The sequence below is a fragment of the Podarcis vaucheri genome, assembly GCF_965113315.1.
Source record: "Podarcis vaucheri genome assembly, chromosome: 10".
Lineage (NCBI taxonomy): Eukaryota > Metazoa > Chordata > Lepidosauria > Squamata > Lacertidae > Podarcis > Podarcis vaucheri.
Genome location: NC_138748.1, coordinates 30441257 through 30681419, shown reverse-complemented (window position 1 = coordinate 30681419; position 240163 = coordinate 30441257). Strand labels below are relative to the sequence as shown.

Sequence of the window (240163 nt, the reverse complement as noted above, 5' to 3'; positions counted from 1 at the left end):
GACCAGGCTGTCAGAAAGGTCCCAGCCTGCTGGGAGATTTCAATGCCATAGTTGAAGATGGTCATCATACATGGGACAACTGCATAGGCCACTTTGGTATTGGCAGCATGAATGAGAATGGACAAAGGTTGTTTGAACTGTGCTCGTATCACAGCTTCTGCATCACAAACGTTCTTCTCTACCAAGGCAAGTGTCCTGGAGACACCCAAGGTCAGGCCACTGTCACCAACTGGACTTGATTGCCACCAGGCACTCAGCACTGACCTGACTGACCTGTGTCTGTGTCACATGGAGTGACCACAGTGCTGTCTGTGACACAGATTACTCCCTGGTAGTGAGCAAGTTCTTTCTCTAGCCAAAGAGGACCCATAGCCCAAAGCAGAAAGTGCAGAATCAATAGCGCCAGAAGATCCATACCTGAACTTTGTGGATGCTTCTCTGTCTCCTTTGAACAAGCTTTGATCAACTTTCCCAGAGACAGTGTTGAAGCAAGGTGGAACCACACCAAGAGAAAACCCACAACGCAGCTATGTCCTCCTTTGGCAAAAGAGCACAGAAGATCCCTGACTCACTTGAACCCAGCATTAAGGACATGGAGCCTATTATCGCTGCAAAGTGTGAGGCATAAAGATGCTAGCTGCAGTGAGAAAGGCAAAGACGAGTGCAGAAAGAAGAAAAGTCATGGTACTCTTGCATCAGCACAACCAGACACCTTCATCTGCCCCAGCTGAAACAAAACATCTCTCTCCCCTACCAAGTCTCTACAGCCACAGCAGGCACTGTAACTCTTCCAATGTTTGGCTTCACCCCCGAAGGCTCACTCTTCTATTGTCTCCCAAGACAGACGGATGGCAACCAAATTATAGAGAGAAATAAAACTACTGCTAGCATAAAAGAAGCATTACTATATTGAATGTTTGAAGAACAAGCAGGTGCCTTCACTGTACTCTTTTTAAGATCATGCATGCATTCAGAAAAACACAACTCTACTATAACCTTTATCGAATATTAACAGTATTACTTATCTGTAGGCACCAGTTTACTATATCTTGATTACGGCAACTGCCTGTACAATAACCTTACATGTCACTTCTCTTTTCGACTCTTATACAACAGAGATCTAAAGACTCAGAGTGGCTGTGGCTGAGATCTGAAGGAGGATTCATATATAACATGCATTGGTCAGAACAAATGTACTTCTGAGCATCTAGAGCCCCCCCCTTTCTCCTGTTTTTCTGCCTTCCTCTCCCCCACCCCATCTGCAATAGAGCAAAATAGAATTATATAATGACCTCAAACCATAAAAAAGGTTTCTTCTGAACACTGACACTTGCTTGTGAATAAATGTGGTTGAGGAATCCCATTTTTTAAGTGCTGCTGATCTTTTCCTAGACTATGGTAAATAAATAAGAAACTGTAGCAAACATAGCCAGTAAAAACATAGTAAATTCTGTGGAAGCCTTTGAAGTTACTATAGAATTCAGAAGCTTTCACAGAATTTGCCATTACAGAACTAGAAGCCTGTACAAAAAGTAAGCCTTCTCTGATTAAGGAAAAAGTGAAAGCCAAGTTTCAGAATGAGATAATTGCGCTATCATGCGTTGTGTCATAATACCTAAGTGCTTAAAATGACTTCAGAACAGGAGAAGACAGAAACATCAAATTATTGATCAAGCTGTGCTTTCAAATATGAGACCACTTAATAATAATAACTATAATTATGTTATCAATATCTAGAAAGCATAATGTGTCAAGAGTAATTGTGCTAATGCACTCCACCAAATGGTAATTCCAGTTCATTGTCTCACCGCATGCTGACGTTTCACACACTGCCCTGTACGTTCTTGACTTAATAGCACCACTCTGTCCCGATCTAGAAAATAGCTCTCCAAATAACTACTTGGAGCTGTGGCACTCCTGCTAGCAAAGGATCAAAACCTTGCATCACCCAAATCATAGGTGTGTTAGAATAAGACTGAAATGCTAACTCAAAGCTGCTGCTCTTCTCAGCGAAACCTTCTTGCCATGGTCAAAACACTTACAGCATGTGGAGGTCATTTATTGCCTAGGTTTCTGGAGGATGTATGTCCCTTTATTCAAAGAGAGCAAAATGATTTAGACATTAGTGGAGCGGCTGTGTGAGTACTTGAATTTCCTGTGTGCGCACATGCAGTGCCAGTTACATCTCCAAAAGGGAACGCATGTTGCTGACATGCATAGGCTTTCCCTCTACATATGCATCATGTATCATTCCTGCCCATGCTCTGCACAAGTTGCTACTGATATATATTGGGGGAAAGCTGGAATCAGAATTGTTCCGAGCTGCTCTTTGTGAATTGGCACAAGCACAGAGAAAAAAGCAAGCCAGACTCACTATGCCAGTGCTTAAGGGAGGGTAGGAAATTAGCTTAGTTAAGTAACCACCATTAACATTTGCATAATTCAAAGTGCTTCTTATGCATTACCTAGATCAGGGATGGCCAGCATGGTGCCATCCAGGGTTGCTGGATTTCACACACGATGTTCGTTATTGATTACACAAATATCAACATGCATGGCTGGATGTTGGGATATTAACATTCCTACTACATCCACAACCACAAAACCACACGATGACCTGTCACTTTGAAACATTTATCACAGATCAAACACGATACAGACACTTTCATACCCTCTCAAAAGAAAATATTTTTCAGCAAAGGCAAATTGCTCATTCATCTGTGAGTCACACATGCATGCATGAGACGTTCTCAGTGTATTTCAACGAATAGCATTGGACTTGGACCTGAAAGACTTCACATATGCAATATTAAGAATATAAGAAGACTTCTGCTGAATCAGACTAGTTTCATTTCCAATGAACCCTTTCCTGGTCAGTCATCATCAAGCTTAGTGTACACATGAAGCTCCTTTGTGTGTTACTTCACACATAGGACTAGACATGGTGTCTGTTACTAGACATGGTGTCTGTTACATGGTGTTTGCCATACCTGAGTCTAAACAGTTGGTGCCATTGGGAGCTGTCCTCCCATTATGAACAGCAGGCATAGTGGGTATTCTGATCAGGACCACAATGGCGGCAAAAAGTTAAAGCCCCTTCTCACCACACAATGGTCCCAATCAGGGATGCTGGAGAAGTCCAATGAAAATTTCACCACAGTTGCCAGTAAGAGGAATTACATAACTTTTGGCAGAAGGTGAACTGCAATGGACTGGAAACGGGGCTGCATGTAATTAATTCAGGACAGAATGGGAAATGATCCCTTCTTAATTCCCTAGTCTTAATCTAGCCCCATTCCCATTCTAATTCTCCCTCTGTCTGCCACTAACTCACTCACTCTGGGGAAAATTAGGTTGATCCTTACACTGAACAGCATTTGCCATTTTATTGCCCATTTCCTCAGTTTGGAGCTCTTCACAATTTCTTTTTCTCTTTACCATGCTGTATAATTTGACGTCACCAGCAAACATGGCCACCTGGCATATTCTTGTTGCTGAGCAACAACATGCAGAGCTCAGAGGAGTGGGAGGCCACCCAGAAGAGTCTCTGAGGTGTACTTGCCTGGAGGCAGAGTTAGCATCCAAAGTCAGGTCCAGAATCCGATGATCCTAGGGTCAAGGGTCAAGACAAGCAGGACGCAGCAAGGTAGGGCCAGGAACTACAAGTGTTGTTATCAGCATCTGACTGCTGTTGGAAGCTCTGCTCAAGAAAGCTGAAGCCAGCTGGTTCTCATCAGCACCTTCTCCTCTGTGTCCTTGGAGGCTAATCAGCTGCAAGAGGAATCACTCCGCCTTCTCCCCCTTCAGGCTGCTGTTCAGCAGGCAAAGCTGACTGCTGGCCCACGACACCACCTCACTGCTCTCCCACATCGATGAAGAAGTTAAAAAAACTCCAGCTCCTGCTTCTTACATCCTTCCATTGTGAGAACCATCCATTTATTTCAGCTCTCTGCTTCCTTAACTTTTCCCCAAGTACTGATTACTAAAGAATCCATCCTGCCATTCAATGACTGCTAGGTTTACTCAGGAACCTTTGACGGGGGTCTTTTTTAAAAAAGTTTTTTTTTTTTTTAGTCCAAGTATACTGTGTCTACTGGATTACTCTCATCCACATGCTTTTGACACTTCAAAGAACTCTAAGAAGTTAGTGTGACAGGACTTACCTTTGTAGAAGCTATGATGATTATTCTTCAGCAAGACTGGTTTTTCTACATGCCTAATATTTTGATCTTTAATAATGCTTTCAACCAATTTATCCAGTTCAGATGTTCTAGGAAGCCTCCATTTGCCAATTGTAGAATGCAGATAAGAGTAAACAGTAAGAAGGTTGACAGTTTTGCTGAATGTATATGAATGAGACCGAGATTGTAAAGCACAATGACCATTAAAAAAATCCCAGTGATTCTTAGCAATATCCATTGATCCAACCAATTCCAATGCTTCAGTGGAAGAGAGAAATAATCAAAAAGAGGAGGGAAATGTGTCTGTGGACCCCTCCAAGACCACTATGAAAGAAGCAGCTATGGAAACAAGATTTACCAAGTTATTACTGTTTTTGATATTTCTTTAGCATTTTTCAGTGTGAAGAATTTCTCAAATCATTCTTAAAATAGTCTGTGTTAGACTGGGAGACTGTGGCTTACACAAAGCAACCCAATGAGTTTCAATGCTGAAAAGGGACAGTTGTGGCATCAGGAAAAATACTGTGGGAGGGGGCGTAAAGGAAGCAGAGTTCATTACTGAGGGAGGGTGCAGGTTTTGTCCCATATGCTAAAATTTGAAAACAAAAATAATGGCATGTTTCACAATCATTCTTCTATCCAAATTATATTTTTGATAAATTAGCTAGCTATTGATTTTGTTATATAAACTTTCAAGTAAGCAAGCACAGGATTGCAGTCTCCTTCCTGTTTCCCGTTTGCGATGGAGTTATAATTTGTGCATGAAAGATGTGCTTCTTTCAAAGTAACCACAGGGGTCCAACAACTGGGATGAGCTAATGATCTAATGTCCTCCCACCCATCTGGTGCCACCTTTGAAAGGGGATTTGATCTGGAACCAGTAGATAGTTGCCAATGGGAACATCCCTTGAGATGCAAATAGCAGCTTCAGGGAGGTCTCAAGGCTGCTGAGCCTTGTCCTCAGCTCCTATTTGGGTAATTAAAAACAAAACAAAACCCTGCACACATTCATTGCATTCACAATAATTGTTGCATCCAGTTTCACTGAGCCAAGCAAGCCTGGCATCAGTATGAGGTATCCCTGGGCAGCCTTAGCAGGGCCCATTGCTATGTTAACGCCTACCACGGGTTCCCCAAAGTGGGTGGCCATGTGCAAGCTGACATCTTCATTTCCCACAATGCCTCAGGTATAGCATTGCTCCAGGCATTGTGAGAAATTTAAACTGCAGCTCAGCCATAGTTGCCCAGCTCTGATCACTATGCTTGCTCCCCCCAACCAGGACCTAGTATCCTAACATACCCTCCAACATTTCTCTGATGAAAATAGGGATGTCCAGTGCTATTTTTCTAGAAAAAGAAGGGCCAGAACTCACCATAAACGTCTCTCTTGTTGTTTTATAATGGCAATGGTGCCCACCTGAAAGGTGCCAGAACTGAGCTCCGGCTGGGGGGAAACCACCCTGGGGATGTCCTATTCCATTTCTCCAATGAAAATAGGAGCATCTTAAGGAAAAGCAGTGGGACGTGGATGGCGCTGTGGGTTAAACCACAGAGCCTAGGACTTGCCGATCAGAAGGTTGGAGGTTCAAATCCCCGTGACGGGGTGAGCTCCCATTGCTTGGTCCCTGCTCCTGCCAACCTAGCATGTCAAAGTGCAAGTAGATAAAGAGGTACCGCTCCAGCAGGAAGGTAAACAGCGTTTCCATGTGCTTCTCTGGTTCGCCAGAAGCAGCTTAGTCCTGCTGGCCACATGACCCGGAAGCTGTACACCGTCTCCCTTGGCCAATAAAGCGAGATGAGCGCCGCAACCCCAGAGTCGGTCACGACTGGACCTAATGGTCAGGGGTCCCTTTACCTTTAAGGAAAAGCAGGACAATCCAGGATCAAATCTATAAATCTGGGGAAAAAAGATACTTGGAGGATACCAATTTGACACTTTGCCAAGGACGCACTCAAACCAACAGCTGGACTAATGTAATTACTAATGCAATTACTACTCAAAGTAGTGGTCTTATGCCACCACTACCTCTATCTTGCGCATTGACAGGGTTGTCTTGCTCTTGCATCACAAAAATACAAGCCACAGAAAAGGCATTTACTTCTTTGCCTTCCCCAGCTCCTAGAATATACAGAGCCCATTGAATGAAAAAGTTCAAGCACAGAGTGGCTAAAGCAAACTTATCAAAGCGAAGACGCAGAGGTTTCAATTAATGGCACTTGGCATCATATGAATTGCTCAATCTCACAAACACATATTAGAAATCGTCTTCAAAAGAACTACCCAAGATTTCATTTATATAGTTGTGTAATTATAGCCCTCAGACTTATCTCCCCAAGCCTTCTTTATTTTCCCCTTCACAAAAGAAGGTTATATAGCTTTTATTTTCCGCCGTGCGGCTGAGTTCATATCTACGAAGCTTATTTTGACATAATAAGAACCAGGGCGGGCTCAGTAAACAGTATAAAGAACATCGTTTTCCAGTTCGACTTTTTTCCTTTTCTTCATTTGGTCAGAGTGAAATTACAGGCTGATATGAATATATTGATTTAGAAGGCAGCAGATTATATAACTTCTATCTTTCTCACCAGACACAATAGCTTCCTGCTGTCCCCTGCAAATGTAAATCTTAAAACATCGCTTTTTATTAAAAGAAAATAATCTTGCTTTCAAAGCAAGCAGACCACAAGAGCCTAAATTAATCTGTGCAAAAAGAATATGCTCCAAGTGTTTAGTTATTTTCCCCCTATGATTGTGGACAATTTGCAGTATACATTAAAGCATGTATATATTTATTACAGTGTTATAATTGAAATTTCATGATGTGATATACCAGTATAAGACAACTGAAAGGTTTTTTGTTTTTTAAAAAAACATATGATATGTTCTGATGCGGAATATTACAGAAGGAACTGAACTGAGGTGTATAGATGCTTATGGGTCTCAGTTTCCATACACTACATAAAATTGCCAGAGTATATTTACAAGAGAGAATGAAAGTATGTCTCAAAGGGGTTTCTCACCCATATTTTCTCAACTAATGAACAATATTGCAGATTTGTTGTAGGCTGAGTCGTTCCATGTTTGATACATCTTGAAGAACCGTAAATACAAGCTACCCATTTTAAAAATGATAAATGTCCCCTTCCAAATTCCAATCATATCTGTTCTTAGTTACAGCAATTTCCACTTTAAAATAAAAAGAAGCAGTAGCGAGGTTTAGACACACATCATTTTTAAGACTCAGAAATAAAAGACTTGGAGAAAAGCCAGTCACTTGAATTGTGGAGTTACGCATTCCCAGAATATCTTTTACAGTTATCACCTTTCACTTGTCACCAAGATCTATTAGGTCTCTCTGATACTTTTACCATTGAAAAACAATTTTATTATCAGTATTTATCCAGCATTTTAATGCTTCTACCATCTTTTTCCAAGGTATTACTTAATGTGTTTTTTTGCATAAATCCAAATCATTACTAACACAGCATTGAACTATTTCTTCTAATATCTGTTTCTTCCACTGCTGCATTAAAGTTATGGAGGCACACAAAGTCTCCTTTTACTACAGCAAACTCTATTCACACACCACAGGCCCAGACTGAGGGAAACAAGAGATGGAAGGAACCCTGGGCAGCAAGGTAGAGGGCTGGCAAACTGTATCTGACTCTGACAACAATGGCTGCTTACCCAGTCCTGGGGTGTGTGGCACAGTATGTTAGGCCCCAATCCAGGGGAGCAATGGTAGGCAGAGGGGAGCAGCTGTTGAGGGATTCACCTGGCCAGCCGCTTTGGTTGGTGGGTTTTTGCCGCCGGCCAGATTTTGAATTTGGGCCAATCCCCTAGTAGGCATGACCATTACTATAGCTTGATTTTGGGCATGCAAACATAGAAGCACGTAACACGTCCGTTTCCAATGTGCATTTTGTAATGCATTACACATATGGTTTCTCGCTGAATAAATACATAGCTTAATAATGCAATAATGGTATGGCTACTATCAGAGCATGGTTGGGTCTATGAGGCCAGAGTGAAACACAGGAATAGAGCCAGCCCCTTTCCCACTTTACTCTTCTTAACTGGTAACATGCTGCACAGCTGCTCTGCAATCCAGCATCACACTGAATTCCTGAGAGATAAGGGCACACGGCAGCTGCAGTATCTACCTTTAGGGCATTTTGAGTAACCATGTTACTGTAGACAGCATTCTTCAAAATGTGAGGGCTCTCAACAGCCTTCTATCTCTAAGATCCCATTCACCTAAATTAAGAAACGTCAACTCCCAGGTGAGGGTGCTGTCGGTTCTCTTCTAGGTGAACAAGAAGTTTCTTAGGATGATTTCAACTGCTGTCACCTAGAGAGCTTTAAACAAATGCCTTTTCATTTTGGAAGAAGATTCTTTTTCCTTGACTGACCTCTCCAAGCCTCTTTTAGGGGCCAAGATCTGCCAGATTTTAAATGTCTGCTCCAAGAATTTCAAACTAAGTTCCCTCAAGCCAGAAGAAGTATCCACAATACAACTGAATATTATTTAGGAGGCTTTCAAAAGATAGGGAGATAGAATGTTTTTGAACCAACTCAAGTCACCTCAAAAGGTGAACAGAAAGTAAAAGTAAAAACAAATACAAAAACAACCCTCATGGAAACAGCAAGTTGGGTTCTGACAGCAATTTTTTTTTTAAGCTTTCTTCTTGTTCTTCCTTTCCGAAATCATTTCAGTGTATCTCATGAGAGTCACCATAAATCATTTTGACATACATTATATGCAATTCAGAGATCATCATCAGTTTTTTATGATTTAGAAAGCTGACACATGCAACATGAAGACCTGTGCACAATGTGATTATTTGTTCACCAGTATCGCAGGGGGAAAATGGATAAGAAAAGAAAAACTTTCAAAAATGATTCCAGAAGGATAAAACACAAAATGTGATAAAACTATGCACAGAGAAGTGGTTTGCCACTGGGTGTCATGAAGTGCCAAACGTGTCTCATAAGAGATTAGCTACAATCACAATTAATCATTTTCTCAGACGTAGGTTCTACGTCTGCGTTAGCTTGTGTCTCTGCATGTTGTGGGGAGATACTAACAATTAGCTTAGGAAAGCAGGCCACTCTACCTGCTATATTCTGTCTACACCTTCAATTTTCATCAAGTGCTGTCAATTGGTTCACAGAATGTAATTAAAGTATGAAAATAGAAGACCAAGATGCCTGGTTTATAAACTTCATTGGTTATGCCTACTGACTCCCTTTTGGTGCTGATTTAAATGTTCTGTTATTAAATTGATTAACTAATTAGATGTTGCTGAAGCCATGTCAGATGGCATTTCACATCAATTTTCTACCAGTGACTAGGAACTTTCCTTTACTCTCTTGTACTTTAATTCTTATGGCACATGTTTTCCATTCCAGTTAAGTGTGTGCAAACATTACCACAGGTTTTAAGAAATGCCACGACAATAGAAACATCAAAATGTAACAACTGGGCATATCTAATCAAGTCAAGATTGGCAGGACAGTCACAAGTCCTGTAATTCCCTTTATTCCAGGCACCAAAGTTCAAGGGTTTAATTTTTTTTAATTTTTTTTTTGTAAGTTGATCTACGCCATAACCCTCTGAAGTAGGCTAGGTTGAGAGCTGGCAGTTCAAACACCCAAAGTTAGGAAACCCCACAGACCGGTGTTTTCTTATCTATCCACTGTTTCCAATAACTCTTCTCGTTGTGAGACTTTTGTGGGTCAGCTGAAAATTTGTCTGAACCCTGCATGAGAACCTAGAGGCTGAGAGGGAGGGTGTGTCAGAAAGAAAACGAATTGAGATAAATGATAGATAGATAGATAGATAGATAGATAGATAGATAGATAGATGATAGATAGATGATAGATAGATAGAGATACATAGATAGATAGATGATAGATAGATAGATATAGATAGATAGATAGATAGATAGATAGATAGATAGATAGATAGATAGATAGATATAGATAGATAGATGATAGATGATAGATAGATATATTAGTAATTTTGTATTAATGTAACATTTTTATATGTAACTATATTTTTATATGTAACTCTTGAGAGTCCCATGGACTGCAAGAAGATCAAACCTATCCACTCTTAAAGAAATCAGCCCTGAGTGCTCACTGGAAGGACAGATCGTGAAGCTGAGGCTCCGATACTTTGGCCACCTCATGAGAAGAGAAGACTCCCCGGAAAAGACCCTGATGTTGGGAAAGATGGAGGGCACAAGGAGAAGGGGACGACAGAGGACGAGATGGTTGGACAGTGTTCTCGAAGCTACCAGCATGAGTTTGACCAAACTGTGGGAGGCAGTGGAAGACAGGAGTGCCTGGCGTGCTCTGGTCCATGGGGTCACGAAGAGTCGGGCATGACTAAACGACTAAACAACAACAACACATACTTTTGTAATATTTTGTTTGTCTGTTGTTTCAGGGGGGTTTAAATACTACTTATATTGTTAGTATATAAAGCAGTAGAGAAATTAAATAATCAATCAAAATAATTGATACATTTATGTCTTTCTTTTCCACCCTGGAAGCTCAAGATTGTGTATGTTTTCCTCTCCCGCTTTTCTATTTGCAACAGCCCAGTGAGGGAGGCTAAGCTGAGTTAATATATACATAAGCAGCAGTACTTGCCAACAGAGAGCTGCAGGTGGTGAGCTGGTGGGGCAGAGAGAGAGGTGTGGGGGCACCCATTATATACCGTGTACCAAGCCCAGGAAACCCTTTTGGCATCCCTTCTCTGGACTGTTTTTGAGTGAGACATGATTCAGAATGAAGAAATCTCAGCCTTTAAAAGATTTATTTATATTCCTTAAATAGTATTTTCAGTAATCTGATCAGTGGGTTACACAATGTTCTGCTTGCTGCAGTGCTAAGCATGCATTTCTTAGAGGATCAGACCTTAAGAATGCAGGAAATCCCAGGATCAGAGCAAAGCCATTTGACTCAAGTAGTAATTTTAGTCAAAGAATAAATTACGGTCATTTCCAAAAATAAAGAAAATGCACTGCATCTAGGAGAGCAAGTGATGCAAAGAATTGGGCTAAATCTAAGAATCTAAGATGCCAGCTGCTGCTAAATTCACATGGATTGCTGGAAGGCAGGAAACGAGAACATGTGACAGAGGCTCATATAGGAAAACAAAGGTGTATTGAGGTACATCCCTTCCAGAACAAGTTCCTATAGGCTCCCGGTTTGTGCTAGTTCATAAAGGAGAACTCTCAGTGACCCATCTCATATTCTATGTCATGAAGTCATTCTTAAAACTTTCCCTACTTCACTAACATGTTTCTACCACTGTTTGGAGAACTGACTCAAGCAACCTCCCTTAGTTCTTTTTGAAAACAGTTAGAATGTGCTTCAGCAGATCTTTTTGACCTTCCACACCGGTGTGGTGTAGTGGTTAGAGTGTCAGGCTAGGACCTGGGAGACCAGGGTTCAAATCCATACTCAGCCATGGAGCACACTGGGTGGCTGTTGGCCAATTATTGCCTCTCAGCCAAGCCCAGTTCACAGGGTTGTTGTGAGGATTAAATGAAGAGGGGGAGAATCATGTATGCCGCCTTGAGTGTTTTGACTAGTGTTAGGGGGTACAAGTGCCACTGGCTGAAAAATACTGCCTTAAACCTTTTAATGTTATGGTCCTGGTAAAGTAGTTACAGATGGTGGGAGACACAGGATCAGAGGAACTAGAAACGTTGTAACACTCCCCTCATATGCAGTGTTAGAAACTGGCATAGGAAAGCTAGGAGCCAAATGGCTCCTTGGTTGTGGGTGCCAAAATAGAATCTCTAGTTGCCATTTTCTGGGAGTTGGCAACACTATTTATTTATTTATTATTGAATTAATATGCAATTCACCTAAGAGACACATGGTTAATAACACATTTTTATCAGAAATTGTTAATACATGTTTAAATTGGTGTTTGCATCATACTTCAGTTTCCCAAACACTCTACTCTTTATTGTTAAACTCCTTAACACATTATCTGCCTTTAACATATACTTTGAGGCTTCAAAGCACATACATTTCAGTAATACCTGAGCGTCAGCCAGGTGCAAAAATGGCACCCAGACGTTTTGAGGTGCTCACAAATGGAGAATCTTGCAGCACAAAATGAGCCTGGTGCCCTGCTGATTTCGAACCCTGCTCATATGTTTCCAATGCACACTGGTCTCCTTGATTTGCATCAAGATCCTTGACTGTGGAGAAGGAAGGCAAAAATCAAAACCTGATTAAATATGAATTCCAGATATAATGGGAACTTCAGCTTCAACCTTAGAGATTGGAGTGATCACAATATGTGTCCTCACAGTTCATTCCAGACTTTCTTCCTTGTTTATTGAATATTGGAGGTTGCTGTTTTTTTAATAATTTTTATTAATTTTAACATATAAATTATAATACATACCACAAAACTTCACCACTTATACAATCTATTTTTGGACTTCCATCAGCACCTCTGATGATCCACCGTTTTAACCACTTCTTATGCATTTCTTAAATTCATATTGCCTTTAATTATCTTAACTAACCATCCTCCCCTTTATCCATTTTTGCAATAGTTCCAATAATTCACCTCACAAAACTTCTTGCAAACTTACAAACGTAATCTGATCATCACAAGAATGTTGGAGGGTTTTTTAGGGGGGGAGCTATTGTCGTTTTAACTTTCTCTTCTTTATATTTTCATTTCTGTGTTTCTCCAGAGAATTGGAGCTTTAGAATCTCTTCCCATTCATTTTAATGACACAAATCCTACTTCTGATCCACAACACTGTATGTATTTTCAAACATCAGGCCCGGGTGCTTGCTGCTGTCGTTGCTCTCTCCATCTTTTAAGCTTACTTCACGCTTCTTACATTCCATTAAACCTGGATGTATTTTCAGCTAAAAAAGATTCTGATTGAGTGAAAAACAGAAATTAATTGAATTCAAGGTGTTGCCGTCTCATGGCTCAGATGAGAGATGGGCATCCATAGCCCTGCCGATGTGAACTAATAGTGTAGCTGCTGCAAAGCAAAACAAAGCGGTGGAACACAGAAGAGCAGATGTCTGCAAGAGAAATTATTCCCTGGTTTGTCATTACTGAACTGTCCGGTCTCATGATGTCATTAGAGATCACAGAAGGATTGTAAAAAGGATAAGTTGCAGTCAGCACATCTGCTTTGGCAGCTTAATTTCACAGGGAGAGCAGGTGGAAAGTGCCATTGCCATTGTCTAAGACAGACAGATTCTTGAATAAGTGGCACTCCACATTTGATGGGAGAGCTTTTCGACAAAGCCTGCAGCACAGCTGGAGAGACACAGATTTCACTTGGTTTAAACCTGAGCTGGATCTATCCAGTGGCTTTCAACCAGCCAGGAGGGGTTTCCTGATAGCTCACACTCAACTTCTACTCCAAAGAAGCATGAAGTCCTTTCCTCAACAACGCAGAGTGGGCATGTCGGAAAGAAGTGTGTGGAAGTGTGTTCACTACTCCCCAGAACCTCCCCAGTGTGCACTGTACATTTCGTTCCTGAGTTCCTCATACCTTGCGCTCAAAAGCCACAAATTATGCTCTGAGAAGCATAAGATCATTTCCTCAAGGTTAGGCACATTGATGACATTTATGAAATATGTATCAATTCCATCTAAAATTGCCAAATGAGCACACTTCCTTCCAGCCTAGTAAACAGCCATTAGCCTTGTTGTCCGTGGTAGCTAAGCATGGCCTCTGGTGATTAGGCAGAGCCACTTTGTAAACTGAAAGCAAATGGCATCTTCCTTCCTTCCCAGGCTACCCATGTGCTGCACAGGCAGGTGGACTACCAAAGTGTTTGTGGGCTAGAAATGTTTCCAGGATTGTTTGCATTCCAGGGTCTTTCCTCCTGCACTGGAGGAAGCTGTACTAGATAGTGTTTGGGGTCCCTTCCAGTTCTACAATTCTATTATTCCATTTCGTGCTGAGCTACGTGTTTTTGAGCTTTAAAGGGCTCAGTCTGCTCTTAAGAGATTTGCGGGAGCAGGTAGCTCTCGCAGAGCTGTCCCTGGTCCTGCAACTTCTGCCTTCTCTTCTTCTCTGTGAGATCCAGCATTGGACCAGAACATGACACTCTTTGACTCCAATACCTCTCTACTAGCTTTCCACCTCCAAATCAGCAGAAGCACACACACACACAAGATGCTTTTAGCACCATGGGGCAAGGGCAACAGATACATGTATCTTTTCTACCATGAAGACAAAGGAGTTGCATTGGCAATGGAGAATCAGAGAGGAAAATTTTACCTCCCTCCTAATCTCCCGTTGTAGACTACAACCTGGCAGCACTCTGTGAAGTGTCTTTTATAATGGAGTATAACTTCTGTTTAACTCTTTTCCCTCATATAAAAGGAGCTGATTTTTATTTTTCATTAGTCTAACTATTCTACCTACTTTAAATTAAATTATTGAGAAGGAAAGTTGTTTCATCTATGCTACCTACAGAATATAGCTATAACTGAATCTTACAATGAGGCTATTTTTGTTTTTAATTATACAACTTGTCCTAGTTCATTAGCCATACACTACTGAGGTGCAACAAAAGTAAGTGATTCATTGCTGACACATGGCATTTCCTGAGCAGTCATTAATTAGCAAACTAACACTTGGACATAAATTAGTGGGGGACATCAGCAAATAGAACTTTAATCAGTTCTCTACCTCCCCCCCCCATTCATAGAAGCCTTCATAGCTTTCAACATCTGATCCCCCTTTCAGACTCAATCTTCATCTGAGTAATAAAAGACAAAAGAACCATACTTTCAGCTGTTGTATATTAGCATAGCTCTACTGATTTTTCTGAAATTAAGCTGATGCATATACTAAGAAAAGAACTAGCTCTATAGAAATAAAGAAAAGAGACAAGCTAGATAAGATTTGAAGTAAGGTCAATCGACATTTGACAATGAAAAAGGAAAGTCATCATGTCCATTATTTAGCATGGTCATCAGCATTTCTGAATTGGCCCAGAATGCATCTGGTTGGGCCTAAATTTATGCCCAGAATGCACACAATCTAATGACAATTACATTATTGGTAAATATTGACGCTTACTCCATATTTTTGTGACCCAAACATCACATTATGTGTTGAATGAGGTCACCCAACAGAAAGAAGCAAATATATTTCTGGACTTGTTCTCAGGGGTAGTTTGTTTTGCTTCAGAGATGTGCTGGTTACATAAAGTGTTACCTTCTTTTAGGTCTTGCATTGACTCTATGTGCTGGACAATGGGGAAACGATATCTTTTTTAAAAAATGTGTGAACCCAAATGGGGCTTCCTAGATGCTTCCCCTGGAGACTACACCATTCATGGTTCTCCCTGTGCAGTACAAGGGATGCCAATTGATAAAGCAGCACACAAATGCCCTGGGCGGGGGGAGCACAAACTCAGGTCAAACCTTACTTTTCAGAGAAACCAGATATTTGCACTGAGATTTTTGCAAAGTTGCAATGCAGCAATTTTAATGAGATCAGAGAAAAGAGAAATTTGCAAATAATCAAGGGACACAAATCCTAATCATATTTATCTTATTGAGTTCAACAGGAATTACTACCCAGAAATGTGCATTGCATCAAAGACTGTAAATATCCTCAGTCTGACTGGCAATCAATGATCAGCTAATTTGCATGCTTATGGATCAACCAGGCGGACAAGGGTATGAAGGCTAAACAGTCCAATCATTCTGTTGATAAGATGGTGTTTCTGCATGCTTCACTGGAATAAAAAGGACACTCTTGTGTCCTTTTTTCTTTTCTTGATTTAGAGAGGCATGGCATTACCAAATTGGAGAACCCCTGCCTTAGTTGCTTTTTTTTTTTAATATGGCCTTTTATTTCTAGGTAATTAGTTCAAATCTTGCCCAAGACATTATCATCACTGCATGAAGCTACCCAAAGTGATCATCTCCATTCAGCTTTTGTGCAGCCAGCTGTTTATCATTATCACAGTGGGCATCAATTGGCAGTTGGAACATAGAAAACAAAGATTAAATGGACATGATTGCACCAGTTCCTCAGGCAAAGAGATACATCTCAGAAACAGAAATGGAACTCATTGGTGGCATTTGCCCCATGGCATCTATTCAGCAGTGAACTTAAGCACATAGATCAGGCCCCTTGCTTTCATTGAAGTCAAAGGACAGATTTAAATGTGCATTGAATTAAAGGTTCACATGAGCAAGTCTGAATAGCAGCCATTCTAGATTTCTATGCTTCTATTCTAGCATCATTTAAAGAAGCAAAATGGGGAGTATATTTGAGCAGAAAACCAGTAGATTTATATTTTGAACAGCAATGTGGGTTGGTTTTTTTAATTCAAGAAACCCACATTGCTATTCAAAATATACATTTGTTTCTGTTTCTGTAGTACACAATGCTTTCACTTTATGCTTGCTTTTACAGCTTTAAATGTGTACCATGCAGTTGGCAAGGGTTTAATTCTTCAACACGAAGATCAATTTTGTGCAAAGCCATCATTTAATTTTCTGAATTAAATGAAACAAGTGTTTTCCCATCCGGCACAGTCCAGAAGGCATCGAAGGCATCGATAAGGAAAGAGATCATTAGTTATACTGCTAAAAAGCATAAGGACTATGATCGGTTCCCTAATTACTCACAAAGAAATAAACACCACTTGAGTTTGTTGACACCATAGCAACTCCATAATTAAAGCAGAATTGAGATGGCAGTAAAAGCCAGACCTAAACTCCTTCGGGTTGTAGAAAGAAATGTGGCATGTACTGGAATAGATAACAGTCTGTGTATCAAAAACTAAACCAAAGTCCTTCAGTTGGCTTCTACCTGGGTTTCTTACCATTTCACTAGGAATGGATGGACCAGTCTATTTCCAGGCCGTATCAGTTTTATACATGTGTGTTCCATGCCCTTTCTGCATTAATGCAAAATCTTTGCAGAAATCTGTATGTATATACATACTTTGTCATACATTTCTATGGTACATTTTTTGAGATAAGAACTGCATTGCACAATTCCTTGAATTAGAACACACACACCACCAAACTGTATCTGGTAGGGAAATACAAAGCAATCACAGCAGCAGTACGTATGCTTAGCATTCATATAGGTACTTAAAACATTTGAAATGCATTATGTCAGCTAGGCTGGCTGAGTGTGTGTAGCACAGATGGGCCACTCAGAGCAAGTGGGCCACATGTGGCCAGCTGTAGTTTTCCATGGTTGCCCCTGCAGCTGAATTCACCCCATACTGCAGTGGCAACTACATCCTGCTCAGCCTTCCAAAGGGCTGTGTGGCAGGATGTAGAGAGAGCAATTTACATGGGGAAGGAGGAGCGACTAGGCGGCTCTCATGTACCTTTCTCATCATCACTACTGCACTCCCCTCAGCTGTTTGACTGAATGGAGTGACTGCCAGTGCCAATAAGCTATGGACTGGGGGGAAGCACATGAGATTCCCAGCAGTTTGGTGCTAGAAAGAGCCAAATACCGCATTGATCAGGGCACTCCTCAGATTTTTGCAACAACGATCAGCCAGGGTGGGGGCAGGCACATGAAGATCTCATCACTAGCTCCCCACAGTCCAACTGTGTTGCATTCAGAAGAGCTGGGTTGTGCACCCACCACAGTTATTCCCAGCTGGACAGAGGGGAGAGGAGAGGCATGATGGAATCTCAATGTGCTGAGAGAGAGGGATAAACTTTCCTATCCTTGCATGCTGAGATGGAGTGAAAGTTCAGTGGGAGAGAACGATGCATGTGGCTGTGCAAAGATGAGGTGTCTTATTTCTCTCTGTGGCTAAAAGAGGGGAAGGTGCAATGGGAGCCCACCACCCACCATCTCAGACAGCTTTTGGGTCAAGAAGATTGCTCAACCCCGGTGCTGAGGTAAAAATGTAAGTCCCACTTTATTGAATCCAGTACTAAAGTCCCACACAGTGTTTCCTTACCTGTTGGGATGGGGGGCGGGCAGGAACGCTGAGCCTGTCAAGTATGTTGGAAAACACATAGAGAAATTAAACAGGTACCTTGAAATGTCATAGCTACATTTGCTTGGACCTATCAGTACTGAGGAGTCTGTGAATACCCCAAGGACAGAAAATTGGCTAAAACTTTTGGTGATTGTTTATGCTATTAAAGTATCCTGGGCAACTTTGGGAATTAGAAGGGGCAAACACTGAGCCCTTTCCGGGAGTTAATTTGGTCTATTCAGTTTCTCATTTTTATTTTTATTCTGAATTTGTTATGTTAGAATTCAAAATACACATGGAAGCTATACAGTATGTAGAACTTGGGGGAGCTGGAGGACAGGAAGCTGGCCTCTAAACAAATTGGCAATTTGCAGGCTCTCCTGTTTACAAAGGTTGGTATTTAGATGTTTTCGGAACTTTCCTCAAGTGGCATTTGCCTTGGATTATGCAGTATCCCCATGGATAGTTATATTCTTTTCTCCTCTTTTAAAAGCATGCGCACGCACAAACACAATATTTTGTTCTGTAAGAGAGCCTGCACCAAGAACAGATTTTCGATAAGCAGACTGCATATTTATTCACTGTGTCCCAAGAAACCTGTATCTGTTTTCCCCAGCTTCCGCTTAGTGGCTAGATCTTTTATTAGCAATCGTGCGATTGTACATGTACTGCAATATACAACTCTGTTTGGTCCTGTGTTCTTTGTCTTTCTAAATATTGCATTATTTTGTTTTACTCACGAGGAAAGAAACACAACTTCCCTTGCTAAATTGCCAACTTTCAGCCTGTGTTGTCAAGATAATGCTCTCTGGTAACACTAGAGGAGAAGAGAGCCCATTCTTCCTAGGCTTACGTAAAGCCTACTAACTGATGGTAAATGGTGCTTCCTTAATAGTCACTAATATAATAGCCCAATAAAGATCCCCACGCTTTTCAGTGTACATTTTCAAAAGGCATGCAAAGGATGTGAGGAAGGGCTTGTGTGACATGAATCATGCTATGAAGTCAAAGAAAATTGGGGTCAGCTTCATCTCAGGCAATAGAACTCTGAAAATGCTTGTAAACAGGATTATTAACTTGGATCTAAAAACTAATGGTGCATACAGAATGCCCTGCTGGAATGGGTGTGGTGTGGATGTTCACTGATCCTGCTCATTATAGAAGCAACTTTCTCTGTACCAGCACTTCCTTCCATAGGAACTGCTCCTTTTAGATTATCTCAACCTGAAAAAGGTTGGTTGCAGTTGGAGTATTCTTCCACTTGCTGGGAGATTGCTACAAGGTACTGCTTATCCCTCTGCTTCCTTCTCTACCTTCCTTCCAACCGGGACACCTCTGGTGTACCTCCACTTCCATTCTCTTATTCCATTCCTTGCTCCATCATTTTGTCTACTTCACAAGTGCTATTCCCAAGGTTCATTCTTGGTAAAAAAATTTTGCCAGAAATGCCCTTTCAGCAGAATAGGTGTTTCCTTTGATATTTAGATATGTGGCTTTGAATGCATTTTACGCAAGAAGTGTAACAAAAATGGATAGAAGTAAATAATAAATGGAAGAACGGTATAAAGAGGTGTGGGATATAGCTATTAATGATAAACAGGTGCCATTAAAGTAAGATGGGGAATATGCAGGAGAAATGATTTTGAGGAGAAAATAGAAAGAGGTCAAACCATCGCAAGAGGTGTTGAAATTTTAGGAGGTTGGATAGCTGAAATGGTCTCAGGGGTGGGGTGCACATTTTAATTTTGTGTGTGTGTGTGTGTGTGTGTGTGTGTGTGTGTTTAACTGCCTTAAAGGTTTTGTTCTGAGTAAAACAATTTTGAGTTCAGAACCCTCCCCTCAGAACCCAAAAAAAATAAAAATAAAAAAGAAGCAAATAATTTCTTTGGATTTCTTTGGGTCATATGACTGCTGTGGTTCATTTCAGTTGAGGGATAAGGAATGTGGTTCAATCAGAAAATGTAAAAAAATGTCTCCCCAATCCTACCGTATCCTATCTACAACTATGATCCAGTATATTTCCTTCCCCTTTTCTAATAAAAAACATATATAAAACAATCAAAACATTCCAAAGAAACATCGAGGGGGGAAAGGGAAACACCAAGGAGAAAAATCATAAGTAGAAAGTATATATACCCATCCACACCCACACTCCAAACATATAGGATTGATTACAACAGGAGACTTGTGAAGTTAACAACAGTATATTTTCTACTGTGAAATGTGTGTGTGTGTGTGTGTGTGTGTGTGTGTGTGTGTGTTAAAGCAAGGTGGGGATTAGATTAAGAGATGACATTTGTAAAGAGGGGGGAAACTGTGTGACTGTTCCTATCCAATTCGGGGTTATACACAGCTACTTTTAAGTCCAAATTAACTGCCTCTTCTGTTTTGGCCCTAGGTGTGTGACCAGTTCACTTCTCGCTTCCGCCACAAACTCTCTAAGTAAGACTTTATTCTCCCGATCCCATCTGTAAAATGGAGATGATAAATACTTGCCTGTTTTCAATTAATGTAGTAAGGAAAAGTGTGGCTATTCCTTTGATGCTCACCTCCACTGTCCAGCTGGGTTTGTTAGTTCTGGGCAGGGTGTGTGTGAATCGAAAGCAGAATGGAAGCTGGATACACAGATACATGTTTGCTCCGTGCTGGATCCAAAGCTGTGACTAATGGAGAAGCAAAATCTTTTCAGGTGTTAATGGAGCTCCTCCATCTTATGCTCAAGTTGTATATTTGTGTAAATAATATATATCCTAAAGACACCACAGTCTACACTGAGCTTCGTGATAAGGAAACTAAACCTGGTTAAGCATTTGGAACTCCTGGAGTTTTTCACCACTGGCAGATTGGGGTGGCATGTAACAGTATTATAATTTCTGGTATACCATAAAAGAGGACTGGGATGATAATGAGGCTGGGCTCTCCATGAATAGACCCTATGAGTTTAGAACTACTTTTTCCATTTTCAAAATGGGATCATGACTGTGAATGACTGACAGACACACACACAGCATTGCCTGCCTCTGCATGTATTTAAAACAAACTGAAGCCCTAATCCGGTTCTTAGCCATCGGGAACTATTTCCCCTAAAACCTACAGACCAAGACATCTCATCATTTGCAATTCCAAAACATATGCCACTGTTTTCACTAGAATCAGCAGCGCCAAGTCACTCTCTGCAGCCCGTGCAGGTGGGTGTTCAAGTGGAGGAAAAACTCGGTCCAATTATGCAATGTATCCCCACTGAGGAGAGAAAGGTAAAACACGTTGAAAATAGTTAGCAGGTGAAAAGAGGCAGAGGCAACAAAGAAGGAACCAGCTGTTTTCTGTCAACTGCTGCTTCATTTGGATCAGGAGCTGCTTCTCGCTGCCAAGTTTAAAGAGAACACCTAGCATGTGGGGGAGGGAGAATGGGAAGGGAGGAAGGAAGAGGAGGCATTGTATAGGAGATCCTTAGTCCTGGGTCTTGCAGGGCTGAAGAAAGACTTGTATCAAACGACTGCTTCCTGTAAGTGGAGGGCACTCACACACCACAAAGAAAGAGGGCAAAAGAGGACTTGGCTTTGCATAATATTTGCATAACTAATTTATATGTAAAGATGCACATTTAGAAATGATTACTGCAACTTGGAGTGGAATACCATGTGTCTCAGCATAGTGAGGAAGACTGGGACTTGTGCACATGCTATCCAGCTAGTAATTGTTGCAACATCAGGACCCTTCCTCTAGACTTGGACTGGACAGCCCTTCAAACAAAAGAATGCATGTCCTCTGTAAAGCAGGACATATGGCTATCCTAGGTTACTACCCAGACCAGTCATTAGGCAATAAATGCAAGTGAAGTTATGCTCCCCAGAGGGGAAGAGGTATGCTGGATTGGAATGCTTTTATGGCCTGCTTTGAGCTTTGCGTGGTTTCCTCTCTTCCATGAAGAGCAGTGTCTGGGTGGTTGAGTCTGCTGATTCCTGTTGAGTCACAATAGGTTTTAGGTTTGGTCCATGGGAAAGAGGAGGACATACAACAATCTGGGGGCATTTTTCTTAGTGCAGTAGAAGGTGAAACCATAGTTTGAAGGGTGGGCTCCATGGTTGGATGAGGGACAGTTTTGGCCCAATTGCCGGAAATGTTATATCACAGAGGTTTCCCCCAGTGTTCATAGCCCCCACCTAAACATCACACATGGCTTGCATATCTTTCCTACCGTTGTTGCAGTTGGCCCATCCGCTGCCCTCCATATGGGGCTTCTACTTCTAGTGGATTCCCCAGCCCCCCAAATAACAGCTTCAGAAGGATTTTTCAGCCAAGGAATGAAGAGCTAAATTCCTCTTTCAGTACCTGTTTCTGGGCCTATTACTTATCAATAAACACATCCAGCTAATGCCATTTGCATTTTTAAAAACCTGCATATTACATGCAATGACACATTGAATTTCATCCATATATTGTCTCTGGAAGTTGCTCAGATAACTCATGTGGTGCATATGGAGATAAAAATTATTTACATTTTGCTTAAAAAGAAAGAAAGACTGTAATACCAGTAGTAGCCTACAGACAACCCTGATGTTCAACTTCAGGCAGCATGGCCAACGTTCAGGGATGATGGGAACTGTAGTCCATCATCTGAAGGGCACAACATTGCCATCATTTACTCTAAAGTATTCCTGTTGAAATACTAAACTTGAGCTGACAGAGCAAGTGGTTTCAGCACAGAATATTCTATTTTACTGTAAACCACAATGAGTAACTCATGTGGCAAAAAATTCCATGTTAGTGGACAGGAATCCTATAGTTCTAGCATTTTGTAGAAATCTTGAGATAATGTATATATTTCACCACCATTAAACCACTATGGTATCATAACTATTTGTAATGTTATTACATGATATACAGTATAAATCTCCTGGGTTTTTCCTCCAGCAGAGAACCACAAAGAGCTCTGAGAAATCAACAGCTAAAATAAAGCAACATATCTTTAGAAGTGTTCCCATCTCCCTCCCGAGTGCCAGCCGCAGAATTAGTCTTTAAATAATCATTAAAATGTAATTAAGGAGGCAAAATTTTCCTTTGCACTCTACAAGATTGTCTGGGATTTTACCCTGAAGAACAGTCTAGCTTTATTCTCCATCAGAAGGACCATCTGCTTAAACATAGCAGGCAGGGCAGTGGGGAGCCACCACTTCCCTTAATGCTTTAAAACTGGATTTTGGCTTATCCTCATTGACATTAGCAGATCTTCTAAAATAAAAGGAAGCATCAGACTCCGCAAGGCGTCAATGACATCCAAAGATTATAGGAACAGAAAAGGCAACGATGTATGGCTGGATATTCTAAATTGTCGCATATTTAGACAATTCCTACACTGTGGCGATATGTATCTATATATCTACATATCTCTCTCTCATATATATATGTATTCCTTTTCAGAGCAGCAAGGAATCACTTAACTTCTACCAGTAGCAAATCAAAAATCACTTGCTTGTAGTTCTATCACCTGCCAGTGCTACATATCTGACAGGCAGCTGGGCAAGTAATTCTCTGTGTGTATCATTATTACAGCTCAGACCAGACTCTGCTCCCCAGGTGACAGCCCAGAAATTCTTGTAAGCTGCAGGCACACCTTTGCTGGTGTTTTACCTGTAACGTCCACAGAATCTGCATGGCTTAATGGAATTTGTTGACTACAATAGCCTGACAAAAAGTACGCAGGACATCAACGTAGACAGGATTTCAATAAGTCTGTTATTCTGGGTCTGGGCTTTGGTGCTGTTTGCAAAAACATCCAGGACTGTATGTAGACAGGCCATTAAAATACAGTCTGATATAGGGATATTCAAGCACGTCAGCCTACTGTTGAAGGGAAAAGACGAGTGTGCCTTGCCACTGTTTCATTTCTCCTCTATGAAAATACATAGAGATCTATGAAAAGATCTATGAAATACAGAGCGCATGATGGTTTAAGAAATATGTACAATACTCCAGGTTTGAAACAGTGCATTGCAGTACTGGGAGGCCACATAAGTAGCTAAAAAAAATTTAATGGTCACTGTAATGATTTATACCAAATTAAAAATAAAAAACCAATCAAAATCTTCATTCTGCATAAGGTCAGTTTTGTGCAAAACAGCAACAATTCTAAAAATGTACCGTAAATGTAACTTTGGGAGCAACCAGCGTCATTTCCTTTGCTTCCTGATGGAAACAAAATGACCAGGTTGCTCTCAGGCAAGAAGCAAATGGAACTGGGTGTGTGTGCTGTTAGACAGTACCTAGCAAAATGTCACCATGACCAAACAGGTAAGAAAGAAAAACCCCAGAAAACCACCCACACAATACACTTCACAGCTGGGTAACATACAATTTTATATTGGATTCCTGCCCTCCTTATTGGATTAGCCACAGATCAGGGAAATCCACATTGTTAAGGGGTGGCTGTCACTTGGCTGAGGATGACATCATGGGGGACAAAAATACCAGTACCTTGAAATGCAAGCCGCTTCAAAACCACATGAAACACATTAAGCATCACCAGTTTGTCTTCTGTGAAATGGGTTGTTGTTATTGTCGTGCCCATGACAATTCCTTAGATTTCCAAATGTGCTTTAGGAACTTGAGATGAAAACTGTTCTAATTTCCTGAGCCTTGAATTGGATACTTTTTTCATCAAAATACCTTTGAGTCGTCATAACTGCGCCCCCTTTCTCCTGCATACCTTTCCCCAGTCAGTCCATCTTATCCCTCTTTTGCTTATCTCTCCACCCCATCACCAAGTGTGATTCTCTTCCTTCTCTCCTCCTTTTCAAAAGAGGAGCTCTGTGTAGGCATCACATCCCCCCAAGCAAGCCACCTGAACTATTATTTGGCCGTTCTCACAGAGAATTTTGCAGTGACCGGTAATCATACCTTCCAACAAGAGTCGTTAAAATAATGACAGGCTTGCTTGGTGCATCCTGATGAACATGGCTCCACGTTTGCTGTGGAGTCTGCCAGAGACCCCTGCAGTCAGAAGAGCAAGCTCAGTTTCTCTTCTGCTAGACATGGAGTGCTTTTTGCAGCTATAATTAATAGTCCAGTGGGATGGTGGGTCATTTTCTCCTCCTTTCCTTGAAGGGATGTGCAACACATATATATTTAAAAACTTCACCACTAGAGTTAGTAAAATATAAAGTCTGGAAGGGCAAGTCTTTCAACCGCAAATTGCTAAATCCAGGGAAAGCAGAAACATCAATGCGTTGTTGTTTTTAACAGAGAACAGGGCATAGAAATGTCCTAGCATCATAAACTACTGTTGATCGCTTCTTTCATGAGCAAGCAATAACTAGACACAGGACAGAAGGAGCCAAGGAAAGCCACTTAGAGCTCTCTTGCCCTGAAATTGCAACTACGAACAGCTTCCCTTTTCAATATTTCCCTAATTCCTCACCACTCTTTAACAGCTGCTGTTTATTTGACCCAAATTATTTTCTGAGCCTTATTCTTTCCTTTGAATCTCTGCCACTTTCTCCTTGACTAGTTCATACAGCCACAAAAGAAACTCTTAAATGTGCTCTCTGGTTCGTACAAGAATTACAGACTCTTCAGCAAAGTCCTTCTGTTAATTGCTTCTTTCTATGCGATAGAGAGCATAAATTTAACTCACCCACAGGCCTTGAGTGGGGATGCATGTGAAAAATCTGCTGGCGTGAAAAAGCACCACTTGTTGTGCCAATTTCTCTACATGCAAAAAAAATCTAACACCCCTTCTGGGGCCAGGAAGGTAGCTGTTGCTTACTCTGTTCCTTGCTTCCTCCTTTGCTGAATAAGACAAGTGGAAAGCAAAGTTAATTAAGTCTTTCTCAGCACATTGTCTAGCCTCCATCTTCTGCAACTGCTCTCATGGACCTTTCTTCTTTCCTCATGAGAACTTTTGAATAATTGTTCAATGAACTTTCTACAGTGTGCCTACAGTAGAGAGTTGCCACCATTCCCCATCCTCTGTGTCCTTTTAACTGTCTCTAGCTGAAGGCAGTTTCACTGTTCTTCAGCTGAAGGGGATGCATATGATATAGAGGATCAGTGGGCAAATTTACAGGCCTTGGGTGTAGGAAGGGATTCCAGTGTGAAAGGGTGTCTGTCTTTGTGGGTCCATGCAGTTTTTGTATTTTGCCTCTGCAAGTTGTTTGGTTTTTTTAAAAAAAACTTTACAAAGTTGTTATTGTACTTCACCAGCTCTTAACCTATTACAGTATTTGTAAGAATGAATTCCAAATATCAATGAATTTGTCCATGGCAAGTCTGCCTTTATATGCAAGCTGTTCATAAGTTGAGAGTACGTATAAGTCTTCAATCCAGTCATAAAAGGGAGCCGCATATTTATTTTTCCCAATTCATCAGTATCAGTCTTTTTGCTGTGGTCAGGGCATGGAAAGTCCACTCATATTATCCTTTTGTAAGGTTCCATGTGCTGGATATATAATTCAAAAGCATATTTTGTTCTGTAAATGTAAGGTTGTTCCATACAGTTCTGTTGATAGTTTCAGTTACCTTCTGCCAAAAATCTTTCAATATAGGACAATGAAAAAACATGTTTTAGAGAAACATTATCCCTATTGCATCTTCAACAGTTAGATACCTTAGATAGCTCTTTTTTAAACAAACCTAATGGGGTCTGGTATATTCTAGATATTTTTTGTTGTATGACCCTCAATTTAAGGTCCAGAGAAACCCTTGTTATAGACACCCTTGTTTCCCACTGTGTGGTCTGCAAGTTGTTTGTGTGGCAAGAGTGGGAACGTTGTGGCCCTCCAAATGGTGTTGGACTACAACTCCCATCACCCCCATCCACAGGCTATGCTAGCTGGAGGTGATGTTACTTGGAGCCCTTTAAACATCTTAAAGGCCCATGCTCCCTATGTGGATACCAACAGAAAAGAATGGGTTGTTCTCCTAGAACACCTAGAAATATGGGTCAAAGATGTTCAGGTCCCTAGCTGGTAGTTTTGCATCATCCCCATATCCTTTTAGCCAGCCTTGCTTGTGATAATTTGCTTATAAAATATTTAGAGCCTAGATAAATCTTAAGCCTTCTCACAAAGTACAGAACAAACCCACAAATCACCAAGGGCTTTTTAAAAAAGCACGGCTTTATCTCATTTCCTTTTTCTTTGCACCACATGACTCTTATTTGCTTTTCGTTAACATCTTTATTTTGTTCAATTAAAAGCCCTTCAGAGTTCATTACAGCTATTCGGCTGCCTGACGCAGAGTTTAAAAGTACAAGGAGTTATTTTTAAGTGATTTTTTTTCCCTTTGCAAAGAAAATTAAAATGCTATTTCTGTAACTCGCAACAGAGGCTTTATCTCACTGGAATATCAAATGCATGGTGAAGGGTTATTGCCTTGATCTTGTAAGGATGAAACTGTGGGATGGTTTCAGCAGGGTAGTTTAGGATAGTGGGTCTTATGCCCTTCTTATTTTATTGTTCTTTAGAAGTTGCAGGCATATTCCTAGAGAAAGGGGAAATTAATCACAAAGATTTATGATGGCCTTTCACTTTTATTTCTTAGTCAGATATGCCCTCCGATACAGGGCCTGAAAAAAATGAGAAAAAATTTCTACCTAGTAAACAATATAAAATTGTAACAGAGGCCTAGTTCTCAATGAGGTGATATGCCGGTACCTGGGTTGTACAATTTCAGACTGCGCAAACAATTTTCCACACACAGAAAATACATATTTGGGGAAACTGTTGCAGCCAAGCCTTGCTCCTGGGTGGGGACATACCCTACAACATTTCTGTGATGAAAATAGGGACATCCTATTCAAATAAAATTATTAATTAATTGATGGTGATGATGTTCTGGCTGGGTTGTCCCACCCAATCTGGGTGGCTTCCGACATATATAAAAACACAATAAAATAGTAAACATTCCTTCCCTACACAAGGCTGTCTTCGGGGATCTTCTAAAGATGAATTATCTGCTTGGCTCGTGGGTCGCATAACTCCATGTGCTCCAACATGAAAATAGGGATCAAATCAGAAACCAGGGCGGCTTCTGTAAATTTGGGACAGACCCTGGAAAATAGGGGTACTTGGCGGGTCTGTGGGGAGAAAGATTGTACAGAAAAACATGGGAAGGCCCCATCTGAAGGGGCCTAGAATGAGACTGGAATACTATAAATACTTATCTGGGAGTAAGTAGTTACATGTTAATGGGACATGATTATGAGTTGTCTTGCGTGGGATGGGAATTCACCACCTTGGACAAAGATGGGGAACTTCTGACCCTTGGTCTCGCCTTCATGCCAGCTCTCTGACAATTCTAGAGACTCTTCATCACTGAGATGGCAGGTAAAGTGATGGTTCAGGGCCAAGACCAGCATCAAAGGGAAAGCTCCTCTTCAGAGGAAGTGAAATGTTACCTGGCTGAGGAAGGCAGCTCTGCGCCAGGCATGGCACACCAACAAGGACAGCAAAATGGGGAAAGGGTAGATGCAGAGGGGGACAAGGGTGTGAAACTGCAGGTCTTGTGGTGGTGAGAGAACAGGACCCAGTCTGCAAAACCAGCAAAGGTAGCTGCAGGTAGTGGCACAAGCTTCCCATTCCCTCCCACATGGTGCCACCAATGATGAATGCCACTGGCCTCAAGCACTGATGCTCCACCTCCTGTGATATCCAGGCTATGACAGCTTATTTGAGATTATGCGTAATGGCCAGAGAATGTACAAAATTCAGTCCATCTATGCACATAGCTCTGTGGGACCAGGAAGTGTGCAGAATTCCCTCTTCGTGGGATTATTATGTGCACGTTCCCCATGAGGATTGGTGAATATGCAGAATGGCTGGTTGTTATGCACGTTACCTACTGAACTCACATTCCTCTTAACATATATTTGCCTAAAACACCATAATCTTCAGTGAGCCTCATTTTAAGCAAACAGAATCTGAGGTCTGTGCTGGCACCCCTTAAGCCTCTCACTGCTTGGAAAGTGAGATGTGCATAATAATACAATAAATTAATTAATTGTGTGGCCCCTGAATGATTTTTCCCCCCTACTGGTCAATGGCCCTAGATGGAGAAAAGGTTCCCCACTCCTGAACTATTCCAAAGATACCAAAGGCTTACAACTATACCCATGAATTTATGTGTAAAGAAAGTCATGTATTTATGGACTATTTTACAATCTCTTCTGTACTAGACATGGAGTCGGGAATTATTGCTGTGTCTTTTAGAGCTTAAGAAATAATCCCTTTTTGAAGCATGAAAAAAACATTGTTTGCAAGATTCATTAATTAAGAAAAACCAAACTAATCTAGGATATGATTAAAAGCCAGAATTTCCCCAATAAGATCTAACTCTAGCAATTACTCAAAGGTAATTCTGTTTTACTTTAGTTTTATCCAGAGGCTGTGGGTACATCATTGTATATCACACATCTCCCATTGTCTGTCTAAACCAGTGTGCAGAGAAGGAGTGTGTATGTCTTCATATGGCTGATATTTTCAAATCTGGTTGAACTAGTTTGGGGAAAACACATCAAAATGCAGTTTTTCTCAAGAAACTGTGGGGCAAATGTGCATTGTGATTCATGTCCTGCGTACACAGCTTCACAAACAACCAGCAGGAATGCACTGGATGAAGTGTAAATGGGAGTATGTACAGATCCCAAGAGTCTTAGGGGACATGCCTTGTATTCATGGTGGAGAGCATCAAACATAACCACCACCCCCCATGCAGATTTTGGTGCATCATGTGTACATAAACCTCTCCCACTGTTTTCTTTGTTTTTCTCACAAATATGGATTATGTCAGTTAAGGAACTGTCTAGCAGAGGAATAACGTAATGAACTTATATGCATTACTAGAGCCTCTGAGAGATTGTTACATCAATCTGTGATATGAGGACCAGAAAACCAATAATTGATACAAGGAACGCATGCTGCTCTGGCACAACAGACAAATAGCACAAGGTATATAAATGGCCCCTCATGCTCAACAGCTTTGCCAGAATTGAGGATTATGCCAATTGGAGTTATTGTGTGGGAGGATGTTCCCCCCACCATCCCTAAGATTAAATAGTTTTCTTTGTCATCAACCATTGTCATACTTGAAGAATAGGAATCGGGATGGATGATGCTGAAATGCCATGGCTCACTTCATGCGTTGCCTGATTGACATGGTGTGTTGAAAGCCACCTGGCAAGGGGCACCCTTGGGGAGCAGGAGGGCCCATCTGGGTCTACGAGAAGCTCATCCTATTTGGGTGCCTATTGCACTATATTGGGTGAACTGAGAATTTCTTAATTGACTATTTTCTACCTTTTGGCCTATGTAACTGGTTGACCACCCCCCTCAAATAAAAGATTCATATGAAGCTGCCATTGGTCCACCTAGCCCAGAGCTGCTGTTTTCAAACACCCAGCCTTGCTATTTGAGATAGTTCTATCTGGAGAAGTTGCAAGGTCCCATAGTTATTATAACTAAGACATCAGAAATAGCACATGCTCTACCAGTGAGCTATATCCCCTTCTCAACTCTAAATCTATGTTTAAACTTGCCCTGCTGCCCATAGACTGAACAGTTGTTATTCCTCATTTCCTGGTATCCATCTAAATAGTTGAACATTTCAGAAGGAAGAGAAGGGTAGCTGATTCAGTCTAAATTGCCTGGCAGTGAGCAAATGCCCTTTTGAACACATGGAACGGAACGCGTTCTTTCTGTTGTTTTTTCCATATTAAGGGCCAGTGCGATAGAGCGGCTAGAGTGTTGAACTGGGAGACCCAGGTTCAAATCTCCACCCAGCCATGAAGCTGGGCGTCTTTGGGCTATTCAACCTAACACACATCACAGGGCTGCAGTGAGAATGAGATGGGAGGGAAGAGCAATGGACACTTCCTTGGGCCCCTTGGAGAAGGGTGGGTTATAAATATAGTAAATGAACTTTTCTCCATACATTTTTGTGCAACAACACAATATAGCACACCTTTTCGCAGAATAAGTTACCACTGCTGTTGCATCAGTCTATCCAGTTAAGCGGCCCAAATAGCTCTTGTTGGCTCACACAGGGTTGATAGCAAAGCTCCTGGTCACAATCATGTTTCTGTGCTACTACGCTGGTGTAGCTGTCATTGAATCATAGAATCATAGAATCATAGAGTTGGAAGAGACCACAAGGGCCATCGAGTCCAACCCCCTGCCAAGCAGGAAACACCATCAGAGCACTCCTGACATATGGTTGTCAAGCCTCTGCTTAAAGACCTCCAAAGTAGGAGACTCCACCACACTCCTTGGCAGCAAATTCCACTGTCGAACAGCTCTTACTGTCAGGAAGTTCTTCCAAATGTTTAGGTGGAATCTTCTTTCTTGTAGTTTGGATCCATTGCTCCGTGTCCGCTTCTCTGGAGCAGCAGAAAACAACCTTTCTCCCTCCTCTATATGACATCCTTTTATATATTTGAACATGGCTGTCATATCACCCCTTAACCTCCTCTTCTCCAGGCTAAACATGCCCAGCTCCCTTAGCCATTCCTCATAAGGCATCGTTTCCAGGCCTTTGACCATTTTGGTTGCCCTCCTCTGGACACGTTCCAGTTTGTCAGTGTCCTTCTTGAACTGTGGTGCCCAGAACTGGAAACAGTACTCCAGGTGAGGTCTGACCAGAGCAGAATACAGTGGCTCATTGGATTCTGTTCCTGATGCTGCCACAGAGACCCACTGGGTCGTGGACCTTGAATCCCCATAAAATGTAAGTGATCCATTTTTGTAGGCTTGAGAGCACTAACTGTAGAGCCCACGAATTAGGTGGTAGGGTGGGTGGAGGAAATTAGACGATGTAATGATTGCTATCACTACAGTACTATGAAACAAACAAACTGCTCATTCAGCAAGAATGTGAAAAGTTTGGCTGAGGTTAAAAAAAAACTATATTGTGCAGAGATCTAATAAGCATTTGTCTAAAGCTGTTAGCTCTTTCTAATTGGTTGCCGTCCTTCTGTTATATGATGAGCGAAATGATAGGATGTGTTGGATGTAAAGATGCCACAAAAAAACCCATTGTCCATCTGTCCCTATGAGTGTGGAGCAGGATGCCTTGATGTGCAGCAAGGACACAACACAACATATCGGAGGGAAAATGTCAAAAAGTGGTGAAACAGTTCCTGCTCATAGCTAGCTACCACAAGTCTGCTACACTTCTGGGCATATGGTAGTCAATACGGGTTAGTTAAATAATGTCAACTCTGCTTTCTGCTTGATAATCCCATGAGCAATTTTTACAGAACCTTGGGCTGCAATTACCGCAAGGAGATTTGAAAATCAAGCTAGCCTTGTTCAATTAAATATCTCTAAGTTAAATCTCAATAGCCTTGCCATATTTAAGAGCCCCAAGGTGAGTTTAATAACTAATGAAAGGCCTGCCACTATGACAGATAGGGAGTGGGCGAGGAGGCAAGGCCTGGGTGCTCTAGGGAGTCCTTAGCAGCAGTGATGGAAGCAGATGGCAAGGCTTGGCTTGGTTTTGCCCTGAACTCTGCCCTATTTACCTTCTTTCACAGAACTGAATGGGAGACTCTAATAATCTAGCATGCTGCAGCTTTGTGGGTTCTATTTCTTGGTCGTGTTAGACTGTGACAAACAGACAAAACACTGGCCTGTGGATATTTAGTATTTATACAGTGCTTCTTCTAAATGTCCAAAGCACTTCCCAAACATCTCAGTGGTTCTTATAATAACCCTATAAAGCAGGCCACCTTTTTAATCCCCATATTATATATGCACTTGGAATGAAGTCTGAGGGCCAAACAACCAAGCGCTAAATGTGTCAGTGTACTCCATTCATAGCTCCATTCATAGCAGTTCATAGCTCATACTCTGACCTAGTAGGCAAACTAGCTCATCAACATACATGTATTTATGTGCATCCCAATTTTCCTTCAAGATAATCAAGGTAACATTTTAGCAACACAGCACTCCATGAAGTATAATCAACCAAGGGTTTTGTGGCACCTTAAAGACTAACCAATTTTATTATGACAAAGTTTTGTGGAATAGAGTCCAACCCATCAGAAGCATCTGCCCTGTGGTAGGTTAGACTGAGACATACCAAGTGGTTCAGATACAGAATTCTAGCCGTGGCTTCACATTGGTACGTAATTAAGATAACTTACACCAAAGAAGGTTCTTGGTTCCAAATGTTTGATCATAATGTGACCAATGAGTCTAAGGACTTTATTTCCCAGCAGTCTTTGTCTCTTGACTGTGACTTGGGGGGGAGGGGAGAGTTGCCCTTCCCCAGGGCAAGGAAGGGAGAAAAGTGGCTGTGAAAAGCAGTGGCAGCAGCCCCTGTCCAGGCATTCTCTACTTATTGAGCTTCTGCTTGGAAAAGTGGGCTGTGGGACCACTTTGCTGGCTTGACACGATAACCTGCCTGATTCTGGCCCTGCTTCCTGGATATCTGATCACTGGCTATTAAGGAGACAAGGCCAATATCATGTAGAATGACCAGGGCGAGGTCAGCTTTGTGATACGACTCAACCTTTCTCTGGTCATGGGCTTGGTGCCTAGAGATCACCAGAACAGGGCTTTCGAGAAAAGACTGCAAGTGTTGGTGAAATGCTCCGAGAGATGGAGTTGATTATGTTTGCAGACTGAAACCAAAGATCGCTCTAGGGTCATTACATAAGCTGAATGTTCTGGGAAAGCCCTGAAACCAGTCATTCTCCCCTTAGTAGCTGCCAAAAATGTCCCCCTGTTGCCTCAACTGGGATTAAGAGAAGCCTTCCCTTGGCTACGGTAAAAGAGTCCTTTCGAGCCTGATTGCAGCAGGTGAGGTGTATTTTAGGGATGCCACAAATGGGGCAACCACCTAGATATACCAATTTGCATGGCTTGTATCTGGAGTGTATTCCTGCTTCAGCACATAATGCATAGGTCTGAAAACATTTACACATTGAAATCTGAAATGAGGATTAGCCTAAGTGGCTTCCAATTGTCAGGAAAGCTGGCAATACAGCGCAAGTCACAGGGGTGGCTTTCTAAGGCAGCCGCGCTGTATCAGTGCCCCTTGGGATCACCGTTCAGTTCCCCTAAAAGCTTTGCATTGTCAGTTCGCTTCTGTAATAGGGCCCCACGTACACCCCTGGCAGCTGGCCAAGTGACCTCAAACACAAAGCACTTTGTGATTCTCATTGACAAACTAGGCAGAGGAGGGAGGGAGGCATTTCAATGCTGAACAGAAATGGAAAAACAAGTCCCCATACATACCTACACTTCCCCTCTGGATTGATATTGCTGGGGGTCAAGGCAGGTCCTTTGCCTTTGTTGCTGCGCCAGTATTGCTGTTCTGACTTCAATATTATCTGATAAGGTTTTACGGTGGGCTGCCGCCTAAGTTATAATATATTGTAATTTTGAAAAATAAGTTTAAAGGTAAATTAAAGCTGTTCAAATTTCAGTTACAGAGGTGCTTAACAGGCGTGGATTCCCTTGTCTACACAAACATAATTTTGCCTCTAACAGCAAGGATTTATCTTTGTTTTTCTTATTCCGTGTCCAATCCATCCCTGTTTATAACACTCAACAGATAGGCAGGTAATTGTACTATTGCACTGTAAAACAAGGCACTGAATGTGAAACAGGGCACAGAAATTGAAACCTTGTCAGTTGGAGTGCTAGTGAATCATCATATGAAACAAATTGTTCACTTTTTCCCTTCTTCAGTCCATTAGCTCCACAGCTAGAAAGAATTGCTCTCCCAACACTTAGCATCTCCCAATATTCATTTAGCATTTCCCTTTCTGCAAACACAGGGACATTTACATTACAGACTTAATGCACTCCTTTTGGACCAGGTTTTCATTTTGAACGGGAAGTGGGTGGGGAGGGAGAGACTGAAGTTGCTTTGTGAAATGGAGCATTATGAGTGCAACAGCCTTTTCATAATATTGTGAATACCAATTTCCATCCTCCCTTCCCCCCAGTCTCATGTGTTACCACCTCCCTTTTTTGGTAACTGAGGAGAGGCAAGAGGAAAGACATAGTCTAGTATGATATTTCATATACTAGAATGGCTACAAATGTCACCCATTCAGATTCTCCTGGGCTTTAAAGGAATGACATGTGAAAAATGAAAACACACTGACCTTAGCACATAAATGGATTAAAATGTCAGCCAATAGTTTAAAAGCCATCCAGTCTTCCAGCCATGATGAGACTGTTTGTTATACACTTTGTGTTTATGAGGGCTGTTGGTTTTTTTAGTGCTTTCAATTGTAAGTCTGCTGAATAAACCCATTTTGTAATGCTATATTTAATTTTAAGTGAGTATTATAAAATTACTTGCTTGGCAAATATGCTGGAGAATGCCCTGGACATGGAAGCAGATTTTTCAAAGAGGCCTACTGGGCATGTCGTGAAAATGCAAGGCTGTATTGTTTTCTGCCAGTTTATCAATTAACTGTCACATACTTATTTGTTCACATCCTAACAACAGAGGATGAATATCCCTTTGCCATCATGCCCCACTTCTCTATAGGGACATAGGAAGCAACTTATACCAAGTCAGCTGCTATGTGGACAGACAGTGACTCTCTAAGATTTCAGACAGTGGCTTTCCCATCCTCAGCCGAAGATGCCAGGAAGTGAAAATGGGGTTTTCTGCATGCCAAGTGTGTGTCTGCCACAGAGCTATAGTCTTTGAACTAATTCACTCATGCATGTGCATTTCTTAATACTAGTTGCATTTACTTTTAAAATGAGTGAAAAGTGAAATGAACTTGGCCCATTTATTTCAGTTAGACAAACTAAAAGGAATTCCAATATATGATCTCCTCTATATAATAATAAATTTGTCATTGTTCCCCCCATGAGATAAAGAGAAAAAGAGAAAAACAGTTTGCAGTGTCACATAAAGGTTGCATAGAGGAGAGTGAGGTAGATTAGGCTGGGAGACAGTGACTGGCCCAAGGTCACCCAGTGAGCTTCATGGCTGAGTGGGGACTGGAATTCCTTGTTATGTATTCAGTGGTCTGTGTTTGCCTGAGATTGAGTCTGGACTAAGGATTCTGAGCCCCCGTGTTCTGATTCGATACATGATATCCAATCACAGAACATTTCAGGATTTGGGCCTCTGCCATTGGCCCATAAACTCTGAGTTATTATTCGCAGATTGGAAGTTTAGACAGCCAATCACGTTGGGAGTAGGAATGACCCAGGCTTTCAGAAATGTATATAAGCAGTTGCTTTGCCCCTGTTCTGTTAGTTCAATAAAGGTTCTTGCTGTTATCACTGTGTCTTGCCTCATGGAAACTCACCTACACTTCACTCCGGGTGCTTAGTCCAAAGCTCCAACCATGACACCACACTGGCTCTCGACAGAACATACTTCTGATTAGACATGCATAGGGTGGTTCTATCATTGGATAGAACCACTGGTACTTCCAGGAGGCTAGGGAAGGATCTTGTGACCATGGTAGTCCCCAATATTTGCCCTTTGTTGCTGTCAACCTCCTCTGGAGCAAGGATATGGTAGCCAGCTGCAGGTCATTGACTACCCGCCATGTCTGAACTGTATTTAAGCCACGATCCCTGGAGTGCGGCAAGACCAGTACCAGAAACATTGTTGGTTAACTTTTGTTTTTGCTTTGTATTTATGTACTTAAGCCTAGATTGTATGGACTCTTTTTGCAAGATTGAATTTGTTCTGTGTTTGCTCAATGGTTGATTTTTGTTGTTTTGAATTATTTACTGATATTTACTGATATCTTTGGGGACCTAACAACTCTGGCCAGAGCCTGCAGGAAAAGCATACTGTGTGGCTCTTTAGAATCCATTTCCTCCATCCTTGCTTCTTTAGAGGAAGAACATTTTTTTATTTTTAATGTCCCAGGAGATCGGAATAAGTTTGGTTTGGCAGATAAATTACGGCTCAGATTAAAATCCATCTCTCGAACCAAAACCAGAATGCAATGGCCGAATCTAAAACAGCTATTTCAAGCAAATTTTAATTTAATTGATCAGCCTTCAAAATAAAATGCATTGCGGAATATGTGCTGCCCTTGCAAGGCTGAGATTTTCATCCTAAGCACATGTCTGATTTTGAGAAGCTTGTGCTCTCATAGTTCCATAGATAATGATCAATCAGATATAATTATCAGAAGGGAATTCATCCAAATTGATTCTCAGGAGTGCTTTCTGCTGTGCCGGCATATCCAATGTGTTCTTAGACTTAGACACATTTACCAATAATTGGCCTCATTAGCTATTCATTGGAATCAGGGAACATATACAAAAAGCTTTCATTAGTTTGCAAATTCTAAGGATGGATAATGCCACTGACTCAGCAGGGTTCCGGGTCTCTGCTAATTAGCAGGAGTTAATAGAATAAAGTGACCACAAGCGTGCCTTCAGGGAAATGAGGGACAAGCATTTCCACACATGCAGGAGAAGCATAAATGTCCCCAGGCAATGTAGGGACAAGGGATGCACCTACACACAAATAAATAAATTCCACTTTTATAAAAAAGAAAGAGCTAATTAATCTGAACCATGCTATGTAATTTGTCCAGACAAGACTGTTCAATGATAACATGGACCCTAACTAAGAAACTCTGCATGTGGCAAAAATGTATACGGCAAGTTCAAATATCTGCTGGAAATGTAAAGGAAAAGAAGGTACCTTTTGTCATATGTGGTGGACTTGTAAGGTGGTAAAAGCTTTCTGGGAGATGATATATAATGAAAGGGGGGATGTTTAAAATAACTCTTGTTTAAAAACCAGAAGCTTTTTTATGAGGAATTACCAATACCGACGCGGGTGGTGCTGTGGGTTAAACCACAGAGCCTAGGACTTGCCGATCAGAAGGTCGACGGTTCGAATCCCTGCAATGGGGTGAGCTCCCATTGCTCGGTCCCTGCTCCTGCCAACCTAGCAGTTCAAAAGCATGTCAAAGTGCAAGTAGATAAATAGGTAGCGAGAAGGTAAACAGCATTTCCATGCACTGCTCTGGTTTGCCAGAAGCAGCTTAGTAATGCTGGCCACATGACCCGGAAGCTGTACACTGGCTCCCTCGGCCAATAAAGCGAAATGAGCGCCGCAACCCCAGAGTCAGCCACGACTGGACCTAATGGTCAGGGGTCTCTTTACCTTTACCTTACCAATATCCCAGAGGAGCAGAAAAGACTTTTTATGTATGGAACAACAGCCGCTTGGATGCTACTAGCCCAGAGATGGAAAGAAGATGAAGTCCCTACCAAAGAAGAATGGCAAACCAAACTGATGGACTATGCCGAAATGGCAAAGTTGACTGGAAAATTCGGGAACCAAGACGACGAAAGAATGGGAAACATTTATAAATTATTTAAAGGACTATTGTAAGCAGATGGAAACATGGGTGGGATTTTGATTTTACTTGTAGTGTAACAATTGCCATGGAAAACCTGGATTGATATAATTTAACTATTATATGGAAGTATGGAGTATGGAAGAAGATGCAGTTTTAATGTTTAAAATGGGACTCTGGAAGGTGGGGAGTCCTTAGAATCAGAGGAATCTCTGTATATATGGATATGCATTTGAATTTTTTAAATATAATTTTGTATTGTAAAATCAAATAAAAATGATTTCAAATAAAAGGAAAAGAAACTGTGCATGGAGTGGCTCTTCCCATTCACATGTGAGATGGAGATCCAGTAGAGAATTCCGTTGGCAGAAAGGGAGGAGGAGGGAGGAGGCAAAATCTATTAACTCCTCCTTCCCCTGCAGCTCCCTGTACACACATACATACACACACCATGCTGCTGGTCTGCCACAACCTCTGAGGGGCACAAAGGATTGTGGGAAGGAGGAGGAGTTGTTGAATGTGTCCCATGAATGCAGTGCTGCTCAGGGGAGGTATCTGCTAGCAGAAACCTTGTTAGCACCCAAGCCATTAAATCCTTCAACAGAGAGTGACTCCATATTATGTGCTCTGTTTGTTTACTGATTTTTTTTAGTTAGGTTTTTCTTTTCTTTACTGATTTTTTTGCAGGCCAACATAGCAACGATAACACCTTTTAAAAACACATTACAATAAAGCAGTTTATAATATAATATCGCCCACTGATCTCCAAGTTGGCCAGAAAAGGCATTTTAACACCAAAAAATAACTCTTGTTTAAAAACCAGAAGCTTTTCTATGAGGAATTACCGATACCGACGTGGGTGGTGCTGTGGGTTAAACCACAGAACCTAGGACTTGCCAATTAGAAGGTCGGCAGTTCGAATCCCCGTGACGGGGTGAGCTCCCGTTGCTCGGTCCCTGCTCCTGCCAACCTGGCAGTTCGAAAGCACGTCAAAGTGTAAGTAGATAAATAGGTACCACTCCGGTGGGAAGGTAAACGGCATTTCCATGCACTGCTCTGGTTCGCCAGAAGCGGCTTAGTCATGCTGGCCACATGACCCGGAAGCTGTATGCCGGCTCCCTTGGCCAATAAAGCGAGATGAGCGCCACAACCCCAGAGTCGGCCACGACTGGACTGGACCCTTACCTTTTTACCATATACAAATCTCTACCAAGCTGTAGACATACTCATAGCACACCGACTAAGCAGGATGCCAGACTTTTCATGTGCCTTGCCTTGATATTGATAAACTCAAGGTCCTCCGATGAAACAAATTAGTAGGAGATTCAGGATAGACAAAGGGATTTGTACCTTCTTCTCACAGCCCTTAATTAATTGATGGGATTTGTTTCCACAATATGTGGGCGATTGGCAATGGATAGCTTAGATGGCTTTCAATTCATGGAGGATGTGTCTATCAGTGACTACCAATCATGATGTGTAGATGCAACCTCCAGATTCAGAAGCTGTTTTTCTGCTGAGGAGCAACAACTGAAGAGCCTCTTGTCTTCATGGCCTGCTTGTGGGCTGCTCAGGGGCATCTGGTTGACCCCTGTGCAGAACGGGATGCTGAACAAAGCAGAACAGGCTTTCAGTCTGATCCTCCTGCAGGGTTTTCCTTGATGCCGTGTTCTTGATGCTGTGCAGCTCAGTGTTTTAGATCTTCCTTCTCCTAGAAAAATGGACACTTGACTCATCAATATAACAAGTGACTGGCTGCCATGTTTTGGTCTGTAAGAAATCTGAGAGTCTTTTTTTGGGGAATGTGGGATTTGAACAAAGAAATCTAATTGACCTGAGGCTAGAACCTAGCTACAGGGCTTCAACTTCAGAGTTTTCTCTGGCACTGAAGGAAATAGATTTCTGCTCCTGAAATCAGCAGACATGATTGGAATTACCAAATCTTCCAGAAGATCCTTTCAAAGCCACCCTGTGAAAGGAAGGAGGGTTTTTTGTTCGCTTGCTTGTTTTGCTGGTATCCATGTAGCTTTTCTTTTGCTATTTCATAACGAAGTAAACAGAGACATAATAATGGAGTCACATTGGCAAGTAATGGAAAGTTTACTCCTACTGACTTTACTTGGCTTTTGATCTGGCTTCAAATAATGAGAGCATGAATTACAGGAGACCAGAAAGGATCCAGCGCAGCCCTTTAGTTTTTTTGCGATGGTCCCTTTAGGTACTGTTGTTTGAAATTCCTGGGAAACGTTATTTGGATAAAATTGAGAAGAACTCGGGATATGGAGCTAGGGGAGCCAGGGGTTCTGCTTCACAGACAACATGCCTTTTCTGGAAGGGTGTCCTGTCCAGGTCCAAGTTATAAATTAAAAAACATAAGAAGGCCTTGAAGTTGTCCATCAGCTGTTAGTTCCTGGATAGCAGACTGAGCAGGTACACATGTCATCTGCTCATAGTCTTCTCCACTGTGGTGACCTGTATCTTCCTTAGTGATTATTTCTAAATACACACCTATACAGTGGTACCTCGGGTTACATACACTTCAGGTTACAGATTCCACTAACCCAGAAATAGTGCTTCAGGTTAAGAACTTTGCTTCAGGATAAGAACAGAAATCGGGCTCCGGTGGTGCTGCGGCAACAGGAGGCCCCATTAGCTAAAGTGGTACTTCAGGTTAAGAACAGTTTCAGGTTATGAACAGAACTCTGGAACGAATTAAGTACTTAACCCGAGGTACCACTGTACATATAAAGTTAGCATTTGTAAATCTGTATCCTCTCTGGTCCTCTTTTCTCCTGATACATTTCCACCTTGGCAATGTGTGAGTAGCCATCCTAAATGGATCTTGTGGATTTCATTAAGGTCTCCCGACCATTTCCCCCATAGTTCATTTCACAGGCACTCAGATGGAGAGGAGCTAAGGAGCATTGCCTGCTAATGACTTTTTCCAACAAAAGAAACAAAAATGTGGCACACCATCTCTTTGTTTGCAAATGCAATTTGGTGTGCATCCCTTTGATAATACGCCGGTGTTCATTTTAGACATTGTACGGCTGTAAACGTTGCAATCCTTTACATTCATTAAGCCCAGGACCATTTGCTATGTGCGAGCAAAGCAAGTGCCTGCCTATATCTCATACCCCTAAAGCATCCATTCTGAGTTAGGCAGTAAATAAATGAGTCTGAGCCAGAAACCCAATTTCCAGAGTCCAGATCACTAAAGCTAAGTGAAACACCTTAGATAAATGTAACCTATTTCCAAAGGAATGAGAGTGCAATTTGATAACTGTCGATAATTCCCTCATTATGCCAAATGAGTTTGTCAACCAAGACGACTACTGATGGTTGATCTTAATTTGTTAATAAAAAGTCTGAGAAGATATTGCAACTAAGATAAAACTATCTGAGTCATAAAGGCACAGCACACTTTTTTAAAAAGCATACTTGCCACCTTTAGAACGGTTAGTTTTTCTCTAAGAGCACATGGATATGACTTAACATTTTGAGACAGCATGCAGGTGGAAGGGTACACTTCACTGGAGTTCAGAGATCAGATCAGAGAGTCCTGGCCCAGACTGCAATCTCATTTACTATAATGGGGGCTGGAGGGAGACGAGACAATTGTAGACTATGTTCCAGAAAGTTTGTGTTATCTATGTTCCTGTTGTTCCAGATATTATGAGATTTGTTGGAGTCAATGGAGAACAAGCAATATTCTGAACAGTGAGCTGGTGGCCCAGGCATTTTCTAGAACAGAGTGTGCTTGAATAGTAAAACTAGGACTTGTACTGTGAAAGACAGATAAATTTCTGCTTCTCTATTTGACATGGTAGCTCAGTTGCTACCAGAATCAGAGTTATTTGTGCCTAGTCAAGAAGGATAGACAGCTAATGGGAGGGACAACGTGCCATAATAATCAGGGACCTTGATCCCTGGGGCAGTAGGAGTCACAGATCCTGTATACAAGCCCCAATTATATGCGATTAATGTCTAGCATTTGCTTGCTTGCTTATTTGTGGCCTATCTTTTACCAGGACCAACCAGGGTAGAGTACAACATAGTTCACATGCACACATGAGCACAAACTCCTGCTATGCCTGCCTAGAAATACAAATAATAGAACCCTCTATATGTCTACAAATGTCCTACAGATCATTTTGAGAATGTTCCATATTTGGGGGGGGGGTCTTCCAAATCTACATCTGGAAAAGAGTAAACTGCTCCATTTAGTTTATTGAATGAGATTTACACAAACACACAAAAGCAACTGAAACTAGCCTTCATTGCCCTACTGATTTTTAGCACACTGACTATGGCAGAAGCTGGAAAACATTTCCAGAAGCTTGCACACATCAGAAACTATAAACATTTGACTGTATGGTGAAAAAATGGTTTACAGTACAATCAGAACCATGTCTACTCAGAAGTACGGTAAGTCCTAGTGAATTCAGTGGGGCTTACTCCCGGGTAAGTAGGGTTAGAATTGCATCCTTAGGGAATTTGTCTATCAAATATGAATTTGCCTTTGATGAAGATAATTCCTGATGTCACAATGAAATAGGCCAGAAAAATGATGCTTGGGGAAGAATTGGTCTCTTTGTACAGTTGCAGTGCTTCAATAGAATGACAATTTTTTTAAAAATTAAAACTTCAGTGGAATCTTTCCTTAATTAGGATCAACCAAAATGTTGCAAAATAACCGGCAAGCTTCATATGACTCTTCCTCAGGGCAGGTGCATCACAATCAGAGCAAAAAGAGGAGGGTGTTTGGCACAAAAGTCCCCAAGGGAGCCAGCATGGTGTCCTTTCAGAAATGTAGAAAACATAAATTCAGAATTAAAATAGAAACTTTTCTTTCTGTTCACAACTCACAAGGCTGTACATTAAAGATGGCGTTGTGGTAGGCCTGTGGCTTGAACTACAAATTTGAAATTTGGACCGTGATGAGATGCCCTATTTCAGTCTTCTTGATCCTTACCCTCTCTTTTGGGTGGGATGGAATGACTATTGCTGCTCTCCCTCCAGTCCACAAGATGGACACATAAAGAGGGTAACAGCAGCACACACATTATGAAGGGAACCCATGACATGACTAACGCTTGGTTGGTAACATTTGCATGGATGAATCCGCAGGGTTAACCCCACACTTGCCTGCCTTTTTTCTGTGCAATACCACTCCACAAAAGCAGGGTCGTTGTTTATCCCCTGCTGAACTCCCATTGGAAGTGATCACAGCAAAGAGATAAATGACCACAATTGCAGGGGGCGGGGAGATAGAAGATGTGGGAGGAGTTAAGCACCACTTCTGCCCCCATTTTTCTCCTGCATCATGGATTCATAGAATTGTACAATTGGAAGGGACCCTGAGGATCATCAATTTCTCCCTCCCATCTCTCTCTCTCCCTCTCCTGTTATATCATTAAACATAGATTGGCACCATACATTTGCCAAGACAACATCTGGTTTGGCCAAAAAAAGATGGCAGTCTTCCATCTGGACACATCCTACACATATCATCCCTAAGCATTTGAATATGGAAAAGAGTAAGCAATCATCTCACAGCATCCCATAACATTTCATTAATTGTTATTGCGTTCTAATTAAATCAAACCATTGCATTAAGTATGCTTTTTTTTTAGGAGCAGGAATCCTTTATGCTTCCACAATGGTCCATTTTCAGTGACAACACTACATCCTCACAGAAGACAGCTTTGTTGACTTCATCTGTCCTAAACTGTCTGTGGGATTTCAATTGCTGGTGTCTAATCCATACTAAGATTTACTTCTTAACTATTTGCAATTAAGATGTGCTACTTCTTTAGAGAAAAGCAGAAGGCTGTGGACACTTTCAGAATAGCTTAGAACGAATCCTGGCGATATAATTATTAGTTCGGGCTTTTCTTTGCATAATGCCAATGTCACAGTCCCAGGGTCTCAGAACTGAGGACAGCAGTACAAGGACAGGCAGCCCTCCCCTCAGTCACCAGTGAGTGCGTGGAGTAGATATTCCAGCCTTTTACACCCCATCAGTTCCTTTATCATCCCTCAAGCAGCAGCTTCTGGATTCCTCCAGACAACCTGTTTCTTGTGCATCCATCCCAATTTCACAGAATCATAGAATCATAGAGTTGGAATAGACCACAAGGGCCATCGAGTCCAACCCCCTGCCAAGCAGGAAACACCATCAGAGCACACCTGACATATGGTTGTCAAGCCTCTGCTTAAAGACCTCCAAAGAAGGAGACTCCACCAGTGGCGTAGCGTGGGTTGTCAGCACCCGGGGCAAGGCAAGTAATTTGCGCCCCCTAACCCGTGGATTTGCACCCCCTAACCCTAACCCCCAGATGTTGCGCCCGGTGCGGCCGGCCCCCCCTGCACCCCCCACGCTACGCCACTGGACTCCACCACACTCCTTGGCAGCAAATTCCACTGTCGAACAGCTCTTACTGTCAGGAAGTTCTTCCTAATGTTTAGGTGGAATCTTCTTTCTTGTACTGTAGTTTGGATCCATTGCTCCGTGTCCGCTTCTCTGGAGCAGCAGAAAACAACCTTTCTCCCTCCTCTATGTGACATCCTTTTATATATTTGAACATGGCTATCATATCACCCCTTAACCTCCTCTTCTCCAGGCTAAACATGCCCAGCTCCCTTAGCCGTTCCTCATAAGGCATCGTTTCCAGGCCTTTGACCATTTTGGTTGCCCTCCTCTGAACACGTTCCAGTTTGTCAGTGTCCTTCTTGAACTGTGGTGCCCAGAACTGGACACAGTACTCCAGGTGTGGTCTGACCAGAGCAGAATACAGTGGCACTATTACTTCCCTTGATCTAGATGCTATACTCCTATTGATGCAGCCCAGAATTGCATTGGCTTTTTTAGCTGCCGCGTCACACTGTTGGCTCATGTCAAGTTTGTGGTCAACCAAGACTCCTAGATCCTTTTCACATGTACTGCTCTCAAGCCAGGTGTCACCCATCTTGTATTTGTGCCTCTCATTTTTTTTGCCCAAGTGCAATACTTTACATTTCTCCCTGTTAAAGTTCATCTTGTTTGTTTTGGCCCAGTTCTCTAATCTGTCAAGGTCATTTTGAAGTGTGATCCTGTCCTCTGGGGTGTTAGCCACCCCTCGCAGTTTGGTGTCATCTGAAAATTTGATCAGGATGCCCTTGAGTCCATCATCCAAGTCATTGATAAAGATGTTGAATAAGACCGGGCCCAAGACAGAACCTTGTGGCACCCCACTAGTCACTCTTCTCCAGGATGAAGAGGAACCATTGATGAGCAGCCTTTGAGTTCGGTCAGTCAGCCAGTTACAAATCCACTGAGTGGTAGCATAGTCAAGACCGCATTTTACCAGCTTCTTTACAAGAATATCATGGGGCACCTTGTCAAATGCCTTGCTGAAATCAAGGTAGGCTACATCCACTGCGTTCCCTTCATCTACCAGGCTTGTAATTCTGTCAAAAAACGAGATCAGGTTAGCCTGACATGACTTATTTTTCAGAAATCCATGCTGACTATTGGTGATCACAGCATTCCTTTCAAGGTGCTCACAGACTGTTTGCTTAATGATCTGCTCCAGAATCTTCCCTGGTATTGATGTCAGACTGACTGGGCGATAATTATTTGGGTCCTCTCTTTCCCCCTTTTTGAAAATAGGGACAACATTTGCCCTCCTCCAGTCTGCCGGGACTTCGCCTGTTCTCCAGGAATTCTCAAAGATGACTGCCAGTGGTTCTGAGATCACATCTGCCAGTTCTTTTAATACTCTTGGATGCAGTTCATCTGGCCCTGGAGACTTGAGTACATCTAAACTAGCCAAGTATTCTTGTACTATCTCCTTGGTTATTCTGGGCTGTGTTTCCTCTGCTGAATCATTTGCTCCAAATTCTTCAGGTCGGGCTTTGTTTTCTTTATCGGAGAACACTGAGGCAAAGAAGGCATTGAGGAGTTCAGCTCTTTCTGTGTCCCCTGTTTGCATTTCACCATCTTCTCCTCTGAGTGGCCCCACTGTTTCTTTGTTCTTCCTTTTGCTACGGACATACCCATAAAAGCCTTTTTTGTTGCTTTTAACCTCTCTAGCAAGCCTGAGTTCATTCTGTGCTTTAGCTTTTCTGACTTTGTGTCTACATGTGCTAGCTATTTGTTTGAATTCCTCTTTGGTGGTTCCCCCCTTTTCCATTTTTTGTACACATCCTTTTTTAATCTTAACTCAGTTAAAAGTTCTTTAGATAGCCACCCTGGCTTCTTTAGGCACCTTCCATGTTTCCGTCTCATTGGTATTGCCTGAAGTTGTGCTTTTACTATCTCCCTCTTAACAAACTCCCAGCCATCATGAACTCCCTTTCCTTTTAGTATTACTGTCCATGGGATCTCTCCCAGCACTTCCCTAAGTTTTATGAAGTCGGCTTTCTTAAAGTCAAGAAATTGAGTCCTAGTATGCTTGGCTGCTCCTTTCCGCTGTATAGTAAACTTCAGAAGAGCATGATCACTCGTGCCTAATGATCCTTCCACTTCTACCCCACTAACCAGGTCATCAACATTGGTTAGGACCAGATCTAAAATGGCTGTTCCTCTTGTTGCTTCTCCCACTTTCTGAACAATGAAGTTGTCTGCAAGGCCAGTGAGGAATCTGTTTGACCTTATGCTCTTGGCTGAGTTTGACATCCAACAAATATCCGGGTAATTGAAGTCCCCCATTACTACTATCTCCCTTCCTTTTGCACGCTTGGCCATCTGTTCCAGGAAGGCATCATCTATGTCCTCCGTTTGGCTTGGGGATCTATAGTAAACTCCCACAATGAAGTCTCTGTTATTCTTCTCTCCCTTAATTTTGACCCAAATGCTCTCACTTTGGCTTTGAGGTTCTAAATCTTGGATCTCTTCACAGGTATACACATCCCTGACATATAACGCCACTCCTCCTCCTTTCTTGTCTGGTCTGTTTCTCTGAAATAGATTGTATCCCTCCATTATTACATTCCAATCGTGGGACTTATCCCACCAGGTTTCAGTGATGCCTATTATGTCATATTTAGTTTGCTGTACCAAGAGCTCAAGCTCATCTTGTTTATTTCCCATGCTTTGCGCATTAGTGTACAGACATTGAAGTCCATTAATCATTCCCCCGTGTCTCTTATTTAAGGATTTTTTCCTCCCACCACTAGGTCTGCGTGCTGTTTGCTCCATTTGGTCTATGACATTTGGATGATCATCTTCATCAATTGATAGACCCCTACCTTCAGGAGCACTGTCTCCCTCCCCCATATTAGTCAGTTTAAAGCCCTCCTGATGAGGTTTCTGAGATTTTTGACAAAAACATTCCTCCCAACCGTTGTGAGGTGCAGCCCATCGCTTGCCAGAAGTCCATCTTCAAGAAACTGCAGTCCGTGATCTAAGAATCCAAACCGTTCCTGTTTACACCATTTGTGAAGCCAGCTGTTCACTTCCACTATTTTTCCCTCTCTCCCTGGGCCATGTCGTTCAACTGGGAGGACAGATGATATGACAATTTGTGCATTTAATTGCTTCAATTTCCTGCCCAGAGCCTCGTAGTCTCTTTTGATCTTCTGGAGGCTATTGCTTGCAGTGTCATTGGTTCCCACATGAACCAAGAGGAAGGGGTATTTGCTTGCACACGGCATACACAGAGGTTATACTACGTCCTGTCTTCACTGAGATATTTTTTTCTGATTTGCTTGTGAGAGGATTATATGACAATGAACATTTACCCTGAATTCATCCTAATCCGCTTGTGTGGTAGTCATACATCTTCCCATTAATCATTCATTCATCCCACACTTCTCCATGCATCTCCCCATTAGTTTCCTAACTGCAAAACCCTCCAGGGGGGTGTTGATTTTTGTAAGCGGATTTGTTGTACCACCACAACAGAGCACTTTCATTTATCTTTAATGGCGCAGACCTGGGCAATTGAATCCCTGCTGCAAAATACTGAGGGCGGAATTCACCACTGTGTTAAGAGGATAGTTGCATCAGTGCAAGCATTTCCACTTGCCAGATGGAACAGTTTTCCTCTCTCTGCATGCTGTCCCACCCAAGCATATTTGGGGCAGAGATGAGCAAGAGTGCTCTTGTGTTAGCATTCAACCCTGGCTCTCTGGAAGCAGCCTTCCTTCCTTTTAGGACTCCCTCTGAGGCTTACAGTGGTACCTCGGGTTAAGTACTTAATTCATTCCAGAGGTCCGTTCTTAACCTGAAACTGTTCTTAACCTGAAGCACCACTTTAGCTAATGGGGCCTCCTGCTGCCACTGCACCGCCGGAGCACGATTTCTGTTCTTATCCTGAAGCAAAGTTCTTAACCTGAAGCACTATTTCTGAGTTAGCAGAGTCTGTAACCTGAAGCGTATGTAACCCGAGGTACCACTGTATAACCTTTCAGGGAGGAGTCTGAAGGCTTATTACCTCATCAACCTCTACCCTACTTCACCGGAGCCCATCTATGATAATTAGTGCTCAGGCTACTCATGAGCAAGCAGCCAGCCTGCCAGCTTCTTCCTCACAACTACTTTTAAAAAGAGGGGGAAGCATCAAGGACAGCTTGACCCTAGTTGTTTTCACAGTGGAGGTAGGTTGCTTCACAGTCATTATTCTTTTGTGTTTGATTACCTGATGAAGTCAAGTAAATCCTAATATTTCTGTCATAGAGGTTTTGAGAGCCACTGAAGTAAATCTTGATAACCTGCAATTTCCTGGTGAAGAGCTACAAGAGAGTTGTTAGGTGCTCTTAAAGCGTGGCACAGAACAAATTTCGCAAAACCTCTGGCTGAGGCTCGCTTGCTCCTTTTCAGTGGCTGGTGTGAGGACTAAAACAGTGCTGCCTGCCACCACAATCTCCAAACGATATGAGATTCCAGGAGTTCCAGGCCATGTTTCCTTTTGGAATGAGGCACAGCAGAGACAGTGGTGTCTTTATGATATATGGCTTACTTACACATATATAAAACCTGAGCCTATGGTGGAGGGGTTCCCAACATCAACACTCCCAAAGCATCTTATTTTTCCCATAGTCACAGCCTTGGATTCAAACAGACATCGTTGTTCTGTCTCTCTGCGTTCTTCCAGCTTGTTGGTTTGCATCTGGCCTACATCACTGCAACTCTCTACTCCAGATTCTAGCTTTGTTTGCCCACCCATTCGCCACCTCACACCGAGCCCCTTAATTCCCCATCACCTCACCAGGAAGCTACAGTAGTTTGGCTATTCCAGACTTACACTGAGTCAGGCAACTGTTCCATCTAGCTCAGTATTGCCTATGTCAGCCATGCTGCCCTCCAGACGCTTTTGAGTACAACTCCCATCATCCCTGAATGTCTCAAACCCCTTACCTACCTGGCAGAAAGTCAGTACATCAAATCCGAAGTTCAAAGTCTGAGGATCAATCCACACAAGCAAAGTCCAAGGTCCAAAGGTCAGGAAACACAGTACAGGGTCAATCCAAGTAGGCCAAATATGAAGTCCAGCAGTCAGGATACAGCCCAGAATCAAACCCAAAGCACAGTCCCATAAAGGTCCAGAAGCAGCCAAGCCAAGGTCCACCAGCATTGGCAGTTGAGCAGACACAGCACCTCAGCTCTGCTTCCCTTTTGTATTTTGCATGCTGATTGCAGCATCTGTGCTTGGTGAGACATGTGAGCCTCACCTGTCTTCAGCCTACTTCAGCTGAGGAATCACACACCTCCTCCCAGAGCTAGCAATCTCCACCTGGCCAGCTAGGGAGCTGGGCTGTGGACCCTTGCCTGCCTCAGCCTCCTAGAGTGTCCCTCTCGCTGTTCCCTCTGCCTCAGAGCCCACGGTGTTTGTGGAGACAGGGGCCCCTCTGGCTCTGGGTCCTGCTGCTCTGGTTCCTGTGCACCAACACCCATCTCCTCGCCATCCTCCGTCACCCCACGAGTACTTCCTTCCCCATTCCTCTGCTTGCCCTAGTTGCCCCAGTCCTGGCTACACCTGGCGCTGGGATTCTCCTCCTCCTCTCCCACCTCCCCATTGTCCTGCCAGTTCATGTCACGGAATGACTGTAGCCCAGAACATTTGGAGGGCACCGTATGGCCTACACTGATTGGCCACAGGTCTCTGAGGTTTTGGACTAGAGTGTTGCCAGCCCTCCCTGCAGATGCCAGGGATGGACTTTAAGATCTATCATGAGTTTGTGGGTGCCAGTTTCCTATAATCCCTGAATCTAGGAAGTGTTAGAATTTAACCAAGGCTTGGGGTGTTAAACTAGTTGCCAGACCTCTCTAATCTGTGGATTCAGCAAGTGTTAAAATCCAATTAAGCCAGTCTAGTTTCTTGTGAGCACCTGGGTGAATGGCCATTAAGAGAACAAAGGGATCAAGAAGGCTCAGCAAGCGATGGCAAATGGGTGAGGGGGGCCCCCCTCAACAGGTAAAGCCAGAGTTTAGAGTAGAGAGGTGAGAATTAGCAATAATGTGACCTAGAAGTAAAGCAGCAAGCTGGAAAGCCAGAGAGACAGAGCATCATGCTTGTTCATTAGGGTCTTGTCAGTCTTCCCAAAAGTTAGCTGTATGGTACTCAGATTACTTTTGATGTTTGTTTTAGTGCATGAGCACTTATTCTAATCTGAACAAGCAATTTCAAAAAAGATCATTGATCCATCCCTGAAGTGCTACTGTTCCGACTAACCTAGGCTGCCCAGACTGCTTTCATTTCAGAAATTAGACCGCAATTGTTGTTACAAAAATATGACTTCCATCCTCATCCGTTTACTTGTAAGGAATCAGAATTTCCTCAGCTTTAACAGTCCTCTTTTGTGCATGTGAAAGTGGCCCACTAAATAAACACCACTTACACACATCTAGAAAAATCCATTGGAATATTCTGGATAATGCAGCAAGGAGTACAGTGGTACCTCAGGTTACATATGCTTCAGGTTACATACGCTTCAGGTTACAGACTCCGCTAACCCAGAAATAGTGTTTCAGGTTAAGAACTTTGCTTCAAGATGAGAACAGTAATCATGCTCCGGCGGCACAGCAGCAGCAGGAGGCCCCATTAGCTAAAGTGGTACTTCAGGTTAAGAACAGTTTCAGGTTAAGTACAGACCTCCGGAACAAATTAAGTACTTAACCTGAGGTACCACTGTATATGATGGCCACAGATCATTTGTAAGCAAGGGGAAATCATGTCAGGATTTCCACAGCTAATTTTGAATCTACAATTTCTCTAGAGCCAAGTGCATTTTGTGATTAATTTGTCACATTCAATTACAAATTAAGATTTCCCCTATTTTTTAAAAAAAAGCTGTTTGTAGTCATAGCTGCCCCCCTGTGAAAGACAGACACTTTCTTTATAGCTAATCATACACATGGACAAACAGAGTTATCATAAATTATATCTCTTGATTTAGGCTATGATTTAAGAAGAATTTTCAAACAAGCAACTAGATATCTCCTATTTAGTTGAGAAAAATTGTGCCTGATTAAACATCCTACTAAGGCGTTACTACTATCGATGAATTGTAATAATTCTTTTCATATAACAATTAGTTAAGAATTACAAAGATAACTAAGTGCATATTTACTCTGAAGCCAGCTTGCTGAGTTCAAAAGATTGCAGCCTTTAATTTCTGATGTGCCATCTTTTAAGAAAAATATATCAAGAATGATGTTGTGCATCTTTTTACTATTTGGTGCAATCTATAAATTAGGGATTTCTGTATGATATGCAAGTGGAACAGGGCTGCACACACAAAATGAAAAGGTGCTTCAATGTTTGGAAATAACTGTCCGTTATGTATATTATACCCCAAAGGCCATTTAACAGAGACATATTATGTTCTTCACCACGTTGCATAAACCACAGTTGAATCTAAAGGCGCAGGGACAGAAACAGTCTTCACCAGCCAAGCAAGAAATATGTCTCCACTGAACAAGGAAAACAAAAAACATTGCAGTTTTTTGCCGCTCAAGTTCTGGTGGGAACCCAGTGGTTGTGAAAATGTGAGGGAAGAGGGGAATGTGCATTGCTAACAAAAAAGAGGAGACATTTGTTACATTTTCCTTTAAAACAAAAAACAACCACCACGTCATAAAGAAAACAAAATCAATTCCAAGTCAGGTTTTTCAATACCACATTTATGCATGGTGTTAAGGGTGGCCTCGCATATCTCTGTACACCACTTTATTACTCAACACTCAATGACCCATGGCTGAAAGTGAGGGCTGCACTGTAAAGCATTGTGGTTGAGCTCATGATGAGGTGTTCATTTGGGTCAGACATGCAAATCAACACTCAAAGCTGAGGTAGCAAAGTGATGAATGAGCAAACGCGTGTAAACCAGCTCATAAACACGTCTGAACTTCTGGCTATATCAGGGCTTTGCAGGCTTATATCAAGGAAGTATATTCTTAGACAGTCTCCTGGACCTTATTGTGCTCCCAGAGACCCAAGTTCCTTTCAGCAGCTTCATCTGTGCAACCAGTTCTAGAGGAGAGTGACATGGCCATGGATTCCTTGATAACCTCAAAACTGGAACTGTTGTAATGTACTGTGCATGGCGCTACCTTTAAGAACTTTCCAGAAACATCAACTGGTTCAGAAGGTGGCAGAGCGCTGGGTGCTGTAGTGCATCTGCCAATGTCCCCCACCGTGCTTCTCCTTGTCAAGGTTTTGGATCGCTCGGTGGCACATTATGCCTATGTGGAAAGAATCACACTAACTCCCAGTTTGTTTCAGGACACAATTTAAAGTGTTGGCCTAAACTTTTAGATCTTTAAATAGGTTGATTCCCAGGTACTCTCTGCATGAACTTCCCCATGTGTTAGGATAAACAGTTCTGGCCCTGCTTTAAGTACAGGGCCGGCCCACCCATGAGGCTAGGGGAGGTGATCCTCTCAGGCGGCAGATCCACAAAGGCAGCAGATCCCAGTGTCAATCTTTCTCTCCCTCGCCCCCTGTTCCTGATCTTCACTCATCCCTTCCTCGCTGGTGGGAAGCAAAGTGCCATTTTGGGGCATGCTTGGACCAGCATTGCCTGAGATCAAGGTGGCTGGTACAAGGGACAGTGTCTTTTTTGTTGTGGTGTCATGTTTATGGTACAATCCCCTCAACTGAAGTCATCAGATCTGTCTGCTAGGGTAGTGAGAACCATTTAGTATCAGAGAACATAAACTTTTTAAAAAATGCAGTTCTTATTGTAATTTTGTTTACAGCTGCTATTGCTTGATGATGATGATGATGGATGCTTTCTTTGTCTTTAATATGTGCATTTTTATTGACGTATTTGCTTTTTATTGAAGTGTATTCATTTTGTAAGCTGCCCTGGGAGCTTTTTAAAAGCTGCGTGGCAAGCTAAACATTGAAACAAATAAGCAAAGGATACATGTTCCACTTCCTTGCGGATCTGCGTGTTAGCACTGGCGTATCTGAAGCTACAGTCGGATAATATCACACACTAAGGAAGTGTAACGGTCATGCAACAGAGAAGGAACAGACATTGCATCGCATAATGGTGTTAAGGTAGCTACACTCCAAATCCCACAACACTGCATAACTCATATGCCCAAGTATCTGTTCATTTTGCTTAAAGCGTCACACACTGTGTTCAGGTCACTCCGAAGATCCTGGACAACGTTTTCAATACTTCTGGTGTCTTTCAGAATTTCAATGCTTTGGGTGTATGGGTTGAAATATACTGAAAAGGGACGGTTGATTGATTTTGCAAAGTCCCTGAAAGTTAAAAGAAAAGAAAAGAAAGAAAATTAACTCCTATATCTGTGCCTTCAGATAAGAGAAAATTAGATTTGGGGGTTGTTTTTAAGGGTCAAGTGAAAGAACTTGCCTCATTTTTTCTTTGGCTTCTTCAAAACTTTCTGAGACAAAGTAAGCTTCCTGGAAAGTCGTGATAAGGCATTCTTGCAAGCAGGTTGTCTTTGGATCAAATGTTTTCACATTGGCTTTATCAGACAGAGCGTGCTGCAAAACACACGACAGCATCTGTTAAATTATATTACAGAATGCTCAAGTGTTTCTGTACACCCAGCTTTTATAGCATAGCATGCTCTCAAACACAGTTGCTAGTCTCACCCATTTTATGTAGAGTGGTCTTTAATCATCAATAGGATGAATCAATTTTTATTCAAAAAATTGTTAGTTGCTGTAAGAGCCTTTCCCCCCAAATGATGACATAATCGAAAACAACTAAGAGCTATCTCTGCCCCATATGCATAAGTGGCTTAAATCATCAACCTTGAAGAGACAGTTATCAATAAATATTCCAAGCAGAATTACTGGGGTAGCGCAAATTACCAGCTCCTCCAGGCAATAAACGTTTGCCCATTTTACAAGTAAAATTTAATCTTACGATATTATTCACACAACTTATGCCATTTGTGTGACAGTCAATATCGTATCTTGAAAATGCATTTTGGTCTACAAGTGAAACAGTTGATAATTTTTAAAAAAATTGTACGTTGATAGAAGACATTGTTACCCTTTCACGCAAATACTGCTAGGGAAGGACTATGCAAACAGATAGATAGATTATAGAGATAAGGAGGACATACATGTATTTCCAAAAGAGCAACTGAACAGCATCCTTGTGATAAGAAAGAGAAATGAATTTGCTGTGTTTGGACACCATATTAAACTATAGTTTAGCAGAGCATGAACAGGCCCAGCCTCTTTCAGGGTCCCCCCAGTCTGATCCCAGATGCTCCTCTGCATGGCTTCACCACAGTCAGCAGGGCCAGAACAGTGTTTGACATTTAACTATGATGACTTTAAAGAGGCCAGATTTGGAAACTATAGTTTGAAATTGTCTTGTTTGAAACAAAGCGCAATAACTTTCATTGGTTCAGACAGTACGATAAACTGTAAGCTAGCCAAAAGCGGGGCATAACAGGCTTATACATTCTCTGCCGTCATGCGAAATGACCTAGAACACAACCCCTGTGCAGATCAGGGGTTGTCTGTATATATATGTTTTTAAGTGTTCAATATCAAAGGCAGGCACACTTTAAATCAGACATTCCCACACTTGTTCCTCTCCAGACATGTTGTTCAAAACATGTGGAGATGCAGATGGGATAGAAATTCAACTCAGCTCTAATTTAAAGGTGAATCTATTAAATTCACACTTTCTAAAACAATATGCAAACAACACAGTTATCCGTTTGCAATTCACACATACCCAGTTTTTGCAATGCAGTTCTCCAACCGATAATGTTTATAAAAATGCTTATATTAGCAGCACTGGCACAAGGAAGAGAGACATTCCAGGATCAAATCCGAAACTGGGATGGTTGTTGTAATTCCGGGACTGTCCCTGAAAAATCGGGGCGCTTAGAGGGTATTCCCAATTCCCCTCACAGAGCTACAACTCTCAGCGTTACATGTGAAGAGAGATTGATTGTTAAACCACGCTGCAAGTTGCTAGCCTCACTACACTGTAGGTTTCTTAATTGTGGAGGTTTTTTTAATTCTGCTTGAGAAAATAAACCTTCTGGAAAAGACACACTTAAATATTGGAAGGTTGCCTATGGCAACAGGCATTTTCGGATGGCGTGTTTTCAGATTGCCAGAAATGTTTTACAACATCAGTAGAATTATTTTTAAATAAAATTTAGACCGATGTAATGTTATAGATTGTTTACACAAATGGAAGGAGTTTTTAAGATCAAGAACCCCCAAAATATATCCCCGGCCTCAAGTTTATGTCTTTTACCAGTATCATTTCAATGTGCTTTTGGCAAAAGCCCACACGTTGGCAGAGCCCTGCTTCTGGTAGAGCCTGGAAGAGAGGTATTTCTGCTTCATTCAAACACTCTCCAATGGCTTTGCTTGGAGGTTAGGACTGCACTGCCCATTTTGCCACTCTGTTTCTTTCAAATCCATGCACTTGTGGAAAAGGAATGAATGCTTTATTTGGAATCGGGCACCTTTTTGGAATCAAGCACTCCAAAACACATGTACTAACGGTTACCAGGGCCGTTTAGAAAGAGGTAAATACAACCAGCCTCGAATTATACAAGAAATATGAATCTTTATGCAGCAGAGAGCTGGTTACTAGCCATAAATAATGCAGGCTTATGTATATTTATTGTTTACATTCCTACCTTGAGTTCTCCAATGGAAGATAGAAGCCCTGCTCCGTAAGCCCGGAGTTGCCCGTCTTGCTTACAAAGGCCAAATTCAATAGTGAAAAAATAGCACTGTAAGAAAGAGAAACAGATGCCCCTGAGTCCGGATGTGTGCACAAGTTCAAAGAAAGCATGTCATCAGGGCTTTCGCTTGCGTACACCACTACTTCAGAATTTCATGTTTTTTAAATAAGTTCAATCAAGGACATACACATTTCAGTACTTTAAATGTAATTTTCCCACAAAGGGCAAAATCAGGGACGCTCTGATTTATTTCCTCCTGCTCCGTCCTAAATCTGTTTAAGAAGTGTCGCCATTAGAATCAGCATGATTCATGGAAGGAAGCACCTATGGTTGAGGCAGCACACGTGCACCTTTGTAGCAGCCAGTAAGTATGAAGTGTTTGCTTGAATATGTTAAATTATTCCAAACCATCTTTGCCCACATACACACAAAATCAACAAAAAAGGCACAGGTTATATATACATATACATACACTTATATACAGTTTTGAAATGCAGGCATATCATGAAATGCTACAAAGAAAGAATCCAAAATGCAGGCAGCTGTATTGATCCATATATATATAATATTAATGCGCACACACATCCAAAACAACTGCAGTGCATGGTGTAATACCCAGTTATTAGAATTAACTGACAGTTATATATTAGGAAGCTGCAAATGGTCAAGTAGTGGCTGGCTACAATGCTGAAGTTTAGGTAGGGAGTCCCAGGTTCACATCCCTGATCAGTCAAGTGGCATGGCTGCAATCCTATACGTAGTTGCCTGGGAGTAAGCTCCATTGAACTCAGTTGTGCTACCTTCTTACTGCATAGCCACCTTATGGATCATATTTAAAGGAAAAGGTAAAGGGACCCCTGACAGTTAAGTCCAGTCGCGAACAACTGTGGGGTTGTGGAGCTCATCTCACTTTACAGGCCGAGGGAGCTGGCGTTTGTCCGCTCCACAGACAGTTTTTCCAGGTCATGTGGCCAGCATGACTAAGCCGCTTCTGGTGAAACCAGAGCAGCGAAAGGAAACACTGTTTTACCTTCCCGCCAGAGTGGTACCTATTAATCTACTTGCACTTTTTTGGCGTGCTTTCAAACTGCTAGGTTGGCAGGAGCTGGGACAGAGCAACGGGAGCTCACCCTGACATGGGGATTTGAACCGCCAACCTTTTGATTGGCAAGCCCTAGGTTCTGTGGTTTATTTAGACCACAGCGCCACCTGTGTCCCTATGGAGCACATTTAGCTTTATTAACATATCTGCAACCTTTAGCTTTTAATTCAACAATGCAAACAATTCTGCAAAGTTAAACTTTTACCGCTAGCAGGAAATAGTAACCCCCTAAATGGAAAAGAGTGTGGAGCCTCTGCTTGATTCTGTTCCTCCTTCTCAGAGTTCTTCTATGGAGTGACAAACAATAAACAATAGAAACACCTGAAGGCCTCAAGATCACCTCAGTCACTTGCCCATGCCAGGAGGGGCCATGGCTTAGCCTGGTGCATCCTGCTCTGAAAATGCTTCCATTCCTTCCCACCCACCCTTTCCTACTCCATTAGTTTTTGGTGGCATGACTGCAACCATCCAGGGATTTTTTTTCTAGAAAAAGAGGTGCCGGAACTGGTTGACCTTTTTGGGGAGGAGCACCCCAAAAAACACCGTGATGCCTGCCACCTCTGTCATGCTGCCCCAAGCGCCATGCAGGGAAACGGCACAGCAACACTGCAGAGGTGACAGAATGCAGCAAAGAGGTGCCAGGACTCAGTTCCGGTGAGTTCCGCCTGAAATAAGCCCTGCAGCCATGGAAATAATCAAGTATTGAAAGACCTACATTGGCTCCCAGTACGTTTCCAAGCACAATTCAAAGTGTTGGTGCTGACCTTTAAAGCCCTAAACAGCATCAGTCCTGTATACCTGAAGGAGCGTCTCAAACTCCCATCGTTCAGCCTGTACACTGAGGTCCAGCGTCGAGGGCCTTCTGGCTGTTCGCTCACTGTGAGAAGCAAGGTTACAGGGAACCAGACAGAGGGCCTTCTCGGTAGTGGCACCTGCCCTGTGGAATGCCCTCCCATCAGATGTCAAGGAAATAAACAACTATCTGACTTTTAGAAGGCATCTGAAGGCAGACCTGTTTAGGGAAGTTTTTAATGACTGATGTTTTAATGTACTTTTAATCTTTTGTTGGAAGACACCCAGAATGGCTGGGGAAACCCAGGCACATGGGTGGGGTATAAATAATAAATTGCTGTTGTTGTTGTTTACCTGTGTGAAAAATGAGATGCAAAAAGACCTTCTGTAGGAGAGTTGTGAAAGAACCTGCAGGTTTGAATTTGTAATCTTAGTCAAGACGAATGTGTAGGTATTCTTGAAAACCCGAAAGCCTGAATTAGCACCAGTTTATTTAACAGAACGGTCGAGCTGCACATAATCTGAAAGTTAGCCTGATAGTATAGTATGATTACCACCAGGTGGTGTTTCTGCAGTACATTAGGAAGAAACACAAGGTTGCAAGGCTGTTTTGCTGTTGATTTTAACCACCTTCTCCATGTGATCCACTGTTGGCAGGGATCCCAAAAGCCATTTAAAGCACACGTACGGGACTTGCACTAGCCAAGTGGAATAATGGACTTTTCATGGAACAGCTGACTTCCATTGCTTATCAGAAAGTGCTTTTTAGAATGCTTCTATCAGTTTGCCACGAGGCATCGGGAGCTGCTCTTTGAGGAAAACAAATCTAAAAAGTCCCTCAGGCCCACAGAGCTAGTTCCACATTCTCCATAGATCATGGCCTTTATCTCCTGTGGTTTTCAAGATATATGAATTACTCATATTACTCTGAATACAGTTGACTCACAATTTACACTCCTTTAACTGGTGCAAATTCAGCTTGTATGTGCTTGGCCAAAAATAAATTTAAAAATGAAAGGGAGTGGTTGTCATCAGGGACAATGGCCATTGCACTCATCTTAGCATCTGGAGGTACAGGGAGCGTGTGTTTTTACTCTGTGTGATTAAGTCATCTATAAACACAGGGAGACAAACAAATTAGCACAGGCTAATGAATAATGGCATATTTATGGAGAGGGATACATGGTTGTATAGTCATGGTGTTAATTCTGTCTGATGTCACTATTTCTGTTGCAGAGAGAATGCAATCTAAGCCAGGAATAGCCAGTGCTGAGCCCTCTAGATGTTGTACAATGACAATACACAACAGCAAAACCAATGGCCAAGAATAATGGGAACTGCAGTTCAAGAACATCTGGAATGCAAAATGTTGACTACTCCTGATCTAAGCCATCTCAGGTTTAATGCCAGCAGCCAAGGTAACTAAGGTGGGTGACAGCATTTTCTCCTCCTTTCATTTTGACTAGCCCCCTACCTCATTTTATAGATTATAAAGGATCTAGAAATAATATGGGCATGGGTCCTACCTAGGCTTCATCTAGCATTAGTATGCTCCCAGCAATGGAAGCAACTTCCATCAATTTCCCCTTTCACCTCTTCTGCCCTTTGAAAATCTTCTCTGGAGAGTTAGGGGACCCTCTGGAACAACACAAGAGGCCGTGCAGGAGCCAAGAGAAAAGAGAATTGGCAAATACCTCCCCCAGTTCTGTTAGTAGGATCCTAGTGATCCCAGTTCTCTTTGTGAACAGTAGAAGCCCTTCTCTTTGTGGATGCCTAGTTAAGATCCAAGCCATTGTGTGGAATAGTTTGCAATCTTCTTGTCACATCTATTCATTTGTAGAAATGGGGTATTATTTACCTGTCTGCCAAACATGCTCTAGAATTTAATTCACTTATGCTTATGCATAAGGTTGCCGATAACAGAGAACTAGTGGAATTAGTGTTTTAAAAGGGATGCATTCCATCACCGTATATACATGCCAAAATAACTCATTTTCATTTTATAAGGGATAACAGTCTTTGAAAAGCCTGAGTTTTGAGAATATATATATAGATAAACTAAAGATAAAATGTCCAGATGCTAAAATGTAATTTGTATCTGCCAAGTTCTAATTTTTATCAATACCGTATATTTAGAACAACTCTTCATATGAATAATAAGAAAAAGCTACTGCAAATGTAATTTATTTCCTGTATGCAGCATCTATGGTAGATTCTGATTCACAAAGCTTTTGTTAGGATAGAGAATGAAGTATCTCGCCCAATGCTGCCATCTTCAGATCATTAGTCCTTAATACAATTATTTTAACCTTTGAAGAATATTCTGTTGATTTCACTGCTTTGGAGAACTATTCTGGCAATAAATCCATTCTAATTAAGAAAAGATAAACTAAAAATAGAGGATTCACATTTTAAATAAGAATAGGCTCCCATCAGGCTTCACTCTGTTTTCTTTAATTTCTTTAACATATACTGAGTTATTCTCTGCTAAGCCTTTTAAAGTTTTTTTAAAGTATTCTTAAATTAAAAGGGGGTAATTAAAAGCATTCCTCAAACCAATTCAATTATCTGAGATTCTCCTTTCTTTGGTTATATTTATTGCTTCCTTCCACAGCTACTAAAACAATGTAGTAGAGAAATAAATAGTGATTCTCAATTTAGATGCCTTTCAACATACAAAGGTATTCTGAAATACTGGCTCCCTGTCCATCAAAAGTGCACAAACACATCAGGTGTGCAGCTCGTAGAGTTCCTATTAAACTTAATAGTTTCAGTAACTGAGATAACAGCAGATGCACCTATCATATCCCATCAGAAAATGCTTTTACAAATGCTCATTCTTGTTCCTTTAACTGAAGTCAAGGGCCTTTGCCCAAATTCATCTAAACAGGAGCATAAGTGATGCTTCCTCATGCATGAAGGCATCTTTACACCTTCAAATGTCTCTTGAATATGGGCCAGTGGAAATTGCCCCATTAATGTCAGTAGGAACCAGAGGAAGCCCTAGAAATGCACAATTGGCAGGGAGTTTATTCTGTCGAGCCATTAAATTGGGGCCTCCTGTGGAAATGATCAATGCAACACGCTGGGCCAAGAGAAGCTCACCTGATAAAAGGAAACAAAGTTTCTTACTCTACTATGCATTTATTTGATAGAGGCTGGAAGGCATTTACTTGAAGCAGCATTTTGGGGCTACAGATCATTATTAAAAATATATATACCGTTGTACCTTGGATCCCAAATGGCTTGCTAGTCAAATGTTTTGGCTCCCGAACGCCACAAACCCAAAAGTGAGTGTTCCAGTTTGTGAACGTTCTTTGGAACCTGAATGTCCGACACAGCTTCCAATTGGCTGCAGGAGCTCCCTGCAGCCAATCAGAAGCCACACCTTGGTTTCTGAACATTTTGGAAGTCAAACGGACTTCCGAGGTACCACTGTATATATGAAGATGATTATTTCAAAAATGAGTGTGTGTGACAGAAATCCACACACCTTCATAACAGCATAGGAGCTTCCCAGATCATTTACTGATTTAGTATCTATGCTAAGCATATATTCTAGAAATAAGTCAACCCACTGATATCAATGGTGTAACTTTGGGTGGAAGAGGACAAGAGCTGGACACAATTTACAACCCCTTATGTCTAATACAAAGCTAACTGTGGCCACTCATCTAAAGATACAAAATACCTGTAATTTTAAAGCACTAAGAAACAGTAGCAATTCAATTGCTGGCATTGCCAGATCCCTAGCTCTAGCAGAATTGTGTCCCCTCCCATCCTAAACAGAAGAGGGAAGCTTACCTTGACCTTTCATGTATCCTTGGCCTCTTCCACTTTTATATCTCCACAGCATCACCCTCTCTTCTCATAGGGAGTCCTGTCTGTGTCACTTCTGAACTAGAAGCACACAGCACAAGAGATGGCTAGAAACACTATTCATGCTACATTCATTGCTGAAGTAAGGGAAATGGGTTGGCGCCAGTAGAGCAGCCATGGTGCGTCAATAACAGCAATTCTCCACCTGGTCTCCACAGGAGGTTTTTTTTTGGGGGGGGGGTCAAAGTTGTAGCTGAGGCTAAAAATAACTGGTACTACTGAGAGAAAAGAAGTTTCACTGTCTTGACCATAGGTCATAAGAGAAAGCATGTAAAATACATGTGTAAGCAAATAAAAAATTGTGGCACAATAAAAAATAAATTCAATAGTATGCAATAAAGCAAATAGAAACATATACATTCAGATGTAGTTAAGATTTGCTGGGTTATCCAATTGGTGTCCCACCCTCTGATGGAAAGCTCTTTCATCCAGCAGAGCCTTCTGTTAGTGAAAGGAGGAGTGAGGGAACCTTTAGCAACTCCTTCCCCCATCACCTCCAGAGCAGGTGGGCATAGTGTAGGAGGGAGACTCACTCACTAAAGGCCTTCTTGAACCCTGTTCCACTGACAGATCGCTCCATTGGATCAAAGAGTCTCCCATCAGCAACTGGATACTGTGGGAACTGCAACAGGAAGGATCATTCAGTTTGTAACTCACAAGTTAATTCCGTTATCATTGAGTGGAGGTGTTGTTTAGGCCAGTCCCAATGTGACTGCAGCTTAATAGCCAAACGGATATGCTGTTCCCTGCAAGCAACATTCCCTTCAAATGAGTAGAAACTTTGCTTATCTCTTCTATACAATATATTCTACATCAGTTCCAAATTACAATAAATATAATGTTGATACCTGTGGTATTAATAGTGCCAAGACATGGTCCAAAGATCTGTTGGCTGCAATAACTAATTAATTGCTTACAAAATATTATAATACACACATCTTTGTGGCTGGAATTACCATCTTAACATAAAGAAAACCTTTCCCTAAATGAATATAGTAGCAAAATGGATATAAGTTGTCCAGAATCTCATGACATTTTACAGAGCCATGGATGAAATAGTTCATGAAGCACACACTGTTTGAGCTTAGTCAAAATAACAAAATTCCTTCCAGTAGCACCTTAAAGACCAACTAAGTTAGTTCTAGTTGGTCTTTAAGGTGCTATTGGAAGGAATTTTGTTATTTTGACTATGGCAGACCAACACGGCTACCTATCTGTGTTTGAGCTTAAGTGGCCTTCTACATTGACAAACTAAAGCTGAAAATGTGTAGGAGTGCTAAAAAAAACTCTCTTGAGGTGTCTGCTACTGCTACTTTTTGAAAATCAGCCACAGTAGTTTTCTAATGTTTACTTTCTTCCAATACATTTACCAGTGCCTTTAAACATTACTTACAAAAGATTATTCTCAAGTGCCTCATATTCCTAAACGTCTGTGGCAATGTCATGCTTGAACAATAATGCACACTTCTTTTGGAGAGGACACACAAGACCTCCAGAGTTACTCTGCAATCTACTCTACTATTATCTACAATCTATTCTATTATCAGTCAGACATTACATTGTCATAAATATGACTGCCTCTCCCAAGAGTACAACCGTGTATTTTCAACATAACATTAGAGGCAGTCTTCAATTTTACCTAACATGGCTAGCAGGAATGCATGTGGCAGTGGTTTAATCATTGGTTTTCACATTAGAATCTTAAATGCCTGTAGTATTTGCATATTGAAAGGCATGTGGATTGCAGTAAAAATCTGGAAGTGTTAAATTAATTATGGGTATTTTGGTGGTTTGCATAATCATGAAGAGAAAATTTCCATAATATCATATTGTGGAGGAAACTAATCAATATGCCATAGGTTGTGAAATATTTAAATCTGAAAAATGTGCCCAGTCTCTCTCTTTGTCTGTCTGTCTCTTACTCACTTACTCACTCTGTATCTCATATACATCCAGGAATAATCCTGAATAATAGTCATTCATTAACAGAGTGAATTACAGTGGTACCTTGGTTTAAGAATAGCTTAGTTTATGAACAACTTGGATTAAGAACGCTGCATGCCGGAAGTAGGTTTTTTGGTTTGTGAACTTTGCCTTGGAATGAGAACATGTTTCACTTCCTGTTGAGTGTGTTCAATTTGTAAATTGAGTCCCCCACTGCTATGGGAAAGCATGCCTTGGTTTAAGAACGCTTTGGTTTAAGAACGGACTTCCGGAATGGATTAAATTCATAAACCAAGGTACCACTGTAATCAGAACTTGACAATATTCACTTGTAAATAAAATCACTTAAAACACAAACTTGGTTTCTAAATAAAACAAATGAAATAGAGCATGTTTTCATAACATTCTTCCGTTCAACCATTTTCTGCAAATTACTACCGTAAAAGGTGTTTAGGCTTCTTTTGTGATTCCCCAAACACAACTCATTTCGTAACAGCACTGCATTTCTCTCCATTCTCCCTCAACTTTGCACAGGGCTTTTGCTAACACACACTTTGGAAGAGTTCATTTGTTTAAAAAAAACCAAAAAACAGCAACCAAAAAACAGAACACTGAGCAAGTGTGGCATTGCTTTCTTGTATTTTATAATACAGGCGTTCAGTTGGCTACTGTGAGAACAGGATGCTGGACTAAATAGGCCACAGGCCTGCTCCACCAGCTTCTTCTCAGACCCTCCAAGGGTCCCTATTTTCTAGGGATGTCCCTGATTTAGAGAAGTCATCCTGGTTTTTATTTGATCCCGGAATGTCCCACTTTTCCTTAGGATGCCCCTATTTTCACTGGAGAAATGTTGGAGGGTATGGAGTTATCTGACCCCTGGGCCATCCAAAGGCAATCCTGTATAGGGAAGTTTTTTAATGTTTAATTATGTTTTTATGTATGTTGGAAGGCGCCCAGAACGGCCAAGGTTACACAGTAAGATGTGTGAGGTATAAATAGTAAAAATATCATTATTTTCTTCGGAGAAATGTCGGGAGGTATGTCTTCTTACATTCTTATATAAACAAAGCCAGAATGATTACTTTTCACACTGACATTGAAGCATGTGGATTTTTCTATGTACATACCTCTTTTTTTATCTATAATCTGTTTTAGAGTCATGTGTAACTCTCAGCAGAACTTTCCAAACTCTCATTATGCAAAAGTAATTAAAATTCTTGAAAGGAAGAAAAAAATAAAAGATAAACACACTAGAAACTGTAACATGAGCAGAATAAAAATTGCCCATAAAATTCTGTTGACGCAACTAGGACACACGATCAACTCACAGGCCACATTCTCATGGAGTGTTGGGCAGTGGTGTTGTGTCTTCTCATGCTGTCTTGGGCGCTTGTGCACCGGGGAGGCAGGGCACGGGCTGTGTAGGGCAAACAGAGCCTGCCATGTGCCAGCCCAGCCCTCACCGCCAATGCCACCAGCGCAACACCAATCCTGAGCCGCTTTGCAAGGCTAGACTGAGCCCAGCCTTGGAAGGCAGCTCAGTGAGGAAAGCAGAAGAAAGAGGCCAGGCATCCTTTGATCCCAGCCTCACCCTCAAGCACGGCTGTTGGATCCCAGCCTCCATTAATTAAAAGTTTCCTGTGGAACCTCTGCTTTAATTGTGCTTCAAACTAACTTCAGAAAAGCAGTGTCGCAGAAGAGCGAAGGGACTCTGGTATGAAATGAACCATATTTAAAAATGAATAACTGGGATAGACAGACACTGTCAATGGACTTTGTATTTGGTAGAAATGGAGTGAGTTGTTTTTGTTTTGTTTTTTTGTATTGTAGCAGAAGTGGGCGAGGGTAATCATTCAAACTTATTTTGATCTTTTTTAATGTTATTTTTTATAGCAAGACTTGGTAAAATAATAGGAAAGGGAAAAGGAGTTTCCATTATGCTTCTTCAGCAGAATTTCCTCCAGGTAGCTAAAACTTATATACTGGCATTAGCTATTGCTGCACAAGTATTTGTAGTGCCTCAGCTAAAGTGAAGAACAATGCCTAACATCATTTCTCAGGCAATCTTCCAGTGCAACTTCTGTTAGGAATGACCGGTGCCTGTTTGGGATAGCTTCTGCAGCTTCTAAACAATCAAAATATATATTCTATAATTTGGAGGCTGATTTCCAAGTGTGTAATATCGCATGGCTTTGGGAAAGGGTACTCACCATGTGAAGAAACCTTGCAATGAGTCTGCCCTAATGCTAGGAAGCTGGAGAAGTTCAGCAGCAGTTCTTTATGGACAACAGAACAGCATAGCAGTTAGGACTTGCTACATAGGTAAGACTAAAGTTCCAATGAATTCCCACTCAGCTACAGAGGGAGCAACAGCCAGAGAAGAGAGAGGAGTTTCTCTTACATACTAGAGACATGTCTCTTAAAGAAACTAACCACAAACTATACTTAAAATTAAACAACAGGGTGCCTCTTAGCACATTATGAATTTGTTTCCAGTACCAGAACTGAACTGAGTGCACAGTTCCGTCACACAGAAGTCCACACTTTGCTAGCTTTCTTACTTTCAGCAACTTAATTTAGGTGGGGGAAAAGCCATTTTGTTGTTGTCATTCTTATACAATTCAGTGTCAGAAACCCTCATGGATGTACTGCAAACCTGCCAGAGATCTCCCAGTAAAGCCCGGATCAATCTTCTGCCTGCCCCTTGGTACAACTTTCTTTTAACAAACAAACAAACACTGTGTAAAGTCAATAATGTTCCTTATTACAAGATCAAGATCACTCAGCCTATGAAAGGATGCAAAATCGCAACGCAGTGGATACAACTCTCCATTCAACATGGCCAAACAGTCATTTCCCTCAACCTCAATGACTTTGAGCATGCTGTTTAAACCAGCCCGGTGACTTGGGCTTTTTAACAAAAAGGGAAGGGCTGTAGCTCAGTGGTAGAGCATCTGTTTTGTATGCCAGAGTCCCCAGGCATCTCCAGGTGAGAATGTCCCTTGTCTGAAACCCAGGAGCTAGCTGAACCTGCTCTCTGACTCAGTATAATGCCATTCTCACCCTTTTGGAGAGACAAAGTTGCCATACCCCTCCACCCCTGCAGGAAGAGGAGAGATGGTATCTCCTTAGAGGAGAATGTGATGACCTGAGGACGATTTCGCCCGATGGGGAGAAGTGGTGACAGGCTATTTAAGCTTGCTCTGCCCCACGCGCTTTAAATATGTACAGTGGTACCTCTGGTTGCGAACGGGATCCGTTCAGGAGGCCCATTCGCAACATGAAAAGAGTGCAACCTGCAGCAGCGCGTCTGCGCATGCACGGGTTGCAATTCACTGCTTCTGCACATGTGCGTGGTGTCATTTTGCGCTTCTGCGCATGCGTGAGCGGTGAAACCCGGAAGTAACTCTTTCCGGTACTTCCGGGTCTCCGCGGGACGTAACCTGAAAGAACGTAACATGAAGCAAATGTAACATGAGGTATGACTGTATAAGGTCTGAAGCACAAGTATACTTTACTCAGGATAATCTGGTAATAGCCACTTCTGAGGGCCAGCACATTACATCTAGCAACTGCTGTGTGATATTTTTATTTTTATTATTTCTCCAATGCTTTGCTTTTTTAAGGCAAAACAACTATAAGTAGTTTGGGGTTTAGCGGAAAACCTGCAGTGGAAGTGATTGCTGAGAAGAAGGGGGCATGTTTCACCATTTCCATGTCAGCTCAAAAGTGCCCCACCACTGGTGCAGGAGGAAACATTAAAAAAAAAACAACCTAGAGAGAATAGCAGGTGCTTTTGAGTAGATAATACCTGGCAGGAGAATGAGTTACACACACATTTCCTCCTCACTCAAGCCACTCAACAATGCAGCTTCGCATTTGATGAGTGGTGGGAGGGGAATCCAGTCGCAAAACGATGTATCTGGCTTTCCTGGGCCAGACCACCCCAGTGCAGAAATTTGAAAGCTTTTGTAAGTTCTGTTTTCATTCCCTAACCATTTGTTTCTTTATCTCCGTCAGGTTCAAAGATTTGGAATTTAATGTCATTAATTTATCCTGGCATTCCAAAGCAAGAACAATATGCTGTGAAAACAACTCCCCTTCCAATTGACATTAAAAAGTGTGTCACATTCATTTATATTCAAAGTTCTCTTGAGTAGCTTAAGTCGCTGCTTCTTCAAGCTGTTGCTCTAGTTTTGGCTGTCGAAAATAGTTCACACTTATCTCAAGGGAAGCAGAATCAGCCTTTTGACATTCTTTCCGGGGCTCCTAAAGAAGGGATCCTCTGAATGCCAAGCTACAAAATAAAAGCAGGGTGAACATGCATCATCCTTGTCCTCCCACACCCTTCACTGGGGGATTCTGCTTTCCATAAAATTATTGAAACATCACTTCCCTTTTGCAGGCCAGGGGTAAGAATCATTCAACTGACTTTGGAGGGCTTTGTTGCGCTCTCTCAGTTGTAAAAAATACAAGCTGCCATCGTTCCTTTCCGAGGACAACAACAATACCCCATGCAAAGTAAGCTGAAATGAATACATTAGGAGCCAGAATTGTGCCTCATGAATGCCCACCCCCACCCCCATTCTTCAATTTGCATTACACATATAAACCACAGAACCTAGGACTTGCAGATCAGAAGGTCGGCGGTTCAAATCCCTGCGACGGGGTGAGCTCCCGTTGCTCAGTCCCTGCTCCTGCCAACTTAGCAGTTGAAAGCACGTCAAAGTCCAAGTAGATAAATAGGTACCACTCTGGCGGGAAAGTAAACGGCGTTTCCGTGCACTGCTCTGGTTCGCCAGAAGCTGCTTAGTCATGCTAGCCACATGACCCAGAAGCTGTACGCCGGCTCCCTCAGCCTATAGAGCAAGATGAGTGCTGCAACCCCAAAGTCATCTGCGACTGGACCTAATGGTCAGGGGTACCTTTACCTTTACCTATTACCCACTCTAGCTGGCATCAATATGGAAATATAACATATAAGTTGTCACCATGGGACACATTGTCATCAAGTGTTATATGTATCCCTGCCCTACTCAGCAACTACCATTGACAAGGATCAAAGTGTGAGAATATTCGGGGGGCGGGTCACTGTTTTAGTTTCTTGCTACAAGGGCAAAGCTAGATGCTGCAGCCCTTCTCATGCAACATGTGAGCATTATCAAGATGCAACTCCATGTTAGGATCAAGCTTTTTAAATTTGTCAATAGGGCAACACCATTAACATTAACTCTACTTTGTTAATCCCTTCTGGACTAATACAGTTATCAATATGCCCCCATGCAAAAGGCATGTGGGCAGATTATAAAATGAAGGAAGGCACATACAAGAAATAAAAGATGTAAATTTTCATTTTCTACAGTAAAGTTGGTACCATCTAGAAGTTTAAGTTTCACAGTTAGGAAGCAGATGTGCTCAGACGTAACTAGAGCTTTGCATATAAAACCCAAAAGAAAAACAAGGCGTTAATGTGTGGAATCTTGCCTTCACAGCCATTGTGATAGTATACACAAAACATAATAGCCATGTTCATGTTGCTGCCTAGGAAGTTACGCCCAGGGGAACAATGTCAAGAGGATTTCAGAATCTGCTGAATGTGTCACCTGACACCGGGTCATGAATAGTGAGTTCATTTGGGTGATCTCATGAGACCTAATTTAGCTGCTAACAAGGAAAAACCACCTTGTCAGTTTTTTGAGCTGCATCTTGTGGCCCTGTTTCTACAAATACATGCACATATAAAAAAAAAACATGATGCCTCCGACAAAAACAATATAGCAAGTGCTCATTTTAATTAAATTGGTAATGTAAGCATTTTAATGATAAGTTCTAGGACACTGTCCAACAAAGTTGCAAGTATCAGGATAGGTGTTTATAATGGTAACATTAATCTAACCCTGTTTTAATTAATTGCAGGTTTCTAATATATATTGTAGGGACGCGGGTGGCGCTGTGGGTTAAAGCCTCAGCGCCTAGGGCTTGCCGATCGAAAGGTCGGCAGCTCGAATCCCCGCGGCGGAGTGTGCTCCTGTCGTTCGGTCCCTGCGCCTGCCAACCTAGCAGTTCAAAAGCACCCCCGGGTGCAAGTAGATAAATAGGTACTGCTTACCAGCGGGAAGGTAAACGGCGTTCCGTGTGCTGCGCTGGCTCGCCAGATGCAGCTTTGTCACGCTGGCCACGTGACCCGGAAGTGTCTCCGGACAGCGCTGGCCCCCGGCCTCTTGAGTGAGATGGGCGCACAAACCCCAGAGTCTGTCAAGACTGGCCCGTTCGGGCAGGAGTACCTTTACCTTTAATATATATTGTATCATGGTCGAGACATTATTCTTCCGGAACAATTTTTTTTCATCGTTCAAACAAAATTTCATGGACTAAGTAAGGCATCTGACAATTCAAGGAGGGAGGTGAGCCCTGAGTAGACGAAGGGTAAGTGCTGGGAACAACTTTGTGGATAGACGCAGCGGAATGGATGGATAAATGGAAGATATTTTATCTGGATTGGAAGTACTGCAAGTGAATTCTACTGCATCGTAAATCATCTGGAAGTATGCTGTTCCTGTTATATGCATGCTCCTGCTATATGTTTTACGCAGCCTAGGGAGGGCTTTGCTCTGAAAGATGGTAAACCATATACCGTACTTTTCCATGTATAATACTATGTTTTTTTACTCTAAAATTATGTTCAAAAACGTGCCTCGTCTTATACAAAGATAGTGAATGGGGTGGACGGGTGACTGGCTGCAGCTGCAAGCAGGAGCTTGTCAGCCACGATTGTTGGCTGTTAGAAGGGCTGCTTTGGATTGGCTGCTGCTTCTCTAATTGGGTTGGTGATTGGCTTCTGCAGCAAACACTGCTGTTGATTAGCTGTTGCTGCCACGATTGGTGGCTGCTGTTTTGGGGCTTGCACGGTTGCCAGTGGACAGCTTTTCTCAGTCGGGTAAGAGGTTTTTTGCTGGGGAAGGGTATGTTTGTGATTGGCTGTAAAAACTGGGAGGCTTCTGGATCAAGATATACGGTAAGTTTCCTCATTTGAACCTGAACAATACATCAACAGAGTAACTCGTGGGTTGTGAGGAGAAAAGAGGATGGATCTTTTTAAATGCACCTTCTAATTATGCTATTAAGAAAATTCGCCAAACTGACACCTCTAATACAAAACATTTTTTCAAAGAGAATTTAAAATCTGCTGGGATGTTTGTCAGCAGCAAATGTATGCCTGAAATAATGTGCCATAAATACAGATTTGAGTGGTGACTCACCATTGAGTTACCTGTCAGAATCTGTAAACATATTATAAAGGAGCTGAACAAACAAAATAAAAGGCAAAAGCAAAGGTAAAGTTTTCATGACAAAGTTTGCACCTGGTCTATCATCAGTGGTCATCTCAATTATGAAAAGCAGACAATCAGAAATGTTTTTTGAGGTTAAGAGGAGATCATTAATTTGACCAGTATTTTCATTAGTGACAATGCAAAGTCCAACATTTGAGTGTCAAGAAGTCCTGTTGAGGCAACGTTGAAAGTAGGATGAGGAGTGTTTGTATGTACCGTGTCGGGCAAGTTAATACTGTAAACTCTCAGAAACAAACAAATAAATCTTGTGGACAAAAGGATCTATTCAGTATCTTGGTAGAATCAATATCATGGGGAAACAGAGGGGTACATTCATTTAGAAAACAAATCATTCATTTGTCAGAAACTGCAATTGAGTTTCATACATTACGCCGTTTACCTTCCTGCTGGAGCGGTACCTATTTATCTACTTGCACTTTGACGTGCTTTCAAACTGCTAGGTTGGCAGGAGCAGGGACCGAGCAACAGGAGCTCACCCCATCATGGGGATTCGAACCACCAACCTTCTGATTGGCAAGTCCTAGGCTCTGTGGTTTAACCCACAGCGCCACCCGCGTCCCACTGGCTGGGGTAGGGACAGGCTAAAGAGTCCTATACTTACACATCAAAGTCTACTTCTATGAGCTCCATCTCCCTAGTTTTGACGAAAACCTTCCAGTGATTCACATTTCAGCCAGCTAGGGATCATGTGTAAATGCCCTCAGTGTTGTCAATTGATTGCTTTCACTCATGGTGCTGGATGTTCACAGATTTGTCTCACATCATTGATTTTATAGAAACACAATGATACACAAATAACCATTCTTGGGTCTGTGTGTTTTGGTTTGCTATGAAAGGCTTAAATCTGGTGAAACTGCAAATGTTTGGGCTCAGAAACAGACAATACACACTGCTTGTTTAATATATCCATGACCAAAACCCTTCCAAGGTTCAGGAGAACAAGTCTTCAATTTGTCAAAGCATGGTTGAATTTAGGAACGGCTGTCATAATTTTTGGAGCTAGATATAGATATTATCCTTCTCTTCTAGTAGAAATATTTCCACAGATCTGTTTAACTAAGCCTGATTAATTAACATAGCATTAGGAAATAAATGCACATTAACATGGAAAAGATAAGACTGAGAGGTGATATGATAGCTATCTTCAAATGTGTGAAGGGCTGTTGCATGAATGGTGGCAAGCTTGTTTTCTGCTGCTCTAGAGGGTAGAACCTGAACCAATGGATTCAAATTACAGGAAAGGAGACTCCAGCTCAACATAAAGAAGAACTTTCTGATAGTAAGAGCTGTTTGACAGTGCAGGGATCTACATCTCCTTCATTGGAGGTTTTTAAACAGAGGTGGGGGACCATTTGTCAGGGATTCTTTATCTGTGATTCTTACATTGCAGGGGATTGGACTAGATGACTCTTGGGGTTCCTTCCAACTCTAGGATTCTCTAATTCTTTGCCATGATTATCCATTAGTTTTCAGTAGTTGTATATCAGAGCCTTAAAAAAAAATACAGTCAGGTTTTTCCCACCTAACCCTAGAGTGACATTCTCTCTCAGCTGTTTTCCAATGACATTGTATCTCTCTTTGCATGTTTGTAAGAAGTGAAGGCTGGTCGCCAAAGAACTGATGCCTTTGAATTATGGTGCTTGAGGAGCCTCTTGAGAGTCGCATGGATGGCAAGAAGATCAAACCTATCCCTTCTTAAGGAAATCAGCCCTGAGGGCTCACTGGAAGGATAGATCCTGAAGCTGAGGCTCCAATACTTTGGCCACCTCATGAGAAGAGAAGACTCCCTGGAAAAGACCCTGATGTTGGGAAAGATGGAGGGCACAAGGAGAAGGGGACGACAGAGGACGAGATGGTTGGATAGTGTTCTCGAAGCTACCAACATGAGTTTGACCAAACTGCAGGAGGCAGTGGAAGACAGGAGTGCCTGGCATGCTCTGGTCCATGGGGTCACGAAGAGTCGGACACAACTAAACGACTAAACAACAGCAGGAAGAAGTTTGAATTTAAGGCACCTGCTCAAGATCATTTGAGTGCTGCAAATACCAAAAATTATAGCTTTAGTAAGGTATTCTTTGCCATAAATAAGGATGTTGTGATGCTGAGTAAGATGATAAAGCAGCTTTCTTTCAGCTCTAAAAATATATACATGAAGTTCTGAGAATAGCACAATAAAGAATGCAGGGTTGTGTTCTGCATTCATTTATATATGTATAGTTTACTATTATGCATCTACTAAATGTAAATGAAGATAATATTTGCTCCAAAGGGAACTCAAGACAATGGCAAAATTCCTCTTTGGTTCTAGGCAGGGACAGCTGGGTTTATAAAAATTTCATTAAGCCGTTCTTACAAAGAGATCATATCACACCTCCATTAAAATTTTTGAAGATTATATTCCATTATCCATCCCTGGTGCCCTTTAATGCTAAGATGCCAATCCTTCTAAGCTGCATCATCAAATAATTAATTAAGCCATACCCTAGACAAATAGTTAGCTTTTTTCTGGTTATTATGTCCAATTTTCATTCATTCGTTCAGCTACCCAGAGAAACAAAAGCACCCTACCCAGCATCAAGCAGAGAGAAAGAAGAAGGTTGCACAAATTTGATTTGGTTGTTCACAGTGGAAAGTGATTAATACAATTTCCTATAATATACAGCAACACTGAATACTAAGAGGAGTCAATTTTCCACCAAAAGGAAAAATAGCTTTGATTCACATGGCTGAAAAGAACCATAACGGCTTGAATCTTTCTTTGCAGACCCGAATGTTTGAAGCCATACTGCTATACAGGAATTATGAAATTATTTCTTTGGTCTGACCTCTTGTTTCAATTTTATAAGTTTTCAAACATTCACATTATTAACTCAGACGAGACCACCCACTGACTAAAAGCAGCCACGCGCTTGTCTTAGCCTTCTGTCTCTAAGAACAAAGGGGCATAAAAAGTTACTTGCTGGATTAGTCCAAAGACAGCATCCTGCCTTTACAGTAGCCAGCCAAATGCCTTTGGGAAACCTTCAAGCAGGATCCAACCACAGCAGGGCACTCTCTCTCTCTCTCTCTCTCTCTCTCTCTCTCTCTCTCTCTCTCTCTCCCCTCCCTCTATCAACTGGTATTCAGAGGTGTGCTGCCTCTGGTACTGGAGAAATTAAGCACTGATAGCTTCAAATCCTCCAGAAATGTTCAAATCCTTTTTCAAACCACAACAAGCTGGTGGCCCTCACCATACATGGGAGAGAATGGTATAGCTTACCTATGTGCTATGTGAAAAAAAGCACTTCATTTTGTCTTTCATGACCACTAGATGATCAGGAGTTCTAGAATTTCGACTAAAGAAGGAAACATCTCTCTTGGGCTCATCCACACTTCTGCTTCTCCTGTGCCTAGAAAGCCCAGTTCCAATACATTTTCCGCTTGTCCCGTGCTTTATAGGAATGGTTCCAGGCAGTTTTTCACTTTCCCCAGGAAAACCTGTTCTTTGCTGCTGAATGGGAACAAATGTCATTATCTGAAGAAAAACCATTTGGTGCTTGTTCTGATTCAGTGGTCAACAGTGAGTTTTCCCAGAGGGAAGCAGCGGGGCAAGTGGAAGTGCAGACAAGCTCTCTCATCACTTTCTCCACACAATGCAAACCTCCCGTCTTACTTGAGAAGCAACAGTCAGTGACCCTGTCAGATTGAGAGATCTATGGGCAAGGGGACTTTGTTTCCCCACCGTGGGTATCCTTTCTTTGGTGTTCATCACCCTGGCTGCTTCACCACAGCACCTTCTCTCCTCACTCATCACACTGGGCATCCTAGATGCTCCTTCCTCACTGCCTGGTTCTTCCACTCTTACCCCTCTCCTCCACACCCCCAAGCTGGTAAAGGAAAGCTAGAGGAGGTGCTTTTCAGGTGGGTACCCTGCACCATAAAAATGTCTGGTGCTGAGGCTCCAGGTGTGCATACCATCATAATTTCTACAGAGTCCTTCAGGGTCAGGTTCTGGGCACTGTGGGAAAATTAAGATGGCAGACATGTCTGGAGCCTTAGCAGCAGGTATTGTGCTATGCAGGGCACCTGCCTGGCTTAATTTTAAATAAAAGGGATAGTGCAGTAACTGGCGTCTGCCCTGATATATCTGTTTCATGACAGTCCCCCTCTGGGTCCACTATTCTGGTCTCCTCTGGCATTTATTTTTTGGGTGGTGGGAAGGTTCCGGCGACTGTGTCCCATGCTCTGAAGTCTAGCCCTAACATAGTCACCAAGCAGAGTCAATCTGGAGAATTCCAAAAAGGGGCAGGTTTTTAAATCCTGGAGAAGAAACACATGCCAGCCTTCAAAGCAAGAGTGGGCAGCTTCCAGTTACACCTCTTTGCAGTTGTTGTTTCCTCTTCCTTTTTAAGTACAGTACGGCCATCCATTTTATACCTTTAAAACAGGTAAGAAATGCTGCATATTCATGTACAAATTGCCGGCCCCACTTTGAATTTATCCTGGTTTCTTTTTGGCTAACTATTTAAGCTAATCTGTTCTGGGGTTTTCCCCAACCTTCCAGAGCAGATTTGAGGACTTGGGGAAGAGGAAAGGAAGAAGAAGTTATCTTGCACAGCCAAAAGTCCTTGTGCTAGCAGAAGTACTTTGTTGGATACCGTCCATGGTAATTATAAACTCAGAATGGCTATGAACCAATACATTTTTGGTAGTTTAATGCAGAACAGTAGTTAATCTTTCATCTGGTCTTTTTCTTTTTTAAAGAGCTTGATTGTGTTAATGGAGGTCACTCTTTCACTCACACGTATTTCCTTGCTAGTTTGATATCTACTCCATATGTAACAATAGAAAACAAGCAAATGAAAACAAGGCGAAATCTATAATATGTTCCTACAAGAGCTGAATGCTAGGGGTATGACCTTAGTTACTTAACTAATTACTTCAGTTACTCCTGACGACTGAAGAACTCATCAAGCTCATTTTAAGAGCTTTTCTTTTTCTTTCCTCCCCTCCTCTCGCAGCCGCACTCCGACAGATCACAGATTCACAGCATGAGCGATTGAACTTCAACCGAGGGCTGTGATTGCCGATTCGGCAATTTCTTAATGATGATGATGCTTCCCCCTGAAAACAGCAGACATAATGAGCATGCAAATGCTTTGTCAGGCTCACATTATTCTCTTATTAACTCGAATATCAAGATCTATTGCGTTTTTGTGCCTGAAAGTTGACATGCAGGCTAATGCTCATTATAGGGGGCCCTCAGAAAACATCGCCATAAAACATCAAGAAAATGCATGCTGAATACTGCTAAATTTCTGGGTAGCTTTGGTGTCTCTCCCCCCCCCCCCGCACATCTCTCCAGTTTCGTGATTGGTGAAAGCTGTTTTCTATTAGTGCAAGTGTGGTTTTAAACTATAAATAATATCACCCAGAGCTTTTAACAACTAAATGATCAAACCGTTCCTTTTGCATAACGGTAATTCCCAAACCTTGGCTGTGATAAGATGAGGGGAGCTAGATTCCAGCAACATCTGGAAGACCACAGATTCCCCAGCGCTGCTTTAAAAAAACAAACTATTATTCAATAGCTGGGTATCAGTACTGGCAGACTTACATGGTTGGTGTCAAGGTTACTGAGATAAAGTTATGTGAAGTATTTTAAGCATACAAAGTGCTATATAAATGCTAAGTAAGTCTACAGAATTCTGATTCACTTGACCTGGCATCTGCAGTCACTTGTGATCTGAGAAATGCTGCAGTGCCCTAGATGTTGCTTTCTGCTCTCATCTACCTGGAACTCTGAAGAATATAAATTGAGACATGCTCATCATAATGAATACATCACGCCTGCCCGGCTCTGAGTTCCAGGACTTCACACAGACTTTACAAATGATGTCTAGTTTCCATGTGTGTGGTGGACTCCTACCAATTCAAATACTGCAGTCATTACTGAGAGGATGGTATTTTGACATCAAGACTATGGCTACATAGCAGAGGAAATTGTGTTGCTACAGAATAGGGAGGTTTGCCAGTCTTGGCTGTTCAACAAATATCAATTATGCTACCCAAATTGCAACTGGCTTGCAAATAGTGGGTTCTTTAAAAACAGATCCACTGTTGATATCTGTTCAACCTAGCCTTGAATTACCAATCTTTTGCTGGTGAAAGGAAGCAGATGCTCTTTACGTAAGACTAGATAGTAGGAAAACCTAAAAGTGGTTTACAAAGGAGGAGGAGGAGGAGGAGGAGGAGGAGGAGGAGGAGGAGGAAAATTATCACTAAAATATTTATAACCGTCATTTAAAACGTAACAGGTTAAAACCACAGTAAAATAGACAAACAAAATAAAGCTCCTACAAAGTTTCTAAACACAAGTAAGCTTGTCTAAACAAGAATGTCTTAAGCAGGTGCCAAAATACAGTGGTACCTCGGGTTAAGTACTTAATTCGTTCCAGAGGTCCGTTCTTAACCTGAAACTATTCTTAACCTGAAGCACCACTTTAGCTAATGGGGCCTCCCGCTGCTGCCGCGCCACCGGTGCACGATTTCAGTTCTCATCCTAAAGCAAAGTTCTTAACCCGAGGTAGCAGAGTCTGTAACCTGAAGCGTCTGTAACCCAAGGTACCACTGTACAGTGAAGGCACCTTCATCGATATCAATAGGCTAGGATTTCCAAAGTACAGGTGATACCACACTAAACAGGTCCTTACAGGTGTGGTGTGGTTGTGATGTGGCATTTGTAAAAGTGCCAATTCCAACAATTGAAGCAGTCACATGGGACCGATGAGGTGAGGTAAACTGGTCCTCAAGTTGTTAACGGCTGCACAAAATTCAGCCAAGATATGCATATTCCCCAAGGCCTGTTATCTCCCATGTTATTTACTATCCATATGAAATAACATAGTATCTATACATGTGTTTTAATATCCATATATTTGTTGTCTATATGAAATCTCTGGGAGCTGTCATGGGGCGTTTGGGGGCAAGGTGTATGCCGATGACACTATTTCTCAATGACATCTGAATCGGGAGAAGCCGTGCAGTTCCCTAAACCAGTGCTTGGATGCAGTGGCAGAATGGATGAAGGAAAACAAGCTGAGCTTGAATCCTGGCAAAGATGGAGGCATTGTGGGTGAGGAGCTCCCGGGCTGGATAATTTGGCCTACCCTGGACAGGGTTGCACTCTCCCTGAAGGAGCAGGCTCACAGTATGGAAGTGCTTCTGAATCCAGCTTGGTCCCTGGAGGAGGCCCAGGTAGCTTCACTGGCTAGAGGAGCTTTTTACTAGCTACTACTAGCAAAAGCTATGGCCGTTCGTGGGCCGGAAAAGCTTGGCCACAGTAGTCTATGCATTGCTTCATTCAAGGTTGGATTGCTGCAATGGGGCTTCCTGTGTGGGGCTTCCTTTGGGCTTGATCCGGAAGCTGTTGTTATTGCAGGATGCTGTGGTACGACTGCGGATAGGAGTATTGTCAGCAAAGACGTGCACTGGTTGCCAATTTGCTACCAGGCAAACTTCAAGGTGCTGTTATTAGCTTACGAAGCCCTTAACAACTAGGGACCAAAACTGATTTACACTGTAAACCGGCGTGGAACTAGCACTATTACAGGTGCCACATAATGCTTGTTCTCCAAAGGTGAGAAATTGATCTTTAAGTGTAGCAGCACCTGGACTTTAGAGCTCTCTGCAGGTGTCTTACCTGTACTCTTTTTGGGTCCCGCTAAGAACATTTTTGCTCAGGCAAGCCTGGCCAGGCATGTGAAATGTTGACATGTGTTTTAATCTGTTTTTTAGTTTAGCGCTAGTTTTAATAATTCTTAAATAATTAAGTTGCTTTTCACTGATGATTCCATTCCTTTTGTAAACCTCCTTTTGAGGTTGGCTATATATAGATATATGACATTCAAAATCATTCATATTAATAAATATGAACTTTATAAGCATTTTTTTTAACCCTCAATTTCTCCCAGCTTCAGGAGCAATTAATTTCTTCAGATTTCTGTACACAGTGCAGTGGCAAAAGAGCAAAAGTTTTTTGGTTTTCATTCCTCAGCAGTAGATTAAAATATCACAATAAATGTTACCAAGAAGGAGAAGAGAAGACTGTAGTTTTTAGCACTTTAAAGACAGAGGTTGAAAAGCTACTTTAAAGATGGGGGGACGGGACTTGAAAGACTTTAATGAAACCAATTAGTTCCTGACAGCAATTCCTTAATTGGACAGATATTCAGATAGTTTTGTAACAGAAAAAGCCACAGAAGGCTTGTATACCAAATACTAACATCTTCATTTCCAGAGTAATGGGCACTCATACATTTACCCAAATAGTGTACACCAACCAAAAAAGGATAAAGATAGAATATACCAATCACTAAACAACCATCTTGTGAACTGTGGCAGTACACAGCAGACACTCATTTCCCCAAAATTATAAATACAATTACCTTGGTTGTCAAACGCCTTGCGAGTCAAACATTTCTTGAGAACCTGAACGTCTGACGCTGCTTCTGCAGCTTCCGATTGTGTGCAGGAAGCTCTTGCAGCCAATCAGAAGCCGTGCCTTGGTTTCTGAATGTTTTCGGAAATCAGACAGACTTCTGGAACAGATTCCATTTGAGAACCAAGGTATAACTGTAACTGGGTGTTTCTGACGCTTCATGACTCTGAGGGGCATATCCAGGCACATATATAGATTCTTCATTGCAAGAAAACACCAGTTATTTCTCAGCTCACTGAAGAAAACACTATGAAATATCTGCATGAGTGGAGTTGTGCATGTTCATCCAAGCTGCTAATTTTTGTCATGGTGTAAACAGAAAGTTCACACGTCCAAATACTGTATCTATTTTGCTTGGGATAGACACACAGTGCTTGCACATTAGCCACTTGTTTCCTGCATTGTTACACACTTTCAGAAATATTTCTGATTCTTCCTCCCATGGTTTTTAAATCCCTTTTCTAAAACTACCTAGGAAGTAGCACTGGAGTTTTCTTTCAATATTTATAGTCTTCCCAAACCCTCCATTTATAAATAACATTTTCTAGCAGCCAGTGCCATAAATTCAGCACTTAAAGGAATACTAGAGCTTTTGTCTTTATGTGAATCTCTGCAAAAAACAACAACAACCCAGTTTTGAAGGAGGGAGCTGCTTCTTTCCTGGTTCAGATGTTCCTTGTATAGAGCTCTGATTAGACATGGAGCTCCACACATGCAAGGCCTTTCCTCATTCCTCATGCATTCAAAGATCGCTTACTATTTGATTGGGGCCCAACATTGGCGCAGGCAACCTGGGGGTGCAAATTGTTCCTCTCCTGCGCAGCCACCTGATGTCATCGTTGCACTGGATATCTGCACAGGAGGCTGGGAACTGCCTGTGAGATTCAAAGCCCTGTCAAACCAATTGTGTGCTGGTTGTGGTGGTGGGAATTGTGGGGTGGTTCTGGTTGGCTGGTGAGCTGGCTGGCTTCAACCAGGTCTGCCGAATCTCTTTTAAATCAGCAATGTGTGGCTTGGTCAGCGCTGTCAGCATAGGGTCTCTCCCCTCCTCCCTATAATTTTGGCTTTACCTGGGGTGGGCAGGCAGGATGTGCTTAAGACCTTGCTATGGGGCTATTTGGGGCCAGAGAGGAATTCTCTGGCAGACAAAACTGGGCCTATCTGGAGGTTTTGCGTACCTAGTAGCAACTGTTACAATTTGTTGGCAAAAAAAAAAAAGGTGTTGGGTTGGATCCTTAGTCCAGAAAAAGGGTATGTGTAAGAGACGCCTCATCACTCCAGTCAAAGTGTCAGGGTACCCCAATAAAAGGGTCCAGGGGAAGGTTTCTGTCTGAAGGCCCAGATGAGGTTTAGTGGGCCACAGAACTTTCCAGTGGTGTCCTGGAAGGATTGCCCAGAATCGACTCTCATTGTAGAGTGATCCTTAAATCAACCAGCAAATGGTCAGGTTGATTCAGGATTTTTCCGGGGGTTTTCCAGACCTTCCCTTCTCTATTCAGGATCCATACCCAATGCCTATGCCAAAGCCTACTAAAATCTGTTATAAACAAAGCTGTGGCTGTTTCGATCCCAAGATGCTATCCTGTTCTCATTCCACCTATCATACCCGGTCCCCTGTGCATAGGCGCCGACTCCATGGGGCTTGAGGGGGCTCGAGCCCCCTCAAAAAATTTTTTGGGGGGGCTCAGCCCCCCCAATAATCTCGGGCGCCCTTCAGCAGAGCGCCGCCGCCGTCCCCCGCCTCCTCCCCACCTGCTCCCTCGCCAGCCAGCCAGCCAGCCGTGCGCCCTAGCCGGAGAGCCCCGGCCGTCCCCCGCGAGAACAGGGGAATCCCCGGGGGCGGGGGCTCCTGCCTCTAGCCCCAGGTTTCCCGCATATCAGCTGTTCCGGAGCTGATTGATAGGCAGCAGCACGCTCTCCCCTATACGCTCACGAGGGGGCGGCGCCACTTTATTTGCATATTCATGAGCTTATTTGCATATTCATGAGCTTATTTACATTTCACGAGCTTTCCCGGGCCCCCCCAATATTTTTTATAAGTCCGCGTCCCTGCCCCTGTGACCTTGGATCACTGCGCCTGAGGCCTTCCTCATTCTGGACAGTGTCAGATGGAACTGCCCTGAGTTCATCTCCTTGACATTCACGGTACTGCCCATGAAATGCAATAAATGAAGAAGCTGTGTTTCACAATTAGCTTGCTTTTCACCCATCTCCCCCATGTGGTATTGATGATAATAATAATAATAATCCTTTACGGTGATATTTTCTAAAGGGGACACGGGTGGTGCTGTGGTTTAAACCACTGTGCCACTTGGACTTCCCGATCGGAAGGTCGGCGGTTCAAGGCCCCACGACAGGGTGAACTCCTGTTGTTAGGTTCCAGCTCCTGCCAACCTAGCAGTTCGAAAGCACGTCAAAATGCAAATAGATAAATAGGTACCACTCTGGCAGGAAGGTAAATGGCATTTCTGTGCGCTGCTCTGGTTTCGGTGTTCCATTGTGCCAGAAGCGGCTTAGTCATGCTGGCCACATGACCCAGAAAAACGGTCTGGGGAAGTGGACAAACGCTGGCTCCCTCGGCCTGTAAAGCGAGATGAGCGCTGCAACCCCAAAGTCGTTCACGACTGGACTTAACTGTCAGGGGTCCCTTTACCTTTACCTTTTCTAAAAGCACACTGAGACAAATAACACAGTGTAATGAGTCCCAAATCTTTATATTCTACAGGTACAAACCATTTCTGTATTTCAGAGATATTAGGCAAAAGAAAAAAAGAAAGAGGAAAAAGTGTTAAAATCAATGTTCTCTCATTGCACCACTACCTTCAGTCACACAACCACACACAGCTGTCAGTTCTTTCTGGGCCACTGAGGCTAGCCTGCATACCTCAGCCTGCATACCTCAGCCGCAAACCAGTCAGAGGAGGTGTTGCCAGAGAAAGTGAGTGACATGTTTTGTCATCACACTGAGAAACACTTCATTTTAGTAAACTTGACAGATTCTGAAAAATCAAGCAAAACTCACACTTTTAAAACTTAGTGACTCACAGTTGCAAGTTTTTGGACATCCTCATCAGAAGATCCCAGGGAGGCCAGTCCAATCTCTTGGGAAAACTGGGCAAATTTAGGGTCAGCGAGCAAAGGCACGTGCCCCAGAAGTTCATGGCATGTATCCCTGCAAGGGAATTAAAATGCAAAGTTAGTCAGAGTATAAAAGCATCACTGGACTCAGAGAAATGATGCATGCAAACCTCTTAGCCAAACCTGAAGCAGTTCAGTGGGTTTAAAAAAATATGAATCTGGCTGTCATAAGTATTAAAAGGTTTGTTTACAAAAATAAATCTTTGACGGTAACTGGAGAATACTGTGGGGGTTTTAAAACTTTCCATGCAGACTCACATTAAAGTATTTTTGGTCCAAATTTGACACTGTAAAGCAGTGCTTAAAAACACCCAATGTGTTTTTATTTTTGTGTTTTGCATGTTGTTAGTTGCTTTGAGCAACCTCTTCAGGAGGGAAAAAGCAAGTTTGCATTTTTTGTACAAATAAAGAGAGCCTACTGCCTCTGTTTTCAGGCAAAACAATACTTGGAATATGCATTCCTATTTTTTAATGCTATGCTCTGTCCCCCCCATTATATTCCTGATACTGCCCATCAAAAGAGCACAGTACGTGCCTGAGCTATTCATGCCAGCCCATCCACTATTGTTCACTGAATCACAGATATGCACACCAGGAATATGCTATGCATGAGCAGGACAATAGGAAGCAAGCAGGAGTTTCCCAGTTTGTCTGTTTTTCGTATTCATATGTCTTGGACAATATGGAAACAGACATCATGGGGATTGTGAATGGAGCCGAAGTCTTAAAGGCTCAGCATTCATTTTCAATTCAGAGCTGTCGCCTTGCGCTTCCTGTGAAAGGCTCGTCTGTTGGGAATAGGGCCACTTTGTTACCAGGTGAACAATAATCCAAATTCTCCTGCAGGCGACAAGTTCATGTGTCAAGTTTCACATTACAATTCCCCCTTTTCACCCAGTGCCAAGCATTTCTCTAAAGAATATGTGAGAACACTCTTGAGTGGAACATGAGCACCTCAATTGATTTCGGAACTTGACTTCCTGCCGTAACCTTTCTTTACAGGTGCAGCAGTCTCAATGGCAGAACAATTTATTTATTTATTTATTTATTACTACATTTTTTTATGGAACGAACATCCAAGTAAGTCATAAAGTAGACCTACTGAAATTAATAGATAGAAGCCCATTGACTTCAATAGATCTACTCTGAGTATGACCAACGCTGGATTAGCAACCATGCTTTGCTGCAAGTTCAGTGTCGGGCATTGCCAGGAAAGGGTTTCCAGCCAGTGAGGCTGAAAGAGACCTTTCTAAATGAGACCCTCTAAAATCTGCATGACTTGGGCTGGTCTTTCATTGGCAGAAATACAAATGAGAACCTCTTGGGAAACACCCCCAAAACAATTTAGCAAGTACTGAGCATGCTCAGTAGCCACAAAACACTGAGTGTTTGTTTGGGGCAGGTAAGTGTGGAATGGAGTGCCCTGAAAGGGCTGGCTGGCTGGCTGACTGGAACACTGAACAGGAACAGTCACACAGAAACATTTTGTTACAGGTCCCAGTGCTTTTTTGCTAAATGTGAACTCTGAAAGTCATGACAGTTTGCATTTCTTAGTGCAGAAATTATTGATCTGATGTTTAGAGGTCTTTCCTATTCTACTTAATTTAAAATGGTTCTGGAAGCTTCTCTGTGTGAAAGAAACAAGCAGAAGGTTCCTGATGTTTGGGTTATTCCTTCAGAGAAGCTGAGTACAGCTGGTTTAAACTGGTTTTGTTATCTCTTTCCAGTGTTGTTTTTTTTTGTCCAGGGGGGCGCAGGGGTACGCATACCCCTAAACATTTTGTGAATCTAAGTTTGGCCTCGTTGAGGGGCAGTATTTCAATATGAGTAGGAAAATGAGAGTCCCCCTAAACATTTTTTTAGGGAAAAAAAGCACTGTCTCAGTCAAGGTCATGCTGGCTATAATAGGTCAGAAGGCACCTGGGTTTCACTCTCTTTTTCTGTCTCTCTTTCCATCTGGTGTGGTGTTCTGTATTTAGTGTTAAGGTTTAGACTTATTATAAGTTATTGTAAGTCTAAGTTAAGTCTCCTCAACTGGCTTTCTTATGGACAGTGCCAATCCTGAATGTATTGGATTTGTGACCGTTATGCTCATTTGCCTATAGTAGCAGTAAAGCTCTGCTGGATGAAATATAATTGCCTCTGAACTATATTGTGGGAATCCTGCAACGTATTTAAGTTTTTACTCTGCTAACTATACATCAGAGTTCTGCTTTGGATCAATATTGAGTAGTTTCTAGGTTAGCAAAAAACAAAAACAAATGTCAAGCTACCATTTGTTGCTAGCATGAAAATATCCTAGAGCAAAGCGGTATGAGACTTTGAAATAATCCATATCCTAATATACACATAAATAATCCCGGAAGCAGGAGATGACACCCATGGACAGGTGGTTCAGTGTGCTGATTACCTGTGAAGTCCTTGTCCATGGACACTTGGTGGTCTTTGACATCATCTCTGTGCTCTGGGATTGCTCATGTGTCTATTAGGCTATGGATTATTTCACAATATCATACTGTTTAGGGCACTTACCGATGGCTGCTCTAAATCCATCATGGCTTTGGGGATCATACCAAATGTGATATCACAGAAATAACACCAGTGCCAGTGTTTATTGGTGCAAGTCAAAAGACATTACAATAAAAAATAAATAAAATAATTCAGTGCCAAAAACAGCAGATATTTCAACAAAGAGCCATCAATATTAATAGAATTCCCTTTGGGCTTCTTTTCTCTATTTAAAAAAAGATGGGAAAATTGAAGAAAAGTATATTGAAACTCCAGCAAGAAAACAATGAACATGTAGAGCAGGCATAGGCAAACTCCGCCCCTCCAGATGTTTGGGACTACAATTCCCATCATCCCTGACCACTGGTCCTGTTAGCTAGGGATGATGTGGGGGCCACCAGATGTGGGGCCCTATTTTTCTGGTTTTCTTTTCCAACTGACACTCATTATTCTGTGACTATTGAGCATGCTCAGTCCTCATTGACCTGAGGGTTTGTTTGCTTGCTTGCTTGCTTGCTTGCTTGCTTGCTTGCTTATTTGCCCCATTTAGGCCTTTTAAAAGTTTTTTTCTTTCTTCTGCTGCAGACTTTAGAGTTCCCTTGAGCATGCTGCTACTGCCGTCTTAAGTCTCAGGGTCTCCCGTCTCACTCCATACCTGTTGGCTCTCACTATCTGAGTTTGGGTTACAGATAGGTAGCCATGTTGGTCTGCCATAGTCAAAATAAAAAAATTCCTTCCAGTAGCACCTTAAAGACCAACTAAGTTAGTTCTTGATACCAAGAACTAACTTAGTTGGTCTTTAAGGTGCTACTGGAAGGAATTTTTTTATTTTATCTGAGTTTGCTAATAGAAGGCACTACAACAGAACCCCTTTGGTCACATCCACACTATATATTTGAAGCGTGTTTATACCACGCCCCAAAGAATCCTGGGAACTCTAGTTTGCCCCTCAACAAAATGCAGTTCCCAGGACTGGGTGGAGTGGGGGGGGTGAAGCCATCTGAATGTTCATCACTGCCAGTCTTAAATAACAGGATTTTGTTTCAGGAAAGACTTGGCAGAGATTAATTGATCTAGACATCCCTCGGAAGAGGTTGGAATTAGAATATTGTCTGCAAATGTGAGACTGGGGTTCATGTAAGTCTCTAGATGGGTTTCTGTTCAGAGAAGGTCCCTCCAGCAGTGGGGTTAGAATTAACGCACACAGAGTGACGCTCTTGAGGTGCTTGCTGTTACACAGATAAAAGCCAGATGACAACAAGCTCAGGCAACAAGGGATCATCTTGTTTAATAACTGATTGGCCTTCACAGCAGTCCTGAGCATTTGCTACAAAGAGGAAGCTGAGCGCTTTCAAAAACCCTTTACGCTCTGTGAATGTCCTACATCCCTGGAGCCTGAGCACACCGTTTGCTGCTTTGCACCTTCCCTCCTTTCGGTTAGATACAGGAAAGACACCATGGTGTCAAGGACAGGGGTCTGCCAATTGAACCTTTTCCTTCCCCAGGACAATGAGGATATTATCTCTCCCCTCCTATACGAGAGTCCTTGGAATGTCAGGTGAGTTTCATGGAAGTTGCTTCTCTGTCATTACACACACCATTAACAGCAGTAGACGCAGAAGCAGCCGGGCCTTGCCCTGGAGAAAAGAGGCAGGTATTGTGCAAACGTACATGATTTTGGCAGGGTGTGCTGTAGCTGGTCCAGAAGCATGAAACAGTTCAAAGAGGCAGAACCACAGGCTTGAAATTAAATGGGATTTGTGGAACTGTGCATCGTCTCTAACTGAAGAAGCCAAGTAGTGTTGTTACTTTTTTTTTTCATGTCGCCTTTCCTTTCCTCCAAGGGGATCGGGGCTGCTTAAGTGGTTTTCCTCTCCTCCCCATTTTATTCTCATCCCAACCCTGTGAGGCAGGGTTAAGCTGAGAGACAGGAACTTGCCCAAAGTCACCCTGTGGTCTTCATGGCCATGAAACTCAGTGGGTAACCTTGGGACAGTCACTTTCTCCCAGCCTAACCTACCTCACAGGGCTGTTTTGAGAAGAAAAAGTTGAGGGGAGGTTGAGAAGAGAACCATGCGCCTCATCATCACCTGCTTGGAGGAAACATGGAAAAAATATATGTAATAAATGCTAAGTTATGAGAAATTATACTCACGGTTCTGGAGTGTAGAGAGGATCAGAGCCATGGCGTATGTACTGAGTACAGTGGAAAACTCGATAGGCAAGGCCAGCTAAGAAATCACGAGGCGACAAATATCCAGCAACTGGTCTGACTGTGAATCCAGACCTTTCTGAAGTGGTAGAAAAACCAAAATTATCTGAGTATATGTGTTAATCAACAGAAAATACAAACTATTCCATATTTTTCCTACAGAATCAAACGTTGTTTGTACCAACCTATTTTCCTTAAGAAAATAAAATGGATGAGTTGATGCAGATCATTTAGCTGAGGGGGAAACACCAAGGTTACAATGTGCCAATATCACTAATCACCTTCCTGTTTTATCTACAGCAGCAGATTAAAAGGGGAAGGGATTCAGGGCCACTTTATACATTATACAGGTTTGAACAAAGCATTTTATCTTTAGTATCCTCATAAAATTGTCAACATTAAGGGGGAGCAAATACATGCTGCCAGCTGTGTGTATCATGCAGGTAGTATATACAAAAATTATCTGAACGGCAAGCAATTTCGTGCTGGGTGGATACTTGGTGCAAACACTGATTTCCCTCTATGTGTAATAGCCTCAGATCTTTCATGAAATCTGATGGCACATTATTCATTTGGAAATCATCGGCAAACATTTCTGTAACAGCAAAGAACCCTGTGGCATCTTAAAGGCTGACGATGTTATTATGGCATAAGCTTTTATGGACCAAAGGCACAAAGTGTTATCCTGAGTGATGATGTGGGGTTGATTGTAAACACTGAGGTCGAAAAGAAAGGAAATGCCAAAAAGGTCAGATGGGGGAAGTTACCTTGTTATCTGTCTATCATTTCATTCCATTTATGAAGTGCTTCCTATAAAATTCTCTCAAAACAATTTAACCATTAAAACAAATTTCATACAACTCACAACCCCAGATCCAATACAGGTTGGGATTAAAAAATCTCCACTCAAAAGGCTTGTTGAAAAAAAGGAATGTCTTCAGCTGACACCACTCCAAAACTTATGTTCACTTAGGAACAGGCTGGTTCTTTCTCAAGCTCTTTCTCATCTCATTAGTTACTGTTTAGAATTAAATGAGCAAAGCTTAGTCCTCTTCAGGGGGGGGGGGGTTGTGACTGTTGTCTTTGGCTGAGATCACACATTTGAACCTTGGAGTGCTTTTCTACCTTCAAGGAAAGAAAAAAAAAGGAACTGTGTTTCAGTGCCCTTCCTCAGGGATCCAGAGAACAATGTAGGATGCACCTTTGAAAGATGCAACCCAGCTCAAAGAGCAGTCAGCCAATTAATGTTAAGTGCTAGTAGCCATAAAGTCAGAATAAAGGAAGGAATGGGAGCTGGGGCAGGTTAGCTTTTCAAGCCATACACAATATTTTATTTTTGATTGGAAAAATCTTTCTCAGGTTCTTAGGACTATATTTTGCTGTGACTTTTCTGTGGTCATAGTGGGAACTTGTTTTGGTGGGGGGGGTCTTTTCCCTGCTCCCAATTTAAACATTTAGTATTTGTAAGAAATATTGGCACTCCAAAACACCGGAAAAGGCAGCCCTAATAATAACTCCCTGAAACTCAAAAGAGATCTTCCAGGGCCTGGAACAATGAGCGGACGCAAGCGACCAGGTCAAATTGAACCCAGAGAAAAGGGGCAAATAAGTCTGACATCTGCCTCATCTTCTTTGACAAGAACTGTGTCAGCGTCAGAGACTTCCCACAGCAATTCCTGCAGACTGCAGCACATGCGACCTCAGTGATGTTTGCCCTGGCTAGAACTAATGTGCCCACATTGCATCTCCAGAAGGATAAGGAAAGATTATGGCCTTGGTGGGATCATTCGACACAGGCTGTGTCTACACACACACACACACACACACACACACACACACACCATTTACTCTACACCTGGTATGCTCCCACCAGTAGTCTGGGAAGCAGTGTACATGTGATATTAGCCAAAAACCATGTCTGTCCTTTGGTTTCCTATTAAATACTGTGTGTGGTGATGTGTGATTACCCAAGCCAGTTTCAATCCAAACGGAGAGAAAGAACAGCTGCAAATAAATCCCCCTTTGACTCTTTTTAAAATGGCTTTTTACGTAGGGTTCTGGGTGCAGTCTTCCTGAGGGGGAAAAATGGGTCCGTTTAATTAGTTCATCCTGCCACCTGTGTGCCTCATGCAGGATTGCATCAAGGTCACAATGGCTGTGCAGAAATCCACCGAGAAATCCCGCATGTACACTGTCCTTGGGGTGAGGAAATATACCCCAAGGCCCTGATTGGATGAAGGAAAATCTACACTTCTGTATCCAGGCCTTTTAGTACAAAAACTTGTTCTCCCTGTTCCCACAGTGAGAGTCAGTGTGGTGTAGTGGTTAAGAGCGGTAGTCTCGTAATCTGGGGAACCAGGTTCACGTCTCCGCTCCTCCACATGCAGCTGCTGGGTGACCTTGGGCCAGTCACACGTCTCTGAAGTCTCTCAGCCCCACTCACCTCACAGAGTGTTTGTTGTGGGGGAGGAAGGGAAAGGAGAATGTTAGCCGCTTTGAGACTCCTTAAAGGGAGTGAAAGGTGGGATATCAAATCCAAACTCCTCCATCCAAACTCCTCTGACCTGCATCGAAGGCCTTCATTCAGATGAAGGATCATGCACTGCAATAAGCTTGTGTCTGGATGAAGCTTGCTGGTGGGTTCCATAATTTAGGCAAGCTAGCTTTGTTGTTTTGGTCTGTACTCACATTCCCAAAGGTTTGCTTTACACTATTAGCCTTTCTTAGCTGTCTTTTATTGGCAAAGGGTTTGTATTCTGTGCTTGGCCATATGCTACTGAGTAAAGACTCATTCACACTTCCCTTTTTGCTTCATTTCTAAGCACAGGTCTGGGCTTTCCAGGTTGTGTCTGAATGTCATCTTGGTGTGTTTCCCCCCCAGTACTTTCCCTGGGAAAACCCACTGCTGAATCAGCACAAACAGCAATCAGGTTTTCTGAATCTTTCCAGGAAGAAAAGCACCAGAACAAAACAAAAACAAAAAAAGACACACACCTGAAAAACCCACACCTGTGCCTAGAAGAGACCTAAGTTGTGTGCTTGGAGCTCAAAAGACAGTGAGTGGACTGTTTGGACTCTTTGTGAATCCCAAGAACATCCAGAAACAACCTGAGCTTCTCTTAGTTCAGGGTTGGGAGACTACAGAGGTTCGGGCAGTGCTACAGGGCAGGTTGGTTTTCCCTGGGCTATCTTACATAGTTTGCAGTACGTAATGAGAAAAGCAGCCCAGCATAAGCAAAATGCTTTACAATGACCTGGCAGTGTTTCAAGCCAGATAATGTATACTCAACCACAATCAATTTGTTATGCAGTGGGCTGGATGAGGGGGCAACCAAAACGGTGCCCTGCAGATGTTGTTGGACCACAACTCCCAACTCCAACCAGAGGGCGCCATATTGGCTACCTCCTGCTAAGATTGTCAGACTAGAATTGCAGAAACCTTGGCTCAAATTCCCACTTATCCATGAAGTTCACCAGGTGACTTCGGATCAATTCTTCTCTTTTTAGAAAAAAGATATTTATTAAAGTTTTTTAAAATATAACAATGAAGAAGAAAAATAAAAAGAAACAAAATACAACATAAAAACAGTTAAAAAACAAATAATTTTCCATAACATATTTTCCTTACACTTATTTCCCCAGACCTCCTCATACCTCCCTTCTTTGTATTCCACTTCAATTTGTTAGTTCAGCAAATCCTTACCATTAAGCTTTTACCCATTTGTAAACCTTTTTTTTTGTATCTCCTAAAGCATTACATCTGGAAACCCCTTAGTTTCTATCCAACATCCTTCTAGCATTCATTAATTTTACAATATTTCTGTAAATAGTCTTTAAATTTCTTCCAGTCTTCTTTCACCATCTCTTCTCCCTGGTCTCGGATTCTGCCAGTCATTTCTGCCAATTCCATGTAGTCAATCACCTTCATCTGCCATTCTTCCAGAGTGGGTAAATCTTGTGTCTTCCAATGCTTTGCAAAGAGTATTCTTGCTGCTGTTGTAGCATACATAAAAAAAGTTCTGTCCTTCTTTGGCACCAATTGGCCGACAATGCCCAGGAGAAAGGCCTCTGGTTTCTTCAGGAAGGTATATTTAAATACCTTTTTCAGTTCATTATATATCATTTCCCAGAAAGCCTTAATCTTTGGGCACGTCCACCAAAGGTGAAAGAATGTACCTTCCGTTTCTTTACATTTCCAACATTTGTTATCGGGCAAATGGTAGATTTTTGCAAGCTTGACTGGGGTCATGTACCACCTGTATATCATTTTCATAATATTCTCTCTTATCGGATCAATTCTTCTCAGCCTAATTTTCCTCACAGGGTTGTGGTTTTTGTGTGTGGTTTTTTTTATAGAATACAAGGAAGCAAGAGACTAGTTTGTCACTCTGGGCAACTTGGAGAGAGAATAGGGTTAAAGTGAAGTAAATAAATACAGTAAATGAGACTCCAAAACAGAGGTCTCCAAAAGAGGGGGATGAGGAGGAGAGGAGAGGCCTTCTGTTATTACTCTGTAGTGCTACGGGACAAAGGTCATCTCCATACTAGAGGAGTTGATGAGGATACACAGAATGCAGCTATAATTAGACTGTCTCTCAGCCTGCTCCAGTCTTGACCTGAACTGAAAGGAAGGGAAGTCTGGCAGAGTCAGTGCTTTTTCTTCTTCTCCTGACGGTACTCATGGGTATGCAGTACCGGCACCTTCCCCCCAAATGTTAAAAGTGTGGCACATACTGTAACAACTTCCTGGTGAGTACCAGCACCTTTTTCTTTTTTAAAAAAGCACTGCAAAGAAGCAATGCCTTTAGGAGGATTAGAAAGGGAGGATTACAGAAGATGAGTCATGAGTAACGCAACTGGCAGATGATCAACATTACCATCTGAGGAGGAGGCTTGGAGCACACCGACTGGTGCACCTTCCAGCCAAGTTCAGTGTTGTCGCTGGAAGAGTGCAAACTTCCAGATCCGTTATGACTTCAGGAAAGGCAGCTGGGAACATCTGGCGACAGGCCCGTTTTGGAGGAGAAGCTTGACCCCACCACCTCCAGCTGCTTTACAAACATTCAACCATACAAGCATTGCTACCCAGGACATATGGAGTCCCCATCTTGAAAATACAAAATGTAGTGAATAAGGAGGCATTGTTCATACTCCATATAAGATTGTCAGTGCACTGGTTTGTTCCAAACACAGAGCTGACTGCTTTGCTTTGTATTCAGATGGGTTTAGGCATGTATAGTCAGAAAGACACATGTCATAATAGAGACGTTCTCATGGGATTGGGGGTCAGCCAGGACTTTTGTGCAAAACTCCCTCAACACAGCGAGAATTTTCTCAGCTGTAACAATTCCCCAAAGGAGAGACGGTAGAGATTCCTGATGGGGTTTTTTTCCCCTCCCTGCATACGGATTTGTTCCATAACTGCTTATTCAACGTACAGAATTGTCATGCAAAGAATAAAGGTATAAACAGCTCTCATTACTTGGCCAATTGTGTAACACTTGAAATGCGACACAATTATTTTTTGTCAGTGTTTGTAAAAAGCAAAAAAAAAGAAGGAAAGGGTTCTGACCTCCCATTGTCTCCTCAGCCTGGTCCTCGGACTCTTGTCGGCATAAGAGTCCACAAGAAAAGTCCTTGCAGAGTTTTATTCTTAAAAGTCTTTGTGCAAAACACGACTGAATAACTATACACACCAGCACTAACCAACCAACCAACCCAAACACCAGCCTCAGTCTAAACTAACATTTCTCACTTATATATACAACCTGCTGCACGCCGCTGAGTCATGCTGACCCAGCTTTATTCGCATTAAAGAAACAGCGGCCATTTTAGCCGTGACATTTTTACAGCACCCTTTTTCTGCTAGAAGCCAGATCTGACCCTTACCTTTAAGAAACATAGAAACATCCTCCAGCTGAGGGACATTATCCTCTCGGTAGCCACAATGCTTGGTCAACAAAGGGAAGTTCTTCAAATACTCCCGACAGGCGTGAGTAGGATATAGTTTGGTCAGTTCCCTGAACACCACTCCCCAAGTTTTGATTTCTTCAGGTGTATAGTCCACTCTAGGGATTGGCTGGCCACTAAGAAAAAAAATACAAAAGACAAAGGTTTTGAAAACAATTACCTCTCAGTTATATGCTCCCACCAACCCATCATAGGCCCCTTCCAAACCCCCCTAACATAGACAGGCACTGGTACCTCAAAAGAAGGAATAACTATTTTTCAGATAGCCCATTTGCAAGTTGCATTTAATGCCTGCTATCATCTCCAGCAAAAGTCTGATGTGGCTGTTGTCTCATCCCCCAGGTGTGTCCTGGTGTTAGTCCCAAAACAGATCTTAAAGTCATGCTCTCTTCAGCTAGAGCAGTGGGCCAGATGCAGAACAAGAGTAAGGAACCAAAGGGGCAGAATGCAGCCCTCCAGATCTCTTTATCTTGCTCTCTCCACAGGCCACACAACTCACTGCCCTGTGTCACAGCCTTCCCAGATGCTTTTACCGGAGTGGAATGTGTCTTCCTTGAATTATGCTAATAATAAGTTTTGCTTTCTTGCTTGGATGAATGGAGGAAGGCAGCCTGCTGTACGAAAGTCAAGTGTTATATCCATTGCGCCACCTACTTCTGCATCTTCCCTCACCTGCCCCTGGTATGTGGCCCCCGTAACACTGTTCAGGAGGCAATGTGGCCCTTGTGCTGAAAAGGTTTGCCAGGCCTATTTAAGAAGAATCTTTTCCCTTCCACTCCTAGTTCTTCACATAGTCTTCGTGTAACAGGTTCACACTTCAAACACACTTCTTAGAAACAGCTGGGTTTTCTGTACAAGCCAGACATCACATGGAGAGAAGGTGGAGATAAGGGCCTGCCCATGACATTTTGCTGCCCGAATCATCTATGCCCTCAGGATCTGAGATCAACTGTGCACAATCCAAAGGGGTTTTTAAAAAGTTGCAATATAGAACATTTTTCCCCAAGCTGGTCTCTCTAGTTAATTTGAACTGCCGTCAGCCCTAGCTGGCATGGGCAATGGTCAAGGATGATGGGGTTGTAGTCCAAAGCATATAGAGGGCAAGAGGTTGGGGAAGGCTGAAACAGTGGTTTCCCTACATATTTGGAGTGTGCCATACACGTTAATTTCAGTAATCTCAATGATATGTACAGTTTGTAAGGCAGATCAGTATTATTACAGAGAGAGAAAGACCCAAATAGATGCAGGAAATAGTTTCAAAATAATATAATACATCTGGAGCAATGCATTTTAATAGAATGTCTTCTTGGGGGGCAATAGATTAACATTCTTCTTTGGCTTGCTCTGAAAGGCTATTCTAATGCTATCCTTGTGCCTGTAAATGGTCATTCTCTGTATTAAACACAAGGGCAGGATCGGAGGAGGAAAAAAAAATCTAAAACACTGACTTCTTGATACTTCCAGCTGGAGATGACCGTGCTGTGGATGGATGCCATGGCTGTCAACGTTTCCCTTTTTTTTAAAGGGAAATTCCCTTATTCTGAATAGGATTCCTCGCAAGATAAGGAAAAAGTTGATAGCTATGATGGATGCTTCCATACAACCCAGATGGAGTAATATAGGAGAACCCTGTAGAAAACTAAAAAGGCAATGAATATTACAAGGACATGTATACTACCAGGTAGCTGGCAAGTTTCAGGGAGGGAGGGAGGGAGAAGTGTTATGATCATAGCTGTCAACGTTTCCCTTTTCTTGCAAGGAATCCTATTCAGAATAAGGGAATTTCCCTTAAAAAAAGGGAAACGTTGACAGCTATGGTTATGATTTGGTTTAGTTGGCTACCTATATTTTGCTATGCATCTAAACAAACCAATAAAAACTATATTGTTTCCTCAAAGAATCCTGGGAACTGTTCAGGGTGCTGGGAACTGTAGCTCTTGGGGGGGGGTACACTATACAGTTCTCCAGATTCTTTGGGGAAGCTGTAACTTAAAGTGGTATAAGCATGGTTTTAGATGCATCATGTGGTTGTGACCTTAGTCTCCTACCTAGAAAATGACATTTCTCAGAAGGCTATTGTGAATGTGATAACAATCATAAAGCACTTTGAATACTGAAAGGCCCGTTGCTGCCTAGACGAACCCTCTACTATTTCCTCCTTTCAAGACTTCTCTCAACTCCAGTAAAGCAGGATTTATTCAGTATGTTTCTTAGATGCAGGAACAGATACCAATCCTCACTATAGAAGCTGCTCCAATAATAAGTATCCTCTGTGGAGAAAGAATCATCTGGAATTAATGTGCTTCGAGGCTGCCTATTCAGCCTGGAAATTCTCATTAAGCACAATCGTCTTCCTTTCTTTTCTTCCCACCTTCACTTCTTTCTTTCACTAACAAACAATTACAACAAGGGTTTTGCTTAGCTGGGTAGGGGGGCGGATGTTGTTAGCAAGCCGTGGTGGAACTGAATGGATAGTACACAGAAGGCTGAAATGAATCAGAGTTGGGGGTCACAGAGCCTAAACTTCTCACTCAGTGCTCTTGTAATCACAGCATCTTTGGAAGATGGCTGCTCAGCAGCTGCTGCAATGCCTCCAGCAAAGGGGAACCCACCAATTGTCTGTTCCATGGCTGAGCAATCCTTACCATTAGGAAAGCTCTCCTCATGTTAACTAGAATCTGCTCCCTGGTAATCTCCCACCCATAGATTATAGTATCCTCTGGAAGAGCAACAGAGACCAAGCCTTCTTCAGCATGGCTGTCCTTCAGAGGTTTGAAGGCATCTCTCATGTCTCTTCCCCCCACCTTTATCTTCTCTTCTCCAGGATAAACATACCTGAGCCTTTCCATCGTACCTCCTAGGAGTTGACTACTTCCATGCTGCCACTATTTCTGGGTGGGATTCAATTACATACCGTAAAATTCAGGTCACTCAATTAAAGCTGATTGCGAAGCTATAAGCAACAAGCCCATTTTCCCCAAACACTGGGCTTTTTGCAATAAAGAAACTGAGAGGGAAAATGCGCTGGAAAGTGTGAGAGAACGTGGTGATGCAAACATTGCCCAGCCTTCCCACCAACAAATCAGTGTATGGTCTGAAGCCACATGAAGTTACCACCTTGCTGAACCTAACCAGGTCTTTTTATGGCCAGTCCCTGGATGAAAGCCCTCATACATGCTACCTTGGGTCTCATGTTGAAAGAAAGATGGGGTACAAATCAAAGATTCAATGCACAGGTTCTTGCTATCAGTATAAATTCATCCAAGAAACCATTAAGGACAGTCACAGAAGGCATACTGTACTCTAGAAATGACCAGTCACTGATGCTGATTGCATCTTATGGAGCAAGCAGAATTTCATGGCCAAAGCAACCTCAGAAATACAATCTGGGTAAATAACAATAGCTGCCAACAATAGGCGTCCCCTACTCAGAAGCAGGGGGAGTCATGGCTCATTTGCATGCATTAATTAAGCTGAATTGCATACACATTTAAACATTTCCCCGTTTTCTGTGGGGGGGAGGGGAATGGTTCGGGCTGGTTTGAAACTAGTCAAGTACAGCTGAAGCTGAGCAGAGATATGCAAAAGGTACTTGCAAAAAGGAACATTTAGGAGATCCATATCCATATAAAATGCTAATAGAACAGCAGTGATCTGTCCAGAGAGAAAAACTGCTGCCTCTGCTCACAAGACACAAATGCCCTCCCTCTCCTTACTCTGAAGTGTGTGTGTGCGTGTGTGTTTATGGGCTTTTAAGCATGCTCTTTTCCTGCCAAGTTTTACTGTTTGCTGAGGGGGAAATAAATGTTTTCACCTCCCCCCCCCCTCCTTGTGCGCTTAGAGAACTCAAAGAAGTAGGCAGAAACCACAAGCAGGGGAGGGAGGGGGAAATGAGAACTTTAAAAAAAGAAAGCATGAAACAGAAAAGTACATCAAATTAGCATGTGCCTTCTCGGGAATGTGAAGAGTTTGGCCCATTATGAGTAAAATGAGAATGTGATTGGAATTAGCTTGACTTGGAAGCTCGCGTGACAAGAAAATTGCAAAAAGCAGCAGGTATTTGTAAGTAGCGCTGAAAATTTACTAACTCCTGGGGATCGTAATGAATTCAAAATGTAGGCTTGATCTGCAAAGACTTTTTTTAAAAAAGAAAAATGCAGGTGTAGCGTTTGGAGGTGGTATTATTCGTTACAGGGTAAGCCACTCGTGTAAAAGTGCAATCCTGTGGTAAATTTGCTCTAGCTCAAGCTCTTTGGTTAGGTTCTAGAGCAGACAGGATCTTAAATGGAAGCCAAGATATAATCCAAAACGTGAAACCAATGCTCTTCTTCTACAAAAAGAAATGCTGGAACTCACCATGAACACCTCCCTTGTTCTTTTGTAATGGCAATGGCACCCACCTGAGAGGCGCTGGAACTCCGTTCTGGTGAGTTCCAGCTGGAAAAAATCCTTGTGTGGAATCCCCCCCACACACAGACACACACAATTCTGTGAACTGAGTTAGCCTGACTGGGGGAGGGGGGAGAAGGAGAGAGGAACAGGCTTGCTCTTGGGAAGGGAAGTACATGACCTTTCATGTGGTGGTGGAAGCCATCCAGGGGTCAGCAAACTTTTTCAGCAGGGGGCCGGTCCACTGTTCCTCAGACCTTGTTGGGGGGCCAGACTGTATTTTGAAGGGGAGGGATGAATGAATTCCTATGCCCCACAAATAACCCAGAGATGCATTTTAAATAAAAGGACACATTCTGCTCATGCAAAAACATGCTGATTCCTGGGCTGTCCGTGGGCCTGATTTAGAAGGCGATTGGGCCGGATCCGGCCCCCAGGCCTTAGTTTGCCTACCCATGCCATAAACCATTTGATGTGATTGGTGTGTTGAGCTAGCAGCTGAGGTGACAAGGCATGATAGCGGCTCTTCAGAGAGCCCCCCAGTGAGGGTGGGGCAAATGGTGCCCTCCCAGCTGTCTTTTGCCCTCCTAGCCCTCTGAATTTATTTCTTTTGATTGTCCTTTTAATTTGGGACATGGCAGACAATGAGAGTGACCATTTAAAGAATGACATCTTGTTTGAGAACAGGAGCAATTTAGGAATAGAAGCCTCTGAAAAATTCAGCGAATAAGGCCTGCTCACTCAGTACTTTCCCACATTCAGGGTGGGTTTTTCATGACAGCTACCCTTATGTTTGATGCATTTTTTTACATTAGTTTAATCCTGGGGGGCGGGGGGGGAAGGCTGTCCTGTTTTAAAGTATGATTTCCAGGTGCTATACATTTGCTCTGTCTCTCTGAAAAGTTGCCCTGCGAACCCACCGTTCAGAAAGCTTTCTTGTGTATTTATCACACAATTTCGTAGATTTGCAAAAGAAAGTCAACTATGCAGTAAATATTTTATCCACTTAAGGACTTAATCTCATTGGCTCCAACAAGAAGCTTATGCATATTGTTCTCAGCATCGCTCTCTCCAAATCACTCTCTCCAAATGCTTGTCTACAGTTGCATTGCAAGGTGCTCTTGCACTGTTTCTAAACCTGCATTTTTGAATTGGTGCTGTCAGGTTACAAGATTTAAATTGATTTTTTGAGAAAGCAAGCTGCATACTAGTTTTTAACTTCTTAGTCATACCATAAAGTATTTTGCTTGTTTTACAACTTTTGGTATCCCCTTGTTCACACTAGGATCCGTAACATCTTTTTTCCTTATGAAACAAAGAAACAAAAATGCCAGTCATTTAATTCCTGGTGTTAACTTTCTGTTAATTTGACCTCTACATAGCCCATTATGTGAGTTGACACACACCACACGCTGCATGAAGGGGGGTGAGCAGGAAGGTCACTGTTCTTCCCCTTCCCCTGGCCCTCACACACCTCTCTCAACCAGGTAAGCTAGAAGCATTATGAGAGTTCAAGGACACATGCCACGCTAGGCGAAAATTTTCAAGGAAGGTTCAAAGCAGGAGTGTGGCTTAGGAGGAGTATAGCAAGTAGAGAGAGCCAGACAGAGAGGTTCTCCATTTCTGATATGAACAAATCAATAAATAAAGTGATGACTAGAAGTGTCAAGAAGTTCAGTGGTAGAGCGCAGCCTTTGCATTCAAGTGGACAATGGCTTGATTTGGTAAAAGTCAACTTCCTATGTTCCACAGCTCAACTCCAAATAAGCCCAGTTTAGATGCTCACCCTACCAATTTAGTTGTGTAAATGGGCCACTCCTCATGGCTGCTGCTTGATTATCACCCAAGCAGATGGTGTCCTTTTTTTTCTGAATCAATAGCAATTCCACAACAACAAACAAAGTTCTGTACTCACTATTTATAATTCATGGCAACGTCGACAAAATATTTCCTTCTCTGCCGATACACATTGTCCTTAAATCCCTAAAGCAGATAAAAGAAAATGAATGCGTACCAAAGAGAATTAACAACAGAAGGAAAAAAATCAATAATCAAAGTGGATTCTAAAATAATGCTTATTAATATTGTAATTCATGCCATTTGTGGAACAGTTAGCAAACATAATGACATTGTTACATGCCACTCCAATCTCTAAGCGGCAAGAGATTCCAGGGGTTCACTTTTCCTTTGGAAATGAGGCACAGCAGAGACTGTGGTGTCTTTATGATATATGGTTTATGTACACATATATAAAACTTGCTTTGTTAATCACCTTTCTTTTGCTCTCCATGATGGCTCTTCATCAGGTGATTCCCTGAGCATGGAAAAAACTGGTTTGGCCTGTATTTTGACACTACTAAATTCAGTGTCTGGCAGCCCATCTTGATACTCCAAGCACTGATTAACTTCTAACAGTAAATGCAGGAATTATTGGTGTCTTGCATCCACAAACTCATAACAAGATGTACAAGAATAGCCCTTTACTGCAACAAAACTTGACTAAGACTATGCACACATCACCAGCTTAAAATGCAGTTATATTGTTCTTTTTCTTATTTCAGATCAAAGCTGGTTTGGAGCGGGGAACACATCAAAATGCAGCACTATACTGTATTTCCTAGTCAACAACAGGATAGGTATGGATTATGTGTCTGCCTTTATTAGTACTTTGCTGTGTGTGTGTGTGTGTGTGTGTGTGTGAGAGAGAGAGAGAGAGAGAGAGAGAGAGAGAGAGAGAGAGTGCAAGTGCGAGACAGAGAGCCTTATGAGTGTATTGTTCATGGTCAGTGCACAAGCAGCACACATACAATGTAACATTCCATATACCCATGTAGTACAGCATTTAATTGCTTTTTTAAAAAGCAAGTTTTAGAGGTGGCTACATGAAAACCTGTGGCTCTTTGGTAATCCCCTCTTAAGGGGCTAACATGTGTCCAAATTTCATGCACCTTTGTAAAAATACAAGAGAAGAAGGAGAAGGAGAAGCTATAGCTTCCCAATACAAGTCAGTGGGATTTCTGCAGATTTGCTTTTACCGGATCACAATCCAGATCCAGGGCTCGGGGCAGTTCAAGATTGTCTCGAATCTAAATTGGTGTATCAGGGCCCAAACTGGCTTGGTGGAACAGCCGGGATTTCCTGCTCAGGGCCAGCCCAAGGCAAGTTGAAGCTTGAGGTGAAGGACAATGTAATCCCCACCCTCCACATACAAAATAGGATGGTCACATGCAAAAGGTGAAAGGGGGCCCTTAGCTATAATCTGTTAAGATACCTCTTGCACCAAAGGTGGAGGACCCCATTTCCAGGCCCGTGCAAAGCTTGTCTGAGGTGGGAAGTCTTGTTAGAATAAAGTTATAAAGTAGAAGACAATGACAAAGGAGGGGGGAGGAGGAGGAGGAGGAGGAGGAGGAGGAGGAAGCGGTCAGTACATGGTGGGGGAGGCCTCTGGCTGGCTTAGCCCTCCGAGGCCCAAGCAAGTGTACCCGGCTGCCTTTCCTCTCTGCACGGGCCTCCCCAATCCTCATTTACACCTGAACCCTCTACGACAGAATCTGACTGTACAGTTGAACTTTGGTTCTCGAACAGAATGCATTTCAGGAGGCTGTTCGACTCCCGGAACCATTTGAAAACCAAAGTGTGGCTTCCAATTGGCTGCAGGAAGCTCCAATCAAAAGCCACGGAAGTCGTGCCGGACGGTCAGCTTCCGAAAATTGTTTGAAAAACAGAACACTCACTTCTGGGTTTTGATCGTTCGGGAGCCGATTTGTTTGGGAGCCAAGGCATTCAGCTACCAATGTACAACTGTACTAGTAGTTAAATATTACTTCAACATTATTATCGGCACAGTACCCCCCCCCACTGTACTTGAAGGCAGGAAGCTAACTTTGAAGGGCAGGGCAGGCCATACGGTCCACCTAACTCCAACCTTCCAGCATCTCGCCACCACACAAGAGTAATTTGTTGATCTGCTAGTGCAGGGATGGCGCGCCCCTCAGATGTTGTTGGACTTTAACTCCCACCATTCCTAACTATTGGCAGTGCTGGTTGTGGCTGATGGGAGTCATAGTGCAACAGCATCTGGAGGGCTACAAAAAATCAAAGTGGAAGGAGTTTGCACTAGGCTTGTAAAAAGCAAGTCAATTTCTGAGTGCCCCAAGCTTCCATTAGGCCTGATCGACAGTGGAATTTGCTGCCAAGGAGTGTGGTGGAGTCTCCTTCTTTGGAGGTCTTTAAGCAGAGGCTTGACAACCATATGTCAGGAGTGCTCTGATGGTGTTTTCTGCTTGGCAGGGGGTTGGACTCGATGGCCCTTGTGGTCTCTTCCAACTCTATGATTCTATGATTCTATGATGCTGATTTTAGTAATGATGCTCTAAATCATGAAGAGTTGGGATACCTTTGCCAGTCACAGAACAAAATCTATGGCATTTTCTTTCTTTCTTTCTTTTAATTCAATAAACATTGAATTGCCAAAACGGCTTCAGTTTTCCCAAGTTGCGTGTCAGGACCCCGTAACCACCCCCTCAAAGATGAATAAAACACCAGGACACAGAATATTTGGTTAATGTTATTGGGCAAATATTGGCCACAACTTTATTGGTTACAGAATGTGAGCAGTATTGGCTTAGGCATTGAATAGACCTGACTATATTTGACTCCTGCCCGTTGCTCAGGGAGTCTGGTAAGGGTAAACCACTGGAAGGGGGAGCCCCGTCGATACAAACCAACTCAAGCTCCCCCAGGGTTCCCGCAGGGGTCGTGGCATGGCCCTAGCCCCGCCCTGGGCTTCGGACAAGATCCACATCCCGGATTCCTTTAACAGAATATCCTTAAGCTTGGAGGGGCAGGTGATGACCACACCTCACCTCCCCATCATAAGGTCATCCAATGCCTAACCACCACAAGAGCCCAAAGACTCGCCACCAAATACCCTCACACCTGTAAGCAATCCTTCACGCCCTCTGCAATATCGGCCAACCAGATATCATTTCCCCAATCGGAAAGGTGTTCGCCATCATCTCAAAATAGGGCCATCTTGCTGTAAACAGTGGTGGGGTGCGCAATCACCCGGCCACCCAGCATGTGCACTTTCTGTGTCAATGAACAATTCAAGCATTTTCGGATATGATCTGTTGCAGCTGGGCAATCACTGCCATGCCAGATGCGTCTTTCCAGAAGCTGCGACCAAATAAGAGTCATTTTTGGGAAGTTCAGAGCCATATAGTCCAAGTCCTTTTTGATATTTGAGAGCAAGTCCATGCCTTTCCGACTCAGCAAATCGTTTTCTCCCAACTGCAAAACCAAAGCATTGGGAGAGCTCTGCGCATCAGCCTTGGTCCTCACAATTGGCAGCATCTCCTTCCATTGCATCCCACGCCTCGATATCCAAGAAATACGGATGTGCTCAGGAAAACCCAGGTGGCATCCCAGGCCACTGGCAACCGCCTATGCACAGCCCCAATGGATGATACTGTGTCCCGCGATCCAGATCTCAATACACTTTGCCTTTGAAACGTAAAGTAACAGAGCAGTGTAAGCCATAGGCCTGCTTAAAATAAGGAGCTGCCACTGCCACAGGTATAACCTTTGTACGCATTGGGTCGCCACCACCCCATGTCTTTTATCCTGTCCACTGGAAACCCCAGTGGGCAGCCATTGTAGCGGCCCCAATCCTAAATGAGTGAGTGGCGTATTCCCTAGCCGGAAGACCACACGCTTCGATAGCCCTCTGTATTACACAAGTAAACTGCTGTCTAGCTAGACAGGTCCCATCCTCATGTACGAGGAAAGGACCTGGACCAGGGGGCCTAAGATAGAGAAACCTTTTAGTATCCTTCACTGGGCAAGGACCCCTTTGCATGGTCACTGGCGGCCGGACCAGTGCACCCTTTCCTTTCTGGCTCTGTTTTCGAGCGACGAATACAAACTACCAACTCAGTGTCAGAAAGCTGAATATTGTTGAGCTGCAAGCCTCACGGTGAAGGACCTGGCTCACCTTCATGGACCACTTCCCCCACTCTTAGGACGCCCAAAAAATGCAATGGAATAGGCAGCTGAAAACAATTGGGACTCATATTTGGACCAGCAAATTGAATTGAATTTATTGCATATTCTACTAAGGGGATCAAATGTAATGAGCCTACGCCCATCCCCGCTTCATGGTTGCAATCTACGCCAACCTTCAAGCGCCCTGCGCACCACAAACTCAACACATGGGTTCGTGAAGTAAATGGATTTTGTGAAAAAGGAGATGGCAGCCGCCTGGATTCTTAAGGTTTTTGCTGCACAACCAAGGTTGCGCAGATGAACCAAGTATTGCAGCACATGGTCAATTGTTGGGGGGCGTGTGATGCCTAATACCCGATGACTGTGCACGATAGGCTAAGAAATTGGACCAAGCTCTTGTATAGGGCCTAAGTGTAGAAGATACAACTGAAGCCAATACTCCCTGCATCACGTCTCGTTTCCAAGGCTCCAGAGATGCTCCAGGAATGGTTGTGGAACTGCTGTGCCTCTGGGGCTAACAACCGGAAGCGTTCCATCTGAAATCGAGATAGCGCATCTGCAACGTCATTATTAATTCCAGGAATGAATTTTGCTGAAACTATAATGTTAAATTGGAGGCACCGCCAGACAAATGATCGAAGCAGAGCGGACACCCTTTCTGAGCGTGATGATTGCCTGGCGAGTACATTGACCACAGGCTGGTTGTCGGTCCAAAAGCAGACGCGGTGATCCCGGAATTCCTCAGTCCAAAGGTGAACAGCTACTAATATTGGGGGGAAATCCAAGAAGGTCAAATCACGGATAATGGCCTTACCGCACCAGCTAGCAGGCCATTGCTGTGCACACCAGCGCCCCCTGAAGAATACACCAAAGCCCAAGGATCCTGCAGCATCTGATTGCACCTGAAAATCTGTGGAACAGAAGCCAAACCTGGAGATCTCCTTTTACTGATTTGGGGAGGTGCACCCTATGATGTGGTGATTGAAGTCTGGCAGATAGCCTTGCCAGCTGAGAGCAGAAAGGGCACCCCGGCTCGCGCCTCCGCTTAAATGGTCCCAGCCACACACCCCCAGCCAGCCAGTGAATTGGCTGGCTGGTTGATGACAAGGCCATGATCCTCCAGGCAACGCGGGACTTCGTCCCCTGCCCCCGGAGGAGAGTAGGTGGCCACGTGGCCCACCGCAACTCCTCCCCACAGTTAAGTGGAGCAGACTTCCCTTCCTGAAGAGAGAGAGAAAAAAGGCAATGTAAGAGGTTAATTTCCCCCGGCTTTGGAGCCGTGGCTTTTGGCAGTACGTGGGCCTTGCAGTGTGTGTGAAATATGAGCTGAAACAGTGCTGCCGTATTAAAAACAGGGATGAAACACAAGGAACCTGCATGGAGGCTGCATTCCTGCTGAGCCTAAAGGATGCTATGATTTCTACCTCATAATTATCTCCCAGAGTGTGAGCAGCTTTTCAATTGCCTTCTTCTTTCCCCTCCCACACCACTAGGAATGCTCATTTAATATCTATATTCTTTAAGTGAAATAGCAGTGGGCATGACTTTAAGTACTCGGGTGATTTTGGAGAGCAACACTTATATGCACCATTTAAAAAGGGGGGAAAGTAATCTAAAAGGTAAAAATGGGGAAGAAAGCAATGGGATAGTTTGTCATTTTTATTTATTTATTTTGTGGTACCTTGTGTAGCTCTGTCACACTGAAAATACAGCATAATAGCTGGCAGGGGTGGGGAGCAGGCAGAAGAGATCTATCCTAAGTCTTCTAAAGAATCTCTCTTAAGCAGAAGTTTTAGACCATGAAAACGGCCTGAGTGGATTTGCACCTTAATCTGAAATGCATTAGCTGAATATTTTTGGGATCAGTCTGTCATATCAAAGCTTGTCAGGAGGCAGGACAAATCAGAGCGGTGAATCAGTCCTCAGAAAGCAGAAAAGGGAAATGGCTTGTTTCCTGCTAGATCTGAGGAACTTGAGGTAGAGGATGGTAGATTGCAGCTGAACATTAGAAGCAACTTTGTAGGAATATGAACAGGGAAAGAATGGTAGAGCAAATGGCCAGAGTCCATTTCTGGCATCTCCAGGTAGGTTTGGGAATGACTCCGGTCTAAATCCCTCTCTAGAGAGCCACTGTCAGTCGGCATAGACCATAGATGAGGAACATGTAGTTCTCCAGATGTTGCTGGAATGCAGCTCCCATTATCCCTGGTTATTGGCCATGCTGATGGGAGGCTGATTGGAGTTTCAGTCCAACAGCATCTGGAAGGTGATAGCTTCTCCATCCCTGCAGTAAAAGATCATTCCCTGTGTTCCTTCTAAAAGCAGTTCAACAACAGTACCATTTTTCTAGGATGCTGGTGGACTTCTTATTGCTGGAGAACTCCAAGCAGAAGCTTGACAGTGCTGGATTTCCAGTATCAAGCAGGGAATTGAATTAGATAGCCTACAACAAATTCTACGATATTGGCCCATGCAACAAACTGTCATTGCAAAGGGGCAGGTTCAAGGAAACTCCTGAAATATCTTCCGTATCATATGTTGTCACAAAAGCTCCCTGGATTCCTAAAGAAACCCACCTCCCTCTTGCATTCAGTGAAGGTTATTGCAATTAGCATCATGGTTATGAAATGAGCTGAAGGGATCAAGCATACTTAATTAAAAAATGCATCCAGTTCTAGGAAAATACCACTGCCTATTATATTGTACATCTCATGGCTTGGCTTTGCCAACAAGACATTGTATCTCATCCTAAGCAATTTATCATTTCTACAACAGGAGTAAGTAAAAAACTACATGGGCTGCATAATGCACTGTATAACAACTCTGTAATGTTTTGTTCCATTGTTATTTTGTATTTTCTTCCAATTATAGTTATGGAACAGCCTTGGGTGCCATTTGGTGCAAAGAAAGGATATAAATTAAGCTACTTAAGTTATTTTGAATAATAATATTTAATAATAATTTGTTAATTATAGCTATAGTTCTAATTACTTGAAGAAGAAGAAAGTTCAGTTCTTTATCATCAAATTGTCACATATGTTTACTTGACCAACCTTGGCTGCATTTACTGAACACTTACAGGGTGATCTGCATCCAGTTCAGAGCCGTACATTAGAACTCTTTGGGAACATTTGTCTAATTCAGCAATCTTCCTGGGGAACCAAGGAACACAGTCAAGCTCTGGAGGAAATACAGAGTGATTGGAGGCATCAGATTCTCACTGCTTCTTCACAAAGCTTTGCTAATTTCAAGACAAATTTTGAAAGAGAAAACAATAGCCTTGCCTTCCTCATCGGTCCAGATGTTTTCCGGTGGATTCAGAGTTACAATGTTCGTTTCATACTTTAACAACTGAATGAGCTCATTGAATTCTTTCTTGCTACAGTCACAGTCCACAAAAATTTCTACCTCTGAACTCCTTCTCTTGGATTTTCTTGATTCAATATGAACCATACTCACATGCTTCTCCTGTAGACAGAACGAAAGATTGGTTCATTGACTCACTGAATTTATTTAGAAGAGAAGTGGTTTAATGGGTGTTCTGAACAGGATGTAGTTTAATGTGCATATAAAGGCATTTGAGTTAAGAAAATCCTTCATCTGTATTAAATTACTTATTTGTTATTTTTAGTTCAATAAGTGTGCTGTAAAATTACGCCTGTATTAATTGCTCCATTTTATTAGATATCTGAAAACTAACTATTGTAGGATGATTAAAGGTGATTTACGATGGCCATTTCTTATAAAACAGGTGTTCACTGTAAAAAAAAATTATACTATTCAATGCCCAATTTATAGACAAGTTAAATTAATGGGCAAGAAATGAAATAGTGTGAAGATACAAGAAAAGTATTTATTGCAATCTACTTTAGTCTAACTGAACACTGTTACCCCACTTTGCTATCAGCAATAATCAAGATAACATGCCAAATAGCATTCATAAACATATTACAAAGAAACAGCCACATCAAGAGCATAGAAACAATATTCTGTTCTGCAACAAAGTAGTTGCTTTTTCACATATTCACTTCAAGTGCCATGTGAAAAAGTAACTAATGATTGTCATGAACTGGCAGGGCAACGGGGAGGAGGAAGAGGATCCTGGCATGGGATGTAGCCAGGACTAGGACACACCACGGCAAGCAGGGGGTGGCGAAGGAAGTACTCACAGGCCGATGGAGGATGGTGAAGGAATGCAGTTCAGTGCACAGGAACCAGAGCAGCAGGACCCATCACCAGAGGCAGAGGACTCCTTACCCCACAAACAAGGTGGGTTCTGAGGCATAGGGAGTAGCAAGAGGGGTGCTATTGAAGGCTGAGCCAGGCAAGAGCCCATAGCCCAGCTCCCTAGCTGGCCAGGTGGAGCTTGCTAGCTCTGGAAGTAGGTGCCTGGTTCCTCAGCTGGAGTAGGCTTGGAACAGGTGAGGGTCACATGTCTCATCAAGCACAAGTGCTGCAATCTGCATGCAAAGTATGAAAGGGCAGCAGAGCTAAGGTGCTGTGTCTGCTCTACTGCCCATCTTGATGGACTTTGGCTTGGGACTGTGCCTGGGTCATAGCTGTCAACTTTTCCCTTTTCTTGCGAGGAATCCTATTTGGAATAAGGGAATTTCCCTTTAAAAAAGGGAAACGTTGACAGCTATGGTCTTTGACTCTGGACTGTATCCTGACTGCTGGACTTCAGACTTGGCTACTTGGATTGACCCTGGACTGTGTTTCCTGACCTTTGGACTTTGCTTCTGTGGCTTGACCCCCAGACTTTGGACTTGACATACTGACCTGCTGCCAGATAGGCTGGGGGTTCAGGGCAATGATGGAGCTAGGTGTAGCGACACCAGGAGGATATTGACACCTGAGATAATCTACAGAGTCCACCCACCCTTGTACCTACTGACCAAATTCACCAATAGGTGAATAGAGGTGGCATGAGGGGGCTTGCCATGCAGGCAGCACACTCAGCCTCCAAGGAGTGTGCCACAGCCATCGATGCCACCACAGCGGCAGCACCAACAATGCATTCCTTGGAGGCTGAGTTTGCTACCACTGTGGATTCTGCCACCCAAGGCGGTAGCTCACCTTGCCTCATGGGAAGGCCGGGCCTGAAGTAAACACATAATAGATCCACACAATAGATTTTTCCAGTCACCTGTTTTAAAAAGATGGTGTGTTTTTTTACCTGGAAAAGTCTGAGAGCTTTCACCAAGCCACCAACTTCATTTTTCAAAGAAAACACCACAGCGGTCTTTCCTCCTTCTGATGTTGATTCATTCTTGCTTGCACCTTTATTGTCCTTTTTATCATCGTTTTTACCAGAACTGGTTCTGTTTAGCTGAAAGAAAATACATTGCAAAACAGAAGGGTTTCTGTGCACTCCTCAGAAAACATTAAGCTTTCCTTTCAAGCAGACTATTCTTGCTTGATTTTAGTATTAAGATATCTTGATTCTTGATTTTAGTATTAAGATATCTCCTACAAGAGAGGTTCTTTTCCCTTTTGAAAGGTGTGCTCAGGAGAAGAATTGCAGACATGAATGATTACTCTTTCAGAGCAGATCAATGAAATAGCATCATGGAGCATGTTATCCTACTGCTACAACTTTGGTTATTATAATTCTTTAATAAAACTCCGGCTTGGATCTTTTGCCAATGAGAAATCAAACTTCACAAGCTTTGCAGAACAACTATGGTTCTTGAGTTCTGCATTATAAACTCAAATGTGAGTCACACATAGAACATCACAAAATTTCATGATTGCACCTTTGCTTGATTACCAATTATTGGATGGAAATGAAAATTGCACTTTTATATCTTGTTCTCCCATTGAAGCATTTCCACATCTGTGGGGGGTTTGGGGGGTGGGGGCTTTGGGTGAAGGTTAGAGGTTACTTTACAGCCCTTTTTGTCAAAAAGGAAAGTGGCACCATTTTGGATAAGCCAAATGAAAGACTAGCTATGATTTTTTAATATAAAAAATAGTTGTGCTTTAGTAATGGCTTTGGAGTTTGGAAAGATCTTCCTCTTTAGAGCATGGAAAATGGTCTAACGAGATTTGTGAGGCAAGGTGGCCTTTTGCAGTGGATGGTGAACCCTGAGAGATGCCTGCTATCTGCGTTTTGCCTTCATCTTAGAAGTATCGCTCTGGAACAATCCTGCCTTGCATATTTATGATAGTTTTGTTTTTATTTAAATACTAATGATCCTAAGTGAAGAGGAGATGGCAGGTGAAAAGGGTTAAACAATACCAAATTATTCCATAGATACTCAATATATCTTTTGCCGTCCTTGCAGAGATTCAATAGAAATGTAGCCTTATGGAGCCTAAGGCTATAATGTCCTACCACATTGTCCTACCTCCACTGTGTGTCTCTGAATACAAGTTTCTGGAATCAAATACAAACATAAGAAGAGCTAGCTGGATCAGACCAGTGGTCCATTTAGTCCAGCATTCTGTTTTCATGATGGCCAACCAGAAGCCTTTGGGAAGCTCCGCAAGCAGGACTGGACCTGAGCTGAACAACATTCTCCCCTCCCAGCAACCACCAATCAGAAGCATACTGCCTCGGTGTCAGGAGTCCAGGTTCCCAGCTTGATAACACAGTTACCGTAGATAATTAAAAAGGAGGATTTATTGCAAAAAGAAACAGATAGCTCCGGACGGCTCTAACAAAGTCTCCAGCACCATTACTCAAGATGACCCTTCTGAAGATTCCTTCCTGTGTCTACAGAATATATTGAACCAACGCCCTTTGTGTCTTTTGTTTTGCTTTCTGTCTAGAAGCCCTCCTATTCGCCAACTCCTCGGAGAGATTGGATTAGTGCCAACCTCTTCCTTTTCCGACAAACTGTCTCCTTGTCTATTTGAGCTTCCGGCGAGCTTTGGCTGTGTTCTAGCCTGCTCTCAGCTACTGTCTTATCAGCCCGTCAAGGTCAGGAAGAACCAAATTCTGCAGCTGCCAGCTCTCCCTTATCTGACTAACATCAAAGCCTCCCTGTTCCTGGCTGCTTTCTGCATTTGGCTGAAACCCTTGGCTTGGAGCTGGCTCATTCCTGACACCCAGATAGTGGAGACAGAACATAATCATCAGAGTTAGTAGCCATTGACAACCTTATCCTCACAAGTGGGGAGAGTGCTATTGTGCTCAGGTCCTGTTTTCGGGTTTCTCAGACATTTGGTTGGCCACTGCAAGGACAAGATACTGACTGGACTAAGTGGGCCATTTGCCTAATCTTGCAGACTCTTTCTTAATGTTCTTGCGCTTGCTTCTCTTTGCCAACCATTTAATAATCTTTGTGTGGATTTTGAAGCATCCCTTTTTCTGTGCAGGACCTAACCCAGCACAGGAACCTGAACCTATTCACAGATTTCCCTTGTTTGATTGGGGCATGTTTCCATAAAAGTAACACTTGGAAGAGATATGAAGAACAGTTTTGCTTGAAAATGAGATTCCACATGGAAACATATAGCTGTTTGGGGGGGGAATCATTTCCTCACTGATGTCAAAAGAATTTCAAAATTGTTGACAGTCAAGTCCTCAGCACTGAGTACTCTTCCTGAGGGACCTGCTTTGATTAAAACACAATTAACGCTAAACGTTTAATGAAGTGATTGTTTAATCATATGGATGACTTGCTAAATGTGTTTTCAGAGTTAGCAGCCTATAGCTGGAAGCTAGAAGGCACTCTTCAGGTTAAATATGGAAGCAATGGCGGGGCAGCTCAGGGCCTTGCTTAATTAGTCAGAGAGACACAAGAAAGAGTGAAATGGTGAAATTCGTGGTGATACAATTATTCAAAGCCTGCCTAACAAAGCTTCATGGCATGCCTACATGGCTGAAATATTCTGCTCAGTCAAAGATTTGTTGGAAGGAAATTTTAGAAATGAGGGGAACACTCATCAAGAGAATTCAGCTTCACCTTTGATGGAATTGCCACTCACAGCAAGAGCTTGCTGCTCTTTTTAATGCATAACATAGCTACTAGTTACTATATAGTGGTACCTCGGGTTACAGATGCTTCAGGTTACAGACTCCGCTAACCCAGAAACAGTACCTCGGGTTAAGAACTTTGCTTCAGAATGAGAACAGAAATCGTGTAGCAGTGGCGTGGCAGCAGCGGGAGGCCCCATTAGCTAAAGTGGTACCTCAGGTTAAGAACATTTCAGGTTAATAACGGACATCCAGAATGAATTAAGTTCTTAACCTGAGGTACCACTGTACTATAAACTAAAGGCAAAAGGGGAAGGACCTCTGGATGGTTGAGTCCAGTCAAAGGCGACTATGGGGTTGTGGTGCTCATCTCACTTTCAGGCCGAGGGAGCCGGTGTTTGTCCACAGACAGCTTTCTGGGTCATGTGGCCAGCATGACTAAACCACTTCTGGCGCAACAGGACACAGTGACAAAAAACAGAGCACACAGAAACGCCATTTACCTTCCCACCACAGCAGCACCTATTTATCTATTGGCACAGGTGTGCTTTCAAACTGCTAGGTTGGCAGGAGAGGGGACAGATCAACTGGAGCTCACTCTGTCACAGGGATTCAAACCGCCAACCTTCTGATCGGCAAGCCCAAGAGGCTCAGTGGTTTAGACCACAGCACCACCCGCGTTCCTACAAATTAAAAGCACAGCCACTGCCCACCAGATTGCAAGATTATGATGCTAGATTCATTCAAGGAGTGAAGAGGCACATATGGGAGATGTTCCCTCACATATAGCCCAGGTCTAAACTATATGAGATTTTTTTAAAGCTCTTAAATACTAGGCTTTAATCTAGGTGCTCTTACAACAATAGTGTAACATGCTCCACTACTCTGGTTACTGCATTCTGGACAAACTGTAGTTTCCAGTCTGCTTTTAAGGACAATCCCACCTATTGCATTACACTACTAGTTAAGAGGTTATGAGGGCCTGTATAACTGTGTTTTTTGCTGGAGGCATCACTTCTGACATATCAGGTAAATAGATACAAAGCACTGATCATGGCTTCCAAAGAGCGGATGCAGATACAGGCTGCAAACCTGTTATTTTGTGGGCAGTGTGACTTCACCTAGAACAATCACACACACCATGATCAACTCCATGTTTTTGATAAATCCCCTTCTGATCTCCTCCTGCCCTGTCCTATAGCAAATTTCATCCAATTCTGTCCAATATGGAAAAGTTAAAGGGCTTTTTAAAAATATATATCAAATTTTAAAGATGACCAACACAAATACCCCTGGACCTACTGTATTTTTTGCCCTATAGGATACACTTTTTCCCCTCCAAAAATGAAGGGGAAATGTGTGTGCGTCCTATGGGGTGAATACAGGCTTTCGCTGAAGCCTGGAGGACGAGAGGGGTCAGTGCGCACCGACCCCTCTCGCTCTCCGGGCTTCAGAAAGCTCTGCGCAACCCTCGGGAGCCTGGGCTCCCGAGGATTGCGCAGAGCTGCCTGCACTCCCGGGCTCCGCGCAGCTCCGCGCAACCCTCCGGAGCCCGGCGTGAAGCCGCACCGGGCTCCCAAAGGTTGCGCAGAGCTGCCTGCACTCCCGGGCTTGGCGCAGCTCCACACAACCCTCCGGAGCCTGGCGCGGCTCCGGCACCACTCTGGGACCCGTTCTGGGGGCTGGGGGCGGGGGAAGCCCCGCGCCTGTGGGGGGAAATAATTTTTTTCCCCTTTATTCCCTCCCCCCAATCTAGGTGCGTCCTATGGGCCGGAGCGTCCAATAGGGCGAAAAATATGGTATTTGTCTATCTCAGCAGGCTTTAGTCCCTCTGAAAGGGCCTGCAGATTTCAGCTAATTCTGCCAAAATGGAAAAAGTTACAACTTTTAAAATATCTTTTCTCGTAATAATAAGTGGAACTGGAATAAAGCTTCATTTTCCTGAAACAGATACAGCTTTTGACCCTGAGACAAATCAGGTAGTCTCCAAAGTGCTTTGGACAGGGGCATTTTCCAAAGCACCAAATCTGTGTTCCAGCTGAATATTGTGCTTAGTCCACACCCCTACTTTGAGCCTATTTATTTTCCACTGTGTATTTATTCTCACATTGTGAAGAGAGGATATGTTGAATTAGCACTCTTTAGTGCAAGATGATAGGGATACTCAGCATCATTTAACTTGAGGGCACTCAGTAGGTTGTTTCTATTAAAGTCAATGAATGCACATTAATGTATGAGACAACTAATATGTGAAGTAGATAAAAAGCCTTAATACACTGAAAGCCACTCTTTACAATTGCTAATTGTTAGAAAATTGCAAGTATAATCAAAGAACGAAAGCAAACAAGATAAAACACTTAATCAAAGGGTTCTCAGGGCCACATCAACCATGACAAATTTCCTAAACAGGTTGAGATTTATTGTAAGATACTGTGTGGGGAAATGCTTTTACATATGACAGTGTAACAATGCTAGAGTTCCCAAACCCTCAGACTGAAACAAGTCCCTAGAATGTGAGAACATGGATCTAAGCAGAAACGGCCATATCAGAGGGACTCTGGGGGTGGAAATTTTCTGTCTATACATAGTTAGATATTCTACATGCTGTGAAGTTGGTCAATGCCCACTCTCTTGGAACCCACCACAGGAAACACCTTGGGAGTTAGAGAACTTGCCGCAACTTAGATGATTTAGCTACTACACAGACAATGACTATGTGTGGTGTGACATATAGAAAATGCAAGAGGTGTGATGAAGGTCATGTCTGGGGCAACCAGGATGTCTAAACCTACCAGGACACCTTGCTCAAAGCCACATGTGAAAGCTGCTGCTAGGAGAAATTGCTGTTGACATTTGTATATATTGGACTGTAAATGATGTTTAGCCTAAAAGAACCAGCCAGGACTGAAATCAGGTGAGAGAATCAGGGAGGCATAAAAGCAGAGAGAGAAACCTTCATTAAAGGTGGGAGTATGGGCACCAGACATTTATTTCCCTGCTCTCCACCATTGCAAAACCAAACAGCAGAAACAATGTTGGGTGTCTTTGAAGACCAGATCTAGCTTCATTTTCTGGTGCTGTGGGAGAAAGACTTGTCCCCTGTCTAACCCAGAGGGATGGCGCACAATCTACATAAAATATAGATCATTTGCTCTCTAGGTGATTTTATTATCTGTTTTCTGCTCCCTGTGTTATGCTAATGTGCTAAAATAGAACGATCTGTTCATAAACTCTTGACCGGGCATTGCGTAATTTCATCTCCATTCAAGTGGAATCTGAAAGAACCTGTGGCTACTGTAATTGGCTTAAGGACGACAATACCTTTTCACTAGTAAGAGATTTTCCTATTTTGCTACATGTGCACATAATGTAGGCATGTTGAGATGCTGTGTCAAATTGTGGCTCCTCAGGGGGGACCAGCAGCATATGCAGCTAAACCAGAATGGTTTTCATTATTTCATGCACACAAGTGTTCTGTGTGGAAGATAGAAATTCATCACATTTGAAGAATCCCTGACAGAATGAAATGATGGAATTTGACCTACTGTACATCTCTCTTTAAGTGTACCCAGTGATTTTGCCACCAAACAAAACTGACAAAGCAATAAATTATTCCTGCTTTGGCAGGAAACACATCTAAGCATTTACTTAGGGAGTTTCCAGACATTGGCTACCACTGCTGCAGAAGCAACAAATATAAGGTCAAACTAGATTATATGTTTGCAGGTCCGCTTGCAAAAGATATACATCTACTAACAAATCACTGACACAATCAAAAAGTTATGCCTTTCCAAGATCTGAATCACAAAATGTATCTCCAAAAACAAACAAACAAAAAACACCTGATAACAGAAAGGACTGACTTTCTTATATTCAGTTGCTTTCTAATAACAGGTATGTATGTGCAGAATTCACTTACATTAAGACATTTAACACCTTGTTCTTCATTTTGTGTATTTTAGCTACATTTATTGGCATGTTCATTGTTGCAGGAGACTGCTTTGCTGTCGCCATTAAAAAAAAGAAATCCCAAAGAAAGGTTCATTGCAGGAAAAGATTGATTACCCTTCCAATGCACAGCTATGGCAGAGACACTGGGTTGTTCCTAATGGTCTTGCTTGGCTAGAGGAGCCCCAACCCTGTCAAGCAGATTAAGGCTGTGCTGAGACTGCCATGAAGAGGGGAGATAGCGGAAAATAGTTTCCCTTCTCATTCCTTTGTCAGAAGCCTTATTGTCAGCTAAGGGACATTTATTAATTTCATCAGATCCTTTTATTAAATAAAAGAATTAAAGCTATGTCCACATAGCCCTAAATCATTCAGAAATTTACTTTGGTTTTAAATGACATCACCAGTGATGGCCAACAGTTATCATGCATGACATATCAATGCATTTGAACCAGGACAGCTCTCTCACACCCTTTGAATTTCTGTAGGTATTACTGGTTTCAGAAATAAATCTAACACCTTAGTTCCATCAGCTCTACTTGGAGGAAACTCATTAATTCAAATGTGATTTCTTCCGAGCACATGTGCTTAGGATCATAGCCTTAGGCTGTCACAAGAGAAAAAATTAGACTTCACAAGTAAAAATTATTTTTTAAAAAATCACCAAGCAGATATTGCAAATCCCAAGGTGAGGCAAGTGAGCTTTTAGTACAAAAGCGGATTAAATTCTGTATCTAAGCACAGAACTGAAGTCACTCAAAGGATGTATGTGAGAGACATCTCCTCCCTGCAAAGGCTTGTTTCCCATAAAATCCTTTCTTGATTACTTGTGCGTAAATAGGTTGAGCTAGCTATGGGATTGGCGGACAGGGGGAAGAAAACTGACAACCAATCCAACAGAGATGTAGCCTGAGCAAGCAAATCTGTTTAAAGAAGAATCCTGCATGTCTTCCAAGAAGTTACTGGGAAATCCCGAAGCTGTCTTCAACATCGGATTTATTCATCCTAGATGGACGCAGCCCATGATACTTACAGTTACGTTGCCATGTAGTGGGTGTTCCAAGGGCACAGCGGAATCCAGAGACAGGCCCCTTCTTGCCCAGTATTTACTGGAGAACATCATCATTGCTGGCTGCATACTGGCCTGTGCAATTTTCTCTCTCCACAGCAGGGGGAAACTGGCTTCAGGTTTGCCTGCAGAGAGCTGTCCCCAGTTCCTGGTGCTGAAAAAGGAGCAATCTCAGATTTCCCCCCTGGTGAAGGTTTTTATACGCCTAGGCAAGAACTGATGGAAGGCTGATTAGGAGAGCCTCGCTAGAGCTGGCACCTTTAAAGCCCCACAGCGGCAGGGAAATATTCTTTTCCACACACTGACCGTGCTCTCTTCCAAATGCAGGATATTAACTAGCAATCCCAGGCTGCTGGCTGCTTCTTCCAGATGCTCCTTTTGTCAGAAGTTGATAAGCTTTGAACGTTAGCTGCAATGTTTTTAATAACTCATTGCAGAGTTGGCAATGGGTTTCTTTGCCGAAGGAGGACAGTGCAACAAACTTGGATAAAACGTTGGTACTGGAGTTTGCTATTTAAAGCAAGCTGGGGCGCCTATATCTGATGCTGCCACGAACAAGCAACATATCACCCAGTTCACTCCATCCCAGAGTAAAGATTGCTGATATTTTACAAAAGGAATGAAAGGGGAAATCAATTTGCATTATGTTTGTCTGCCGCTTTTCACAGTGGCACTCTCGATAGCTATAGTCCGCTCCTCCAAATGCTCTGAGGAACCAATTGATCTGGTCAATTCAATTAATCTGTGAAGATTAATGATGAAGTTGTACAAACAAGGCTGCTTCTCCACCACCTCTCCAGCTTGATTTGCCATGATCTGGCTACAAATGATAGCTTCAGTATGTCAATGAGAAAATTGACATTTTTTAAAAAAGGGAGGGGGATATAGAGGTTTGCCATCAGTCATTATTAGACCAATGGCAGACTTTTACTACTTTAGGGATTAGGCTACCTGAAATGTAAATTGTTATCAGTTATAATGCAAGCATGCCCGTGCAAAATTACCTTCCATTATTGACATAAATGTAACACAGTCTGGAAGGGGTTGGGGGTGAGGAAAGGTTATTTTTACTCATTCCCCACCCCTCTGGCAGCTCTCTAAAAGGCTGCTCTTGGAGGCCTTGGGGATCCCAGAAAAACGTGAGAGGTGTGGAAGGTTACAGGAGGGAGAAATTGTCAAAACTGCCTCTCACATTACTGGCAACAGATGTCTTACCTTTTATGACTGTTAAGTTTATCTTGTTGAATATGATCTTTTTTAATGAGGAAAACCATCCTGCACACTGTTTTAATAGGATAGACTATAAATTTCAATAAATAATAATATAAAATAAAAATAAACTCTACTGTGCGCATAAAAATGCTTGCTGATGCCTTTAGAAGCTCCCAAACCTGCTGTCACACTTAGTGTCTAGCACATTTCTGTGAAAGTAACTTACACCAGTTCTACTGAAACTTAAAAAAAACTTTTTTAAAAAAATCACCACTAAGATCAAAAGATGTATACATACATGCATACACATGGAAGCCACACCATGTAATGCTCTCCCCATTTCCAGCAGCAACACATGTAGATATTTATTAAATTGTGTGAAGTTCTCAGTATCATAAAATGGTATTTTATTTTATGCTCTGTGTACAACATAATGCAAATGCCAAACCTCTATGAGGGAACAAGGGCAAGTGGTTCAAAAATTATTTCCTGTAAGCAGGAAATGAAAGCCTACAGCTGCTGGGCCTTGAATTGTTGGCATTTGCAGAATGGGCTCTTTAGTTATTAACTGATAAAAGATAAGCACGCCGGTGATATTAAAGCCAAGGACTGAAGAGATTTCACCTTCTGATTTATGTGCTCATAACTGAGTTGCGCCAGTTCTTTCATGTTCATGCAGCAACAACTCACCTCTCTCTTCTAAAGTGACCAAGTCCATATATACAACATTTGCTTTTAACTCATTTTGGATTTTGGTTTTCACCCCAGAAAGAAACATCTGAGAAAAACAATCCATCACAAACACTAGGAAGGAATTTCTAGCAATTCCCCACAGAAACATGAACACCCCTAAATCTGTTCCAGGGCCCCCACACCCTCTGAACCTAATTTTGAAGAGTTGTGGGGTGCTGTAGATGAGAGGAAAGAATTGCAAAAAAATAAGAATAAAAAAATCACATCCCTCCCCCACATGCTGATGAATTCACCTCTTGGGGAGAATTGTCACCCCTTAACTTAATAATTTCCTTCCACCCCTCCTGCAGCAACCCTGATTAGCCCAATTTACAGGCCAAACGAAGCCAAAACATGACTTGGCAAACACAGAGGAATTCCTAGAGTCCAGTCATGGTTTGGCTTGTATGTTGTCTGCACCAGGGCTGTGATCTCTCCAGGAACGCTCAAGTTAATACTCAGATTAGGCGGCTGCCTTATAAAAATGACTTTCAGCAGGAACCCACATTGCCAAACACAATGCAATTCTATTGAAATCACTGAAATGGAAGTGCTTGGTTGCGTACACAGTTCCAATGATTTCAAAGGGACAAGACGATTCAACTCTCTCCTCATTTTTGCTACCTGTCAACTGCAAAGTGTTCTGCCAGAGGAAAGTTAGATAGCTCTTCACTGTATACTTTAAATCTGTGTGCAAATCACTGAAATCTAGGAAGGCTTTTCCCCACACAAGATTCTCTTAATTGTTTTAAATGAAAAACATTAAGTAATTTTTGCATTTTATTTCATAATATGTACAATGGTTCTCAGGAACAAATACAACTGAATCTATGTCAGATCCCACATTACTATTAAAATGGAAAGAATGGTATCATATAAGCGTAGAGTTTTCTCATATGTAAGTCATTTATTAAGGACAATGGGCACAATCCGCCATAAGAATCTTCCATTCTATCTGTGCCCTCCATGGGAGCTTATGCAGAACTACATGAGGGAAACACACCCAACATAATTAGTATTTTGCATTTATTTTTAACTGCTTTTATTTAATCAAGTAGTCTAGCATAAAGGCAGTAGAAGTCGATTTTTTTTAATCAGTTACTATACTACTCAGCAAAGAAACGTTATTCGTTAAGTAAGCGAGAAAGCCATTGTAAAAGTAATTCAGAACCTGAATATAGCCTTAAGAAAAAAAGATTTTTCAAAAATAGGCAGGTTTATAGTTACGTATTAAAATTTGGTCAAAATTGCCTGAATGAAAAGCCAAGTTTACTTAGTCAAAAATAGATTTATCCTTTAATACTCACAAGTTTGAATATGTAACTAATTTATACATACATATGTATAAGTGTAGAGGTGTTAAAATGTAAAAATGTACTGTTCAGCCAACCCCCTGGATTACAAAATTCAAGATCAGGGAACTGCACAAATGTAAATCTTACTTGCAAATCTACATTCAACAACCACAAATACTTAACAAGTGTTTTTGTAAACATTTGAGAAAGGACATAATCCTTTCATTTACAAAGCACTGTTTATGAAGTTAGCATCTTTTCACATAGGAAATAGTATAGAAGACTTTTGAATCTTACGATATCCAAGAACCATCCATGCTCAAGACATCTCAAAGTCAAAGTGATACAGAAGCATTTATTTCCATGCCATTTACATTCATCTGATTTCCATTTTACCAAAAAGGAAAAAAATGCACTTGGCTACAAAAGTATTAAGGAATGTTATCTGGGGGAGGGGGGGAAGGCTACTTTGGTAGAAGAAACTACAAAAATAATTAGGTCATGTTGTAAAGCTTTGATGTAAGAGTATTACAGTACATGATCTGTTTTCCAAATCTTTAAAGCTTAATCAAAACAAAAACTTAAATATCCACCTCAAGTGCTTGAAAGAAACAAAACAGGTATAATAAAGTGTCTCTTCAAAAATGCAGACAAATAATTGTGCAAGATTCAATCTGTCAGCACGGTGGGGGTCACTTGCTCAATACTTTCACTTGTTCCATTGGCAGCAGCAACAGGCTTGGAGATATTTGGATAGGCTGGTGCAGAGTGACTTATTCCACCAGCAGTTTCATCTTCCCCAGTGTCTGAATCTGGTGTTGTTGCAGCACTGTTCTCTAATCCCAAGATCTCACAGACTGCTTGAGGCAATTCCTATGAAGAAAAAAAAATGTGGCACAGGTTGCTCTTTTAAGTTGTTGCTGCTGTTCTTTAAAGTTAACATGCTAAGTACACAAGAAGCATATCCTTAAATACATGTAGGTTTGAGCTAAAATATGCCTTTTCTTAATTCCAGAAGGAAAATATGTTCAATAAGCAGTTCTAGGATGACTAGAAAATCCGTATCTTTTAAAATTGGTATAGGTAGATTTCACTTTATCTCTGGGCACAGTACCATTCTGAGTATTGCAGCAGTTTATGACATCATTATTTACTTCTTAAATTTGCACACCACCCTTCATTCGAAGGCATCATAGGCGACACACACCGTAAAGGGTTTGTTTCAATAATTATCAACCTGGTTAAATCTCATTTGTTTATGCAAAGCTCATGAAATATGCTTGACTTTTACCTTGCAATTTATCATCTGCATAGAAACGGCTTCTGCTTTGCAAAGTACATCTTCAACATCCATTTTCATAGACAGTTCATTGATATGCTAAAAAGGAACAAAAAGAATGACGAAGTGCAACCAAAGATGGGGGCGAGTGTCACGCTAAATGCATAGCTTTCTGAGCCATGGAACCTTGGCTCCTAGTGTTAGCATAACCTTAAGTAAAGAAATGCTAACTTGATTAATACGCGCGCATAATTAGCATCTGGTTAAGATTGCAATATGTAAAGCATCTGGTTAAGATTGCAATATGTAAATTATGTCTGCTACTTGGATTTGTAGTTCCTCAGCACTGCACCTCCCCAGGCTCAGGGGCAACCACCCAACAAAACCACCATCTCAGCGATGCTGAGAAGAGTAGAAAAAGTCTGGAAGGGACTGCTATCTTCCTGCACAATCCTCAGTAGTCTAGGATAGTTTTGTCTTGAATTGTGGGTTGTTTTGTGTTTCTGTGTGGCCTCTCCTCACACCATAACCTGAAGCCAAATCCCTTGGTCCAACTGGAGCTTCCTGTTTCTACTGGAATCCTCTGACCTAGGGTAGCTCACCGATTAAGCACTTAAAACAGCCTCAGTATAAACAGTAAGTCCTCTTAGCTCTGAAATTCAAACAACCAGTCTATATGCTGTATGAAAACTCTGCTTCATATTACTTTCTCTCAACTTGATGAGTTAATAAATTACTAAGATCTACTAACTAAGCTACACTGAGCATCTTTTATCACAGTAGAAATGTGGCCGAGAATTAACATTTGTTCCATCTCACATAAGATTGCATAATAAAATGCTAATAGTATTCAAATACAGGAAACAAAGGATAGAACATAATTTGGATCTAGAGTAACATGCAACAGATACCTTCAGTATTTCATTGAAGCCATAATGCTTCTCCATAATTTGCTTCTTTTCGGATTCAAGGATAGCGCAACAGATGAGAAGGTGGAAGTTCTGACAAGGCAAGTCTGTCCACATTACCTAGCAGAATATTGAAGTTGCTGATGAATCAAGAACTTGAACATGATGCCACAAGGGTAAGGTACTAAAAGGTTTTAACAGTCTCCCCAAACACTTATTTTTCTGGCAACTTACCATTACATCGGGGGGGGGGATAGTTTTCTAACTTTCAGTAGAATTGCCAGCTAATTAAACTATTATCTAGACAGAAGAACATAATAGCTTGCTTAATAACTATCTATAATTAATTTCATGCTACATTCTGAAGATCTTGACAAGGGCAAACGGTAGAGCTATATCCTGATAGCATCTGTCACCCTCAATGAATTTGATATTTTGGGTGGATCCTTCAGATCTTCATGCCTCACTGAAAATCAGGATCAGAAAACCAGTACAGTCATACCTTGGAAGTCAAACAGAATCAGTTCCAGAAGTTCATTCGACTTCCAAAACGTTCAGAAACTAAATCACAGCTTCTGATTGGCTGCAGGAAGCTCTTGCAGCCAATCAGAAGCCGCAGAAGCCCCATCGGACATTTGGGTTCCAAAAGAACGTTCGCAAACCAGAACAATCACTTCCAGGTTTGCAACGTTTGGGAGCCAAAACATCCAAGTTCCAGGACTTTTGGGATCCAAGGTACGACTGTAGTATTCAAAGTGCAGTGGAATAAATGGGTTGATTGACTTAACAGAATTATTCAGGAATAAGTTAGTTTTCAGGACTCTTAAAACTGGAATATGGAAATACACTCTATACTTCAGAAAAAAGGAAATACAAACTCTGCCTACAGTGACTAGGTTGTATTTGCCGGGAAACTGGGTCTGATGCTACCAGTTGATATTCTGGGCAAGTCACCTTCTTAGTGGTAGCAAAAGTGACAGGCCCATGCAGTAGCAGATCAGGGAGTATTGGAGCAATTAAGTGGGTCCTAAGATTGTTATTCAGAGCTATAAGCCAGGTGTGGTTGTCATCTTTGGCCTAAGGGCTGCACTGATCCATAACCAACCCACAAGAGTGGCAGCAATAAATATCTTTTAGAAATTTAATGGACAAATTTGGGGAACAGCCAAAAACCTTTTGGCATAACAGTATCATAGCAGGGACCTATAATTTAAAACATTACTCGTAATTTAACATTTTTTTAAATGGAAACATTTGAGGGGGCTGTGAGGGACCTACAGAAAGCCTTTTGGCATCATTATGTAGGACCCATTGGAGTGGTCAATTAAAACACCATAACACATTATTATATTTTAAAGGTAACAAGTGGTGGAAGGAATTCTTGAGATGCCATGGGGAGCGCACATATGGCCCGTGGATTAGCCACCCTGTTGTAAGCAGAGATATTTCCTTTCACCCTGATATGCTTTGTGCATTTTCACAAGTTTACATGGTGTTGATAGTAATGAGAACTTGGGAACTATTACTCAATAGCACCTTATAAGATAGTGTGCATGCAGGAGAAAATCCTGAATAGGAATAAAAACATAACAGTTGTGAGGAATAAGATGCTGCTAACTTCAAACTGCTCTCCCTTCTCTGGAGGTCCTCAAGCAGAGATAGGGCAACCATCTGTCAGATGGCCTTTTAATTTTTAAATTAAACTTTAATTTAAATTAAACTTTGGAGTTTCTCCACCAAGCAGGGGATTAGACTAGTTCATCTACAAATGCTCCTCCAGTACTTAAGAGCAAACCAGAGAGGATAAGTCTCCCCTCTTAGTCAGCTATGAACTTTTAGGCGGGAAGTGCTAAAAGAAAAAGCTATTTCTTACCTCCCATAAGCGAAGAATATCTTGAAAACTGAATTCTCTTTTAAATCTTATTAGAAGCCACCGGAAACAAAAATAAAGGTATCCTGAATCTTGAGATTCTAAAAGAGTTTTTAAAAAAGAAAATGAACAAATAAATCTTTGACAGAAATGCTGGTTATGAATCGCTTAAAGTATGTTTAATATATTAATACATCTAACAGCTTTGCTGGCTACAATTGCTTACAAAAAGTTAGTTTGTTCTAGAGTTTATTGGGGTGGAAAACTGAGGAAAATATGGACCGTAATTTTATTTGTTTGCTTCATTTATACCCCACCTTCTTCTCCAAGGAGCTCAAAGTGGCACACATGGTTCCCTCCCTCCTCACTGAATCCCTACAACACTGTGAGGTAAGTTAGGCTGAGAGATTGAGGCCCTGGTCAAGTCTCTCTTTGAACATCAATTGTTAGTGGGAGTCTAATCATTACTACCTAAAGGACTCTGAAAGTAAGGGTTAAAAAACTGAGGGCAGGCAAGACTGAAACAGTATCTAAATAGCACAGAACTCTCTTTACACCAATTGAGAAAGTAGGTGTAGGAGAAGTATTTTAAGCAACTGGCTGTGTTTGAATGTCCCAAGTCAGACTTTCTGGCTTACTGTGTTTAACAGGCACAGGAAACTCTGGTTTACTGGAAATGCACACTGCCTGTTTGCTCCCATTCCTCTTTTGGCTTAAGTGTGATGAACAAACCAGGAAGCCAATACATCTGAACCATGATCATGAGCCAATCTGAAGAAATTGTTTGTTGTTGGCTTGCTGATCATGGATCCCTGGTTCGGATATACAGTGGTAACTGGGGCTAAGAACTTAATTTGTTCTGGAGGTCCGTTCTTAACCTGAAACTGTTCTTAACCTGAGGTACCACTTTAGCTAATGGGGCCTCCCGCTGCCGCCACACGATTTCTGTTCTCATCCTGAAGCAAAGTTCTTAACTCGAGGTACTATTTCTGGGTTAGCGGAGTCTGTAACCTGAAGCGTCTGTAACCCGAGGTGCCACTGTAATGTGAAACCAATGCTTCCTGATTTGTTTATTATGGTCATGCCAGAGGCATGAAGTGGGAGCAACTGGGCAGCATGCACATGCTGCTCATTCTCAGTAAACCCAGAAAGTCTGACTTAACAGGACATGCCAACACGGCCACTGTCTAGATTCTAGATAAGAACAGTGGTAAGTTTTCTCCTGGTGAGAGGTTGTTGGGGGGGAGACCCTCTGGCGCTGCAGGAGCTCTTTAGGAACTCCAATTCAGCTCTGGAGTTTTTGAGGAGACGTGGAGCCCACACTTCCGCGACAGCCTGATTTCCCTTGGAAGGAGAGCAACAATCTGCAGCTTTCCCTTTGTGTGGCAAAACCAGAAGCCAGTGCGACAACTAAAATAAGAAATCAATATGATAAACAGACGAGAAGTGAGTGGAGGTACTTGGGGGAATATTTACTGAAATACGACTTAAAATATAAATTCCAGGTAACTTTGTGACCCACAGCTGACAAGATTAAAGACACGAGAGCGTGGAAAATAAGGTGGAAAAAATAATGTATATGCAGCCAAACAAGATATAAAAAGAACTGTCATGGAATGCTGAGTGGGAAGTCAAAAAGAACTACTGTATAAGAATGGGGAAAGGTGTAAATGAAAAATATAATAATAATCAGTGGTAAGTTGTTCTGAGCTGCCATACATACCCAAGTAACTGCAAAATCCACTATCTAGCAAGCGAAGTAAAGTACTCAGATGAATTAGCTGTGTCTTCATACCCTGCATTTGCTCTTCAAAATTCTGGTGCTTAATGGGAAACAAATTGAAACAGCATCTAGAATATTTTTATTCTACATGAGGGCCAAGATGAGTATTAAATCAAAACAAATATATAATAACAAAACTAAACATTAATGTGATGTTGGTCCTGTTGGGATGCTAACAGCATCCCATGCAGCTCACTTTCAAGATCAGATATGGGTTTGATAATTTTAATTGATTGAAATAAGCCAATTAGAATAATCTGGAGTCCAATGGGACTGGACACCTTCATCTGCCCCACCTGCAATAAAATAGGTCTCTCTCATATTGGTCTCTACAGTCACAGCAGGCACTGTAATTCTTCAACAGTTTGACTTTACCCCCGAAGGCACACACTTCCATTGTCTCTCGAGACAGATAGATGCCAAGAATAATTATTATTTACCTACCCTTCACCCTAAGGTCCCAGGGCAGGTTACAACATTGAAACACAGCATTATAATTATGGAACATACATTTCTTGCTTATATATCTGCTGCTACGCTGCAAGAGAAATGCTACATAAATTGCTAACAAAAGTTTAATGATAAACAGAAGTTACAGAAATAAGTTACACTTGAAACAGTAACTGAAGTTAACAACAGGAATGAAGATGAAAAGACTTACCATTTGATCCATGTACAATGCAAAGCACCAAAAGGCATCAACTTCATTCTCCATCACATATAAAATCGGAGAAAGCAGGTCACTCATTCCCTGAACATAGCCTTGTATTAGAGAGAGAGAGAGAGAGAAAACTGGTGATATGTGGCAAACTGTACCCAAAAGAGTGAAAAGTAACTACTTAGTTTCTCCCATCCTCTTCCTAAACTACCGTATTTTTCCGTGTATAAGACTAAGGTTTTTTTTAAAAACCAAAAATAGGTTTCTTAATTTGGAGTCCCCCAAAATAGGGGGTGTCTTATACATGGAAAAATACGGTATTTGTTCAAATAAGCATATGAGCAATGGAAACTTTTTGATACATTTATTTGATCTCCAAAATCAGGAGTACACAAGTACCAAAACTAAACAAGTTTTTTGCAGGCCCCACTTGTTGCAACCAATGGTAAAACACATAATTAATTTGGGCGTCTAAGACAGAATGTACATCAAGTTTTCTCTGAAGGGTAATTACAATAAGTTCCACTAGATCAGATACAGTAGTACACATACATAAGTAGAATCCTACTTACCCAAATCAAAGTCATACATACAATAGGTCATCAAAATGTCATGAAGCAATATCAACCCAGGATTATCTTGACCTTCATAAAACTTGTTTGTTCGGTCTGTTCTGTTTACATCTTTTTCTGAAAAACAGCACACAGATTTAATACATTTTCAAAACAGCTTCTGCTAAGCCTATATCTAAAAAATGCAGGATGCTCTTCAAATTTCCAATTTCTCAAACACTGTGCTGAGCTTTGAAGTGCCTAGTAAAGACAACTAAATTCAGAGGGTGTCATTTAAAATGCATTAAAGCAGCTTTTAAGAGTATTTAAGACAAATTCTTCCTGTCTCAAATAAGATGATTTCTTATAAGCAGATTTCCAAACACTTAGAAAACGGTATACTTTTTATAGAAACCTCCTGATTAAAATGTAAAACATTTTCATTGAATTAACACACGGCAGAGTCTATTTGAGATATGTTAAATGTAAAACGTCACTCAAATGTACTAGATATGTGGTGTTACATTAAATTTAATGGTGAGGAGTTGATATGTAAGTGAATGTGCTCAAACATGAGTCCTGCCTTAGACTACATGCTAAGCCTAACCCTGGTTTAGCTCAGCACCGGAGCAAAAAGGACTGGACAGGAGCAAATTACCCTACTGTGCAAACTATAAGATCATTATAGTAAAGCTATGGGAGAATAAAGCTTCTTGTCTACATTCAACTCTGACACTTCTAATATGTTTTGTGTTGTATTAAAAGGCAAAAAATAAAAAAGCCTTCAAATGCCAAAAGCAAGAACATGAACTATTTCTCCCCTCAAAAGTATATCTCCAAGTTCAATTTCAGTATTCTGAATGTGTGTCTGCTTTCAGTAGCAAAATACATGCTTGTCAGTAGGAGAAAAGTGGCTAAAGGAAAGAAATTTGGAAAAGCAGCAAGAAGGGAAAAGGTTAGATGCTCCTCCCTTTTTGCTGCTTTTAAACTAAAAACATTACTCTGCACTGGTGTGACTGCATGCCTGCTGTGATGCACATTAAACATACAACTTAGCTTTCTGGTCTCAAACTTTCCCTCTTGCCTTTAAGAGTTATTGCTAATGTTATAAAGCATTTTAAATGTTTGTCATTGCTTGTAAGAGCAGATACAGTGGTGCCCCGCAAGACGAATGCCTTGCAAGACGGAAAACTCGCTAGACAAAAGAGTTTTCCGTTTTGGAGGTGCTTCGCAAAACGAATCTCCTATGGGCTTGCTTCGCAAGACGAAAATGTCTTGCGAGTTCCTGCAGGGTTTTTTTCCTTCCCCCCCTTTTTCTAAGCCGCTAAGCCGCTTATCAGCTGATCTGATAAGCCAATAAGCCGCTAAAAGCCGCTAATAGCGCTAATCTGTCAATGGGCTTGCTTCACAAGACAAAAAAACCAATAGACGAAGAGAATCACAGAACGGATTCTTTTCGTCTTGCGAGGCACCACTGTAATAATAAAGTTTGATGTTAGTTTTAGTTTATAACAGGCTACTAAAGCATATGGTCAGCAACCTGTAGAAATTTATTTAAAGTGAAATCAAGTTCAGCACACACTCAGCTTTCCTTTATTTCAGTCAGCAGCAAAATAAAATTGCATCAACTACAAGGATCAGAAAAGAAATGGCTGCACAGCACGCATGCTGACTTCAAGAGGAAATTAAAAACATTCCTGTTTATCCAGGCATTTGGTGACTAAAATACACTGTTTCATGGCAGCCCTGAGATCACTCGTTGAAAGAATGGTGAGTTTGTTTGTCTGGCTCATTTCTATTCATTATTAATCCTTTTATTATGATATTTGTCTTCTGTTCACAGTGTTAGGACATGAAAGAGAAAGAAGCCATGAATCCTAACACACTGAACCTAACAGGTCATAATTTTGTTACAGAAACAATGTCTAACAAACATCGTGGATAATTGAGGTCACCTCAATTTTTTAAAAAAGGAGTAAAAGTTTATCACTAACATATCACTTTGCCTTCTATGTTTCTTAATATTACCTATAAGACTTCTGTAGTCCCTCAATCTATAGTTTCTTTTTTCTTGTTCTTCACTGACAGATTTCCACTGAAGCTTCATCCTGAAATACTCATCTCTGAAGAAAAAATGATAGTAGTAATGATATTCGTAAGCAGTTGTCTTGCAAGTATGCAAAGTTTACTCCACATTATGACATTGTTTTAAGGGAGCCGTACTTACATTTTCCTTTTCTGTATATTTGTTCTTTCTTCCCTAGTACTGTGCCAAGGGTAATAACCCAAAAGAAACTTCCAGACCTCCTTTCTCAAAGCATGACAAAGGCCCTAAGTGGAACATAATAAAATAGCAATGGCAACATCAGGCGCTTTATAAGAACAACTTTATTCAAATCCTGTAGTTGTGCAGGAGCTAACATTACCTAATTTTATTGCCACTGTTTCCTACGTTTGATTTCCTCTGGTCATTTCTTTTTTGGAGGGTGGGGTTCTTTCCCCTGCTGTTAGATCACCTAGTTTCTTCAACTTCTTTTCAGGATGCTCATTAAGACCTAACCTTTTATGTTTGTTTCCCTACCTTAATATTTTTCTGCATTACGTTTATAAACGTATCATTGAAAAAAAATGAAGTTATCAACCTGGAGGTTAATTAAATTACATGTTTTTCCGCAACACCCCCCTTTCTAAGCTCCCTGCCTCCTTCCCTCTCATGTCACATCTTATCAACATGCAGATTCATAGGTCTTTGGGCAGAAACTTACATTTTCTAAATTTATCTGAAAGCTTTAAGTGTAAATACTGAAACCATTTGTCTTTTAAAGCTATTACTCCAAAATATCTATAACACACTGTTCAGGTTAAACTGAAGTCACTGTGGGAAGGCAAATCTTAGAACATTACAAATAATTTCCAACAAGATCTAAAGGTAGTTCTATTTGGCTTTACCTAGAGCCATCTAGAAAAGATTTAGGCAAGTGGCACTGTGCACAAGGATGCAATGTCTAGGTGTTGCTGGACTCCAACTCCCATCAGCCCCAGGCAGCATGGTCAAGAAAGAGGAGAGCTGTACTCCTACAGCACCGGGAGGCTCATGAGTTGCCCATCTCAGCCTTAGGGCAAACTCCTTCAAGACGCCCATGTTCTATCAACGGCTATGGAGTAAAAAGCTAAGGCCATAGTGGACTTCATTTAAACCTTAAACTAAGGCTAGCACATCGTCATTTCTGTCCTAAAAGATTTGCATACTTTATTTGCTAAATTCTTATTTATGCATTGTTCACGCCAATGTATTTTCACATAACTCTGCCTTATTCAGTATTAGCCACTAAGGGACCAGTCCTGCAATTAGCAGTATCAACACACATGAAAAGTAGTGAGCTTCTCCAAACATGGCATTAGAAATCCACGGCGCAAAATCACTGCTTTCAAAACAGAACTTAAAGGGTTTATATAACAAGCATGGCTAGATGTGTGGTTGGACTAAAACTCCTATCATCCATGGTTATGGTCCATGCTGGAAGGGGTGGGTGAGGGTTGGGATCCAACAACTTCCAGAGGAACACAGGTTAGCTACCCCTGATTTGATGGTCAGCCGCTTCGGAGTATTGCTATTTGAATGATTCATAATTTCAGTTAATCTTTTCTGGAGGAATAACCAAATACATGTACCTGCTAGCTACTGTCCTAGCAATAAGGAATCAAACACCGTATTGGCCAGAATATAAGCCACACTTCCCCCCCCCCCAAATTCCGACTGTGAAAAATTAAAGTGCGGCTGAAATTCGTGACCTTACAAAAATTGGCTTTTAGGATATCGCTGCTGAAACAGACATATGGTAAAACAGAACAGGTGTGAGTGCCTGTGGAATTTTAAGAGAGCGTCTTATTTTTGGGTATTGTCTTTTTTCCCCTTTTCCCTCTTGAATTTTAAAGGTGCGGATTATATTTGGGTGAATACGGTACAATTTTTAAAGAGATATTCTAAGATATTACCCCTCTGAATATCATTTGTTTCATGGAGTCAGCATTTAAGATTCTCCCTTCAGAATCCATATTCTTAGTCCATTCTTCAACCGACACTGGTTGTCTTCTGCTCACTTCGGGTCGCTTTCCTAAATCAATCTAAAATATGCACCAGAAAAGCTGTTAAATTATTACCAATGCACTAATTTGTATCTTAAAAACACCCTCGCTATCAAGAATGCTTACTCGTGTAATGACTTCAAATCCTGGTTCTTCCTGTTGATTTATTTTCAAGCCTGGTATAGCATCACTAAAGAAGTCTGCCATTTCTGAGGGAGGCCGCTGCTGAGTTGCGGGGTCACTTCCTCGTAAACTATCAAATATATAGTTGGTCACTTTCGAAAATCTTCCCATTGTTGCTGTGTAAGGATCAGTCTTCAGTTTCTGAGAACAGCACAGGGGTAAACAAATTCTGAAATGGCTCACACAAATTTGGGGGGGGGGGGAATTCTGATAGTACGACATTCATTCTCAAAAGCAAGCTGCCCAAAGAGTAATAACTGATACAAGTTGTGTCCAAAAGGCTACAGGAAGCTGAAAAAAATGCATCTCCAAAATAACGCATTACAGCCTCTTTCACCAGTTCAGTGTTCCCACTGGGAAGAAGGGCAGGATACTGATAAGGACATTTTAAAAAGAAATCAAATACATACTTCATTTTGTACAGAAAACATAGCAAAGAAAAATAAGGATCTGCCAGCATGAAAATTCCCAGGGTTGAAATTTGGTTTCCCTTCAAGAATTGGGCATTTTAAAATCTTGAATATTAAACTGAATATTAAACAATTAGGAAATCACACAAACCTCTAATAAACCATATGCTGGTTCATCAAGGAGATTTTCAAAGGACTGTGAAATACTCTGGCAGTTCACAAGAATTCTCTTGTCCTGTGGAGATCTGTGAACAAAAACAAACCATTTCCCCTTCTAGAATCAAAGTCTTTCTTTTGGGAAATTCAACAATATAGCCATCACATTTGAGAAAAGTGAATTCATTGTGCAATATTTTAAGAGGATTATATGTGTGCATGTGCACACAGAAATATACAGAAAGAAGACATCACTATTAAAAAAGTTGAAAGTATTTGATTGCCACCTCAGGCTTATTCAGGAAATTAGCTGGTTGGATTCACTATTACTAGCTTCTGAAACAAAACACCATTACATTTATTCATTGTTACCTGGAACACCTACCACCTATTCTGTTATTAAAGATAAGACTTTTAATAAATGCTATCGCTTCCCAGTGCTGGCATGGAAGGTTGCAGCATTTGTGCCAGAGGATATGAAATTCAACAACAGATTGCATCTTAAAGTCAGAAGAGGCGATATCATCAGTCTTGATGACACGGCTGTTAATAAACCAGAACTGAGGTTTGCTAATACAGCCCAGAAAGCAAAGGTTGTGATGCGTCATACTTAGCTAACCCATCAGAATAAAAAAAAACCTCTTAAAGATACTTCCATTTTAATTAAACTCATCCTGAGTAATATTCACAATAAATTAGCATCACTTTATTTGCTCTGAGCCGTTATATATTATATTGGACCAAGGAAATATGGATTTTTCAAGTAATATTAAACTGAATTTAGAGTCTTTCAAAAGAAACTTTGAAATCCTACTTACTCTCTTGTATACTTCAATTCTCTAATTAGGCATTATTTGCTTGAATTTAAAAAAGCTTCTGTCAGATTTGAGTGCCAACTAGAAAATGCCTACTCATTTAGAGTATATTTTTAAGAGAAGTTAGAAGATGTCCAGTCATGGTCTGGGACTAAATAGAAGATGTGGGCAACAATCTCAGTCAGTCAGATATTTATTGTTAGTAACCAATGGCCTAGGTTTGTATTTGTTCAGGGCATCACAGAAATTCCCTCTTCCTCTCAGACCTCTGACTAGTTGGTACTGTGATCTTAGTTTATATACTACTGGAGAGCTTATCGTAGGTGAATTGTTTATTGCCAGTCTCCAAAAGAAATTATTTATTTCCTATTACCTGGATCACTTATTTTGATCCAGCAGAGCCAACAGAGAAAAATCATTGAAGAGATTAGTACTGAAAGCAGGAAGGGTCAGATCTAGGAGATGCAAGTGGTAAGAGAGAGAAGACTTTAGGGGGCCTGGTCAATTGCAAATTCAAGCCTAGCGCAGCTGCAGGGCTGCAGTGACTTCTCTATCGGATATTTTTACAATAAGGATGTTTTGTTTACAGAAGCCTGGCCACCAGCATCTGAAGAAGTGTCTCTGAACTAAGCTGCCATTCTTGGAAAACTAAGAAGTGCTGGATTTGGATTTTCTTGCAGCTTTTCTGCTAGCTACAGCCACTGGGCAGAGGGAGAAAGAATGCTGGGGTGTTGTATTTTGCATCTCACCTTCCCCCTACTGTAGACAGCCAGCAGGGGAAGGAGAATTCAGTATTTCAGGAGATTCTGTACCTGCCACTCCTTTCTCCCATATGTAGTGTTACCTGCTTGCTACAGCTTGGGCTGTCATCTTAAAATAATCTATGTATGAGTTTCTATGCAAAATGTCAACTAAAAATGCACCTTTTTACCCTAGCTTTTGACACTTGAGGTGTATATTTTTAATATTGTAACCTGCCCAGGGACCTTAGGGTGATGGGCAGTTAATAAATAAATGCATCCTGTAGTAACATTACAGGTTCTTCGCAGAGTTGTGCTTGATAATTACAATTTAGTATTTCTTTTTAAAATCACAACTTGAGCCTATTGATGTTGTTTAAAAACTATGACTAGAAGCATTATTTATTCACTGGCTGGCTTTAAAAAAAAAGTTGATCAATTCAGATGGTTATGCAAACAGTAAAGCTAGAATAACTGACCAAATAGACTCCTCACAATGAATACTTACTCACAGAGCACCACATATTTTCTAAGGGAATGAATCAATAAGGCGCTGTCTCCATGATGGAAGTGAAGAGCTGGGAGGACAACATCATCCTTTAAGCAGAATACCAAATAGGACCATCCCATTCCTTCTTTGTGCTGCTTAATGGACTTTAGATCTGCTAAACTGAACAGGAAGGACCACTTGTTCTCTCCATTTGTGTGAACAGCAGCATCTAATGGGGAAAAGAGTATGTTATTTTCTTGATCTAAAGCCAATATGCAATGCATAGCACTGGAATATATTAAAACTACTTCCAAGAATAAGTGCACTTAACATCTTGGTAGCACACATTTCATCCAATCCTTCTGTGTGGCTAGCTCCACCACTATCAGTGGTGGTATGCTTTCAGAAAGCACCAGGCTTATTCTCTGGTTAAAAGAATTTGAAGTGGGAAGGCTGAGAAAATCCCCTGCCCAAGATTTTGGGGGATCATGTCCATTAATCTCTATCTCAATGGACAGGGATGGAGCAATGGTCTGACAGTAAAATGCAGTTGATATATTCCTATGCAACTTGACTAGGATCTGCAAATTCTGAAGTATTTATTCATTAAACTCTTCTCGCCGAACCAATAGCATATACCCTATCAAAGACATATGGTAAGAACTGTCATTAGAAAAGCACCGCCACTAATTTAGCTTGTATTATAACACTAACACCCAAAAGACAAAAAAGAAGAAGTATGCTACATGCACAGCTGGCTCTGGAGGCGACTGAGAATTCCCAGGTAAGTTCCATCCTCTATTGTGTGATCAGGGCAGTCTTCCCCTTACCTGGCCAAATATCCTGGCAATGCCCCCCAGCCGGGATAGGATAACTGGCAGAGGTAGGCGAAGACCTCCAGGTGTCCAGCTGGGGGGGAGGTGAAGCCAGGCTGTACTGCCAGGTGCAGCATAGGTCCAGGGGAGCTGCATGCGGCCACACAAAAGGTGCCCCCCATTTGATGTGGGAGCGGTCATTACCTGCTACAGATGGAATATTCGCAGAGTCCATTATTTTACACAAATTCACCCCGCTTCAGAGTGTTAACGCTCACTTTTCCACCACAGACAGGTGATCAGCACTATCAGATGAGAGGAGCTCCACAAGCACAGCAATAGGTTTGCAGCTTTCAGCTGCGCAAGGAAAGGAGGCCAACCCAGTGGTTTCTTCCACATGTAGAAACCTCAGTGTCTGGGATCATCACTGGAATAGCTTATATGTTTTTATACACAGTATTCTTCATTTACCTCCATTTGACTGTGGTTTCTTTTTAAAAGAGACTGTGTTGACCATATCCCATTCTGCCTCGTAACTGTTCGGATGTTCTGTTCCTCGCGGAGTCTTCTCTTTAGGAGTCTGTGCCCACTCAACAACAGAACTGGAATCCTAAATAAGATATCGAAACAATCAAAAATAGTTTCACTTGCAGCTAGTGATTAATAAAAAAAGACACCCCCCAATATTCCTGTTGTTGTTGTTTTTATAAAAAAAATTATAAAGATCAGTATAGGTACCTGTGCTTAAATTTGTTCATAAATGTTCTAGTATTAAGGGTGAGTAGTGCATTAGCCAAGCTTGCTGATGATAGCAACTTGTTCAGGGTGGTTAAAAAGGAATTATGAAGAGCTCCAAAAGGATCTCTCCAAACTGGGTGAACGCTGGGGGAAAAGGCAAATGCAATTCTATGTAAGCATGTGTAAAGTAATGCGCATTGGGGCAGACAATCTATGTTTCACATATATGCTCATAGGGTCTTAACTGGTAGCAACTAACCAGGAATGAGACCTTGTGGTCATGGGGGATAGCTCAATGAAGATGATAAGCCACAGTCCAGCAGATGTGAGAAAGGCAAATTACATGCTAGGGATCATTAGGTAAAACTGTCAATATTGTTATACACATCTATGGTATAACAACCACACCTGGAATACTGTGTACAGTTTTTATCTCCTCACCTCAAAAAGGATTATAGAGTTGGGAAAAGATTCCAAAAGGGGGAACCAAAGTGATTGAGAGAACGGAGCAACTACCCTTCTGGGAAAGATTGGGATTTTTTTAGTTTAGAGGTAAGATTAGCAAGAGAAAACATGATATTCTAACTTAAGGGGGAAGTCATAGTATAATATAATTAAAGAACTTAAAAACGGCATACTCCTTGCCTTGACAGTTCTATTAAATTAAATTTAAAAACAAGAACCACCATCATATTTATCCTTATTAGGAGGGGAAGATTGGGACAAAATAACAGTATTTCTGGTGGAGTCAAGGAACATGAGTTTGTAATTTAAAGCAACAGATTTGGATTGATTATCTTCCACTGATCACTATCTAGAGAACATATACAACATATTACTCAAATAGTTTTATACTAGAAAATGTATAAAAGTACTGTACAGGTCATAACCTACCTTCCATTCTTACTGATGGTCCCCATTAAGGCCATTTGAGCCAAATAAATGTCTCAACTCTATTTCTTAGTTATGTATATTTTCCATTTGCAATAGATGGATCTCAACCAATACCCTCAGTTTTATGTACCAATATTAATAATAGCATTTTTTAAAAAGCATCCATCACATAAACAGATCAAAGATCTATGGATCCTGTACCCCACAATCAGAAAGTACAATTAGGCCTTTATGTTACTTTACCATGTAACAGCTATGGTTTCTGAGAATCAAAGGAAGATTTTGTTTTACTTTTTTAAAAATCAATTTTCCAAACCTTTCAAAAAAGATTGCTGCAAGTAATCAACATACCTTTCTAGCATATAGTATATTAGACGAATCTAATGAATCATCCAGTGATCTCCAATCTACTATCACCTCAGTATCCTACAACACAAATTATGCAATTATTCAAGTGACTCAATGCCATTAAGGTTTTACTTTTTTCTATTTACAAAAATAGGCTCCATTTACTTTGCACACTATGTATTTCGGTCAGTAAGACAATATCTTTGCAGGATAGAAAGGCATAAGGTAAAGTCACAAGAAACATAACACACAAAATATTGATTTAATACCTTTTCTATGACTCTCAGTATCCCAGATAACAAACAATCCTGATCATCACTGTTTCCACTGGAGGAGTGAATGAAAACTCCTTCCTGTTCATATACAACCTAAAAACAAAAAAAGGTAAGCAAAGTTGTTTCTTAAAAGCATTTTCTGACAATTTGATATCCTGAACTGGTTCTGGGGGTAGGTCCAACCCAACCTGAGGACTTCCAATAGGGCAGAGGTGGGGAACCTGTGGTCCTCTATATGTTGTTGGACTCCTACTACAGCTACAGCCAGTACTGACGATAGTCGGGGTGATGGAAGTTTTGGTCCAACAGCATCTAAAGTGCCACAGGTTCCCCACTTCTGAATTAGGGTGACAAGACCTGTTCTTCTCAATATGTGACACAGTCATGCAAGAAACTGGGTAAGATTTCTGTTACAAGAGGCTATGGTCATGCCTCCTCATATGCTGATCCAGACAGGAAATTAAACAGATTTACATGTTTGCAATGAATACTGCATTAGAAATCAGAAACAGAAAAATAAATATCAAAATATTAATGCATCAATAACTACATCAGCTTCAATTACCTTCATTCACAAAGGGAGAAACCAATACTGGATAAATGGCAGGCAAAGTGTGGGTGAATTGGTCGCTTTTCAGACAAACTATAGATTTAGTGTTATAGATTTAGTGTTATATGTAGAAGCAGCAACAAGCCTTGGACTCAAACTCCTCTTTCAAATTCCTCTCTTCCTCTAGCTCAGTCAATCAATGACATCAGAAGCATCCACTTCTACTTCAATCATCATTTTTCATTATGTTCAAACTGCAGGGAACTCCAATTAGGTATAAGCTATCATTTGTTCAAACAACCCAGGATCAAGCCACATTTTATTATCCTGGCTTGTTAAAACACCCGTTTTAACAATGTAAACCTGGGGCTATGAGAAAATATGCAACTCTCAAACTAACTTCATGCAGACTGCAAAGATGGGGTGGCAGAGAAACTGTACAATCTTCTAAATTCCACTCACTTTTGTCTCTGGCTCTACCCAGTATTGGCTATAGTCCTCCTGGTCAAATGGTCTTCATACAAAAATGTTCCACAAGCTCTGAATAGATTAAAATAATAACCAGGTGCTCTGATCTCCTCATGACCACACTGTGGAGGAGACAGCATAGAGAAGTGTTTGAGTCGAAGGGTGACTATTGCTTGTGCATACCACACTGGACCGTTGCTTATATCTGAACCAGGAAACCAACAACTAAAGATGATGTGGTGGGGGGATAATGAAGGCAGGCAGGTGAGTGACTACTGAGTGTGTGAGTGACTAAGACATAAAAGAAATAATTTTGCTGAAGCAAACTGAACAGAAGCCTGTAACAAAAATTAATGCAACTCTGCCTAAATAAACAAATGCAAAAAAAAAACAAGAATACAATGTACAGTGGTACCTCGGGTTAAGTACTTAATTCGTTCTTGAGGTCCATTCTTAACCTGAAACTGTTCTTAACCTGAAGCACCACTTTAGCTAATGGGGCCTCCTGCTGCCACCACCCCGCCAGAGCACGATTTCTGTTCTCATCATGAAGCAAAGTTCTTAACCTGAGGTACTATTTCTGGGTTAGCGGAGTCTGTAACCTGAAGCGTATGTAACACGAAGCATATGTAACCCGAGGTACCACTGTTATTTATATTATTAAATTTGTATCCCACTCTTTTTCTTCCTAAGGAGCTACCTCTATCTTTATGTAGAAAAGCATCCTAAAGCGAGCCTGTTGGGCCATTGCAAAAAGCCCCAGCTTTCTGCCTACTACAAATACACACACACAAAATTTTCAGCCTAGGAAGAAATCTGCATAACTCAGAAACTTGCTTATTGCCTGCATGTGACTTGGCAGTTGGTCCTATAAAGTTATTAACATACATACTGTTAACTTTGAATGTACAGGAAGGCTCAAATGCATGCTCAACTATGAAGGTCACTTTGACCAATCACTATCTCTGAGCCCAACTCATTCAAGGCAAGAATAAAATACATTTGGGAGTGAAAGACCACATATGCCACTCCAAGCTCCTTTCAGGAAAAGGATAAAAATGTAACAAATCAAAAAATAACAAACAGAGCAAATTAAAAACACAAATTCTACAAATTTTGAAGCAGGCAGCCTCGGCTTTCACCATTACCACAACTGTATTATTTGTCACAACTGTTTTCAAAAGTATCTTTATTCTCCTTCGAAAGCATTACACTGATACTTTGTGTAACAAAACAGAACAAAATGAATCACTGCAACAATCCAGAATGGCAGTTTCAATGTAACAGTGATAGAAGGAAAAGCCAGCTTCTGTTGCCTTCTCAAAATAGACAAATTATTAATTTAGTGTTCTTATTAAATTCACTTGCACCTCTGCTCAGGTAGGTACACTGTCAAAGCACTTGTAGGTGGGTGCATATGAACAAATATATCAGCTAATTAAACTATTCATGCAATAAATAGGAATTAAGTTTCGCTTAAACTTGCTGTTATTAGGATAGTGGGACGAACAAAGAAAATGTAGGAGACTACTTTTTAATTTCATTCTCTAGCACAAGGCACAAATCAGCTAATATACACAAGATTTCAGGCACAGATTGCAAGATAATTGAGAGTGGAAGCATGCATGCCTCAAGGAATTTAGAAGGGGAAAAGGTGTACATATAAAGAGCTACTAGGAAAGGTAATGTAAAATTAAAGTCCAATACAAAATTGGCCTTGGGGCAGCAAACTAAATTATACATATACCTGTACCTTCCCCATGTTTTTCAGTCTTGCTGCCCTGAGGAAAATGAACTTTTCTGTTATAATTTCTCTCATGCTAAATTAGGTATGGCAACCTGGATAAAGGTTTTTCACTAGGAAACATGTACAATCCTTTCTATCCTCTGTGTGTCTTAAAGAGTTAGGTCACTCATGGCTGGTTCCTTAAGGCAACAGGGGCACTGCCCCACCAAACTCAGTCTGTTCTTAGCCAGCCCTCCCTGCCTACCTTGTTACTTGCGACTGGTCCAGCTTATTCATTGGCATTGGTTATCATCTTGCCTCAGTTTTGCCCTTAGAGCAGTGGTTCCCAGTTAGGGGTCCACAGCACCATCCCCTGCCAGGGACTCACTTATCTTGTTAATTGCACAGTGAAAGCCACAATGGTGATCCATGGATCACCCAGCCTCTGCTAGCAACCAGTGCCTTGTGAAAGAGTTGCTGGATGGCAAGTGAGCTGGGATTACCTCTGACACAGTTTCTTTGGGCTCTTGCAATTAGAGGGGAGAGAGAGCGAGAGAGCGTAAATGGCTTGCTCCACAGGGCAGGTTCACATGCTTATCATTTTAAAAATGCAAGGGATGCCTTCCCCTTGCTCTTTACTTTTTAACGGAAAAGAACTTCTAACTGCAAATTTTATGGTCTTTTTTTTTAACCTAAAATTCTTTGCTTATTAGGGGCCATCCCACATTTTCTTCAAAAAAAATTGCTTTGTACAGGTAACTACCATAGAGTTATCGAAATTTTCAAAAGTAGCGGGTCTGTGGCTTGGCTTTTGAAAAATAGGGAATCCTCAGTAATTAGCTAATTGGGAACCACTGCTTTAGAGAATTCAACAGGAAGGATAGAACAAAACTAGAATTTGCTCTACTGGGCATTGGCTCTGGCTCCACCTACTGTCAATCTCCCTGCTTTCCACCCCATCAATACCATGGGCACCAGCCACCCCTGGGTTAAGTACAGAAATACACAGCTTTATCAATCTACAGCTACAAAAATCCTAACTTCACATCAACAGAGAGGGTCTGAATTTTGAGTGACTGATCAAGAAAGAGTTCCAGGGTTAGTGGTGGATAGCTCAACAAAAATGACAACTCATTGTGCAGCAGTAGGTTTTTTTTTAAGCTACAAATAAGAAAGGAAGTGAAAATAAGACAGCCATATCTCAATACCTTATATAGACCTACAGCACAGCCACATTTAGAATACTATATCCTTTTTTGAGACGACAATTGCACACAATAATAATTGAAAAAGTGAAGAACATGGCAGCCAAAATATTCAAGAGCCTGAAGCAGTTTCCCATCAAAAGGCTAAAGAATTTGGGGCTTTTTAAGTTTTGGGAGAAATGTGAATAATGGGGAACATTATAAAAGTTTATAAAATAATGCAGGGTATGGAGGAAGTGGAGCTATATTTATCTCACTTTTATAATACCAGAACTTACAAGTAATACAATGAAGTGAATTAGAGTAGATTTATGGTAAATAAAAGAAAGTACCTTTCCATATAACATGTAATTAGCATATGGAAGCCACTATGCTGAAATCCCAATGCTGTCTTGGAAATGCAACACCAAATGTGTCTAAGTCACTTCTCCAAATCACACTGTTAAAGCAATCATTGTGAAAATTACACCACTGTAGTGAAAGATTACCTTCTATAAAAATGCCCCTGCTCCTTCAGTGTTTCACATCCTGACATTAAAATCACCACCAAGTCATCAACCTGCCATATTTCTCAGCTGCCCTGCCTCTTAAGAACATTTCACTTTACAAGACAGCCAGCCAGTTAACCTCATGAATCATCTTACCAGAAAATAATAATGACACTCTGACAGTAAATGTCAACCACAGTAAATTTTAACAACGCAACAGCTGGTTCCTGATAACAGTAGTTCAAGAGCCTTTAGTGACACAAGACCGATTTAGTTTGGCTTCCTAACAGGCTTTAAAAAACAAAACAAACAAAAACCCCCTCTTTTGGACACAGAGTACAAGAAGTGAGAAAGCAGCAAAAGGTTTGGACAGGTTCCCTCTCCAGGAATGCTGGTGTGAAGCGGCTATCTTGTAAAACTGGATTAATAATTGAAAAGTGTAAAAGGAGGAATGGCAGAGAAGGCTGTGTAAATTATTCAGCCTTAAGAGATGTTTTCTTCGGAGGAAACCCGCCTTGCCTGCCACCTCCAGCCTGGAGGGCTTCACGCAGCCTCAGCGCAGTAGCACAACCCCCTGGCCTTACCAATTCCACGTGTAAGAGTCTTACCTCTCTCAGCCAATCAGGTTAAGAAACAGCCCGCCTCCCGCCAAAGAACCCCCCCCCCTTTCCTAACGGCCCACCGCCAGCCAAGCCCAAGGCCTTTCCCCGCACCGCCAGGCAGGAGCACCGAGTCATTCCCATCCTCTCTCCCCACCGCCCCCGTCAACTATGCAGTATCTGGGGGTCAGCGAAGGGAGAAGCAGCCTCTCCCACCCCCGGAGCCCCTCAGGGAACCCTCCCAGCCGCCACCGCCTCCCCACAGCGGGTCAAAAGCTCCCTTCATCCTCCCTTCCTCTTACCTTTCCGCTCCCAGGAGCCGCCATGTTGGCTACGAGTGTTTATGATGACGTTGCTCTCTTCACGTGCTCCCTAGCAGCTCCACAACAACTCCCCGCCTGGCCCCGCCTCGGAGGGACGCATGCGCACCGCGGCGGGAAGGGAAGGCGGGGGAAGCGGCGGGAAGCGAAGGAGAAAAGGGTTCTGCGCAGTAGGTACCGGCGGAAACTGACGGAAGTTGCCGAACGGGCGAAAACCATGAATCCGGGCGGCGGAGGGAGGCTTCGATTGGATGACGTCGAGTGTGGGCGTTCCCTCTTAAGGCGGGTCTAAAGTGTGGCTCCTGTTAAGGCGGCGATCTTACCACGCGCCGCTTTGGAAGTAATTCCTTGCTTTCTATGAGACATAGCTCCACACACATTCTCTAGTAACAGTGAGGTGATCCCTGCCTATTACAGGGATTTTATTCTGATTACTCGGGTGGCCTGTTTGTTTCCAGGCTCCATTTAAAACTAATGGTTTTCCTCTTTAAATTGATTAATGGCCTGGGTCCATGCTGCCTTCAAAGGCCACTTGCATCATCCATATGAACCTGAAGATAAGTTTCGGAGGTTTTGCTTCCTGGCTTCCACATTGCCACTGGAACTACAGTTGACAGATGCCAGGAACAGGTGGCTATGTAGCAAAGATGGAAAGGGAGAGAGAAAAGAGGGCAAGAAAACCTACAAACTATGCATCCAGGGCCCCCAGAACAACAAGTATTTTCAGCTCACTTTCTCTCTGCCTTGCGCTAAATATTAGCAGCATAAGCTGTTAACTAGTGCTCTGCCTAAGAATTCACCTTAGGTACCTTGTCTCCTAAAGATTTGCTCAGTGTGGGGACTGTACCAGGCAAGAGCCTGAGCCAGTATGACAACGCAAACCATGTCGCATGCTACTATCCTTTTCAGTGTGAGACCCTCGTTATCTCTTAATCTCTTCTTATAAGGCTTACTCTGCACTTTCTTCCTGCTGCACACAGCTACCACAACCACACACCCCTCAGTTTGGCCATTCAGTAGTCCTGGTGATACCCAAAAGCACTGTACCTACCAGTAAATCAATGAACACGTATTAACATCACTAAAGATCAGCATCTAAAGATCCAGGCCTGCATACAGAGCACCTATTGTATGTGTGCATTGTAAGTGCACACTGAAGTTGCACATCAGTGGGAAAATCCATACCACCTTCTTGGAAAATGTACATCTAAACAACCCCTTTATTAATCACAAGTGCTAGGAGTGCAGGGGTCTTGCAGAATCTTGCATGGAGTATTAGTGAATCTGACACTGCTAAACTGTGTTATTTTTCAACTAGAAAATAATTACAGCTCTTAGCTGATAATAACTTGAAGTAATTATCCTGTCATTTATAGCAGCCATTTGGGTAAACTTTTTTTTTTTTTTTACACAACTATAGTATGAATGTCCAGAGTTCAATCAGCCAAGCACTCTGGCTGATGAGGTCAATGACTGTGGCCATGGCATTTATCTCTATTTCCTAAAGGGGAGAGATCTCTTCTAGAATATGGTTTCAACTTTCATGGGTCCATATTAGCATGTCTGATGGACTTCTAGTTCATGCACTTTCACACTGGAGTGTGCAGTGAGGAAGAGACTCAAATTCATTTCAGAACACACAGTAATTGACAAAATCAAGTAGGAACATAACCGCTTCTATTAGGACCTGCCCTAATTTACAAGGCAGTGCTTAATCATTCGTTTCAGAATTATTCTGTAACAGTGTATTGAGGTGGGAAAAACAGGTGACTCATTTCACTTCAGCCCTGCCACTAGGACTCTAATATACTATCCTCTACTCAATTGCCCCTCTGTATGTCTTTACTTCACACAAGCATGCATGACGGACCTCTTTATGCCTTCTATTTTTCCTTCCAACTGTAATATGTTAAGAATCTGCACACGTGAACTATTTTTGCAGTGACAAATGCCACCACAACCCCCTGACTGCTATGCACAACTACAAGAGAACGAAACAAAAAAATACAAAATGAAAAGTTAACATGGAGTAAACAATTGAACTGGCAGTAACTAAATTAATCTGAACTAGTGTTGGTTGCCTTTGCACAGCCCCCATTTGGTATATACTGACATTTAAAAAAACAAATAGAAGTTCTAGGAAAAATAATTATTAATCCAAGGGACAACCAACCTGGACCCTGCCTTTTCATCTGAGGCCCTTTTCTGTGCAAAGGTTGGTGACACAAGTATGTGCCTTCTCAGTGGTGGCTCCCCATTTATGGAATGCTTTCCCCAAAGAGGCACACTCTTGGCACCATCATTATGTTTTTGACACCAGGCAAAAAAAGATTTTTTAATCACCTTTGCCAACACGAGAACAGACTTTCTCAGTAGTGGTAATGAAGCGGGGAGGGGGCAGTCAGATGGGAAGCATAACGATAAATTTTTAACATTTCTATTATTATTAATGGAATGAAGTGTTACTGCGTATTCCTACATGGAAGCCCTACAAGTATGTAAAATGAAAAAAATCTAATCAATCTAACCATTAAATGAGCCCACAACTTTGTCTTACCCAATGTTCATCTGTGTTTGAGTTTGGAAGGTCTGGCACTTGTCAAAACATAAAGGGAATGGTGGTTTCTAAACTCATACAACCCTCCTGTGGACAAGCGTGATAAGCTTTGACAAATGCTTCTGAATGAAACTCACACCACCAACCAGCTGAAGGAGATCAAGAATGCAGTAACTAGGATCAAGGTGCAGTTATATTAGGTGGCTCAGAATTGTACCTAAAATAGATTTCTGAAGGTGGGTTCTGCTTCTGTTAAGGATCTAACTACCTTCAGGATTATAAAGACTTCCCAAACCCCAGTCTGAATTAAGTGACTGGTGAAGCAGGAAGGGCTGCTTGAATCATCTGGAATTATTTTTCCACCATAGGATTTACAGACTGATACACTAATTTCTTGTCCTACTTTGCAGTTTGATTTAAGATAGTTACAAGGGCCAAAGACTAATTTTTAGAGTCATTAACTTTAATGCAAATAAAGAACTGGCGGAAAGCCTTACCTTCTCAATCAGCTTCAGATCCCTCTCTGTTTGAGCCTATGTCCATTTTGTTACTACCATGCTACACAGTATCCACTAGAGAAAAGTAGTTGTAAGTAAAAGGTACTAAATATGAATATTTAATGAAGATAGAGTAGCTTACAGCAGCATATGGTTTAAGTCACAGTAACCAAACTAAACAGATGCACTTTAACAGATCATCTAACTTACAATTAAGGTCAATGGTACAGAGTACAATGTACATATTAAATAGATTATAGCCATGTGTGGCAGCTAGTTTCTTCTTGTAAGCCTCACCTGATTTTCATACAACTTGTGAAAGATAATAAATCCATGCAATGTTTTAGAAGACTAATCCTTAAAGCTTATATGCCAGGTTTTGGAGAGTGAAGTTAATAAGGTTGGTATCAAGTTTCTCAGTGCACCTTTATTTTTAGGTTTGAATGTGAATATCAATCACTGCACTACTGAAAATTCAAAGCACCACGTGACATTAGTATGAGGATCACACAAGCCAGTTTTCTAAGGCTAAACCAAGTACTCCATTTTCCACACCAACATATACCCATTTACCAAATAATACCTTCAGTGAAATTTTCTTCAGCATTCTACTTTAGCTTTACTCTTCTAGTTCCAATACAAGAACAGTTCCAGGTTATTTCCCAAATCTCTGTCCCTTCAGAAGATACTTTCTATATTCTTATTTGTAATCCCTCCTATTCAAAAACCAAGTGGATTTCAACAAAGCTGATACAAAACACATTGAGTTCTTTCCAATTTGAATGGCCTATTAAAAAAACTCCCAAAGAAAACTGCTGCAGCCAAGTTATTTTTCACTAATTTTCATTTCTTTAACTGGAAGAAAAGCTTGACAAGAAGAAGCAAGGATAAAAGAACAGAAGTTTCGTGATCAGGTCTTGCTTAGTGATTATCAGATGGAAGCAGCCAAGTTTGTAAGATTCAATTCTTGTGTGACAAAAGCAGCTATAAAGCAGTTCAATATTTTAGGCATGTCAAACTTCTATTAGAAGAAACAAGTGTAGAAGCAAATCACAACATTCCAACTAGATGTTTAGACCTTATGTGTTTAGAGACCTATACTTGCCAGAAAGTTTCTCCCAAAATATGTGAACTTCAGAGCAAGCAAAAAGAATGGACATAATCTAGCAAGGATAAAAGTGAGCAGTCAATAATGAAGTTTGTTTCTTTTTCACCAACTGTTACTCACTTCACAATCACTGACAAGACTAATGTACATATTTTTGCACCTGCACTTGTAAAAGCAGATAAAATATTTAATATGTAATTTACAATTTATTTTTACCAGCATGGAGTACAGAATGAATATATCAAAGTAGTCAGACAGTTATAGGTTGACACCAACCCTGCAAAAATAGTATTCAGTATCTGCTAATTAAAAAGAAATCAATTTGCAATTTTGAAGTGATAACAGTTCAATCTACCACAAAATACAAAGGGCTGCAAAAAATGTCTCATTCCAATAGTGTATATAAGTTATTAAATAATGATCTCATTTAAAATATAAATGAAGCCATAAGTCTTTCCCACATGCAATATTATTCATTATTGAAGAACTATGTAAAAAGGCCATTGGTTTGCTTTGTTAACCATTGTAGAAAATGCCAATTCTCTGGTCACATACTTCACTAGTTTAGCACTTAATGGTACTGAATTGTTAGAAATGATTTTGAATACTGTTAATTCCGATTCTCCACTGATAAAGAATGAGACTTTGAATACGGCAGTCTTCACTAAGGGGCAAGATACACAGTCTTATACAATTATCCAGATGAGCAGCAGCCTCCACTGGTCTGAGCCGCTGGTTCATCATCAATTATCTGTACTCCCCGCCTTGCAGTTCCTGACTGACTGGAACCATTGCCTCGTGCTCTCTCATCAACTTGCGCTGTTTCTATCATTCCTAGAATTGAAGGATATTGCATTAGGTTAGTCACTCAACTCATAAAAGCAATTTAAGTCACACTGGTTCAGTTTAGCATATTCATAATGTTTTACAAAAGAAGCAGCAGCAAGAGACTTCTGACAGTTTTGCAAGCTAGCCATCCTAATATTTATAAATGGAAGGCTAATGTTAAATGCCCAGTACATTCTTAGGCCAAGATAAAGGGTTGGCTTCAGATTAACTCCTGCTTAGAGAAGGTCCACTGAAATGAATGGGACAACTCAATCATGACTATCTACTCCTAAAGCATAACAAATTCTAAATCCATAAGGTTCAGCAGATAGGCTGCTGGAGGTTGTACAAGTTCAGATGCAGTAATAGCTCACAAGTTTACCTACAAATTTATTCAATTAAAAATGTATTTTGTTACCCTGAGATAGTAAATGGGACTGGTAGATTACTATTTTACTGGAGATCACTAGCCATAGATAATTCAACACCAGCAGCCCCACCTGTCAGTGAGTATAGCACCAACTTTTCAGTATTGTTGGTTGTACAAAAAATCCTCAGGCTTTGACTTGGGTGTCCATTGGGCATTACTTACAACACCATACCAGAGGAAAATTTCACCATCCAACTGGGACACAGTAACTCAAATATGGATGTTCTATGACGTAGAATGTAAAGTGTTGTAGCCCAGGGCAATTTTACCCAAGAAGTTGCCAACCTCCACTTTTGAAAAACTTGACTATGCAGCACAATTTTAAAAAAAATCCTGGGCCAAGAGGTGACATCACAACTTAAGTCTCAACATTTTAACATAGATGTAGTTTTCATTGAAATACAAGAATCCAGCTAAGTAGGGTCCTTTACCTTTACGGAACTTAGATGTATAGATTAAGCAGATGTTATTTAAGAGAAAGATGGCCAATTCAATGTAGTAAGAGTTTAACATGCAATAAAATCCTACAATGTGCATAAGTATTCAAAACTGCATAGTGACTAACATTCATGTAGCGCAAGGGTAGGGAATCCTTTCTGGCCAGATCCTTATTTCCACATTCCTGGAGGCAAAATTTGACAAGTGGGCAAGGTCATCCACCTATTAAACACCCAATGTCACAGTGGCATCAGATGCTGCTGTACTTGGAAGCCCTGACTGTCAGGACTTCAATGTGCAACATGGGATTCTTTGAAAGCCCTTTTCCAAAAAGCCCCATGGTCCTCTATAGATTTCCAAAAGTGAGAGATTTAAACAGCAATGTATGGCTGTTTGCAAAAGGGCTTTTAAATAGCCTTGCACTGCACTCTGCAGTCCCAACAGTCAGGACTTCAAAACGGAACATCTGACATCAGCAGAAGAACAGCCACACAGCAAAAAAGGGGCAGGATTTAATCTCCACTTGTCAGTTGATGAGCAGAGATTAAATCCTACTATTTTTGCTGTGTACACCAGTTCCCAGCAGGGGAGCAAACATGCACAGTCAATGCAAAATCAAACCCTGCCCTGCTCTGCCCATCAGCCTACCTCCCCTCCCCTCAGAGTAATAACTTATTGGCAGATAGGCAGGTTTGACCCAGTGGTGGGCCAAGCTTAGCCTGTGTGCTGGAAGCTCCACACCCCTAATGAAGAGCAAAAACATCCATCTGGACAGAAATGCTGTGCCAGCTGCATCTAAATAGATTAAATGTTTATGAAACACAAGTTATACCAGGTAGCCCTTTTTAATACTGGTTGCACTTGGGCTGCAATTAAAACTTCCCTATTTCACAGCAGTAACATAGCTAGCAACTCAACACAAAATAACCTACTTTTACACAGGTCAAGAAAGAGTTCTTCTATGCCTTTGTTCTGTTTGGCTGATGTGTGGTAGTGTTTTGCTCCAACCGATTCTGCATACCTGGAAATAAGGAAAGCCTTTAGCTCCCAACTAAAAAACAATAGCAATCTTCAAACATTATTCTACATTTTAAGGGAGTGTTGTACTTAAGTATAAAACTTAGATTTCCTTCAGCATCCAGTATAGAGGAAACAGATGGAATATATGTACATTAGTAGCCTTGCAGGACATATTCAGGAGAAGAAAAGACGAAAGAGTAAACCCTACACAAATCCGACGTGGAGTCCCTTAAGACGGTTAGATGGCATCTCGTATGCCTCATTCCAGTAACTCCTGCAGCCAAGCTGGTGCCAAATATATTGCTTGGCTTTCCTTTGGACCACATCAGCAAGAGGGGGGCAGAGTGTCTTGTCATCTGGCCACCCTAGGACCTCCATACATACTGCCCAGGCTTGCACTCCAGAGGTGTCCCTTCAGAGCTGCTATTGCAGCAAAAACAACATGGGAGGCAGCAGTTACAAGTTACTGGTCTCTGCAACCACAGCGGGTGCTGTGATTCTCTGGCAGCTTGACCTCACCCCCAGAGACGCAGTCCATTGTCTCTCGAGACAGAAAATGTCAACATGGTAGTAAGTTGGGAGCCAATGTGATGTAATGCTCAGACTGATGGACTAACAGCTGGAAGGTTGCAGTTCTAATCCCACCTAAGCCATAAAACTAACTGGGTGGACTTTGGGCCAGTCACTGTCCCTCAGCCTAACCTACCTCAACAGGCTGCTGTTGAGGATAAAATGAGGAGAGGGAGAAGAAGAGGAGGAGGAGTTTGGATTTGATATCCCGCTTTATCACTACCTGAAGGACTCTCAAAGTGGCTAACAATCTCCTTTCCCTTCCTCCCCCACAACAAACACTCTGTGAGGTGAGTGGGGCTGAGAGACTTCAGAGAAGTGTGACTGGCCCAAGGTCACCCAGCAGCTGCATGTGGAGGAGCGGAGACGTGAACCCGGTTCCCCAGATTACGAGACTACCGCTCTTAACCACTACACCACACTGGCTCTCTCCTTGTACACCACCTTGGTGTACACCAAGTACACGACCTTGGAAGAATGGTGGGATATAAATGCACTAAGTAAGTAGGTGCTATGTTTGAAATTGCAGTTAATTAATTAATATGGAGACTATTTGTTAAACTGTCTTTCCACCAGATGGTTCTCAAAGTGACTTAACAGTAAGCTACAAAGGCTGGAACCCAGCCAGCCCATGCAAAGGGACTTCCCTTTCAAGCCTCCTCCCCGATCAGTTTTAGACCCACCCCCAATCATATAAAGCAGATTTTGGAAGGTATGCAGGACACTGCAGGCAGAATAAAGTAAGGGGAAGTCCCACTGCATGAGCCAAAGCCCCACTCCATTGTGTAGTCACCACTAGCTTCAACCTAAAGAAAAATACATATAGCAAAATGCAAAAATCAGGTAAAAACACATCAATAAAACCGATTAAGAACTACGTAAAAGCAGTTGAACAAATCATAGCATGTGGCTACACAAGTCAGCTTATGGGGGCCCATGACCACTCTAAAAAATGGTTTTCCCTTTTGGCAGATAGTCAGAAAAGGAGCTAGATAGACCTCTGTTGGCAAGGAAATCCAGAACCTGAAGCAGCCACACATGGGCAAGGGCTGACCTGCCAGAAGCTTAGCAAAGAAAAAGGATGCAAGAAGCAATTATAAAGAGAAAGGGCACCCTTATATATTATGAAGGGAGAGAGTAGTCTCAAGAACTAGGAATCCTTATGGTCAGTATCGTTTGCTGAGAAATTAACATGTCAGGTCAGAGAGGCAAAGGGCAAAACAATTCCTGTTTGTTTTTATAACATATGGCAAATGTTTACTAAATACATAAATTGTCCATACTGTGGCAAGAATCCACCCAACACTCACGGGAAAATGTGGTGTGATCTTTTAAAGTAATCCATGCTTTGTCATGCTTTATTACATAGCATGACAAAGTTTGTAATTTTATTGGGACAAGTTGCTTGTTGTTTGCTATTGTAACTATTGTTACTCAAACTGTATCTTCTGTAGCATGAAAAGTTAATAAGAACCTTATTTAAAAATTAAAAAGAACTAGAGCACTTCATAAGGGACACGGGTGGCACTGTGGGTTAAACCACAGAGCCTAGGGTTTGCTGATCAAAAGGTCAGCGGTTTGAATCCCCATGACGAGGTGAGCTCCCGTTGCTCGGTCCTTGCTCCTGCCAACCTAGCAGTTCGAAAGCACATCAAAGTGCAAGTAGATAAATAGGTACCACTCCAGCGGGAAGGTAAACGGTGTTTCCGTGTGCTGCTCTGGTTCGCCAGAAGTGGCTTAGTCATGCTGGCCACATGACCCGGAAGCTGTACGCCGGCTCCCTCGGCCAATAAAGCAAGATGAGCGCCGCAAACCCAGAGTCGGCCACGACTGGACCTAATGGTCAGGGGTCCCTTTACCTTTACCTTTAGAGCACTTCATCCCATGTTTCTATAAAGGAATATAAGCCAGCACTTCTCTCCCATGCCTGGGCACAGAAAACCAATAGGCTGTTGCGTTACAGTTAAGCATTCACCAAAGCCAAGCCCAAAATAATTTACAGGGCAATCCTAACCATTTCTATTAACCATTTCTACTGAGAAGTCAGCCCTATTGGTCCTGGCGAGTATTAACTGCTTTCAATTTTAACCTGAGGATGGTCATTTGTCCGGTTTTAACTTTAATTTTAATTTATTTGAATTAATTTTGGGATGCATTTTAATCGATTGATTGTTTGTTTTTATGCATATTGTATTATTTATATGATGTTAGCTGCTTTGAGCCCGGCTCCGGCTGGGGTACAAATAAATTATTATTACTACTACTACTACTACTACTACTACTACTATTTAATTCAATGGGGTTCATTCTCAGGTACTTGCAATTTGGATTGCAGCAATCTGTTGAAAAAATTGATGATGCCCCACAACCAGCAACATAACTTTAAAAATATATCATGGAATCCAGAAATTTAAATCCGAGAAAAATAGGAGTCACACTACCATGTAGAATACACTGCAAAGTTCAGGCAGAACTATTGTTAACCAAATGTAGTGCAGCTGGGGAAAGAATGAAAATATCTTCAAAGTGCTATTAAAACTGAGACTTCAACTTACGTTTCTGCTTCTTGAATAGAGACATGTCTTTCCTTGTCCAAATCTATTTTGTTACCTGTCAGGAATTCAAAGTTTCTTAGTGTCCAAAAAATGAGAAATCATATCTGCTCAATATTTTCAATATTTCTAGCCTCTTTTTTTCCATTTCCAAGCCCATGAGACATTAGCTTCTTTGCTGCTACATCCACCCAATTGTTAGCCAGTTAAAAACCTTTAGCTCAACAACCTCACACCACCCAAAATTGTTTAAGAGATTGCTATGCAGTGGGAGTGGACAGAAAGATTTCAAGACCTTTCTGCAGCCACTTACACTGCAGCTAAAAAAAGCAAAAAGCACATTCCTCCATTCTGAACAGTTTGGGGAGGCAAGAACTTTTCAAGATGCGCTCACTTTTGCAATTCCACAGGAAACTGTGGTTAATGCAAAAGCAGTTGGCAGTTTTAAGGAGATACTGAAGTTTTTTACATGAAATGTCAGTATCACCTGTAGTATAATCCTACTTTTGGAAATCCTTCACCAATCTAAACATTTGCAATACTAAGTAAATTGTATCATGTTCCCAAAGAGGTTTTGCATTGTTTTCTTGGACACGGGTATCTAGGAAACAATTCCCTATCAGGATTACAAAATGTTTAGAAATGTGTCATCTTTTGCTCAAGGAAGCTTTTCACATTATTGCTACCACCATTTAACCTTCTGCTTTACTATCACTTCACTTTTAAGGTGCACAAATATAGTTTCTTTTTACTGTGCAATAGTAAACACAACTGTGTACCCTTATGAAGCTGTAGAGAAGCAGTTTGATAAGTGTTGCACAATAATTTAAAAGACAATTAGCCCTTAAACTGAACAAGATTCCCTAGTCATAAAGTAAGGTGTGGAAAACCAAAAGCTTACCAACTATGCATAGACAAATTTCATTTCCCAACATTTTTCTTAATTCTTTGACCCAGTTTTTTACCTGCAAGAATGAAAAGAAATTTCTATTATTTCACTTCAGGATTATAGTAAGCACTAGGACAGAAAAGAATCTAGCATAAATCTAACATGAAAATACAAGCAGGTAGAAATTCCCATCTCGCCTGGTTTCCTACATTGAAAGCAATCCTATCCCTGTCTACTCAGCAGGTATGTAAGTGTATAGGACTGCAGCTCAAAGAGATTTTAGGTAAGTTGCACAACCATTACATGAAACCAGGTTGCTTTGAAAGTTCTTCAAGTCCTACATTGTACTCATTTCCATAGCAAAAAATAAAATAAAAAATGATTACAGTATTAGTTTCAAGAAAATCTGGTCAACATGGAAGCTTTTGAGTTTACTTCTTCAATGGAAAGGGTATAGTTACCTTCTGGAAAGAGTCTTCATCTGTTATATCATACACTAAAATAGCTCCATTAGAGTCTCTGTAGTAAATAGGACCCAGTGCATGAAATCTTTCTTGCCCTGCTGTATCCTGCATGAAGCAAATACATTTATGTTAGTTCTTTTTTAAGCTAGTAAAATTAAAGTCAATGCTATTTTGATACGCCTTGATATTTTGGTATGATAAACAGAGTTCTATCTTTAGACACACAAGAAATGTAATCAATAAAGACATACCCATATTGCAAGGTTTACTCTTTTTCCTCCAATATTTAGCTTCTTTGTTAGAAAAGATGCCTACAATAAAGAACATATGAACATTAAATACCTTATGCCAAAGTAAAACTGATTCATGATGTGTTGAAGAAATTCAGCAGAATTACAGTCATAAAAGTGCACTCAATGCATTATCTACAATGAGATAAAGATATCTATCTACTGCAAAAATAGAATATAGTGAACAAGAGGCATATGTTTAAGGCAAGGCAAACAATACCAGCTTTTGGTGTTGCTAAAAACTTACTTTTTCTTTCAGGCCTTTGCTTATATTTAATACCAGCATGCCAAGTTTGTCCTAACCTGGTTGCTGCTCTGTTTGTTTATTTTTTATGTTTCATTGTTAACAACCATAATATACAGTGGTACCTCGGGTTACATATGCTTCAGGTTACATACGCTTCAGGTTACAGACTCTGCTAACCCAGAAATAGTACCTCGGGTTAAGAACTTTGCTTCAGGATGAGAACAGAAATTGTGCAGTGGCGACACGGCAGCAGCGGGAGGCCCCATTAGCTAAAGTGGTGCTTCAGGTTAAGAACAGTTTCAGGTTAAGAACGGACCTCCGGAACGAATTAAATACGTAACCAGAGGTACCACTGTACTTTTATGGAAGCCAATATAAGTGTTTAAATAAGTATACAGTTTCCTTACAAATAGTCAATTATGAAACTGTCATACCATGAAGACAGGTAACAGTAACAGCACAGAAAATCAGCTCAAATGGTAAAACTTCTTTTAACATTTTGTATCAGAGTACAGCTATCCAAGAACAAAATGCAATCAGGAGCATCAATTTTAAGAGCTATACATGCACTTAAAAGATTTGTTTCTCCACGATATACTTAGAAGCAACTCCAAAGACTGAACAAAATGTACTTGATAGATGCCCACAGTTCACAATTGACTCCACGGGCCTTTCCTAACTTGGGGCCTCAACACATGTATGTGTTAGTTTCTGTTTGCCACTGAGATATGCTGCTGGAGCTGTGATGGAAAAAAATGTTTCCCCATCTCATTCTCTACCTCCTCCCCATCTCCAAAAAACTATTTTCTTCCATTTTTCCAGAAAGAAATTGGTAAGTGATATAATAATTTTTATACAGCTTGCAGCAGTTTGTATTTTTTTAAAAAAGTTAATTACAGTTCCTCTCTATTGTAGACTGATGGTACTTTTGCTTTATATATTTATATCCTGCTTTTTTGGGTGGTCTTATATTTATTCAGACTATACCCTGGGCCTTAACTGTATAAAAGTTATTGTTTGGTGTGTAAAGTGCTGCAGAAGGTATTACTGTGGATTATGCTGCTTCTAGAGATAATATTAAAGGTAAAGGTAAAGGTACCCCTGCCCGAACGGGCCAGTCTTGACAGACTCTGGGGTTTGTGCGCCCATCTCACATCTATTGGCCGGGGGCCAGCGCTGTCCGAAGACACTTCCGGGTCACGTGGCCAGCGTGACAACGCTGCTCTGGCGAGCCAGAGCCGCACACGGAACGCCGTTTACCTTCCCGCTGGTAAGCGGTACCTATTTATCTACTTGCCCCCGGGGGTGCTTTCGAACTGCTAGGTGGGCAGGCGCTGGGACCGAGCAGCGGGAGCGCACCCCGCCGCGGGGATTCGAACCGCCGACCTTTCGATCGGCAAGCCCTAGGCGCTGAGGCTTTAGCCCACAGCGCCACCCGCGTCCCTAGAGATAATATTACTTAAGCCCAAATATAAGTTTCCTTTTGTTGACCACACCATCACTCCTTTTCTTCAAATGGAAAAACCCAACAGCAGTATGTTGAGGCAGGTCTGTGCAGAATTTATCTGAGGCTGGGGCAGGAGTTCCCAGTCGACTGGGAGACACAGAGCGTTCTTGGCGTGACAGCCTAAGTTTGGCAGGGCCCTCTGGCCAGCTTAGCCCTTCAAGGCCCAGGGCAATTGTACCCTGTTCCCCCACCCCTCTGCCCAGGCCAGGCCTGCCTTGAAGTAACTTGCCATTTCATCCTTGGTACAGTTGTACCTTGGTTCTTGAGCAGAATGCATTCCAGGAGTCTGCTCGACTCCCGGAACTGTTCAAAAACCAAGGTGCAGCTTCCAATTGGCTGCAAGAATGTCCTGCAGCCAATCGGAAGCCGCACTGGACATTAGACTTCCGAAATTCGTTCGAAAACCGGAACACTCACTTCTGGGTTTCAATCATTCGGGAGCTGATTTGTTCAGGAGCCAAGGTGTTTGAGATCCAAGGTATGACTGTATTGTATTTTTAAATTGAAGGTTATCAGGGTAGTGTACAAACATTCCAATAAAAATACAACCTATCAATCAACACCAAATCATTACTAAAAATTACAACAGAACATAGTCCTTAGGCAAACCTGCCCTAAGCTCATTTATCCTGAAATGTCAGAAGCAACAGGTATGTTTTTACAGGCATCAGAAGGAGGTCAACAAAAGATTGTTGTGCCTTTAGTAAAAGAAAGTTGCAACAGAAGACAGTTCCACAACCTAGGTACCATAACTGCATCACCACAGAACAGCCCACAGCCACTTATGGTAAAACCAACAGCAGGGTCTTTCTTGCTCAGCTTACAACACCAGGCATATTTACAGTTAATGTTTCACTAAAACCATGACATTTACATTTAGTAACTATAGCACACAGTGCAGCTTTATAGGCCAAATTATGCATAAGCCATTTTAGATTCTTAAATTGATGAAGTAAAAACAGTAAGAAAATAAATAGTGTGTCTCTTTCAGTTTTCTATGTTCTCTCTACCTAGGTCTTCACTAGCAAACACAGCTGTTGAACTATAATAATTAATGTATGATTCCAAATTAAATCATATTAGGTCAAAGGAGAGTGCAAAAGAGGTATTTCCCTAACCAGAGAAACCAAGCTATCCTGGGCACTCATCTCTCCCCAGCTCCTAGTATTAATCACAGAGTAATATGAGACTACGTAGTCACATAATACTGGATTGATGGATGTTCCCTTGCTTGGGAAATAGCACTGAATCATGACACAGCTGCCTGTCCCTATTCCCTCCCTCCCAGTCTTAACAACAGGAAACACAGAAGGTGCAGGACTGTGTTGGAAGGAGCATTTAAGCAAATATAAATAGTTTTGTTTCCCTGCTACTCACCACAAGCAGCACACTACAAAGTTACAGTACTACCTTCAGATGTTGCTTTTAAAAGAAGGCGGCCACAAGTTAGTTCTAAGAAGTGAACTTCAAAAACCACCGCTGTCAGTATGGTGGATCTTGTGATAACTCATGACTTCACAGTAATTTAAGTGACAGGTTTGATCTTGCATTAATTGTACTGTAACTAAGTAACCACAAACTAATGAGTCAATGTACAAGACGCAAAAATGCTTAAATTCAAAGGAACACAGAATTCTGGTGAACACTACACTTGGGACTATGATTCAGCAAGTTTCCCTGCCCCTTAAAATGAGTGTTTTTAAAAGAATCAATAAACTTCTAATCAGATTTAAACCTTCTGAAACGGATGTGTTCATTTCAGAACAACAATTTCATTGACTTCCTTTTAACTGTTTCATTTTCTGCTCTCATTTGCTCCAAATACTTGTAAAAAGATAGTATGCAGGAACAGTTACTAAATCTTTGGGTTGTTGTTTTTTTTTTGGGGGGGGGGTTCCACAAAAGTTACTTTTGTTCAAAGAAACTGGAACAGCACATTATGAACCATGGAAAACACATTTCACATGTTTGGTGCACTTATGATTTACAGACGCAGTTCATGTGACATGTGAAATCATTTCTATAAGTGATTCTGGAAGTGTATGGGGTACTCAGCCACCAAGTAAGCAGCCTTGTTCAGTGTCCCTTGGCTACGTATATTCTTTAAAAATCCAGTGTAACCTATATGAAGACTAGATTTAAATAGGTTCAACTATGCATACAATGCTCCTAGATTTCACAACACACTGCTCTATATATAGTTAGTATATATAGAGCATGCAATGTGTTCATATTCCATGCCAGTTGTTTGCACCACAGAAACACATGCTCTTGTGGGGCACCTTAAAGACTAAGGGACACATAAGCTTTTGTGAAGCAGAATCCACTTATCAAATATACTTCTGTTACCTGAAAAGAAAGAGGATTCCACAAGTGCCCATAAATCTGTCAAGCATCAAAGGTCCACAAACACAATAAATAAAACTTTTATGCTTCCATGTGTTCTCACTCATATTTCAGCATCACAAAAGATAACGCAAAATACCCTTCAGAGGAGAGAGGGCCACCCTGTGAATCAACACCACCATAAATTGTTTACTAGGTATATGGTACTATTTGGGCTTTGAGCTAGATGTGGTAGGAAAAGGCTCGCGGCTTGTTCTGCGACACTTTCACGCCCTAAAAGCACCACTCCTCACTTCGGAAGAAAAGAGATTGAAGTCCCGTATAACCGAGAAATGACAGCCCCGCCGAGGCGGGCACACCCTTAGGACTCATCAAACGCAACCTCGACCGGGCAGCCTGCGAGAACTCTGCCTGGAAAAGTGGAGCAGCAGCGTCACGGCATTCAGACGAGCGTGTCGGGGTCAAGCCCCCAAAGCGGCCTCTCGCCGCCCCTCCTGCTGCTGCTGCCGGGCTACCTACCTGTAAGGTGGTGATGTGCTTGTCATTGAACTTGTTCTCGCAGTAGCGGAGGACCAGCGAGGTTTTCCCCACGCAGCCTTCGCCCAGCAGGACCACCTTGAAGGAAAAGCTTCTCCCGCCGCCGGCAGCGCCGCCTCCCGCGCCAGAGGTCGCCGCCGACGCCGCCATCCGCAGCGAAGTGGCCGCCGACGCCGCGGCCTCACATCCGCAGCCCCGCTCCTCTCCTAGCAGGGTGGGGGAGGAGGAGGCGAAGGGAAGGCAGGCCCCGCGCAGGAGGAGACGGGGACACCGGAGGAAAGAGACACCCACTTCCCTGTTACCGGAGGGGGGGGGGCGCCTCAGCCTGACTCCCTCTAATGGCGTCGCCTTCTTCCTCCTACGACACGCGACGTGCGGTCACGCGACGCTCGCCGTTGATGCCGCGGCCCTAAGAAGCCCCGCCCATTGTGGGTGGGGCGAAGTAGCCGGGGGCGGGGCCGGAGGAGAGCTTCTTGGGGTTCTGGCAGGATCCGCGGACGGGGACTTCCATGGGGGTGGGTGGAGGCGGTACATTGCCCCATCGTCCTGGCAGAGCTGCTTTTCAATCACGTTGATTTATAATAATAATGGTAATCTATAAATGCACTAAATAAATAATAATAATAATAATAATAATAATAATAATAATAAGTGCCACTGGCAGCAGCAGCTGCTGGGAAAGAGGAAGAGACTGCTGTTTCGCTATGCGCTGTGCAGATCGTCAAGCCTCTGAACTGCATTGTAAACGTCGCTGGGCGTCTGGCCTGGGGAAAATGGCGGGGAAGAGGGGTGTGCGCGCGCGTGTATTGCATTTCTGAAACCTGGTCCGTGCTACACGCTTGCTCCGTGTAAGTCCCGCTGATTGTAACGAGGCGGAGTTGTAAGTACGGGTGCGCAGGATTGAGGCCGTTGAAGATTTATTTCATTTTTACAAAAAAAATTGCACCGCTTGACTGTAAAGAGAACCTCCAAGCGGTTTACGGAAGGAAGAATAAAATAAAGAAAAATTAACAAATACTTAACAGATTAAAACGCGCATCAACTATTGAGAAAGGTGTCCTGATAATAAATGAAGTTAGTAGATGAAGCAAGGAGTCCCGTCCCGATACGGACGTTGTATCCAGCACTAATTTGAAGTCGCGACAAGGGGATTGGAGGGAAAGCTGTCGTGGTTCTTAGTTATAGCTTCAGAAGCGGCTTTTGGGATTTCGATCCTGAGGACACCCCCCCACACACACACACACACACTTCAAAAGGAGATGCTGCTGCTGGAACCTGATTACTAAGTGTGGGCAGTTAGATTTGCCTAGGACTTGCTTTCGAAGGCGCAAGCAAAATCGTTCGCTTGTACTGCTCCCATCTGCTGCTATTTCCTGCACTCCCCAAGATCTCTGCACTTGGCAAGGGGAGGACTTCAAGCCGAATTTGATCCAGAATCCACCTGTTGTCACCCACCTTTGTGATAAATGGCGCAATCCTTTGATAAGTTTTGTAGAAACCCTCTTGCATAGGAGCCAACTCTTAGAAGGGGTCCCACCAATAAAATATTTGAGAGGGCCAGGCCTCCCCAAAGATGATGGGCATTGCCATTCAAATAGTGTGCATACATGGGATCAATTATGTGGGGCGGGGCTTACCTCCCCCCCCCCCATATTTTATTCAAGTTGGCACCCCTGCCCTGCAAAAACACATGTGATGTAAAACTGCCTTAATATTATATGCTGGGGAGTGGATTGGGGTGGGGGTGGAGTGCAACTCTCATTAATTCTCCTGGACCTCTCAGTAGCACGGCCCTCCTGGATCATGTAGCTGGATTGAGTTTACCGTACTTTTCTGCGTATAAGACTAGGTTTTTTTTTACTGAAAATAATGTTTAAAGGGGGGGTAGTCTTATACACGGGGGCAATCTCCCTCCATTTTCTTAATTTTGAGTCCCTCAAAATAGGAGGCATGTTTTACACGGGGGCGTGTTATACATAGAAAAATACGGTAAGTAGCATGGTATTGCAGTTTCTCTTGTCTTTAAAAGTATGGTCCTAGAGGAGGAGACTTTTGCTTTGCTCCATGGTTTTTCGGCTGCTGTAGGGCTCTGGTTCGGACCCAGTGCTATTTAATGTCTACCTGAAACTGCTGGGGAAAACAGTACTGATGACATGCATCTTGATCTCTCATTTGCATCTAAAAGTCCCAGGGAGGCAGTGATCTGGATCAAAGGATACAACATATATTGGATGGTATTATACTCCCCCTGAAGGAGGACCATGCATGCACACAGCTTGAGGCAGGAGACTGGGACCTGCCCTGCCCTAAGTAGTTTAGGGACAGCTTTTTCAAGGAGTGCCTTCACCCATGTTAACCTGGCTGTGTCTTAAGCGGGAGGTTGGAGGCAGTGCTTGCTTGCTCACACTTAAGATGAGTTAAATTGGTAGACATGAAAGGCGACATAGGAGATTTGAATCTGGCTCGTACAAAGCTGCTTTTATTGGGAGAAGAGGCGGGACTGAATTTGCTTGTAGAACTAGAATTGCCTGCCTCTCTAGTACATTTCTTCCAACCATTTTTAGACTACTTTGTACCTTCTGCTATAAATTCCAGTATGAGTCTCTTCTGAGCTAAGACCTGGCCCTTGGATTACGTACTAATGTTCAGGTTTATAAGACCCCAACTTTGCACAGCTTTAACACCCAGCTTTTAAGCAGTTGCATCTGTTTGCTCACAGCGACTCATCTTTCTAGAGCAATATATCTATACTCGCGCTTATAGAAACAAAGGAAACAGTTATATCAGACCCATCTATTTTAAATGAAAGTCATTCATCACAGAACCATTTTCAAAGCTTAAGGACCAGAAACAGATTGCGAAGAATCCATTTTTAGGAATGACCTTTAAATAATATGGTTAGATAGAACAGCCAGGTGCTCTGTCAGCTGGGGAAGCAAATTGATTTATATTGTTGCCTTTGCGCTGCATTGTTGCTAATGCGTTTTGAGAAGCAATCTAAAATGTTCCCTTTGCTACATGTGGACAAATTGCTACTGAAAGAGACACTGCATTTTATAATTAAATCTCTAATTTAAAAAATGCATTAACAAACAAGGAAAGTGCTCAAATGACTTTGTAGATCTTTAAAAAGCCAATTATTTTATTTAAAGCATTTTTATCTGCTCTTTAGTCAAACACAGGCGACCAGAGCAGTTTGCAACTATGTGTAGTAAGATAGTCCCTGCTCTCAGATACATAATCTAAAAGACGGGACACAAAAGGAAAAGCGGTTGATAAGGAGGAGGAAATAAACAAACTCAGATGACAATTATTTATTATTTATACCCCGCCCATCTGGCTGGGCTTCCCCAGCCACTCTGGGCGGCTTCCAAAAGAATATTAAAATACCATAATACATCAAACATTAAAAGCTTCCCGAAACAAAATAACACATTAGTATAGGGGAAATTGCTTGGTGAAAATGTGCATATTAGGGAAATTTGCATGCAAACATATATTAGGAAAAAATAGTATTTAAATACTGATTAATCTTCATGATAACTTTTTTTAAAAAAACTGCAAACTGATGTAGGGAACTGAACTTAAGATTGGGGGGAATGAGAAGATGAGAGAAACTCAAACTGACAGATCGGTAAAGGTAAAGGGACCCCTGACCATTAGGTCCAGTCGTGGCCGACTCTGGGGTTGCGGCGCTCATCTCGCTTTATTGGCTGAGGGAGCCGGTGTACAGCTTCCGAGTCATGTGGCCAGCATGACTAAGCCTCTTCTGGCAAGCCAGAGCAGCGCACGGAAACACCGTTTACCTTCCCGCTGGAGTGGTATCTATTTATCTACTTGCACTTTGAGGTGCTTTCGAACTGCTAGGTGGGCAGGAGCAGGGACCGAGCAATGGGAGCTCACCCCAACGCGGGGATTCGAACTGCCGACCTGATCGGCAAGTCCTAGGCTCTGGTTTAACCCACAGTGCCACCTGCATCTCTAGTAATGAGAAGCAGAAGCATACCTGCTTTTATTCTCCTGCCAGTCAACTTTATCCAAGAACACAACAAAGGACCAAAGATCTGCAAGAAGTAGGCTGCCAATGACACACAATGCCATATATTGCCTAGGGGTTTCAGTTTAAGATATCTATGGAGAATTTTACTTAGCTAGTTGCGTATCTACCTCCTCAGCACTACTGTTCATCTTTATGGGAATGGGAGTCTCTGCAGATAGGGGGGAAATGTTCTGAAGGTGAAAATAGTTGGTAATTTCAGATAAACTGTATCACGGTTGCTATCTACAAATACAACACAGAGCAGAACAAGAAGCAACTCCCAGTAAGAACACATTTGGGGAGGGGGAGGAATCATTCATTTGAAAAACTCCAACTCTTAATCAAAAGCAATTTCCAAATTCTATCCAAAAATAACTGCTTCCCAGCTCACCATCTGAAGTATAGATCCAAAGTCGCTAAGGTGAAAAGGAAAAGCTCCCCATCAGAAACAAGATGTGCTCAAGAATGTCTAATCTCCACAGCTTTTGACTGAGAAATTAATCTACAAAACCCAGAAAATATGACTGTACCTCTCTCTCCGAGAGGCTAATTATGTTATTTTGAAGATTTTCACTTAAGTGCTGTTAATAATGCAGTCCTACATATGCACCTACATAAGCACCATTGTTTTTCAATGGGCTTACTCCCAGGCAAATGCACGCAGGGCATCAGCATAAAATTCTTTTTTTAAAGTATATGCTTCTGACATAAAATATAAAAATGATGTGTAGTTGGGCCAGGCCGGCTCCTGGTGGCGCGAGGAATCTGACTCAGCTCCCATGGCAGCCCTGGCGCTTCTTCCCTCGTCCCTGCTCCTGCTGGGCCAGGTGGAGTCTGGCTCTCCAGAGCCCACCGTGACCCAGGCAGCCCTGGTGCTTCCTCGGCATCTGGGAGGAAGGACAGTTCAAGCTGTAAGGTGAAGTTCACAACAGCATGCACTGCTCACCGAAAAGCTGTTTCTCAGTAGCTTGCTTTACCATGAGTACTGTATCCCAGAGCATACAGCAGTTGGGCAAATGTGCTCCTTGAGCCCCAAAGAAAGAGACACACTCCCTGGGGAAATGGCGAGGTTCGTTCCATGGTGGACGTCTGCCCAGCGTTGGTAGAGAGCGATGGCAAACTCCATGCTCAGGTTCTGTATACCTGAAGGAGCATCTTCACCCCCATCATTCAGCCTGGACACGGAGATCCAGCGCCGAGGGCCTTCTGGCAGTTCCCTCATTGCGAGAAGTGAGGTTACAGGGAACCAGACAGAGGGCCTTCTCGGTAGTGGCACCCACCCTGTGGAATGCCTTCCCATCAGATGTCAAGGAAATAAGCAGCTGTCCTATTTTTAAAAGACATCTGAAGGCAACCGTTTAGGGAAGTTTTTAATATTTAATGCTGTATTGTTTTTAACACTCGATTGGGAGGTGCCCAGAGTGGCTGGGGAAACTCAGCCAGATGGGTGGGGTATAAATAATATATTATTATTATTAGGTTCATGGTGTCAGTATAAAAGCTGTCCTGCCCCTGCTCTCCCTCCAGGTCTTCAAATATTATGTCATCTAAATGGCAAAGAAGAGAAGGCTAGCAATTATAACTGTTTTAGGGACTTTCTTATATACCCTGAACATATCCTTGGAAATAGACATTACCTTCATGTTTTCTTTGTTCTTTCTTCCTCCTGCCATCTTTCTCCAGATCAGGATGGCAGGAGGTCTGCAGAGCCTACGGGGAAACAAAGAGCCACATGGGATATGTTTATTTTCTGAACCTTGAAATAGTTACAGAGAGACCTTTCCTAAGAAACCTCAGGGACTAAAATTACTTTGGATGCAATATGTATATGCTGAAGGATCTTATCTTTTGTGTCCTCTCAAAGAGGGATCCACAAGCGGAGCGGGGGAGTGTGGGCGAGGGGAAGGTCTAGGGAGAGGGGAAATTTTATTTTTTCTTCCCAGATGGGAAGACTTTTCTCAGCCTTAAAAGCCTAGAAAAGAAAAGGAAATGGGGCTCACAGTTAGTACTCTCTAATGCCTCTAAGCTCAAGAGGAATTCAGTATCATCACAGAATGCAGATGCTGAGAGAAATCCTACTTACATGTCTATCTTCTTCCTGTAACAAACGCGAAATGATCCAACCATAGCTCACCAGGCCTTTTAGCACTCTGGTGACCAGTGAGCCAGCAGAGGGAGGTGTCACAATGGCTTCTGTAAATCTGGGGCTTGTCCCTGGAAAATAGGGACACTTGTTTTTTTTTTATATAAAAATTTTTATTGGTTTTATAAAAATTTTTAAACAATACAAACATATAAAAAAAGACATACAAACATGTATAATTTCATAACTTTTTTTTTCATAAACCTCGTTTCTCAGACTCCCCCATACCTCCCCTTCCTGCATCCCAATGTCCAAAATTATTTCAGCAACTTCTAAATAGTTTTATCAAACATATGTCTTCCTAATCTTTCCTTGTACGTAACCTTATATCGCTGTAATCTCCCTTTCTTTCTCAAAACCTCGGCATTTTAGCATTCATCAACTTTATAATAGTTCTTAAGGTAAATTTTAAATTTCTTCCAGTCTTCTTCCGCCGTCTCTTTCCCCTGGTCGCGGATTCTGCCGGTCATCTCAGCCAACGTCATATAGTCCATCACTTTCATCTGCCATTCTTCCAGAGTGGGTAGATCTTGTGTCTTCCAATACTTTGCGATAAGTATTCTTGCTGCTGTGGTGGCGTACATAAAAAAGTTTCTATCTTTCTTTAACACCAATTGGCCGACGATACCCAAGAGAAAGGCCTCTGGTTTCTGGAAAATAGGGACACTTGGCAGGTCTCCTGAGGTGCCCAGATGGGAGACCACCAGGGAACCCATTATATGGTGCTTAGAATTATACAGACAAAAAGTACTATGTAAATACACACACACACACACACACACACACACACACACACAAATGTAAAAAGCCCCACACTACCAGCATGCTATCTGCACTCTCATGCTGATCTCCTGAACAGCAGGCCCGTTGTACAATGCAAAGCAAACATATTTTTTAAAGCCTCGTGTCTTTCCTTTTTTCTTTTTAAATTTATTTTTATTAAAGATTTTCTTGGTTTACAAAAGTACACTCCTTGTCTCTTTTTTCAGGTTGTAGTCTTTCTTACAAATCAGTTACATTTGTTGTGAGAAATAATGTTAAGTACAGTATAAGGTTTCTTTGATCAAATTAGATTTCACACCTGGTTTCCAGCTCCAGGCCTGCCAGAAAATACATGAGAAAACCAGTAGGTGGCACTCCCCACTCTGAATCATTATAGAATTAACGTCTTTTCAGTTTTTAAACAAAAGCATTCAACACTTCAAAAAAGGACTTAAAGCAGGCCAGGGCATACAGGAAAATCAGCAGTTATCAATATTGCTGATTTTAACGCTGTTTTATATTAAATAAAATAATGGAAGTGGTACTGGTTTCCTTGGATCCTGTTTTCATTGAAGGAATGTGGTCTCTAGAACAAGTGAAATAATAAGGAAGAGGGTGGTGCCCCAGAATAAGAGAACAGCTGGCGTTCTTCCTTGGAATCATTTGCCTCCAAAATATTGCCTCTCCTTTCCTTCTTATGCATATTTTCTCTGTTGTTCTTTCATCTCTGTCTGGTTTGTGTGGGTGTTGTTTTCCCTAAGGTAGAACATGCAGCAGGTGTGCAGTGAGAGCAGAGCAATCATGAAGAGGCATGTCGAGACAGGCATGCACAACCCGGGATTCAGTAACTAGGCACAGACCACTAGCCAAGGATTTTGGCTTGCCACATATAAGCTATTTCCCATAGTTAAAGTGAAAAATGTGCAGTCTTCCAAAATAATACTGGGAATGGGAGGAGACAGAAGAGAAGCAACTCTGCATTGTGGATACTAACTGGTTCCCACAATGGGTGCAAGAAAATGCTTGTGTCTATTGCAGCAATCCTATTCCTGCTGCTGGAAGGCATTTTCAACTTGCCCTCCTGATATTTGCTGAAGTGCAACAAAAACCTGTAAAGCCAGTTTAACAAGAGAATATTACTGAGGGGGAACGTGTGATCTCCATAAGTAATGCGTCTAAAGTGCAAGTTTAAAGGATTTCAAAAGCTATTATTCATCCACAAGCCAAGAACATCCTAGTTTCTCTTGGGCAGGGAGTCTTTAACATAGGGTAAAAGATCAATTGGTCAGCATGCATACCCCTGAACCACATTCTCTCATTCATCATATATATGGTTATATTGAAGCAGGTTTTCAAAACTCAATGGATGCCACATAGAGCATAGGCCTATAAAAACACAAAAAACCCAAATCCGTATCATAAGCTAACCTCATACAGTGACCTCTCTTAAATGGCATGCTGGAAACATTTCACCATTATTCAGCATTCACATGAGAGTTCATGTGAGTTCACGTGAGAAGTGGCAAGGGGAAGTGACTTCTGCAGATTCCCCTTGCTCCCAAGGCCCCTACCACCTGCCAAAACTTTGGTTCAGACAGTTCCTCCAGAATAGTGTGGAACATGACACCAGAAAGTGTCCTTTCCATTGGTGGGACCAAAATTCTCCCACAAGCAATAGTGCTTCCACTAGCGGACAATGAAGTCTGGATTTAACCTAACGTTACACGTAAGTTTATTATTACAAAGAGCATGTTCACAAAATGAACACAAGGGTGAAGTAAATCTTCAGTGCAAGATGATCCCAGCTTCTTCCCGACTCAGCACTTTTTCAAATGACAGGTGCATGTATTAAGAGTCAAAATCTGATTCATTTGCGAAGCATGTTCCCCCTGCCTGGCTTCTGAAAGGCTGCCTGTTTATTTTAAAAAACCCAGATGCCCATTTATCAATTCTTTAACTTACTGGCTTCTTGGTGACCTCACAAGCTACTTGCCAATCAGTACTGGGGGCAGCCATCTTCTGCAGCAAACTAACAGAACTGTTGTGTCCTCCGCATGTCTTTACCCAGACTGAGGTGCATTCCAGTGTAACGTTGTGGTATTCTTTCCATGAAGACATGCATACAAAAAATGTTATAATACTGAATTCATAATGCACGTGACAGAACAGCTTAAAGCTCACTATATATGACATGTACAAACCTGGACTGATTTTTGTATAGATATTTCCCACTATTTATTTTGACTGTACACAGATGCAGAGTGCAAGAGAAAAATATTTTACAGACTTTAAAATGTGTATCACAATTATCCATCCTTCAGAAGATAGATTTGCTTTGCTTTCCAATAATAATTTCAGGATAATGAAGAGCTGCCTTTAAAAAAAACACCTGGTGCTAGCTAAGGCAGAAACATTTATTAGGATAAAAGTAACTGATGCTGTTATATAATAATGTCTGAGTGTTCTCAAAGCAATTTGTCTTCAGGTTGGTTTTAATTATTTTTCTAAAGTTGTTGTAATGGCTAAACAATAAAAACAAAAAACGGATTTCATTTTTAAGTCAGATTTATTCAAATGGGTATAATTTAATAAAACAAGCTCTCATCTGGAAAAGAAATTACTGCTATATGCACTTTCAATACAAATAGCCCTATAGATCTCAAAAGAAGAGCCCTGAGGCAAAGAATATTAAAATGTATGTTCCCTCTTACGTAAAAAAAGAAAAAAAGAAAATCATTCAAAGTGTTAAATCTCAGCCCACTTATCCTCTCTCTCTCTCCACACCCCTTTCCTTTACAACTTGCTCACACTTTCCTGTGTTCTCACTCTTCTGATGATGGCTAGAATGTGTTCATCATCAGAGAGAGCTTTTCTCTGCCAGCTCTTTTTCCAGTTCCATCAATTTCTTCTTGCCTTATTCTAAGTTCCAACTTTTAAACCCCCCTTTTTATATCTTGCCATCTTCCCACAAACTTTAGACATCAATTATGTTGCAGTATTAGAACTATCTTGTGGCAATAACAAAAACAGCACAGATATTTTCTAAAGTGGACTTTTGTTGATGCATTCTACTATAAAATACAATAAATGTTTTCATCTAAGGTACCACTTTTTGCCTCCCTTTGCTGTCTCCTCTTTTTATACCTTTTCCATGTTCTCATAAAGCACAAACTTTTCACAATGGTTCTGTAACATTAGTGCAATTTACATGCTGCTTTGAGGTGTTATATTCACTTTATTGTGCCCAGTGTAATCCTACCTACACTATAAAAATCTTTCTATAATGAATGTTCACAAAGTCAAATGTCTGATTACTGTGTGAACGAGTGAAGTTCAAGGCATCCAGTATTTTGCTGTCCAACTTTTGAAATATTCTTGTGATCTGCCTTGTAAGGCCATGACCCCTATTTTACCTTACAAGATCATGATCCCATTGACAAGTTAAATTTGTAACTACCAACTTGAAAATATTGACAACTCTGAATGGATACAGTCTTAAAAGTAGTTTGTGGGTCATAACAATAACATCCTACAGATTTTCTTAAGTATTATATACCAGATTGAAAGTGTTAGCATCTCTGACCAATATAAAACTGCTGTAAAACAACAAATATAAGAGTACAGAAAACACATCTGTTTGCAAACAAACTAGATAAATCAAAAGTATATTGGAGCCTATTTTACAATCATACTACCTGAAAGGTTTTCATTAGCACAAGAGAAATTTCACATCCTGAGAAGAGTTGCATTTAGTTATACAGAAGTACAACTTTTACCACAGTTCGTTTACTCTTTCTGTGTAAAGATGAGGTTTCTGAAAGCTCAGAAATCCAGTTCCGTATTGTGCAACTTGCATGGTCAAGAAAAGAAACCTGCATTTATTGATGACTAAAGTGAATCTGCAGGCTGCCACCTTCTTCAGGTTTAAAAAGCAAAACATACAACATGAAACACAGAAGTAAATGAAATGAATGTAAAGAATGCTGTTTGTTCAATATGCTCGGGTAAAACCATAGCTAATAAGAATAGCTAAAGATATGGGCCAAATCAAATATTCTGCCAATTTTTAAACTTTAGACACCAATTATTGTTATTAGAACAATCACATTTTAGTTCTAAGAGAAACAACACAGATTCTTTCAAAGGCTGGTTTTTGTTGTTCTTTCTAAAAGAAAGAAAGAAAAAGGTTTTGATCTTATGAAGTCATTCTAACATTTATGTCCTAACTGCCTCAACACCTTTTGATGGTGCACAGAGAAAACCACCTCCAAAGTGTTTTCCACATCCTACAACATAATAAGAAGTTAGGAGATGTATAATGTTTAAGTCCATTGCTTTGATTGTGAACACAGCTGTACTCAGTGACAGGTTAACACCTTAGTTTCTCATTTCCTTCAATAAATTACTAGATGGTAGAGAATGAATTGAGATCAAGCATACAACCTTGTAAGCAGCAGGTGAAGAAACTTCAGGCAGAACTGTATTCCATTACCAAAGCGATGTCAAATCAATACTGCCTCTTTGCAGTCTACTTTTCCTACAGTAACAGCAGCTGCTACAGAAGTGTAGCTTCAATAGCCTGATGATTCCTTGTGGCCTGTGTAGCAGTTGTAGGAAAACAGATTCCAGTCCAGAGTGCATTGTATAGACTCCTTTAGGTCATAGCTTGTTTTTATAAAATATATGGGAGTCAATGCTTTCACTTCAGCCTCTTGGCCAAAATCCCCATGCTGCTCCCGGCAACAACAAAGCAATGACTACGGAGGAGAAGAGATTCACCGCATTGTTATCTAGGATAGGTTTTCCAGATATGTGTTTTGCATCTTTCGTCTGATGATTGACAACCATTCCAGTACTTGTGTCTAAACCTGAAGAATGAAATACAATATAGAAAACAATTGGATGGAGAAGTCCTTTTCACCCAATAACTAGCATGGGTGTCATCAAATGAACATCTACCAACACCCATAGATTAGAACTATTTGTGAACATTTATACACAACTTAAGACTGCAACCCTGCACGCAATTTCTTGTCCCTATTTATCTCAATGGCACAAATTGGTTCTTAGGTCATTCTGCTTCAAACAAACAAGATGTTACTCTTTTTAGGATTCAAGCATCATGTCTTGGAGTGAGTGGAACATGTTCCTTCTGGCTATGCAGTTTGGTTGTTAACATTTCCATTCCCCTCTGCCAAGTCAACAAAGGTTTACAGAATACAATTCCCCACAATATTTAATATTTCCACTGCTTATTTGTGGAATGGCAATTTTTCCAGTTCTATCGTTACATGATCTAAATTCAACTCGAAGCTGCAGGGATGAGACAAAATAAATGCACACAGAACAAGATTCTCAAAGTATGCCAAGTAATAAGAAATAGTTGAAGTCAATGCAAACGATGACATGCTTTGAAGTAAGCCAAGAGCCATACCCACCCAAAAGGGAGATTACATCACTTTCATACAAATCTCAAAACAATTTATTTATTTATTTTGGGGGGACCTTACCGCTGTATTGCATCGTTGCTCCTAAATAAGAATCAGTAATGGATCCCAGTAAACCAGCCATTCCACCAAACACAATAATGGGCCATTGTGGAGCAGATATATCCAGGTCATTCACAAACATCAACTGGGAAATGAAGTAAGCTACACCTACTGATGTGCCACCAAGCAAACTTGAGATTAGGCCCACTAAAGTAATGCCACCATTGGTACCTAAAAACAAAATTAAAAACCCAACGTAACTGGCATTCTAAACTTGTTAGAACATACATTTAATGAAGACTACAAAAACTAATGGTAGATTTGTTACACACTTTTGGACTATGAGGAGAAATCTCCCCTTATGCTTAAAATAAATAAATAAAACTGAATTAGATACAATTTATCTTATACGCTTTTTGCAGCAGTGTTCCCAGTGTTATAGAAACAAGGGGAACCACAATGTTCTACAATCTGTTTAAATTACACTTCTTAAAGTCGTCAGCAAACAAACTATTGAGTGCAAACACAACCATTGGGGGGTTTTTTTAGTTGAGAGCATTAAGAGACTGGGAACTGGTCACAGGCTTGCAATATCTCTCCCCGTAAATTCTTCTCTCCTTTTCCTTGTTAGCATTAACTTGAATGTGGCATTACATCACCACCAATGTTGGCACTAACTGTGGTCAGTGTCAGCTTCCTAACTCTGGTTAAACGCCAACCCTGGTCATCACTGCAAAAGGAAGGATTGAATTCACATGAGGGGAGGAGGAAGCATGCAAACCTGCTCCTGATCTCTTGCTATCATTATGAAACCTAGAATGTCATGTTTGTCCCAGCATTTATTCTGATGACACGTTAAGTATTGTTACCTTAAAGAATCCAAACATGGACAATTTGTCTGACGAAATAAGGGTAACTAAAATATAACTACCAAAATTTAGGGCAGATCTATTACAATTTTGAACACAAAGGAAAGTATCAGGCTAGATGGAGTAGACAACAGGGCTCTCTCCATTCAAAGCATGGCCTTTTGAATGAAAAAGTTAAGCAACTTTCTTTAGAGAGGAAGAAATCAATACTGATGTCAACATTACTGTCTGTGTGACTGAACTACTGGACCAGCACCTCCCTCAACTGTAATCTCAACTAACTGGCTACTGACATTTTCAAAAGCAGAATTTTTCAAATCAAACCACTCTAGAATATATAATATATGCATACACAGTAAGTTCCAGTCAAGCTTAACGAAGGACATTATTCACTTTTGGAATATGACATAAGCTTCTGTGCTTTTCTATAAAAATTCAAAATATTTCCCAGTCCTAGAAGACAGAGATGAATTTTGAATACAGTAGTATTTCTAGTAAGGTTCTGATAAAAGATTAATGGGTTTTTCTGCAACAGGTTGCATAAAATCATGCCCAAATGGGACAGAATGACTCACAAGATGCCATAACTCTTATCATTTTTGGACAGTTTGGCCAGTTACACTCAGTTGTCACTGAATCAAATGTAGAAGAATATGATAACAAAGGGCCAAGCTACAAATGAGCTAGCACAAAGCAGCCTTTTCAGGCCTAATTTAAGGCTACGTAAGCTCTATTAAAAATACACCTCCAAGGTTTCCCAGGCCACAAAAATGAATTTAGCAGGCTGCACACAAACCATTCATCCTTAAACTATGGTACTATTTAAAAAAAACAAAAGCAGAAATTTCCTTACCTACTGGAACTTTTTCCCAGGTTGTTATCAATCGGGGTTCACTACTCATGACAGTGCCAATCTCTGAAGCCCACGTGTCTCCAGCACAGCAAGCTAAAGCACCCAGTAGTGACAGGCACATCCAGGATGCTGTATATTGTTTGGAAAAGTCTATAGGAATTTCGCCTGGACCACTTTCAATCATGTATAGCAGAGCCAATTCTGCAGGTACACCACCATTGCAGAATACTTGTACCCAAGTTCTCTGCCCACCTATGTACAGAAAGGGAAGACACAAGCTCTTAAGAGGAATTTTAATATGCAATATCCTTGAAAGCACACAGAAAAAGAATAAAAGCTAGACTGTAAAGTGTTTTACATTTCAATCATTGTGGTTTTCCTTCGTAACTAGAAGTAAAGATCATTACTAGTGCAAAGTACTTCGTTCAGGTACTTGCAAGTCACCCACCAGAAAGAAGAGGGAGGCGAAAAATAAATTACAGTGCATAGTCTGTTTATCACCTTAATTAAAAGTCAAAACGCATTTTTTTGTAATCAACTGGCTTTAAAATTGATGTTTAATTCTCACCTTCTTTGTATTCAGAATCTATTTGCTTCTTTATTTCTCCTTTCCACCTTGTGAGTTTGGAGGAAGTAATAAAAAACATGAACATGGCAGCGAAAAAGCTGTAATTTGCCACAGTGAGGATAAATCCAACTACTAAACCTAAAAGAGGGAAGAGATGGTGTCACAAGTTATGTACTCTGGGAAAATTAGTTCAAAACCAGCCTAGACTATGATGACAATGTAAAGATAATATTGTTCGGTCTAAAGATTAAAGCAGCAGAAAATCCCAACGATATTGCATCTTCTGTTTACCTATGCAATTGGTGAGATAAGAAAATGGGCTATAAAATAAAATTCCTAACATACAAGTGAAGATTGCAACAAACTGTTGCAATGTGGCCCGTGCATTTCCCGTATTCTAGCCAGTCATGATAGATTACTCCATTCCATTTCCCCTCCTGCTGCCACTGAACTTGCTTTAGGAGTGGGGTGAGGAATTGCCCCTTTGCTTTCTATTTCTGCAACTCTCTGAAGTACCGTATTTTTCGCTCTATAAGACGCACCAGACCACAAGACGCACCTAGTTTTTGGAGGAGGAAAACAAGAAAAAAAATATTCTGAATCTCAGAAGCCAGAACAGCAAGAGGGATTGCTGCGCAGTGAAAGCAGAGATCCCTCTTGCTGTTCTGACTTCTGGGATAGCTGCGCAGCCTGCATTCGCTCCATAAGACGCACACACATTTCCCCTTACTTTTTAGGAGGGAAAAGGTGAGTCTTATAGAGCAAAAAATACGGTATCTTCCTCTTGTTTTTCAATAGCCTTGTTTAGGTTACACAGATAATAAACCTGAGCTCACTTTTAGTACATAAGTCCATAACTACTTCATCATCTTTGGGCAGCAGCAGGAATTTCCCCAAATATAGCACTTTTTGCATTTTTTAAAATAGTAAAGTTCTGTTCGTGGCCTTTCTTCCAACTGTTCATTTCCATTCTTTATTCTCATTTCCCTTCCCTTTCTGGCACTGAACATACTGGTCACATGAGCCTCCCTCTGCCAAACCAACACCTGCATTAAATTTCCTTTCAGTTTTGATCTTCACAAGTCTTCATGCATGTCATATCTATCAAATGTATTTTTTCTTGCCTCAGTATTGCAATTTTCATTTTTCCACTTGCATAATAAATGCTGAATTGGCACAACAGGTCAATAAATTAGATCCCATTCATACCTACTCCCTTCAGAAATCTTGGAGGATAATAAAATAGACAGTTTTAGCTTCTGCTAGATGAAATTATTATAAATAAGCACAGGACTACAGGTGCTGATTCCCTATTGGGAGTGAATCAATGAACATAATAATAACAATAATAATAATAATAATAATAATAATAATAATAATAATAATAATATTTTTTTTTATTTATACCCCGCCCTCCCCAGCCAAGGCCGGGCTCATAAGCCTCTCCCCATCACCATCTTTTCCAGCTGATATAATCGGCAAGTATTCTCCTTGGCAACCACACCTCATCAATGTTATACACCACACCTAGTCCATTGTGGGCAATAAATATACCGTTTACATTAGCAAGGTTGTGGTTGCTTTAAGTCAATTGGACGACATTTATATTGTTTTGTGAATGAATCTTCCCTGCAATGGAAATAACTTCAGAATGTGGTAGAGACACTACATCATTTGCAAAATAGCTCATACAAAAAAGTAAGATGAAGTAGCACAAGAATATTAAAGCCAAAATTATGAATGGCAATACGGAACATTCCACTGAAAGGTGGAGGGAGGAGGGAATCAGGAAATTTCTAAAACTATATGTAAGCACAACCAAACTTAAGGCAGAAGAACATACCTCCTATTGCTCCACTATGATCAAGACTTTTTTTCTTAAATCCTCGTGAAGCTATTATCAGGGGAATTAAGATTGAAACAAGCCAACGCCATGGAGAAATAGGCCGCAAAGTACCTATAGAGTAGTTTAAAAACAGCACTATGTCAGAATAGCAATATGTCTTTCTACATTCTTTAGCATTCTTTTACTACACGTGTTATTATCGTCTCTTGTTTCCTTATGTACACGACTGGACTGAGTTTTCTATAGGCTTTTCTTTCTGCACAAATATGGGTTAGGATGAAGGCTGAATAAGTAGCTGTGAGTTTTTATGCTCCTCTCCCACAGAATTCCTTGCCAACATTGGGGAGCCCTTCAGAGCAACACCCTGTGAAGCATCAATTGGAAGGAACTTTTACACTCTTAATTTTACATGTAAATATGCATTTCTTATCTAACAGTCACATGAAGTTATTTTTAGTTATGTAAATATGTGTTAGGCAACAACTGAATTTGCTTGTATTCTTTGAAAATGAAACATTAAGAAAATATTAGGATTAGAAGCCACGTTTAATAAAAGACTGTGTATGAGTGTTGTAAAATAAAATGTATCATGCATTAGTAGTAATCTAGACTTTACCATAATACGTGCTTGCAGTCATAGACACAATCCAAAAAGATAAAGAAATGCAAATAAGTACACTCAGTATGATAATATTTGTCATCATTTTGAAATAATCTTTGTTGGAGTCGTCCCAAGAAAACAATATCATGGAAAGTCCAAGGCTGATCACCTGTGTATAGAAGAAACAAGAACAAGCTTTCAGATAATTGTTTTTTTAAAAAGTGTGCAAATTAAACAATGTGGGGAAAGGTAGCTTCCACATTCAATAAAGGCAGAAGAAGCTATAGTTATATCAGCCAGCTTCATAAGCCAGTTTGAAGCTGGCTTCTTTGTCAAGTACCCATTGTTGGTTATATACCTGGGTTCCCATTTCAAATTCAATGGTAAGCCAAAATTCTTTGAAACGCAAAGCTTCCCAGTTACGCAGGGGTAGAACAAAGGAAAGAGCATGCATGCCTAACATTTTGTTTGAGCTCATGGAGGCTCATCCAATACATACAAATAAATCCAATAAATACAAATAAATCTGCATGTGAAGGCCTGCTGCACAGAATCCTACAGGCCTAACTAATGAACAATTCACATGCCCTTAGTTAACAAGGCAACTTCTGCTGCAAGCAGAAGAATTTTGAAGAAGAGTCAATGTAAGGAGCCAGGAGATATTATATTTTTTCCATAGCATAGGCTTCCAACAGCTACTCAATAAGCGTATGGAGAGAGAGAGTTGCAGCATGATCAGGCAACAGTATACCCAACAACTTAAACTCCATTTTCCTCTTCTGTGCAAAGCTACTAGAAATGCAGTCAAATGCCAATAACATGCTATTTTGTACCCAGATAATAGATTAGGATATGGGGTAGAGCAGGGGTGTCTAACTCAAATTCATCGGGGGCCGCATCAGCAGTTTGGTCACCCTCAAAGGGCCGGTTGTATCTGTAGGACTTATACTACAGGAGAGAAGGGTTCAGGCAGCCGTTGGATCTGTCACATCACAGGATGGCATGCGCTCAATATAAAAACAAGTGGAGGTTTCCTGAATGCATGTAAAGTGGAGGTTTCCTGTGTAGAACGGCCGGCGCCGCTAGAGGGCAGACGTTCTCTGGCTTGTAGGCTGCCGCGCATGCGCTGAAGAGGCGACTTTCTTGTGTCAAAAGAAAAGAAAGAAAAAAAAGCAAGAATAAAAGGTGAAGGCTGGCGGCCGGCGGCAGCTACACGGGCCACATGACGAGGTCTGGCGGGCCGGATTCGGCCCGCGGGCCTTGTGTTTGACACCCGTGGGGTAGAGCTTTAAAATAAAGGAAAGGCAATGACCTGCTTCTCTTCTTTTTAAAAAACAAAACCAAACCAGTGCTTCTTCACTGAATGCACAACAGTGTTACACAGTAGATGAAAAAGTATTAATGAGAAGTTTGCAAGATTGACATGGTAGGCATGAGAACAACACTATTTTGCGAATACTCTCACATAAAATATCCAAACAGGTGACTGGAGCTTGTACACACCAGTCGACGCGGGAATCACAATGCCTGCACTTTCCTTATCTGGAGGATGTTCCATTCTTGGAAAATGCAAAGCATATGATATCCATTGTTCAAAAAACACAGTATCATTGGAACAGAGCATACTTGCAAGAGAAGTTGTATAGAGTGAACACACTCATGCATTGGCACTAAAAATGGATAAAGTGGGGCATATAAGTTAATTCACTCTCCAGCCCTCATACGGAGTTTAGCCCTTTCTGCTGCATTCTTCTTAGGTTGGTAGTCTAGCAACCTATCCTCTCATGCTCTAGTAGCACATCCCAAACATCCAAATATTTTGGGATCAGAGTATCACTATATTTGATTGGCTTATTTGCTCTGTTCCTCTTTGCGCACTACAGACATCCAAGCAACAGTACAGTGGTACCTCGGGATAAGAACTTAATTCATTCTGGAGGTCTGTTCTTAACCTGAAACTGTTCTTAACCCGAGGTACCACTTTAGCTAATGGGGCCTCCTGCTGCCGCCACGCCACCACCGCACAATTTCTTTTCTCATCCTGAAGCAAAGTTCTTAACCCGAGGTACTATTTCTGGGTTAGCAGAGTCTGTAACCTGAAGCGTCTGTAACCCGAGGTATCACTGTACAAGGGAATGGAGGGCTAGAGCACTTATTCAAGGAGGGGTGCTGGACTGCCTTTTCAAAGAACAAGCTGAAGGAGACACTGTTCCGTATATAACGTCCACAGACATTAAAAGGAACAGGATCAGAAGGTTAGTACCTTTATAACATACTACAGACCCATGTAACTAGGACTGGAATGCCTAATCAATTAATTGCTTAGAATGTGCCCCTGAATTGTGTTCATGCCTCTTTCTTACCTGGACAGACTATTCTCTATCACATGGCTAGAATGTACATGAAGCCAAAGACCCATCTAGTCCAGCATCATGTTCTCATGGTAGTAAACCAAGTGTCCTTGGGAATGAAGGCCACAAGCACTCTCTCCACTTGTGATTCCCAGCATCTGGTATTCAGAGGCATATTGCCTCTAGTAGCAAAGGTAGAATATAGCCTTATTCACATAATCCAGAGCAGAAGAACCTTTCCAGAATGGAAGGCTAGAACCTTAATTCCCCCACTGCCAGCCAACCACCTGTCCATCACCTGGTGTCACCATGACATCAGGTGACCCGTTTCCCCTTTGCAGCTCACCTTGACTGCAAAACACATTGCAAAGGAAGAGCCCAGCTGATGCTAGCATGGCTTGAAGTCACTACCAATCAGCTGATCAATGCTGAATTTGAGCTCTACTTTCAGCAGGGATTGGCTCCCCTCAGGAACTACAACTGGCAGCTGGGGAACCAATCCCAGTGGGGCTTACATTTGAAAGGTATTAAATACAAGCCCCGCCTGCCAAGGAATAACCAGGAGCATATTTTAAAGCTCTGATTGTTACTCAACAACTGTGTCTTGCTTCATGATGTCTTGTATGATGGTAGGTGTTGCATGGCTTAGGGAAACAACATTATGGGCCAGATTAGAACCCCTGTTGGGCCAACGGTGCCCCATCACTGCCACTGTCTCTTTGTATGCTGAGAACCATAACAGCTAGCAGTTTCAAACCACAAATCTAGTGTCACTTTAATCAGATTATTGTGGCATAAACATGGAGTATACCCCACACTTTGTGTTGATTTATTGCATTGATTTGCACCCCACCTTTTGGGGTACAAATCCTTCCAAGGGATCTCACGAGTAAAATGAAAATGCATTATATAAATTCACAATAAGGAAGTATCCAACACTTAACAATTCAGAAACACTGCTCCCGTGGGACAGTATGTGGTTCCTAGCCCTATACAGGCGTGGGGGTGGAGGAGAATCTGCCTGGAGGAGCCTGAGATGACCTTCTTTACCTGTCTCTCTTGTCCTCCTTTTCTGGCTCTGGAGCCAGTGTGGTGCAGTGAAAGGCAGTGTGGTGTAGTGGTTAGAGTGCAAGAATAAGTCCGGGGAGTCCACAGCTCAAATCTCCAAAGCTCACAGGGTGACATTGGGCCAGTCACTCATACTCAACCAAACCTGTCTCAACTCCAGCACCTCTCAGGTGGGCACCATTGCCATTCTAAGAGAACAAGGGAGAAATTCACGGTGAACTCTGGAACTCTTTTTCTAGAAAAACAGCACTGAGGAAAAGTATGCAGGCCACCTTGAGCTCCTTTGAGAAAAAGGTGGCAATCACAGAACCGTAGAGTTGGAGGAGACCTCCAAAGGCAATCTAGTCCAACCCTTGGAGGAAAAGTTGGGATAGAAAGGTAGCGAAACAAACAATCGCCCACCTACTCTTGTGTGACAACTAAAAATGTGGCGTGGCTATGTATTTAATGCTTTTATTTTGCATTCTCCATCCTGGAACCCAAGGCTGTTTACATGGCAGGCTCCCTGGTGGTCTCCCCTCCAAGCACAATTGTCACGTTTCGTGTTTTCAGACCACCGGCCAGGACTCAGCAAACCCCGAAGACTTTGAGGCCGTGCAGGGCAAGCGCTTTCAGCCCGTCTACACGCATTACAAACCAGGAAGGGGCGAGGACCTCAACCTTGCGCGAAAACCGGGCACGTCGGAAAGGAGCCGCGGGAGCTTCTAAGCCCGCACAGGGGTGCTCCTCCGGGGCTTTCTACGCACCTCAGCACCGCCGGGGCCTCGCCTGCCTTCTGGGGGTGGGGGAACCGCCGCATCTTTCTCACCCGCGCGCTGCCAAGACGCAGAACAGCAGCTGCGGCGGCCGCGGCACTTGGAAGTCCCATGGCCGCCTCAGAACTGCGCCCCCCTCCCCGCCCCGCGCAAAGGACGCTTTGGCGCTTGAAACCAGTGACCATAGACTGATAGCGGGTAGACTCATACGTTTTCAAGGTTGCGGGTTGGCACTGGACTGGCATTCTCTACCCGCCGCTCGCAGAAAGCAGTGGGCAAATCCAGGAGCGAGCTTAGCTTTGTGCTTAGCTGTATCCTTACAGAAACCAATCCTGCACCCACTTACTGACCCTTTAAGTCAGTGGGACTTCCTTCCGAGTGGATCCGCCTAGGATTAATGCATTTTTTTTGGGGGGGGAGGGGAATCCGACGTGCTAGCGGAAGCTCGAGGCCTCTGCATACAAATAAAACTCCGATTTGAGCTGGGAAGGATTAAGCGGACATGTCTTTGCTGTGTCCGCAGTCGGAAATTCAAACTAGCCTCGGTCCTGCTTTTAACCAGAAATATTGCCGGTGGATTAAATTCCAGGCTGGTCGTAAGGCACTAACCCTCTTCACTTTGCCCCATCAGCATAGTTCACATACGAACGGCAGTTTTGCCCCAGGAGGAGGGAAGCGGGAGGGGGGGGGCATCGAAATCAACCGGGAAGTTCTATCTCTAGACAAAAAAAAACCTATTGTCACTCTAAGCTTTTTCTATCTCTTTGTCCTCGAGCTCGCCACGTGTTCTTCTTATCTCTGTATCCTTTAGCTCGCTCGTCTCTATCAATCTCAGGCCTCTAGAGCGATTAGTTGTCTTCTAGCGCGCATGTGCAACTGCTGGAGGGTTGAAGGCGAACCTCTCTTTTGCTGCCCCGTGACCAGGGGCGTGGAGGCAACCGCGAGAAGCTTCTGCGTGGGCGGCTGAGCTTTGCTTTTTCCTGCCCTTGCTACAGGCACGAGTAATTACACCCGCCAACGACCCCCCCCCCGTGCTTTGAACTCCTGCAGTGCTAACAGCTACTTCTTGGCCCACATCAGCCATGTGGACAATTCACCAATGGACGTTTGCAGAAACGCTTATTGAGCGTTCAACCCGATTTCTTCACAAGGGGAGCGTAGACAACGTTGGCTGTTGGAGCTTTTCGTGAAGAGGCTGTCAACACAAGCATTTTCTCATCACTTTCCTTATCCAGAAAGGGACAGTTTTGAGGGGAAGCATGGTTGCTGTGCAAGAGCTCGAAGTTGGCTTTAATCGTGCATGCTGAATTTGCCATAATATGATTGATTCACACCTCAAAATGCCAATACAGTCGTACCTTGGTTTTCGAACAGGAAGTCCGTTCAACTTCCGAAGCATTTGGAAACCAAGGCGCAGCTTCCGATTGCGCAGGCGCACCAGAAACAATAGCAGAAGCCACATCAGGCATTCGGCTTCCTAAAAAAGTTCAAAAACTGGAAAACTCACTTCCTGGTTTCGATTGTTCGGGAGCCGAAACGCATGGGTACCAAGGCGTTCAACAACCAAGGTGTGACTGTAGTCTGGAAGCATCCAGAAACGTTGCAGAACACAACTGCAGAAAGGGCCCTGAGACATCAGTTTTATTAGTTGTTCTGTGATGCTTCCCCAGTACCACTAAATTGTTGCTATCTTGAGGGCCACTCTTGCACTACAAAACAACAGTAGCAGGACAAAAAAACAAACTGGAACATTTGTGGTATAAAAAGTTGCAAGATTTCTGCAGGAGGTTAGGGGACTTACACTGATTGAGAACAAAGCAGTATGTCCGCCCCAAAATCTGCAGGTGCTACAAGTAATTGAAAGCAGGATTGCATATAACTGCCCCATAACATCATGAGCACAAATAATCATGAAAGCACACTGAAAAAAGACATGGAAGGACCTGCAGATGACACCTGGAATTAGTCCCCCTGGGAGGGGATTTTCTCTTGAGCCCCTCTGGTGAAAGAAAATAAGAAAAGGAGAAGGGTCAAGGTGTGAATGAGGGATAAATGGTATGGTACTGCAGATGAGAGGCAAGGCCTTCACTTGTACTATGATTTTTCCCTCTTGGTACAGAATATAAGACTTCCAATTATAATAGCGGAGGATAAGAGGAAGGCGTTTTGAATGTGAATTTATTTCTTTTATGAATTGCTGCTTAAAGCTAAGTTTATACAGCTATCAAAGTTATCTCCCCTGGACTCCCCATGATTTGGAGTGTTGAATATTTATTTGTACTGCACTCTGCTATTGTGCACTCTATATTTTATTGTGCTCTGTGGAAATTATTGTAGAAGCAATGTTTTATTTATTTAACAACATTTGCATATTGCTTACTTGATAAGAAAACCTATAAGGTTTTTATTTATTTTTGCCATGATAGTTGTTATTGAACTGAATTATATTGCAGTTATGAAATGAATGGCTTTGAAACGTTGCAGTTATATTATGCACTATTTGTATTGGTAGTATTACTAATTATTGAGTTAGCATTTATATTTGAATTATTGTATTGATGGATGTTGAGTGGTTGCTATGAAATAGTTACTGGATTTGTTTGAAATACTACTTTAGAGCAATATTGAGCAATTGAGTGGCTGCTATGAAATAGTTACTGGATTTGTTTGAAATACTACTTTAGAGCAATATTTCAACTATTTGTATAGTGGCTGATACCATAGTCTCTAAGCAATATGCAACGAAGCTACAAAAAACCCCACATCCCTCCATTACAATTAACAAGAAGTCATAAACCTTACTTAAAATGTTGGCTGACATGTTTAAAGGCTTCACCAAGCACCAGAAGTTCAGTAGAGAAGTTCCCTGTCTGATCTCAGTCAGGAGGAAGTTTCACAGAATTGGGCCCACAATACTGAATGCACAGGTCCTGGTGGATACAAGCCATGTGACTGAGCGCTGGGGAACCACTAACATAAACTCCCCATAATACCTCAATGATGGGACAGGGATAGAAGCATAAGGTGGTCCTTAAGGGATCTTGGGCCAAAATCAGTAATACATAAATTAATACACAAACCTTGAAGTTGCATATTGGTAGCCGATACAAGTTTTTAAGTATGGGAGTTATGTGCTTGGGTTGTTTGTCCTCCTCAGCACTCTACTCAAGGTATTTTTAACAAACTTGTCCTCCAGGCAAGTCCTAAGTATAGTGTCACATGTGTGCCCCTGCTTTAGATAGGATGCAGTTTTTACTTTAGCTATGATGTGCTTTCACTTGCTGTAAAATGCAGCAACACTGAGTGCGACTGTATTGTAAAAAAGCAGGATAGAAATAAGTAAACTGACTGACGTGACAAATGCTAGAAATAAACCCCACTCATCATTTAATTTATGCTGAGCCTCAGAAAAAGCTGTATTATATGTAGGAAGGAATCACGGCTTCAGCAGAAAACTGAAAGTAAAGAAAACCACAAGTGTGGGACTGATATCTCCAAATATTCTTTCTGGGAATGGAGAACATGGTTTAGCACCAAGAGCAGAGGCTCCATATGACGGCAGATCACGCCAGTTTGTCAACCTCAGCAAGAATATGACAAAATAGTATATCACAGTGTCAGCAAAACAGCCAATAAAAAGTGTATTTCAGAGAGGTATACATGAATTGCAGACAAGAAAATTACTAGGGAGTGTATTTTAATCATCGGGATGAGGTGTGGTTTAAAGACTTCAAGATGGGGTAGGAGAGGAGGTTCTGCTTTTCCAAAGCATTTTTATAATTTTCAGGTAACCCTGCATCCTTGACACACCGCTTACAAAATATGCAGGTAAGCTTAGCTCTCAAGACTGCAGCTTAAGTCTTCAGAACCATTTTTTATTAATACAGTTCTATTGTTTTTGCTTTTACTGTTTTTATTTGTTTGTCCTTTTAAATAACAATTAATCTACTGGCTTATTTTGTGTGTCATTTACCAGTTCTTAAGCTGTTTACTTGAACGTTTTAAAGTTAATAGTTTAGACGAGAGAATTTGCAAGCCAACCTGAAAGTCATTGTGGTGGAAATGTGGGATTAAAACCTTAAGCAAAAGAAAGTATTAAATAGTAAGCATGTCATCTCATGTGTTCTGAACATCTTCTAACTTTTTAAGGCATTCAGAAATTAATATCTATAAATATTACTCTCCTATTTTTCAACGTATATCCTGGACCTCCCATTGATTTTGAATGAGCTTTCAGAAGATGTGGTTAAGATCCATAACCTTGATGAAATCCTCAGAAATCACAGCAAACTAAATTTAATGCAAATAATAAGTGATAATCAACCAAGGCACTTGGTTTTCCCCAAAGAATCCTGGGGGCTGTAGTTTGTTAAGCGTGCTAAGAGTTGTCAAGAGACTGCTGTGCCCATCACAGAGCTACAATTTTCAGAATGGTTTAACTACCAATCCTTCTTCCGAGGGAACTCTGAGACTTGAGGGGAATAGTACACTAACATAGTGTACATAGTACTAATGGGGCTAAGTCACATACTCAAAATAGACCCACTGAAATCAGTGGAATTAAGTATGTCTAACATTGGATGTAACTCAAACTGACTGTGAGTTAGTGGTGTGGTATCTACTCTCATGAAATGCCTTCACATTACTTTGAACACAGGTGTAGGAGTGCATTCTTATGCACATTTGCCAGACTGGAAGCCCCACTGACGTCTGCAAGACTTCTATCTAAATAAATAGCAATGCCCAATGGAGCTTCAGCCTTTCAAAAGGCATGCAATGGAGCAGATTAAGATTAAGCACAGATTAAGCACTATGATCAGAACCCTTAAGAAAGCACACTTCTTGTTATAATACTCTCCCATTCTGTTCTCCACTCCTTTCTCACTTTCCCAATTGGATAACAAGGGAGAATGCACCCTGCTTCTCATGCTAGTCCTTACACTCAGCTGAAGACCATTGCACTCTGTTTTCAAGTTTAATAAAAACCTGCAAAGCCCCATCAGCTCTTGACTCTCAGTGCCTTCAGTACAGGGAGATCATGTAGGGATATTTTTGAAATGTCCACTATTTATTTATTACATTTTTATGCTGCCCTTCTTTCGGGGAGTTCAGGGTGTGGGGTGTGCATGGTCCTCTGCACTCCGATGATTCAGCCTCCCAGGATTGTTGTGAAGGTTAGTTAAACTGAGAGAAGGTTTAGATGGAAGGGAGGAATGTAAAGTTTAGTTCTCTTGGTCTTTGTATGACATCCTTACCACAGTTTTTCCTATTCTAATGTAGGAAAAAGAAACAAGTGTTTCCAAGTATAGGAAAATAGAGAGGCTTCATTATCAGGCTATTGAAAATTGTCCTATTACTCTTTAGCCCTACTACAGTGGTACCTCGGGTTACATACGCTTCAGGTTACAGACTCCGCTAACCCAGAAATAGTGCTTCAGGTTAAGAACTTTGCTTCAGAATGAGAACAGAAATCGGGCTCCGGCAGCGCGGCAGCAGCAGGAGGCCCCATTAGCTAAAGTGGTGCTTCAGGTTAAGAACAGTTTCAGGTTAAGAATGGACCTCCGGAACAAATTAAGTACTTAACCCGAGGTACCACTGCATTTGACCTTTGTATTAAGGATGGAAATGTTTTTGAGCTGAATAAATTATTTTTATTATATAAGCAAAATTTTGGGTTTTTAAAATTATACTGTACTCTCAGCCTGCATTTCACCCAATGGTCCCAGGATAGGTTACAAAAATGTCACAATTAAAACAAATGTAATTTACATTAAAAAGATAAAATAGCAAAACCAGTGACAAAATAACAGGACAGCAGTCCATATGAACACAGGAGAAGGGAATACTTCAATTCAGCAAAAGGCCTGGATAAGGAAACACATATAGACCAATCATTGAAAAGCATATAAGACGCATCTCAGAGGGGAGGTAATTCCACAACCTGATTGTTTGCATTACATGCTAGTATTTACTGCTTTATCACATTTGTGATCTTAAGCACGTTCCCTCAAAAAAAAGGGGGGGACCCAAAATCCTCAAATCAGTGAGACTTACAGGAAACACATTCAGAATGGAAAGTGTAGTATTTTAAAATATTTTCTTGATGAATCCCTTAAAAAGATAGGTGTTGTTCAGAACACATGTGATTATAGGCCCTTCCCAAAGATCGGAATGTTGACCTGAAATATCCTGAGTTAACACAGCTCCATAAAACAGAGAGCAAGCTCCAAAGAACCTATGCTCTGTTAAAATATGCTGATGAAAGGAAGCCAGTTAAAGTTTGATGTATCACAGTATTTTAATATTCTTTTGGAAGCCGCCCAGAGTGGCTGGGAAAACCCAGCCAGATGGGCGGGATATAAATAATAAATTATTATTATTATATTATTATAAAGCTTACTTCGAAGTATCCTATGTACCTATGCATAATACTCACAATTAATATTTTCCCAAATTATTTTTTGTCTGCCATGCAAAAGACATTTACAGTCTGATTCTATGCACATACAGTACTCTGGAAAAAGGCACACGGAATTCAGTGGAACTTGCTCCTAACTGTACATGAGATTGCAACCGCTTCCAGTTTCATTTAAAAACGCAGATGCAAAGAGGGAAAAAAGAGTCTAGCTACTTTAAAATACTTCAGGAATACAGTGGTACCTCGGTTTAAGAACAGCCCTGTTTACGACCTATTTGGTTTATGAACTCCACAAAACCGGAAGTAGTGTCCCGGTTTGTGAACTTTACCTCAGTCTAAGAATGGAAGCCGAAAGGTGGAAGGGCACCGGCAACAGGAAGCCTCATTAGGGAAAGCGCGCCTCAGTTTAAGAACGGTTTTGGTTTAAGAACGGACCTCCGGAACGGATTAAGTTCATAAACCAAGGTACCACTGTATTGGGTTAAAATGCTGTAACTGGATACAAAATATCTTACTTCGGCCAGGAAGCTTTTTTATTTTCAAAACAATTTGGCTTTCATGCCTACCTTTCATATGTTTCTTGATGTTAGAATGTTATGGTTCAATCCCCGCGCCCCCCGGCAGAATTACTTCTATACTTGTAGAATTACCATTTCTGAAATAACATCTTTGGATTTTATTACTTCATTGTCTTTTCAAGACTGGGAAGTCAGTGACTGTCAGTATCTTAACCACCGGCCTATTTCTGAGTGTCTTTAATATAAATCAGTCACTGTGTTTATGTAAGGAGTAGAGCGAGAAATATTATATGGAAGAATAGGTTTAAGAACAGAGCTACAAAGCTGACAAGGATTGCTCCAAATTAACCTGAGTGAGATAAGGGAAATCTGGATTGCTTTGTAGGCATCCTCTGTTAAAGGGATTTATTGTGCATATAAACTTCTATTTAATAAAAGAGCTCACTTATTCATAAAACTGTCCTGCTCTTGTAAAGCTGATTAATCCTTACAGCACATCATGCGTGTACTGAACCATTAAAATTAATTGGGGGAGGGTGCATTTATATCAGTTGGGTATTGTATGAATTCCATAGACTAGTAATATTGATGGCAGTTCTAATATTTAAGGGAACAATGCCTTTAAAAATTATGTACTTGGTCAGACTAAATGAGACCCGTCCCATCCAGTTGTTATTTGCTCCACAAAGGGAAAGGATGGAATCCTCAAGCTCCCTCCCACCCATGGCTGTTATTGAGTAATAAAAAGTGAAAGATCCTGATCATCATCTAACATAATGTGTTTTCATTATTACATTTTAAAGTCTTTTAGTGAGCTCCCACAGACTATCTGCTTCTGATCATGCTTCCATATTGTTATCTGATTCTAACCAGGTTTACTTAGAAGTAGGCCCTAAAATATTTAACTCAGACTTACTTTCACGAAAGAGGAAACACTGGGTAGATGTGATTCTACTCATGTACCATTCATTCTCTATAAAAGTGTGGGCCTAGAGCTTAGATATTTAATAGCAGCCATTTTTGCACTTTATGCACTTTTAAAATATTTAATATAAACTACATCGAACAATTTGCCACATTACAGGGCAGAGATATGCCGTGCATACTAATGAACAACTAAGTACAAATGGTGACTCACTGCTTTCCCCCCAAAGTCAGCAAGATAGAAACACATGACTGACCATCAAGTGACTAAGATTTGAACGGATGGGGGAGAGTGAAGGTCCATTTAAGAATATATTAAGAAGAGATGCATTGCTGGTTTAGAATGTAATTCTGTACTGTCATGGACTGGGTGGATGCAGAGGAGTGGTGGGAGGCAGCAGCCGGGAAACACCTTAGGGAACACCAAGGGGAGGAAGGCTCAGAGCCTAGGGATTGGTGGAAGGAGGTGTCAGCCGCAGGAGAGGTGACAGGGTTTAGAAGAAGAAGAAGAGGAGGAGTTTGGATTTGATATCCTGCCTTTCACTCCCCTTCAGGAGTCTCAAAGTGGCTAACATTCTCCTTTCCCTTCCTCCCCACAACAAACACTCTGTGAGATGAGTGAGGCTGAGAGACTTCAGAGAAGTGTGACTGGCCCAAGGTCACCCAGCAGCTGCATGTGGAGGAGCGGAGACGCGAACCCGGTTCCCCAGATTACGAGACTCTTAACCACTACACCACACTGGCTCTCCAGTGTGAACATGAAGTGAACATGAACATGAAGAAGCTGTGGCAGAGTGCAGCTCAGACTTTGAGGCTGAAGCAGAGGCTGGGGGGGGGGGGCGGGTCAAGAGGCTGCTGAAGAATCCAGGGAGTCTCCATCCCCTGGGTTCCAAGAATGCACAGAGAAATGAGAAGAACAGAAAACAGTTGTGAGCACAGTTCGAGAATGTGTGGGAAAAACTCTGGAGGGGAAGGAGCCTTAGAGAGCAGTGGGAAGGCGGGGACCTTCAGACTTCACAACAGCTTCACTGGGGCCAGACCAAGTAAAATTAACTTCACTGGCCTCGGGTGCTTTGTTTATGCTGCTGATCTACACCTGACTCAAGTCCTGACGTGTACACATTTGCATTGGAGTAAGTTTAATTGAATTCAGTTTGGACTTGTTTCCAAGTAGACATGCATAAGATTACACTGTTCAGATTGTTCTAGTTTTTTGAACATCACTTTATTCTGTTTTGCTCTAGGTTTTATAGTGGTTGCTTCTTCTGGTGGTTAGCATCATACATCACTGTGGGCGGCTAGGCTGTCACTAATTACAGTACTCTGATACTGCTTCTTGCTTTCCTGGATGGAGGATAGGGAAGTCGTGTCAGGCTGTGAACAGCGGCAGAGCATGTTCCCATGGTGCCTGGGACAGGTGAAGGAGGGCGAAGGAGCCTGACCAGCCAGAGAGCTCGGGGAAGGGCAGAATGAGAAATGTGCAACAGCTATGCACCCTTCAATCCCAGTATCGAAAGGTGCATGGTACGGACGGCAAACGGAGCTGCGGCTCGCTTCAGTGGTGAGAGCTGGCCTGGCGCAGTGGGCTCCATTTGCCCTCTGTGCCCCACCATGTAAATACTCCTCACAAAGCCACTCGGGGAGGATGAGTGAGAATTACACAACAGACACACACCCTTCAATCCCAGCCTTGGCAAGGCTGAGGTCCTTCTCTTGTCACCCTCCCCAAGCAGCTTTGCGAGACTGGGATCTGATCAGATCCACCCTCACAAAAAAACCCCAAGGCTGACTTGGGGAAGGTAGCATGAGAAGCATGTCCCCTGCCCAAAATGCGTCTGGGGCAATCGCTCCAGCTGCACCCCCCTAGCTACACCCCTGGCTGTCTACACACCATACCTTTAAAGCATATTCAAAGCATATGCCCACCAAGACTCGTGGGAACTGTAGTTTGTTAAGGGTGCTGGGAATTGTGGCACTGAGGGCAACCATAGTTCTCAATATTATTCGGGGTGCATTTAAAGGCATGGTGTGTACACAGCCTCAGTGGGAAGAAACCTAATGCATCAAGGTAAAAGTCTGTCGTTGGTCTGCACTTTGGGGCCTCTGGCTGCGCCTGTCACTAGAAAGTTGTCTCTCAGAAGGTGCTGCTTGAGCTGAACATGGTGCCCTGCCCCTGCTCTGCAGGTTTTGCTTTGGACAAAGCCTTTGTTACTGGTGCTTGTAAGCATACAGGACAAAATGGGGATTGTATTGGTACACTGTCCATCTGGCTGCAGTTTCCCATGGCAGAGCTTTGGCTCAGGGCTTCATGGCCTTCCTAAGTGCCATGTGGCTGTCCCAGTGAGTTTTAAGCACCTCAAATGTGGCAAGGTACACACTTTGACTGGAATGTTTTCTTTATTTGCCCTCAGGCAAGTTGATGGTGATCTGAGAGTGGAGTATATGTCAATGATTCATTCGCCAAACGTCATCGTGTTTGTGTGTAAGTTGTACTTTTGAAATGAAAGTGTCTAGCCACATTCTCAGCAGTCTTATTTTGCAATATTTGAAATAATAGCTCTTTTAAGGCACTGGAGGGGGTGAGAGACCTGTGGGCATTCAGATATTCTTGGGACATAACTCCCATAATTCCTGACCACTTCTGGCTGATGATGATGGGAGCTGGAGTCCGGTAATATCACAGGCTCCCTATACCACAGAAAGCAAGCATGCTGCTTGTATAACTTCATCTGCAACAATATGGAAAAATTTTGTGCGGCAGTGGTAGAGAACAGTTGTTGGGATCCACCTCCCATCAGTTCCAACCACCATAACCAGTAATCAGCAATCATGGGAGTTGTAATCCAATTCATAGGTTAGCCACTCTGGTATATAGTGAGACATGTGAAAAACACTTAACTGGTTCTATCATATGAAAGGCTGTACACAGTTTTTCTTTCATCTGCTTAACTAAGGTATGTTTGAAGGTGCTTCTGGCATAAATTTGTGGGCAGTGCAAGTGTTCTAAGCATAAGATGAATCAGGCTTATTGTATAATCATTAAAACAAATTGGTGCAAGAAAACCTCCATATGGCCAGAGGGCTGCGCCTTTTTTGGAAATATTTGTTGCCAGGTAAAATGAGATGCCAGGCTTTAGGAAGGAGGCATGAGGGCGCTGACAGGGTCCTAGAGTCCTTCTGCCTCCTTCCCAAAGCCTAGTTAGCATTTCCCCAGCTTTGGGAAGGAGGTGGGAGGGCTCTTGGACCTGCCAGAGTCTCATGTCTCCTTCTCAAAGCCTGGTGCAGTAGGCTTTGCAAGGGCTGGTGTGTGTGTCAAATTTTAGCCTTGCCCGCCCTGCGATACAAAGCAGTGTGCAGCCCATGGGTTCCATGTCAAAGTACAATTGCAACCCCACTTGGTATGAAAAGTGGGCCATCCTGACCTATACATTCATGATCATTTAAATAAATGAAGTTAATATCCTCCCATGTAGGTAAATCAAATGGAAAATTTCCATTGACTGAATTCAAGTCGCTAGAAGCATATTATATTTGAAATGGAGTATCTCTTCCAATAAGCATTCCACAGCAAAAGGCATCCTAGCATTGCTTTTGAAACCCTTACCAGGGATAAGCTTTTAGTAGATTAGCTCTGATCTTTCTTTGAAGCAGATTTGAGGATGCTAATTGTGATGCATAATGCAACACTCTTTTAAATTGGCTCTGAATATGATCCAATGGCATTATTATCCAGAGAGACATCTCCCTAAATTGCACAAGGAAATGATTTGCTGTCCTGAGCACATAAGTGCACATTTTATTGATAACAACTGCTTTAAGTAAGCAGCTTTAAGTAGGGGTGCCAACTTGAATAAAAAAATGAGGGGGCAGGTAAATCCTGCCCCACATAATTAATCAGAATACTTGGTGGATACACACACCACTTGAATGGCAATACCTATCAGCTTTTATGGGGGAGGCAAAGGGAGTTCCTAGGATTGGCTCCCAATCTGCCTCCTTTCCCTTTTGCCTAAGGTTTAGAGCAGGCATCCCCAAACTTGGCCCTCCAGATGTTTTGTGACTACAACTCCCATCATCCCTAGCTAACAGGACCAGTGGTCAGGGATGATGGGAGTTGTAGTCCCAAAACATCTGGAGGTCTGAGTTTGGGGGTGCCTGGTTTAGAGTTAGGGTTAGCTTCTAACCATAGTGAATTATTTTCGCATGTCACTCCAATTCCAGTGATTTGGGGGAGGGATTAAAAACCATGCCTTTCACAAGGATCTATTTCGTTATGGATGTCAATGGAGAAACTTCTCTCGTAGGGAAAAGCTGTTTCCCCAAAAATTGATAGTGGGGAATATAAGTCCACACCCATCTACAGCTCTTGAGGCGACAGGGTAATTGTTGGGGGTGATCTTTCTCCCACCTCAGCCTTTCGTGGGAATCCATGTTCTTTTCTTCTGCACTGCCCCACATGCCTATTGTACCAACCACAAAATGGTAAAATCTACCTTTGTAGGAGAACCCGGCTGCTACCATTCTGAAATGTGGTAGGCTTTATCCTTTTCTGAACTAATCCCTTTCTGAATTGATTGTGCTACAGGCAAAGATGGATGGCTCTGCCAATTTTGGTTCTCTCCTTTTTCCAACCTTAAAATTCAGTTGTCCACATTTCTGCAACAATTTCTCATGAAATTCACATGAAAATTCATCAACATGTTACTGTGAATTTCTCTTGATACATTTTCAATGCAATTTTGCCTAATAAACATATTTTTACAAAGCATTCTCCCCAATATGAGAGAATGCATTTTGCACGTTATTTTCACGGAAATATGCCTTTTTATGTACCCTCACAGAAATATATTCATTTTTGTAACACATTACGGTGGCTGGACAACTGCATTACAAGTTTCAAAGGATGGCTGTGGTTTGGTTTATATATTGTTCTGGAAAGTGCAAATTTGATATGGACACCTTAAAATATGAAGTGAACTGAACTTCTCCCACACCCCTAGCTATGTCAAAAGCCTTCGTTTGTTTTCAACTTACTTTTCCTAACCCATACAATCAGCAATTTTTTAAAAAAGGAATAAATTAATTTTGATCAAACACAATACAGCGCATTCCAGTTCTTTTGAAACTATACAAAAAGAGGAGAGGAAAAAACACTTTCAAAACCAAGAAAAAACAAGGAGGAAACAAACAGTAACTGATCCAATGATGGAATAATGGGGCACCTTTGAGAAGCATTAGTGGGTGTATAAAATGAGGTTAGGGGCCACATGCAGCTCCTCAGCTGATTGTTCACTAATGCTTTATAGCAGGTGTGGGGAACCTTTTTTGCACTAGATGTTGCTGAACTACAACTCTAATCAACCGGCCAGCATGGCCAATGGCCAGGGATGATGGGAGTTGTAGTTTGGCAACATGTAGAGGTTCAAAGTTTTCTAAAATCTACATTATAGGATAGGATACTCTAGGAACCAATGCCAGTCCTGCTGATTAGCAAGGTGAAGTGATCTGGTTTAGATGGGGCACACAGAGAAAAGTAGAAACTGGTGTTAAAAAAATTCAGCAACACATTTAAATGGATTAGCTCTAGGGAAAATGCTGGTGGAGACATCTGAGCACTGCTTTAGGCAGCAAAATACCTTGGGACAGTGCAGCACTACCAGGGACTTCAATGGACAGTCAAACCTGGACCAAAACTCTATGCAAGAATGTTTCCAACATTCTAAGGCTGATTAACCAGGCAGACCAGGCAGATTAACCTACCAGATGTCCTTCCATCATCCTGGACCATACTGACTGGTGCTGATGAGAGCTGCAGTCCAGAATTTCTGGAGGGCACTAGATTGGCAAAGGCTGAGGTAATCCAAGTGGCTTCCCAACAGCAACAACAAAAGCAAGTCTGACAAGCAGTGCTAGCCTTGAGACTTTCTCCCCAAATACATGAACATCTGATTCCAAACCTACCAGTGTTTCTAGCAAGCTTCCTAAATAGTATGAGCAACCTACCAGGCTACCGTTGGTCTGCAAGCAACAGGCACAGATGAGGATTAAAAGAACATCAAGAGAGTTAATCTGGTAATTGCTTCCCCCAGAAGGCTAGCAGCAACATTGTGTTGTTTTTCATTACTACTGCTGGACTTTGCAAAGGTTTCTGGGCACTGTGGTTTACAAAGGGCTGCTAGGAATTGTAACTCTATGAGGGGAACTGCAGTGCCCAGAATTCACTAAGGGAAAGAATGTAGATGTACTGTATAGTGTGTACACAGCTTGTATTAAAAGGAATGTTTTCAAAGGATTCCAAAGAATGTATTAAAATATTATACTTAAAAACAAAATATGTAGCAAGAAATTAATAAGCCACTACACTGAAAGCGTGGGAATTAATCAGCATTCCTTACCTGTTCCTGAGAATGAATTCAGGGAGTAGAAGATGAAGGTAAAATAAGTAACTCAAAACCACAGGTTGAAATCCTGAGAAAATATCAAAAGTAGCATATTAACTAAGCAGCCACCAGCAGCATCTTGATGGAGTGGTGGGATAGGTTTTCCTGCTCATTCCTTTCACCCACAGAAAATTAGTTCCACTCGCCTTGTTTCAGCTACTATGTGCTGCAGAACTTAAATTTTCTCACGACTCATTTTGTTGGGGGACGGAACAGCACTGGGAAATGCAAGAAGTCAGGGTGTGCTTAAGCCTCAGGCTTCACAGCAAAGCCCTGTCTGTGCAGGTATTCTCCTCCTTCAACCTCAGAGATCCACCCACCCAGTGTCTTTTATCAGCACCGAAATACAGGAAGGTTCCAACCAATATCACAGTTCACTTAATATTTATAAGACAGATTCTACACATGCTTATTCAGAAGTAAGCACCACTGTGTTTAGTGCAGGGCCAACCCATCATGAGGCTAGATGAGGCAGTCACCATCTCAGGCAACAGGCTGGGAGGGGCAGCAGATCCAGGCCTTGAGGAACATGCCGTTCACTGCCTCCTGTGCCCCACCACAGCCTCCTCTTCCTCCATTCACTCCCCCCCCCCGCCACGGCCTGCTCCCCTCCAGCTTCCTTTTTTCTCCCCTGCCTCCTTCAGCATGCTGGAGCTTTCCTGGGTTGCCTTGTTCCAAACCCTCCAAGGGTCCCGATTTCCCAGCGACAGTCCTAGATTTACAGAAGCCGTCCCAGTTCCTGATTTGATCCCAGAATGTCCCGCTTTTCCTTAGGATGTCCCTATTTTCATCGGAGAAATGTTGGCGGGTATGGAGCTATGCGACCCCTGAGCCAAGGAAATAAGTAACTATACAACCTTTAGAAGATATCTGAAGGCAGCCCTCTATAGGGAATTAAAAAAATAAAAAATATATATGTTGGAAGCTGCCCAGAGAGGCTGGGGCAACCCAGTCAGATGGGCGGGGTATAAATACAAACAATTATTATTATTATTATTATTATTATTATTATTATTATTATTATTGAATAGGATGTCCCTATTTTCATTGGAGAAATGTTGGGGGGTATACATTTGCCATAGGTTTCTGTTTTGCCTCAAACATTAAATCAGCCTGGTTTAATGGGACTTAGCTCTCTTCTAAGTACAGATATGCAGCATTAAACTAAGAAGGGTTTTCCAGATGTAAGGCCCAGTGAGTTCAGTGGAATGTACTAAGCAGGTTAGAACTATATACTGTACTGTATGTGATTTTCTGAAGTTTAAAATGGTCTTTGCCACTGTATCTAAACACATCAAAATTCAGGAAGCACACAGTAGCTTGCTACTTAATTGTCACTATACTTCAAATATTTCCTCTGAGCAAACACTTTCCTTTTCTCTATTAGATAATGCTATAAAGCAGAAACTGATACTAACTGATAACAAAGGAAAAGAGAGCTAACATAAGATTTGGGTACATTTTAGACATCTCTGCTGCAGAGTGTCCAGTATGTGGTGTGACATTCTTTCAGACATAGGATTGCTCTAGTTAAAAAGTTCTTCTTTGTCTCATAAGCATTCTCCAAAACAAGGAGAAACTTGTTCCTCATGTTTTGCAAAATAAAGTAAATCGTTAATCAGGTTCCCACATACCAATCAGCATCTAGAATGATATACCAAAAGGATACCAATTGTACATTTTAGGAGAACAGTAAAAAGATTCTGCTGCATGTTTCAGTTCTAAAAATTCTTTTTTTATTTGCATATCCCAGGATAAAAAGGACAATGCTTAGAAAATTAAATTAAATTACAAGCTCATAGGGTGCACATTTACTCAAAGGTAAGTCAAACTGTGTTCAGTGGAATGTACTGTTTCTGGAGCATGAATAGCATTGCAGTGTTTCCAAAACATTACCCTAGCTATCCAGGCACTTGAGACTGATGCTCACTGTCAACTTCAGGTTTCAGAGGGCACTTTAGCAAGACATTCTCCATGGGCCCCTCCCTTGGTGAGTCTACCACTTTGTTGTAGCAGATCCAGGGGGCTCTTGTTAAAGGGCCCCTTGCTGGGCTGTGAATCCTCAGCAGGTGCCTGACCTTGCTGACCCTTGATGCCAGCCCTGTTGACGCTGTACCTTTAAGTTGTCCAGTGAAGCGTGAGACACTCAACCAGCCTCATCTTCCATCTCCTGTTCTTTAGTACACTCAACTTAAACTCGACTGCTTCAAGTCCAGACTGCGTGCTCAGAAATATTTTTTCTGTATTTTGTAACGCAATAATTTTCTACCTGTATTCTTGCTGCTGCATGGAATGACGCATGAATCTGATCTTTGGCGTTGTTAAGTAAAGTATTTAAACTTATTAGCAGTGTGTTCTGTTCATTGAGAGAGGGGTAGAGAGGAGAAGCAAAAGGTCTAACAGCCTATATTCCTCATGCTTTCACTGCGCTGCGTGATTTTGTGGTTTTAAACTCTGCTGAGGGCTCTCTCCTGTTGAAGAGTGTGTTTAGCCTACACTTTGGATCTAGGAATCCAGCCTGCTTATAATCTATCAAGGCAATGTGGGTAGGTAGTGATCCCCCTCCTGTTTCACCAAAGTGACTGGAAGAAATTTTCCTTAGACCAGCATTATGGGCTGTGTAAATTCTGCCATTGTTGAGGGCACATTCAAGATGCTCAAGGTCTGCTCCTCCCTGTCCTGCCAACGTCTCCACACTGTTTGGCTGCTACACTGGAGCTTTGTCAACATAGCGGCGTTGTATTGGTGTATCTGCACAGTTGTGTCAGCATACCTCGTATAGCAGTAGCATCAAAGGGCTTTTGCCATGTAAGCAACTTAGCCGAGTGACTGAAGCTTAGGATCCTTCCCCATACAGTATTTGCTAAAGTGCCACAAAACTCTTGTGTATTTGGAAAATGACAAAAGTAGTATGAGCTACACCGAGGTCTTGTAGCTTGACAGCTGACGCCTTTTAATTATTCCAGATGACCTCATGAAAATAACAACTTCAGAACTTTTTCAGGTGGGTGGGGTATAAATAACAAAGTATTATTATCACCATCATCATTGGTAGCCGCCTCACTGGAGAACCACCATTTCTCTAGATTGCTTTACCCTAAACACACACAAAAATCTACTGGATTACACCAAAGCCTTAGTAGCCTGGAATCCCATTTCCCACAGTGGAGAGCCAGATGTTTATGGGATGCCCCACCATCAAGCGATGAGGGCAACAACAGCTGTCTCCTAGTGTTCTTTCTGTTATTTAATTATTATGATTAAGTTTGATTACCTGGCCTTCAGCAGCAGTTCCCAGGGCAGGCTGCAACCTTTTAATTTTTTTCAAAATAAAAAAAACAGTTAAGTAACAGTAGGGTGGATCCCGAAAAAAAACGGTGTCAAAGGTCAGGGAAAGGAGGCGCGTCTTCAGTATTCTCCGAAAGCGGGTCAACGGAAAGGGGCCTCTGATCTTGGAGGCAGCCTAGAGCCATCTTTGCCTCGTTCCCTATCGATAACCTCACCCTCCGTGAATCTGATACCACATCTTACGGCAGCGGAGTCGCTTGGGGCCTAGATTCACTCTAAGCGTCACGAGCGGCGTTTGTGACGACCCTGCTGCGCCCTAAAGGAGTCGCCTCACTGTCCACTGAAACGGCCGCTCTGAGGGGATACAATTCTAGAACCAGCCCTTTCTCTTTAAACTTCTACTGTAAAAGCACCGTTATTTCTCGTTCTGCTGTGTAGAACTTGCTGCTGAACAGGCAGGCGGCCCCCCACCGCTGCCCATTGCCGGCACATAGCGGAGGACTACAACTCCCATCATGCCGTTCGACGTCCCCTTTGTGATGCTTTCGCTGCCCCTTCTCGGGGGAAAGAGAAGCGCGACGGTGGGGAGGGGGAGCGGGAGAGCGCGAGCGATGGAGCTCTCGCGAGAGCAGGCGCCAGCAAACGGGGAAAGGGTGGTGTCTCGCGTACAAGTTTGGGGTCTGACTGGGCCGCGGCGGCACACGGCCAAGCAACCGAAAGTGAACGGTGCGCTCACTCGCGTGCACGTCAGTTTGAAGCCGCTCCCTGCCGCGTCGGTGAGCGGCTGAGTAAACCCCCTTATGGCGGCTCCTGCGCCTGAGGGGAAGGCGGCGGCGGCGGCGGCGGCCTCGAGCGACCTCTCTCCGCGAGAGGAAGGGGAGCTGGAGGACGGGGAAATCAGCGACGACGACAACAACGACAGCGGGCCTCCGGAGCCCAGCAGTAGAGATGGCGGCGGCGGAGGCACCACCACCAAGGGCCCTTACGCCAGGCGTAGGCCGCCTCCCGACCTGCGGAACAGCCTCCTCCTCTCCTCGTCTCGCCGCTTCTCCCACTTGCGCCACCAGCCTCCCCCTGAGCTCGGGCACCTCCATGGCCGAGGAGGCGGCGGCGGCTACCGACTCAAGGAACCTTTCCGGCCGCACCCGCAGCAGCCGCCGCCTCCGTCGTCTTCGTGCTCGCGGCTGCCGCCCGGCTCGCACCAGGACTCCGGCCCCAGGCTCTCGTTCTGGGAGCGCAGCCACAACGCCCTGGACCGCTTCCGCTTTCGAGGAAGGCCTTTTCGGGGCGGGGGCCGATGGGGCAGGAGCCGAGGAGGAAACCCCCCGGGAAGACCCCCCGGGGGAGGTGGGGGAGGGGGCGGCGGCGGGTACGGCGGGAACCAGGGCTGGAGGGAACCCTCTCCTCGGAAATGTATCCTTGCCATTAAGAAAAGGCAGCTTGGCCTTTCTCTGCTGCGCCTCGCAGGAAGTGGGGTGGGGTGGGCTTGCCTAGTCTCTTACAACATGGGGTAGTTTGGCCCCAGGGTGGTCCTGGAGTTGGACCGGCGGCCTGTTTTGTTTTCTCTGGTCTGGGTGGAGGCCGTAGTGACGACAGCAGAAAGGGCAAAGCGGAAATGAATACAGAGGTAGGGTGTGTGTGTGTGAGAGAGAGAGAGAGAGAGAGATTTAAGGAGGTTCTGCAGAAGTGAAGTGTGTGGTCCGAGACAGAAGATGTCATCTGGTATCTTGGGAGGAGCCTCATTGGCTTTCAAATGTGATGCCTGAAATACTTGAAACACTTAATGAGTGTTGATTTTACATTTAAGCAAGTTTGCTGGCCACACAGCTGGCCTTTAGTTGTGTAACCGAAGATGGCAGGGAATATCCTAACCAAGGAATGCTTAGTTTGTCCTCGACGCGAATATGTTTTTAATTTTTTGTCTTTCTGTTTTTAGGATGAGAAATGTAAATTTCCTTGAAATGTTGAAGGCATAGGGGGGATAGTTCCCCCTTTCTTTTGAGGGTGAGGAACAGAAACATGCAATTCTTGCATCAGTATATAGTACTATGTACAAAAATGGTACCTTTAAAAAGTACTATTGAAATAAGTTATCATTTTCATCCAGTTTTAAAAGCATGTTTACTTATGAATAATGCCCAAAATATTACATTCATTCTGGTGGCCATCCTAGGAGTATGTCCCATTGAACTCCTAGGGCTTATGTTCGAAAAGATTATGTTCGTTGTGTAGCAGGGTGCCTGTCCTGTAGCTTTTGAGAAAGTGAAAATATTGGCCACAGAGGAAAGCCGGGTGAAAGGACAGAAAATGAAGGATATTTAAATAAGGCTGCCCAATAACATTCTCAAGCTGTCCGGCAATTTAAATACTATCAGAGAACAGCATACTGTCTAAAATTTTCTGGTGGAGACAATCTTAAAGCCAGATGACAAAAAATAAAATAAAACCCACAAAAATAATTAGTACAATCACATTTTGTTTGTAAAGGCACGGGGGAAATAGAAACTTATTTACCTGGTGCCAGAACGACAATAAAGAATATGCTAGGCCTGCATGAGCCTCTCTGGCTAGAGTGTTCTACAGTTCATGGTTGCTGCCTGTCTAAATGGAGGCACCTTGAGCAGGACCTCTGAGAGGGATCTTTTGGTTAGCCTTGTTAACTGAGGCTGCTGGGAAATGGAAGCCACCAACATATGGAGGGCCACAAGTTTCCCATGTCTGGTCTAATATTTAAAAACAGCACTTTGATCCCAGAAACTGACTGGGAGACAGTACAGCTGATAAAACAATAACATAATTAACATGCTAACATATCCCAGTCAAAAGCCTTGCTGTCCTATTTTAGACCAGCTTCAGTTTCCAGACCCTTTTCAATTGCAGTAATGTAAATGGGAGGTTACTAGAGCATGTGTAACTTTGGGGACGCGGGTGGCGCTGTGGGCTAAAGCCTCAGCGCCTAGGGCTTGCCGATCGAAAGGTCGGCGGTTCGAATCCCCGCGGCGGGGTGCGCTCCCGTTGCTCGGTCCCAGCGCCTGCCCACCTAGCAGTTCGAAAGCACCCCCGGGGGCAAGTAGATAAATAGGTACCGCTTACCAGCGGGAAGGTAAACGGTGTTCCGTGTGCGGCTCTGGCTCGCCAGAGCAGCGTTGTCACGCTGGCCACGTGACCCGGAAGTGTCTTCGGACAGCGCTGGCCCCCGGCCAATAGATGTGAGATGGGCGCACAAACCCCAGAGTCTGTCAAGACTGGCCCGTTCGGGCAGGGGTACCTTTACCTTTACCTTTAAATGGGAGGTTACTAGAGCATGTGTAACTTTTCCCAGGCTGTTTCCATCTAGGTATGGCTGCAGGTAACATAACAGCATAAGTTGATAAAAGCTTTTAGTATCTCCAGACAAGACCGAATGGAGGCAAGCGGAACATACAAGCAATGAATGTACTGTATGCTCTTGTCAGAGCTGCAGTTAGATAGCAGAAATTGAAGATTGCTTATGTTTGTCATTAAATTTAAATGTATATTCAAGGACTCTGTTGCTTGAGTAGCTTATCATTGTCAGAAATTCCAACAGTGATTAATATCTTTTATTATTTGAACAAGTAACTTTTAAAAACTGAATTTAAGTTCTCTACCAGAGTCATATTCTTTAGTTGCACATTGTCCAGGGTGTGGTTCTTGTCCGGTTTACTAGTTTCAGTTTTGCTCATGAAATGAAAGAATAAAAAAGCATATTGTGGGGGCATACAAAGAACTGTTTAGTTTGTTCTGTGTGAGCTGCATGTAGTAATTTCCTCATATGTATCTCTGTGTCTTTATGGAATTATGTAAATAGAGAATAGGATAAAAGCTGAGGCTACTCAATTGATGCTACTGTATATTTTTACTCACCTCCCAGTTTTATTCTTCTAAAGATGACACAAGGAGTTGCTTTTGTTTCTCTTGGGTTGCATTCTATTTAGAAGCAGATAGCTTGCTTCAATGGCCAAATTAAGCTTGTGGTATGGTAGATAGAGTGGTGGACTTGGAATGTTGACACTTGTTTTAGAATCCCTGCTTAGTCCAGATCGTCCTGGATGGTGAGTTGCTGTCTTTTCAGCTTTGCCTTATCCTGCTAAGTGGTTGTGAGACTAAAACAGGACAACCCAATGTATTCCTTCTTGTGATCACTGGAGGAAAGAAACTTAGGGAAAAGAAAAAGGATTTTGCCTTCCAATCTCTGCATGTAACTCTGTCACTACAAGCTGAGTTCAACATGTTGCAATGCAAGCCTATGACTGGCTCAGTGTGGAAGTCTGTTTTGGCTAGCTTTTCCTCCTTGACCGCTTTGGGTTTCCTGTTAGATCAGAATTGCCCAACCTGGGGCTCTTGTTTTGGACTACAGTGGTGCCTCGCAAGACGGAAAACTCGCTAGACGAAAGAGTTTTCCGTTTTGGAGGTGCTTCGCAAAACGAATCTCCTATGGGCTTGCTTCGCAAGACGAAAATGTCTTGCGAATTCCTGAGGTTTTTTTCCCCTTCCCCCCTTTTTCTAAGCCGCTTATCAGCTGATCCAATAAGCCGCTAATAGCGCTAATCCGTCAATGGGCTTGCTTCCCAAGACGAAAAAACCGCTAGACGAAGAGACTCTCAGAACGGATTCTTTGGGTCTTGCGAGGCACCACTGTAACTCCTATTAGCTCCTCAATGCATAGCTGGCGTAACACATGAGTAAGCTTCTGTTTTTGAAACACCATTGGATTCTGTTCCAAAGTATTTTAGGATGCTTTCCAATCAGAGGCAGTTGTTCAAAAGAACTACTGTAATGAAGGACTGTGTAGGCAGCTAATTAAAACCCTGAAGCCCTAGTTCTAGGGGAATGAAGAAAGCACATAAAATGATACTGGCCACAGAATTTAGCTCCCTGAGTATATGGAGTCTCATTTAACAGAAACAACTTTCTGGTCTCTTATCATTGTGAAGACATATTTGAAAGTGTAGGCAATGTCTAGTGAAATCAGAGGCCTGTGATAGCTTAATACTGCTAGTAGTTAGAGGTGAGCAGCTGTGCCTGCACTACTGGTTGCCCATATTTAGGGAAAACCAGAACATTTGCAGATAAAGCAGTAGTAGAATAAAGTATAAAAAGAAGAGGTATATATATATACAAATTCAAATAATTTTACATATACAACAAATGGACTCAATTACTTTTAGCACAGAGTGCACACAGCCTTAAGGTATATCTGTGTCATAAATGAGGGCAGTTTCAGTGGTGTCCAGATCTTTTTCAAAGAGGAACAGATTTGATGAAGTGAAGGGCAGTGGGGGCCGACCACAGTTGTTGACCTTTTTTTAGGATTGAAGTTGTTGAGTTTCTTTTAGGATTGAAGTTTACCCCAGGAAATAAACAGCCACACGGTTGGGATTAAACCAACCAGCGGGCCGGATTAGGCCCCCAAAACAGACTTTGGACATGCCTGCTTCAGACTCTGTACTAGAAGCTGTTATGGGTTACAAGCAGAGGTAGAAAAAGCTCTGTTGCACATCCGGAAGTCCTTGTGCTAGCAGAATTGTTTAGTTGGATACTGCCTAAAGTATCAAAATTCACCAAGCTAAGTTTTTGTGACCCCTTATACTTAAGTAGATCTGCCACCAGCTTATTTAAATATGAAAGCGGCCAGCCAGAAGTAGTTGTGTATTGCTAACATTTAAGATTGTGATCAGAAATACTTTAGGAGAGGAAATCATCTGGGATGTGTATAATGAGAGTTGGTGTGTCCCAGGAGGGAAAGAAACCAAACTGGTTGTGGCAGTGGAATTGAGGTCAGGAAACCTCTTCAAAGGGGTGGTTGCAATGCCTGGCGTCAGATGTTTGGGAAGAGAATGCCGCTTCACTTACTGCAGAATCTTGTAAGGAAGCACTGTGTGAGTAAACATGGAAGTTGTATGTATTATCTCCTGCATGTTGAAACATGATTGAATTGCTGTTTGGAATGAAAGGTTTCAGTGGCTATATGCTTTTGATCACTTCCTTACAATGGTGCAAGTGACAAATGTACTCTAGACCATTTTCTTAATAAATAAATTAGCCAAAAGCTTTGGAAAATCTCCATCTAGAAAGCAGAACTATTCATCTAAGAATGATAACTCTGTTGAAGAGAGTTTTGAGGATCTGTTGTTGAAATATAAGCAGATTCAACTAGAACTTGAATATATTAATAAAGATGAGAAACTGGCTCTGAATAACAAAGAGGAAACTGCTCAGCAAGGCAATGATGAAATGGCCAGTCCTGAGGACCAAGTATCTACAGAAAATATCAGTATTACAAAGGATGCTGTAAATGAAGTGTCTCCTGAGGAGAAGAATAAAGTGTTAACCTTTCAGGCATTTGAACTGAAGCCTCTCAGGCAAAAACTGCCAACCCTAGCTGAGAGGAGCAAGTTGAAAAAAGTGAAAGATGGAGTAAAACAAGTGTCACAGAAATCTGAATTATTGGATGCCAGTCAAGGTAATTGTTCTTTACGTGTAATAAACTCATGGTTTTATCCTTTCTGTAATTTTTAAAACTGCTTTTGCTTGTGACTGAGTAGCTCACATTTTTAGAGACATTGTAATGTTGGCACAGATTACAGTTTGTTGTTTTTATTTAACTTTTATTACTGGTAAACAGAAGTGCTTTGAAAATGCGATATTTCTTAAGAATGTTTATATCTTGTTTTACTAACAGAATATAACTCAAGTAAACGCAGCCAAGAATAAAAAGAGAATCAAACAACAATCTAACATCTATTAAAAATACATTGTAAAAATAACGTGCAGGGGGAATTCCACCCCCTCATTTGTTTGATAACTTTGGCATGCACTTCTGTTTTATCTTTCCATTCCTTGACCATTGTTTGCCTGGGAACTTGGAACAGATTGAATCTAGAGTGCTGTTTAGTACTGGAGGAGAGATGTTTATCTATTTTTCTACCTTTTTGCTGTTGGAAATGCTGCATGTTTCATTTGAGGGCATAGCAAGCATTCTTTACAATAGTAGTGTGGACAAACCAAGCCTGGACCTGACTGTAAGAGTAGATAGTTTGGAATCTGCAGTATTGCTCTATGAGTTGAGGTCTTGAGCTGATCTTGATAATGAGTTTGGGGGTGCCTGGGACGCTCTGCTCGAGTTTCTCTCACACTGTGATGCTGATGCTTCCAGGCCTTCAGACTGCATCACAGAATTAGTGGAAGTATTAAGGTGACCAGGGAGCATGAGTTTTCCCCAGTATGAAGTACACCTCTTGTGTAATGTAATAATAAAATAAGAGAGGAAGACAGGAACTTAAGGGAATGTGTGCTTGCTTTTGCACACAGGGCAAGTATAAATTGGGACCATGGAAAGAGTAAAAGAACCTGGCATATAGATTTTGCAGCGTATTCTGCTTACTATACATGTTAGAAATTTATGTATGATATGACTGTTCCTTTGCATGGTTAAATTCATTTACTTTGTCATTGTGCTTGATAAAATATATCATTTATATTTTTAAGCAGTAGATGAAAAAGAGCAAGGAGAACAAAATCTTAGCCCACCAGATGCTGCAGTAGAGAAGGTAAGTGAAGCCACTTGTTTTTTCCAGCTGCAAAATCAGTCACTTAAAATTTAGCCTAATGTATACTTACAGTGCAATCCTATGTATGTTGTTTCAAAGCAAGTCCTACAGTGTTAAATGTGGCTGATGCCTGAGTAAAATGTTTTAGGATTCTGTCTGTAAGGTTTGAAAATCATCCTGAGGGTACTGTAATTAGTGTTTTGCATAGAGTGAAATTTTTTTAGTCAAAACCTTTTAAAAATATCAGTTTAATGATGAATAAAGAACTGAAGTGTGTTTGTGCTTTTCATTTCACAAAAGAAATTGCTTGATGAAGAGGAGGAGGTGTCAGAGTTGCAGCTAAGACTACTAGCTTTGCAGTCTGCCAGTAAAAAGTGGCAACAGAAAGAGCAACAAGTGATGAAAGAAAGCAAGGAAAAACTTACAAAGGCAAAAAATGTACCACAAAAGATCAAAACCAGCACAAAATCTCATTCAGCCAAAAAAACCAGCACTGCAGGTAAATGGTTAAATTGGTGAGCAGTGGCTTTCCAAGTTGAGATCTGTAATGTTCAATATTTGACAGCTTACTTTCTCCATAGATTTGTTGTGTTTCTTTGGAAAAACTAAGTGTAATTAATCAATACTCTTATTTAAAGCTAAGCAAGCACTGAGGAAACAGCAAACAAAAGTGTGGAAAAAAATGCAACAACAGAAGGAACAAGAAAGGCGTCAGAAGGAAGAGGAACAACGGAAACAAGAAGAGGAGGAGGAGAGAAGGAAAAGGGAAGAGGAAATAAGAAAAATCCGTGATCTTTCAAATCAAGAAGAACAGTATAATAGGTTTATGAAGCTGGTTGGAAGCAAGGCAAGATCAAGAAGCAAGGTAAATTGACAGGCATGGAGTATGGCTTTAACATGGATGTACTTGTGTAATTAATGTTGCTATTGGGGGTGGGGTGGGGTTTGCTCATCTTGGTGACACATGATCTGATAGGATTAGATTAGGACTTGAGGGTCTTATCTCTCTTTGGATATAGACATATTGGTCCTGGACAACTTGCTGTCTTTCAGCCTGTTTTCTATCAGAAATACTGACCAGCTTCTCTGGTTTGCTGGGCTTTATGAAATAAGGGTTGTAAAACCTTTGATAGTGCTATGTAAGCAAAAAATGCTGAGCAATCTGAAAAACGAGAACTTTTAAATTCAAGTATATTATACACATTAAAAAACTGAAAATCGTTAACATTGGGTGTTTTTTCTCAACCTGATGGTTGTCAAAGGAATTACAAATGGCAATTGATACAGATGAGTAGGAATACCAAACTAGGCATAATATTCTCACTAGTAAATAGTGAGGCCTTAAAGATTAGTGGTGACTGTGCTGAGGCACTGTAAATATTAAACTCATTTTGTTAGTCATGTTTTAAGTTGATTAGGAATGGTGGTGTAAATATCCATGATTTGAGAATTTTCTGTTGTGAGCAGTGCCACAAGCACTTGTGTAAAATTGCATCCTGAAAGCAGAAGGGATTATTTCCACTTGTGTTTTCATTGGGGAATAAAAGCAGCGACTGGATGTGCAAGGTGTTGTAACAGTGAGAAATTGCAGAATCCCTCCAACTATCTTTCTAGCTGTAGCACATTCTTCCCCAGAGGAGAATCTGAAGTAGTTTTAAGTTCATTTGGAGTCCATAATACAAATTCATGGATGACGGTGGAGTTCCAAGTCCTACAACTAGGTTTTTTCAGGGTCAACTCCAGGTTTGAGAGGGCTCTCTGCAGATCCACCCCCCTTGGCAACACTAGATTGAGGTTGAGGAATTGTCACCTATGTTATTGTGGGCACCAGCAGAAAAGGAATGGCTCCTCTGGGGCCTGTTCCTTTTAATTTTCTTTATTTCCTGGTGCTCCATTGAGTGTTTGGAAAGAGAATTTAATTTTGAGGGATTGGGGACCCTGGAGGAACACAGATAGCAGTGCTTCCCCTGCCACTACTGGCTGACCACCTTGACAACTTCTCTCCCTACCCAGAATACCATAGTTAGTCACCTGGATTAGGAGCGAGGGGAAGCAGCAGTGGACAGCCAGCAACAGAGGAGAAGCACTGCACTCTGTACTACTCGGGGCTTCCTGGCCTATTTCCACTGATGGGCACCTGCCTAGGATTGTAAAGGCATTTCTCTGTCCGTGGCTCACTCTCTCTTTCTTGCAATGCTGCTAGTTGGGTCTCACACCTGATGTACACCCCAGGGAAGGAAAGGAGCCCGGGGTCATTGGAGACAATGATAATTACGGTAGCTGCAGCTGTAGCTGCTTCAATCAGTGCTCAGTGATTTTTTAAAAAGAAGCTGACATTAGCCTTGTGATAGGCCATGCCATATGCTGACGCCAACTGTACCATTCTGTTGTCATGACCTTTGGGATCATAATTATTCATTTTTTTGCAGGTTGGAAATGGTTGGGAGATCTGCCTTCCCACACACTTTAAAAAAATTAGAGTATGACTTGGTAGCTTTGAAAAATGCAGTGTTTTGTAAAAACGAACTATTCTGCTGCTTGCTGTCCCTTACTGAAACCACAGTTGTTATGAGAGAAGATCCAGCAAATAGGAGTCAGTAGTTTGCCACTGCTATCTTTCCTATAGCTTTTCTTCCTGCAAGTGGGCAGCTGTTTGAGGCAAAACAGGCAGCATTGCATGTGTTTAGAAAAGGAAATAAAATATATCTGAGGCTAACAAAGCTTGTTTTTTGTGTAGTCTTCAGATAAAGACTTGAGACGGTCATTAGATAAGCAATCTACTGAGAGTGCAGGAGGAATCTATCAATATGATAATTATGATGAAGTTGCCATGGACACAGAAAGTGAAACTAACTCTCCTGGTAAGTGTTAATTTACCTAATGTGTGGATTACAACATTTTATTTTTGCTAATTTCCTAATGAAGCCATAATTAAAGCTTGTTTTCTACTGTTTTATTTACTCATTTTCCTAATGTTATGTCTGCTACATGAAAAATAAAAAAATCAATAGCTGACCCAGCATAAGAGCAGGAGCAGTATGTGATGAGAGAAATTACTGCTTATTCTATTGTTTGGATCTTGATGGTTTTCATGAATTGAAGTACAGTTGTACCTTGGCTTTCTAACAGCTTAGTTCTCGAATGTTTTGGCTCATGAACGCCGCAAACCCAGAAGTGATTGTTCTGGTTTGCAAACTATTTTTCGAAGCCGAACATCTAATGGGGCTTCCGTGGCTTCTGATTGGCTGCAGGAGCTATCTGCAGCCAATCAGAAGCCACGTTTTGGTTTTGACAGTCAAATAGACTTCCGGAACAGATTCCGTTCGACTTCCAAGGTACGACTGTATATAAAGGTTATATAAATAAAATCTTGCCTAGTGTAACCTTTTATTTTTTGCTTTCCATAATCCTTTTGTAGCATCATCTCCAGTGCAGCCTCCGTATTTTGAATGCCCTGCTGGATACTTTTCTCCTACCATTCCACAAATATCACTGCCTCTTGCAGCACAGATTTCAGTAAGTGCTTTTTCAAGATGGTCGTTTTGAAGTAGAAACATTTGAAACCAGAAATATTGTTAGACCAGCCTATCTTTAAATTATGATGCGCTTCTCTTTTGTGTGCATCCCTTCAGGCTGTCTTGGAAGTTATTTCTTCTGGTATATATTGAACTGGGACTTGGCCTGGATCAAAATTATTTCTAGTCCCACTCTTATTACTGATTAATGCTAGTACTAATACTCACTGAGCTTCTATATCCTGTGCTACCTATTTCTTCTACTGGAAATATAATTTTAAAAATCCCCAGTCAGTATATAGCTACTTACTACCGTATTTTTCGCCCCATAGGACACACTTTTTCCCCTCCAAAAATGAAGGGGAAATGTGTGTGCGTCCTATGGGGCGAATGCAGGCTTTCGCTGAAGCCTGGAGAGCGAGAGGCATCGGTGCGCACCGACCCCTCTCGCTCTCCAGGCTTCAGGAAGCTATCCGCAAGCCTTGCAAGCCTGGCGGGAGTTCCCGCGGGCTCACAAGGCTTGCGGGCAGCAGCCTGCAGCCCCGGCGAGTGTCCGCAAGCCTTGCGCGCCTGGCAGGAGGTCCCACCGGGCACGCGAGGCTTGGGGCGGCAGCCTGTCGCCCGAAGTACAGGGAGCCCTCCGGAGGGTTCCCCGTGCTTCGGGCGAGTGTCCGCAAGCCTTGCGCGCCCGGCAGGAGGTCCCGTGCTTCAGGCAAGTGTCTGTAAGGCTTGGGGCGGCAGCCGCGGCAGGTGGGAATAATTTTTTTAAAATTCATCCCCCCCCAAAAAAAAACCGAGGTGCGTCCTATGGGCCGGTGCGCCCTATAGGACAAAAAATACGGTACTAAACTTTTGTGCGTTTTTAGAGCTGTGTTGCTTAAATGTTATTTAAGGAACTAAAATGGATAATTAAAATCACTTACCTGGGAGTAAGTTCAACTGCTTAGTGCAGTCTAGTACTGGCGACTAATGGTTTTGAATAAGCAAGTCATTCTCTGTTATTTTCTGTCTTGGAAAATCTTGATTTTCAACTGCAGTATCTTGGCTTTTGGAGCTGCTGATGTTTTGTATTGAAGCGTAGCGTGAGCCAAGTGTGTGTGGCACACTATTTGTGAAGGTCAAGTAGTAATTAAGCTATTTCTCTTTTCCTTTCCGACGTTTTAAGGCTTTGCCACCAGGTAGCCAGTTGTATGTGGAAGGTATTTCAAGTGCTTCTCTTGAGCCACTACCACCCCTTCCTCCACTTCCACCTGAAGAACCTGAACAGCCACCCAAACCGCCATTTGCAGATGAGGAGGAGGAGGAAGAAATGTTGCTACGAGAAGAGCTACTTAAATCTCTAGCAAACAAACGAGCTTTCAAACCGGAGGTATTTATCACTTCTGAATATAGCCACTAGATGTCAGCCCTGGTACATTATGATCTGCATTACACCAGAAAAGTTTTTTGTATTAGTTTGGAAAAACAAAAGTGTGACTGGACAACTTGAAGGTGGCATGCAGTTCTTTAACCAGTGTAATCTGTTCTTTAACCTTAAAAGGAGTTTAAAGTTCTCTTGGTTAGGGTTAAATTTGCTGTAAACTGAACAAGTTGCCTCCCACTTGTTTGGTATTGTCCCAGCTATTTCAGCTGGATAATTAGTAGGATTATGACATTTCACATGGTTGAAATCTGAGCAACGATTACTTTACTTGCAGCTGATGGTGGCCATTTCCATGCTCAGTGGCTTCTGTTGTCGTTAAAAATCTATGCCTTCTAAAATGGCAGCTTCTAACAGGCTGAGCAGGCTATATTTGTGTTACGTTTTTGCAGCATTTATGTATTTAAATATTTAAAAGCCGTTCACAGTGGCTTTTCTGATTATTTATTTATTTATAGGAGAACTCAAGTAATAGTGGTCCACCTTCACCGCCTTTCCCCAATAACTCCCATGCCGTGCCAAGAAGCAATCTTTCAGCCGTCAGTATTAACACTGTTTCTCAACCTCGTGTAAAGAACACAAAGATTATTAGAGTACCAAGACTCCCACGAACAGTGATTACGGTAATGAAATATTTTTTACTTGGCTTCATATAGGAAGGTGCATCATGTTTGAGGTTAACACTGCCAAAGTAGGGCAAGAAACTAACATGCAAAATCCTAGGTAGTTGGTTTGTGCTGATTTGGCAGCTGGGAACAGTAGCATTTTTGAGGTCGGTTCCTGTGTACTGTTTCTTTCAAAGAAGAACAAGGCCACTATTCTTAAGAGTATTGCTCACTCAAAATTATTTAACTTTTTAACTCTTTAGCTTCCAAAGCACAAGTCAGTCGTGGTTACGCTGAATGATTCAGATGACAGTGAATCGGATGCAGAACAACCCATCTCTGCTGCTAGTGTGTTTGGTGGCCTAGAATCTATGATCAAAGAAGCTCGAAGGACTGTAGAGGTAAATAAAATGGCTGTGGAAATGACATTCTTTGAAAAGAGCACATGAAACGTAGTTTTTTAAAATCTTAACATGCATTTGCTGTGTACTGCAATGGCCAGCTGTGTAAAACAGACTTCCTTGTCTATAGGTAGGAGAACAGGAAGGACAGACCCTCCAAGTGTCCCTATTTTCTAGGGATGTCCCTGATTTAGAGAAGCTGTCCTGGTTTCTGATTTGATCCTGGAATGTCCTGCTTTTCCTTAGGACGCCCCTGTTTTCATTGGAGAAATGTTGGAGGGTATGGCGTTATCTGACCCCCCAAGCCGTCTGAAGGCAATCCTGTATAGGGAGGGTTTTTTTAAAAAAAATTGTTTTATTACGTTTTTATATATGTTGGAAGCAGTCCAGAGTGGCTGGGGCAACCCTGTAAGATGTGTGGGATATAAACAGTAAAATTATCGCTATGGAATGGGACATCCCTATTTTTATTGGAGAAATGTTGGAAGACTTAATTGGTTCAGAGGTTAGGAGAAACAAATTATTCCTTTCAGAGAAGAGTTTGTCCCAGTCCTTGCGCCCGCCTTCTGACAAGGAGTGAAAGTCATTGACAGCATTTTATCTTTAAGTACATTTTGTCTTATTTTCCCCTCTGCACCTGATGTGAAAGCAGGCACTTAGTAATTGTTCGCACTGATCCCTTTGGGTAGTTATACAATAAGCAGATCACCTGTCAGAGCTCCAGGTCTCCTTTCTCATGTTCTCATGTTCTCATTCAGTGAAGGGAGGTCCTATTTCACACTCTTGCTGGTGAAGACTGCTAGTTGAGCACAGAAGTCAGCAGCACTGCACTGCTTTCTGGTCCTGGCCCTCATTTTTAATTGGGGATATTAGGTAGTCAATGCATATTTACTTTAGGCTCCAGCAGTGTGGCAGCAGTGTGCCTCTTTCAGTAGGTGTGTGCCACAGCAGGTGTTCCAGAGAATTGCCCATAATAGTCTGTTTACTCTGGAACCCACTGCAGAATGTGGTTCTGCTTCAGAGTATCCTTGTTCTGCCTGGTCTTCTACCATTAAATGAAAAAGAGAAGTTGGACATAACTTTACAGAAGGAATCTCCATAGCTAGGTAGGAGAGCATGTAAGATCTTGCCAGCACTAGAGAAGCAGTTGACTTTTGGTTGGTGGTGGGGACAAGTTGTATCCTGTTAAAATAAGATATAGCTTGGACTCATAATATCCTTTCGAAAGTGTCTTTTTGCTACTTACTTTTCCCTTACATTTCCCTGGCTATTCCGGTTCCCTTGTGGATGGCTCATTTTTTCCTCAAGTCTTACACTTAGTTTGTTCTTACTCAAGTTTTTTTTCCCTTTCCAAAACTGGAGAGGAACTCTCTTTTTAAAAGAGGCAAAGTTGGTTAACCCTGCTTTCTGAATCAGTAGAGTTAATCCTGTCTTCTAGATAGAAAGAAACTTTGTGGTAAATCCAATTTCCCTTTCTTCAGTAATTTCAATTTTTTATTTCGGTTCTTACATATAACAGTGTTGAATTCTTCTGTTACAGGCATCAAAACCCAAAGCACCTTTAAAATCTGAAAAAGAAAACAATCCTGTACGAACCCCAGAGGCCTTACCAGAAGATAAAAAGATTGAATACAGACTCCTAAAAGAAGAAATTGCCAGGTATTTGGGCTTCGCACAGTGAAAATCAAGAAAAGCACTTGAGTTGTTAGCCAAAAACTGACTGATTTAAAAATCAGTGGCCTGATGTAGTCATCCATATTTTTTAATTATTCTATTTGTTTATTTAAAGCCTTGGTTTTATTTGTAAATTATCTTGTCAGCTGTTCTAATTCAAAGTGGAAGTGATAACAGATCTCTTTTGGAAAATAAGTTTCAGATTTTTGTCTGAAAACTAAAGTTTTGAAAATAATGTGTCTTGAATATTTTAGCAGGGAGAAACAACGCCTGATAATATCTGAACCCTTGAAGACAAGTTCATCACCAGCAAACTCTGACGTTGAAGTTGATGGGGTTGGTAGGATAGCAATAGTAACAAAACAAGTTACAGATGCAGAGGCAAAACTCAAAAAACACAAGTAAGTCTCCTCATCTTAATGGTAACCCTCCGTAGCAATGGTTGGCATGTGTTGTTTGTGTGTTTGGGACACTTCACTTTAACTACATGCAGGTCCCATTAACTGCCCACTCATTACGTAAAAATTCCCTTATCTGAACATGAGAACTTTGCACCCGTACTATGCTTCACATACAAGCTGATTTAGATACCGAAACAGCTGGACCTGCCTATGAACAAAACACTATGAGAGAATGACTTTCCTTAATCTCAGTGAAAATAAAACAGCTTTAAAGAAGCTCATTTAGTCCTCTTCTTACTTGTTTGCCTTTTGCTGTTTGGGGGCAGCCTGTTTGAGTGCTGTGCTCACTGATCCTGGCTCCTTAGTTTTCGTTCCCTATGCCTCTCCCCAGCAGCCATCCTTGCTCTACCCTTGTCTCCGATTCTCCCCTTAACTTGTGTGCAGAGAAGTTGCTCATGAAGGAGCAGCACCATGCATGATTGGAACGTCCTGCTAAGCAGAAGGATTGGATCTGGAATGGTGCTGCTCCTTCACAAGCAGCTTTCCTTGTCTGCTGGGAAACTCTCCCCACCAGCTCTCCGCTTCTCTGTGTTTTTCTGCCTGTGCCTTTCCACCCCAGCGTAATGCTCGCTGCAGCTTCACAGCATTAAAAATCCCCCAACAATAACCTTAATATAAACTGTATTCTTCAATAATACAGTGGTGCCCCGCAAGACAAATGCCTCGCAAGACGAAAAACTCGCTAGACGAAAGGGTTTTGCGGTTTTTGAGCTGCTTCGCAAGACGAATTTCCCTATGGGCTTGCTTCGCAAGATGAAAACGTCTTGCGTTTTTTGCAAGTTTGTTTCCTTTTTCTTAACACCGTTAATACAGTTGCGACTTGACTTCGAGGAGCAACTCATAGAACGCAGTGTGGTAGCCTTTTTTGAGGTTTTTGGTGATTTTTGAAGCTTTTCCAAAACTTTTCCGACACCGTGCTTCGCAAGACGAAAAATTCGCTAGACAAAAAAACTCACGGAACGAATTAATTTCGTCTTGCGAGGCACCACTGTACCAGCTTCACAGCATTAAAAACCCCCCAACAATAACCTTAATATAAACTGTATTCTTCAATAATACCTAGATACTTTGAACAGTTTAGGTGGTGGCTCTAATTTCATACAGCTTTTGTATATAGAAATGAATATAGGTGAAATCTGAACTCCATTTGAAATTTGAAACTTTTCTTTTCTTTAGACTTCTCTTGATGAAGGATGAATCTGTGTTGAAACATCTATTGCAGCAAGAGGCAAAGAAGAAAGAGTCTGTTCGTCTTGCTGAAAGCAAGATTGCAAAACTTAATGAGCAGCTGCAAGCAGCAGAGAAGATATTAAATGCTAATAAAGTGTTCTTGAAGAAGCTTCAGGAACAAGTAAGTTGTCATTTTCTATAGCACTATGAAACATGCTTGTTTAACCGTAGTGTTGTCAGACAGTCACTTTTTACTAGACATATTTCAGACTAATTTGTTAGCTTATTTGGTTTATGTCCATGCTTGGGTTCAAATGTGACATCTGAAGAATGCATAAATATTTCAGATCCACAGAGTACAGCAACGAGTAACAGCAAAAAAAGCGCTTGCATTAAAATATGGAGAAGAGCTTGCTCGAGCAAAAGCACTGGCTAGCAAAGAACTTGGAAAACGAAAACTTGAATATGATCATTTTGGAGTAAGTATAGCCTTGAATACGTAGTGTTAAAGAAGCTATCATTGTATTTAATGGACTTCCATTGTTACAGATTGTAGACCAGAAACAAGAATATTAACTGAGAGCTGAAATGAACCTCCATACACGCCTGTGCTTTATAATACCAGTTTTCAGTTCTTGGAGAAAGCATAAGGGATTGTTGCATTATGAACACTGGCCACAATCCAAGTAGCATTCTACTTTTTCTGCTTGCTAAGGAGGGTTTGGAGTTCTTTCTCAAAGGGCACCCATCCTTGCCACATGGAATTTGAAAGTGAGATTTTCAAATTCAGTTTGTGATCTGGCACAGGGATCTTGGTGCTCATTTATTATCCTTGCTATTAAAAAGTCAAAAATCCCATGAAATGCACCTCAGCTGTTGGGTCCATTCTGGGAAATAATAGCTTTCAGAGATCATGTTCAACAGATCTGAATATTAAAACTTACGCTACTGTACCTAAAAGCTTGTTAACACTTCACTTTATGCTGAGCCTCTGAAATACAGCATGATGTCAGAGACAATCCCCCTCTGCCCATTTCAGACCTAACGTTGGAACTGGGGACGGCAGTGTGAGGGATTCTGAACAATGTGAAAACATGCCCCTGCTCTCTAGGTAGTACTGAGCTCAGCAGGGTAAAGGCTTGCCTAGGAAGTGCAACGAAAAAGCCGTCATTATGTATTCAAGGCCACACACTTCTTTCTGCCAGCTCAGATGGACAATAGGAGGCAGAGCTGGAGGCTTGGCTTAGAGTTTGTCAGGTGCTCAGAATATCCCATTAGAATAGAGACAAACTCCATTTGCTCCCACCAGCTTGGAGCTGCATGGAGGATTGCTGGGAACTTGAAGTGGCCAGGAAGCAAACAGATCAGTTTGAAGGTTGTATCTGTATTTGTAGGCCAAGTGCACATGTTCCAAGCACCTGACATGCGTAGAGTCAAAACAAATTTCAGGCTGGGCTTTGAATTATCCATCCCCTCTCCCCGCTAGTCTAAGTTCGGGGAGAGCCTAGGGTTTGTCACCTTTGCTAAGGACTGAATGAGCTCTTCCCACGGAGAGCAAAATTGTGGGTTCTTGGAAATATACTTGAAATGACATAGATTAATTGAAACCCTAATAGTTATGCCACTGGTAAATTATGTCCTGTTTTTCCCATTTGTATGTGTGAATTGTCTGGTAAGAATTTAAACGACAGTGGTGCATCGCAAGACGAAATTAATTCGTTCCGCAAGTCTCTTCGTCTTGCGAGTTTTTCGTCTTGCGATGCACGGTTTCCCATAGGAATGCATTGAAAATCAATTAATGCGTTCCTAGGGAAACCGCCTTCAGACCAGGTCCGGGGACAGTCTGTCCCCGGACCTCTTCTGAAGGCTGGGGGGGGGGGACAAGGGCTTTTCTTCCCACCCCCAGCATTTTAAAAAACCCCGGGACAGCGGAGGACTTCTCCGCTGTCCAGGCGATCTTAAAATGCTGGCGGGCGGAATTTAAAATCGCCCCGGGACAGCGGAGGACTTCTCCGCTGTCCGGGGCGATTTAAAAGCCCCTGGGAAGGCAGGCAGGGGGGACAAAGACTTTCGCCCCCCGCCCGCCTTCAGAAGGTGTTCCCGCCCCCCCGCCCGGCTTCGGAGCAGCGTTCCGAAGCCCGGCGGCGGGGGGCAGGTGTTCCCGCCCCTCCGCCCAGCTTCGGAGCTGCGTTCCGAAGCCCGGCGGCGGCGGGAGGAGGCGTTCCCGCCCCACCGCCAGGCTTCGGAGGAGGTCCGAGGACAGTGGGGAAGACGCGCTGCGCTTCCCCGCTGTCCCGGATAATTTCCCTATGGACTGTCGTCTTGCGAAGCAAGCCCATAGGGAAATTTGTCTTGCGAAGCGTCTCCAAAACAGAAAACCCTTTCGTCTAGCGGGTTTTCCGTCTTGCGAGGTGTTCGTCTTGCGAGGTACCACTGTACAAAGCTAGTCAGAAGTGTGTTTTTATTTATTTATCTTGTCTGTAAATGTGAAGTACTAAGAATTTTGAGTGTGTTTCTTGGCAGCCAAACAAAATATTGAAATTGGAGAAATCTCCTTCGTCGAGCCCCAAGAAACATTCAGCAGAGCTGATTGCACTGGAGAAAAAAAGATTACAGCAACTACAGTATGAATATGCTCTAAAAATTCAGCAGCTGAAGGAGGCCCATGCACATCAGACTAAGGACCGATCAAATATTATTCCTGTTACAGAAGAGGAACCCGAATTTGCACTACCTCAACCTTCCCTTCATGATCTGACACAAGACAAACTGACATTAGATACAGAAGAGAATTATTGTGATGATGAAATTTTGTCCAATTCCACCAGAGAACGAAGGAGGTCTTTCAGAGAATCAAATTCTTCTACTAAACCTAACCTTAAGCACATTGACACCCCCAAGCAAGAAACTTCAAGCAAACTTTCGAAAAAGGCACTAGAACAACCCGAGCTCTTTTTGGGTCTGAATATTGATGAACTGAAAAAACTTTATGGGAAAGCTGATGGCTTAAAAGATCTCTTGAGAGAAAATACCATGCTTACGGTTTCTAATGAAGAAAACTTACATGGGCAGGTAATTAAGTGTACTAATTAATACTAAAAGATCAAGTTTTTTTAATGAATTACTGTGGCTTGAGTCTCTGTATGGTTATATATTGTATCTTTTCCCTAGGAAATAAAAGTGGATGTAGACCCTTTCACAGCTCCAAGTAAACAAACAGAAGGGAAGCCATATCCATTTGGACCTTATCATAGCCCACTTCTCGTTTTTAAATCTTACAGGTATGATTACTAGGTTGATTAAGGATGCTATGTTGCATAGTGGCTTTGAGTATGTTTGGGGATTTCTGTTGTAAATTCCGTTATATGATGGTGAGCTTTGGAGTAGCAATGGAGAATAGAGCTGTAGAACTATAGCTACATTTATGATCCTTGAAGAGGAGGAACTCTGCAGATGTTAGAGCTTGGTAGCAAATATTGCTAAATCGCTCTTGCATTTGTAATTATTGGACTTTCATTTAGAACAGCAAACACCAAACTGTAGACAATTTAAATACATTACATGAAGAGGACACATACACATGTAAACAAAAAAAAGCTTCAAAATACATATAGAATACAGAGTTATCTCTTAAAGATGGGTGGTAAGAATTAAGAACTACTAGCTGACTTGGTCTTAAATACTTTTGTGGATGAAAGAAAAATCCCTTTTGGGATGAACAGCAGGTGGTGCTACATATCTGCTTATGGTTATGATTATCTTTGAAAAGTGAAGTGAGATAGGATTCAATTTTAGTATCGTTAGTACATGTTCATGAGCTAATTGTATTGGCCTGGAAATATTAACATCTCATGTTGTTACTTTGCTTAGGTTTAGTCCCTATTTTCGAACAAAAGAAAAGCTTTACCTCAGTTCAGTATCCTACAGCAATATGATTGAGCCTAAACAGTGTTTCTGCCGTTTTGATCTAACGGGTACATGCAATGATGATGATTGTCGATGGTGAGTGATTCTCCCCTTCACCTCATACTTCTTTAATTGAATGATCTCTACTGCAGAGGCTATTGCCTTGGGATTCCAAGCAAATTTGTCATTTGATTAAGAAATATTTTTGTCTGCTGCAAACCAGTTGCTTATGTTAAAAGAAAAGGAGTGTTCATCGAATAATCTGTTTCATTTTTGTATCCTGGAAAGGATGGGAATGAGGGGAAAGGTACACAGATGGCTTTTTGGCCATGGCAGTAGAGGGAATCTCTGCCCTTTGTTCTACAAACAGATGCAGGAAGCGGAGTTCCAAAATGCCTTTTGCAGAGTTTTGAAGGCCTCTTGATATAAGCTATCGGGGGGGGGGGGTTCCTGCCACCATTTTCTTGAGCATTTTCTTGAAAAAAATGTTCCAAGAAAAATAGGTCATTTTCTGCCCAGAGAAGAAGGGATTTAGCTTCTATATGAAGGCATCAGAACCTGCCTGTTCAGGTGTGGTTTTGCTGTACAGTGGTACCTCAGGTTACATACGCTTCAGGTTACATAAGCTTCATGTTACAGCCTCCGCTAACCCAGAAATAGTGCTTCAGGTTAAGAACTTTGCTTCAGGATGAGAACCGAATTTGTGCTCCGGTGGTGCGGTGGCAGCAGGAGGCCCCATTAGCTAAAGTGGTGCTTCAGGTTAAGAACAGTTTCAGGTTAAGTACGGACCTCTGGAATGAATTAAGTACTTAACCAGAAGTACCACTGTAGTGTGTTTGTGCTTGTGCGTAAAAATAAATGAACCTGGAGTACATTTAAAGAAATCAGTACAGTGGTACCTCTGGTTACGAACGCTTCAGGTTATGAGCTCTGCTAACCCAGAAGTAGCTGCTTCTGGTTGTGAACTTTGCCCCAGGATGTGAACAGAAATCGTGCACCGGAGGTGTGTGCACAGCAGGAGGCCCCATTAGCAAAATCATGCCTCAGGATAAGAACGGTTTCAACTTACGAACGGACCTCCGGAACGAATTAAGTTCATAACCAGAGGTACCACTGTAATGGTAAGAACTTATATACCCAGGAGCAATAGCCAGTATTCTGAACTGCCAGCAGCCAAAGCCCCAAAGCACGTTCTCATTCACCCAGCCAATAAATAATGTGCATGGTTAAATGCCCAGCGATCCTTTCTCCCATAGTTAGGGTTTTGAAACAAGGCTCTTGGAGAAGCCTTAATCAGTGAAGTGGAGTGGGGTGGGGACACCTACAGGAAAAGAAAGTCATTGCTATTTGTGTGTGTTTTATGGAACACTCCTAATTTGCAGTCCTTTAGAAGTGTTAGAATAACCCATTTAGTCTCCTCATCAATTCTCATTTTATACACATTCTTCAGTTTTGATGTTGCATGGTATTTGAAATCTTCTATTATTATTATTATTATTATTATTATTATTATTATTATTATTATTATACCTGTTCACTGGATTGAATTGGGAATTACAAATTGGTTGCCTGAATGGCTGGACCCTGCCCTCAAAACACTTGTATTCAGCTGCTAGTAGCCGTATCATAGTGGCATATCTGAGTGACCTTTGCTTTTGAGTAATAAAAAGTAATAATCACTTTGCTTTTTAGTAATAAAAAGTTTGAGATGTGTTCTGTAATACACCGGGATTACTGAAGTCAGTCCTTATGAGTAATAGTGGCACCTGAGTATTAGGTAGAGTGCATATGTACACTATCTTGTCTTGCATACACTTGGCTTGCAGCTGCACACTTCTTAGAGTTTCTGGAAATGTTTTAAATGCTGTTTGAAAATAACATTCACTTACTTTAGGTATGATGTTCACAGAGTCTTTGGCTGGTTTTTAAGTGGGATTATTTTTTATTTCAGGCAACACATGAAAGATTGCACTCTCAGCCGAAGACAGCTGTTTGAGGATGTTCTTTCGTACAATTTAGCTCTGATAGGCTGTTCAGAAAAAAGCTCTGATGAAGAGATAAGCACTGCAACAGGTATGTTGCTTGTTGGTCTTGCCAGCAAGGCAATTTAGTTCCGCAATTAGGTATTCCGGTTTCATAGCCAAAAGTTAAGGAAGCAAGCTGCTTCCTAATGCATGCTTTCACTCTGCACTGTATTAATATTAAACAAAGTGTGATTCAGCCTTCTGCTGTCATGTGTAAATCTGTAGTTGCTTTTTACTTTTCACCTGTGTAAGCTTTCAGCAAAAGATCATCAACGTGAAAAGTATATGGAGTTGTATTGATGGACATTGATGCCACCATTTTGAAACAATTTGTAGTGTTAAAAGTTTCATCAGAGTTCTGTGGATTTAATAATAATAATAATAATAAATTTTATTTATATCCCGCCCTCCCCAGCCAAAGCCGGGCTCAGGGCGGCTAACAACAATCAAATAATCAGTCAAATAATCACACAATCTAAAAATATTTCATTATAAAATTAATTAAATCAAATTTATGGCAACCAATTAAGCAAAATTCTGTGCAGGTTGCCAGAGGAGGGAGTCATGGAGTCATCCATTTGGTCATGGATATACAGTATGAATGCATATAGTTGTAAATTACTGATAACAATGTGTGTCTTAGATATTGCTACCATCTTATTTCAGAAAAATATGTTGAAAAACTGTTTGGTGTGAACAAAGATCGCATGGCAATGGATCAAATGGCTGTTCTTCTTGCTAGTAATGTCAATGAAAGCAAAGGTCACAGTAAGTAACTTTTTTAATATCTCAAGATCCAGTATTCAGTGGGTTTTTTAAAAAAATATTGCTGCAGATGGATAAGCAAGATTTGCTTTGACAATAAAACACGATGTAAAGAATTTAATGTATACTTCAATTTGATCTCTCTTGCAAATAGCTCCTCCGTTTACAACTTGGAAAGACAAAAGGAAATGGAGACCTAAACACTGGGGGAAAACTCATTTGGACAGTGATATCAGCAGCGAAGAGGAACAGTCTTCCGGACCTATTAAATATGGTAGCATTAATTATTATGCAACTAAATCTGGAATGTTAAAAGTAATTTTGAAAAAGGGCAAAAAAATGTACTCGGACACATTTACTTGTCTCCCCTCTTTATTTGCCCTGTAATGATAAAACTGATATAGGCATATAGAGCTGGTGTCACAGGTAGGTGGCACCATTTCCACACAGACCCAGTGAAACTTAGGTTTGAAAAAATCATTCTATTGCCTACAATGGAAGACTTCTTTGATGCCTAATTTCAGCAGGGGGCGGGTTGTTACAGGATCCTGCTGGAGCTAGGAAAGGCCTCTGCAAGTATATGGGTATCTGTAGGCACTTTGTTGGCTTAGTGGTCAAGAGTCCTGTGCCTGAGTCAGTCACATTAACTGGAAGAAAGTGTCCTGAACGTCTTGCACTGCTGTCACTCATGATTCAGCACTGACTCCGTAACAATAAGAAAATAATCAAAATGTTTAAATAAAATTCTAATAGAATATTAGACAAAAGTAACTCAGTTTATTTTGCCATAACAATTACTGTGTGCGCGCACACATACATACTACTGTTTACCAGTGTGTTTGGCTTTCAGTAGATTGCTTTTTATTCACACTGAAGTAATAACTTGCGGCAAGTTGGATTTCAAATCATGAAAGTTGTGACAATCCTTAAAAAAAGAGAATTGTTTTTATTTGCAGCTCCTGCAGTACAGAAGAGAATAAATCTTCCTGCTCTGGATGCTGTTGTGACTCCTGATGATGTTAGGTATTTTACAAATGAGACTGATGACATTTCAAACCTGGAAGCAAGTGTACTTGAGAACCCATATAATGTTCAGCTTTGGATCAAATTGGCCTACAAATATCTGAATCAAAACGAAGGGTGGGTAATTCTTTCTTTGCAAACAAATCAGTTGCACTTTTTGTCTCAAGCTTCTCACCTGTGCTGTTGGAAGCAAGCTTTGTTGCTAGCATCAAAGGACTCTTTGTTTCTTTGGCCAATGTACAAATAGGTTATTATTTTAAAGCAATGAGGAGTGGAATTGATTTGCTTTTTTGTTGTGCACAGTCCAGAGTAAGCATAATAAATTATTATTATGCTTTAAAGTGCTTCATTTCAGCATGAAAATAGTAAAAAGAGGTTTCATTTTTAGAAAAATGAAGGATACAATTGATTTCTAAGGTTGGTTTTCTTAATCCATGATGATGAAATGGAAAACTCCTTAAGCAAGATATGGTAGAAGTCATTTTCAGATGTTTTATGTTTACATCAGGAACCAGCAGGTGTCTGAGAATATTGGCAACAAACTGCAGTTGTACTTTACCATCCACAAGTGCCTTAGAGTTACTGTGCAAGTTCCATGTTCAGCAGTTCTCTATTCTTCCTCTCACTGTTGCGTTTCAAAACCCTCAAACTGTTTTAAATACAGAAGAGAAAAAGGCCATGTATGAAGTGCAGAGAGCTTCTGAAGGGGAAATACATGTGCATGCCTTGGCATTGTACCATGAAACTGAGAATGTGAAAATGAATGTATTGCTTTCCTTTCTTATTGAAGATCATCCTCCGAACGCTTGGATTCTGCTTTAAATGTCCTGGCTCGAGCACTAGAAAATAACAAAGAAAATTCTGAAGTCTGGTGTCATTACCTCAAGCTATTTTCAAAAAGAGGAATTAGGGAAGAGGTGCAAGAAATGTGTGAGACTGCAGTGGAATATGCTCCCACTTACAAGATTTGGTGGACAGTAAGTTTGATCACTGGAAAAACTATATGTAGTAATTATGAAGTTAGTACACATTAGCACACTACATCTCACTTCCATGTATGTTTAATTTGAAGGCTTCCACTAAATAGCTTTTAAAGCTCAAAAAGAACTTTTACAAAAGCTTTTTAAATTTAGGATTTTCTTTATCCTGCCACAGGGAATATAGAATCCCATAAAATGTACCAGATAAATGGGATACCTGTTTGGAGTTCCGTTCGCATTACCTTGCATCCAAACTTTCCCCACAACATCATGCCTCCAGGATAATATGTGATACAGTGCAATTGGCTATAGTTGAAAGCAAACCAAAGGTGACCCGGAAACTACAACTAATCCAGAATGCGGCAGCTAGACTGGTGACTGGGAGTGGCCGCTGAGACCACATAACACCAGTCTTGAAAGACCTATACTGGCTCCCAGTACATTTCCGAGCACAATTCAAAGTGTTGGTGCTGACATTTAAAGCCCTAAATGGCCTCAGTCCAGTATACCTGAAGGAGCGTCTCTACCCCCATCATTCTGCCCGGACACTGAGGTCCAGCGCCAAGGGTCTTTTGGCAGTTCCTTCACTGCGAGAAGCCAAGTTACAGGGAACCAGGCAGAGGGCCTTCTTGGTAGTGGCACCCGCCCTGTGGAATGCCCTCCCACCAGATGTCAAATAGAAAAACAACTACCAGACTTTTAGAAGGCAGCCCTGTTTAGGGAAGCTTTTAATGTTTAATAGACTACTGTATTTTAATATTCTGTTGGAAGCCACCCAGAGTGGCGGCTTCTTCTTTTTCTTCTTCTTCTTAATTAATTAATCTCAGAAATGTCTCTGTGCATACACAGAAGCGCTTTCGACACTTGCACACAGCTCTTTAGATCCCGAAACAAAATGAGATGAATCCTCAAACGTTTTATCTTTCTTAACTGCCATTCAGTTTCTAAATCTGGAAAACTCATTTGATGGAAAGGATTATGTGTGTGGGAGAATGCTACAGTTCCTGATGGAGAGTCCAAAATGTGAAGAGAATCTGGATCTTCGGTCCTTTCACTTGCTGGAGATGTTGCTGTATAGAGTTCACCTAAGCCTTTTTACTGGGAAATATCAAAATGCTGTTGCGTTATTCCAGGTACTTGCTTATGTATATCATGTTATGGTGGTTATGGTATATTTTCATCAAAGTGATTTTTGGCTTTGGCATCCATTGCTGTTTTGTCCTATATATCTAGTTTGAAGGTAATGTCCCTGCTGCACTATTCAGTAGCAGATGAGAGCAATTTCATATGGACCAGTGTGTGCTTCCCTACAGTTATGAAAAAACGCTTGTAAATATATAAGATTACAAAATCTCCACCATTTTTACTGGGTGTTCTAGGGAGCAGGGACTTCAGTGGTCTATGCTACTGTCTGTGATTAAATGATCCTCTGTCACATGGCCTACCAGTGTAATATATGGCCATTGCATACAGTTTTCAACATTTGTGTCTTCTGCCATCTCAGTCCTTGTAGAAATAGTTTTAACTGCAAATTTATTTATTTCACAACATTTATATGCTGCTTAATTGTAATACTGTAAAACCTTAAAGCATTTTTTTAAAAAAATGTAAGACTTTGTTACAGAACAAATAAGGCCAGGCAAATTTCTAAAACCTGGAATTCCCCAATTGTGACCATGGGATCTGTTTGGTGAAACAAAACATTCAAGCTCGATTGCTAGAATATATTTCTATGACTAGGCATAATATAGCAAGGTTGCCTGTTATTTAAGCTGTCAGATTTAATCATATAACTTTCTTCTCCGCAGAATGCACTGAAGTCAGAAAGTGAACCGGTTTTGGTGCAACATCTCACCATAAGTGACCGCTGCTTAGCTTGGTTATCCTATATACATCTGATTGAGTTTGGCGATCTCCCCATCAAGTTCTATGATCCTGCCAATAGCAACCCTTCAAAAATAATGAAGAAGGAGCCTTTCTTAATACCTTGGAAAACAATTGAAGATGTGAAAGCTGATCCTGATACTTTGTTAGCGGTGTTTGAAGGTGAGGTTACCCATTTAAATTCAGCTGTGGTTTATTTCTTGAATTAATATTGATAGAATATCTAAAATCGGCTCTCGATCCATTCCAGTCCGGCTTCCGCGCTGGTCATGGGACCGAGACGGTTCTGGTTGCCCTAACAGATGATCTCCACAGGCAGCTGGATCGAGGCGGGTCGGGGCTGCTGATTCTTCTAGACCTGTCAGCAGCCTTCGACATGGTCGATCACGAACTCCTGGACCACCGCCTTGCCGACGTGGGGATCCAGGGCACAGTCCTTCAATGGCTGCGCTCATTTCTCTCTGGTTGGGGACAGAGGGTGGCGCTTGGGGGGAATTGTCATCGCGCCACTCCTTGGTGTGTGGAGTGCCTCAGGGTGCAATTCTCTCCCCGATGCTTTTTAACATCTTTATGCGCCCCCTCGCCCAGCTTGTCTGGAGTTTTGGGCTGGGTTGCCATCAGTATGCCGATGACACCCAACTCTATCTGTTGATGGATGGCCATCCTGACTTGGCCCCAGACACACTGACCAGATGTTTGGAAGCTGTGGCTGGATGGTTACGTGGGAGCCGGTTGAAGTTAAATCCTTCAAAGACAGAGGTCCTCTGGCTGGGACGGGGCGATATGGGATTGAGGGAGCAACTCCCATCTCTTGCGGGGGTGCAATTAGTGCCAGCATCGTCCGTTAAGAGTCAGTCTTCGATACCTCCCTCTCTATGGAGGCACAGATTACAGCTATAACAAAGGCGGCATTTTTTCATCTCCGCCAAGCTAAGCAGTTGGCTCCTTATCTCTCTCATCCTGACCTAGCCACTGTGATCCACGCGACGGTCACCTCCAGACTGGATTATTGTAACTCGCTCTACGTGGGGCTGCCCTTGAGACTGACCCAGAAACTCCAGCGGGTGCAGAATGCCGCGGCGAGACTCCTTATGGGGTCTTCGCTGCGAGATCATATTCATCCAGTACTATACCAGCTGCACTGGCTCCCGGTGGAGTACAGGATCAGGTTTAAGGTGCTGGTTTTAACCTTTAAAGCCCTATACGGCCTAGGACCCTCGTACCTACGGGACCGCCTCTTCTGGTATGTCCCACAGAGAAATTTACGGTCTGCAAATAAAAACATCCTGAAGATCCCAGGCCACAGAGAGGTTAGGCTGGCCTCAACTAGAGCCAGGGCTTTCTCGGCCGCGGCTCCAATCTGGTGGAACGCTCTGTCACAAGAGACTAGGGCCCTGCAGGACCTGACATCTTTCCGCAGGGCCTGCAAGACAGAGCTGTTCCACCAGGCCTTTGATCAGGGCGCAGCCTGACCCCCTCCTCTGGCAATCTGCACAGAATGTTGCTTAATGGTTGCCATTAATTTGATTTTAATTAATTTTATAATGTTTTTAGAATGTTGGATTATTTTGATTGTTGTTAGCCGCCCTGAGCCCAGCTTCGGCTGGGGAGGGCGGGATATAAATAAAAAAATATTTATTTATTTATTTTATTAAAATAATTGTGCTACGGTTACATATGCAGTGGACTTTTGCTTTTCAATGTGTAGTCTCTTGTGGTCTTCATTGATTTAGAGGCAGTTTGCTTATGTTTAGCATATATAGGAGAAGCCATGACTTATATCCTTACAAGTCATCTGGGACCAATCCCATGGAGCTTGCTTCTGAGTAGAATCCATGTATTTTGCAGCAAGACAATTTATTGTAGTGGATCGTGCAGACTGGCTTGAGAATTTCTTCCTATAGGTTTAAAAAACGTAATATTTGCAGCATTGTTAGCCATACAAACTGCAGCGTGAAGAACAGCAGGCTGGTTGGGGTGAGCTGTTGAATGGATGCTGGGAGGCCCTTCATCTTGAAGTTTAGCATGCTGTTGGGGGAAGTTCCTTCTCCCCCTCCCCCTCCCTTAAGTGCACCGGCAGATAGGTTTAAAGCAGCGTTTCCCAACCTTGGGTCTCCAGCTGTTTTCGGACTAGAATCCCCATAATCCCTGACCACTGGTCTTGCTAGCTAGGGATGATGGGAGTTGTAGGCCCAAAACAGCTGGAGACCCAAGGTTGGGAAACAGTGGTTTAAAGGAAAGGGCCCTTTACCTTGTTTTTTAGCAAGCAGCTGGGTGAAGGCCTCCCCCTCTTTCCAAAGGGGGGAGGGCTTGGGTGAGCTGTGGAAGGATAGGTGGGGGTGGTGTGTGTAAAGGGATAGAGGGAGGGGAGGTTGGTCAAGAATGTGAGAAGGGGAACAGGGGCTTGTGAGCGCAGCAAGCAGGGAAGGCAGTAGTAAATAATAGTAAGAGGAATCTGTTTACAACAAGTAACTGAACTGAGACACAGATCCTGCATGTTCATTAATGCACATGTATGTACACAAAGGAAATTCTTCAAATGTTCATAAAAAATAATTTTGCTTTGAGAATAATCAATGATAATTGGAGGACTGGCTTTGTTGCTTTCTTAACAGTTTGAAAGAACTCAGATCTTACTTTATCTCTTCCGGTTTTTAAAATTATTATTATTATTATTATTATTAGTTGGTATTTTTGTAACGGGATCTGAAAATTTAATTTTGTCTGCTTGGATAATTTACATCTTCATCTCTTAAAGAAACTCTGAAATTATTTCATACCTAACTAAAGCACAATGACTGAAATGAAATGCATGACTACATTGTCTCCCCATCCCCCCTAACCCCCCCCCCCAAATACAGGTGTATTTATACATTAACTTATAAGCTTTTTCTGCGGTAAAGCTTTGTATTTGTGAATGTGTAATCTTACTTGGTGTTTGCTTGTTTTTAGATGCCATCCAGTCATGCACCAGTGAGGATTCTGCAGCTGATGAAAGAGTAGTTCTCTGTCTTCCGCTATATAGAAACATGGTCATTTTGCAGCAGCTGTTAGAAAGGTAAGTCACTTGCAAAATTGCTATTAAGCATTATGGGTTATATTCAACTTGGTTTTACTCAGAGTAGAACCACTATAATTAATTGCTGCAAGTTAGCCAAGGCAATTAATTTCAATGGGTCTCTTCTGAGTAAAATTTAGTTGAATACAATCCTTTGTACAAAAAATGCATGGTGAGTGACAATTTCCCATTTTTATGGTATTAACACAGATTAATATAGCAGCACTAAGAAAGGAGGTTCATGCCCAATGTTATCATTAAAAAAGAATAGGTAATAGGAAAGAGTGTAATAGTTCACAAGATTGTCTTGGAAGTTCTTCTTCTAGGTCACTGTCTTTTTTAAAAATAAGATAAGTAATTGCTGTTTTTCACTGTTTTCATTCAAGGTGGGAAGCTGCTATTGAGCTTTGTAAATCACTCTTGAAACTAAACCCCATTGACTGTCGGCTGCTAGAAGCACTAGTTGGTTTGTACTTGCGGACTGGCCAGATGGAAAAAGCATGTGACGTGTGGCTTACAGCATTTGAGAAAAACCCTCAAAATGCCCAGGTTTTCTACTTTATGTGCAAATTCTTCATTCTGCAGGTAAAACACCAATGACTTTATTCAGCTTTTTATAACAGGTTGGAGAGAGAACCAAGTTTATTTAATACAAAATGGTGACATTCAGAGTACATTTGACCAGGAGTTTGATTTTCAGAATTTAAGCAGCTGAGTTTTTGTTTTGCCTAAAGTTGTTGTTGCCCACAAATGCTAAAAAAAAAACAACTGGAATGTGAATCTGAAGGGAGTGGTTTATTGGACGATGTAGAACAGCCTTCTTCAGATGATTGGGACTCAACTGTTATCGGCTCCAGCTTGGGTTGGTGAGAGCTGTAGAGGAAAACATCCGGTTGGGGCACGCTGGCCTTAGAATGTGACACAGATGTTGCAACAGTCGTGTGAGACTCTTTCTTTATCCCTCTTTTGTAACGTGCAAAAGGGTTAGCTGATGCATCTAATCTATAGAGAGATCAAAAAGTTCATCCTTGAATGTTAACCATTTGAAGCACTGCAGAAAATCTAGATAGCATTCTGCTTTTGGGTAATGTCTGCCCACCCTCTGCATCACTCCTATAACAGCCTTGGTTTTGAAAGAGCCATTACAGTGCATTACGCAGAAGTTTGATTTGCTCTTCACATTTTGTAACTTTAGTCCAATGTCACTTACTCTCTCATGACAGAATAGATCAGATAGTATTCCTCCACTGTTGCAAGCCTTCGTTGCAGCATTCTTTGAGTGTGTGACTCGAGACAACAGTCCTGTGGATCTGTTACGGTAAGTGTGGCAAGTAAACTAATCATTCCATGCTGCTATGAGCTCGGTTTATGTAATGTCTTGCTTGGTTCCGTTTATAAAATTTCTGTATGGTTACTTGTAAAATCACTTACGTTACACATTGCCATTTTGCACAAACCATAGTTGCTTGCAGAACTTTATGGCGATGCTGTCCTTAGATTTCGCAGTACAGTGAAAAGCAATTCACATGTTATTTTATTATTTGTCAGTTTGTGTGTTGAGCGTAAGGCAACTAGTGCTTGTGATATAAAAGTAGACAAATATTTTTAGAAAAGTGGTGCACAGCGAAGTCGAGAAAGCCTATTATTTCTTGAGATATTCTTCCAGAATCTTTTAGCACCCTGTAATTATTGGCATAAACCACATTTACATATGAGGTAGCCAGGTTAAGTAGCTGAAACTTATGCTGCAAACAGGAAAATAGATTTCTGCAACACCTCAGGCTTTTGAAATAAGCCTTGCAGCACCCTAAGTTGGGGTTGTTACGGGAGCCTATGTTACCTTATGAGTTTCTGTAACTTAATGAAAACACTCCATTTGAGGTAAAAAGTGTGTTAGTGGCTTGCACATAATGCAAGGCTTCTTTATTTTGCCATGTTTATATAGGTACGTATATGTCAATACACTTAAAATATAAGTTTTGAAAGGAAAACAAGCAAATAAGCATATACCGTAATAATTGCACAATTTTCAAAAAAAACATCAGGTTATGACTAAATTTTAAATGTTAATATTTTAATTCAGAATATCATGAATAAACAAATAAGGAAAACACAGGGGGGAAACCCAACGTACTTAATATATTTAATATAGTCAATAAGGGGAAGGTATTTATATATTGATATTTTGCTTAAGAGACAGTATTTTTTATTATTAAAATTGGTATACCGCCGTATACCTGCAGGTGTCAGGGTGGATCACACATATTCGTATGTTCTCATAAGATTGTGAAAGGATTATAACAAAACCTTCTTCAGACATCTCTTTAAAAGCATATTAAGCATAGCTTAAATACATTTCTTTGGTATCTCCTTCACTGTTTTGTTTTCACTTGGAATCGAACTAGATACCACAGTAATCCTTGGCACAAGGGAATGCAGAAAATCATGATTTTGACTACAGATGGGAAAACTTGACAAGCGGCTACCGTTTTCAGTGGCTGCCATACACTGCTTCCAAATTCTAGTCTGCCTCTTACTCGCTGAGAGATAGACATAGGTGGTGTGTCCACTCTTTGCTCAGATTGCTTCAGGTTAGGATTGTTTGGGTGTAGTGAACATTTGTCACACTGAATAAGGACTCTTTGTTCTAGATATTTTTTGAATTTCCCAATGCCAATTGAATTCACACCGCCTATGTATAAGGGAAGCTTTACAGAAGAGCTTTTAAACCAGCAAATTCCTTACTTGTGGCAAATATACTGGTGAGTTTTTCCAAAGTCTGATAATTTTTTTAATATTGCAACACTATCTAAGTAGGGAACTACAGATTGTTGAGGAGGCAGCTAATCTCGTGTTATATATAATAGGAGCAAATATAAGGAGTGCCATGGTTGTCCTAGTTTCTGCCAGTATCCTTTAGGATTTTGGTATTTCTGTCATGAACATACACCATGCGCTGCTTTGCTTGCCCTTTCTTATGCTATTTAGCTTTGCGGTTTGGTGTTACAAACATCTGTTGTGATTTTTTTTTTTACTTAAAACACCATGAAGTTGGCTGTGTTTAAGTTTAAAATCAGAAGACAGATGTGCTGCTTGAGCCCTGTGTCCCACACTTTAGTTTTGAATTATATATAAATGGAAGAGAGAACTTCTTAGAAGTACTTAGGCAGCTGCCAAAATCCCTTTCTTCAAGTGCTTAGATTCATAAAGTGTAAGGAATTTCTACTAAAATACTCTCATCTGCGTTGTTGGCCGCAGTATTTTTCTTGCAGACATTCAGTCAGAAAGAGATGAAGAGCTGTTTTGCTGACTTACATTAACTACATTAATTTCAGTATTAATTATTGCCTGTTAACCACTGTGAATAGTTAAAGTGTTGAAACACTTTTAAAACTCGGAAACATTTTGTACCTCTGATCATTTTGGGGGCTTATACTTGTGTATAATGTCAAGCTTCTCCATTGCCCTTTTCTTTCACAAAAGGCATGTAACAGTTTCAGAAAAGCTAACGCTGTTTTCTTTCAATGAAAAATAGCTTATACCAGTCTCTTCATGGAAGTTCTGGAGATGCAGTGGATGCTTATGAGGCAGCTCTGGGAGCAGTTATGCAAGAGGAAATAGTTCAGCAGATTTGGATAGAGTAAGTTTAAATGAGGAGACATTATAACTGGAAAAGTACTGCATTTGGAAGTGTTAACGCCTGGGTCTCTCTCCTCTTTTTCAGTTACCTTGTTTTCATCAATGGCAAGGTTGTCAGATCTAACAATCAAGTTCAAGAATTGAAGCTTTTTACAGATCTTGTGAACAGATGTCTTGTTACAGTCCCCACCCGTTACCCTATTCCATTTAGCACCGCTGATTACTGGACCAACTATGAATTCCACAACAAGGTATAAGCATTTTGGTAATTCAGATACAGGACTCTGTATATAAAACACATTATGCTGAAATACATGTAGGGTTTCCTTAGTATTTTGTTCAACACAATGCACTAAAATACCAGTCCTGTAAGGGAAAGGAGAACTAAACACACATACAAAAGCTGCAGAGTGTTTGCACAGTGGCTAAATTTGTGTCAACTTCTCTAAAATGTTTTGTAGGCGGGGGATTGGCGAACTGTAGAAGCCTAGTGTTGCTATATAGGGAAGTGTTGTCTGTCACACTTTCCTTTTGGAGCTGACCTCCTTCAGGTTCCTTAGGCTGCTTGGAGATCATCCTTGGCTGACACCTCTGAAATGCTGTGTCAGCTGGTGTTGTCTCTTCCACCAGCTCTCCCTACTTTTTGAAGGACTCCAGCATTTGCCGGAAAAGTGCAATTTCCCCTGTGCTTCTTGCTGTGGTTCATCTTTGGGGCCAGTGGTACCTGGAAGAGCTGTTTGTAGATGCTGCTACTAACTCAGTGCCGCTGTCTTCGTCATCAAGTGTTGGATTTGTGAACAAAGCATGCAGCTTGAATGACCTAACTTCTTGAAAATTAACCTTTACAGGTTATTTTCTTTTATCTGAGTTGTATTCCGAAGTCTCAGCATTCCAAAGCATTGGAAAGATTTTGCTCTACCATGCCTGCTAATCCTGGACTTGCATTCAGGTAAGAGAATATCGGCAGAAGCATTTAGAAGCAAGTACCTGTTTTTCCCGCTGCCCTTTTAAAAAATGACTTGCCATCTTCTAAGCTGGATGGCTGAGTTGGGATTTCTTTGAAGAAAAAAAAATTCTTCACAAAGATTAGATCTGGAAATAAATAGTCTAGAGCAGGGCTTGGGACTCCAGCTGCTTTTGGACTTCCCATCATCCCTGACCACTGGTCCTGCTAACTATGGGTGGTGGGAGTTATAATTCAAAAACAGCTTGGAGACCCAGGTTTGGGAAAGCCTGGCATAGAGCAAAGAGAACTAATACATAACATGTATTATTTCAGTTTGTAGGAAGACTGAGAAATCATATTAACAAAAAAACATGAGGAGAGGAATTTAGTGTTGCTCTAAGGCAAAGCTTTCCGGGGCTGGAAAAGGGTTAGTTTGCTAGTAAAACTGAATTACTGTGCCACAAAGTGTGTCACGAACCTGAAAAATTTGGAAAGCCTTGCTCTAAGGTGATCATTACATTAGGGCAAGCATTTTGGTTTGCCAGATAGAACAGTGTCTCTCCCCCCCCCCCCCCGGGCATTACGTCTGGGTGTTGTGGGACTCATTCTTAGACCAAGTATTCTACAGTAGGTTTGTAAGAACACTGGACAGAGAGGCTCCACCTGTTATTCCATAGTATTATTATTATTACAACTACTATTATTGTGGAAGTCATACAGAAAACCATTACTTCAAGTTATTGCTGCTAAAGGTGGTTCGTCAAGCTATTGAGTGATAAGGTGTACTTAGTTTTTCACGCATGGCTTCTCCATTTGGGCTTTATTTTTGTTAAATAAACCATGATACAATATCATGTCTTGATGTGTACAACCATAATAGAGGGTGTACTTTCTTTTTTCCATAACTGCACTCTCACTTGCACTTCTTCTCCCACCTCCCCCCACCCCCTGTTCAAACTTTTAAAAGAGCTTAGTATTATTGCTTTACATTCTTATTCAGCACTGCATGTTTCCCTTTGCTCCTTTGTCACTGCAGGCTGCTTCAACAACACTGGGAAGAGAGCAATGTCCAGATTCTGAAACTACAAGCCAAGATGTTTACATATAATATCCCAACATGCCTGGCCATCTGGAAAATGTAATTCAACAGTCATACACCTGTTAACATAGATAATCTTTTTTAAAAAATAAGGTTTGCTTCATAAAGCTACATTTGAAGTAGGCCTTCAAATTTGGTTTTATGCTAGAAAGGTTTTTCATTATTGCAGTCTTTCCACAAACTTTGGTTTAGACAGATTCCTGGCACTAATGTCGTAAAATGAGGACTGTTGCTTCCCATACAAAAAATATTTCAGAAGTAAGTATGCCTTGTGTGTCTAAGTAAGGAAAATGTGTTGATGAATTTTATTGTTGCTGCTTTGGAATGTTTACCATTAAATTATTGACTTCTGTTTCCCTCCTCCTTTCTACCCTCCCCTTTATATATCATAATAGCAATATCCAGTGGTGATGAACTGATCATTGTCTGCAGTGTTTGTACATAATGGGAACAACTGAAATGTCTTGCTCATGTAAGATTGTTTATGAAATGGATCTTTTTTGTCTCTTCACTATAGATTATCATCATTGGGAGTTAGTCTGTTACTTTCCAGGACTTTTATAGTTCCATCCCATACTCAGTGTTCTTCCCATAAAGATATTCGGTATTCTGCAAAAAAATAAGTCATTTTTATTTCTTCCCTTCAGAGCCATTGCTGCTGAGTGCTTTCTAAAGGGACAGAGAGAGGTATGTAAGAAAAGCTTATTGAAATAGCCAGTTGCAAAGATACTTAACTAATAATAATAATAATTTTATTATTTATATCCCGCCCTCCCCAGCCGAAGCCGGGCTCAGGGCGGCTAACAACAATAAAATAGTGCAACATTCTAAAAACATTTCACTATAAAAATTAATTAAAATCAAATTGATGGCAACCATTAAGCTAAAGTTCTGTGCCTCACCCCTGGGTTTAATGAACTAGTCTACACCTTAAAAAAAAAAAGTAGTTTGAGAACAGTGTTCTTGCTAAGCTAGCTTTAGAGTAAAAGAGGTCTGCTGTCTGCTCCTCAGAAATTGTGTGCTATCAAATGAAGGCAAGGAGGTAGGAAGGTTCTGGCTAAGTCTTTTTTCCTTTTAGGTTAATTCTGTCAGGGGCTCAATGTGCTAGAGCCAGACTTGGCTGAAACACAGCCTTTTTGCATTCCTGCAGCTTTCAAACACAGTAGTGTGCCAACACAAGGACACTTAGGATGTTAATTTAACATACTTAATTCATCCTACTTGGTCACATAATGCTCATTTACTATGCAATCCTGTACATGTCAGAAGCAAAATCTGATTATTTGAATGAGGCAGGTCCCAAATAGCTGTCTCCTTCCCTACAAACTAGATAAGTGTCCAAGGAGTAGCAATTTATTTGGCAGTCCCTGAGCTACAGAAGTGTGTCTGACATCTTCATTCTGTAATTTTTCACATGCTGATAAAGGCACACCTCTTTACTCTGTCCTTTGACGCCTAAGATATGTATTTGGGACCTATCATGTTCCCTTCAGTATAATCTGTTTTTTTTAGCGGATGTCAATACTGTATTTTTAAATAGTTACACCATGGGTCCTCACTGTGAGGGGTGGATAAGAAATCAGAACAATTAATTCCTCAGTAAGTGGATGTAGGATTGCAGAGCCTTTAAATAACAAAAGAAGCTTAAATCCAACAAAGGAGTCTTCAGTGACTTGATCAGTACAAACTTTTGAATATATGGCACACAGAAACTTGTTGATGTAGTAAACCAATTCAGTCAATTTGAAATAGAAGAAAGTTAGGAGAGTCCTGTCTGTTTCTAAGCATTTACAATGTGATCATCAGGCTTCCATGTCTCCTCTACAGCCTGAAAACTAAGCACTTTTTGAAGAATGTAAAGCTCTTAAATCTAGCAGTAGCCCTCAAGCATTTCCCTGCCATAGCTTCACCATTCCTAGCCTGTGTTACAGGCACATAAGACAGAAAACAAACATAAGTTTTGTTGGGATAACATTAGATTGATTCTTGTCTCTTCTTTACAGGTCCATCACTTATATCAGAGAGCCTTTCAGAAGCTACCTCTTTGCGCAACCCTGTGGAAAGATGTAATGTTTTCTCCTTATGTTTCCGTTTAAGGTTTCATTTCAATTTTCTGCATATCCCATGTCCATTGATGTGGTGATATTCCAGCTCTGGCTAAATCTTATGTCTGCTTCACCATCTCTTACAGCAGCTCCTGTTTGAAGCATCAGGAGGAGGTAAAACTGATAACCTGAGAAAACTAGTTTCCAAGTGCCAAGAGGTTGGAGTCAGCCTAGATGAGCTTTTAAATTTAAACACTTACAGAACAGAAAGCACGAATCGCTGAACACTGGGTGCAGTCAGTGCTAAGTCCTATTAAATGCCAAAATCATTTGAATGATTCTCCAGGCTGATCTCTGGCTTTAGGCCTCTGAAAAGCAGGTGCGCAAAGCTGAGCATATCAAGTCTCTCTCTGGCCTGCTTTCCTTGAACCTGGAAACAATTGACATGATCGCCTCCTTGGATAAATGAATGTCCTCTATGGCCTGCTTCTGGGCCCTGCCAGACTCTCATAACATCATGTACGTAAGTATAGTTCATCCCAATGACAGACTTTAAATGTGTTGATTTTTATATTTTATTTTTGATTTTTCATTTTCTTTTGTGCGGTTCCTGATTTCACTTGACGCTCGCACTGATGCCTGAGAGATCTGTGTTTGGGGCTAATAATATGGGCTGAGTTTACAGCAAAAACAATCGGTCCACTTTGTTTTCCTCCCAACCCCCACCCCACCCTCTTTCCCAATCCCTTTTTGTTTCGTTTTGGAGATTCGTTTTCATTGCAGGATATAATAACAAAAGCAGCCGCTCTTAAGGAAAGTAACTGCCATGGCCACAAGTATGCTTTTTGCACTTGAAGGCTCAATGAGGGTGGTTTCCTGCCCTTTCTGCATTCTGGACTTGTGGCAGAGACTTAAACTTGAAGATTAAAGATACAGTTGCAATTGCCAGTGCATCAGAACCTAAGAGTGGTCAATTTATTATGTGCAATTTTTTGTAAAGAAATTTTAATTTATAATAAAAGTTTAACAGTTAATAATATTGAACTGATTTGTATTAAAATACTACTCTGTAGTATTGCCATTGTTTATACAAAGATATTTTGAATATAAGTTTTAAAAAAATCTCCTGTTTCCATTGTCTTTAATTAAGCTGGTGCAAATGTGGGGTTCGGTTGGTTTTGCTTGTCAATACATGCACAATAATGAAGGCCACTGGACACATTTCCCATGAATTTCCTCCCATTGATAGGAACATTGATGGTTAAAATTAAAAACAAATACACTGGAGAACCGGAGCTAACTCTTATCTACTGCACACCCTGGAGCCACAAAGTGAAACAACTTACACGAGCTAATCCTCGGCCACAGTCACAGATTGGGAAGGGGCAGAACATTTTGTTAATAACAGAGCATGTTTCATCAAGCCACTGGCCCATCTAGTCTCCAGCATCTTGTTCTCAGTGGCCAACCAGATGCCTATGGGAAGCGCCAAAGCAGGACCCAGCCAGAAGAACACACACTCCACCTGCCCTTTCCGGCAGCAGGTATTCAAAAGCCTACAGCCTCCGACGCAGAGCATAGCCATGAATGGTTAGTTGCCACTGATAGCATTTACCTTCCACATATTTCTCTTGTTTTAAAGCTGGTGGCCATCCCTGCTTCCTGTGGCAGCAACTTCCAGTTTAATTGTATTTTTTTGTCTGTCCTGGGTCTTTCAACATGCAGCTTCATTTAATGCCCATGGTGCCTTTGAATTCTCTTGTTACGAGAGATGGAGGATTAACCTGTATCCACTTCGTGGTATGCAGGATTTTATACACTGAGGTCATGTTGGCCCTAACCCTTTCGCCAGGGTAAGAGATCCAAATGTGGCCACCCTTTTCCCATAGGAGGTGGGGTGCACGTTGTTATTCTGTACCCCCACTCCCCAGTTGGACTGTGCATGCAGTTCGCTGGTTTTCCTGTCGCATCACTTTCAGATTAAAGAGAAATTGAACTATCCTTTGGTCCAAATACTGTTCTTTGTTAGCAACACCATGCCTGCCCTGCCTGTTTAGGCCATGATTCTCTTAAACGAGATTAGAGAAGCTGAGGCTAAGGGGAAATGGTGTGTCCTGAGGTCAAACGCTGGGTCTCTGGCAGCAAACCTCTCTTCGAGGGATAGCACATGAAGTAAGGACAAAGCAAGTGGATGCCAGAGAGCTGGGCATGTTTAGCCTGGAGAAGAGGAGGTTAAGGGGTGATATGATAGCCATGTTCAAATATATAAAAGGATGTCACATAGAGGAGGGAGAAAGGTTGTTTTCTGCTGCTCCAGAGAAGCAGACACGGAGCAATGGATCCAAACTACAAGAAAGAAGATTCCACCTAAACATTAGGAAGAACTTCCTGACAGTAAGAGCTGTTCGACAGTGGAATTTGCTGCCAAGGAGTGTGGTGGAGTCTCCTACTTTGGAGGTCTTTAAGCAGAGGCTTGACAACCATATGTCAGGAGTGCTCTGATGGTGTTTCCTGCTTGGCAGGGGGTTGGACTCGATGACCCTTGTGGTCTATTCCAACTCTATGATTCTATGAATCTTCATTTCATGCCTAAATAGAAAGAAAACAATCTGCCACCAGCAATTGAGGAGAACCAGCTATGGACAAAAACCATTCAGTGTTCATCTGGCTGCTACAAACTTGTTACTCACTTGGTCTTGCACAATTCTCTGCTGCAATTCTTCATAAGTGGGAATAAACCCTTTCATCCTATTTGGTTTCAGGGCAAACACCAATAATACCAATCACTTTTTCCATGCTACTCAAGCTGTATGTGGAGTGAAGACAACTGCAATAGTAGGGCATTTTATTTTGATAAACACAAGCATAGCTTAGTTCTTTTATAGACTTTCTGTGGAGTAAGTATCATTGAATCCACTGACAATAAGTAGAGTGTGTTTGCTTTCTTAAATAAGAGGTGCCTTTTTAGTCCTGAGGTGGGGTAAATACATTAAGCAAAGTTATATATTTTACTGAGTACATAGCAGACACAGGTGTGGCATATTCTCTATCCAAAAAAGGGAATTTTTCTTCCATTTTGCAGGTAGCTCCCTGACTGGAAAAAGTTATTCAGATGCAACCTTTTCACATCAGGAGCATTCCTGTGACACTGATTCAGCTGCAACCTATTACTGGGAGTTTTTATTTCTCCTATACATATTTCTGGGCACCCCTTCCTCTGTGGAGAGATTAGAGAGGTGTGAATGTGGTTCTTTATTATTTTTTCTTAGTCTCTTGCACCTAAAAGGTTGCAGAGCAACTTGCGTTCAAAAAACATACATGGAAGTGCATTGTTAACCACAAGGGGGGAAAAGTCATATGAAACAAAAACATTTCATACATGTAAAAAGTTCAGTTTCTACCTGGTACTGAAAAGGTGTGCAGAGATCGACCGGGCAGACCTCACTGGGGAGAGCATTCTGCGTGATTGTATTTCAATGGTGGAATACATGCTTTGCATGTGAAAAGTTTATGAGCTTCCCCCTACTTTCAGGCATATGGTTCCTTTTAATTTGGTGCTGGAGAAAGCCCTTTAAAAATAGATACTAGTATTTATACTGGAATACACAGTTCAAAAACAGGGTGATGCTAAATTGTCACAACCAGATTTCCTGTGTCAAAAAAAGTCACCTCTTCCAGACTTAAAAGTTGAAAGCAAGGATGGTATTTTGATTAATTGGTGAAACTCATGAAGGCATTTCAGCTAAGGCAACAGTGATGCTAAGAAAGGAAGCTGTGACTGCAGATGAGGCTGTTCAATTGCACTGATAGCCTTTTTCCTCTATGTTTATAT

General features: G+C 41.8%; 5 protein-coding genes and 1 long non-coding RNA gene across 14 annotated transcripts; 2 read left to right on the top strand and 4 right to left on the bottom strand.

Annotated features, from left to right (window-relative positions):
* Positions 1-52577: 52577 nt before the first annotated feature.
* TPH2 (tryptophan hydroxylase 2) lies at positions 52578-117480 on the bottom strand. The gene is made up of 11 exons (XM_082241125.1): positions 117304-117480; positions 109575-109727; positions 107683-107866; positions 107478-107578; positions 100308-100375; positions 93923-94119; positions 87977-88112; positions 83221-83347; positions 56580-56675; positions 54305-54438; positions 52578-54192 (listed from the first exon to the last, which is right to left on the bottom strand). Exons 1-11 carry the CDS (start codon positions 117406-117408, stop codon positions 54018-54020), a joined length of 1476 nt encoding a protein of 491 aa, XP_082097251.1. The 5' UTR covers positions 117409-117480; the 3' UTR covers positions 52578-54017.
* Positions 117481-120050: 2570 nt separating this feature from the next.
* TBC1D15 (TBC1 domain family member 15) lies at positions 120051-143068 on the bottom strand. The gene is made up of 17 exons (XM_082241100.1): positions 142916-143068; positions 137572-137670; positions 137306-137380; positions 135794-135932; positions 134526-134736; positions 132458-132551; positions 131840-132037; positions 131624-131752; positions 129855-129958; positions 129656-129750; positions 127649-127765; positions 127080-127180; positions 126359-126458; positions 124639-124736; positions 122769-122885; positions 121870-121956; positions 120051-121451 (listed from the first exon to the last, which is right to left on the bottom strand). Exons 1-17 carry the CDS (start codon positions 142937-142939, stop codon positions 121248-121250), a joined length of 1992 nt encoding a protein of 663 aa, XP_082097226.1. The 5' UTR covers positions 142940-143068; the 3' UTR covers positions 120051-121247.
* Positions 143069-146083: 3015 nt separating this feature from the next.
* Positions 146084-159585, bottom strand: RAB21 (RAB21, member RAS oncogene family). The gene is made up of 7 exons (XM_082241150.1): positions 159196-159585; positions 154538-154597; positions 154284-154391; positions 153835-153898; positions 152937-152991; positions 149724-149812; positions 146084-147929 (listed from the first exon to the last, which is right to left on the bottom strand). The coding sequence occupies exons 1-7, from the start codon at positions 159361-159363 to the stop codon at positions 147790-147792; spliced, it is 684 nt and encodes a 227-aa protein (XP_082097276.1). The 5' UTR covers positions 159364-159585; the 3' UTR covers positions 146084-147789.
* Positions 159586-168704: 9119 nt separating this feature from the next.
* Positions 168705-198644, bottom strand: TMEM19 (transmembrane protein 19). 5 transcript variants are annotated; one of them, XM_082241134.1, is made up of 8 exons: positions 198132-198644; positions 194813-194885; positions 176399-176552; positions 175780-175893; positions 173937-174074; positions 173369-173620; positions 171668-171877; positions 168705-171025 (listed from the first exon to the last, which is right to left on the bottom strand). In XM_082241134.1, the coding sequence occupies exons 3-8, from the start codon at positions 176529-176531 to the stop codon at positions 170862-170864; spliced, it is 1011 nt and encodes a 336-aa protein (XP_082097260.1). In that variant the 5' UTR covers positions 176532-176552; positions 194813-194885; positions 198132-198644; the 3' UTR covers positions 168705-170861. The 5 variants fall into 5 exon arrangements, with proteins under 5 accessions (XP_082097260.1, XP_082097261.1, XP_082097259.1 ...); XM_082241135.1 differs by lacking the exon at positions 198132-198644 and having other exon boundaries at positions 194813-195073; XM_082241133.1 differs by lacking the exons at positions 194813-194885; positions 198132-198644 and adding an exon at positions 180611-180700.
* LOC309542388 lies at positions 180772-182300 on the top strand. The gene is made up of 2 exons (XR_014224228.1): positions 180772-180868; positions 181308-182300. It is a non-coding gene; the product is annotated as an uncharacterized lncRNA (long non-coding RNA).
* A 158-nt stretch (positions 198645-198802) lies between the features above and the next one.
* On the top strand, positions 198803-237406 carry ZFC3H1 (zinc finger C3H1-type containing). Of its 5 annotated transcripts, none has more exons than XR_014224210.1 (35): positions 198803-199558; positions 204210-204629; positions 205655-205716; positions 206017-206215; positions 206355-206581; positions 208454-208577; positions 209135-209232; positions 210397-210600; positions 211110-211274; positions 211520-211657; positions 213198-213316; positions 213586-213732; positions 214969-215143; positions 215310-215441; positions 217486-218034; positions 218134-218243; positions 218833-218964; positions 220820-220941; positions 221559-221660; positions 221812-221931; positions 222614-222797; positions 223471-223657; positions 224602-224793; positions 225469-225706; positions 228497-228602; positions 228989-229187; positions 229826-229920; positions 231254-231364; positions 232138-232242; positions 232327-232492; positions 233090-233190; positions 234224-234325; positions 234682-234973; positions 236290-236352; positions 236478-236496. XR_014224210.1 is itself a non-coding variant. In XM_082241079.1 (35 exons), exons 1-35 carry the CDS (start codon positions 198946-198948, stop codon positions 236613-236615), a joined length of 5982 nt encoding a protein of 1993 aa, XP_082097205.1. In that variant the 5' UTR covers positions 198803-198945; the 3' UTR covers positions 236616-237406. The 5 variants fall into 5 exon arrangements, 2 of the variants coding, with proteins under 2 accessions (XP_082097205.1, XP_082097204.1); XR_014224211.1 differs by lacking the exon at positions 236478-236496 and having other exon boundaries at positions 234682-234758; positions 234934-234973; positions 236290-236357; XM_082241079.1 differs by having other exon boundaries at positions 205658-205716; positions 234934-234973; positions 236478-237406.
* The last annotated feature ends 2757 nt before the right edge of the window (positions 237407-240163 follow it).

What these genes read in the sequence shown, in the direction of transcription:
- TPH2 (XM_082241125.1), bottom strand. Translation starts at nt 117,408, where the DNA reads ATGCAGCCAGCAATGATGATGTTCTCCAGTAAATACTGGGCAAGAAGG. An exon ending in TGTTTCTATGTTTCTTAAAG is followed by an intron (nt 88,113 to 93,922) that starts GTAAGGGTCAGA and finishes CTACCACTTCAG; the next exon opens with AAAGGTCTGGATTCACAGTC. An exon ending in ATGTCCAAAAACTTGCAACT is followed by an intron (nt 56,676 to 83,220) that starts GTGAGTCACTAA and finishes TCTTTCTTACAG; the next exon opens with TGCTATTTTTTCACTATTGA.
- TBC1D15 (XM_082241100.1), bottom strand. Translation starts at nt 142,939, where the DNA reads ATGGCGGCTCCTGGGAGCGGAAAG. An exon ending in AACAAATGATATTCAGAGGG is followed by an intron (nt 129,959 to 131,623) that starts GTAATATCTTAG and finishes TGTTCCACTTAG; the next exon opens with GGCCTTTGTCATGCTTTGAG. An exon ending in TATGTATGACTTTGATTTGG is followed by an intron (nt 127,181 to 127,648) that starts GTAAGTAGGATT and finishes CTCTAATACAAG; the next exon opens with GCTATGTTCAGGGAATGAGT.
- RAB21 (XM_082241150.1), bottom strand. Translation starts at nt 159,363, where the DNA reads ATGGCGGCGTCGGCGGCGACCTCTGGCGCGGGAGGCGGCGCTGCCGGC. An exon ending in ATGAAGACTCTTTCCAGAAG is followed by an intron (nt 153,899 to 154,283) that starts GTAACTATACCC and finishes TCATTCTTGCAG; the next exon opens with GTAAAAAACTGGGTCAAAGA. An exon ending in TCTATTCAAGAAGCAGAAAC is followed by an intron (nt 149,813 to 152,936) that starts GTAAGTTGAAGT and finishes CCTTATTTCCAG; the next exon opens with GTATGCAGAATCGGTTGGAG.
- TMEM19 (XM_082241132.1), bottom strand. Translation starts at nt 179,919, where the DNA reads ATGTCACCCTGTGAGCTTTGGAGATTTGAGCTGTGGACTCCCCGGACT. An exon ending in GACTGCAAGCACGTATTATG is followed by an intron (nt 175,894 to 176,398) that starts GTAAAGTCTAGA and finishes ACTACTCTATAG; the next exon opens with GTACTTTGCGGCCTATTTCT. An exon ending in CTGGGAAAAAGTTCCAGTAG is followed by an intron (nt 171,878 to 173,368) that starts GTAAGGAAATTT and finishes TTTTGTTTTTAG; the next exon opens with GTACCAATGGTGGCATTACT.
- ZFC3H1 (XM_082241078.1), top strand. Translation starts at nt 198,946, where the DNA reads ATGGCGGCTCCTGCGCCTGAGGGGAAGGCGGCGGCGGCGGCGGCGGCC. An exon ending in TGAAGAAGCTTCAGGAACAA is followed by an intron (nt 215,144 to 215,309) that starts GTAAGTTGTCAT and finishes TAAATATTTCAG; the next exon opens with ATCCACAGAGTACAGCAACG. An exon ending in TTGAATATGATCATTTTGGA is followed by an intron (nt 215,442 to 217,485) that starts GTAAGTATAGCC and finishes GTTTCTTGGCAG; the next exon opens with CCAAACAAAATATTGAAATT.